The following is a 243732-nucleotide window of genomic DNA, read 5'->3' as shown; positions in this document are numbered from 1 at the left end:
CCTCTTGAACCAGTCAACCACCAGGGACGACCTCTCTCGACGAACCAAATCACAACGGAGCCGCCTGCCTCGAGCAAGAACCCACGCCCTTGTTCGTTATGTCCGGATGACAGGTGCAGGTGGAGCAATAAAGAAAAGACACCTAGAGGCAGAGGCAGGGGGCGAAGAGGGAGAGAGTCAAGAGAGACCAAGAACCTGTGTTACGATGACCACTGACAGCCTGATAGGACGCACTCGAGTCCTGGCGGGGCTGTGTAGCGCCCAGCTGAGCGAAGGAAAGTAGAAAGCCAAGACCGTTAGCGGCCTTCTAGAATGGCGCTAGAACAAAGGATCCGCATGACTGTGTTTTTGGTCTGTGATGGTGGTGGTGAGATTGGGTGTGGGCTGAGATGGTTGGTGATTCGGCAAGGGTGACGTTTCCCCCTAGTCGAGAGCATCAACAGACATATCTTGGACTGGATGGGGTTTGAATTCCATCAACGAAGGACCTAACCGTTGTCGCCGGAACGTCGTGTCGGTGTGTCGCGTCGTTGTCATTGCCATGGGGCCAGCTTCTGGTCCGTGGTCGACATCACCGTCTCGCGTCTTCCGGAACCGAAGCCCCGGGACGATTCAAAGGGTGTCTCTCAACTGGTCCTCTATCCGAGTCTTTGTCCTCCTTCCGACGACGCCAAAGACTTCCCCGCCAGAAAGATTTCTTTGTTGAGTCCGCGTGGTGAATCTGAGCCCTAAGTGACTCGAGTCGGGGGATCAAGAGATCAAGAGATCAAGAGAGGGGACGATCTGCTATCCCAAAACTTGATGGACTGGTTTGGATAGTTGTTATCGCGTTCTTGCCTCAACTTTTTTCGAGGCTGAAACTGCCAACGATTGCTTGCATTCCCCTCCAGATGTCAGGCATGTGGCAACCTTGGTGAGGCACTCGTCTCGAAGACGATGGTTTAAACCAGCCGTGCCAGCCAGTCAGCCACATCGTACATGCCACATGCTCTACCGCATACGGCCGTTGAAGGAGGAGTTTCCCCTCAGTCCATTTCGCGGGCGTTCAAAACTGACGATGCCACCTGCGTCAGCGGAGAGCCCGACTGCCGTCGGTGCTTCAGCCGTCATTCGCCCATTCGACTGGTGAGCTGCCATGGGATTCCAACGGATGGAGAGTGTGTGGAGGAGGGAGAGGAGGAGAAGGCTGCCCGCTCGCTGGGTTGCCTGACACAACATGAGATGGGCTTGCCCCTAAAGTCACAATTGGTTCACCCAAGACAAGTGGTTAGGGGAGTGATCTTCCTCACCGTCGGCGAACCCCGTCCAATCCCACGGCGACGTCCACGGTGCGCTGAGATGAGGTGAAGGAAGTGGAAAAAAACCAAGACGGCCAAACGCAACTCGTCCTCGAGGGTAGGATTGCAGGGTCTCATTGAATGTTACGCAGCATTACCACGAACAGTCAGAACAGATCACCGATCTGAACTTGTCCATTCCCTCCGCTACTCTCACGTTACCTTTCGTGCTTCCCTCTCAACAAAAACATTAACGAAGAGCAGATCACCATCTAAGCTTGCCCATTCCATTCGCTGCGCTCATACCCATTGCCCTGCCTCCCAGCACAACACTAACGAAAAGCAGATCACCAAAAGCAGTTGTCAAAAATTGCCTTTCTAGCAAGACACATTTCAAAAAGTGACGAGTGCCTCACATTCCCCAAACCAAAGCAGAGTGCCTCCACCTACCTACAAAAGTAATGCTCACTACCTTGCTGAACTCTAACCCTTTCGCCATCGCCTCACCATCACATACGGCCCGACACGGAGACGAACTCAGCCAAACTTCTTCACATCAAGTCCAACACAACGCCGCGTGTCCCTTCCCCCCCCTTCTGTCCATCATCTATCCCCAAAGACCCCCAACTGAACCGTGTTTCTCTACATCTCTCAAGGGTTCCGCTGCCGTAACTATGTATTGCCTTAACTCTGTTCCTCCTCAACCCAGCGAAATCCCAGCAGCAAGGAACCGCCAAGAAAACCCATTCTCCCCCTTCTCCCCATCTCCACCAAAGAAGCATTTCCCTCCGTAAGAATGACCGCAAAAGGGGGATACGGAGACTCCGCTTAACCACCGAGTCCCCATCAAACCGCACTGACATCTCGACATCTGTCTCCAAGTTACCAAGCCCCGATCATAGTTCCACTAACCCCGTACCCGGTCCCCAGGAGCCCACGGTCAATCTCCCGTCCGGCCGTCAACCCGAAATCGTAGCTCCACCACCAACTCAACAACAAGACCATCAGATAAAACAACCCATATCCCGGATCTACATAGCTTGACACTTTCCCTTCCTCACTTACCCTTTCTCATCGCATACCCAGTCTGCCTCACGACGCTCAATCGAGGCAGGGACCCGTTTAGGATCCCCCTGCCCTTCCCACAAAGGATGAAAACCAAAGAAAAAGCTTAAATCTGCCCAGCGGGAAACCGGGACAAAGGGAGGAGAAGAGACAAGCGCCAGCTTTCCCATAAGCCGTCCCAGCCCCAGTCCCAAGACCCCCAATCCCTTCCTATCCCGTCTCATGATCAACATGCCTTTCCTTCCTTTCAGCCCAAGGAAAACGGGTGTAGCCGACCGGAGCTATGCGGTGCATCACAAGAACCGTCCCACACCCTTTTCGCCCCCAAATTCATGCAGAATCCCAATGGCAAATGCCATGTGTCTATCTAGTCTGTCTATCTATGCCTCATCCGTGATATCCTTTCGTCGTTCGTTCAGCCATTGGCGATCCTAGACTAGGCCCTAAACTCAAGGGACCTAGACAGCTAGACTCAAGAAACCTAGATAAACTCAAGAGGCCTAAACCCCAAGCCAAGCTGTGGCAAACATACCCCAGCTGACCCCAGAAAGATCAACGGTGTCGCTGGACCGTTAGCCTGATGAAACAAGCTCAAGATATGAAAGGGGAACAAGCAAAGCCTCATAAAGCCTCATCAATCGCGGGCAAAACCGCGAAGCCGCAAATCATCCGGTTCCAAAACCGTCCGTCCCTGTGCAATCTTTCCTCCAACATCCGAAGGAAAGCACGGGGATCCGCCGGGAGAGCGTGCTGACAGTTGCAACAAAGATGGCTCCATCTCTATCTAAAAGTCCGACGGAAAAGCGGCAGCAAACCCCCCTCGCAAATCGTACATCGTCCTCTCATGCCCTTGTAGATCCTCAAAATGGGGGCCAATGGGTGCCACGTGTAGTTAATCAGTGATCTTGCCGTCGCAGAGTTGTATGCGCAGCTGTCAGGGAGGGCCTGTTCGTCACGTCAACGCACATGACTCGGCGCCTTACTCGAACAATGTCTGCCCCTCGTCAATTCCTAACGTCACGACCGAGTCAATACGTCTCTTCAGAGGGCTCTGGACGCGCGGCACAGGAAGCGCAGGGAGCACGACAATGTACGAGCGCGGGTTGGCTTTGGCTGCCGGGGCAGAAATTGCTTCGCAAGCCGTCCCAACTCGTTTTTCATCCCATCAACGGGCATGGAGCAATGAGGCACAGAAGGGAAGCAGGAGTAAGTAGAAGTGATGATAATGGTAGAAATTAAGAAGTCGATTCCAGCCGTTTCGCCGGTGGGTATAACGCATCCGGTACTAAGCCTTGTTGCTTTCACCTGAGAGTGCTTTACGGAAATCCAGGCCGTTCCATCTTGGCCGCGTCCCATGTTCCCGAGTCTGTCCTTGCTTTCCTGATCCCATCTCTCTGGAAGAGTATAACCGCCTTCACGATAGCCGTACTCGTTCGTACCGAGACACTTTCGGACGACTCCGGTCTAGCAACCAGCTGTCATGTACAATCCTGCTCTTCCGTCGTCCGTCCAGTCGTATGTCATCCAAGGCTGTAGTTACTGCGAATATGCCCAGTATGGCGTTCAACCGATGTTGGGTATATGATCTTGATAGAAAACGCCGACAAAAGAAATTGGATTGAAATAAGAGTCAAGGAAAAATATCTCTTGCGCGAGATGGGGCTGGAGTTATAATGTGCTTCTAATTTTGTTGATACATAGGCCTGCAACTGGTTGCTAGCCGCTCACTCGTGTCGTCGGTACTGTCGGGTCGTCGCAAATAGCCTCGGGTATAGCTTCTTAATAAGCTTGTCCGGGAGGGAAGAATCCGTCTGGATGACCGTTGATGGATGGACTTGTCAGATTTGCTGAATGTTGTCCGTAGGGCGAAGAGAAATCCGGCATCAAACCATCCTGCATTTCCACGTCTGTCGAGTCGGGTGCGCCTCCGCCCATACTTCTTAGGCTCTGCATATCGTCTGCTATGATTCCATTGTGGTGCATTGCGCCGCTGCTAGGTCCGAAGCCTTGGGCGTTGCTGTTCGGGTCGTACATCTGTGATTCGGGCATCGCCTGGAAGAAATGTCCCAAAGTGCTGTGACTCTGGTTGTTGTGGTGAACCTGTGGGTGGCCGTGATGGCTACTTGTGTGTGATGAATGTGATGATTGCGATAACCGGGAGTGACTGGCCATCGGGTTGGATGACGGTACCTGCTGGTGAGGGTGATGTAATTGCGGTGGCCTTACAACCCGCTGCTGTCTGGGAACGTAGACTCTACGTTGAGACGCCATATAAGCGGCAAGGGCAGGGTTTGCGCCGCGTGATATCTTGAAGGAGAAAGGGTCGGCCGGCTGCTCAGGAGGAGCGGCAATGGTCGGTTGTCGTGATTTGTGCCCAGGCATGTGCAAGGTGCACGTATCGGCAACAGGGGTGACGAAGTCTTCGCGGAACTTTCCAATGCTGCTAGGATCGGAGCCGAGCATCATGGCGTACTGCACAAGCAGCTTGACATCTCCGACATGGCGACACTCGAGTCGTTTCCTCAAAATGCCAGACGTCTGGGGGCTCCATTGCAGAGATGTCCGTGACGCCTCGTTCCACATCGATTCGTTCCAAGCTGATTGTACCTGGCCTTGTCTGAGGAGGTTCCGTATCCTTGCTGAGTATGACCAATCGCCACTGTTGGATCCTTCGTCAAAGTGCTTCACGACGTGGCTCACGTACTCCTTGAAGGTCGCACTTGCGTCCGAGTCGCCTTGCGCTTCGAACACTTGCAGGCAGTTGTCGAAGCCGCATGCAAAGACGACTTGTGGGCAAAGGTTGACCTTGGCCTCGTCCAGGGACATTCTCGACCCGCCATGCGCCTGCTTCAAATGTGTCTTGTAGGCGCCTTGCCAATCAAATACCATTTGGCAACCACGATGACGGCAGAACCATTGCGCATTGACGTTATGGAAGTCTTCAATATGGCGCTTGAGATCGTTTTTGCGGGTGCACGTTTTGGTGATATCTTCCTCCTTGCAGAATCCGCACATGAAAGCCCCCTTTTGTTTTGAGGCACTGGTGGAGATTGATGCAGCGTCGGATGCTGTGTTGGACGAGTTGGGCACGTCGATACCATTCCATGATTCTGAGTCCTGCTGTGTCTGAGCCGCCTGTTGCGCCGCTTGGGCTTGGGCCGCAGCCGCGGCGCTACTGCTTCCACTCCGTCTACCCAGGATTTTCGATGTGCCGCGAGACACATTGGAGATGATGCTGCCAGTGATTGACGAGGTGTCGGAGAATGTTCTGATGCTCTGGGTATCCCACATGCTCGACTGGTCATCCGACAGGATAGATGACTGCGCCGACGACACAATTGATGCACCATCCGACTCTGCATCCAATTAGTTCACGGCAACGAAGGAGCGGTCAGCATCGAATGTCACTCACGAGGGCCGGTGGTTTCCTGGATAAGAAGATTCAGTTTGTCTTGGCCATATCTGTTGAGAAGGTGCTTAATCATTTGCTGGTCGAGGACGAGATCTTTCTGCGACAGCTGCCCAGAGTGCTGGGAGGAGCTGTCGGCCCCGGGCCAGGCATTTGCGGACATGGCCCCGATCGATCGATCGGTCGGTCGGTCGTGCGTAAGGCGCTGAATGGGTCGTCGATATGGTGTGAAAAAGAGTGTCGGCAAACCAGAGATGGCTATATTGCGCGATTGTCGGTATGGAACGGAACGAAACGGATCGACTCGTCGTTCGTCCTTTGATGGAATGAACAGTAGAAAGAAATAAGATGGAAAAGGAGTGTATCGCAGTCAGAACTGTAGAAGAGGGCGGAAGGGTGGAGAGTGCGAGACTTCCAAAAGGCCGGGGGGCCAAGGATGTAGCGCTGGGCACAACGCGGGAACGACGAAGAAAAGTAAGGTAGTTGTGAAAGGATGATCAAAGCCTGGGAAGGGTGGGAGGGGAGGGAATTGGCGCTTCTATGTATCGGGGGCAGCGATGGAATGCCTCCGAGTGACAAGGCCAGGCTGGCTTGGGCTTGGGGGCGACCGAGTAGGGATAAAGAATAGAGTAGAGAGAGTATCCGGCAACGTAGACGGTAGAGTGAGCGAGAACAGGGTTGGTTCTATCAACAACGGTGGGAGAGTGGCTTCGGTGCTTGTCTCTCTGGACCTGCATCCAAGTTGACGTGATCCGACACGGGATCTTCGCTAGTGCGGGCGTGAAGTCAGGAACTGTTGGTATCGAGCCTTGCCAGGAGCCAAGAGTAAAGGGTAATTTGATGTTGGGCGTATCCTGATGTTTGTGCGTAGAGCGAGGACGGGAGTATTTGTCCGTGTCCTCCAACGGGGCCGTACCAAGAGGCTGGTCTCTTGGATGGCGGTAGGACGAGCAGCTCGTGGCTCTCTCTTTCTCTCTGTGTGTGTATCTGTCTCTAGTCTGTTGGACCCGAGAAATCGGATGGGATGAAGAAGGGACAGGGCCAACGTGCAAGGCAGCCGGCCGTTGGATCTATGTCGGGGCCGCGTTTATTTGGCTGCTAAAGTGCAGGATGTCGGGATCTCGGTGTTCCAGTTTCCCTGACGATTCAGATTTATGATTGTCTCCTCGCTGGCATCGCCCTGTCGTTTCGAGACGAGAGGGCTGATGAGAGAAAGAGAATAATGGAGAGTGAGTAAGGAGTGTGAAGCAAGAGAAAAGAAAAAGACCGCAGAAGGAGAGGAGAGCCAGCTAAAGTGTGGTGTGTGGTGTGTGTGGTGTGCCGTTGACTGAGGGGCTCTCACTCTCTGCTCAATCTGACTGTCTCGGCCGGTCTGGTTAGCCTGTCCTCCCCTGACAGCCTGGCTTGCCTGGGTTCAGACGGTCTTGGATTGGGATGGGCGACGGGCTGCGCCAACTTGAAAGAATCAGTGCTCATGCTCATCCCGGTGGTGGGCAGCGAGCTCGCTTTTGCGGCTTGCCTGTGTGCCTGTGTGCCTCTCGCTCTTTACAGAGCATCCGCAGTTGGTTCCCTGCTCTCTGTTCTTTCTGCCTCGCCCACACATACTACGCAGTATCCGTAGAGCTGCCCGAAGACCCCGTACCCTTCACTTTTTTGGGCTGGAGAAAAGTGGAAAAGCCCGCTGTATCTCTCAGGTGCTGATCCCCGTCATCTTTGCAGTGAACAAAGTGGTTTGGGAGCCGGGGTCAACAGAGGTCGCAGCCAGTCAGAGGGCAGCCAGAGGGAAAATGGCCAATCTGAGGGGATCCCAGACGGGCAGCCCGGCGAGTTTCGACGTCTTGGTAGCATTGGCGTGCGATAACGAGACGAGTTTAGTGGGCGACGCCACCTCTAGCCGTCCGAGGATGGGCCAGAGATAAAGGCAAAAAGGAAACAGGAATAGGATGGTTCCCCTTTTGGGCTAAGGCAGTTGGTGTTGCAGGGCCAGTCCTGCAGGCTGGCCAGTGCCGCCAATGGGCCAGTCTCGCGAGTGTGTCTGTCTGTGGTTGCGGGCAGTACATGTATGAATTTGCGCATGTGTACCAGATCCAGAGCCATAGGTAGACGCGTGTTCGTTGTCATTGATGGCTTGGCCAAAGCCAGATTATTGAGTGACTTGAGATGTGAGAGCCTGAACATCGAACATGGGAAGAGGTGGTTGTGTGAGTATCCGCCGTCCGGTCCAGCATCCGTGATGGGGGAGGATAGGCACTCGATGCAGGAGCAATGCGAGGGTCCCCTGGAAGTGGCCACCCCTCTTGGTCGGTTCGTTCCATCCGCCCAAAAATCGGATAGACTGTGGACTTGATTGTCATCATGTTGCGCCGGTTCAAGGGCCGGTTGCCGGTACGTATGTCGGCATCCAGTCCGCTGCCCTCCAGAGACTCCCAGATCAATCATTATGGGCAAGTTGAAAGTTCCTAGGTTGACAGAGGCATTTGATGTGCTCAAGGTACTTGAAAGTTACAGCTGCGTGTTGCTTCCTTGCTGGCTGTGAGAGAGAGAGAGACAGAGACGAGATAGGGTTGTCTTGGGGCCTTGAAGCCGGGATCGACGAACCAGATATGGCCGCTTCATCGAGTATCGAGCATCGAGCATCGAACTGGGATTGAGAAAAAGGAAGGGCGCGCTGACGCCGCAAATCGCAAGCCGCAAAGAGGAGCAGGCTCCGCGTACCTGAACGAGTGCCAATCAGACGAGTGGTATTCGCTCCTAGTTTGCCAAGCTTGCCAGTGCCAGCCAAGGACCCAGAGTCAATTGAAGGCCGGGACGTGCGGGTCAAGGACGTGTTGAGGGGCCAGGGTTCATCGGCGCAAGATTGAAGACCCCTGAGGGTAGCAGTTTGGCAGGGCTGGTCTGAGTGGGATGGAGCATGGATAGCCCGAACAGCCGGCCCAGCAATGAGCGAGCAAAGCCCATCTGCGCATTGGTACGGAATACGGATAGTGGGTTGTGGGTGGCTGTCTGTCTGGCTGGAGGAACGAGGGTAGGCACGTGAAGGCGAGCGCGAGAGAGAGTGAGTGCTGCGCGTTGCAGAGTACGGGGTAGGGCGGTCAATGATTTGTGTGCAAGATCAGCGCCAGCCTCGAGTTTGCGAAGCCAAAGTGCGACCAGAGAGTGCAAGGCTGTTCGACGGCAGATGGTGTGGGATGTTTGCGTGTTTGCGTACGTGTTTGCTTGTTTCTGCTGTTCTTTACGGAGCAAGGTATCGCATGATGGTTCACGGCTTTTGCTCCTTGCTGCCGGTTCGCGGTGCTGTAGCGGTCGTCCACCGTGTAACTGTAAATTGTAGTGATTGATGAAGGTTGGCTTCCTTTTCCAGTTCGTGTCGTGTTGTGCGACGGTGTCATGGAAATGAGTGAGAGTGTCCGTAGTGGACGCACTGGACGGAGTAGTGACGGTGGGAGCGAAGCTTGATGAGTGGAGGGAATTAATCATCGGGGAAGAGCGTGGGGGGAGCCTGGCAGTTGCAAAGCAAGGAAGGACCCCTTGCATCCGTACTTTCCATGTCCCTCCTCTGTGGTCCGAGTACCTCTGCTGGTTTGCAGGCGCAGATATCCAGCGATATTCGAGGGAAGGAACTTGGCACAGCACGTGGGTACATTTTCCCCATGCCAACCGTCAACCTGCAGCAGCTACCAACCCACTACAAGTAAGAGCATTGTCGGTAGGTACGGAGTACTCTTGACCTCTGCGCTCATTCTCAGCTCTCACTCCTGCCCGGTACAAAGTATTTATGTATCTGACAGGAGGAAAGCACCTTCAACTTTCAGGACCCTCACTCAAGGTAGGTAGGTAGCACTTGAGGTACTTCGACACTGCCAGAAACATGCGCCAGATACAGCATGCCGCGCACTCGACACTTTACTTGAACAGCGATGACGTGATTCCTGTCTTAACCCCGGGCTGCAGACCCCGCGGTCAAAGATATTTCAGTTCTCCTCCACTTCTGGGTTCCATGGCAATAACTTCACACTACTATGTATTTGGTGTACCATCGTCGACAGCAACTTACAATTTACTGGGATGCACCGAGAAGTCATTCGGTGCGCCCACATTGCTTTCTGTCAAACATTTGATGAGAGGTGGGCGGCCCCCATGAGTGTCTCCACGTGATGTGCAGATGTACAGTGTACATCACGATCATGTCTCCAAGTCCGCTTAGATAAGCCTGCGCTGGTATGTACGTCTCTACGTCGTCCACCCTCCGTCGTCTCAATCCGAAGAGAGCGTCCTCTCGGATCCCCGCTGCCTCACCTCCCAAAAGCACATTAGCGACAAGCGATCCAGCACCGCCTCTGCGCGTCCCCAAACTCAAATTTCGCGCCTTTTTTCATCTCTGCTCCAACGATGCCCCCCGGACAACATGCACTTGCGAAACGAATGCAGCCTTGGGTGCTATCAGACGTCCCTCCCGGTTACCGATTTCCATCAAGAAACACAAAAATTACCGCCTAGAAACTTTCTCTCACCCACAGTGCTCACCCACGAACACTTCGACACCTTTCCGTCTCCAAGGTCCAAGACTGCAACACTGCAACGGTGCAGAGACCCCTGCTCATCCCTCCTTGACCCTGTCAATCACTCTCTCTTTCGCTCTTTAGGTTCGGATCTATGCCGCTTTCCTACAAGGTTGGGAATCCAGACGTCCATCAGACAAACAGTCAGATCAGCACTTCGTTTCACGCCTGCTGCAGACAAATCACCCCTCATCCTTCATCGGCCAACTCAACTTCGAAACCCTCATCACAGCACCACCCACAGTGACCGCTGACCAGTGACCACACCCGTGGGAAACATCGGCCTGCTGCAGGGGCTTAGGTGGTGCCGCAACACCCTGCAGCCCTCGTCCATTTCTGGCTCATTTTGATAACGACTTGGAGCAAATCACCGTCTGTCGTGCATGGGCAAGCAAACACTCGAGGACTATCCGTACCGCAAGTCGTACTTGGCTGCAGGGTGTTCTTCATCTCGGCGGACTGGCCGTGAGCAGCGTCGTCTGGCTTCCAAATTCTGCAAGCCAATCAACCCAATTTGTTCAACCAGTGTTCATCTTTCGATCCTTCGAGAATGACACTAGCACAGCTTCCATCATCTCCTACATCCCACCAGGCTTACAACCCATGCGGATGCGTGGCAGGCTTGCTTTTCCGCGGTCAGCAAGCCTGGTAGGCGAATAGTACATCACATCCGCTTTCGAACAGGACCAGGCCAGCCAGCCGCCCTAGGCTTTCGTTCTCGAACAAGCGGGAAGAAACAAAAACCAATGTTCGATCCGGCAGACAAATGACGCAACCTCACACAGAGTTCCTTTTCTGCCCGCGTTAATTTGGTGTCGGCGTCGCCATCGTCTTTTCTCCCCCAAGTACTTCGTACAATCTGGGCCACGGTCGTGGTCTTACAGTGAATAATTACACATTCTTTTCCGCCTTCTCTTCCCACGGCAGTTCAACCCATTCAGGCCTAGGGTTCTCAGGCGGACTCCACCATTGGACGGCAGGGTGGGGCCTTCCCGATAGCCATCGTCCACGTCTCTCAGCCCACGACACATGTGAATGACAAAAAGCTCGGGCTCCATCCCGCTACACGCTTACTGCGCACATGCTGCGTGAGGACTCATGCGCGGTGAGTTTAGACCATGGAGACGACGACGACGACGACGACGACGACCTTATTGACAACGGCGATGGCTAACGCTGTACTACGTATATGCCAGACGAAGAAAAAGGATCCCGACTCATGAGTTGTCCTGAATCAACACGGCAAAGTAAAATTATGAGTCGAAATCAGGTCCACCTCGTCGTCTTTCCGCCCCCAGTGTGCGAGAGAGCAGCCCCCAAGGCGCACCTCGCCCAGTTGCATCGCATTTCGTGTCACCGACTCGAGAGCGGCTGAATGCGCTTGTTCTTCAGCCGCATTGGTCTCACCCGGGGCCGTCAGCATCTTGATATAGCCTGCGACCTGTTGGTGTCATCTCATGAACCTCGATTATTGGGTAAAGCGTTGGCTTTCTCTCAACGATAACTTTCAGCTCACTCCCCAAATGTGTGCCATGCTCCTTTGGTTGAAGCTCTTGGCTATGCAATAACGAGTAGCACAAACCTGAGAACCATTCACGTAGTTTCTGGCACCTTCATTGTTGCCACTCAGTATATGCAGATTGCGGTCTTTTCCCAACTTCCGACTTGTTTCGAGCATCGAATCCACCCTTCGAGGTCGAATTTCATCTTGCACAGCCCCCAACGCAATGCGACAATGAAACGCTCACGAACCAAACACCATCTTACTCGTCCTCTTTTCCCCCGGATAACCGTCTTTCGGCCAAACTCCGGCGGCAGCTCCGAGTCGCGTTGCGTTCGGCGCCGGCTTGCAAGTTGGAGCCGCTTGGGGCATCCTTTTGACGGTGCATCCGTACTTGCCAATCCCTAGCACATACTTTTGTCGGCTACTGGGCCAGACTTCTTGGCAATGTGCAACGTCCATCAAGCCTGCTGGTGTCATCAACTTTGGTGTTTGCGTCGGCAGAGGGCCGGCTGCACTAGCTGGGAGGTGATACAATTCGATCCCCAGCCCGTTGATGTTGAGATCTCGGGATCGCCCGCCGCATGACTCTGCCAAGGGACCTTCTTCGAATCGCTTCTTCAATTCGGCGCATTTCTCATCTACGCTCGACAACTGCCCGACACTTTGACGGTCTTGAACTGATTCACAGTGGGACCAAAAAACAGAACGTGTCATCACTCACTTACACTGACGGCCGTCGGACTTGATCCCGCTTCTCCCTTTCGAATCTGATTACGACAAAGTATATTCCTGGCCCTCATCTATGCGGCATACTTTGATGCTTCACCCTTGCTACAGCTCTACCGTATCACCTTTGCTGCCGGTCAGTCGGCGAAACACGGCGGGTAAACTCGTCTCCAGTGTGATTGAGAATACATCCCGTTGCCACCGCCTCTTGCGAGGCCCTGCGATCTTCAAACAGACGACTTGTCCATTTTGCCAGAACCATTGTTCCGTACTTGTGGCCATCGTCCTTCGTGGCTCTCGAAGCTCAAGTGTAGAGAATTGCCAGCATAAGCGCAGTAGAGCGTCCCGTGATGATACGATGGATACAGGACGCGTCAGGGCATAAATGCCTACCTGATGGGTGATGTTCTCCTTGATATTGTGCTGTTTTGCTCGAGTGATGAACAGAGACTTAATGCCATTGCCGACCAGTGCCTCCCGCGAAGCAATGCGACATCAGCCCGATAGGGAAAGCTGCTCTCATATCAAAAAAGGTTCTCTTCGTTGCTCCGTCCCGGGTAACGCCCCTGAAGGGGGCACTCGTATCCATCTCGCCGGGTCACTATACTCGAGGAACATTTAGGCAGGGTTGCTAAGGCATTCTACTTCTCCCTCACACGTACAATCATCACCATTAATCGTCGTGGGTTTGCTCCTACTTTGGGGTCTCGTAATCCCAGCGTTTTCTCTCAAGTTCAATGCTACAAACCATAACAAGCGTACATATTCGGGTGGATTGATTCGTACGAGTGTAGTGATTTACTACACTTGGGGGAAAGAGAGCTGTGCTCAACAGACTGAATTGGCCCCCGCTGAGCTATTCTATCTGGATAGCTTGACGAAATGTGCCAATGGTTTCTGGAGAGGAGTAGAAGATCCTTAGATACGTTTCCTTTACATCCTCACATCAACCATCCATCCAAGCGGAACAATATCTCCGCAGAAACTAACACCTGTCTCCCAAACCTCCCTCAAACCGACCACGTTCTGTCCCATCCTTCACATGTACGACGGGTGACGAATATTGCACCTGAGCAATGTCTCGCGGTGCTCTCTATCTGTACCACACATTAGCATTCGTGTCCACGGGATGCCTAGAAGCGGATATGCTACTCACCGGATGAGAGATCAGTCAACATCATCAACCTTGAGTGAGGAGACCATGCCCTCGATACAATCAAGCTCATGTTTGGCCTTGGCCTCGATCTTAGGCTTAGCCTTCTCTCCATCACCAGCCTTGCCCTTGCACTTGCCCTCGGCAGCTTGCTTTCCCTCCCGCTTCATTCTTTCCGCCTCGTAGTACGCATTCGTGGCATATTCCTTGGCCTCGTCAAGAGACGCGGCCACGTGGAGCACGCCGGTACACATGCCATCAGGAGTCATCTCAACAATCTTAATCTCCGCCGGCAGCTTGTCCTCGTGGGTACTGTTGCAAGGGGCGAAGACAACCGCCTCGTCGACCATCTGTGGCCTGCTGATGAGGTAGGCAATATGCTCCCCCTTATCCGCGCGCGCCATGATATCTGCTTCCACAAGGCGCATCTGTGTCTCAACCTCACGAGTAGCACCGAAGCCGCCAGCCATTCTCTCCGCGGGCGTGGCACCGCAGAGGATCGCCTGGAGAACCGTGTCTTTTTCTCTCTCCTCCTCGGTGCGGCTGCCGCCGATATGGTCAAACACGTGGGGATTCTTGCGGTACCATTTCTCCGCCATGATTGAGCGGACGGTGGGTATCTTATCGCGATGCGGTCGGAAGAGCTCCTCGATGCGGGCGGTGACGGTCTCCTTGCCCTCTGCGATCCAGCTCTGGATGGCGGCGGCGGAGACGCCGTGGTCGAGGACGAGGTGGCGGTAGAGGATGAGGAGGTTGCGTCTGTCGGCCATTGTGAAGACGCAGTTGAAGCGAAAGGCTTCGATGACGTCCATGTCGGTGGGGACGGTGTTGCTTGCGACGTGGGCGCGGAGGGCCTTGGCTGGGGTCCTGTTGGCGCGGGCCTGACGCTGAGCTTTGGCAGCTGCTAACATGGCGCTGGCGACGTAGGCCTGCTTGTCAATTTTGGAGAGCGTCATGGCGGCGTGATGGATGTAGATGCAGTGGTCTTTCTCGGCGTTGTTTGGGATTTTCCAGTCAGAATATGTACTGAGGTTGGTCTGATCAGTAGGGAAAGTCAGCTGTGAGATTGTAGATCGAGAGATGCGTGATGAGTCTGGCAGCAGAGAAAGACGTCGTCCTTACGATGTTAGAAGTCGTTCCTGACTTGGGGAGCAAGTGCGGCAGAGAGGTTGTTGTTGAAGGTAGGTTGGAAGAAGAGAAGGAAGGTGTCTTTCTAGAAGCCCAGAAGAGAAGGAAGGAGAAGAAGAAGGAGAAGAGGAAGGGAAAGAGGAAGGAACCTGCCCCAGTCTGACAAGTGCCGTGCGCGGCGAAAGAAGAGCTCTCAGACGAAAAGTAAGAAGAGCGGCTTGCTGCAGGCTGAATGGATCAAGGTGGAAATTTCAAATGCCGGTAGTTGATGTGAGTCTTTGATCAAGTTGTAGCATATCGTTTCTGCGTTTGCATCTCCACAGCTCGGCCGTGACCTCTGTCAGCAGATGGAAACGTTGATCAGGCACAGCGGACATAGACATCAGAGATTAAATACTGAAGCTCTTTGTGAATTGTATCCGTTCTTTGGGGGGAGATTTCAAGACATGAAGTAAGTAGACTGACACCAAACAAAGCTGTCGATGGGATCGTCTTGACAAGTCAGTTGTAGAGACAAAAGGGGACAGAATAATGGCAAAGAAGGGCATCCTACATGGCTTCCTAAGACATTTCCTCGTATCTGCATAAAATGCTTGTATTCAATGACGAAGAAAGCGAACGAGTAATGAATATGGCCGAGCTGGTCACAGGCTTGGAAGGTAATTAACTCTGGGCGAAGACTACAATCATCATACACCCCTTTTCTTCTTCGCTATCTTGAATTTAGCTCCTCAAGTACAAGACGATGCTAATATCAACGGGACTTTTCGATACCAGCTCTGACTACTTGGAAGAGCCCTCTCCGGAGCTTTGCAGTCCCCAATCCCCAGTCCCAAGAACGATGTATGCGGAAACAGTCTAACCTCCTGTGCAAGTCCAATCTCTAATTCCATCCAGCTGTGGCAAAATTCACCACCAGGAAGCTCGCCCAGAGAGGTCACCGCGTTTCTAAACCTCAAATCCAGCATACAGAGCCTTCTCCATCATCCCGGCCGCCGCCCCAGCCTCGACCTTGGTCTCGCTCCCACAATCCCCAAACTCCTTGGCCTCCTCAAACGCCTGCTGCCAAAACTCCCACCTCCTGAACGAGAACCCCGCGCGGCCCTTGAACCGCGGCCCGCACCTCCATCTCTCGGCACTGCTGCTGCTGCTGCTCTTTCTCGCCTTCTTCCCGTTGGATTCTCCCGCCCCCTCACTCATCGTCGTCTGCTGCGGCTCCTCCGCCGGCGACGTCGCCTCAGAAGTCACGGAGAGATGATAAAGACGCTGGCACGAGTGAATAGCCCACTGCGCAGCAGCCATGAGCCGTGCGTCGGCACCGTCACGGTCACTGGCATCTGACGAGCGGCGGTCTTCGAAGGCGGTGCGAAGTTGTTGGATGGCGTAGTCGCGGCCGTCGATGAGGTTGTAGGACCAGAGGAGGGAGGCGAAGGCGTTGAGGTTGATCCAGCGGGTGAGGATTTCCATCCTGTCGGTCGATTGGTATGGTGCTTTTTTGGGAGTTGTTCCTCCATGTCAGCGTACGATCCTTGAGAGTTGCCTTCAGGTTTTGGTGATGTAGACTTACAGGTCATACAGTCTCTGATGACTTGGTTTAGACCGTGAAGACGGCTCAATCGCTCGAAACCATCCTGCAAAGCAATCAGAACCAGTATTGTGCGACAAAATCCAAGCTAAAACTCACCACCGTCACCGTAGCCGTCGTCCTTGGCGACAGAGCTAAATGGTCAAGAATTACCACCAGATCAAGCATCGCAATATTTCCAGAGGACGTCTGTTGCGCCAACCCCACAAACAGGTACCACACAGACTTTAAAACATCATCAGAGGGCCGAAGTGCTGGTATCAAGGCCGCAATCTCGACCGCGACCTTGCGGAGCCTCTGCGGGTCGTTCATCTCTGAAATGATGGCCCTGCGAATAATCTCAAACGCCGCAGCATCGTCAAAGTCTGAGGCATCTGGTGTGTGCTTCCACCGTACGACTGCCATGTTTCCTCCTGTGACATCGGCCAGAAATTCTTCAGCGTTGAGAGCATGCTCCATGGTTGGTTCGAAGCAATAAGTCTTGATGAGTTACTGTGGTGGTTCAAGTTCCGGCTCGGGGAGACGCGGAATCACGATCGTGGGGGTCTTCGGGAAGAATTCCGGGAAACAATAGTTCAATTAGACGTCTTCTTGCAGGTTCTGTGACATGTGCTGCTCCCAGTCAGGGATGTATGCCCCAAGCTTTTCTGGAGAAAATGATGAGGTCTCGAATTTCGCGGATGGAAATTGGGGAAGAGGAAGCCTTGACTTTTAAGACGCCTAGCTCTATGTTTGCATGGATGGCGACATGGAAGAGTGGTGTTGATGAGCTACATCCTCGGTCATCACCATGAAGCTGCATCCACTAATAGGTGCGCCGGTGGGTTATGCGGGGAGGCAGGCAGCTGGCACCGGCAAACCGGCTTTGTGGAGGCCCGCACGTACCAAAGAAGAACGTCCGTTTGTCGGCATCAGAAAGCCGCTAGATGAGATGGCAGCTTTTATCAGACACTAACTCAACTAGGGTTACTACCATCAGCATGAAGCCCCCATTGTTGGCATTGCATACATCAGAGAAGCAAAGGCTGGTCAAGCCGGATGCCGGGTCTTTTCAGAGTGACCTCGAGACATGGATCTGCAAAAGGCTTTCACGGTGTAGATCAAGGATAAGGGTAGACATGAAAGTCCTATGAGATGCGTCCTAGTTATGACAACGGGATGCCTTCCTGAAGAACCACAAACTTAATATTCTGCTCATACGAACCTCAAATGATGGTCAAAGAGGTTCAAAAGGTCGACTTTTACTCTGTCCTGTTGCAATATGCTACGTACCTTGAGGGTTTCATTGATACAAAATCTAGCCACAGACAGGAGAACACGCCTGGTTACGGTAAACAATAGTTAGATATCAATGCTGAACGTAGTCGCCGAAAGTCAAAGGTTTTGCTGTTGACGAAGGTGAATATGACCTTTCGTGTGGTGGTCGTAAGCGATCTGATCTAGCTGAGACTACATCCAGCCTTCATCATCGACCAGTCAAACCATAGAATAACCTTACGTAGCAATCAATTTGAAGATAACGAATGAATGAGAATTCTGAGCTGATAGAAAGGGCGGAGGCATTTCGGTGCCCTATGCCAGCTACCTACACTGAACATCAAGTCCCTGATGGCAATCCACAGCAAGGCCAGAAGAGGAAATATGGTCTTTCTCCGAAGCATAACTTTTCTCCGAAACAACACGCCCAGGAATGATCTCCTGGATAGTTCCTGCTCTAACCCATGAAGTATGTAGACTCAATAGAGAAAGAGCCGACTATTGATCAGCTCGATCGTCAACTTCTTCGTCGTCATCCTCGCCAATCAGCAGCATTGTATTCGCCATCACTTACATTGGTGACTACGCGGAAAGCTACTAACCACCAACTAATATACCCAGCATGTCCTCCCTAGGTCTTCCTGGTCCCTTTGATAGGCCCCCAGGAGACGCTGGCCTCCATCGGAGCTGGAACGCTTTTCTCGACAGGCACGGCCTCCGAAGCATCTGGCAGACAACCCGTGCCGATATTAACGACCTCTGTAAGACCGCGCTCTTAGCTCTGCAAGTCTCACGGAGCCAGCAGATTGCTCTCGAGGACTCCATCCTCGATCTCTGGGATCATATGGGCCTCACGGTGGACTGTCTCAACCCAGACGCGAACTTGTTGTGGAGAGCCGATGAACAGCTCGTCAAACCCACGGCGCTGCGGCTTCAGGAGCAGCGACAACACCTCCAGGTACAGATGGATATGTGCCAGAACGAGGCCCACTGGGACCCTGTGTGGCTTGAGTTAGACATGAGCACCATTCCACCGACTGTATTGTCTAGCGAGAGACCCTCCTCTCTGACCGCCGCCGTCTCGGAAGAGAATACGAGTCTGAATAAGCAGGAGGAGGAGGAGGAGGAGGAGGAGGAAGAGGAGGAGGAGGAGGGGGACGTGGAAGAGAGTAAGGTACTCAGGGTCGCCCGGTCGCTGGCACACACGAGGTACTTCCTCGGCCACAGAGCGGGAGACCCAATCTTCTCCTACGATGGACTGAACTTCGCCTATCGTGGTCGCGTCCCGCGCGATCCCAGGGAGGATGTCATGCGCTTGCAGATACTCCTTCCAAAGGTTCTCGCACAGCTCGTGACCCTCATGGCATTCCCCGCCGCCTCCTCCTCTTTGACTCTGGACTTTCCAGCAGAGTGCACAGAACTGCTGAAAAGGGTCGACGATCCATCCGATGAGCTCCTCTTGAGAATTTGCACCTTGTGGATGTTGAACTTTGGTGGAGGCCTCCCGGCGACATACGCGCGCTTCCTCGACTCCAGTCCAGTCGTACGGGAGTTTGCCTGGCTCGTCTGGGACATGTACAACGACGCTGACGGGCTCTGGTCCAGAGATACAACCCGGAACATCGAAAGTTTGATCAAGACCTTGAAGCCCCTCTTCATGGTCTTGTCATTCAATCGAAGTCTAGTGCCAGTGTCGCCAGGTGCAGTGCTAAATAATCTTGCGAGATCACACCAAGTGGAGGACGAGATGGAGGCTAGAGAACTCGTTTTTGAGCAGAAGGAGTACAGTGTTGCTTTGGTGTATGATGCATCAATCTGCCAGGTAAGTCGCGAAGGGTTTCCTAATCCCCAGGTCCTTGCTTCTTCCTCTTTCCCTGTCGCCGAGGATGGTTTACATGGCAAATGGAAATAGTGTAGATGATTGTGGGTGGCGGATGACTTGCACAGCTGCAAGTTGTCTAAGCAGGGTCCGCTAAAATGTCACGCCCTGCAGGGGTCTCAACTCCCCCATCCCATCCACTCCCGCCTGCAGGCACAAGCCAGCTTGCAGAGCCCGGATAAATCATGCTCCATCTTCCATTCCCCATTCCAAAATTTCCCACCGAGCTTCATCGCCAGACCTTCACCTTACTAACGACGATCCCCTCGATAGTCAATCCACTCCCTTTACGCAAAATACGTGGGAAGACACCACCCCGACGCTGGCGCTCTCTTCCTTCGAACAGCACCGCGACATCTCTCCCTCGAAAACGACTACCACGACGTGTTCGCCAACGTTCCGATCCCCGACGAGGTCGTAGCCGCGCACCACCGAATCAGACTACGGTATCTCGACGATCCAGAGCCCGAAGCCCGACACGCTCCTGCAGTTGACCACCCGGTCGTGATTGAAGACGACATCCAAGCCGAGATAGTCGTTGCAGGATCCAAGCGCAAGAAGCGTCATCAACAGCAGCGCATAGAGAAGAACGAGACTCCTCGCGCCGCAAATCCGAAACCTCCGCTCAAGAAACGACGAGGCCGCCCTCCAAAATACCGCCCGACACCTCCCACTTCCGATCCCGTCAACGATTGATATCCCAGCCTCGTCACAAGCCGTCACTTAAGACTCAATCCCCCCAAAATCACAACAATGGCCTCCTTCGCACCTCTCCGCAGCGGCCTCCGCCAAACCCTCACCACCTCCACACCCGCCGCCGTCACAATGACCACCACGACAACCCGCTCCCTCTCAACCACAACCCCCCTCGCCGCCCGCAAATCCAAGTCGGACAACGTCATCAACCCAGAATACGTCGCCCGTATAGCAAATATTCGTCAGCAGCTCTTCGCTGAGGCGCCCCCGGCGCTGCGCATGGCTCGCAACCGCCATCTCCGCCACTGGACCATCCACCGCGCCTGGCTCCTCCTCCAGCGCCAGCAGCGCGAGGCCCGCGAGAGGGAGCTCCTCCGCATCCAACAGAGCATGTACACCGCCAACGAGCAGCTCCGCACCACGGCTGGCCCCGGAACCAGGGAGGAAGGGTGGCTGTACCGTGTCGCCCAGGAGAAGAAGGGCGTCTACGGACCCAATGCCGTGCCGATTGAGTACGCGCGCTACCAGAGCGAGACGCCTGCCCGACAGGCGTGGAACCACGAGTGGAAGCGGTAGATGATGCCGTTGCAAGAAGACGAGCAGGAGTGGGAAAATAAAAGAATGAAAAAAGGGGGGTGGATAAGGTCTTAAGGGGTTTGCTCATCAGCCGTGTACCAAAATTCTAGACACGCCAAGTGTCAATTCCGCTGTAGCATACTATCTGTTGTATGAACTAGTGTACAAAATGGAAGAAAAAAAACACATGTCACTAATTAACGTATTTGGAAAGGCTCTGGATCAGGGGGGGTTGAAACTTTTAATCGGTTTTATTGCGTAAGGTGACTGCCATCTCTCATTGACAGAGAGCAGAACGTGGATGCTCCAAAGCTCCCAAATAACCAGCTTCCTAGTCTTGAACTTTTGGGTGCAATCGTTCTATGTGGGTTGCTGTCCTATTAATACAGACAATGGAAAGAAAAAAAAAGGGCTAGTCCCTTAGATTCTTCCATAAATAACGTTTCCGCTGAGTGTTTTGCGCTGTTCCTGCTGTTTGTAACGCCGCTTGAGGGGAAGAAAAGAGAGAGAGAGGATTAAAGTTGAACTCGCATGCTTTTTCGCGATAGCTGTAAAAGGTGTGTGAACCGGGCGAGCTTGTTGAGAGTTTGAGGTACCGACCAAGTGACATTCACCCAGGCCTGTTTGGGGCCCTTTTTGGGTAAGCCAGCTGCCCAACAATGTGGGAGCTGGCTGAGGTGATTCTGTGCCTCTTGGGTCGGACCCGGCGTGATGTTCACATACGGTAAGTAGCCCGCATTCTCATGGTTCTGTGATCCAGCCTGATTTCTCCAGCAAAAATTCGCTCAGGATTACCTCAGTTCGCTTGCGTCGTGCCTGCACTCATTGTCGGTCGAAAGGGCAGAATAGTGAATGATGGATGGGGCTTTGCTTCCTTCACAGAATGACGCAGCAGCCGCCTCCCTCGCCCTTCTCGAAGGTCAACAAGGCGGCGCGAGTGGCGGCCTCAAAGACGTCGTCGACGCCCTCGCCGCTCAAACTGGAGCATTCGAGGTATTTCCGGGCTCCAATCTCCTTGGCGGCAGCGTCGCCCTCTTGGTGTGTGACAAAGCGCATCGACTTCTTTCGCATTTCCTCAATCGCTACGGGGTCTTCGCGGAGATCCTTCTTCAGTCCGACGAGGATGATGGGGACGCCTTCGCAGAGTCGAGTAACCTCTTCCACCCACTGTGGCCTACTGTCAGCTGTCCAGCCCTAATATCTTGAAGTACCTCAATCATTTTCAAACCCACCTTGTGCTTGACGTTGTCGAGTGAATCGGGCGTGTCGATGGAGAAGCCGACCAGGATGACGTGCGCCTTGGAGTAGGCGAGGGGACGTAGCCGCTCGTAGTCCTCTTGTCCGGCGGTATCCCATAGCGCAAGCTGCACCGACTTTCCATCTACTCTGCAATCTGTGACGTAGTTCTCGAAGACGGTAGGAATCTAAAGGGTTAAAATCTCGTTAGGAAATCGGTCGTTGGGGCGAAGAGAGGAGTCGCCAATGGTACTCACGTAGTGCTGCAAAACACCAATTGTTAGTAAAGATCCTGAGACTCGAGATCAGATCATTGGGGAGGATTATTAAATTGAACATACGGTAGGGAAATATCCAAGTGTGAAGACGCTAAGCAAACTAGTCTTTCCGCAAGCACCGTCCCCTACAATGACGAGTTTCCTGGAGGCAGCATGTCAGCAAGCAAAGAGCAGATAAGATGGGTTACAGAAGTCAGGCTGCCCCTGCTCGGTAGAACCAGGCAGAGATGTTGAGAGCTTTGCGCGTGGCCAGCAAGAGGGCGTGGCCAGCGGCGGAGACCGACGAATATCTAGATCGATGGGAATCGAACAGGCGACGTACCTCCGAATAACGTTGGTGGGATTTGCTGCTGCCATGGCTGCGGTTGTGGTTGTGGCTGTGGTTGAGAATCGGGCGAGAGGGTCGTCGGGGGGAAGAGGATAGGCGACCCGAAGTCAATTGACGGGCGGATCGAGGTTCGGTTCGTCCGAGCCGATTTTCGACGTCGAGCACTGCGGCGTCGAAAAGATCGAGACGAGGCCCAAGAAAATATCGTGGGCGCTGCGAGTCGAGGGTGTTAAACGAAGTCGTCGATAGTGGCGATCGGTGGGTTCGTCTTTTTGAGATCCGTACGTCGCAGGGTCGTATCGGGGTGGGAGCAGGTAGCAAGCGTCGGGGGGCGGAGAAGGCGACAAATGGGATTGTGCCAGTAAACAATGTTTAGGTGTTTGAGGAGGTGGGTGCCGCGGGATCAATCCGTTCGTCTCCTTTTCTGCGCCGAGTGGAGATATGATCTCAAAAAGGGAATGCGGAGTGAGTGAGTAATGGCGGATATGTCGGGAGGAAGTGGAAAGAATGGAAAGGTGATGAGGAAGAGGAGAGAAGGAAGAAAGTTGTGGTGGTCGTGGGATGTGTGGTGGACGACGACAGTGAGCTTAAAGCTGTTGGCAATTGGATTGCAAATGTACAACGGTAAGGTACTCCGTAGTGGAGGAGAAAGATGCAGCTGGAAAGAAACGGGCCCGAGGGTCAGTGCAGGCCGATGGGAAGGAACGAAAGGCCGATGGGCGAATACCTTCTTAGATACCTTTGGTGCGGCGAAAGGGGGGGGGGGGGGTTGGTGTTCCTTGTATCTTTTTTCTCTCTCTCACTTCTCGTCTCTTCCCTTTCTTTTCCTTCGTTCCCGGGGAGCAGCCAACTGGAACGACGACGTGACTGAACGGCTGATTCGGGGGTAAACAGGAACTGGTGAGGCCGGGCGTTGCAGCTGGGCTGGGAATACGAGCTGAAGAAATTCCACGGGGGGTAATCGCGCGTTGAAGAAATGGCAAGGGAAAGGACCCAAGTATGTATGCTGCCCGTAGTACGGATACTCCGTACAGCTACAAATAGGAATACCTGTGTAGGAAAACCGAAGAACTAACTGCTAGAGCCGGAGCTAACTACTAGACAGACAGGCAGACAGACGGGCCAAAGGGGGGACTTGAGAAGGACGATGTGGCCCGGGGTACGGAGGACGGAACACACAGACGGGCGAGCGCGAAAGTGACGGGCGGTATCCCACCGTTACTCGCAGTTCGTTGCCAAGCTTGTTTTGTTTCTTGCTGCTTTCTGGATCTTGGCGAGTTGATCAATCAATTCGAGTGTCTGTTTTCTCATTCGAGAATGCTAATAACTAGTCCGAGAGAGGGCGTAATAATGGACAGATAGATGCTTTGAGTAGAGCGAGTAAGAAAATAGAAGAAAATACAACACCAGCTAAGGGACTTTTGTAAACCAGAAGAGCAACAGGTCTACTGAAGTACCTTGGCCAGGTATCCATACAGCAACAAGAATCGTCTGTACTTTTTTTCATCTTCTGAAATGTTTGCTTGCGTAGCTACGTATCGCGTACCTTGCAGCCAGAAAGAAACACAAAACCGGGACATGAAAGTCCACCACGGAAGCTACCCTGAGAATGGACGATGCTCTCTCTACCAGGGCAGTGCGGGTTCCCTCAACTCAATTCTCTTTGGACTCTGTCACTCTGGACCTGAGTTCTGGTCTCTATCTGCCCAGTGTCCAGGACCATGGCGGTTGACCCAACAAAAGTGCGGGTGCGCCAGGCGGCGCGTGTTGTGGCACAGCAAATACCTTACCTTAGCACTTTTCTGTCCACAGGGAACATTGAACAATACCACCAAGGACAGAAAAAAAAAAAAGAGACGATGACACACGGATGGTACCGTTTCTGGAGTTGAGGCCCGTCCGGCCCAGACCCTCACTCAGAGTCCTTACCCAGCCCCCAAACTACGGCAGGCCCATCAATGTCCGGTCCTAGCACCCCAGTGTCTTCGTTTTTGCTTGCCGGCGCCCTCCCCGTCCAGGATAGTCCTAGATTGCTGGATGCAAAACGCTTTGCTGTTGACGCGGCTGGGGAGGGGGAAGAAGGCAACAGGTCCAAACCTCTGGGTGATGGTTCAACCGTCATCATCAATGACTCTCTCTCTTTCTTGCTCTCTCGCACGAACCAGTCTGTGATCCCACGCCATTATGCGGAGCGATGACAGACAGGCGGAACTCTGTCTAGTCCAAGGTCGTAAGGTACTACGGATACTACCTTACCCTGAGCTCTCCGTCAACACTGAATTGGCCTCGATTGGCCTTGGCCCTGGAAGGGCCATGTCGTAACTACGGTACACGTATTCCAAGATCGTTATGCGACTTGCTCTAGGTTCCTAATTTGCTATGATAGACCAGCAAGGCGAGACCGAGACCACGAATACTCGCATTCTCTCAGAGAGATGGTCAGTATTCCGCTTGACGTATGATGTATCTACCTTTCAGAGAAATGCTAAATCAGTTTGGCAATGACGATCCAAGATACGGGCTCCGTCCCCAAAGACACCCTTTGAGCGGACGTTTTACCGCTGACGGCTGAGCTAACCTACCCGACCTCCGGGCGCCCCTCCATTTTTTCTTGCGCCGCCGTGCGCCCAGTTTTCTAAAATAAGGTACTCCCGATCTGTTTCCCCCCCAATCGTCCGCCCCTTGTCCTGGACATCCCAAGTTCCTGGACGCAAAGACTGTAGCTTGAAAGACAATGGGACACAGCACAAATCGTTGCCAAGGTTTCTTCAGACGTCGATCGCTGACTTTGAATGGTTTTTGACTTGTAGCGTTCTAGATTTCCTATTGTAGATTGATGCTGCCCATTTACGCGGCACGAGACTCCTCCTGGCTAGGAATTGAGTTGAGAATCTGTCATCAAAGTCATCGTCAGCTACTTACATCATGTCGTACGTACCTCCACGTTTGAGAAGTCAAGAAGAGACGGAGAAGGGAAGAGGACGTTAAAGCATCAAGCATTCAAACATCGGATGGCCGTAACGGCACCGATTCCGCCGGCAAGCCGTATGTCTCATCCTCTTTCATTCCCAAGTCATTAGTATTGAACCGCCACCGGGCACTTGTTTTCCGAATCATAATTCCCCGTCCCATCCCATCCCATCCCGCGCTCCCAATCCGTCATCCGCCAGCCCTGAACTTATTAAGGCACCTACCAGCCTGCAGCCCATTTGCTTGGGTAGGTAGTCCCTGGAGTGCCGGTTGGGAAGAAAACGCTTGAGGGAGATAAGCCACAAGAACCTTCTTGGCCAGTAGCAAAAGACACGCGTGCCGTGTTTCTGCTTCTTGCTTTGCTGTGCGGCGGCCATCCCACACATCCCAACCGTCCCGCTGTGCTACGTGTGTATCTCTGTGCAACTCATCGCCATAGGCTGTGTTGCCAAGCCGTGCCGTCTTATAGCACCCGACTTTCTAGACAACTCGCGGCCAATCTGCAAGTGCCCGGCACGCCACATCGAGAGCGTCGTAAAAGGACAGGGAACTTTGCTTACTCGCTTGGCAAGCCCATCCGAATGGCGTCGGTATTGAGAGTTGCTGGCGCGAGGTTATTGGTGTCAAGCTCAACCAAGCAAAAGACTTGGTATGCACTTTGGCATCTTTGAAATTTGACGTAGCTTCGCCAACGAGCTGGGTTCTTTCTTCATGGCCTGGTCCGACACAGCTGCTGCGCAGTCACTGCTTGGCGAGAATTCTTAGTTTACACCAAAGTACCGGTGAGCTTGTGTCCACCTCGGGGTCAACAGGCTCGTTTCGTCATCGGAGTCCGGGAGACTGTTGACAGAATGGGCGGAGAGATGCCCCTTCCCATCATCTCGCTCTCGTTTCGTCGCTTCTCAGCCAACATGTATCCCGTAAACACTCAAACAAACAGCATTGTGGACCCAACTTCCGCGGTGGGTACCCCGCCTGGCCCGCCTTATGGATACCATGGCATGGCTGATTGAGGCTGTGTTGGCATTCGAGCGTTCCTGGTGCTCTCTCGTTCAGAGTTGTCACCTGCAGCCAATGATACTACACAACTGGACGTTTGCGAGGAACTCTGGTCGACCTCCGAGGCTGCTAGTCGCACGGCGACGGGATACATTATACGGGTCTCCCTGTGAGGCAGAACGTTCCTGGCTAACTGTTCGCGTGAGGTCCAGGAGTATGGTGTTCCATTGCATCGCTGCCCGCAAAATTAGGATGCGCTCCCGTCCAGGATCTGCCGGTCACACCTGTCTGATGCGTGCACGTTGCCGAACCTGATCGGCGAGCGGGAATCCACAACGTCCAGCATTTGCCCCATGACTGTACACTTTGGCCGGCGTTCATCGTCCCCGATATATCTTGATGATATCATGATCGAGGCCAATGCCGAGAGAGAGAGAGTCAGAACGAGTCGGCCAGGAAGCATAGCACTCCCCGGTAACCGTAGCCTCAAAGTATGGCATAGCCGCCGGGACTGTGATCTCCATAGGCCGTCTCCGCAACTGTCGGTGGCCGCGCGGTTCCGGGGTTTAGAGGCTGAAAATGCGGGATGGTTCGGAACGGGTGGGATGTTCTCTTCCTCAACCTCCGAGCGCCGCTATCGCTCGAGGCACCTGACCTCAACTACCGCCGGCTGTCCCGGGCACAACTAAGCATATCCAATAGTTATATGGGCAGGGCGAGAGTCTGTTGACACTTGACAGTCATAGAGCCCAACCACCGCCCTTTTCTTAGTGGCAGTGTTGATTCTTGATCCGCCAAAGTTGAATTGGTTTGCGTGTCCTCCCTTCTTGGCGGGCCTGGAGTTGAACAGTCCATGGGAAAGAAGGCCAATCGCGTCGACGAATTGGGGGGTATGAGATGTTGTACGAGGGAGTTTGTGAGAGCATAGGTGGAACAGCTGCGCTGCCAGCAGCTTGTTGCCATGGAGCCTGTGACAACGAATGTTGCCAAACAGATGACTAACTTGTTTGACAGCGGGGTAGTTTGGGAACCGCAGGGAGCTGCCAAAGTTTGCTGAGGGCGAGACAGCTGGCTAGTGCTTGCTTGTATATAAGACCCAGCTGGAAAACACTTGGACGATTCGCTTTTGACAGACTTGAAAGAAGGACAATCGTCTTCTAAGATGATGTACGTTGTTGATGGCACGACCCGCGCTTTGGCGAGCTGCTTCACTCGGCGGTCAATGGCGGTGGCCAAGCTTCTCGGGTGCTCTGGATGCGTGGGACAAGAGCTAATTGAGAAAGCTACCCATACAGCTTGCTATATGGAGGCTGTAGGTCTCGAGATGACATCAGATCCTGAACCGATTCGCAGGTGACAGGCATCGCGGTGTTTGGTGTTTGGTGTTTGGACCTTGAATCGTGGGACGGACCTGGGTGCCTGGCTAGGGGCCTCGAAATCGAATAACTTTCCGGGTTCTCATTCCGGTAGGCACAGACACAGGGCCTTAGGTAAGCTCCAGGCCCAGGGTGAATATCGGGATCTGGTCATGTCAGCTGGGTTTTGGATCTCAAGATGGGAATCCACCAAAGCCTGATGCCTGGTTCAGTGGTTACTCAGCTAGACAGAGCCTCAGGCAAGAAGCTCAATCACGAGCAAAGGCCATAGAGGTTGCAGCTTTGTCAGCCACTCAGCACAGCCAGCTCTGTTGGGTCCCCACAAAACGCAAAAGCAATTGGACCCGCTGGGCAAGCAGTCACGTGGACGACGGCACAAACCTCTCACCTCTTTTGGCCTTGAAATCTGATTGATGGGACCAACCAAAGGTACCTTCCTTAGGTACCTTACCTTACTGACCCAGGTTTCCAAGTTCCTGATGTGAGCCTGGTAAAGTGCACACCCCGAGTGATAGGCAATTGGGTAGGGCCCCTGCCTCAGGTCCCTCACCACCTGTCACTTCCCCCTCCCTGTGATGTACTTCTCCTACGCAAACCTGCTGACGAGTGACTTGGGCATGACATGCAATCCCACTCTCCCTTCAATCCCTCCCTCCGCCCATAGCGGAACGAACAACGACACGCATCCGTTGGATCAGAGATCCAGAGGTACCTCACTTCCATCCTTTTACTTTCATGGCATTGGTATCGTCGCCTACCATATGGGTGTCGTTCTCTGTCTCCCATTGATGGAAAGGAAAGGAATTCGAACAGCGGATAATTCAATCCATTCAGCTCTTCATCTTTCCTTTCGCTGAAATATTGAAGTCGTTTTTGCCCAACCTAACTCATTTCGAACTGCTCTTTCCCAAGGTACCTCACCTTGCCTTACCTAAAGATCCAATCCAAGGTACCCAACCTTGGAATTTAGCGACCAACGAACCACACAGAGGCACTCATCATCGGCCCGCGCTCTGCTTGTCACACACTCATCAGCCCCAATCAAGCCCACCACCACCACCAACACCACCACCAGCCTTGCGACTGCACTGCGATTCGATTCGTGTGCCTTTCAAGTTGAACTATTATCAACCTGCAAGGTGGTGGTTTCAGGGGCAAAAAAAAGAGGAACAATATCGATAGAGGAAACAAGGCCGAAAAAATCAACAAAAATCATACCCTTTACCGTTTCGGCCTTTCGTGCTGCACCTTCACGGCGGACTGTTTGTTCCCTTGGCAAGACACAAGTGTGGCTGCCCCGGCGCCCCATCTCGAATAATATTCGCCTCCACCTGTGAGTCCTGCCTCATCACCACCACCCTCAGCCCGCCCAAAGCCCGCCCAGCGCGCTACATCCCGCCTGCCACTTTCGCGAGCCGCTACCCACAAACGCCCACCCAACTTCAATCACACACAATCTCTCCGAACACCTCGAGCGTCATTGCGAAGAGGGGCAGCTGTGGTTTTATTTCTGCTTACGCATCTTTCCACATAGCTTTACCTCACCCAGTATCGCCTCATTCTCGAACCCGACCGACCGCCGAATTCGAGCTCGACTTCACCTCTCTCTCTATCCCTCTCGTCGAACCCGAATCCAGCGCTTACTCCCCCACCGCACCCACAACCGCAAACTACCCTTCATCTATCCCTCTCTATGACATCGACGTCGCTTGCTTCGTAGCAGAGACTAGAAATGCCGGCCAACCATCGCCAGCCGGCAGCTCAGACGCCAGCGTCACCGAATACAAAGTCCACCGCGAGATACACAAACAAGGATGGCTCCAAGATCATCACCGTCCCGAAAGGCCCTCCCTCCGCCGAACCCTCGCAACCCTCTACTCCGACCTTGTCGGCAAAGGCGCCCAGCGTCCAGACCCTCGATACCAACGGTGCTGACCCCTCAGCGCCTACTGTGAATCGAAAGAAGCAGAAGCGTCGGGCAAAGGCTGCCGCCAAAGCTGCTGCCGAGCAAGCCGCTGTCCAACCACCAAACGGACGTCGCCCGAGTCCTGCTCCTGGTGCGCCCGCGCCCAAACCCCAGGTTGCCCAAGATGACGAGGATCAGGAGTCCAGCGACGACGAGCCCGAAGACCATCACTCTACCGACGACCGGCCCCATGCCAACGGCTTCTCCGCGACCAAATCCAAAAAGTCCAAAAAGAAGAAGAAGAAGAACGGAAAGAACCCGCAGCTAGCCAACAGCCAGTACGACAGTGTTCCGTTTCCTCATTCTCACTCCCACTCGCCATTGACGCCCCGTGGCCCTGGTATCTCCAAGGATAAGATCTGGAACACCAGCTCGCAGGAGGAGCGGGAGCGCATCAAGGAGTTCTGGTTGGGTCTCGGCGAAGACGAGCGCAAGTCGCTAGTCAAGGTCGAAAAGGACGCCGTCCTGAAAAAGATGAAGGAGCAGCAAAAGCATACATGCAGCTGTACTGTTTGTGGCAGGAAGCGCACCGCCATTGAGGAGGAACTCGAAGGCCTGTACGACGCTTATTATGAGGAGCTCGAGACCTTTGCGAACAACGGAGAAGGACCGCATATTCTGCCCCCTCACCGCGAATTCCCCTTGCGACCTTCACGCATTCCGTCATCCTATACAGGCCAACCACCGTCACGCGGCCGTATAGTGGAACATGTAGGCGACGATGACGACGAGGAGGAGCCAGAGGAGGAGTACAGCGACGAGGATGAGGATCTCGAGGAGGAGGAGGAAGAAGAGGAAGACGAAGAAGACGACGAGTACAGCGACGAAGATGAACCCCCCGAAGATACTCACCCTCACGATCGAGACGTTGCCGACTTCTTGACGTTTGGGAACAGCCTGCAAGTCAAGGGTATGCAGCTTCTGGACTCCCTACTCTGCAGATATGGTAACATGGACTTAGGCGGCATACTCACCGTTGCGGATGACCTCCTCAAAAACGACGGCAAGCGTTTCATCGAAATGATGGAGCAGCTCGCCGAACGCCGCATGGCCCGAGAAGAGGACGCCAAGGAGCACTTCTCTCGCGGCTACGCTCATCCCGCCAACGGCTCTTACTCGAATCATAACCATCCTCCTCCCGAAGACGACTATGACGACGAAGATGAGGAGGAGGATGAGGACTATGATGACAGTCAAGAAGAGGAATACGAGGATGAAGAAGTGAGCTCCTCTCAATACACATATGACCATAAACACTCGAGTACTGAGCATTACTGTTGTCATCATCAGGACACGATGACCGAGGAACAGCGCATGGAAGAGGGTCGTCGCATGTTCCAAATATTCGCCGCTCGAATGTTTGAGCAACGGGTCCTGACAGCCTATCGAGACATGGTCGCCAAGCAACGCCAGCAACAGCTCATCGAGGAACTCGAGGAGGAAAATAGGCAAACCGCTCAGAAGAAAGCCAAGAAGGCCAAAGAGAACCAGAAGCGCAAGGACAAGGCCGCGCTGAAGAAACAGCAACAGGCCGAGGAGAAGGCGCGGAAGGAGGCCGAGAAGGCTGCAGAGGAGGCCGCTCGACTCGAGGAGCAGCGGCGAAAGGTGGAAGAGCAGAGAATGAGAGCGGAGGAGAAACGTCGAAAGAAGGAAGAGCAGAAGCGACTGGAAGAAGAAGAACGCCTTCGCAAAGAGACCGATCGACAACGCCGACTCCAGGAACAGCAAGAGAAGCGCGCGGAGCAAGAACGCAAAGCGCGCGAATCCCGCGAGAAGACTCAGAAGCTCAAGGAAGAAGCACGATTACGCGAACAGGAAATCCGAGACCAGAAGGACAAGGAGCTCCGTGAGCGCAAAGAGAAGCAGGAACAGGCCAAACGCGACAAGGAGGCCAAGGCCAAGGCTGAGAAGGAAAGCAAGGATCGCATCAAGCAGGAGGAAAAGGCTGCCCAAAAGGCTGCCACGGTTGCTGCTGCTCCTATTCCCATCCCCACCTCCGGCCGGCGACTATCGCAACACCCAGTACCGATTCCGACACATCCATCCAACCCAGCATCCTATGCGTCCCCCAAGATACCCGTTGCAACACCGGCTCTTCCCAAAGCTCCGACACCAATCCGTCCTAAGCATGCCTCTCAGCCACTGGACACCAGCTTGCCTGAATCCCAAGCTTCGCGATCAGGCTCTACTGCCAGCCAAAACCCATCGCCACACCCTGCGACACCCGGCCGCATGAGTCCTGGGCCGATTGGTTCATGGAAGACTAGCGCGGCGACCACAAGCTCGCTACCCCATCCCAATTCCATATCACCTTCGAGTATGAAAGGACCGATGCAGCCTGGCCCCTTTGGCATGCCTATGAGCATGCCTCCACCCGGCTTCAACCCGCCGCCAGGTCTGGGAAATCGTCTGCCAGACCCAAACATCTTTGGTCCGCCTGGTATTACCGGGTTTGGCAGACCTCCTCCCCCTCTAGGCATGATGGCCGTTCCGCCCGGTCTTAACGGGCCAGCTGGACGTGGCTTCATGCCCGGCCCACCTCCTGGCTTCCCACAGCCCATGGGCGACCATATGCAAAACATGGCGCCAGGACCCGGATCACATTCGAGACAACATTCCGGCAGCTTCGACCCAGCTTCATCGCCAATTCCAACACAGCCTATCGGCAGGCCAGCGCCCATTGGACGACCAGGTAGTGTGGTTCAGGGACACCGAAATGACGCATCAGACGACTTCACAAACCAACAGCATCTTGGCAGCAGCGTCCTGGTAGATGATGCATCGGACCCGATGAACGCAGCAATCAATGCGGCAAGGCACCGTAGCCAGTTGCAACGGTCAGCGTTTCCACTGCCATTCGACAATGGGTTTTCTAGCATCAACAATAGCTTGTGGGGACCCTCACCAATGTCATACACCGTGGCCCCCGGAGTGGGAAACTCGACCTGGGGAAGCCCTACTATGATGCAGCCTATGCCTCCGATCCGTACGGCGGGAAACCCTCGTTCAGTGACGATTCGGCTCATGATGTGTCGCGCCTGCAAGGAGCTGCAAGCCCGCAACCCGGAGAGCTCAGAGTCTTTTGTTGATCTAGCAGCGGTCAAGGCAGAGGTTGACCAGCTCAATAGGACTGAGTCTGTCCCTGAAGTTGATCTGTTGGCTCTCGCCGAAACAGAAGGCAACCTGCAGAATGGTGGCGGCACCTTTGAGGTCCAGTTGGATGCAAACGGCCCAGGGCAGCACTTGATGCGATGGGTACCCGAGTTCAACGACATGGCGTATCCTGCCCACAGGCCCGTAGGTGCACCAGGCGAGATCGGAAGCCCCATCATCGGCAGCGGCGCACCTGCGTTCTTGGCTAGAGGACACTAGAGTGGTCTGTCTAGCGAGAGTCCCAGGCCCGTTGCCTCATCTGAGAGCTCTGCATCCTCGACCGATGCACTTCACCGTCGTGTCATGTTCCGCGCGATGCAGAATGGATGCATCAACAGGGCCACCAGAGGCACTTCTCGCTAGGATTAGAATAGGAAGGCCAGTAAGCCAACCCGAGCCCTGAGTTGGCCTTGGTCATGATTGTTTGAAGGGGACATCTGAGTCGGTGAAGGATGGGACTCTTCTTTTTTTCTCAAAACTCAGTAATCGAACCCCTTCTTTGGGGTTGCCCGGATAGCTAGCGCATGGAGGGCGATTCCCTTCCAAGCGAGCATCCTCCGCATGGCTTTGTGTGCCTGCGTAGCGGCTAATAGAGACTATCTGCGTTCTTTCAGTATGCCCTCGTTCGCGGTCTTGTGGTTGTTGATTAACATGACTGTGCCGTTTGTGAACGCCATGACAACATAGCCGACTGATGAAAAAGAGAGAGATGAGCCTCGACTACTAGAAATGGCTCTGTGATCCATGCAACTTGCGAGTGAGCCACTCACTTACTCAAAGTACGCCAAATCTAAGCTAATGTTGAACACAACCCAACCTTCAAGACATCCACTCCCCACATACATCACGATGCGCGCTTTGTTATTGTGTCCCACCCTACACCCACAATGGGGATTTCCCAAAATCTTTTCTCTTCTCCCCACTTGGACACAGAACCACAAATTAGCAAATCCAGAACATGAAGCCATCCTGGACCTGAGGAACCCATCCAACCCTAGTATATACGCCGGTTGCCCGGCTAGCTCAATCGGTAGAGCGTGAGACTCTTAATCTCAAGGTTGTGGGTTCGACCCGTAAGCTACTTTCCCTATTTCTCTCGTGTTCTCTAGGACATGTCACTAACAAGCACTAGCCACGTCGGGCTCAATTCCCGTCAGCGATTGACGCAACTTCTCTTTTTGATCATGTTGTCTTTGTTTTGTCTTCAATTCCATGGCTGTAATTTGTTCGAAAGAAAAACTCCTAGTCCCAAATATCGCGAAGTTCAGCAGCTTTGATTACATCTTCTTTAGGTGCCAGCCTAGAGCAAGATCTCAAAGGAAACGATCCAAGAACGTGTCTAGACGTTGGACGACTTCTCTGAAAGCCTGACTTACATGCGAGAACCTCCCATCGGCGCTCTAGCCAAGATGCTCCCATACTTTGAAAACCCACCAGCCGTTGGAATGAAATCCTCAACCCTCAACCCGGCCTTTTCCTGGAAGATGCAAATGACATCCGACCCTCCAAACCGGAAACACGAAACCTCGTCCCCCTTCCTCACCACACCCCCCTCTGCGACAAACAAGTCCACAGACGATACCATGGCCATCCCGATGGGCAAGAACGCAACCTTGCCGAGCACCGGGTTCTCAATCACCACCAACCCCCTCGTCTGAAGGAACTGATACCCCGGGTTCTCGGAAGCGTTCGCCCCGCCCATCATGCGAACCTGTCCGTCGCCGACGGTATCGGCCTCGAGGTGCGCCATGCCCTGGATGTTCTTGGCTTCCAACACCGTGCCCGACACGGGCGCGTGTTGGCGGTGGTAGTTTGTGGTATTCAGGAACGCGTGCATCCAGATCCCGCCGTCAAAGTCTGCGGCGTGAGCGCTGCCCTGGAGCAGCATGCTGATCGGCCAGCGGACGTTTTTGATCTCGACGGAGCCGTACGGGGTGATTTTGGCGACGCTTTGGTTGGCGAGGGAGTTGTCATAGGTGCAGTCTGCTGGGTAGGCTATCACGCTGTCGTCGTCGGGGGAGGCGATTGGTCGAAGGCCCGGTTTGAGGCGGCGGGTGAAGGAGGAGTTGAAGGTCCGGAAACCGCCTTTTGGGATTTCTGCTTCATGGAAGCGGTAGGGAGTGAGGTTGCGAAGGATTGGAGGGAGGAAGGGGTGATGGAGGCGGGTGTGTCGAGGAATTGGCCGACGAGTTGCGCGTAGACTACGATCCAGGAGGATAGCCAGGTAAGGCCTTGCGAGTCTGGGCGGATTGGAGTTTGGAATTTGCGGAGAGGGGGTTGGTCTAGGACGAAGTAGAACGTGCAGAGGATGTCGTAGACGTCTTTGCCTTCGAAGCTCTCGCGGGGCACCCATTTCAGGAGGTCGTTTGCGAAGGTCAGGAACGAGTGTGCGTCTTTGATGGCTAGTTTGGGCATGAAGTCTGGGTTCTTGTCGCGGGCGGAGCGAACTGCGGAGTCTAGGCCTCCTGGGCTGACTTGTTCGAGGTAGCCGACGAGCATGACGATGACTGGGTTGAAGCGGAAGTACCCATCGTTGGAGGTAGATATTTCTTGGATGGCTTTCTGGGTAATACCTGGGGCCTTGTTGTTGAGGTGAGAGATGGGAGAGATGCTGGTGACTTCGTCGGGTACGGTTGTTACGCTGAGTGACATGATGAGTGATCGACTTGCTATATGTCAGACTGTTTTCTGTTGGATGTAACTGGAATCAAAGAGTTGTTGGTAGAAAGTGGCAACATGCCAACCTTCGACCAGACTTCAAGGGGGATCTATATAACCTTTGGTTTCGCTAGAAGCCGATCGGTAGAAGCCAATCCATCTCAACAACGGTCCGTAGCAGTGAACCCGCCAGATGGTAAGCTACCCACAATGCGGATGTCTTGCGACAGAGCGGCGTTCGTGATGGCTCCCCTCGGAGAACTTATCTGAAGTCGTCAAGTCGGGTTCATGCACAGCTCCCCAATCAAGTGATCCCGCCCGGGTGCATTGCCGCATCCATATGACATAGCCGAGGGACACTGTTGAGATGGAAAAGATGGGATGTTGCCCTTCTTGACGTGAACTACGAGCTTACTGCCAAACATAGACAGTTTTACGGGCCGCCCACATGGCTGAGGTGTTGAGGCGTACGAGGCTCGTGTTGAGGCGCGGTTCATTCGTACAGGTTTCCGCCACTGTTGTGTATTTTTTGCCTACGAGGTAAGTTTGGCCGGTCTTTCCATAATCTGAGGATGAAAATAAACCTATTTTTGTGAAAGAATGCCTCGAAATGCGAAGAGTTGGCGGCATCGTTGGATTTTGAAAGACACACTTGTGGTCCAGCCCTGGAGCCATTCTGCCGACGCCATACTGATGACCATTAATCCAGGCATACCTCGCATTGTTACAAAGTTTGATTTGATCAGACAGATTTTGAGAACTGACAATTCTGTCTCGAAGAGTGAAAACTGGTCCTGTTGACTATGCCACATCATGACAATTTCCCTCTCGATAGCACCTGACGGCATAAATGTCGCGCTGATGAGACTCAAAGTCAGCCGCACTCAGTCGAAACTGGCTGACTTTTGCCGCTATCAAGAATTGTTGGATGTTGATCTCTTGTATATTAATGGCCATTCTCGGTGCTTTATTTGTAACTGGTGCAAGGAGCGTTGCTGTTCGGGGCATTTCTCGGGATTTACTGAGAAAGGTTTAGCGCGGTGATGATTGGAAACCTCACTTCCGAAAACGGAAACTGGCCGATGAGACGAAGACCTACGCTGCGCACCCAATATGTCTTTCGGATCCGTCAGCGATACAACGCCGACCTTTGCTAGGTCACCAGAAAAAGGAATAACAAAGCTTGTAATATTTAGAGCGACATTTCACAGGCTAGATTGCTAGCAAACACATCGAGCATAGTGGTAAATGCTTAAGAGCATCAGTTGATGTTCCAAGGGACGCGATGCTTGATCGAGCCATTTCACACCAAGAGTGCTTACACCTTCTTCAAGCAAGAGTTGCACAGCTAACCGTCTCAAGCGCTGCCGCTCTATCATTGTGTCTTGTAAGAACTACTCTGAATGGCACAAAGCTTCACTGGAACTCAAGACTAACGTACCTAGGTCGTCTTGTACCTCTTGACAGCCAGCACTTATAATGCGTATTTCCATAAACTTGCCGCGTTCCCAGGACCGCTATTAGGAAGATGCAGTCTGGTGAGTACGCCTAAGCTGTATCTAGTTGGATTTGCAATGCTCAAGTTTCTCGCCATAGATCTGGCGAATCTTTCACTCTCAGACTGGCCGCCTTCACTACGCCATCCAAGAGCAGCATCGCAAACATGGTAGGGCCTTTCTCTCCCCCAAGCCATGGAAAATACTTAGTAAATTGAACGTTGATAGGGCCCGTTGTCCGAATATCTCCCAATGAGCTCTCCTTTGCTTCAGTAGAGTCGTGGAAGGCAATCTACGGCCACCGCGCTGCAGGCGCAGCACCAGTGATCAAAAGCGAGTTTTACGATATCTATGGCGCAGGCTTCAAATCATTATGCATCGGCAGTGAGCGTGATCCTCATAAGCACGGCCAAATGCGCAAAATGCTCTCTGCTGCCTTTTCCACAAAGATGTTGCTGGACCAGGAAGATATTATTACCAAGACAGTCGACGCTTTCGTACATCGGCTTGGGGAAGATCGTTTCCGAACTGAGGGTCTCAACATGACCAAGTGGTATGAGATGATAGCCTTTGACTCCTTGGGCGAAATGGCGTTTGGCGAATCCTTTCATAGTGTCAAAGCTGGTAAGTAAATAGAAGTTGAGAGTTTCAAGCCCAAAGCTTTAGCTCGGAGATGGCCAAGCAGAACATCGTAATATTAATCACTTCGCATTATAGGAAAGCCACACAGCTGGTCGGAGATCATAGTCAGCCATCTATACTTCATCACACTGGTTGACAACCTTCGTCGTCTCCCTTTTGTGGCTACAGTAGCCCGCGTGCTACTCCCGTCCACTCTTGCTGTCCAAAATCAGAACTCCCAGTATAGCCGAAAAAAGGTCGAAGAGTACGTAAAATACTAACCTCACGCTTGTGTGCATGTAGCTCATGGTTGATTGTTAACCCTTGAACTACAGACGTCTATCCAAAAAGTCAAACCGCAATGACTTTCTGTCTACCGTTGTCAAGAGTTACGAAGTGGGAGCTATCAGCAAAGAAGAGATGACAGCCCATGTGTCAACTTTGACGTGCGTCCCCTCAGTTCAAGGTCATTTGGGAATGCTCGAGGTTTTGCTAACGATATACTCACAGAATCGCGGGTGGCGAGACGACTGCGACATTCCTTGCCGCGGCGACATACTATCTGCTCCGAAATCCAGCGTGTCTACTAAAGCTTCAAACAGAGATAACGGCAAAATTCTCTTCATTCGAAGAGATCAATGCCACTGCAGCTCGCCAGCTCCCATACTTGCAAGCCGTCATCAGCGAGGGCCTTAGGCTGTATGCACCGGGCTCTCAGGGGTTTCCGCGATTATCCCCAGGCATGAATGTCGGCGATATCTACGTCCCAGCGGGTGTAAGTAAACTTGAAGCACAATCAAAAGCATGGAGTCTAATGTGAGTGCCTATAGGCTGAGGTCTTCACGCACGCGTGGACTCTGACGCATAGCGAAGGGTATTTCTCTGACCCGAAAAGCTTCAAGCCTGAACGCTGGCTAGACGCGGGATCCACAGATGTCCGCGAGGCTAGCCAGCCATTCTCCATGGGCCCTCGGGGATGCTTAGGACAAAAGTGAGTTTTACAGCCCTTAACGCTTTGCGAACGCACCCTAGTTTACAAGCGATCCCATGCTAATACGACTATTAAGCTTCGCATACATGGAAATCAATCTCATCTTGGCCAAGATGCTGTGGCAGTACGACCTAGAGCTGGTTGACAAAGATTTAGATTGGGAACAGGAAAGCCAACTACATGTGATGTGGTGGAAACCCGCACTCATGGTCCGTTTTACGCACAGAACACCTTGATTGATGCCAACGAGCGCCTTCACAGCCGGTAAGAATCAGCCGCGCCAGGGCTGTAAAAGGCTATAAGAGGTGCGAGAGTGAGGAAAAGTCACGATCAATATTTCATGTTCATGCACATTTAATTTTCAAATTTGCTTCATATCACGACCGACGAACCATCTTTGCAGGAATATAGTGTCAGCCTAGCAAAGCGTGGTCGGCGCTCAAGACTTTGGTCTTGGGCTAATAATTCTCGAAGACCTTTAAGCATCATGAACACAACTAAACAGTGCGAAAATTCGAAAGCTTCTCCGCGAAGCCTGATTTATAGCTGCCGGCATGTTAGAGAAACACACGGGGCTTGAGCTTCACCATCAGACGAGGCTTCTCCCACAACGTATGCATCCTTGAATCCCGGTGCCAGTCGAGACTCTCGTCAGCGAGCTCCAAGTCGTACCTATAGACCAGCTTCGCCATAGTTGTGTGAATTTCCATCCAGCCAAGGCTGCGATGTTTGATGATTAGCACGTGCCTCAAACCACCATGTCATTATTGGGAACTCACCTTCGTCCCATGCATGATCGCGTTCCATATGAAAACGGCTGACTTGCATCGAGGTCATCCGTTGGGTTGTCCACGAGCCACCGCTCAGGTCTGAATTCCCACGGCTCGTCGAAGTTCGAAGATGACATACTTGCCGCAAAGGTACTGGTCGAAACTGTGGTCTTGGGATGAATTTTTGTGAGCTAAGAGTACTCAAGGCAAGGCAATTTAAGTACGCACCCCGCCTGGCAAGAAATGACCATCAACCGTGCAGCCACCATTGGGCACTACACGGGGAAGGGCAAAAGGAAGCGGAGGATAGACGCGCATAGCCTCCTGCGCCACGGCTCTAAGATACTTCAATGGAGTTGCCGTCGCCGCAGTAATATCCTCGTAGCTAACAAAAGCTGACCGCACCTCATCCTGTAAGCGCGCCAGAATCGCAGGGTTCTTGAGCAGGTAGTACGTCATGCAAGAAAGAGTAGTGGCTGTCGTCTCGCTGCCGGCAATGCTGGAAAAGGATTATGAGTCCGTTTCATAGAGGAATAACGTGGGCGACTTACACAAAGTCGGAAGAGTGTGCTCCAATCTGGGCGTCCGATATTGCCGCCTCATTACGGGCCTCGATCATTTTGGTGAGGAAATCTTCTCGGTCCGACTGTGAGGCCAGGCGACTACCAGAAAAGGGCCTTAGCGTTGCAACACAAAAAGACGGCGTTTGCCCATGAGATGTTTGCAGTCAAACCTTTGAACCAAATCCATGGTGTACTTTTGATGCGTGCGACTGTCTTTGAGAAGCTTGTCAATAAGGCCAGAAAACACTGTCTGGGCAATGCCGGCGAGGGCTGGAAATCTGCGAAAGCAGTCGGCGAGAGCCCCCATACGCAAGCTTTTGGTGACGATCGAAATCCAGAAGTGCTCCTTGCCCGACTCGACACCGCCGAAGTCCTTGCCAAAAGCCAGGCTTCCAATTATATCGAAGGTGGCGAGATTGAACCACATGACCATGTCGGTTCCTTGAGTCCCCACGTCTACCATTCCAATCTTCTCAATAAGGCGGTCGACACATTCAGCGACCATCGGTTCTTGTGACTTGAGAGACCTGTCGGAAAATGCGGTACCAAGATATCTACGCATCTCTGCGTGCTTCTTGGGGTCACGCTCGCTAACGATAGACAAGGCCTCGGCGGCGAAGTTGCCCCCATCATAGAATTCACTCTTGATGAAAGGCTCAACACCCTTGCGTACACCATAGATTTCCTGCCATGACGATGCGGAACTGAAGCTTAATTCGTTTGGTGCCACGCGAACGACGGGGCCTGGTACGATCAAAGAGTCAGAGCGAGCACTCCCAGGGTAGGTGTCTGCACGTAGGTCATGCAACTTACCGTACTTTTCGTGTAGCTCAAGTTGACGATACGGCTGACGACCACTCATGAAGTTCCACGAATACAAAGCCTACATAAAAATGTGTGAGCACTTGCACGCGGCGCAGCACAATAAGATGGAGTGCTAAAACTTGCATTGCTAATTGACGCCGATTTAGGGCCCGGAAACTTTCGTAAAGGATGGAACCACCATGTTGCAACTTTGTACAGAACCACGGCGACCAACGCCTACGTGAGAGCACTCTGATTAGGGAAAAGGTTTACTGGCATGGGAGCTACACAATCAGCTTACCAGGCCAGCTATTTGAGACTTCATGTTGAAATTCTCTTGAACCTCGTTGTGAAATGATCTCTAAGCTCGCAAAAGTCGACTACCCGTCCTTCCACATATTGACTGCCACGCTCAACTTCCTATTTGTAGTCCGGGCATTTCTGGTTGAGGCAGATCCCGAAGTCTCACCCCGGCCGGGATCCCCACCTCGGACTTTTACTACTTTCAGCGACGGCGAGATACTGTGCTCATCCGGTCAGCGCACGGAGGTAAGGACTAGGGTGGCTGTACTAGAACCAACTTTTGTTGCGTAAGTAGTCATCTACCTTGAACCAACAGGGATTAAACTGCATACTGAATATAATAGCACATTGTTGATCAACTCTCAATAAGACAGGACAAAAGGTGAGAGTGGCGATAAGTCCAAGTAACCGTGAATCACGTCAAACATTGTCATACTAGCGCCTGCTACTTCCTTTAATCCCTGTGTCTCCTTTGCCCAACTGTCCGCTTTGGAAGCGTACCAATTGTACCCCACTGAAGGAAACGTTCCCTAAGAGAATACTACACCGCCGTCTACGATCAAACTCTGCCCAGTGATCTGATCCGAGTCTTTTCCTGCCAGAAAACTTACCAAACCAGCGACGTCTTCAGGAGTCTGCATTCCGCCTTGATCAGTTGTCATAAGGCTTAATCGTCACGAGCCAAGACATACCTGAGGTTTTTTAGACGCAATGCGGGTCGCAACACCGTTCTCAAACGCAGCACCCTTAGGAAGTCCCATTCTAGTTGTAAGGCTAGTGTCAATGGCCTCCCACATATCGGTACGGACCATGCCCGGACAGTATGCGTTGACCGTAATGCCGTGCTGTGCCATGTCCATAGCAACAGCTTGGGTGAGCCCCCGAACAGCCCATTTACTGACGGAGTATGCTGGCGCGAATTGAGACTGCAGATTCGTCAACTTCCTTTCTGCACGGTACTAGAGTTTTGATGTGGCATACTGGTCGGTATCCTGAGATAGAACAAGCTCCGATCAACTTCCCGCCTCGACCCTGCTTGATCATCTCCTGAGCTGCATATTTATAGCACAGAAAGACTCCCCGAACATTGATCTATGTCATATCAACACGTGAAATACAGAAGTCTTGGGCTAGAAACTTACAGCCTGCACTTTATCCCATTCACTGGCACTGATTTCGAGGATCGGTTTGACGAGAATCACACCAGCGTTTGCGACCATCACCTTTGGACCCGCCCTATTTAGCTTTGACTTTGACATCGGTGTATTGATTAATACTTACATCAATCCCTCCAAGCATCTCTGATGTGTTTCGAATCAAACTCGCGACATCGTCTTCGTTGCTGATGTCTGCAGTAAGGACAGCAGTCCGCACGCCTCCACATTGTCAGCTATTGTGGGTGGAATGTGCGAGAAGCTTATATCCATGAGCTGACCTTTCAGTTCAAGCTCATACTGTAGCTCTCTCAACTTGACTTCTTGGCTAGCAAGATCATTAATGGCTATTTGGAAACCATCTTGCGCCAGGCGCAGTGCTATGGCTCGGCCGATGCCATTAGCGGATCCAGTTACTAAAGCTGTACGAATAGACATTGTGTTACGGAGCAATATTTCCAACTGTAACTCCTTTGAGATTAGATTCGATGTTCCACATGCCGTTTATATCCCCACAGTTATGCTCACGAAGTGATACTACTTTGGGACGTTTAAAAATGCAGGCTCTTTAGTGCCGACAAGACCACCGTGTGCCGAGTACCGAGTGCCGGATTTCTCTCAGTCTTGCTTTGGGTGCTCCTGGACGATATGATCACTGAGGAAAAAGATCAGTAAATAACCATGGAAACTTCTTGGATTCCTGGACCGCAGTATATCCAAAATTGTCCATTGGACCGGAAGTTCGCCACCATGCCTTTATCAAAATTTCGCGTACCGCCATCTGCTTCGACCGTCAATGTTAGGGTTATTGACTCGACATCGAAGATTAGGGTGAGCATGGAGAGTATGGTTTCACACGTCATCAAAGGTCATTCGTGGCTGTCGTGTCCTTCATACGTCTTCCTCGTCGAGCACCCAACCACTGGCCGCAAAGTCCTCTTCGATCTCGGCGTGCGCAAAGACTTCGAAAATCTCTCACCTCCTATTCAGAATTGGATGAAAGAGAGTGGTACGACGTGCAGCGTGGAGAAGGATGTGAGAGAGATCCTCGAAGAAGGCGGGGTTAAAGCAAGTGAAATCGAGAGCATCATCTGGAGCCATTGGCATTGGGATCATATCGGCGATCCGAGCAGATTTCCCACAAGCACTTCGCTGATAGTTGGCCCGGGTTTCAAGGACATTATCATGCCGGGCTACCCTACGAACCCAGGGTCCCCAGTCCTTGATTCCGATTTCGCCGGCCGCGAACTCCGTGAACTGAGCTTCGCCGAGTCAACTATCAAAGTCGGATCGTTTCCTGCCATCGACTACTTCGGTGACGGAAGCTTCTACATTCTGGACGCGCCAGGTCATACCGTTGGTCATGTTAACGCTATTGCGCGGGTGACGACCGGCCCGGACAGCTTCATCCTCATGGGCGGTGACACCTGTCACCATAGCGCCGAGATGAGGCCATCCGCATACAACCCGCTGCCCGACTCGATATCGCCACATCCGTTTCATTCGGGCAATGTGACTCCCTGCCCCGGCGCGCTGTTCAAACCCATCCTCCGAGACGAAGACACGACGAAACCGTTCTATGGCGTTCATCGTCCTGGTATGCTACTTGGCAACCCGGATGCTGCCGAGGAGACCGTAGACCGGATTATCGAAGCTGATGGAAGCGGAAATACCCTTGTTGTAATTGCTCACGATACCCATTTAAAGGACATCGTCCGGGAGTTCCCGGAATATGCAAATGATTTCTTGACCCGAGGTTGGATCGAACAGGGCAGGTGGTCGTTCTTGGAGGATTTCAAGGAGGCAGTTGATGGAGTTCATAACGAGAAGCTGTAGCATTGTTGCAAAGAACCATCTCTGGCTCTGCAGATCCGAGAAAAAGCAACCATTTTGAAATCAAAACTCAATTGGCTCCTCAACATTCTATAAAGACGGACAATTCGGAAGCGTGAAATACCTGCGGGAAAGCTACACTCCTATGTTTAGTATGTTCCTCCCGAATGATGCCTGATTGAAGTTTACAGATTCTTATGAAAAACGTCGATGGGCTTCACATAGCCACCCGGAAATTACAGTCTGTTGTCCGATTTTCTGTCCCAGATACCCTGACCCTGGCGGATGACAGTTGCCTTCAACTCTTGAAGGTGATTCTCATAGATACCACGAGGATTGGTTTGGTGCTTAATGCACAAGTGCGCCGCGGCAGCTGTTGCCAGAGCGTGGCATCCTCCATTGGCCATGAACTTGGCGTTGGATCCTCCAATGTGCGTAGTGCTGATATGTTTGCCCGCCATCATCAAATTCGAGATATTAGACGAATAAAGACACCGGAACGGGATGTCGTAAGGCTTTTTATCCCGCTCATCCCATTCCCAGGCCTGCAGACGGAAGTCGTACTTTTTGTCGCCTGGGTAATGTAAACAAAAGGCGCCTGCATTCTGAACCACAGCGTCGGGGAAGACTTTGTGATCGCGGATATCGGTCTCTGTAAGAATGTAGTCTCCCTTGTACTTCTTGAACTCTCCCTGAGCAGCAACAAATGCTACCCAATCGAATTCCAGATTCGCGTAAGTCCTGGGCTCCATCTCTTTCACGTTGTGGAAAGTCCCGTAGATGGCGCGCAAGAGATGGTCCCGAATATGTTCACCATTAGTATATGGATCGAGCCATTGGCCGTACTCCCAGAAGTGGGTAAGAGGTCCCTTCATCTTCATATCCATGGTAGGATCGGGTACAAAATTCGGGGGCACAACAAGAGGTCCCGGGCCATTCTCAAGACCGGGCTTACTGAGCTGACCCCGAAGATCAGAGTAGTCTTTGGCGACCTCAGTAGCCCATGGAACAGACGGAAAGGGGGCAAGTTTGTCGCCCATCCGAGTTCGAAAAAAGACTGTGTGTCCGTGATGCATCTCATCAGCTACTGCAGGCGCAAGGCTTTCGCCATACATCGCCTCGGACTCCTGACCAAAAAGGGTCTCTGCGCCAGTGCAGATACCAAGGATGGCTTTGCCAGAGCAGTCAATGAAGACTGGAGCTGAAAGGCAAATCTCCTTTCCAGTGCGGGCATGTCGGGCCTTCACCGATGTTATCTGCGAACCAGTGAGGGCTGCATCGTAAACAGTGTATTCCATGAACGCTGTGGCGTTGGGTTCTGCATCAAGCAGCTGCTTCGCGACTAGGTCGCCGTCGAGGTCGCGTTGAGAGAGCTCTTGGACGATGGAGTTGGTCATACCGCGTGGAGTGAGCCCGATCTCTACGCTGGCATTGCCGCCGAGGTAGGGACGGTCTTGAATAAGGGCAACACGATCCCCCATTCGCGCAGCTGCTAATGCGGCTGTACAGCCAGGTATGCCTCCTCCAACGACAACAACATCGAATGACCCTGCATTGTGAGGCTGATCGGGTATACCACGTAGTCGTCTCCGCCAGGCACGCGATCCTTCGTCTATTCCATTGGGCGGCGATGTGTCCTCCATGCTGAGAAAGATTGCGTCGCAACGGCCGCAAAATCCCGTCAGATCGTGCAGCACCAGTCGCACGTCATCCCCTAGGAGATCTACTGTGCCAGCGTACTGCCAGTGCCAATCTTTGCCATTGGCGCCGAATACTGTGTCAAGCGTGTTTCCGTTGATAGTCAGGGTAAATTGACCAGGATGATGAGCTGGAACCCAGTCCTTGGCTCGAACCCAAACATTGTAATGGCCCTTTTTCGCTGATATGGTAGTTGTTGCATCCGCGACTGGCTTGCCGTTACCATGAGCGAGGAGATATGGCGATCCCATCTCCGAGTCGAACTGCGAGTCCAAGATCCAGCCACCAAAGTCACGGAACTCTTCCGCTTCCACCAGTACTCCTGAGGCAGGAAGTGACGCCATAATCCGTAATTGGTCAACAGACTTGAACGATCAATGATGAAGTAGAGGCCACAAAATAGGATAATTATTGCAATCCAAGAAACCAATGCTGTTACCTCGCATTTTATGAACATCCGGACAAACATGAATAATGAAGTTTGAGGTGCCCCGAGGTAAATGCTTGATCCCCCGTCCTCGGACAACGATGTAGAAAAGTTGATAGTCTCGGCTCAACGGCCAATCGGATTCACCTGAAAGCTTTAAGAGGTTCGGTCCTATGCATCCGTAGATCAGGTACTTGTTACATGGACGGTGGTGAGTGAAGGGTACACACCATTCCGACATTTCCAGTAAAGCACACGTACGATGCATGGCCACAGCACATGTAAACGGAAACGGAATCGGACTTGGGTCGATCCGTCGGGCACATTGGCTAGATACAGGCGCCGGGCCTGACGTAATTTCGGCTCCCACATCAGTTCTCACACCGCACGCCGTGTCGTTCGGCAGATAAACGGCAATCTGGAAAGCTTTAGCTCTACCGACGCTGGGAGACGCCTGAGTCTCACAATCTTCGGCTCGAACCTCATTCAATATGAATACCAGGACAGTGCGGGACCGTGCTAACGTCGTATGCGTTGAGTGCCACTCCAGGAAAGTAAGTCGATTCACAAACATGCTCCCAGCCTGTAATACAAGCATTATCTGACTACCGAACAAAAAGGTGAGGTGCGACCTGCAAGAAAGCCCTCTTCACGGATGTGCAAACTGTTGCCGTGCCGGTGTTCAGTGCATGTGAGCCGCTATTGTTCCGTCATGGCTCTTTCAGCAAGATTTCTGACATAGTTCTCCGCTTCAGTCGTCGAGATGGCGTTCGAAAGAGCCGCAAGATGACGGCTCGGCAAAGACAGCTCATGCTGCCGAGATCGCCGACTGTGCCGGCCATGCCATCGCCCCCCCAGTCTTGGCACTGATAGAACGAGAGTTGAGCCGCGGATGTTGACTCCAGCTCGGTCTTCAGAATTGAAAACGTGGGACTACCAACCGGAGGGATTCATCTCCCACGCCTCCGTCTTGTCGTACGACTCCGCCATAGAGCCGATGGCAGTTTACGATGGCCTTCCGCCACGAATTATGCAAGCCCGAGATGTCTTGGTCAAGGCCACTCAAGCGGACACCTTGCCAGCGCCATCATTGCGCAAGGCTTTGACGGACGCCTTCTTTGAATTTGCCTTTCCTTACTTTCCCGTCGTTGATGCGGATGACCTCTCGAGGGGAGAGTCGTCGATCCTTCTACAGCAAGCTGTGTGCCTCGTCGGCAGTCTTATGCGCCATGAACCCAGCAGTATGACTTTGAGTTACTCACTCTACGAGAAGATTGAAACTTTGATACATGTCGAGTTCGAAAAAGACAACGCGTTCCTCCTCAAGACACTATGTCTCTTGTCATGTTGGGCCCCAGCCTCACCATATCTTGTCACGCTTCATGGGCCGTGGCATTGGACTGGTATGGCTGTGCGGTTAGCAGTGCAAATGGGAATCCACACGCAATCATCTTACAGAGAGAAAGATAACTCCGGGTCTTTACGGCGTATATTTTGGCATCTGATAGTACGTTTTTGCTGCCTTCATCTAAGCATCACGCGCCTGCGCTTCTCGGTTCCCACCCTGCACTTAGCTCTTGGTGTTCTCGTTCCATGCACTGACATTCCAAAGAACAGTGAGACACTTATGGTCGCCTGCTGGGGCCGGCCTCGTTCGCTGAAGCTTGCAGACTGCGATGTTCAGCCACTTGCAGCTTCGGACTTCATAACACAAGGGGTATTCACAACGGTCTCTTTACAATTCACCGGACTCATGAACGTGATTGGTAAGTTGTCGGAGTTGAACACCAGAAAAGGCGTACCAGTTGAATCCGAGGTCGAAACTGTCATTGCCTCGCTTTGCGAATGGAAGAGCGGCCTGCCGGACGTGTTGCGTCTCTACTATACAGACGGTACTCGGAGGACTTATCACCGTTATACTTCAGAGTTGCATATCCATTATTCGACGGCAATCATAATGGTGCAGATGCTTAGCAAGAGCCGTCATGCTCCGTGGCGGACGTCCCACGCCTCAGTCCTAGCGGCAACCTATGTTGCCGAGTTGTACGAGGAGATCCACTACAGAGAGGATGCTTCTCACTTGCTGAGCATCAATGGCTTCATGGCTCTAGTGGCCGCAATTGTGTTGGTATTCCACCGGCCAAACACGTTAGAGAAGGAAACGATTCGCAAGAATGGCATTGAAAGCATCTGTTCAGTGCTGCGCGTTATGAGCAAGAAGTATGGCGGCGCACGATCAGTGCTCCAGAGAATTCAGGGACTGCAAATCCAAGCTGAGCGGAGAGACGCATCTCTCAATAATCTCCAGAACGATACTTCATCGTCATCTGCGACATGGGTGGCAAGGAGCGTTAACGCGCATATCCATGAGTTACTCCCATTTCCGCTCAGTCTTGATGGAAACGTGAATATCTTGGACCCAGCAGAAGCTGTCACAGATCGCTTGCCGGATGATCGAGTGGTCACTGCAACTACCACACCTATTGAGGATGTGTCGAATGATATGTTTTCGTTAATGGATATTCTAGAGATGGATTTCTATCCATTCGATAACACTACTAGCTTCGTGTAATATGATCACATCTTTTTCCACTGATCACTCACTTGAAATATCGGGGGGACTCCAAAATAGGCTCTAAGCATGAGCAGAAGGTCTTTGCCACTCTCGTGAGGGAACTTTGTAAAGAATGCCTCCAACCTGGGTTCATTTGTGAATTGTCGACAATGACCCCAAAAGCTTTGAAGATGCTCATTCTTGTGCCAGCAAGAAGGATTTCTGATGTCCCGCCTCGGTTGTAAGGATAGCGCCGAGTGCCGAAGCTTAAATGTGCCTCTACCGAAGTACATGATTGCCGACTGTAGTGGGAGGCCATTGACACTGTAATCTAGTCATCTGCAGACAGGCACAAACGCCGCGCTAGATTAACAGAACCATATGACAAATCGACAAGACTCCGTCGGAATGATATGCAGCCGTGTAGTATGATGGCGTAGGTAGGTATGCAGCGGGTGGCTATTCTGCTAGACTTATTCAAGCAAGTGTAGATTCTTCTCTTGATACAGTCGATTTGACTACAACGTCCGTTGTTTATAAAAGAGATCATCGTTCCACAACAGAATACGATAGAATTATAGTTTGAGTTCGAACACCAGTATCTCTATAAACTTGTAAACGAAAGATCTTATCTTCGCCCCTACTCCTACCACAACTTTAAATCATGTCGAACCTGATCGTAGTCATTGGCGCAGCCGGTGGTCAGGGCGGAGGCGTCGTTGACGCCTTCCTCAAAGAACCAGGCTGGAAAGTCAGAGGCACCACTCGAAACACCTCGAGTGAGAAAGCAAAGGCTCTCGCCGCAAAGGGCGTCGAAGTTGTCTCTGCGAATCTCAACGATGAAGAGAGCCTCGAGAGAGCCTTCCACGGGGCCACGGCGATCTTCGCATTCACTGACTACTACGACACGTTCTTCGAACTCGGCGATGAGAAGTCCGTGGAGTTGGAGTTTGAACAGGGAAGAAGAATTGCCCGTGCGGCGTCGAAGACAGACTCTCTTCAACGACTTGTGTTCAGCGCTGGGCCTCACACGAGCAAGATCACCAACGGGGAAGCTGTCTGCCCCCACCTCGAAGGCAAGGGGCGCATCGTCTCGTATGTTACACAAGAGATGCCGGATCTTTCAGCCAAGACCACCTTCGCCGTGTTCACTGTCTTTGCGAACAACGCACTGCTCTATGATATCTTCAAGCCGATTTACGTGGTAAGTAAAGTATTTGAGTGCCCCAATAATCAGAGACATACTGACTAGGTTAAAGCCGAGCGCCAAAAAGTATGTCACCTTGTACCCAGTGCCACCCAACACGCCGTACCCATGTGTTGGAGATCCCGTCACCAATGGAGGCATTTTTGTTCGAAGACTGGTGAAGAGCCCTCCTCCTCCAGGATCCTTTGTCCGATGCAACGTTGAAACCTTGACTATGGAGTCTTATCTCGCCGCCTGGGGACGGGCTACTGGGCTCGCGCCTGAGGAGGGCTCAACCGCCGCCGTGCAGGTTTCTCCCCAAAGCTATGTTGAACTGTGGGGCGCCATGGCTCAAGAGCAGCTTTCGCAATGGCAATTCTTTGAATGGATTCAGGATCACTATCCCCCGACGTGGGAAGGAGTCACCATCGTGGAGGGGATGGATCTATTGACTGAGGAGGACAAGAAGGAACTTCTTAGCGTTGAGGAGTCTCTGAAGCGGTACGACTGGAGTGCGTTTGAGAAGAAGCCGACGGCCAAGGCTGTCACCGGCCGGTTCTCGACTTGAGGAAGTCAGGGTAGGGTTCCCGCAAGATCCAGGAAGTTGATTTGCCTTATTCAGTACCATGAAGCCGTGGCTAGCTCTTATCTGAATAATGTCTCAAGCGCATTTGTCTGTAGTGTAAACGGGACATTGTTTTGTAAAGCAACTATAGGCTCACAACATGTTATGGAACACCTAAACTGGTATGGGCCACCGGAAGTGTGGACATCAAGGTCCATGTGCAGACACTTGGTGCGCTCAGCGTCATGCAGACCTTCACCCGGCAGATATCTGCCAGTGCCTCGTTTGTTTGTTTCTCAGTCGTGATTCTGCTCGCAAGGGTGGGACGAAAAGAGCTTGGGAAACTGCATAGTGATATTGGTGGTGCAGATTATCTAGGGGAGCGAGTCGGTGCCTTTGAGTATTTGAAAAGATTGCAAGCCCCATAGTCTGAGGCATAAATTTATCAGGGTACCATAACTGTTGCCATTGGCCTGAGAGTCTTCGAAACATTTGCTAGTCAAACTTGCTGTCATTTTTAGAGCTATTATCAAGTGGTCTATATGTAACAAACACAAGTCCACCTCAGCAGAGAGGTCGCGGCGAAGTCAAATATTGATCCAGGACGATCATCTAGTAAAGAGGTCAATGATAAGAGGTGAAAACATGGTCTTGCAACTCAGAGATTGCATCAAATTGCAAAAATGATTTCGCCCGGACTTGAACCGGAGACCTTCAGTGTGTTAGACTGACGTGATAACCAACTACACCACGAAACCTTGGAGGCTAGAAACGCCTGTAATGAGCAGAGAGCCTGAGGGGCTCTAAGTTCTCTCTGGCTAAGGCTCTCCTCCTTTTTCTTTCGCGTCTCCCTCTTTCTTCAGGTCCTCCCTTTTTCTCTCTTGTTTTCTTTTCTGACTTGTCGGCGTCGGTTTTTTGCCTCAATCCAAGGTAACATGATGTCTAAAGATTCAATTCGAGATTGCTTTGCGATTTGAAGTTGCAACACATTTTGCGCAATGTGAGAAGACCTTAATACCATTCAGGTTATCAGCAACGCGAGATCCCCGCTAGAGGGAGAAAAAACAAAAGTCTCTCGCCCCCGACATCCCCGCGCACCGCATGGCGCAAGATCCTGGAACCCAGTCAGGCGATGCGCCAGGCCAGTGATGGCGTGCAGTCACTCCACTGGTACGGCTTGGCTGTCGTTCGCTGGTTGAGAAATCATGCATTCTAGATTTCGTGGCGTCAAATTGTATCTCGTACTATGATGCTTCGGAAGAAGAGTTATCTCATACCGTTTTCCATCAATCCCACCTTTACACCTGATCTTAACTAAAGAGCATGTCCAAAAAGCTTGATGCGCAAGCTAGCGCTAGCTTTGTATCGCAACCGAGGCAGCTTTCGAGTTCTCCGCCGGTTTTCCGATTGTCGGCCCGCAATGGAACGGGGCCGTTGTCCAGTTCAAGCTGGAGACCCCGGACAACCCAGAAGGCCGAAATCAGCGCACCTTGTCCTTCTCGGTTGCTGGGCCGGGCAACCTTTCTGGTCCAGCTTGGTGTGGTATGGTTCGGAAAGGTGAGCTGCTTTATGCAGTCTAGAGGATCACGCTACCCTAGCGCTTGTCAGGCTTGTCAAAGAGAAAATGAGATAGGAATTGTTGGAGATTTTGCATGACGGTGGAATTATCGACCGAGGTGGGGTGTCAATGTCCCGAAGAGTAACACTGCGTTTGAAGCTGTATGAAGCTGCTGCATTCATTGCATGAGTCTTCAAGGCCATGTATACTCGAGGGACTATCATTGTATTTGCTCGTTGTCCAGTGCTGACCGAAGATCGAACTCAATTCAAGATTCCCAAACTCTAAGCTGAGCTCTTTTGATTTCTTTATTGGTGAGACATTCGAGGCAAAGCTCTTCCAGTATTCTTCAGTCAGGGATCGCCAAACGAGGGGCAATTGCGGGGTAGCAGCTTGAGGCAGCACACGCGCACCACTTCCAGCGCAGCAAAGTTGAGAGAGCACCCGCAAAAACACCAAAGCTCCATCGCGGGGTTATTACGGCGCATCGTCAAACCACCGGCCTCGTCCCACCCAACCTCCCCATCCAAATAGAAACTCGCCCCCAAAACGTCACAAGCCATCACCATCACACTCTTCTTTCATCTCTTCTTTTCTTCTACTCTTTCGCCAGTTCGGATCGTCTTGTTCAACATCGTCTCTTCGGCAGCAAAGATACCCAATCCGCATTCGATCTCGAGCGAAACACACGTTCGCCCGCTATGGCCGGTCCCGTTCCCACCGCGAGCGCCCTCGCCGACATCTACACAGACGATGCCCTCCCCATTCAGACCAAGCGCTGGTCGTCTCTGCTCTCACAGTTCGAGTCCGAGTACGGTCACCCGGCCTCTGTCGTCGCCCGCTCCCCCGGCCGCGTGAACATTATCGGCGAGCACATCGACTACTCCCTCTACTCCGTCCTCCCTATGGCAATCACCGCCGATGCCATCCTCGCCTTTTCCATCACCGACACTCCCGCTGACTCCGAGACCTTCACCCTCCGCGTCGCAAACGCCCAGTCCGACAAGTACCCCTCCCGCACCTTTGAAGTCCCCATCGGCGCCGATGTTCCTATCGACTCCAAGGTCCACGAGTGGTCCAACTACTTCAAGAGCGGCTTGAGTGGCGCCCTGGAGCTGCTGCGTCGGAAGCATGGCAAGGACTTCAGACCCAAGGGTATGAAGATCCTCATGGACGGTAACGTCCCCGTTGGCGGTGGTCTCAGCTCTAGTGCTGCTTTCGTTAGTGCCTCGGCATTGGCTGTCATGCTTGCCAACGGCGAGAAGACTGTTGACAAGACCGAGCTCACTGAGCTTGCCATCGTCAGTGAGCGTGCCGTTGGTGTCAACTCTGGCGGGTGAGTCGTCCCTTTTAACCCCTTCATCAACCCGTCTTCGATCTAACAACCAACCCATCCAGCATGGACCAGTCCGCCTCCGTCTTCTCCCAGCGCGGTTCTGCTCTCTTCGTGTCCTTCAGCCCCTCTCTGACCGCTCGCCCCGTCTTCTTCCCGACAACGAACCCGGAACTCTCCTTCCTCATCGCCCAGTCCTTCGTCACCTCCAACAAGCAGGTCACCGGCCCCATCCACTACAATCTCCGCGTCGTCGAGTGCAGCATGGCAGGCGCCTTCCTCAACGCAGCCCTCAACCCGGCCGGCACAAAGCTCCCCACCGACGCTTCTCCGCTCGGTATCTCTCTCCACGGCTTTCACGAAGCCTACTTCGCCAACAACAAGCTCCCGCACGCCGAGGGCGCATCAGCAGAGGAGGCCGCAGAGGCACAGCTCCGCGTGCTCATCGACGTCACCAAGAAGGCCCTTACCAGCACCGAGGGCTACACCCGCGAGGAGATTGCCAAGGTCCTGGGCGTCTCCGTCCCCGAGCTTGAGCAGATCTTCATGTCCAAGCTCTCCGTCCGCGCCGACCGCTTCAAGCTCCGCCAGCGCGCCCTGCACGTCTTTGAGGAGGCTCTCCGCGTACTCCAGTTCATGAAGGTTCTGGAGCAGGAGGCGCCGAAGGATACCTCTGACACCACGGCCTACAACAAGCGCCTCGGCGACCTGCTTAACGCCACACAAGACTCATGCCGCGACTTGTACGAGTGCAGTGCCCCTGAGATTGACGAGCTTTGCCGCATTGCGCGCGAAAACGGATCCTATGGCAGCAGACTTACCGGTGCTGGCTGGGGTGGCTGCACAGTCCACATGGTGCCTGCTGACAAGGTTGCTGCTGTCAAGGAGGCGTGGGAGAGGGAATACTACTCCAAGCGCGAGCTTACTGAGGAGCAGAAGGAGGGTGCTGTTGTTGTGAGTCGGCCGGGAAGTGGAAGTGCGGCGTATCTCCTCAAGAGTGGAGGCTTATGAACGCCAAATTTGTTGAGACGAGACGGAGAACGACGGGGGTCTTTGGAGGCCAACTCAGTACATATGTCGTGACACACAAACACTTTTTAAAACCCTTAGCAACAAGCTATTTGGTCACTTTGACTTTGTCACCACATTTCATTTTCGCTGTTCTGTCTGGTTGCAAACGGCCGCTGTAGCCCCGGATGTGTGATTGACAATATTACGAACCGGTCTGATAGAGCTGTGCCGTTCCGTCTTGGCTCTCTGTGTACCTATTGAACATCAGAGGCGCTCTCGGTGACAACTTGGTCAAGCCACTGCTAGGAAAAAAAACTGCCATTGGCTATTGCTTTCCTTCTTAGACGCAGTTGAGATGCCAAGACCTTGGGAGGCTTAAGCCGTCTGGCGTCACCGTATCTGTCCTATTTGCAAGCAATCCCCGTACCCGCTAGCCACCACCACTGAAAACTGTGCTATTCCTAAGCTAATTTTGCCCTGACTGGGATGTGATTGGATATGACAACTTTTCAGGCGTCTCAGCCTGCATGTGTAGTGTAAGGCGTTGGCGCGCAGCCGTGAGCGGAAAGTGATGGTCAATACAGCTGACACCCCGGCCGTTTGGCCCAGGCTATAGGCTTCCTCGAAAGAGATGTAGCCACCAGGCAACGCTGTACGAGTAAGTCACAAAGGGGACTAGGTACCTGTACAGGAAGTACTTAAGAAAGGCGCCATGTGTCAATGAGTCAATGTTTTGCTGAACGTATGTTTCGTCTTCTAAAGACAGGCTTTGCTCGCGAGCCGACCAATCTTCTATGCCATGACTGAACAAAAGGAACCTCGCGTTCACGAAACTACACACTTGTGCGTTTACAGTTTGAATACATGGTAAATAAGGTGATAGAACTCTTTAGATCTCGCTTTGCGATGTATCAAAAACCGCACGAAGAAATGTACTTAAAAACGGATGAACTTGACTAAAGTATCACCTCTATTTGTTCCATATATCTGAAAGCACGTGTCTGAATAAGTAAGAAGAGGCGAAAGCATTTCGCAAATATGAGCAAAAGCAGCCTGTAGGTGCTTGCGTGTACTTAGGCGAAGAGTAAGGTATTATCTGTTACACGGTGAAAACAGGGTTTCTTCTCGGGAACTCGCATGGACAGCGCTCTGCTCCTCTCCGCTTCTCTACTCTCCCTGTATTATGTACATGTAAGATACTCGTCTAGGTAATGTGTCACATTGAACAAGAAGCTCGTACCTAACACATCCAACAAGACAGCTTGCTGACTAGAGGCTATTTTTGACAGAAGTCACGACAGCCTGCTGCTTTGGCTTGCGGAGCCTGCTGGTGTGCCTCATTGTATGTTACACCTGATTCGCTAATAGTCCGAGAAAATTGAGGGGTTGTCAGAAAGGGAGGGTGTGATGAACACTCGAATTCCGCATATGCACCAAAATACATCGGCGAAGCCGATCAACGCAGTCGAGCATGTCTCACTTGGAGAAGAGAATAACAGCCAGCCTATTAAATGAATAAGAACCAGGTAGTGGGATGAGGTTTTCCTGTGCTGCAAAATCTGAAAAGCCGCCTGCCTTCCCTTTTCAAGCTCGCAATTTTGCGAACAAGTCATCTCCTGAGACACACACGGAACATGGTTGGATCGAACGGCGTCAGGAGAATCGTGGTTTGCGTTGACGGAACATGGTACAATGAGGATGGAAGAGAAGGTGAGCATGTCCAAATGACTTGAGCTCTCAGCAACTGACCCTTACTCTTCTCAAGGCAATGGCTATGGAAACAACAGCAATGTCTTCCGCATCTACGCCTCGATCAAGAGAGGGAAGACGACTGATGGGCGAGGCAACAAGATCACGCAGGTACATTCATTTGTTATCCTCGGGGATTTCTCAGGTGGGCTGCTAATGACAACGGCATCGTTAGATTGTAAGGTACTTTCAAGGTATCGGTGTCGACAAGAAGCCCCTGGATACATGGAATGACGGCATCACTGGTGTGGGCTGTGGGGAGCAGATCAGAGAAGTATATGATGTGAATAATTCTATGACTATGTCGTCTTATTGACCTAGGGTCATTCTGATTGCTTATAGTTTTGCTGCAAAGAGATGAAGTCCGAAGACGACGAAGTGTGGCTGTTTGGCTTTAGCCGCGGGGCTTGTACGCACCTGTCATCCTCAGACCCTTAGGGCATAACCTGATTCGATATGCTAGATGTCGTTCGAGCCGTTGCTGCCCTTCTTCATAAGTACACATTGAAAGCAGTCGACGGACTACCCGATGGCACGGATAAGTCCAAGTGGGACAACTTGAAGCGTCTTGCGGGACTGAAGCGGGACGAACGGCGTACGATGGGCGGACAGGAATACCGATTCGCGTGAGTAGCTGGTCCCGGAACACACACTACGAAACCGGAAAAGCCATCTGATCATGTTTTGTGCAGTCTGGAACATACTCGACCGCCTCCGAAGATCAAGTTCATAGGTCTCTTTGATACAGTTAGGATGGTCATCGCTCAGGACAAGTTCTACGAAACCGTAGGAATCGATGTGAGCTTTGCCCAACATGTTCGACATGCAGTCGCTCTCAACGAGGAGAGAAAGATGTTCCCTCTGTTACCACTGATCACAAACGAGAGGGCCATGACTGGAAGAGAACAGGACTCACACTTACAAGCCTGGTTTGTTGGTGCGCACGCAGACATGGGCGGTGGAGCCGAGCACGATGGTCTGTCTCTCTACCCTCTTCAGTGGATTCTCATTGAGAGCCAAGGAAAGGGATTGATCCTGGAGCACAACCCCGAGGGTCGCCTCAAAGGTCTGATCGAAAACCCTCTGAAGCTAGCGTTTCCAGACCCGCCGCCGCTTCTATCGGTTGAGGGCGTTGAGGCATACGTTCCCGACGTAGATCCCGTTAAGGACGAGCCTTGGACGTTCAAGTACTCGAATGGGATCGAAATCTCTATGCATGACCTTCGTGAATCCCATCGTCATGGCAATCTACAGAGAATTCCAATGCGAAAACTTCGAAAGCCAAATAGCTCAGAACGGAGTTGGCAGCAGGTTGCAGGGAAAAAGCTTTTGCCCCCCCACTGGGTCAATATCAATTCAGGTCTCCTCTCTGGCTTGAGGCTGGGGAAACGAGACATCTTTGAAGCCGATGACTTCGGAACGCTTCGGGGATACAGTAGTTTTTGTGAGTACTTGGTTCTCAAATCTTCTTCCACAGCTGTCTATGAATGGCTCTGAAGATCTTTCAATGTAGCGCGCAACGGGACGGTCGTGCATCCATCGGTATACTTTCTTTTGGACACCTATCCGACTCTTGGAATTCAGCAAGCTCTGAAGGGTTTGCGGGATCATCTGGACGACTACAGAGAAAAAGCTAGCTTGTCGCACTTCCGGAATAATGCGCAAGTGACACTGGACCCATGGATCAGAGAAGTTCTCCCAGATTTCACAAGCTGTCGGATCTTAATTTGCGGCAATGCGGGCGTCGGCAAGTCAACGCTACTGAATCGTGTCTTTGGAATAGAAATGGTGAGCAGCGATATACCTCTTTCGACCATGTCTTTAATGATTCATTTCGTCATCCCTAGACCAATGTCAATCATGCTGAGAGAGGCAAGCACGACATTAAAGTGGGCTTTGAGTCGGATCAGCATCCTGGCATCATCATTCACGACTCTGAAGGCTTTCAGACAGGCGACACTAAGGAGGTTGATGAACTGAAGAAGTTCCTCAAGGCTAGGACTAATAATGTCAAGGTCGAAGACAACCTTCATGCCATATGGTAAGGCGTATTCCCCTAGGAATTGGGAATCTTCTACGGGTCTAAGTCTTAGCATTCTTTCTACAGGCTTTGCATCGACACAGACACCGATCGTCCAGTACAAGCAGCCTTAGCAAAAGTCTTGGAATTGGCTACGAAGTACATGCCCTTGACTCCGATCGTAATCGTGGGAACCAAGAAGGATAAGCATCTCTTGCTATGTCAGAATCGAGCAGGGGAGGCATCGCAAACCGAAGAAGCCATCATTCTAAGCAGGAAGAAGCTATTCGAAAAGAGATTCGAGATTGAGCCAGATACCTCCACGTTCTGGCCTCCAATGGATGTGAAGTTCTGCTTCGTCTCCCGTGGTATGTTTAGTAAAAACCACACCCCGAACGCATAAGCTCTTGGATCTGTTTGCTTCTGATAGTCTAACTCCTGTAGATGATCAAGTATCCATCAAGAACCTGATACACGTGACAATGAGATCTCTCGAACATACTGCTATATCTGAGGCAATGTGTGCTGCTCAGGTCTCGGACATTGAGGCAAAAGTAGCTTTGGCCGTCAGAAAGACGCTACGCATACTCAAGTCGGTCGTCGTAGCAGCGTCAGCGGGATTTGGGACAGGGGTCGTATCGGCAGTCACAACGCCAACTATTTCCCGCGTTCTCTGCCGCGAGATTGCGCAGGGTTGTTTCGGCCTACCGAAAAGGATTATCGAAGACATGGATGAGATACTGGCAAAAGTAGTGTGGAGAAACCTAGCGCCTTTTATGGCTCAGGCCGTTGGGCAGTCCATCTTCGTCTGCGGTGGCGCCGTTTGCCTGACTTTGTTTACACTTGTTGGCGGCATACCCCTGGCAGCTGGGGCGCTGCTGTTCGAAGCGCCGGCAGCCGCGCGGATGCTTCTTAAATGCGCATGCGATTTGATACTTGTCCTCGAAAGCGCGTATAGAAGTGGTGGAAAGACGATGAGTAGCAAAAGAGTCGAGCAGGCAGCCACGACTTATGCGAAAAGCAATTTCACGGTCATCAGAAACGGTGTCTCGGTCACCAAGTCTCGAAGGGGCGCAGTTCATCAAGCTGTCAACGATATAGTCCCCATGTTTTCAGCTCTGGCTATCAAAGCGTTTCTAAGTGAGTCGACGGAGAAGCTCGAGCGTGGTCTTCAAGATATTCTCGTGCGACACAGGCTGGACGAAGTCTTGAGTAAAGTTTCTGATTCAGACAGCGACGAAGCCCGAGGGAATATTATAGGTATTCCTGAGGACGAGGATGACATGAGGGAGTTCAAGCGCGGCCTTTAGTTGACGGAGAAACATTTGTAGCTGGATTTCTGGTATATTTGACAAGGACGGGACCTTCTTCGGGATCGTGTGGACTCACTACCGCTTTCTTAATTTGTAAATGCCCAGTTCAGGTTCAGGATTAATAATGGGTACACATTTACGTCTAATCATAAGTACCAGGGCGGATCTAACCCACTCTTCAGGCAACCAGAATGTTAGGTCTGTTACACGCCTGAGCTAAACATTCCCCCCAAACCCAAGAAACTCACTTGTAAGTAGGCCATTGGGCCTCTAGATTAGTGTCACCGTTTTGCGCCCAGAGCCTGATCGTGCGTGGGCATTGTGCAATCTTGCCGGAACATACGGCTGGGAGTATGGTCAAGACTGCCGTTACGCAGAGCCCATCAACAGGGGACTTTGTATTCTTGCTGAAGGTGCTATCTAAGATAAAGCGGACCCTTGGTCGATGTTCCTCAGCTGAAGCTAGCACTGAAGTTTTGAGACGTGTTGTCGATCTATCCCTCATCAATGAAGGAGCCCACACTATCAGCCAGACTCGTCATTCGATGATGATGGTCATCGATCCAACTTATTTTGAGTTTGACAAACATTCAAGATATCTAATAGGCGTTATTGAACTGCCGTAGATAGATGTTTATCGTCATCTTCGCGGACCTTCTGTACTAGCTCAACGAATCGGCAGATCGGCACCGAAGCTTAGCCAAAGCTTGAACCGTACCCCAGACACCACCCATGTCCCAGAACCCCCTCCTTCCTGTTCGGGCAGGAGAGTCCCCTTCACTCCCACGTCTTATCAATCACACGAGCGACGGAATTATTGAGGATTCGGATATTCGGCTAACACCGGATGGGTGCTTGTAGTGGAACAACCAACATACCCATCTGGCGGAACAGTGATCGCGAACTCTTGTGGCCGAATGCGCCTCGAAGACAGATATAAAAGCACGGTGTCTAATCGGCAAATTGTAGACCGTCACTTCGGTTCTACAACCATTGCATGGAACTGGAGACACGCACGACTTCACCATCCTATCACCCACCCCTTACGCTCATTATGAAGTCCATGGCCGCTATCGCATCAGCGGCGAGCCTGATTTGCTCTGCTGCGGCCGCATCCCGTGCACCCCTTCCGTTCGACATCACCGAAGTCGACCTGTCGTCCCTGCAGAAACGCAACGTCGACAGCGAGCCCTTGGAAGTGTCCCCTCACGTTCTCGAACTAAACAGAGTTGTTGGTGCCTCCCCGGCTCAGACATGGATTCAGTCCATTCGGAATGGGCCTGGCTCGAACGGCATGTACAAGACAGGCCATGTCACAAACTTGACCGACTTGAACGGCTACGAGTATATCGCCAGCATCCTCTTCGGTGATGAGACTCTTCAAGTGATCGTCGACTCCGGATCAAGTGACACATGGGCTGTCCAGAAGGACTTTATCTGCCAAGACTCTAACGGCAACAGGTTGAACGACGTGAGTAACGAATACCATAAACAGGGGAGAAGTTTGCTTTAGGCGGAGCTGACCCGCAAACGTCACGAGCAGACCTCATTGTGCAACTTCGGGCCCACGTACAACGGTACGTTCCAGCATGGCTCCATTCCTGGTGTTCACTTCAACATCACCTACGGTGACGGTGAATTTGCCACAGGCCTCATGGGCTATCAGGACATCACCCTTGCCGGTCTCGAGGTGCCGCACCAAGAAGTTGCCTTGGTCAACAAGACTTACTGGAACGGCGACAACGTCGCTAGTGGCTTGCTCGGCCTCGCCTATGACTTACTCACCAGCGAGTACGACGATGCGACCGGCAAATCCGTCTACTATGACTCCATCTTCACGACTATGTCCAAGAAGGGCATCGTCAAGCCCGACCTCTTTAGCATGGCCATGGACAGCAAGTCTCAGGTCGGTCAATTGGCTTTCGGCGGATTGCCTCCTGTCGAGACCAAGGGCAAGTTTATCAGCACGCCTATCCGAATGGTGAGTGATTCAAAGCTTGGAAAGTGCCAGTGCGGAAACGTACGCTTCATGATGGGAAGCTAACATAAGGTCAGGTCGCCCTCTTATCTCACAGGCCCGAGGCGAAAACCGAGTACTCTTTCTACACCATCCTTCCTGACGGATATGTCATCAAGAACGTGACCATGGCCCCTACTACTAACCAGACCCTGGCTGCAAGCAAGTGGAATACCGCAGTCTCTAAGCCTGCCGGGTTTTACAACAGTACAACTCCCACGATTGTCGACAGTGGCACGACTTTGATGTATGTGCCTTCTGGTAAGTAGAATTGAAACCCTTCAACAGTGCTCAGCCAGTAGCATGGATCGCCAAGCTTACCTATTTGCCCAGATATCTCCGATGCATTCGCAGCTGGAATTCCCAACTCCTTCTACGACATCTTTTCTGGCGCATATTATGCTCCCTGTGATGCTACAGTACCAGACTTTGGCATTGTGATCAACGGGCACACTTTCTACGCCGACAAAGCCGATTTGATCCAGCGTAGCGACCCGCTTGACAATGGTGACGGCACCTTTGTCTGTCTGCTTGGTGTCACCGACGGCGGCGAGGGCCCTTACATTTTGGGTGACACCATGATGAACAGCCTCGTGACTGTGTTCGACGTTGGAGCAGGTATGATGCGGTTTGCTAGTCGTAAATGAGCTGGCTTAAGCAGGTCGAGTTATACGACCTGACGAGCCGCGACTACTACGATTCGCGAGTAAATTCATTGTAGTTTTTATGTAGCAAATGCGTGTAGTATAGTTGTAATGAACAAGTACTGCCGTGAACGCTCGTCTAAGCGCGACAATGTACGCCACTTTAGCTCTCCGAAGGAGCGGCGCTATGCAGTGCGTGTTGACTTGTATGTACTAGTAGGTGTTGCGGTCCTTGTTTCCGTGGTCGTTATACTTATGGAAGCATGGCACCTCGATGCTGATTGTTGACGAAAGCAAGTTCAACATTGTGCCGCTTCAGAAATGTACTAGCTTAGGGTGAAGTAACTTGCAATATTCAGCGGAGTCTTCCATTCCATAGCGAATGAAATTTTAGCCTCCAAGGTCAGGATTTGGTATAAAAAGAATTGTGGCGGCAATTAGAGTTGATTGTTGTGAAAGCCCGCAAACATTGCGAGAGTTTTATTTACAAGAACCGAATGCATAGGCTCTAAGTCTAAGCACACCCGGGGAACCCGCTTCCAGTTCCCGCACCCTGTCTGTCGCAGCAGTTCTGGTAGGTCTATGGCCTCGTTAGTAAAGACGTAACGCCACTTGGGAAAGCCATTGTTGTTGAAGACTGAAAATTGACGTACTGCGGTATCAGGACCATTGTAGTTGCAGCAAAGGAACCACTGCCCCCAGACAAGCTCGTGGGGGAATTTGCCGCTGTAGGCCACGCATGCAGGGGATTGGCGCTCAACGACTGACGGGGCAGCGCTCGTGCCCGCGATGAGGGGAAGCACAACGGCGACGATTGAGAACTTCATGTTTAAGATTTGGAACTTGAGAAGACTTGAAGGAGTGATTGAGGTTGGGTTGAGTGAGTTGATGGAATGGTTGATGATGAGAAAGGCTTTCTAGAAGACTGGGAATATGGTCGTGTTATAAAAGAATCGGTACATAGCCTGAGTTGTCTTGGCCCAGGGGTTGGATCACTCCGGATGAACACTGTAAAGGTGAGAAGTTGGGCGGTAGTCCACTTGCCCGCACACCCCTCGAATCATTTCACGCGGTCACATTGGTTCGATTCAGTCGTTCTTTTAGGTTTGCCAACTTTCCTATTGTTGTCTATCAAAGGAGGAAATCCCACATAACTTTCTGGTTGCTTCTCACTTTAATTGCGTTGTCAGAAGCCAAGATAGTATCGATGTGGCTAAGCGAAGGGTTGATCCTTGCACAGCCTGACAGGTCACGAATGACAAACGATCAGCGTCTAGGTGACACTCTTGGCCTCGGCCATCCCACCCGCGCGTAGAGTAACGTGAGGTCGAAAATCTTATGACTCCTACTTAGTCTGGATCTCTTCATCTGATTGAAAGTTGTAGTAGATCACAGAGCCTCTGGTTCGAGGTTTGTAATCATACGGCGGAAAGATGTAGCCCTGCCACTACTACGTGCTGGAAGTCGCATCAGTGAGGGCCAGCTTTATGAGACACTCAGTCCAGTGTGATTGCATCATTCATGGAAATGATTGCAACTTCACACGCAGTGGTCTTGAATATCTTAAGTCAACGACCGCGAATATGGTAGTCGGAGCAATAATTCGCCCGTGTTAGCATCTGGGCGGAGCAGAACACCTTGAGTGCTTGATTTGGAAGGCGGAACGTCCCTCAGCGCCATGTGATAGAATTCGTGGGGAGCCAAGGACCGACAATGACAAGCGATGGGGCCCTGGGCGGGTATATCACCCCGATTTGGGTAGAATGTGAAACGAGCCATCACCGAAAAACAAGGATGACTTGCGATCCAGGCAATTTTGTAGATACAAGTGCATGTGCGTGCAATCAAGCTTTGCTATTAGGTATTGAGTAAGCTTTGCACTGACTTTGGAGGGTTCTCGGCCCCTTTTCGAACAGAAAGGAAGGTCTGGTCAGCAGGAATATTCAGTCTTCTGCGCGCCAATGCATTGTTAAGCTTGCTCCGCGCCCCTCGATACTAATATACTCCGTAGTGCGTACTTACAACACAATTAACACAAGTAATCCAGAAAAGAAAAGAAAGATAGTGGGACACATGTGCCCAGATAGCCTGTTCGCAGGGCCTCTTGTCTCCTCATGTTCAGCTCTATTGCCAATAGCCTCACTCAAATGCACTAGAGAGGACCTGCGACATCAAGAACTCAGTCGCCACGCACGGGGTTGAAGTTGATCTGTCTCTTCCCGCCGTTGGAACAGCATGAAGACAAGTAGGCAATAGCTGAGGAGTCGGCATTGGTGCAGCACTAGATGAGATGTCAGCTATCATTGTTCTGTTAAACCAAACTAAGTAGCGGAGGACGAACAAATGTTCCGGGGCCATCATGGTAAGTTGTACCATGGGGAGGTTGGCAGCAGCTCTGCGTGAGTGCGTCGTGACGAGCTCCAGGTGCGAAGATGTCCTGGCAGGCGCCGGCGTAGAAGCTTCCTTTACAGGTCGCGATAGATGCGAACGAGCCGGCAGCGCATGCGCTGTGGGTGACAAGGTAAGCGTGTATTCATATTGGCAGGGGTTAATTAATAGAGGCTTAGCTAAGTTACTTACGCGATGATGACGAAGATGTATTGTGAGAGCATTTTGAAGATGAGTCGATGGCAACGGTCAATCGGATGAGCGCTTGGCGAATTGTTTAATGGACGGAGTGTACTTTCGCATGAGTATTAAATACTACATCAGTCGGAGCTGCAACCTTGCGGCTCTTATATACTCTAGCTTCGCCTCACTTACCTCAGAGATAATTCGAGAAGAACGAGATTGTGACCCAATATGCAATCTACATCCCACCGGGTTGAGAAAATAAAAAGCTTAAAGAGATTACAGCATCCAACATTCACCGCCTCCACGAGACCCGAGTAGGTCGGAGAAATCGGGTCGATACCACTTCATGGTCCGTGGATCTCAAAATCCGAGCAATTGTGCTGATTGAAATTGCAGAAAAGTGTTTCGAGGCCATAGATTAAGAGGTCAGTGGGACCTTGAAGAAAAGCTAGAATGGGTCTTTGCCTTTTAGCGTTGATGCACAATTCTCAACTCTCATGAGAGGCTGGCATGACTTCTGCCATGCTGATATCATCATTTTTCTTCTAAGCCCTTGTACTGATCAAAATTATCGTTTTATCATCTAGGAACCATTCATCTTCCGTGGTCGGGCAGTTACTTCTAAAGTGGATTCAAACCCGATCATTACCGGCGCCTGCAGGCTGCTGTATGGCCGTCTCTGCTAGTATCGTCTTTGATCAGCACTATTGGAGTAAGACTAAAGGATATTTCAAACAAGAGGGAGTCTACTCACCTCCAGCGTACATAAAGTTAAATTTTGTGGCGTTCCGCAGAGTCGGGAGTGACGACAAGACTAAGGCAGCCAATAGTAGTCCGTTAAGATCTCATGGCACATGTACGAATCAGCAGAAAGAAAGTGGTAATTTTCGGTGAGAAATCATCTTCTTATTCGAAGTGATTCGTCGGTTTCATAGAAAAGCAACATCACATTTCTGATACAACAATGTCTTCAACTACGAGTCTTGTTCGCTACTCCACGACGTGGTCTTCTTAAGTCTTCCCAACTTCACCTAAGTAGGTAGTGTAGTACCAGATCAGGAGACAATTTCAACTCCAGCGCCAACTACATCGGACTTTTTAGATTGGTATCTTACTTGGAGAAGTATGCTTTGCAATGTATGCATGCCGATGTTCCGTGGTCTCATATTCAACGGAATCGCGTTCGACTTGGGATACAAGATCCATCATAAAGATAGCATCTCGCTCTCCAGGTCAGCCGCGAGCGGGTGTCGTATTTGCGGCGAATTGCTTCTTCGAACACTGGACATGCATGACTCACTCGATATCTTCACGGGCCCATGGATGTATCGGACTGCCTTCAATCGAGCAGGCTCTGAGTCCTTTGCTCGGCTCACTTTCACTATTTTATATCAGACAGGCGGTATATTCTCGCGCCACTTCCGTGTTTATCCAAAATCATCCGTAAACGTCAATTCCAGCGTCGCTGTTAGGAACGGCATCATACCTGAACTGGAAGCCTTGAAGGCGGTGCGGTATTGGATGAGTACGTGCTTGACAGGACATGCAGAATGTCGCGTCAAAGGCCAACCAAAGTCGTATCCCACCCGTTTGCTGGAGATAGATAAATCAGGTTTGCGGCTCATCGATCCCGAGACGACACCGATTTCTGGGCCGTATGCTGCACTCAGCTATTGTTGGGGCTCGAATCCTTCATTCCTCCGTCTCACCGCTTGGAACCAAAATAGGCTGCGGGCAGGGATCGCCGACGATGAGCTTCCGATAGCTTTTTGTGAAGCTCTCAAAGCCGTACGATGCCTCAATATCTTGTACATCTGGATCGATTCGCTGTGTATCATTCAGAGTGGGCCCGGAAGTACTGAAGACTGGGCCCATGAGTCCTCACGGATGGCGGACGTATACTCAAACAGCATACTCTGCCTTGCGCTGTACCGAGCTGCAAATCCACATGAGAGTACATTCCGAGGGGGTGTGCCACCTTTTATGCCACCCATTGAAGTTGATACAAGATGTATTTTCGATAGAGATGAGTCCATTCATCATTCATGTGTCGTCTTCTCTTCTAGCTATTATGAAGACGCGCTCTATCGCCAACCACTGGGTTCCCGAGGGTGGGCGTTGCAAGAAAGATTGTTGTCGCCGCGTGTTCTCGGGTTCGGTTGCGGAGAGTTGTTTTGGAGCTGTGCCGAATGCCAACACGCATGCGAGTCGTTCCCGGATGGTTTGCGTCTCGAAGATAACTTCTTTCAAGGTCTGCAACTGACGTCGGTCCCGTCAACGATAGAGGCAAAAGACAATTGGACCCTCACCACTGTCTGGTTCCGAGTTGTGGAGGAATATACCAACCGTGACCTCACGTTCCCAGAATCAGACAAGCTTGTGGCGTTGTCTGCAGTGGCCTTACGTTTGGGCCAGGCAATGGACGATGTATGCATCTGGGGCCACTTCAACAAGAGCTTGATTAGAAGCTTATATTGGAGTGTTGGCAGGATACACGTGAACCTCAAAAGGGGCAGGGCAACCAGAAGATCTCAAGTAGCCTCTGATGGGAGATGGACCAACGGGGTCAAGTTTCCTTCCTGGAGTTGGGCCTCTATGGACGGACCGATATCTTTCGAGCATGAAGTCTTTGGGACAATGGTAACCTCCCCCCTCGCTTCATTCGAAAGGTACGTGATACAAAGCCCAGGCACAGGTCATCAGCAAATTTCCACCATCCTGCTCCAACTTCAGGTCTATGAAATGAAAGGACAGTTGCAGCTGCATCGTGATGAGAGCGGTGGTACGGTCTATACCTTCGCCCCAACAGCATATTCCAGAATCATTGACTGCGCCAGAAAATTCACGGCTTTCCTGGATGACTATCAAAACCCCACTGAGGGTGCTCACGTGACCTTTTGCCCCTTGATGGCTGATAGTGGGAGAGATCCGGCCACCCTTAAGTCTTGCGACTTTGTTTTGGGTATATTTGTTGAGAAGACAGGTCATTTACTGGATGGCCGATTCATATTTCATAGAGTAGGCTGCGGTTACATCGAGCTGAAAGACTGGGAGCAATGGCAAAATATCTATTATAGTGTTGAATTCCGAGAAACTAGCAAGGTACTCTTGAGTTGAAACTTAGTGGCTTTGCAAGCCTTTATAGGTATATATATATATCTCTCTCTCTCTCTCTCTTTTCTCTTTTTTTCTCTTTTTTAAAAGGGGGGGGGGGGGGGGGGGAAGATAAGTGTTCTTTTTGTTCATCGACTGTTCTTGTGAAGCGCGACTAAGGAGGCAGGTACCTCAGAGGCTCAGATGTGATAGCTGAGAAATTCATGTTTTTTGCCGGGGCCTGGTCTAGAAGTACTGGTAGCTGCGTGTTACATGAATACCGTTCTGGTAATAAATTTCTCAATTTGAAACAGGATTCTTCTTTCGTTTCTTCTTACTAACCTCGATACCATCATGTTGGATATGGGCATGTCTTTCTTGTCTACTCCACACACCTCATCTCAACCCATCCTCCACCTTCATCCTCATTCTCACTTTGTTTTCACCTCACTGACTCTCATATCAACCTCACTCCAGCACCATTCCTCTTCCTTGAGAAATTTCAGCGTCATCGAAACGGAGTCTCCAGCAGCGCCCTACTCGCCCTCAACCCACCCGCCGATCATCATGGACAGACTCGAAGTCGGATCCCTCTACATCATGATCTCGATCCCATTCTCCATCTACTTCGGCAAGAAGAAACACATCTACGCGACCAGTCTTCCGGACGACCCGAACTTCCCCTTCAGCACTTACGAGCTCATGGTCTCCCAGGGCCTCTCCACTGAAGAATTTCACTGGGACCTCTACTGGCACACCTCCGACTCAACCATTGATGAGCTCATTCTCACAAATGGCAATCAATACGCCAGCAGAAGCGCTGATATCGACAATGAAAGCGGTATTCTCTATCGCCTTCGCCCCTTCACAACCTGTCCGACAGCCTACTCCCGCGACCGGCTCACGATCACCCGCGTCCTGACAGTGCCGCCCGCATTCATCCCACATCTAACGCGCTACCTCGACTGGATGACCGCCGAGTCGGCTCGCGTCGCCGAGCGAAGCTACGTCTGGGCTACGATGGCTTACTATCGCACCCGCCGCCACCTCCTCAAGATTAAAGGCGTGCGCGATCATACCTTCAACCAATTCGACATCTCGCGCTTTACGGCGGAGCTGCTCTCGTTCGCCTACGCCGAGGTTCCTGGCGCGTTGTTGTTTGGTGGCATGGGGATGCCGAGACCGATTGTTGCGTCTTAGTTGGGCGTAGCAATGGGGTTCCTTGAGGAGGAAGATGCTGTTGCTATCAGGCACGAAAGGGATGAGCTTTTGAGGAGGCAGAGGGAGGAGTTTGGGGTTGTCACTGCTTGCTGGTACCAGTGAGTTGGTTGTGAAAGCACGGACGATTGCCTAGGGTGCTTGCTCACTTCGGTGTGGTGCAGAGCACGATCTAGTATGTCCTCCTCTCCTCAATAGATCACATTTTTGGAGCTACGGGTAGCTAACGTCGAACCCTTGCTTCAGACTCAAAAAAAAACACCAAATGAAAGAAGGAAAGCAAGCCTTGTTATGGCGGTCAGCAGTTGCAAGCACGCCGAAGAAGATACGGTCATCTTTGATTTAGGGCCCAGCTGGAGACTAGACTCTACGTTAGGAGATAGCGACTGGCAGCTGCCACCTTCTTACAATGAGTCTTCGATGACATTGAGATTCTAGTTGTACATAGCTCTTGACACTTCTCAAGAGGTCAGGCTACCAATGAGATGAAGTGCAAGACAGCGTATAGTCCCCTCCTCCGACCCAGGTCCAGTTTCAGGTAATCAGTAGCCAAGCTTGAAGTCGAGCAAGGCCGAACGGCTCCTCATTGTTTGACGCTGGAGAAAAATCCATCAATAATCTGAGAGTCGCAAAGACAAGCTCTATCGGTACCCAAAAGGCTCGACGTCTGGAGTGCAGAGTTCTCGGGTCCGGTGCGGAATCGGCGGCTCCTCAGGTGCCCGAAATGAGGTGATGCGGGCCGGACCGTACGACTGTGGGCATGCATTCACCCGTACGTGAACCTTGCCAAAAATGACTTGCAGAAGCATGAGGAAAAACAAGTCTACTTAAAATTCCATACACAGAGCCTCTTTGCAGACAATAAGAGATCGGTGGTCTGTCATGCGGCATGTGGAAGCCGCCTAACTGCGCAAGAATGAGCAAGTTTCCCGAACCCCTCACCACCTCACCAGTCAGTCTCCCCACGCCTAAAAGTCAAGTCGCCCCAGCACCGAAGTCGCCGTCCTCGGGATGTAAAAGACGAACCACCTCCCCGCCCCCAATATCGAGCAAGTTTGAGGCATTCAGTTCCCTTGTCATTGTCGTCGTCACCAGCGAAACGAGCTTCCTTTATCGAATAAGAGAGCCTGGGCCGTCGCTGCGATGCCGCTTCTAGACATCATGGCGTTCGTATCTGCGTCTGCGTATTCGGTTCTCCTCTCCGAAGAGCCGATACCTTCTTATTCACAATACCTTGGTCATTAAGAATTTGTTAATCATGAGCCAGAGACTGAGAGGATCGATCCATCGTCCAGACCTGATTGTGGTCTTGTTGTGTATCGAAGCTGTCGTCGTCTTCGCCGCTCTCGTGCTATTCGGCGTGGCGTACCCAGATCGCTTCCGCTCGCGACTCTGGAGGAACGGCGGTGAGCAAGGATGGTGTTCGAATCCCAGAATGCGGATATACTTCTATGCCAACCATGAAGAGCCACCCGAGATACCCTTGATATGGAGCCAGAGGTGAGGTTCCGCGTGCTTCCATCACTCTGCTGAAGCTTCAACGCTAACCCATCGCTTCATCCAGGTTGACGACTTCCGACATGGCCACCGCGGTCCTCGGAGCGACGATTTTCTTCGCCCGCCTAACGATGGCGGTCCTGCAATACGAAGCCCGATGGACGAACCTCGCATACGACGCCTTCCTCGGCGTCCTATGGGCCTGCAGTGCCGCCGCGCAGAACGAACCCGATCTAAGCGATCCTCATCACTTCAGCGAGAGGCCGTGGTATCTCACCCGAAGCTGTGACGAAGCGTGGCCAGAGAATCGGGGCTGGTGTATGATTGCGAAGTGGGAATATGCCTGGTCTATTCTTGCTGCGTTCTTTTACGTCGCGAGGGTCGTTGGAACGTTGAGCTGGTCGTTATACGAGAAAGGAAGAAGAGATGGATTTAGCACTGGGTGCAAGGCGCTATCCTTATCAGAATGCGATCCGTGGACTGAGGAGTGCGAGATCGCGTTGTACATGGATGATGCGTAGCAGTATGACTGGGTGTGATATGGATCTGGCGTCGTACATATTAACGACAGGTCAGCACAGACGGGATCGAGGTGACACAACTATACGACAAGGGATTGCACCGCACGAAGAAGGCAAAGACTATCGATATCAACTTTGCATTGTGAATCTCTGCCTAACGACTATCGACAACAGGGCTGAAGTGAGGGGGTGAGGGAGAAAGTTCCATTGCATCTGTTTGCATGCAACCATTCGAAAACCATGTGGTCAATCCGTCCAAACAACCCGTAGATCCACCCGTGAAGCATGGCGATCAGTTAAAGCTTCGAACATGCTTATTTGTTCTGTGGCAAGAGTGTCAGTAACATCATCTTGGTGGCTGATGGTGCGATCAGTGTCTAGGAGGGGAACTTACGGGGCAGCCGGCACAGGTGCAGTCCTTGCCGCAGTGGCAGGAGCCGGTGGAAGCGCATCCGCAGCCAGACATGTTGATAGTTGGTGGAGTCGTTTGAAGTGACTTGAAGGTGGTTCTGTTTGCCTCGATTGTGGACCGAAGTCGTTGATTGTTTGATTGTGCAGTGAAGTGGTGATGGAGGTGGGAGAAGTCAAAAGCTGTGGGTGGCAAGTGATTTGGTGGTTTAAGTAATGGCGATGATTATCTAATGGCGACCTGGAGCATCATTGATGGAAAGGAAACAACCGGGCGAGATGAGAGGCAAGAGCGAGAGCACCTCCCGTCTGGCTCCTTCCTCACGGCTTGGGCCAGTCAAACAGACCACATGTTCTTCCCCCGAGCATGGAAGTCGCTAGTCAGCAGCCCCAAGTTCCAGCCAGCGATGCTAGCTTTGACGCCGGTGGTAGAGGGAAGCTCCTCCGTCACCCCGCCTCCTGCCTTTCTGTATCTCTTACCTGGTGCCTGCCCAACCACGATTGGGAAAGAACGAAGAACCCGTCGGCTGAGTGGTTCGGAGGAAAGTGGCGAATGACGTGCAGCCGGTAAAGGTACTGAAGCAGGAGCTAAGATCGGTCTTGTCACAAGGCAAGGCCCAACCTGCCACTCAATCAATGGCAGTTCTCAGTGCCTCCTTCCCGGATCGAGACTACGCAAAGAAACCCCACTTTCCCACCGAGACAAGTGACGAACGGGCCCGGGCCCTCAGACCGGCGTGGGCCCGTCTGCTGGCTACCAGTTTGGGGACAAACCCGCCATATGGCCAATCATACGGCTTTTATGCTGGCTTAGTTCACGAAGATACCGGAGTACATTCTGCGGGGGAGAGGAACAACGGCTTGACGGCCATCTTTGAGACTATGATTCTCCTCGATCGCGGGCCGAAGATCAGGGTCTTCCCTTGGAATCGATAACCTTATGTTTTACGAAGTAACCGTTGATTGGCAAGGTCACCTTGCTCATTCAATTTTGCGTTTCACCAGTGGGCGAGAAATGTCTAACTGAAGACATCAGACTGCAGAATCTGCGAGAAAAAGACCTGGTCCCTCGGGAAAATGATGTCGCCGCGGCCACACTTCTGAACATTGGCTAGCTACTAGCCGTTGCATGTTGGCAAGCTATCTATAGCCGCTCATGTTTTCTAGCTGTTCTACTTGGACCGATGTGCAGCGAGTCGAGAGAGTGGGCATCGCAAGGGACCGTTCACGGCGCCGTGCATCATGCATGTGCGTCATCAGACGTGTTGGCGCACGAGTCTGGCGCGTGCCTTTTTCTCAACTTCTCCAACCGCTGACATGCAGCAACGTTACCGCTGGCTCGTCGCCGACGGAATCCGCTTTGACACTTCTTCCACTGGTTCCACGTATGACTCGATAACGCATCCCGGTGGGTATATATCCGGGACTAGCAGATCTCAGCTCATCAGAATCCGACATCTTGGTGCTGGTTCGGTGCCGGGTCCGAGATCGTCGTACCCCAGCTGAGCGTTTCATTTCCTGTACCCGATCCAGGAGATGGCTGGCAAGTGCCGAGGTTTCCCGCCGGCTTTCAGGTCTGGCATGCCCATTGTTACGAGGATCCATGACCAGGCATCGGAATCGGTAAACAGCCGCATCGCGAACATCCCGGTGCCGCCTCCGCTAGTCTATCTGAGGCACACGACCATGGCATGCAAAATGAGAGTTTGCAGCTTGCGTGCCGTTAATTTCCCTGGGACTCAGTTGCTCCCTGTAGGAATTTCACACACAGTTAGGCAGTTGGGAGATGAAGATTTACCTTGTGAATAAAGTAGTTCCCGGGCGGATGAGTCTCGCTAGGGGAAATGCAACTCTCTTGACTATGATGACGACCAAACGGAACGAAGAGGAGCTATTGAAAAAGTATGCGTCCCTAGGCCTCAATGAGAAATCATCAACTGGAGACATCGGGAAATATCTCTCCTGTCCATAACATTTTTCAATGTTGTTTAAATACTATATATGATTCCTACGCCAATACCTTAAAGAAGAAGTGCCCTGCCATGTTTGTTATGACTTCGATGAACCTATTGGCCCAAACCTATCATTCTCGCTGTACTTGACACTAAAGTCCCTCGTGCAGACAATCCCTCTTCCATGCTCTTTCTGTAGTATAATCTCCTCGCTGTTCGTATCGGAAGGCAAAGTACCAGCATACATAGCTTCAGCGGAACATCGGCCTTCCATAGCGATCGGCGAGCGCACCACGTCAGCTCTAGTACCTATGCCAGAAACATATCTTTCAGTTACACTGAACTCGTCCTTGGTATGCATCTCGAACTCGTCATGTAAACTGCGATCCAGCGGGATCCTGCTGGTTCTCCTGTTACCGCTCGCGTAGGGGGTGTTGCGAGAGGCACCGCCGCCAAGGGGCGTCTGACCACTTCGGCCGTAGCGTTCGTTGCTAGGGTAGTAGTCGACTGAGCTGTTGATCTTCAAGAGGCGACCGAATAGAGGCTTGAGGTAGGAGGCGCAAGCTGCGATGATACCGATGTTGAGTTGAAGACTAGTTCGCATCAAGACTAATTAGGATGCGCACTTTCACTAACGTCTACACATTGCATTGTGAAATTAGTTTACTGCATGAAAATTGACTCACTTTTGCCAGAAATGAACCCAATAGTCGAATATGGCATCTGGACTGCCACCTGTGGTCAACATGAATACACCCTTGAGAATGCCCATGATGACTGCACTGGATTGAGAATCATGTCAGCGCATTCGCGAATCGAGAAGGATATCAGGACATGATTAAGACTTACAAATAACCAAGATTAAGGATGCCTATCACATAAAGTCTGACGCGGAATCTCATCTTCAAATGCCAGATGATGGGAATCGGTAGCACTCCCAAGCAAATGTCGGTAAATATGTTACAGGCTGACCAAAAGGTTTGTCAGAAATCGTGACGGCCCGGCACGCAGGCTGACTTACAGATATTCCAGTACGTCAGTTTAATAAACAGATTGAAGTCGTGACACCTTGGATCGAAGGGGTTCATCCACTGAAACTCCCACCAGCCCGAATATGGCGTGCAGTAAACAAACAACCAAGCAATTGCTTGAATCGAGTATGCAATGACAAAACCTACAGACTTTAGCCATCGACGTCTTGGATCTGAGGCGACAACTTCGTATTCATACATACCAATTACGGCGTAAAGCGACCATCGGTACCATTGAAGGTCCCTCTTTAGTCGAAGTAGACTTATTGCCATCGATATTCTTAACAGTCCCATCGCGACGCCATCTGATAAAACCGTCTTCCAGAAAGATATCTGCTCGAATTCGATTCTGTCGTTTGTCGGGATTGTCGAACCATGACGACCGAGACCATAAGGTATTTGAAGGACCAGGCAGACCCAAGAGACAAGGGCGAGTATCTAAATCGTGCTGAAGTCAATAACCTCTTTTGACCTTCAACAACGGACAAACTGATATAAGAGTACGGACTTACGGCGGCAGCCACTATGAGGGCATCTTCGGCTCCAAAGGCTCTGAGGATTACTACGCGAGCATAAACACGCAGCGAGACGAATGCCAGAGCAATGAAGTGGAAAGCGCCAACGACGCCGACGATCCGCCCTGCATTGTTAGCATTGACGTATTCTGGAGGAATGCCATCCATCGTTAATTCATGATTGTGAATATGGAGAGGGTAGAAAGAGAGCAGTAGCGACGATGAGGGCAACGTAGACTTATGGATAAGGCCACCCTCGTTTCTCGCGGTTCAGTATCACTGAGAATCCTACGGAGAGTATCAACACTTTGATGCTTATTCTTACGGCTACAAGTGTTAGGGAACCCACGCACTCTTGGCCTCGGCTTGGCCCCACGACTTTCCGGTCCTGGCTTCATGCATACTTCTTCGACGCTTCTGGGTTTAGGCTCAAGGGGGCAAGAAGAAATTTGCACCTTGCAGCGTCTCACAACTTGTCACAACTCGAGCTTCACTAGGAGTTAGCCGTTATTTGATAATTTCTCAGCTTGTGGTAACATTGAAGACGTACCGCACATGCCACAGTAGCTCAAAATGACAGACGTCGTATTTCTTGCGAGACTATTGCTCGATTCGTAGATGCCTTCCTCCGAGGGATTCACTACCCTGTTGGTGACTCCTTTTCAACGTGCAATCTTGAAGATTCTGCATTGGTGTGGCACAGGGGAGAAGAGGGGTTGAACATACCGGGATTTCCGGGCAGCGCGTTGCCACATGGGCTACATATGCCAAGAACAAGGATGAAACGGTGAGAGTATAGGGCATCGAGTGACAGATACACTGTCAACTCCTCGAACACAATAGTCGTAACACGAGAACTCTTGTGGCACAGCACAGCTGTTTAGTTCTTCAAGTGGAACAGACGATCCGGCCCAGCCCGATCTTATCACGGACCGCACGCACGGCCTAAACGGACCCATATGACAGGGAGATGTGGGATATCAGGTCGTTTCTCAACGTGAATCACGCTTCCCGCAGCAGCAATGAACGAACCACAGTTCAATATTCAGCTTTCAAGCCAATCTCCCTGTTACTGTTTCCGGACAAAGTCGTGGCGATTTGGAAGCGTGCCGGCAACGCCACAACCGGCCTTCGTTCTTCATCTGTCAACATTGACAAGGAATTTCGCAAAACCGCGCAGAATTCGAATGCATGGGCTTGCTCGGATGATCGAGGCCATCGGCCCGGGTGGGACTTATGGATACTGCTGGCGCCGCGCCCCTGCATTTCAACCCCGGCCACTATCCACCCAGCCTTTTGGTTGATGGTCCAACTTATTCGGACGGCCGGGCTCGGAGCCGCGGTCTCTAAAGCGGAGCATTGTGTCCTAAAATCCTGGTTCGAAAGCCCCTCAAGGTGTAGTATTATCACACCATCTTCGAAAGATGCCTGTATTCTCTCGCTGTTGAACTTGTTGGTTCGACGAAATCGACGTGACATCCAACAAAGTTTCACGATTTAGCTCACCTGTCTAGGATCCATCAGTCACAATGCAATTTCCGGCATGCAGCGGCCGTTGGTCCAATGCGGGGTGAAGACTCCATGTCGGCGAGAACGGCTGGCGGCCAAGACGATCGATTCCACCAACCGAGATATGTATACTTATTTGGGAAAGTCAAGTACGTAGGCTATGCAGACGTAGTCTTCAACCTTCGGGAATTGATGTTGTGCTACTTTGCGGGCATTCGACAACTCGATTTAAAATCTCCCGTGATTCTGCAGACTCGCCGTAGACGTGCGTTTCGTTACCAATCGCTTTACCACACCAGAAGTACTGCCGCATTCCAAAAGATCACGTGTTGGTTAGAACTCTCTGAACTATCCACGCTTTCTAAGTCGACATGCGTTCTAGTACGATGCGTGCAGGTGCAAGTCTCGTTGCTACGTTTGTGGCGCAGGGCGTGGCTGGGTTGAGCTGTTGCAACCATACCATCTCTCGGGATGTTATTGTCGTTGGTGGTGGTGCTGCTGGCTCTCACGCTGCTGTTTGGTTGAGAGACCATGGACAGAGTGTCGTCGTTGTAGAAAAAGCTAGTCAACTTGTAAGTTACGCCCTCTCTTCCGTCACCCTCCCTTCTTTAGATGCCTCTCCTTGAAGCAACTACGTATCGTAACTAACATTATCTTCAAGGGTGGCCATACGGCATTCTACTATGACTCGGCTTCGAATAAGTCCATCAACGTCGGTGTCCAGGCATGGATGGAGTACAAGGACACCTTTGACTTCCCGAAGCGCATGAATGTCTCAACCAGTGGGTCGATGCAGTTCACCACACTTGATTACAAGTACGTCGACTTCAAGACGGGCTCGCCGGTGACAGGCTGGAATGCGCCTTCTTCAGACGCCATGTATCCCGCGCTTCAGAGGTACCTCGACGTTCTTGAGAAATACGAGGACATCATTCTCCCAGGCTTCGAGAACTTCCCAGATGCGGACGCCATTCCGGAGGACCTGGTCATGCCCTTCCGCCAGTTCGTCGAAAAGTACGACATCGCCGCCGCCGTACCCCAGATCTGGGACTCCACGGCACAGGGCCTTGGTGATACCATGGACGTGCCGACCTTGTTCGTGATGCAGGCTTCCGGCGTCCCCATGGTGCGAGCTCTGCTGGGAACCGCCGCCGCCGCGGTCCCTGCCTCGGGACGCCTCTACGAATTGTACGAGAGCGTGGCCAAGTTCCTCGGCGATGATGTTATCTACTCCAGCACTGTCGTCTCTACAGCTCAACGCACTGACGAGGGTGTCTCCGTAAAGGTTGCCGGCGCTGATGGCACCTTGACTTGCATCGACGCAAAGCGCCTGCTCATCGCTTTCGAGCCGACCCCCGAAAGTCTCGCCCCTTTCCGTCCAGACGAGACCGAGACAGAAGTGTTTGACAAGATCGAGTTCACCACCGTCTACGCTGGCATCCTACGTCACCCGTCGTTGCAAATCAGCACCGCCTACTCCAACAGGTCGCCCGCTCCCGGCTCGACCAACTACACCGTCTTCCCTACCCCCTCTCAGGTGGGTCGCATTGACTACATTGGCGGTACCAAAGACTTGTTTCAGTTCACGGCTGTCGGCACGGATGAGGATACCTCAGAGAGCATGAAGGCCGTCATTGCTGAGTCCATTGGCAACTTAATTGAGGCCGGAACAGTCCCTGCTTCAAACGGCACAGTCAGCTTTGTTGCCTTTGCGAACCATGGGAAGATGCATCCTCGCGTTACCGGCGGGGAGCTTCGTACAGGATTCATTCAGAAGCAGACAGCTCTTCAAGGCCGCCGCTCCACCTGGTACACGGGAGCAGCCTTCTCTGCAGGCTTCTCGACTGTGGTGTGGGAGTACAACAATGTCATCTTGCCCAAGTTGATTGAGGGGCTGTGAATGACTCGTTTGAGGATTTAATGTGTATATTTGATATTCAACAACGGTCTTCAGAGGAAGATGGCCAAGATAGAATGCATAAAGTCTAGACTATAGAAGCACCAGGACTTGACTCCGACTGACTTAACTCATACTGGAAACTCAACGAGTTGTCGTGTGTGCTGCTGAGACCATCATGTACTTATGGGCACCCGCCCAGAGGCTTGGTGGGGTCCCACTGGCAGCCCTGGCGCGCTTCCAGACCAGCTGCTGCTTCGGTGCGTGCTTCTCGAGCGAGGGGAGCCGCGATGGCCATCGACGCTATTGCGCACCAAAACGTTAGTTTGCAGCGAACTTCCGCGGTTGAAATCGTCAACTAACTTACCGAAAATCGCAAAGACTTGGATGAACTTCATAGTTGAGATGATACCGTGATTGGCCCTTTGTTGGTCTGGGGTTCTTTTGTGTTTCCGAGTGATGATGAGAAGGATCAAGTTAGCAAGCAAGAGTCGGCCGCCATCTTTATATACACCTTGAGAACAGTTCTCGTTGTCTTTCAACTCCTTTTCCCTCAACTCTGCGCTCTACGATGTTCCCGCGCGGATGCATCTTTCGGCGCTGTACCTGGATAAGCCCCGCTCTAGAGAAAGGAAATATCTGGTTCGCTCAAAAACTTCATTCTGTTTGAATCGGCGTCCAGTCGGGTTCAAACGAGCGACGATCGCCCCATCTGATAAGCCGTAAATTTAGACTTTGACGTAATCTAATCCATCAGTTTGATTGATTAGATGCTACATTTAAGAGCCAGGATGGAAGTAAGGATGCACGTGGGTCAGCATAGTCATGACCATGCTCCTCAGAGCAGGGGCTTCAGGGGTAATTATCTCGTTCCATCCATGGTTATGAGGAGACGAGAAACTATCGTGACGAAGAGGTAGGCTCGATTATTTTATTTCCAGGTTCACCCCTCGTTTGAGGCTTTGGTCTCCCGCCCCCGCCGTTTGTGTTTCTGCCGGGCATTACACCGGCTTTTTTGGATAGTACCAAGTGTGCTCGGCGAAGAAATTACACCAATAGCGATTCCTCTCACTTTTGAATTACATACACCGGCACGGCGCAATCGGCATCGTGCACCGGACGCCCACCGGGCATACCCCCACCGGACTTGGCATTCTTTATCCGGATGCGACAAGCGATGATGCCGCCCGGGAAAATAAACGTCGATGGGCGCCCATTGAGCTACCTACTAGTTTTCTATGTGCAAGATTCTTTCCGTGAATGTAGTTGAGATGCTGTTTTGCTAGTGGTCTGAGATATTATGGTGATACCCGCGAAGCCAGTGCGTTATAGGAAGAGGTCTGCCATATAAACCCCCCTTTGACCGCTCGAACATTCCTTCTTTCACTCGTTCTTCATCAAAGGATTTTCGAAGGCCATCTTTCAAGTACATTCATCGCGCCGAAGTTACAGACACCATGGCTCGAAATGCTTTGATCGTCCTATTGGGCCTGACACTACCAGCCCTGGGCGCAGTCCTGAGCGCTCCAGAACCGGTATCCCATTCTGTCATCCAGAAGCGTGATCTCTCTGGGTCATCCTATGTCTGGCTCAACGACAACACCGGTACTCCGCAACATATGGCTTCTGGTGTCTTACTCGGAATTCCAAGCAACCCCGACCAGATCCCTGACCATTGGCTATCTGACATCAAGTTCTGGAACATGAGATCTGGTGGTTCGCAGTTGGCTGAGCCCCGCCGTGGATGGACTCGAGGACTAAACGAGTTCATGGCAAGTACCAAATTAACCTATGAAACCCCCTTACCTGTGCTGACAATGACCCAAGGGTCGCTACGAGTACCTCAAGTCTGCATACCAGGTCACACGCCGCCACGGGGGAAATTTCCAAATCATGATCCATGATATGTGGGGGACCGATTCGTATCCGAATTTCGCCGAGACGCCGATGCCGGGTGACGGAGGAAGCTACGCAGACTTTGACAACTTCCTTGATACGTTTTTTGCGCTGCTGAAACAAGATGGCATGATCGACAACATTTGGTGGGATCTTTGGAACGAAATTGACAATGTCGACTTCCTCGACCGAGGAATAGACAGATGGCTGGAGTACTGGGGTCATGCATACCACAAGATCATGTAAGTTGATCACCCAACCCCGGGCCGAGAGCTCTTCCAGCTCACCATTCTACAGGAGGGATTTCCCCAATGCCAAGGTCATTGGGCCGTCCTACGGTCATCTGCCCAACTTTTCGCAAGGCGTCGAACACTATTTTTCACGCTGGGCTGAGTTCATAAAGTCCAACAACTCCATCCCCGACCAGATCAGTCTTCATTTCCTTTACGGGAACGGGGACTTAACTACCTCGCTCAATAGTTACCGTCAGTATCTGAATGCTGCTGGCGTCGACTTTCAGGGTATCTGGAACGTCCAGGAGTACGGCCACCCGGATCAGCAAGTTCCGTCCGGTCTCATATGGAACATTGGCCAGCTGGAGCGACACAACGTGCCAGGTCTCCGGGCCAATTGGCTAGGCGGTCAGGAACTCAACGACTATCTGGCATATCTTCTCGGGAAGGACAAGACCGGTGCCAATTATGACATGTATGACACTAGTTATCGGCCTGCTCGGGAGTATCCGGTGTACGTCTACTATGCCCAGAGCATGACGGGGTATCGTGTACGCACCGAGATGTCCGAGGACACGCTTGTGGATACGTACGCTACCGTCGATCCCAACCAGCGAGTCGTGCGTATCTTGGCTGGATGTCGTCCGAACACTGGCGTCTGGTTTGTCAAGATTGGCGGACTGAGCGCCCTTGGTCTTCCTGAGTCCGGATCACTTCCTATCAAAGCGATCCGGTTCAACACAGCCCCGGGTCGGTTTGATCGTGTCGCCGAACCTGACGATCTCGGCTACACCAACTACAACTATGGAGATGGCATGGTTACCGTTGCCGTCTATCAGAACGACCCAGACGTCGGCTTTGCTTTCGAGTTCTCGTACTGAGGGCCCTATGGCACGGAAAGGCACAACACAATCGTTCATGATGGTTCAAGATACTTAACAAGTTACATATTTCACATTCTCTGCAGATTCACTTGTTTTCCTGCTGTAGGAAGAGCCATAGCTCTCTACTTTCTAAATCATAATCTATCAAACTCCTTTCTCCCTGTCATAAGTCATATCTTATTTCTATGGGCTGTTCTCCATTCGAAAGCTTTCCTTGTAACTTGGTGACCGCTCGGCATCCATGTCGTTGATGTTGCTAGTGCTGCTCGAGCGCTTCTCGTCTTCAACACCAGCAGAGTAGTGACCCGGTGCACTGGATCCGTTGGGAATGTGGAACCTCTTATCGAAACGACTGATTGCGTAGGTAAAGACAACGATCAACTCGATAACATAGTTGAAGACGTAATAGCACGCCTTGTGGTGGTACCATGCTGGGTTCGACGCGAGCCGGGGCGTAGTGTAGCTCACGCCGATGCGGAAGCCGGCACCCATTGCTAGCAGGGTGGAGGTGAAGAGAACCAGGATGATCTTTGTCCTGAGCGAACCCTTGCCAAAGGGCTCTGGGACGGATTTGCTGGGGATGAGTACGGTCGCGATGACAATCGGAATCGGCAAGAAGGCCAATGTAGCAAGAGATGTTCCGGAAAACAACTGGATGATGCGCGCAGTGTTCAAGGTCGATGGGTTGCGGGTGTAAAAAGAAATGATGGTGATCGTAATGGTCATGATAAGACAAATGATGACGTAGGCATAAAGAGCCTTGAAGGCGATCGAAGGGATGCGACCCCACCCGAAGGTGGGATGTATCGACCTGACCAAACGCTGCGCGAAAATGAGGTTGACAATGAAGAGGATGATGACACCGGCGGCCGCGAAGATATTGGCGGCGATTGTCAAACTAGCATTGTCGTGGCGGGTAGACCAGACAATGCGTAGGACCAGCGCCATATTGCGAGCCATGCAGAAACCGGCGAGAAGTACCGAAGGCAGGAATTTGTGCCCGCGAGCTTTATTCCGCCGAAAGATGGTGATATTGAGGACGAATCCGCTGAGGAAGAAAACGATCAAGACGGCGCAGATTGGCACGTCGACATTCACGGTCGGCGTCAAGCCCAGAAGAGCTGTGACTGGTGCATAAGGAGGTCCTTTCGGCGTCTATGCGGTGTCAGCGGTGACAACATGACGGTGAGACAGGGTAACTTACCTGCTGGCCACTCGTGGCCGGTGTTGAAGTTGACATGGCTTGGCAGAATTGGATGGCAAAGGAATTGAGTTTGGTTCTTGGCAGGGGTCGTGAAGTTGAATTAGAGTTCGTTCGATGTTGCGAATGCGTGAAAAGATTTCGATTGTTGGGGGTTGTAAGTGATAAGACCTCCAGTCAGGCCAGAGCTTCAATGGGTTGAATGCTTTCAAGTCGACGTGTATGATTTCAGGCCCAGGAGTGAAGACACAGTCGTAAGAATTGCACCCCCATCATCTTGATATCTGCTCTCCCAGCTTCTATATGAACCGACTGCTTTGATATCTCCCACCATCCTGCAACCGGCCATCGGAGGTTGGTAGAAGGGCCGTGCCGACATTGACGTGGTTGCTGGCATGCGTCTAATGAGCTTGTCGGCATCTGTGCCTCCGTAGCGCCGCTTAGTCCATACAATCCTTGGGGAAAATGTGGATTTTACTACTAAATAAGCGCCACGTCTGTTCAGCCCGGGCCTCGTTGCCATCCGTTGTCCGATGTCATGTGCATATACATTCCATACTATGTCTGGACGTCAAGGGTCTAAGACCAATTACAGCTAGACAATCGGTCTCCGACTTGTCCAGGCCATCAACATTTGACAGCTAAAAGCCCTTTCCATACGTTCATCACAAACACCAGACTCTAGGGTGCTGTCACACACCCCAGCCACTTGCTTACTTCGGGGAGTGTAGACGCCGTCTTTCTCGGACAGCCACCACAAACCCCGTCGCGATCTTCGTTGCTGGAGCTTGACTCTTAGCACAACGAAATGTTATTGGAAAACCTGACAAACAAAGATCTCACTTGGTAATGAATATCAATTGCCAAGGAGAAGAAGGCAACCAAGGGCCTGGAGAGTTTAAGACATGTTCGTCTTTGGATCCGTATGCTCTATCTAAGGCTTTAAGCTAGATGCGCTCTAGATAAGCTTGGCCATGCATCGTGAACTCTAAATGACATCCCTCATTTAGTGGCAGCAAGTAACCACGCACTGGAAGTCGGCCTACAAGGTGAAGAGTGAGTTAGCTTGAGTTGCTATGCCAATTTGGCCTCTGTTCGTGATGGGGTTTGCTTACTCCTGAAGGTCCACGGGTGATGTCGCCGGGGGCGCTCTTGTAGGTGGGGTCAATAGCCTGGCAGACTTTGATCTTGGCGGCAGCATCAATGTTGAGGCAGAAGTTGCAGTTGGGGTCGCTGTAGGTGCAGAAGCCCTCGGACTTTGATGACTTATTAGCAAGCCGATCCAGCGGGTCACGCCTCGTAGCCAGTGTTGCGTGGCTTGGAAGCTAGTGTTCGGTGCTTACCTTGCAGCTGAAGCCCTGGGGAACAGCAGCAACAGCCGTGAGAAGGGAAGCGAAAACAGCGGTGAAAGTAGTAGCACGCATTTTGAATGTTGTGGTTGCGACGGCAAATGAATGTTTGTAGAGGAGAGCGGGGGTTGCTGAACGAGAGACTTGGTGTGGATGGGCTTTTGATAATGAGAGGACAGTTGAAGTACGCGGAAACAACAAAGAGTTTATAACATCATGAGACGCCTATTGTCTGGTGATCACAGTAGTATATCGTCGGAACCTATCCACAGATGACAGGTAAAGTGTCCTTCATGATTCGGCTGTCGGCATAAATGAGTTGAGCTCTGAACTCTAATAAACTAGAGTCCATATTCAGTATTGGTTACGAACAGCTAGAATTGTTCTACTGCTGAATGAAGACCTGGAGTTGTAGATCGTCATGGGTAAGTTGACTCGTACATACTTCGGCTTCCATTGTTTAGGTTACCATGTTTAAGTTCTGCGATCCTGATAGAGTAGTGGGGGAAGAACGAGTCGTGCTGTTCACAGCGACACAGGCAGTGGCCCCCAACCCATTCGCTGCCCCGCAGATCTCATTTCTGTCGAGCATCAAAACTACATAGATAAGAAGTGCTAGTCAGAATGAAGTTGCTTCTGGGCATCCTAGCTACCAGGTTAGATTCTTCGAGATCGTCCATACTTCCCCACGCGCATTCTGCGGGCAACGAGTTGCGGAAATACCTCAGCCAGTCCTTACAGAAATGTGAGTTATCAAGGACCGTCGGTGGATCATCCTCGCTCAGGTGAATAAGAAGGTACAGCGGCCCAGGATTTACCATCAATGGAAGATATTGCCCTGGCGCTGAACTGAATTCGACGAGGATAACGGCGACCATCAATCCCGTGCTGTTAGGTTACAGCAGCGACATGTGTCGAGTGAAGCCAATATGAGCAGTCTTAGGCCAAGGACCATAAAGTGTATAGATTGATGATACGGTTCGGACGGAACATAAGCATTTGGAGCAATGCGTAACAGAGGTTTGAAGTAGGTAGCTATCCCGATACCGAAACCTCAGTCCATTTTCTGTGAATGAATAATCATGTTTACGCGATACCGAAAGTATTCAGGGAGTAACTCAGTACATGTGTTGCAATATCCATGTCTAATAGCTGAACTGAATCGGCATCATGGCTGACCACATGTCTCCAGATCTGGTAGAGCACACTAATAAGCATAATGATGAGACTCCCGGGATCACTGGAAAGATCTCTTGCAGAGCCTCTGAGCCTGTGATCCAGTGTCATTGTGACCCTATGAAGTCAATTAGCAGCACTCTACGAGGGATTCCCTTGAAGTCTCGGGGATCCCCGACTCAGAATCAGGGTAGAGGAAGCCTTAAGTGGGTATTACTGAACTATCAAAGGCTCGCTCCAGAGAGCGAACCTCTCTTACTAGAAACTCGCTACAATGTGCTCTAAGTAGCTGAAAATCTTCTCTGCAATGTCTGAACTCCTTAGGTATTTCCAGTTTGATGAATGGTAGAAGAGCCGTCCTGTTGCGCTCGCTTCTTTGCATAATGACGTAGCAGTCAGGAGGTCATTGAGTCATGAAATTCGATCAGACGAACTTGAAGTTTGGGACAGCAAGGGTGCAACGCGAGGACCTGACACGGCCCCCTCATGTTTGGGCCCCTTATCGGACTCTAAAGGTAGCAGCGGTGAGTATCAAAATTTCAAGAAGGCCTTCGGGTATACAAACGAGCCAATGGATACAGTGTACTCGATGCAGCTCAAGACTAAATGCAGGTACCCGAGTGCAAAGGTGGTTCCAGGGCTGCGGCGCCATGTAAAACATTTTCCCAACGTCCTTCTCATCATCACAAGAAATGACATCGTGAAGAGAGCAAAAAGGGAAAGTAAGGGAATAAGGAAATGTTATGGCTTCGTAATTTCATTCCTTGTGACGTAACGGAATAATCCCTCCTCGAAAATTCAGCGCAAGTTTGAGCGTTCAGGCGCAAACCATACATGAATCGACTGCATACCACACGGGGTTCATCCTCGCGGGCGAGTTGAACCGTCGTATTTACCACCGACGTATGTGCTGGAAGCATCCCAAAACATACACACAAACCCCCCCCCCCCCTATAGTCTCCTTCATCGAAGTAAGGGTTAGAATCACATGAATTTATCGCATCCCGCGGGCCAGATATAGGGCTAACTTTGTAAAGTAGGACTCTTCTGGTCCTGTATTATCTAACTGTTGTGGGAAGAACTACATACACACTACTGTAACAAATGGGGGGATATCTCTTCTAAAACAGGCCAGCCATCGCGACGAGAGCAAATCCAAACAGACCAGTGCCAACAGTTGCGCCGGTCAACAGCTTTCCAGCGGCAGCGCTGGCGCCGGTGGAGGCAGTAGCGCTGGCGGACGAGCCAGACTGGGTGGCCGAGGGAGCAACCGTCGGACGGATCGTGGTTCCTGTCGTGGTGGAGTTTCTCAGCGGGGCGCCCGAGGACACGGGGAAACCAGAGGAAGGCGTCGCTGTCGCGTCGGAGCTCCCGGAGGCGGATTCGGAGGTTGTGTTACCTGAAGTGGTGTCGTTCTGACCGGCGTTGGTGCTGTCGTCGGTTGCGGCGCCGATCTTGATGCTCGAGTAGTCACCAGTCATGTCGCTGTAGGTGTAAGAGCCACCGGGGTTCGCATTGGTGATGGAGACCTTTTGGACGGTCATGGTGAAAGGCGCCTTGGTGTAGTCGGTCTCGCCACCGGCCCAGGTGATGGTACCGGCGTTGTTGTCCGGGTCGCCGCCGGCCCAGATGCCGAGTCTCAGGCGAGCCGGGGTCTGGGGGAAATTCTTGCCGCCAAGGGCATCGGCGTAGTTGAGGGTGCGGACGAGGTTGCTGTTGATGTACCAGGTGACGGCCTCCTTGGTCCAGTCGATGGTGTAGTTGTGGTACTCGGTCTGAGTCGCGGCGATGGTGTGGAACGCGCCACGGTCGTAGCTAGTGGTGTTGCCCTTGCCGAAGTAGTTGGTCTGAACCTCGGCATCCTTGCCGCCGAGCCACTCCCAGTCGACCTCGTCCAAGTCATCGGACTCGATAACTACACTGCTGACGATACCGGTTCCGGGGGCAGCCTTCATGAGGACCTCGGCGCGGCCGAAGAAAAAGTACCACGATGTCTCGATAGTGGGGGCATCACCCTTCTTGTTCAGGGTGAACTCGGCGCCATCAGTGCCGTAGGTGATGTTGCCGGCGGTGACGGTCCAGGCATCGTTGTCGGCGCCCTTGGTGAAGTCAACCTCATAGGTGCTCTTTGTCAGACCTTTGTTGGCGGGGCAAGTTTCTAAGTTATCTCGTGTTAGCGAAAACACTTAATCCACCAAAGCATAGAGTACCATGAGGTGGAAAACATGTCGAAATATCCTCAGATGAGCGCGGATCCAAAGTTTAACTTACTCTTAGTAGGGTCGCAATCGGTAAAAGTTTGAGCGAAAGTTGTAGAAGCGAGAAGCGCAACGAGCGACGCTTGACGAACGAAAGACAATGCCATTGTGAGTAATTTTACGGCGAAGGAAGAACCCTCTAAAATTCAATTCAACGATAGTATATTGGAAGGGAAAGAAGTTTTAAAAGAGAAGAGATAGAACGAGAGAAATGGCTGAGGCTTTCAGTGAAGAACCATGGAAACCAAACCCGCCCCCTTATTTCGATGGCGGGTCATCGTCTCCATTAAAGAAGGGCAGAATCGACAGGATACATGGATACCTGGTGTTTGAGCTTTACTAGGAGAACCCATCACGCGAGTTCCAGCTGGACAAGCTGGAGCCAACCACCTCACTTCCACCCCATCTCAAGGAGGCTGACGTACGTTTGAGCATTTGGCAACGGCAAACACCTGCCACTCGGCCTCCCGGCAGTGGAGTTGCCATGGTGGGGTTCATTAGTGGGTGAAATCTATTGAGGGGGACGCGTGTGCATGGGTGGCTGTACCATTTCTTCTTCCCTGACACCTGCAGCTGGTCGCTCGGGGCAGCGCCCACCATCCGATGTGCCGTGCCGGGAGGCCGTTCATGCTATTAAAAGCCGTGCGGCTTGTCAAGTTGGGCTGAAGCACCAATGGGACGTCCCGGCCAGGGTTTCTCTTCTCTGTTCGATGTGGGCTAAAATGGTGAGACGGGATGACCAACGGTAGAGTCTCAAACCTAAGTGGCTCGTGTCGAAACTTTCCCACACAGTATCTTTCCCATCTGTGCGTTTTAAGGGGGCTGAGACTGGAGAGGAGGGTGTTTTGCTGAATAACCCATACACTTTGGCACTTTTCCCGATCATCTTGTTGGCGACAACACCACGGGAGGCCCCTCGATCCAAACAGAATCCTTGATGTCCCGCGGAGAATAACAGCCACGGTGGCAACCCGTGCCAACCTAAACATTCAAACCCAGAACTGTGATTGCTGCGGCCTTCTCAGGCTGTGCTCTTCAGACGAAACATGCTTTAAGCTCACTGGATCCCATTTACATCGCAGTCACAGGCCAGAGACCAAGTCTTTGCGTACCTGCATCCGGATCTGCGCGCCAGTAGTGCAACCAAGTCCGCCGTCGCCTGCGAAGTCGCGTTGCCGCGTTCCCTCGAGGCAGGGCTGCGGACGGACAGGGGAGTATGCGGCCCTTGGCACTATCGCGGCGCTAAGTCGGCCAAGCAAATGACATCTGCAGGGTCATTTCGGAGCCCGATCGCCCACAGTCCGTGAACGGTGAGCGTCGTATCCCGCCGGGAAGCCGCCGGGGATTTTGTGAGCTCGGCAGATCTACGTTCGGGGGAGGCAGAAGCACTGCCCTGGATGACGTTGAAAATCAAGGGGTTGGCGCAGCATATATCATGATCGCATTCGGTGCGCGCGGATGGCTTTTTGATATTCTCCTGCCTTCGCCGAAGGCACGGCGAACCTGCGGTGGCCGACGGGATGGCCATCTGAACAACATCGGGCCTTCAAACGCTGCTGCGAGATACTGCCACTGATGCAGTCACTGTTTTGGCACTGCGAGCTGGATCTCCGGGGATTACGCCATGCAGATCTGAACAGGTCTTGGATTCGTCATCATCGACATAACCCGCATCCACAGGCAAACTACATGTAAGAGTGAGCGTGTGTGCGATGCTCGAGGCACCAGAGCAAATACGACATATCAGCCGTGCGGTCGCGACCGTCCAATTCTCCTGCGACAATCAGGGCCGCGCAAGGACGATTAAATGAGTTGATAACATTGATAAGATTGTGATAGAATCTATCGCCAATTAGAAGCGATACAACTCGCAAGGAAGGGCAAAACTAAGGTATGCGACACAGCTTACTCGAGGCCAGGGAAATCTTCGCACAGGATCCCAAAGCATTCGGCGAGCTTCTGGTCACGAAGTGGTTTCCCAACCCTGATCCTTCCTCAGGTATGGTTTTCCAAGGCCAATTCAAGCTCACAAGATTTGTTCCCTTTCACCCGCCGCGCATGCAGACTTCTGGAGTTGATACAGCCTTACTGCAGGCTCGGCAAGGCGAGCGATGGATTTGAACAGCCTATTGGCGTCGATGATGTCAAGCACACCCTGTCTGAAAGATTTAGTCTGGCGTGGGAACATGATCTCGGTAGGAACTCGTCGATAAATCGGAAGTCACCATGTATGACTGTTAACCCATCTTTTACTTCGGAGACTTCGTCAATGCTCTTTCTCTTTCCAAGAGTGGAGCTCGACGCCGCCATTCTCCTCAAAGCATCTGGAATCAGGGTTACCGTACAATGCCTGTACCAGTTCCTGTTCGACCTCGAGTTTGGGGATCTGCTTGAATACCCGTGCCAGTTCGATGATGTCGAGTCTGGACTAGTTGATGCAAGAGCGCAATTAGTCTCTATATTTTGCATTGTTCCTGTACGCCTCGACCATCAATTGAGCCTGATCAAGCCCAAGTAAGGCGTGAATTGGGCAGCCGCTGCTTGATCTCGTACAAGGCCTGGGACAAGAAAGGGAGGAAGGGGGGGGGGGGGCAGGCAATTGGCAGTATATAATACTGCTATCTAAAACACTCCTGATGATATGCCCGTCGCCGAAGAAAGGAGGTAAGGAGACCGATTGCGTTCGAATACTATGTGGGATGAAGAAACCAGAGCAAGGAGTGTGGAGAGATGAGAGGAAGAGGGAAGCCACGAAATATACCAAATATTAAACATATGCCTGAATTTTGGGATCGAGTCAATGGCATGGGCTGATGAGATCTACACAATGATCATCGGAGTTGAAGGGGGACAGCCCCTCCATGTTGGTCTTTCTTATACGACACAAAGATCTTCGACTCTAAGTGAACACGGACAAATAGGAGCAATTTATAACCGAGCACAGATGGGAACAGCTCTGAGTTTCGTGGACGTTTCTTTGACCATAGGCTCACTATACACTGATAACATCCGCCTATTGACTGAGATATACGGAACGTTACAGGCAAATGTACTAGATGAAACCAAGGCTGGACTAGGTATGGATTTCATATTCCAACTGACCTTATGGCAGTTACTCAAGAACGCCTCAGGGAATTATGGGAAGACAATACCGATACTCGAGTCCGAAGATCATGATCGAATACGGAAAGCGCCATTCGGCAAGCCTCTCTTCCCTTACCGATAGCCATGAAAAGCCCAATGATCTAGTGGTTTCCGCGTGTCCAGGAGCAGTCAACAGGAGCTTTATACGGTACTCTGCGTAAATCCCCTGGGTCTTATGGCTTAGATGGTCAACACGACCGTTGTACGCACCATTGAACCGGATGCGAACATTCGCTTGACAAGTCTGAGCTTGGGTAAGAGGCGCGGGGGAAGACGTAGACCGATGACTATGTATTTCAGGATCATAAGAGCACGTGGATGAGGAAAAGTTTGATGAAATTGTCTGGAAGGAAACGTAGGAGTTGGTATTGCGCGTCAATGATCACGGTTTTGTGCTGTTGGCCGAATTTTGAATGAGTCCGTATGAGGAGAAAATGTTATTTCCCCAAGTATTAGTCACGGCGATACACCTACCCAAGCAACTACAGAATCTCTTAGACGCTCGATTTTGTTAGCATGAATCCGAAACAATGACGGCCTGCTTGTGACTCCCTATAAAAGAGATTCATGGTGGGAAGGTTTGGTTTCGCCTTCAACGAGTTGTAGATCGCATAACTGATACCTTCCGTCCAGTTGTGCCGTCACGGAGATGCTGACTCAGCTGCACAGCCACAGAACCGACACAGAAGCTAGAGGGACATAGCTTGTCAAGCCACATGACCTCGAGCACCTTAACTCCCGAGGGCTCCACCCTGCGCCTCGGCTCACCATGGATTTCCACTGGCGGTTGATCGGACGTTTGGGGCGGTTGATGTCACACCCGTTTAAGCTTGACCAGTTACTGACGGACAATCAGGCTGTTCACAACCACCTCACGATAGTTCACATTTCAGCATCGCTTCCCTACACCTTCGCGATACCAAACCATAGATTTTCATTGCAATCCTTACCATGCGATAGAAGCACACACCTTCCCACTTCTGCGAACCTTGTTGCGCCGTGGGCTCAAGAGCTCCCGCACACGATATACCCTCACTCTCCTCCGCACCTCCCACCCCCGAACCTCAACAAACCGACCACCTCTACCTTGAGCACCTTCGCGCCAGTTACCCAGCATGACCGACACGATACCTTCGCTTCAGACCGGGCTTCAAGATGGCGAGCGCCGCTGCTTCATCTGCCTCATGGACGAGAACGAGTCCGGCGCCTCCGAGTCCGCCTGGGTCGACCCGTGCCCCTGCACCCTCGAAGGCCACCAAGACTGCATGATCCAGTGGGTCACGGAGCTGGAGCGCGAGGGCAAGGAGATCCTCTGCCCGGTTTGCAAGGCCAAGATAAACATTGACGAGCCCTACGACCCGGCGCTCGCGCTCAGCAACCAGATCTACAAGTCCTTCAGCAGGGTGTCGCCGGGCCTGATCCTCGGCGGGATCGGCGCGGGCACATGGGTCAGCTTGGCCATGTACGGCAACATTGCGGTGCGGGTGTTTGCGGGCCCCGAGGCGACGTACCGCTTCTTCTTCAACGACAGGAACCCCAGAGGCGTGCCTATGGTCAACTGGATCCACGTCGCGATCCTGCCGACCATCGCGCCCGCCCTGGTTCTGGGCTCATCGGTCCCTATTCTGGGCAATGTCTTCTTCATGCCCGTCGCCGCGCTGGTAAGCATACCTTTCTTTATACTCATTCCTCGCGGGCCTGACTGACATGATCTAGTACGGCGTATTCCACATGGCCAAGGACGACCACTTCTTCTCCTGGCCCCCGTCCCCTCAACTCGCGGCAGCCTGCTTCCCGTACATTAGAGCTGTATACAATAACCTGTGGCACGAGTTCGTCTGCCCGTACGAGAAGAGGTGGGAGCGCATAATTGCCGGACTGCCCGAGCCCGCACCTCAGGCGAACAACATACAGAACGGCAACCGCCGCCGCCGCGGTAGGAACAACGAGGGCGGCAACGAAGCTGCTAGAAACGTCGGGTTGGTGGGAGGGTTGATCGATGCGGCTATCGATATGCTGGACATCCCCGACGTGGAGATGGAGGTTGAGCTGGAAGAAGTGGAGATGGGACAGGACCATGATATGGTCAACCTCGAGATTCTCGTCGAGGAGATCGAGGAGGCACATGCAGCGGAGCAAGATAATGACGCCGGGGATATTGCTGCCGCCCTCCCTGCCCAGTTGCCTCAGCCAGGTAACGAACCACAGCAAGCACCGATCGTGGCACCGCAACAACCAGCAGCCCAGCCGGCGCCAGCAGCTCCACGCCAGCGTGGCATTCAGGCCAGCCTCAAGGACGTCACAAACGCAATCGTGAGCACACTCCTGCTACCAGTCTTCTCCGCCGCTATGGGCGAGGTTATCCGTTTGGCGCTACCAAAGCACTGGACATCTCCTGCGGGTACCTTTGGTCGGTTCAAGATCCGAACAGGTCTTCTCCAGGAGCAATGGGGCCGGAACCTTGTCGGAGGCTGCATGTACGTGGTAATCCGCGACGTGTTTCGGCTCTACACCAAGTACCGCCTCGCGAAGAACAAGCCCCTCCGCAAGATTCGCAACGTGGATAGGCGGAGGAACCAGACCTCTTCCATTTCTCCCGCCGCTTAGGGAATGTTGAGATGAGAAATCAAACATATTTAACAGCGACAGTACACACCTGCATATCAAACGGCGTTGGCGGATAGGATAGGATGATTGCATATCTCTTTTGCTTTAGTACTTTCCTGTATGATTAGATGTCGTTCAGCATGGCGAGACGTATCTCATCTCTACGGCCTCTGTTTGACAGTAATGAATCAGTCTGATTAAGGTATTGATCTGTTATCGTGCGGTCAATAGTGATGAACATAGATATTATGTGCATTTAACTGTATACCTGCATGATCGCATGAAATTGAAGCCAAGAGGAAATGCGTCTGTCCCATTCAGCGGGGTAACCGGTACGTTCCTCCAGGCTCTTCCCCTCCAAGGCTCCAACGCCGCCGCCGCTTGACGCCCACCCGCCCAGTCCCCCCCACCTTCACCGCGGCTGCGCTGGAACCTTCCAGCCAAACAGCTGTACCGACCGGGCGAAAAGAGAACGTGGGGAGTGACGCGGGCAAGCCAAGCAGCCGCAAAGCCCAACCCGCCAGCCATCGTAACAAAGGAGGACGATCCCCCAAAAAACCAACAACACAACATCCAAGCTCCCCACCATCTTACAACACCTCTTGATACCCCCATCCTCGTGTCGGCCTCCCTCTATTCGATTATATACACATCCACAAGTTCATACATCGTCAAAATGGTTAGCAACCCGTCCCGATCCCCCTTGCCCAGGGACAGACAGCCAAGAGAAGAAATACGATCATGAGCTAACATTTTACCCCTCCTCCAGGCGACAGTAACCTCCAAACAGCGCCTCGCCGTCGCAATCTGCGAATTCCTATCCACCTCGGTCAATGACGGCACCCTCCCCGCCGACGACAAGGATTCCATCGACGTCGCAATCCAGTGCATCGCAGACTCCTTCAAGGTCGACCCCACCGACAAGAAAATCCTCGCAGAGGCCGTCGGCGCCCAGAACCTCTACCAAGTCTACTCCGTCTACGAGAAGCTCAAGAACGCCTCCACCCCCGCCGCGGCAGCGGGCGCCTCCGCCGGCGCAGCAGCAGCAGGCGCGGCCGACGCCGCCGCCTCGGCCTCCAAGACGGTGACCGAAGAAGATAAGAAGGAGGCCGACGCCCTCAAGTCAAAGGGCAACGCCGCAATGGCCTCAAAGGACTACCCCTCCGCCATCGCCCTCTACACCCAGGCCCTGGCCCTGAACCCCGGCAACGCCGTCTTCCTCTCTAACCGCGCGGCCGCCCACTCCGCCGCAAAGGACCACGAATCCGCCAAGGCAGACGCCGAGGCCGCCGTCGCCGTCGACCCGGCCTACACGAAAGCCTGGTCCCGCCTCGGTCTCGCCCGCTTCGCCCTCGGCGACGCAAAGGGCGCAATGGAAGCCTACGGAAAGGGCATCGAGTTCGAGGGTTCCGGCGGCAGCGAGGCCATGAAGAAGGGCTTCGAGACGGCCAAGCGACGTGTCGAGGAGATGTCGGTCGAGGAGCGCGACCTGCCCCGCCAGTCACCCGGTGTCGGTGGCGGCATGGGCGGTGGCGCGGGCGGTATGCCCGACCTGAGCAGTCTGGCGAGCATGCTCGGCGGAGGCGGAGGAGCTGGCGGTGGTGCCGGAGGCATGCCCGATTTCAGCCAGATCATGAACAACCCCATGTTCGCGAGCATGGCCCAGAACCTGATGAGCAACCCCGACATGATGAACAACCTCATGAGCAACCCTCGCCTGCGCGAGATGGCCGACCGCTTCGGTGGCGGTGGCGGTATGCCTGACCTGAACTCTCTCATGTCCGATCCCAACATTGCCGACATGTAAGTGGTCTACCTGTGACAATAGCATAGAAGTCAGTCCTAACTCTTTTTAGGGCACGCAACATGATGGGTGGTGGAGGTGCACCGGGCGGTGCTCCCGGAGGAGGCGCTGGTGCTGGTGCTGGTGCTGGCCGTGGAGGCTCGGCCTAAAGCGTCGTTTCAAGAACTCATACTTGAAAGAACGTTGCCGTTGGAGAAACCAGGAAACACAGTCGATAACTACTCCGACTTACTACTAGAATTACCCTCACAATAACGTGCACAAAACTCCTGTGCATGAATAGAACACCATTTAACGGACCCATGAGACGAGTCTCCTTGACCAAGGTTGAAGGACGTTTTTGACCATCGGCGGCAAAGTATTGTTTAGGTAACTGAGCATGTTGGCCAAGCTATCGACCCTTCTTATCCATACATCCAGTCTAATCTAAGCTTAAGTATCCCCCAGTCTGTTCTAAAGCTTTTGCCCACCAATTCTAATGAAGCTTGTCCTTCGCCAATTTTGGGTCCCTTTTGATGCGTAACACAATACTCTCATGATATGAAATGTAGCCCCCTCTGTGTCTTTTTAGACAAGCCAGCTTGCGCTGACGCCATTCTCTAAACAATACCGTAGAAAGCGGCACCCAACAAGCTGTTTGTTGGGCCAAGAATAGTACATTGGACCAGTGCCAACTCGAACAAAAGAAAACTGATAATGTGCGGCGCATCACTCATTGAGAAGCTGTTGAAAGCTAATGATGAGCGCCCTGATCGGGGGGTTTCCCATGGCCATGGCGACCACGCCCACGGCCTCCGCCTCGGTTGTATCGCTTTCTCTGACCACGATTGTTGTTGGGCTGCTGAGAATCTCGAGCGAGCGAGGATGCAGCTGAGTTAGACTGCGTGACCTCCTTGAGAGGAGATGATGACGTCGTTGATTTGGTTGTAACCGGACCGTGAGATCCCTCAGGCACATTCTCCTTGTGGCGACAGACAGGAGTGCTAGTCAAGCCGGGTGTCGGCAGCTTGTCGTTGATCAAGTCTTTGGATACGATGATGGTCATTGGGGAAGCACGAGTCTCCTGGCCCGGTGTGACGGTCTTCAACTTCAAGACCGGTGCAGATACATGGCGTACCTCCTGCAGCCGATTAGTTTCTCGCTCGGCTATGGATTGCTGTGAGGATCTTACAGCAATGACTCCATCAGCATCATCGCCACTTTGGTCCATCGCATCAGTATCGCCACAAGCTTGTCCATTGGAATCGCTCATGGCGTTGTAGCGACGGGCAGTAGGGTGAGGGGTTCTGAATAGGGGAGGCTCAAGCTTGATGACAGTGTCCACCGAGTCGTTGTCAGAGTCTTGTACTCTACTGTCGTGTCGAGCACCTAACGCCATATCGCGGTCAGAAACTTTTTTCTCGGAGCTATCATACACTATGAAGGGAAGCTTACCAGAAAGAAAGCTTACTTGAGCGCGGCTGCCGGCAGAAATGGTCGTGGTGTCAACGGTGGATCGTGGGGAGGAATCGTCATCCGAAGAAGTCGCGCTCGCCCAATTCAAAACCCGCTTGGGAGTCTGTCGAATGGGCGAGACATGTGGCTTCGCGGAATTTGTGATGGGCTGGCGAGTGGGGGATGGAAAAGAAATTTTGGTGATGGGGGTCGACTTGGGCGTGAATTCGGGTGCAACGGGGTTCAATCGAGATCCCTACACAATTAGTGGTTAGAATCTGCCAAAGACGAATCTTCAGCTGACTCTACCTCTTTCTTGTGATTACCGGGAGTCTGAACAGCCTCGTTTCCCTTGCTCGCCTGAGTCGGTGTCGTGTGGGTGTCCTCAGACGCAGAAGCATCTATCTCCGATGTGCCATCGAGCGTGGACTCGTCGGTGTCACTTGCAGACGACTTCTTGTTGATGGCGGAATCGTCATCCTTGGGCTTCAGGAAGGTTTGCTTAGACCATAGGTCTGCGTACCTTCCCTGAGCGGTAACGAGGTCGGCATGATTGCCCTGCTCGACAACCTCACCATCCTCGATGACAACAATGCGATCGGCGTTCATAATGGTTGAAAGTCGATGACTGTGTCTGGTTAGCACATGGACCCGGTAGCTCAGTGGCACTGTGGCAAGGATGTGAACAATAGAGGCATAAGAAAACGGAATACATACGCGACAATGAATGTGGTTCGTCCCTTGCAGAGCTGCATGAATGACTGCTGGATCTTCTGCTCTGTGTCGGTGTCCACTGAACTTGTCGCTTCGTCCAGAAGCACAATCTCGGGCTGCTTGAGGATTGCCCGGGCAATAGCAACACGCTGCAGCTCGCCGCCGGAAAGTTTGCTGGTTTTGGTCAGCTACTAGTCTGTTCGCAGACACTGGGATTACTCACATTCCCCTCTCCCCAACTCGCGTGTTGTATGCATCGGTGAAAGTCATGATCTTATCATGAATGCAAGCAGCCTTGCAAGCTTCAAAGACCTCATCGTCAGAAGCGGTGATTCTCGCATACCGAATGTTGCTAATGATCGTGTCGTCGAAGAGCACAGGATTCTGGGGCACCAAGCCAATGCGGTCACGGAGGCTGTGCAAGTCAACGTCACGCACATCCTGCCCATCAATCAAGATGGATCCCTCGCTGGCGTCGTAGAAACGGTTGAGTAGCTTCAACATGGTGGACTTGCCGGCACCAGTAGCACCAACAAAGGCCACCGTCTGGCCTCCGGGAACAGAAAGAGAGATGCGGTTGATGATCTTCTTCTTGGAATCATAGGTGAAGCTCACATCGTTGAAATCGACGTTGCCACCAATAAGCTTCAAGGGACGGGCCCCCTTCTTGTTCACGATTGTTGGCTCCTTCTTCATGATGTCCAACAGTCGCTCGGCATCAATCAAATCGCTTCCAATCTTCTTCCCGAGGCTGGCCATGAACCGCAGTGGAGACGTGAGTTGAGCCCAGTACATCAGGAGCATTGTCAAGTCACCAGGGGTGGCCTTGCTATTTTTGATCCTGTACACAGCCAGAATCGCGCCGGCCAACAGACCACAGAGAAGAACCAAAGACTGGAATGCTTGCGCAGTAAACCACCCGAGACGTACACGCTTAGTCCAGTTGATGCGGGTGTGAATTGCGTTAGAGTAGCGCACATCTTCATATGTCGTCTGATTGAAGGATGCGACCGTATGCCAACCCGTGATTCCAGTCTGGCGTACGTAGTGCTCGGCGTACTGGGCGTTCACGTGGGCCCGTCTGCGTTCCTTCATCACAGCAATCATCTTCGTAGCGATGAACAAGAAAAGTGTGCTGGTCGCCAGGGTGATGAGACCTTCATAAGGCCCCAAGATAACCGAGAGGTAAACAATGGCAACAACCAGGTCGATCAGCATGGGAAGAGCTTGAAAACAGATAGACTCCAGGAGATCGGAAACACTTGACCCGCCATACATGGCCAGGCTGATGTCAGATGTGCTCTTCGAATCGTGGAAGTCGGCTGAGAGGTTCAAAATGTGTCGGTAAGCTGCTGTGCTCAGAGCCCCATCGGCGTATACCTCAAGAGGCAGGTAGAGCCATTCTCGCAGAAACTCAATACCAGCGTCAGAAGCAGCGATTCTGAGCAGACCGTAGATCGCAACTCCGTACCAAGCGCTGCTGAAGTTCTTGTCCTTGAGCTCATCGACGATGATACCGAATTGACGCGGGATCAAGAGGTTGAGAGCGTTGCCGGCGAGCAGACAGAGTCCAACAAGGACAAGGCGTAACTGCAGGGATTTCTGTCCGACAGGCCAGATATAGGGGAACAAAATCTAGACTGGTGTCAGGCAAGTTCCGTATATCAGGGGTGGTTGAAGGGACGAGAAGAATCCAAAACTTACGCCGAAACCCTTAATGTACGTTAGCCAGTTACCCTCTTCCTGAAGGCGCTTCTCCATCTCCTCCTGTGCCTTTCGCTGGCGTTCTGCCCAGTACGACTCTGGTGGATCACTTGTCGTTCCGTACGTAGAAGTAGAGCTCTGGCTCCCGTTTCCTGAGCTGCTCAATCGCGACTTTGGGTCATCTTGGCCGAGAAGAGACTGCCGTTCTTCGTCTGTCGATTCTTCCTGGCTAGCTCGGATACGCTGAACAACGTAGATGGAGACAATGGTAAGAAGTAGATAGTAGCGAAGACCAGCAAAGACAAGGTGAGCGATGCGGCAGTGCTCGAAAGTGCTGGAGCGTCTGATAATGAGATCTGGCACTCCAATCATGGGCTCGAAAACCAAGGAAATGAGCCACGAGCCCCAGTACGGTGTCCACACAGGGTGTTCTGTGTCGGAAAGGAAGGCCAATTGAGTACCAAAGACAAGAATGCAGGACAGCAAGCCAATAACCTCATGCTCCTGACCAATCCATTCTTGAAGGATGATGGACTGAATGGCAATGACGGCAATCTGGGCGACGTAGGTAAGGACAAAGGCAACGATAAGGTTGAGGATCCATGACCGAGGGATGAACTCTTTGCCTGGGTTATTGGCTGCCCGCAAAGTCTGAAGAGTGCACACAGCAACAGCAGAAGCAATTGCAAAATAGGTGAAGGCCAATGCCGGATAGAGGTAGTGGAGGCTATCGAGAAGCTCTTCGAGGGACGCCATTGCGGCAGATGGTGTTGAGGACGTGTGGAGCAGCCGTAGATCCGCAGGACGACCGAATACCGACTAGAGAGAGCTTGAGGGGGTGGACGGATTAGGTAGTTGATGGATTCACCAAAAATCGAGAGGCGGCTAGCTGGTGTTCCCGACAAATGAAAGTTGAAGAGATTGCGAGATGCTGGGGGGAGAGACAAGTGACGGGTGTATGATGAGAGGGATACCAGGGGAGCTTTGGCCAGGGATGGATGGATGGAGGAGCTGTGGGTGATCTGATGTCCAGACCTCTGGGGAGCGTGCCTCAACAGGGATGGTGCAAGACGGGGAAGACGGCAAGGGCTGCCTGCCAGACGGAGTCCTGTTTCGTTTCCTTCCCAAAGTTTTAGTTTTCTATCCAGCGAAGAGCTTGCTGCTTGCAGGAGGAAGTGAGCTCAGGAAACAGGGGTGACGATGGAAGAGGAGTGCGTCGTCGTGCGTAGGGTGGACCCGTGCGGGCAGGAGTGCGTTTCGATGGTTGCTTCCAGGTGAAGTCTAAAGTTAAGTTGGCGATGGAGAGGTAGGATGGATGATGCAAGCCGGCAGGAGACCGAATGATGCAAGTCGAAGCAAGATCTAGATTGCCTTTTTTTCGTCTCTAGAAAGACAGTTCAAAAGGTAACGGTGGAAAGGAGAAAGCTTGAAGAAGTGAGGTAGGTGCCGAATGTCGATATTAAAGAGTCACCACCGCGTTCCGGGGACGTGTTTGCTGCAGGTGCTTGGGAAGGAGCAGGTACCCGATCCCAGCCAGGTTCGGTGGGAAAGGGGAAAGACCGTAGGACTATCCGTAAAGTACAGGACGGCAGGATAAAGAGAAAGGGGGTGGACCAAGGTAAGGTAAGGTCCCTTGCCTTATGGGAACCTAGGATCAAGAAAGTGCAAGTGCAATACCTATGATTGAGCCTTCTTCTTGTTCTTTGCAGTTCCAGGCGTGCAGGTGTGCCAGGTTCCTTCTGTTGGTGTGAGAGAATGTAGATGCGTGCCGGGTGCGTCGAGTTGATGCAAGGCAGCTGAGCACTGTCGTCTAAGCGGAGGGAACGTGAATCAACTGCTCCAGCTGGGGCGAGAACGTCTCAGAAAGAGGGAGGAACTGGCTGGCAACTGCAGGGTTCAGGTACCAGATCGTCTCTTTCCCTTTTTCGGTTCACCGTTTTGGTGAGGAAGGGCTCCGGGAAGTTTGAAGGTAAGAAGGCAAGGTAGGTACTTTCGCAGAAGAGGGAAACAGCCTTGGGCTCAGCAGTCTGGTGCACACCTTCCTCTACACCTTCGGTCTGTTGGTAAAAGGAAGGTAACGTGTAGTCGAGGTACCTTGCAGAAAGGGCAGGAACTGGGAAGCGTATCTGTGGAAACTTGAAGGGGCAGGCACAGAGTCGTTGTACGTCAGCCAGTCGGCTCCTTCCTCTCCCTGAAACCTGTACAGGCAAGGCAGGTAGGTACCTCGAAAATTCTCTCCCGAGATGTAATGGCCCAGCCAAGTCGCGCAGGCGTGGGGGGAATTGGCGGGGGAAATGGGCAAATGCGTGATGCAAATCTCCAAGCAACACACTCAGGTCTCTCCCGTAGTTTATTTGCTGCTCGCCGTGCGTTGGTGCTCAGTAAGCTAAGGTAACAGTCGGAGCTGGGTGCTGAGGTGCTGTTCCTGTTGCTGACACTGCCAGTGCCGCTGTTGCTTGCTGAGAGCTTGCAAGATGCTTGTGTGGCGGCCGGAGCCGAAAATCGAGCAGAGTCTTTCGTGTAACACCAAACTGGACACGACACTCCCAAACCCGGGATGACAGGGACAGGGACGACGCGTCTCCAATTCTGCAGGAACTTCTCCTTGAGTCTCGCTCCCTCGTCTCAATTCGCCTCTTTCTTGTCGTCTATTTTGCGTTGCCTCAAACTTAAGGCAATTTATGCTGGAACTCCGGACGGTCTTGTCCACAGGCTTCTCTGGTCGTCTCACTCTGTGCCGTTTGACAAGCCGCCCCCAAGAACAACGAAGAACGGTCTTGGGCAGCTATGCAATCGAGCTCGAGTACGCTGCGATATAGGATTGTGACCCTTCTGTATTCAGTCGAATGCCGAAGGTGGTAGAGCTTTCGCTGGCTGAAGACGAAGCACAGAAGTGACGGAAACAATAAGAGAACGAAGGTCTCGAGGGCAGAAGTTCGTGTTACCCAAGCGCGGTGCTACGCTTCTCAGACCCCGGTCACCGTGTGTCCGTGGCAGGCGAGATACCCGGCAATCAATTACACGCTGTCGATATCGCTGTAGCCTCCCGGTTGATGTTTGTTTCACTGGCTGATGATGGGTTTGTCGCTGATGTCGTTTGGCTTGATGCTGTCCAATGTCTAATGAATGAAAGAGAACAGGTAACGAATGAACACAGACGCTTTGCCTCGCGTGCGACCAGCTCGATAGTAGATATTTAGATCAACTGTTGAGGTTTCTGCCTTGACTCAGATGCCCATCAAGGTTCCAGATGTTGCAAACACCTGGAATGAGACGCAAGAAAGGGGTGGATACACCAAGCTCCAGATGCCTAGGCCAACGAACCGGCTGGTTTGCTTGTCCAACCTACGCACCCTGTCACGACCTGTCTGTCTGTTTCTCAACGCCGGCCAGGTGATGCCCCAAGCAACAATGAGACCGGTGTAGTGCGCTGGAAACGGCTTCACTCGTGCAAGCCAGCGTCGAATGATGGCGCGAGCGTATTCGCGGATCCGTGGGGATTTCGAAGGAAATGGGCCCCAACTCAGCATCATTTCTTGCGGACGGGAGTTGCGGATCTTTAAACCATGTCGACTGCTCCGCCTGCCTCGGCCCATGATGCCTGGAGAGGCTCCCACCAATATCATGCACATTTGTTGCACAAGCCGCATTCCTAATTCATCATCTTCACTCACCGGACGGGTTGCCTGGATTCATAAGCAAGAGGCGACGGCGAGCCCTGAAGGCTCCAGTCCTGACAAGAGCGCTTCGTATCTGACAGTCAATGGCGCTCGCCGAATCGCTGGCCATCGTATTCACAGCCATGGGGCGCAAGGAACTCCGGCAAAGTCGCCATCCAGTTATGTCTGCTTTTCCACCGGCTACGCAGCGGACTTCGCTCTGGCCGACGGCATTCCCAGTCAAACGGATGGATGTGGCATCCGTCACCATGCCCATTGGCTTTCACACGAGAGTCACGAGAATACAAGTTGCTTCTCCTTCCATGCAATGCGATATCTCATCTGACTCACAAGGCTACGGCTCGGCCGACGCTGCTTGAGTGAGTGTGGTTGTTCCGAACTTGGTGACGAGATGGATGCGTCGTTCTGCGTTCAGCAAACCGTAATAGAGACCTTGCATGTTCTTGTGCACCATCACACCGGAGGACCCCAAACGACGATTGGTGTGGGAATCCCGAATCCTGGATTACCAAGATCCCCAGGTTCTCCCAGACGTGCGTGCAGCCTGCATATGCAGCATGCACACGGCCAAGGTACTATGTACAGATAGTTAAGTCCCCGGCACAAAGCCTTGCTCTCGTGAGCATCTCCTGCTATTGGGAATCCTGTCTCGGTGACATGGCAGCACTCCCCAGGGGCACATTATCCAGATGCATCAGCAAATTTGGTCACGTCTCGCAGGTGCCTCATTTCTGCCTGCCTACGGATGCTTTCTTGCAGGTGGCACCATCACCAAGTCATCCGCTGATTTCTATCCAAGCAATGCAAGCCAAACTTTTACCGACCTTTGATGTAGAGGCTATCCGGAGGCCTGAAAGAGCCGTAGCGCCTCAGCTCGGTGTTGACAACAACCTATCACGATTCTAGTCGGTAATCAATATCGAAAGCCACAGCACAGGGGGCAGAGCGGCTCGGATCCCCGGTGCTCGCTGAGCGCACGACCCACTGCCCCCTGTTGATATGCAAGGCACTGCCTGTCACTCCCCATCGACGGAATACCTACCTCAAGCCTCAAGGTCCTCAACTGATCAGGAATGCACCTCAGATCACCAACCAGCCAGTGTTACCGTTGGCAACTTTGTTTGACTGGTTCGAGACCGCTAGCACCGCTTGTCAGGCTAAGGTGAACTATGTAAAATGAGTCTATGAATGGTAAATTACTGCGCACTTCCCACCATCAGCCAATCGTCTCCATGATGCTTACACACGGTACGTACCGCGCTGTTGGAGCTCACCATTCCGTAGTGCTTCGGAGCTTGAGCCTGGCGTCCGGATAGCTTCCGCCATCCCGCTGACAGCACGTCCCGGCCCCCAAATATCAACCTTCACCAGAACAACCGTCCGCGTTGCAAAAACGTTGTGGCTGGCACTGGCAACCAACTTGTCGGGCGGTTTCTCGACGCCATGCTTTTTGTAGTCGTTGGACGGTAGACCTGGCCTGGCCACCCATCTCTCGACCGTCCATCCCGGGTATTGGATCTGAGCTGTCTCACCGCTTGTGATCTCTTGGTGGTATGAAAAGCAATATCTCGCATTACCCCTGGCAGGATTGCATGGGCATCCTGCTGCACCTTTGCTTACTAGCGCCCCATCTCCAGCGACATGTTGGGGTTTGATGAGCCCAATCTGGATTCTCCTAAACTGGGCATTCAATTTTCTGTGTCAATGTAGCTAGCCACCGAGACCTAGTTGCCGAGGCAGAAATTCAACGTTGTTTGACATTTGCAGGCCAACACCACATTTCCAGATAGACACATTCGCAACCCATACTTGACCGGGAGATGGATATTGCTCTCTTAAGTTCATTTCGCCGACAATCGCAAACTTCCTTCCAACTCATCAATCCCAATGAGTACCGACCGTCGAACGTTCAGCGACTGCCATAGCTTCCTAGACGCCTATTCTAGGCTCGGTTATTATTCAACTCCTGGCCGACAATGCTGGTCCCCAGTGGGGCACACAAACATTGACGAAAAAGCAGGCCGAGAGCCGATGGGCAAAAAAGAATTTGATGTCAATCGCTGACGGGAATTGAGCCCGACGTGGCTGGAATGTGTTAGCTGCGAAGCTCATGCCTCGATGAGAGCTTGCAAGCACTTACGGGTCGAACCCACAACCTTGAGATTAAGAGTCTCACGCTCTACCGATTGAGCTAGCCGGGCGAACGGCTTCATGGTTGATGGACGAGGCGAAGACCGGGACTCGTCTTGTTGCGATGTGGTGGATTTGTCGTCCCCGACCCATCTTCGCGACGGCGATGGTCGATGGGGGACCACTGATCAGTGATGGCGTCCTTCCGTCGGAAACGATGTGCGGGAACCTGTGCGCAGGATCCATCCACAGTTAACTCACTTCCTTTTCCTAGGGCTGAGGGTGTGGGCTAGGTGAGCTAGGTAAGCCAGATGTTTGAGACACCACATGCCAGCGTCGCACAGAGTGATGTGTGGCTGGATGTTTGATGACTGGCGTGGGAGAAATTCTACGAGGATCGTGTGATTTGAGTTTAGAAACCCGATAGCTCCTTGGGGATCTTGTGGTCGCTGCGGGAACGTGGCATCGGGGGCTGCCCTTTGCTTGGTCTAGCTTTGCAGCGTTTTGCTTTTGCAAGCCGTTTTCCAAGGGGGTTGGAAGAATTGTGTCTTGGTGTTCTTGATGGCGCGGCAAGAGAAGCCAAGCGGAAGGCCGAGGCCGGGCTGGGCTTTGCCAGGTGGGACTACAGACCGATTCAAAAGCATCACCATCTGGGCGGTACCGCAAAGCGAGGCTCGCCGAGATATAAGGACTACAGTCCCTTAGAGATAGGGGCGTCTAGTGGCATCACGTTTCTCCGGATCTTACTCCGCTGATTGCAAGAAGGGACGAAGAGTACAGAATCACGACTAGGCAGAACAACATGGCACCACGCGCTACGGAGAAGTAAGTGTGCCCAGGTAACGTCTTCTCGATGAAAGCCTTTAAAGCCATCTATGTATTGTGAAGAGTCCTGGTTTTTCTTCCCTTGAAAACGAAAACGGAAACAAACGTGGGGTATGTTAGGTCCTAGTACCCTTTCCCTTGCCCTCCCTGCCCAAACGCGGTATGCTGTCCGAGTCGTAAGAGACGTGAGGTGTCGAGGGTCATGTAAAACCGAGAGCCCATTGCATAACTTTTCCTCCTCGGGCTTTCCGTGTCGAAGTGATGAAGTCGAAAGAGGGGGGAAAACAGACGCGAGATGTCGACGGGTGTATGTGAAGTCGTACTAGCGGTGCCGTGTTTAGGGGTATAATGAGGGCATGATCGTTCCTATCAGTCGTTTACCAGACGTCCGTTATGATGTGACCGATTCCCATTCCCAAAGTTCCACTCAAGCCTTCTTCCTGTAACGAAATCCCATGAACCATCTGAAAAAGCTGAGTACGTGGAGAAAGTCCTAAATGCAAATGAAAAGAAGACGGACGTGAAAGGTCGAATGGTGAGTGACGTCCTGATAGCGGTGCCGTATGTAGAGGTATGGCGATGGTGTGATCTTTCCCATCAGTCGTTTGCCAGACGTCTGTTGTGATATGACCAGTTCTCGAACTCCAAAGTTCCAGTTAAGCCTTCCGAACCGAGTATCCCATGAATCAAAAAAAAAAGCCGAAAAGTCCTGAATGCAAACGAAGAGAAGATGGACGTGAAAGGTTGACGGGTGTAGGGAGACCGGATACGTGCTGCCGTAGGTAACGGAGCATGGTCTCGCTCCATCAGTCGTCATAGTGCCGTCCGTTGTGATGTGATCGATCCCAATAAATCAACCAGCCTCCGGAAAACCACTGTCGTAACCATCCGAAGAGTCCCATCGCAGACCACAGGAAGACCGAAATTGGCAAAACCTTGTCCTCGAAAGCAGACCACAGTCATAATCATCAATGGCTTCGCGTCGTGGTATCAGTCTGATGAGGTATGTACCAAACCACCGAGAAACCAGCAATCCCCCCTCTGGGAAAGAAAGCTGTGGTTCGCGACTCGTGACTGGATCTACCGGGGTGGCTCATAGACGCCAATGTCGGCAGGGAAGCCTGCGAACACGCTGTACGTGTTGTGATGAGCCAAGGCGATCCGAAGATGCTCTCGGTAGGTGATCGGTCCGAAAACGGGACGAGAACCGGGTGAGGGCGAGCGGCGCGGGTAAGGGATGAGGGGTCCTGCTCCGGAGTTGCGGGCGCGGTCGATCTCCTCTTCGGTGAGGGGGACAGGGGAGGGCAGACGGGTGCCGTAGGGCAGCTGGCGGAGGCGGCCGGCGGGGTCCTGGTTATATATGTGTTGGTATACCCTTTGCCAAAGAGAGGCTGGCGAGAAGGGGGGGTGCAAATACTCACGATCCAAGAGGGATCGGTGCCGATTCCTCGGCGCGACCGAGTCGCCTGGGCGCTCATCTCTGCCGCGGAGAATCCTCCGGGGTGGGAGACAGTCCAGCGGCGAGGGCCTTCCTAGGGCTCTCGGCCAGCCAGGCTGTCTCCCCAAGGCTCGTCGTCGGAGCCCTGGCCCCCACCTGAGGCGCGACGGGCCGCTTCTGCGCGCTTGAAAGCTGCGCTGCGGTCCGTCGCGGCCCCAGGTATGTCGATGGGGGCCGTCTTGGTGGTGGTGGTGGTGGGATTCTTGGAGGAGGAGGCCATCTTTATAGTTATAGTTGTCTAGAGTAGAGTAAAATAAGTGGTTAGTATTTCCCTTCTTCGGTTCGTTCGCTCGTATTCGTGGACGAATGTGATATAAGTGTGAAGAACTTACTGGTAGTAGAAGAAGTGATGGTGGAGGTGAGGAAAGAAAGAAAAGAGAGAGAAAAAGAAGAAGAAGAAGAGAAAGAGAAATGAAGGATCTCACCAAGGGAGGTAGAAAGGATATTCCAGACGTGGGGCCCTTGCGATAGCCTCATTAGGGCCTTGAACAAGAGCAGATCGCCTTTGCCCTACTGCGGCTTGACATAGGGCAGAGTGAAGATGCGGCTGAGGTGGGTGTGTGGTCTTGGGTGGCATCACATCGCCGTGGCGATGTGAAGACTGTCATACTGTCAGAGGCGGGAGCAAGGCACTCGGGCTAACGAATAGTAGAAGAGCTTTGAACTGTGTTGAAAGACAAGACGGGAAAAGACGACTTTGGAAAGGTGAGAGAGGCGGTGTTGGGGATAGCTTCAATTGCAGAGTTTCTGCCTCTGGCCCTAATCATGCTAGTGGTATCTTCAAAATACAGAGTCATATCCATACCAGACTTCAGAGTATGTTCTTGGTCTGCTCCTCCTTCAAGCGCTTATGCTCCTGGAACTTCCGCTCATGCTCAGCCACAGCAGCCTTCCCAACCTCCTCGTGATGCTTGAGGATGAACTTCTCGGGCTGGTCCTTAATCATCTGGCCCATGCCATCCCTGAGTTCCTCGTTCTCCTCTGGCTTGACACCATATGATAGGTCACCGTCAATGATGATCTTCTTAAACGCCTTGTTCAGCAAGCCGCGGTACTGGCCGTCCTTAGCATCAGTCCCGGGGACCAATCTTTGGCAGACTTCCTTGATCTTTGCCCGAACCCTGTCCTCCCCGAGGCTTATGATGAGCTGCATGCATTGGCGTGACATCATGGGCTGAAAGTTGCCCCAAATCGCAAAAGCTTGTTGGTGAACGTCCCAATAGTATAGATCGGGTCGTCCTGCGTACCGTCCCTCTGCTCGGCAGCGTGGGAGGAACTCGTCAAAATATTGGCGGAAGGCGGGCCGTTTTATCAAGCGCTGTTTGTTCTTACTCTTGAGCTTCTTCGTCGCGGGCTCTCCCGCGGTGCCAGTGTCTGTCTTGTTGTTATCCTTGCCGTCTGACTCCTTGGCCTCCATGATCATTTCCGGGTTCGTTGGGTCGGGGTTGTTGTGCCGGCCGTAATTGGTCTCGATGCAAAAGAACCGACAAGATGCAATGTACTCGTACATCTCGTCTCGAGTCGCGAAGGGCTCCGAGAACCTTTCCACATTGAGGCCCAAAAATACGAGTACCTCGGCAGGGTCCCTCGAGACATGCACCTTGGGCCACTTCTTGCTGTATCTCTCGTATCTTTCAATATCGTTGTTTCGTAGTGACATGGAGTAGTCGTCTACAGTCAACCCGCGTGGTTGAAGAATGGTCTGCATGATGATCCAAAGATCGCCGTGGGCGTGCTTGAATAGAATCCATTGTAGTTGCTGAAGTGAACTGCAGATGGTTATGTCGACTTGGATAAACCGCTTCGGTTCATCTGCATCCATCTCCTTATCTGTCACCGGCCATGGGATGGCATAGTTGTCGCCTCCGGAATTGTAGATGGAGCGCTTGGCACCGAGGGCGGCAAAGATGGCCTTGCGTGCCTCGTCTTTAGACATGATTGAATGGCCCGGTGTTCTTTCCTGTCCCTCGCCACAGTCGTTGGCCATCTCGAACCACGCTTCGTCATCTTCCCGTTCTTCTTGTCGTCTAGGAGTTGGCTTTGGTGCTCCCTTCTCACCGCAATTCCCAACGAAAGGTGCTCTCTCCCAGGCGACTAGGATGTCGATGTCTCCATAGTCTTGCTTCTCGGGTCCTTCGATAGGGCTAGCCACACAGAGGTACAGCTCCCGCAATGCATCGAAACATCCGGTCTTGGCTCGTTTGTACACTGTGGCGGGCATTCGTGGGGTGTCTAGAGGATCATCCCCAGATGCGAAGGCAGAGCCTCCCATTGCGATAATGGCGGGCCAGATGGCCAGAGAAAGTTTGATCTAGTCTGCACTACTTAGCCTCCATTCATGGCGAAAGGTGCGATACTCACACCTTGGCTAGCGTCGCTGTTTGTAGGTGAACTTTGGGCAATGAGCGCGAGAAGTAGTATCAGAAAACAACCACAACAGGATGGCTAAGGTGTTGGAACCCTTGAACGATACTCCATAAGAAGCTCGAACAGAGTTGCGTTGATATAACTTGGGGATGCCAATGCTTTAGACAGCGAGCAACTTGGGCGACTGGAAATGACGGTGCTTGGACTTGGATGACTCAATCGGAGGCGGCTGACTCAACAGCTAGTCCACAGAGCTACCTGGCTTCCAAAGGGTCAACGCGGAAGCAGTCCCAAGAAGGAGAGGTAGTCTGCTACTGGGCGGTCGCGGCTTCATAAGTTGAGTGACATGCAGAGATAGCCCCGCTTCGTGATTGTTCTTCCATTTCATCGAGGCAAGCACTGGGAAGGATGTGGAGGGGTCGTGCTCCCCTCACTGTGTGAAGTGACGATGGTCGAGATGTACACACTGTGAAATCGGCTCCCTTCGGGTACGTACCCCGAGCAACGTTTTGATTCCTGCCTGCTCTCGTAGAACAAGTCAAAGAAAAGAAAGAAGCATAGGGAAAGACCCTTAGGATCGCAATGAAGAACTAGCGCTGTCTGCCGAGTTCCATAACTGCTTCGGAGGGTGGTTTCTTGTATCTCATTCAAATTTTTGGCGGGCGGACAGTGCACTTTCGGACCCTCAACAAGCAAAGCAGTCGTCTTTTAGTCTACTCAACTGACAATGATCTGACCTAGGTAATGAATCGGCAGAGCTACACATATTGGGTCATTTGATTCCTGGCAGAATCCCGATGCAGTCTGCCAGTGTTACGTCTCCTAAGTTGAATATTGAGCGATTTTCTACATCTCCAGCTCGTAAGACCCTGAGTGTTTTACAGGAAGCAGCAACCCAGGCAGCAGGGAGCAAGCGGCTTATTGAAGCTATGCTCTTTCTCTCAGAAGTGTTGCAGTGTTTTCTTTTGTCTCAAGGATCGTCAGTGATTCAATAGTTTCCAGTCCGTTGCATTCTTCTTTTCATTCAGGACTACACAAAGGCGGTTCCTGAGAGTGTCCGGAGCCTACCGGAGATCACTTCGGCGACAAGTGGGGCCAACCCGGAAGGCTACGGCACCCTATCCGACCACTTTCCATGGGTAATTATGACTTCACACCTCCCACGCCTTGTGCCTTGAATAGGGAAAAGATCAAAAAAATTCACTTATCCACGCCCTCGACGCTCTTTTTGGACCTCTTTCCCTTTGTAGGGCTTCTGACCTTGCCTACGTCGCTTGTTGTCTTTCAACACAGCATTGTAAGGCAGGTACTCACTCTTGTTTCGTCAACATCCACCTTCTTCTCTTTTCATCTCCCACAAACAACACCCTAGGGTAGAGGGAAATCCCACGAAACAACCCGTTTCAACACAATATTCCCTCTGCTTCCTCTTCTCAGCATCATCTACTGTGGAGTCGGATCTCTACTGCCGATCCGCGCCGTGGTTGCCATCTCTCTACATACCCGAATTAGCTAGTTCACACCAAACTACAGTTCAGACGCTCGAACTATCGCTCGCAATGGAGAAGGTCATCGACTACCGCATTACCTCGCGCGCGATGGTCGAGGATCACAACAAGAAAGCTGTTGCGGCTGGCGACAGCAAAAAGATCCTTGACATGTAAGTTGACCCAATCCTATGCCTGCGCGCTTTCTGACATACCTGTGATAGCTCCGAAGATGAGTTCGTCCACGTCTACTGTGGAGACATCATCTTCGTTGTCTTCCGCGAGGTCATCACCGCTGGATCCTTGTACTTCGATGCTTGTCTCCTCGGCTTCTTCAAGGAGTCCTACAACCAGGAGATCTTCTTCGATGACATTGATTCCAAGGCTCTCAAACTCTACCTTCAACTCACTCACGGCTGGTACTTTGAGATAAAGTCTTTCGGTAGCAAGGTCGTTCCCTTCTCTCTATTCGATGATCTCGTCAACGCCAATGACCCTGAGGCCTTCAAGCGAGCTCACCTGGAGATCCCCAAAATCAAGCTCAAGACCATGGCTCAGGTCTGCATTCTCTGCGATCGTTTCCTTCACCGCTCGCTTCTCTGCATTGCCAGACACATGTTTATGACCTTGCTGGCCCGTACCAAGCAGAACTGGAACACCCTCAAGTACGAGGATTCCGACTGGAACATGAAGTACCACGTCGACTTCATGCTCGACTACATGGCTGCCTTCGACCTCTTCTCTACCGGTCACGATGATGAGCACCTCATCAGAGATGCTATCTCGGAGAGCTTCTACTGGTTCACCAGACACACCCCATCCCTCGTCCAGCATTTCTGGAACATAATGAGCCCCAAGTTCATTGCAGAGTGGAATGTCTCTCGCCACATTGTCTGGGATCCGGAGTCGGAGATCATCATCGGTCGCGAGTGGGTCAGATTTGACCACGCCAAGAAGCTTTTCATCACCGATCAGCTCGTCTTCGAGAACTCAACCAAGCAACAGAAGGACATCAGAAACGGCCGCGTCGACAACATGTGCTCGATTGCTGACCGCATCAAGCTGTTCCCTTTCGTTGAGGAGCATGAAGACAACCGCACCCGCCTCGCCCGTCTCCGCGCTATCGTCGAGCAGGTTCAGCACAAGAACACCACTCAGTACCGCACCTTCATCCCCGGCGCCAAGATTCACCCGGTCACTGGTCAGAACGACCTCGGACAGCGTGCTACTTCTAAGAAGCAGGGCAAGAACAAGGCCAATCATGCTGGAAGTGGCTTGGGCGGAGGAGGCCGTGATCGCGATAACATGGTTAAGATTCAACGCAATCATAAGGCTGGCAACCGTCAGCCGAAGCGTGTCCAGGCCCAGCGCGGTGACGATGTCGCTGATGCTACCAGCGAGAATACTCACAGCCATGCCGGTGGTGTTGGTCGAGCTCAGGGCGGCGGACGTGGTCAGACTAATGGCCGCGGTCGTGGTGGCGGTCGTGGTAGCGGTCGAGGCAACGGCGGTGCTCAGGGTCACGCTCAGAACCACATCCAGGACCGTGATCAGGTTTACCTTGAAGGTCAGGGCCAGGGCCGTGGCCGTGGCCGTGGCAAGAACCGCGGTCATGTTCATGCTCATGATCATGCCCAAGATACTGCTCAGAACCCTGCTCAGCGTCACGCTCAAGGTCGTGGCGGCGGGCGTACCAAGACTCATGGCCGTAAAGAACGTCGCGCCCACAAGACTCAGGATAATTCTTGAAGGGTGATCTAGTCTAAGTACGTCGTGGGCGAAGATCTCGCCATCTTCGGTTCTCATCCCAGCCTTTTCATGCTAGAAGCTCCAAACATGAGTACTAACATGAGGTGCGATGAGCAATTTTGTGGTTTCAAGGTTTTGTTTTACCAGGTTCGGGACAATCAAAAGTTTTGTGTTTTCTTTGGAATGAGCTGGAGGCTCTCACTTTCATCACGATTTGGTATGAGGAACGACTTTCATTCATTCAGGCTGATCCAGGAGGATCCGGAGGTTGAACGGTTCGACGTCATGGCCTGGGTATTGTACGATAGGAAAAGAACAGCAAATAGCATAACATCATGTTACAACCGTTGATGTCCATTCGCAATATGTGACTGATGACGGTGGCATGACTTGTCATGGGCCAAGACATTGAGGAACGGGCTTTTTGGCATTCACTGACAAGAAACTTGCTCTGGCTTCTGCACATCAATTCCCCGCCCGCCAATATCGTCTCATCTTCCGAAGAATGCCTCTGATATCACCGGTTAGGGCTGGATCAATTGGCAGGCGGATGTCTTAAACGCGCCATCAATAGGGGTTTTAAAGGGGGCTCAATCGACATGCCCAGACTTCCTCGGCACTACCGGCGCGCGCTTGGCGGCTGTGTTTGTCTTATTGACAACCGTAACGAAAGCGAAGATCCCAGATCCATGACATTTCGTTGCTGCACACTCTCCACAATTCGGGTGAACCGCTAGCCTAGGATTTGACAACGAGAATAGAGTTTACCACGTAAATGAACCCACGATGGACTGCTCCGGAACCCTTGATTGCTTCGAGGGGCACGCAAGAAAGGAGCGTGAATCTTGGCAACCGAAGTTTAATAAACATGACAAGCGGACACGGACAGTGACGACAATCCAGCGTTAAATAAGCGACGTGCCCAGCCATTTGGTATTCATACACCATCCCGCGATCCCGCTGCTGATCCAACCTTTGTCACTTGTTTCCTCACACCAGCCATCCATCTCACCCGTTCACCCGCCAGCAGCCATGCACATCCCCGTCGCTTTCCGCGCCCTGGCCTCCGCGGCCCTCTTCACGCCCTGGGACAAGAGCCAATGGATCGCCTCCGACGACACGGTCCGCAACGGCGCGAGTCATTCCACCCTCGACATCATCGCAGCCGGCGCGGCCGGCAACCCGTTCGCGCAGTCAATTGCAAACTTCCACGGCAACCTCGACTACGCGACGCTCGGCGGCGCGGGCTTCGCGTCCCAGCGCACCGTCGACGACTGGCCGAGCCTCGACATCTCGGCGTACGACACCATTACCCTCGAGATCCCGTTCACGGACGGCAAGAAGTACACGTTCAATCTGAAGGATACGGTGCCGCCGCCCGTGAATGGCGTGGAGCAGTCTGGCGTCAGCTGGGAGTTTGACTTCCAGATCCCGGCGGTGAATCACACGGACGGCGCGGTCGAGAAGGTGGTGATGCCGTTTAGCGCGTTTGTGCCTACTTTCCGCGGACGGGTTCAGAATGATACTGCGCCGCTGAATTTGACGAGCATTAAGAGGGTCAACTTCATGATTCGAAGGTTAGTGAGGTTTGTTTATTGAGAACGTGTGGGTTGGGGCTAACGTTGTCATAGCTTCTTTGCTGAGCAGGATGGGGATTTTGAGCTGCACATCAAGTCTGCGATTGCTTCCAAGGAGGGAAGTGAGTAGATCAAAATTCATCACCAGCGATTAATACCATCACAAGCGAAACTTCGCAAACATTCTTAAGGCATCTCTGAGAAGTGATGAGTCTTAGAGTCTAGACTCAAAGGCCCGGCCACCGGTTCTCGAAAGTCCCATTTGATCGGTTACACCGCCTGAAAACTCTCACAAAATCTTTGGCCCCGCTCTCTCGTCGTCTGATATCTCGTTATAAGCTGTGAGCGAACGGAGTCGCACTCCACAACTCGTGGCTTTCCGATACGCGAAGAATTAGGCAGCCTCTTCTCTCACATTCTTCGCAACAGCCCCATTCTGCTTAGTATCGCGACCTTGAAAAGCGTCAGCATCACTTTCCAAACTGGACTAAAAATTGAGGCATTGGAGGCGGCCGCCCGACCGCCCGATGCTCCATTTTCCACAATGTGACCCAGTCTTACGGCCCGCAGGAGAGCACCGACCAAGTCTTTCATGAATCCGCGAAGTAACACGCTTAAGACCCAATTACTGGAGGTCACATCGTCTAGCTTTTAGATAGGGACTTTGGTTCATGATAATTAGTATCATTCATGGGTCGTTCCTCTAAGTTCCATATATCCAGGCCCGCTTTTCCTGCATATGACAGTTCGCCGACCGCATGGTGATCTTTTTCGGTTAGTATTCCCGGAAGCTCAGTGGACTCAAGCTTCTGCCCTGCTACGTTTCTTTCTGCGACCTTCCTATTCTTCTCTACGACACTTAACATCTAACATTATTCACCCAGACTAAGCTCAGAAGGAACAGAATAGACACTGTCATTCGGACGTTCATGGGGCTAGAAGGCTATACTGAAGATATATCCTGAAGTGGATTGTTGCCTCGACATCCTCGTATGGTAACAACTCCATCATTGTCTGGGAGAACTTGTGACGACGTGATCTCGAATCTTCCACGCATTCGAAGAAGCAAATTGTGCACCCAAGCCTGTGCGCACCTATCCGCTGATGGTGAGGCTCACATAACGCCGTTGTTGTCTGGAAGGCCTGGTCATCCTCGACCGAATGGTCGAGACTTGTTGCGATAGGCCATCGCGAAGAATAGTCGTGCAGTTCACCTACAAGGCTGAGCCGACATGACCGAGACCCCTGTGTTTAGTGAGCTTACATGTAACCTTACTTCAAGCTTTGTGGAGAATATATATCGGTTGAGGCTTTTGAAAAGGACTTTGGTAAAGCATGCAGCTCTGCCGAGACCCGTCTTGAGACTTGTCCCAAAAGAAAGGCTTCACCGAAAAGAAATCCGTCTGCTGTCACAATTGGCTATAAAAGATCAAAGCAATTCCCAATGTCTAGATTTCTACCCTCAGCACTGGCACTCATCCTCTCGAGACTCAAGCTCAGAGCCCGCTCAATTCTTCAAGATGGTCAACGTCGTCGCCCTCTCTACCCTGGCTGTCTTGGCCGCGGCTCCCTTCATTGGAGCCGTCCCCACCGCGACCCAGTCTGATGCCGCGGAAGTCTTCTCCTTCGCCAAGTGGGTCGATGGCATTATTGCCAACCCCGAAGGAGACAACTTGACTCCCAGCCAAGCTGTCGAGGCCTGGAGAGAATCTGTCAACGCCACCGAGTCTGACGGCACCACTTCGACCAACAGCCTTCTCCAGAAGCGCGTCACTTGCAACACTGTTGCCGGCACTGAAGCCTCCGTATGTCCCTTTCTCTCTTGCAGCACCCTGGCTTGATAGGATCGAGACCGCTGACATAGATCCGAACCAGGTCCCTGACGCGGTATCTTGCATCAACGACCTTGCCCGTAAGGGCAGCCAGGCATGCGTTGTTTCGTCTGTCTCTGTCTTCTGTCTCCTTGGCAATGCTCAAATCACCGGTGTCAAGGGAGGCACTAACGCGGCCTCTACTTCTTCAGCTTGGTGAGAACTGGCCCCTGATCTCTTAGTTGTGTGACATCAGATACATAATGCTGATACCTCTGCCCCAGTAACGACGTTGCCCGTGCCGGCGGTCTTATTATGGACAGCTGCACTCGTGCGGACAACACTGTCCAGGGCCAAGAGTATGCGTGGGGCAACGGCAATCTGCTGGTGCACATCCGAAGGCCCGGTTTGTAGATGGCTTTGGCATGCGCTCTCGAGATAGAGAGAGAAGATCACGCGAGAGAGTTATGGAACCGTGGAGGGTTCTGCGAGAGCAGTGTCTATCCGCCTCCAGTTCAATGGTATACACATCATAGTCTAAGTCGCACGTCCGTCTACAGTGTGAGATTCGATGGACGGCCCGTAATGAAGGTACTTGAAATAAAAAAGCATCTAGATAAAAGCACTACGAATAACTACCTACACAACCAGGGAAAGATCAAATGAAACGATAATTAGGCCTAGCTGTGACTCTCCGAACTAGTGAATGTCTGGGAGGTTGATCCAGGTTTTGAGACCATGTATGACGGCCAGAAATCTTCGGTGGTCGCACCTTCCATACACACAAACTCGTCCCCGTAACCCCCATCCCAGTTCTGAAAGTCCACGCCTGGCCAATCGAAAGTGTCCCCAGCTGGTAGATCCGAGACGATGGGGGGTTGATGACCTCCAGTAGAGATGGGAGGCCCATTCTGCATCAACACGCCAGGTGCTGGACAAGTCTGGACATGTTAGTACTTACAGAATAACCTTTGGCAAAACTCACCTTCTTGGTAACATTTGGCGTGGGAGCTCGCTCAACTTTAGGTGCAATCAGTCGTTCGCGGCAAATCTTCATTGTTGTGTAAGTATGAGGATCACAGCGTGAACCCGATGCAAGAACTTACTGAAGAGGACTTCAAACCAGTTGATGTACTATTGTATATCACAGGTGCGCCCTGGGGTGAAGATTGTAGTGTGACAATTACACCCGGCGACTCGCCATCATCGAAAACGTCGTCGACTTGACTGTGAATCACCGAAACAGCAGCCTTGCCCTTCATGGGTGTTGACATCTGCATCATATTGTTGTTTCCCACCATCTTGTAACGCTCATAGTCAGCATACTTGGAGCCTTGGAGAAGAACTTTCGTCCCTCTATGTAGGATCTCCTGAATGGTCTGTAATGACAGACCAGAACCTTGTGGTATAAAAGCGAAGATGTCTTCGGCAGTCTTCAGGACGAAAGTCTCACATCCCTCAGCGGCTATGTCGTGGTGTTCTATCACAGGATCAAAAGCTATAATAACCGTCGTCAGCAGCTGTCTACGTAATAATGCTAGTGCCACACACTTTGCGAAGGTATCTCTTCATCATCGGGAAAAAGCAGATTCCACAATTGCCCCCAAGTTTGAATTTTGCAGCCGGCAGCACGACTTTTAAGAGACTCATCTTTGAGACTGTCCACGCCATCTTCGGGATCTCTTGGTTCGGAATTAGGATTTAACTGTCGGTTGCGAAGACAAACTTCAGGCGGGTGGTCTCCAGCCGTTCGCGGTTGCCCACAGTAAGTACACCACTGGTTCCCGTGCTCAGCGCTAATATGTCTCCTATGTGATTGTGCCGAGTCAGGCCTTGTCCAAAGATAGCAACGTGGAAGAAAACATCCAATGTTCGGAATCAGCTGTGGGAGTATTGCAAGAACATTGGAACTTACTTTAATTCTGCCATTTGCTTGTAGGGCTTATTGGCACAAGCATCGAAATCCCGGGCGTTGAATCTCCAGGGGTTGCGTTTTCTAAAGGGACAGCTGAAACCCCCTGGACGCCCGACCTTTCGTCTCTTGCTGCGTCCTCTTCTTGTTGGGCCCTGGTCTTGACCAGCATTCTCGTCCATCTCGTCGTGCTCGTCGTCTCCGCCTCGCTCTTCAGCCGGTCGCTTCTTTGTTCCTGACTCTGATTGTTGAGCTCGATTTGATGTCTCATCAAATGCCGAGTTGCCGTCGCTAGCATCTCCCTCTTCGACGTCATAGCAGGAAAAGCCGTCATCATCCCAGTCAATTGTCGAGAACGTTTCCTCTTGCTGCAGAATTTCGACGCACTGATCTTTAAACTTGGAGAACGCCTCGATGACACGAAGAGGGTGACTGAGTCGGTTAAGACACACCCCAAGAGAACGGGATAAAGCAATGTTGGCAGCACTCTCTAAATCAAAATCAGAGCGACAGATATCAGAACCAGAGTCGGACTCTCGAGCACTAATCGGTGACTCAGCCGCGCTGTAGATACCAGTCGGAGTACTAGCTCCGCCAGAGGGGAGCTGGGATTCTGGTAGGCGGGAATCTCGAGAAAGAATCGGCAAATCTGCGAACTTGCCTGAGGGCAATGCGTTCACATGCTCCCCGATACCAACAAGGCCAAGCTCCATGGCTTGGCCCGGCGCAGAGGTCAGCCTTGTTGGGCTTTGAGGTCGAGATGTGGTTGGAGTCGTCGCCGATGGAGAATGCATGTGGAAGTCGAAGTGAGGAGCCGAAAAGGTAGCAGAATGGGCCTTGGAATATGAAGTCGAAATAGTCCCAACTGAATGGTTGTCGTCGACGTGAGTCTTTTGTCGGCGAAGTGCTAGCTTTGAAGGAACTTCGACTGATTTACCGCGATATATAGTATGTTCTTGTGGGCTCTTGGTTGAGGTGACACCCTCAATTGCTGCCTCGTTTTCGTCGTTCATTATTGCGAACCAATATGCAAACAGAAGGTAGAACAGTGAGAAGGGCCGTGGATTCACTCTTCAGTGAGGTAAGGAAGGAAGCTGCCGTACCCGTATCAAGTTGTCAAGGAAATCAGATGGGGGAAAGGAATGGGGAGCCCGAACCGATCGAAAGATCAGCTACCGCGACGACACGTGCCATCAAGATAATGGCTATGACAAGGGTGAGGTAGCAAGGGCTGAGATTGGGCCATTTTTCATTTTCAAAAGATTGAAATTCAGTTACAATTTGCTGCAACCCAACGGGGAAACCAGGACTTGCAGCCAAATGTGAGACAGGGCGTAGCACAGCGGTAGCGCCGATGGTCTTATTGGCTAGCATAATCTCAGTACAGTCGACTTGGTATGAACACATCTGATTGGGTTGGAGTCAACCAATGAACCCGGTTGCCTGAATCTCCCAGCCTGGCAAGGCGTTTTCGGTGAATAGCTGGGCACGGTGGTTGCCTGCAAGGTACTTGGTGAGAAACCCGGCTGAAAATTCAGACGAATCTCAATATTCGTTCAATCCACAGGAATGCTTCTTGGGTCACCACCCTGGAGTACTTGGAGCCGCATGGAGTTTGCTCGCTGATGAGGCTGATACGTACTCAGTTACACTGTTATCACGGACCAGGGGTGCCTGTAGATTTGCTGCAAGGACGCATGAGAGCCCGATTGGTTGGTCAGTTGTGTTCAGTCAGTTTGAATCTCACGAAATCGAAATCCAGTCGAAGACTATGTATGAAATTTTTCGATTGACTGTCAGTTGAAATTCATTAAATTGAGAGATAACATCTCAGGCGTTTGATTCTGAAAACCATGCTGCTGATCAGGAAAAGCTTGTTGCGATGTTTCCAAGTATTTATATTGCGTCTAAAGTCATGGCTATTTCTCTCCAGATGCAATTTGACTTTCCCCATAGTTATCGGGAGCTACTCAATCACCGACCACAGATCCTCAAGTTACGACCAGAGGGGGTATTGCGACTTGCTTCAACAGCTACAATCATGCCTTGCTCTTCAGTCTACGAGAGCCAGTATGTTTGCGCCCCGTTGTGTGAATGATTTTGTTCTATGATTCTTCCGACTAATCTGAGATTTACAGTAAAACCCCTAGTAAGACACACAGTCACCTTGTGGCAAGGCATCTCAACGACAGGAATAATGTTCAAGACCGCCTCATCTTAAGAAGCAATGGAGAGATTACTGGCGTTGTACTGTCCCGTCAGACGTTCAAAGTTATTACCCAGGTCGATGTGCAGGTACGCAGCGGTGGGGAGCTAGTCGACAATGATTCGTTTATAAGAGGCCTATGAGTTTTTCCAATTCAGACAAATTAAGAAATCATCCACATTTTGCAAAGCTATGACGAGGAAACCCCGATCATGCGTTTTCTTCATTCAAGAGACGACATTGAGAAAGTGAGGCATAGATTTCACGAAAATTGTTGAGATGAGCCACCACACCCGTTACTTGAAGTCAATTGTATTTACAGTTGGGATGTCTTTCGGCAAATGCCTTCGATTCCATACCTCGCGATGACCTAACTCATGTACGTGATCGATGTGATGGCAAATTCACGAAATTCAGCTATGCCTGTAAACTTTTGTAGTAGCCTACGTCAGCAACAACAACGACAACAACAACAACAACAACAACAACAACAACAACAACAACAACAACAACAACAACAACAACAACAACGCATAAACCTGATGGAATACAAGCTGTCTCTAAAGGCTATGCTACGAAGTCCAAAATCATCATGTAGAACATTGTGCCTCCTCCATTCCTTCCATTCCTTCTTACATAAACCATGCTTTACTATAGTAGCCGTTCGCTCCCATACATTATCGTTTCCGGATTCCATACTTCGTTTACCTTTTCATTGTCGTCATGATCCCCAGCATATTACTTTCACCAGCGCATTCATTCTTGGAGCGACGTTGCAGCGGTGTCAACTGGAATTAGGACTGAGTCTGCTGCTCAGGCATACCTTTTGCTATTCGCCAGTGCATCCATACTATTGCAGCTATGTTCAGTCGGTGTCTTTCGAAGCTTGTCTCCCTTTCTTGATCTTTATGAGCGTCTCTTTAGATCTTTCAGCCTCCTTTAAAGTGATGATGCATTCTGGCGAGGGAGACATTATCAATACTACACGTAGCGTTAGATGGAGATGTCGCACGATAAATCAATCGGACCTTGAATATACAGTCTTTGCTTCACGTAGACTTTGATAAGAAGAATGACAATAATCTGAGTTAAATCAACTTCTGCGAAACCTGTTGATGCAAAGATGTGATATCTCTCACAATCTCGTACTCTTAGTGGGCTTGAGGATTTGGCTTTGAGTTGCCGGGTGCCTGAAAGCTCTTCAAGAAATAACAAAAGTCTGTCTCGCTCATCTGACTCAACTAAGGCATCACTCAGCAACTCCAAAAGTGGCCATTTTTGGCTTGGTCCTAGATTGTGTGAAAAGCACTTGGACAGTTCAGTTGACGTGCCGCCACTTGAGATCTCTACACCTATCTTCGTGAATAAGGAATCCGGATGTCGCCCTTGAACACTTCCAACAAGAAATCTTGAAAAGATGCTGGCTGGAAGTCGGGGTAGAGATCAGCGGCTAGAAGATAGCCTAGGCGACTGACTCCGTCTGGACTGTTGTCTCCATCTATAAATGATGAATAATAGTACTCCAAACAGAACTTTCCAATTGCCGCAAGGGCATTTTGAGGGCTCCCTTGTAGCTGTGCATCAAAATCTGCGATCATCGACTGCAATCCCTGCGCGGAAATCTTGGCGAGAATGAGGTAGTTAGTGGGAGTGTATCAAAGCGCAAGAGATTGCCTCGTGGAGCCGCCTTACATCTTTCTTCATGACTTTCTCCTTGGAAAGCTCTTCGGCTATGGCGAACATCTCGTTGAAAGACATCGTCGCTGAGGAGGCCATGACCTTTTGGTTGATGGTTCTTGGGTCCACAATGATGCGAGGAATGAGTTTTCCAATATCCGCACAATCCACAACGTGTGTCGGCATGTTTCCGTCACCGGGAACTAGATTTCGTAGAAACTCAGGCAACACAACGGTATAGTCAGTTCGCCCAGAAGCTAATTGAGGGATAAACCCGTGGTACCACCAGCCGACGTCGATGATTGTGAACGGTAGGTCGATGGCTCTCAGTTCAGCGTAAACCAACTCCTTCTGCAATTGGACGTCAGAAACCGACATAACAAATATCGTAAAGCCCACCAATCCGTGAGATTCTGACATACCGTCTTCTGGACGGAAGACTTGGCGGTTGGCGAGACAGCCATCGCGAATGCGCTGGGAACAAAGCGTTGGACGCCCGCTAGTTTGGCTGCTCTAGCCAGTGTTATTTGAGACGCTATGCCGGCAGGGTGGACCGAGGCTACTACAATTTCGAATCCTCTCAAGGTGTTGGCGATCTCGATCTCTGGCTTGTCAAGGTCGACGACAATGGCGTTGACTCCTCTTTTTCTCAGCTCCTCGTACGCTGGCTTTGAGATTGACGAGGGCCGGGCCAAGGCGGCGACTTCCTTTACAGACTTATCAGTCACAAGTTCTGTGGGAATATGCGCTTGAGAAACCAATGGAAACCGAGACTTGTGAACTCACAAAGGACGGAGATGTTGACTTGAGCAAGCCATTGACAATAATACCCCCAGACTCCCCAACAGCTCCGAACACTGCTACTTTGTGAGTCTTGAGAAACATCGGAGCGTTGGTGAACGTCTGAGAACAATGTCAAGATATCTTAAAAGTTGATCTCAGGCTAGGGTTTTTCCTTAAGTACTCTGGCTCTCCTTCAGCATTGTACGTCTTTAGTTGTGGTGTCGGGTATTAGGGGATCGGAACAACGGCCCCACTCCCATGGCGCGGGCCCCCGGGTACCGGAACAACTCTCTGGTTGCGGAGTTTGACTCCAATATCCGCTTGAACTCCGTCATCGCCAGAAATCACTCATGATGTGTTTACGAGTTGAACCACGGAACAAAAAGACAACTTTCTATTCCTTAGCACTGCGTCGGCACATTCTGGTCAATCATATCCGTCGGAACAAGCAAGACGACCCTACCCCATCATGACTCAGAGGTCTAGATGGGCTTGCACGCCGTGCCGAAAGCGGAAGGTAGGAGAGTAATCCCTTAGCAAGGGAACTTCTTCTTGATAGCTAATCCAACCTCATCTGTTAGATCAAGTGCGATGCAGCTGTGCCACGATGTTCACAATGCTTGTCTAAGACTTTTGAATGCGATTATGCATACACAAGACAACGAGCACCCACAAGCCGGAAGTATGCTAGGGCGAGACTGATGGAGAATCAACTATGGACGCTGACATTTGCCCCCACGTAGATCTCGCCATGATCTCATACGGTCATTAGAGCGAGTCGAGAACAAATTGGAAACCTTTCTCTCGATAGCTCCCTTGGCTACGACACCGTCATACCGTCATACAAATAGTCCTTCAAGGTTTCTGTGGCCTTGTACAACTTTTGGCCTTGAAGCTTCTTGTCCAGATGTTCTTTATCAACTCGTCCGACGAGGCACGGGCGCGATGCTCGATCAATCGCAGTCGATCATTGACTTTACGTATCAAGGTAATTTCTCAACTGTGTATTTCATGGCTCTTTCGTCAGCAAGCTCACAATAAGCGAAGGTTTTTGTCAGATCTTCTCATTGCTGAACACGAAATGCGTCGATCTTATTTTGGGTGACCACAGCCTCAGCACTGCATCCATAGAGTCATTGAAGCAAGTTGGCGAGCCGCGCTTCACGATCTCGCTGTCACAGACAGCTGTTCCGCGTAATCTAAGACAGGCTTGCCTTGAAAGCAAGTGTCTATCAGAGTCTCGCCCGAAGTCTCTCTTTCGGATTTACATGAAGCTAATATAAGAGATCGCAGGTTTCGTTTCAGAGTCAACTAACGCATGTGGCATGTTCCAGTCGAGCGAAATTATTGCAATCTTTCGCGAATATGATCACAGACGAACCTCATCTTCGCCAAAGGTTTGTGCCGCTGTCAACATTGTGTGCGCTTACGCTATTCAATCTAATAGCATAGAAGAGGTTGACTCTTCAGAACGCTGTCTACACACGGCGCTGAATATGTTGCCATCACTTATGTTAGAGCCGCCAGATTCGGTTACAATTGGCGCCTTACTTCTTATGGTATGCCATCACAGATCCAGATTCTTGTTCATCTCCTAGCTGATTACTAACAATCAAAGGCCTTATTTCTTTCGTCTACGTCAAGGTTGTCAACATCAGCCATGGTACTAGGCGTTGCCTCTCAAATGATGTTTCTCGCCGGGTTCCACAAAATATCCACCACCTTGGCCGAAAGAGCAACCCACAATCATCGTCTGCTCTCGCATGCTTATATACTTGACCAGAACCTCTCCTTATGGCTCGGGAAGCCACCGCTGTTGTCTTCAGACATCGTGCGAGATGTTCCAAAGCAAGAACAATATGATGGCTATGGAAGTATTTATCTCCAAGACGGCACATCGTTTAATTGCCTCAAAGAACAGCTTCTTTTGGCTAAGATTCAAAGTAAAGCATACGAGAAGTTGCGCTCACCTGCCTCCTCGTCAATGTCACAAGAGTCACACGCTGAAATCAGCCATCAGCTTCTAAATGAGTTGAATTTGTGGAGACATACTCTGCCGGCACTCACCAGGCCACTTTTGATACCGAAAGACCTCGACAAGAAGCATGTGCCATGGCTGTCTACCATCTTCTGCACTTTTCACCAGGTTGAAAATTGCATTCGCTCATCAATCTTCTCACATGTTGCGTTCTTTGACAACGTAGCCTTTCGTAATCAGACACCGCTCGTTGTCTCAAGTTGCGCTTCCGCGACTAGAGAGTTGGTAGCAGTCTTGAATGCTCTTGACAGGAGTGATCTACAGAGATCGTAAGTGACCATTGATCAATGTTCTGACGCCGGTAAATGGTATTCTGACTGTCTGCTCAGGCACTTGCTACCTTTGGTCGCATGGAACCTAGATTCCCTGTTTCTCCATGTCGCTTACAACAGGCATACATCAGCAGCTCAACATGACAGTCAGTCAATCAGGGCTGTGATGAACTCATTTGAGGGAAGCTTTCCAGGATACCGCCACCACAAGGCTTATGTCACAACCAAGCTTCTATGCGACGTAGCTTCACGAGCAAGTACATAGCAAATGTCGAATGAGAAAAGGCAAAATGAATGATAATGCGGGCTAATTCAAGACAATAAGGCACAAAAGGCTGGAAAGCCACAAATCACGATTCCCATTATTCATGTCATTGACCACTGGTTGGAAGGATCACCGGACTGTGTCGTCGCGGGTGATCGGGAATAGTTGCCACGAGTCAAATGCCCCATTCTTTGCTGGAGACATCTTGCAGGAGGTATTGTCAGCCTAATGTGGCGGCAAGCTGAGCGCAGTCCACAATGGAACTCGGAAGTAAGAACCCAAGCTTCAGTGGAGCACAAACTTCGTGAGGGAATTAATCAGGAAATGGCTGCTGCCCCGATATTCCGATCAAATCGTTCCAACTTCGGCTACAGTGTTGGCTTCTCGGCTTTGCACCCTCTACACATGGTGACATGGACAACTCACCATTGATAAATCATCTGCAGAACCAAACATGGCAGTACTATGTCACAATAGTTCTGAATACCTCAAGCGTGGCGGAGACGTTGATACGATGCTAGTTTCCAAGAATATCCTTGATCGATGATCCAATGTCTGTCATCCAATGGCGGCTTCTGGAATGGGGAGATGGCAGTTTTCTGAAAAGGCAAGAAGAGGCTATTGTTGGCGTCGGAATCCGGAACCGACAATGGATTACTTGCAGTCGGTAATTAAGTTGGCTGAAGCGAGTGGCTTAGCGGCGGGAGCGAAGCATTTGCCAGCAATCCCGATGCAGGGGCTGGAGGCTCAATTAAGCAGTAACAAGACCTTTTTGGTGCCTGCGCATCAGTCTTGCGATCTCGGGTACATGGCAAAGGTGATGATGGCCAGGCAGGCTTCTAGGGACCCGCGTTGATCAAAGCCCAGGCTCCAAATTGTGACTGACAATGTTCCAGATCCCGACCAAGATTCCATACGTTTGAGAATGACGGATTCTACTATGGAGATCCGATTCCTCACTCAGTCGCTCTTCTCGTACAGCGAGGCACAGCAAGCTCGGCATGCGAGGGAATCGATGAGAATTTTCCCTCGTAAACTGGGATGCCCCTGACTCGACAGCAACTAAAAGAGGAACCCTAGTGGACGCACTCTCCACCACATACCTTGTCAGATCATCTGATAACTGTCCAGCAACCGCAACGACTTGAGAGCCCGCCCGAGGAAATGATGGGGGCCCCGATGACGCCGAGCCAGTGAGCGGACTCGACTTCCGCGGCAACCTGAGAACCGGATACGACAGACGTCACTTTGCGGTCGGTCAGCAGTGGCGGTGCCGGCTCGCCGGCATAAGGAGCGATTCCCGCTTCGCCGGACATCGACGCTAGGGGCAAGTATTCCGTCTAGTCCTTCACTCCATCACGGACAATAGATCCTTTGGACGAATCATATCTTGTTGATGAGAGGTTGCTCTGGATCCGCATACATGTGTATTGGTGATGATCTCTTAACAGCGTGGGTCCGCATATGGGATCAGCGATGGGTCAGACATTGCAGGTACGCGATAAAATAAATCTTTTCAAATCCATCTGCTCGCCGTGCATATCTGTTAAGTTCTTGTTCTTCGCGCCGTTCTTTTCAATCGTTATTGTATTGGCTCAGACGTCCATTGCGCATCCAAAGTGCGTTCCCTTCTTTACAGCACCCGCCTGTCGCTGATCTCGTAGAAACCAATATGGCCGCCAACGCTTCGACAACGCCTCATGTGTCTGAGGAGAACCATGTTGCCGGCGAAAACGACATCGAAAAAAGCACTGCCCAGAACTCGGTTGATATCCATGCCGAGCCTATGAAGCTCGACTATGAGGAGGGTCCCGAGCACAAGCAAGATGGTGTCAAGAAGGTGGAGGCCATCACGTCAGTGTGGTCTTGGAAGATGCTCTGGGTTGTCTTTGCCCTGTAAGTCTTTGCGTTATTATCATTCCCCCTGCGAAAGCTCTCCACCACCGCCATGGAATTCTTTCGATCGACGCCTAATTGATTCTACATAGCTTGTACCTCGTTTCCTTCACCGACGGCCTCTTACAATCTGTCCAGAGCAACTTGACGCCTTACGTGACCTCCTCATTCGGTCAGCATGGATTGCTTGCGACTACCAGCATTGTCTCCACGATTCTCGGCGGTGTCTCCAAGCTCACGATCGCCAAGATTATCGATATCCGCGGCCGTGCGGAAGGCTTCGCCGGCATGGTCTTCCTCGTCACCATCGGCATGATCATGAAGGCTACGTGCCAGAACGTTGAGACGTACGCTGCCGCGCAGACAATTTTCTGGGTTGGCCATCTTGGGCTCATCTACATCATCACTATCGTTCTCTCCGACATGACTTCCCTGAGAAATCGTATGACTATCATCGCTTTGAACGGCACGCCGACGATCGCCACGACTTTTGCCGGTCCTGAGATTGCGCAGCTGTTTTATGATGAGGTCAACTTTCGCTGGGCATTCGGCGCCTTTGCCATCATCTTGATCGGTTTCAGTGTTCCTGTCGCTGTTATCTTCTTCTTGAGCGAGATCAAAGCCAAGAAGACTGGTTTGATCCCCCTTAAGCAGAAGACCCGGTCTACCTGGGAATCTACCAAGCATTACTTCATCGAATTTGACGGTACGTAGCAACTACTTGCAAAGATACAAATCACCCCTTGGAGCTTGAATTGCTAATGATTCTAGTTGTTGGCTTGATCTTGGTGATGGCCGGATGGTCCATGCTTCTGTTACCATTTTCTCTTGTCTCCAATGCCACCCATCAGTGGAAGAGCCCTACGATCATCTGCTTGATTGTTTTTGGTGTCATTGGATTGGCTCTTTTCGCTCTATGGGAGAGAAACTTCGCCAAAGTCTCCCTGTTCCCGTACCACTTCTTGAAGAATAGAACCATTCTGGGCGCCTGCTTGGTATACGGTATCATGTTCGCCTCCATCTAGTAAGTTGACACTGATATAACGGCGTCTCCATGCCAATCCTGTATTAACAGCCATCTTTAGCTGCTGGGATTCATATTACCAATCTTATTTGCAAGTCGCGCACAATCAAGATATTACGAGCTCTGGCTACATCCTCAATGCCTTCAGCTTGACCTCTGCAATCATTTCTCCCTTCATCGGAGTGTGAGTCCACTTGTACATCAGTCAAAGACCTTTTACTAACCCTAATCCAAGTGCGATTCGATACACCGGCCGCTTCAAGTACATCGCTCTTTCCGGAGTACCTATCTGCGTCCTCGGCACTGCGCTACTCATTCACTTCCGTACCCCGTCAACCACCGTTGGTTACCTTGTCATGTGCCAGATCTTCAACGGCGTTGCCAGCGGAATCTTCAGCATCTGCTCCCAAATCGCCATTATGTCGTCTGTCACTCACCAGCAGATCGCCATTGCTCTCGCGTTGCACGGGCTCTTCGGTTCCATCGGTGCTGCCATCGGCTTAGCTATCGCTGGTGGTATCTGGAACAATGTTCTTAAGAAGAACATCTATGCCCAGCTCCCCGAAGGCAGCAAGGACCTTACTGCAAGCATTTACGCCAGTATCGAAACGCAGCTCTCGTACCCCATGGGCAGCCCTATTCGCACGGCGATTATTGCGGCATATGCAGACGTTCAGCGGAAGATGGTCATTGCTGGTTGCGCCTTCATTCCCCTAGTGCTTTTGTCCTTGCTTATCTGGCGTAACATCAACGTTAAGACTGTGGAGGAGGAGAAGGGAAAACAGACGAAGGGAACTGTTTTCTAATCTGTACTGGCACTCTTCCTATACCTTAACGCCTGCGTTCTGCTGTATATGTTCCAAGATCACCCATTAAAACGGAAATTTTGGAGAGGGTAGGACTTACCTATTACTGCTTAGACTGTAATATGTTATTTCAAAATCTTCTTGACAAACGTTCACATTATTGACCCTCTCGCCTTATCTAAATCATATAATTTTCATGAAATGATCACATTTCTCAGATACACTCCAGATTTTGCCTATGTTTAGACAGGGGGGTTTCCCGTAATGAAGTTTGATTAGGCATTATAGACTAAGAACACTTCCTCACTTCGGACAAAGTCGCCCGTTCTGAGTTGGGTAATACTCAAGCTGATCCGTAATGTACCAATCCTCAGAACCTACAGCCGTTGTCGCATAAAGTAATCCCCAAGGATCGTACTTCTGCTTGAGCTGATACAAGTAGTCGTAGTTGCTGCCGTAGAAGGCCTGTTGCCAGTTCGGCTCGTTGATGTCTGCCTCGTTGAGATACGCTCCGGCGCCGGGACTGGCTTCACGCCATGGCTGCAGCATGTCCACCAAATTCTTGTTCGCAGCAGCGATCTCTGCAGGAGTGGCCTCCTGACTCCATACGGTTCCCAGCATCGCGTGCATCAAAGTCTCGCGGAAGGCCGGGTTCACGGCATTAGTTTGGTTGACGGAAGGATTGACTGCAGTCTTGAAGTTGTACCCAAGCATCATGCCAGCAACCTCAACACTTTGACGCAAAGCTTTCGTCTGCGCAGCTAGCTTGCTTTCATTCTCCCAGTTGGAGCGCGGGAAGAGACGGGAAGCAGTGTGGAAGTTCCACGCACCAACGACTTCGGATTCTGCAGGCCAAGTGTTTATGACAGTGTTGAGAACGCCGTCGAACTCGGTGTACTTGGAATCGGCGACGGGAATATGCAGAGCAGAGAGACTGGAGAATAGCGGTGCAGAGACGGCGGTCAATTTGGCTGTATCCATACCATTTCCCCATTGAGGCGCCATGGAGAAGCTGCAAGTTGTTGTTGCAGCGCACATAATGGACCAGTAGCTGTACATGCCAGCATCGGCATAGACAGGGAATTGGGCAAACACAGCGTCGACTCCAGACCAGAAGGTCTCCGTGGAGACATTGTTGCTAGTTGCGAAGCTGTAAGTAAGCGTAGTCACGGAAGTCTTAGGGTAGGCTCGGATGACGAGCGACGTAACGATGCCCCATGTGCTCCCACCTCCTCCACGGAGGGCAAAGAACAGATCCGGATAATTCTTTTCGTCTACAGAAACAAATCGTCCATTCGGTAGGACAACCTCCATTGAGAGAACTTGATCGGCGGCAACACCATACTTGGACATCAATGGGGAATGCCCACCCCCGGCGGTATATCCGCCACCGATACCGACAGTCTATCTGAAGCATCAGAAGAGTTAAACGAAACCTAAATGATAGCGGGGAACCTACGCGGGCAATACCACCAACAATATGGAGACCAAGCTCATCGGCTGCCTCGTAGAGCTTCAGGGCCTGGATACCAGACCCAATCTTGAATGCTGGACCAATGTATCCAGATATTCGGTGATGGTAATCAGTTCCAAGGTACTGGATACTTTGCAAAGCATGAGTCCATATTGAAAGCGCGCCGCCACCAGAGGACTTCGCATTGAAGTCATGTCCCTTGTTCTTAACGATCAAACGGACGTTGAGATTGCGAGCGAAGTTGACCGCAAGCTGGATCTGGGCTACGTTCGTGACCTTGACAATATACGAAGGGTTCCCCCCCTGAGTACAGTTGGCGCCGGTTCGAGCGATGCTCGGAGGGACACAGCTGACTCCCTCAAAGATGGGGTAGTCTAAGCCAGTTGGCTCAGACATTCTTCGATGTTGTTAGCGAGCCGCCCATGATTCCCTGCATAGACTAAGCTTACTGATATTGAGGGGTTGTCCACGCTGCCGTAATCTCATTGCACTTGGCTGCATCGTATTGAGGCCAGTCCGTGTAGCATGGCGCAGCAGCAGGAACCCCGTCAAGCAGCGCACCTCCCATGAGAAGGTCAAGCAAGAACCAATTTAAGTCAGACGGCCACGCACGATCACCGGGGAATACCTTGCATGAACGCGCAGTTCGCTTCTCAACGGCAGCTTTGCCATCGCCAAAGTCAAACGCAGCAGTGCCAGTAAGATTGTACGTTGTTAAGTTTGCGATTACGTCTGCCGTAAGTTGAGAAGATTCAAAGTCGAAATACTCGATCCCTGATGGGGCCGCATCAGATGCCACAGCCTGAACTGCGGGAGCAATGGTCTCGGCTGTGATAGCTACTTGAGAACATGGTCAGCTGAATCCCAGATTGTAGGGTGCTGGCAGATTTATGTGTATGAGTGTAAAAAGGCTAGATGAAAGACACGAATTGTTTGCATACCGGAGTTATCGCTGGCGTCACCTTCTTGGGCTGTTTGGCTCAAAGCCAAGTCAGCAAACGATATTGCTATGACCAAGGCCGACGGGCGCAACATGATGCCCAGTTGAAGGTTGACAAAACCCAAAAGGAGCGAAGAGACACCAACAAGCACAGCTACCAGGGATCAATCCTATTGAGCGCATTCTACGGACTCCCTTTTATACGTGCGACCTCCTGGTGGGATTCAACTCGCCGGGCTTGACCCGAGTCGGTAGTCTTTGCTATCGACTGGGTTATGGACGCACAATCCACCAAACCCAATATTTGGATGGGGTCTTCGAGACATGTATGGCAATGTCATGTGCGCCTTGGAGTTCGATCGGAATCCGCCACTAGCATTGTTTGGACGGCCGATCATGAACTATCTGATCAAGTTAGCTTCTCGTCGGGAAAGTGTCCAGAAGAGGGCTGCTCGGCTGTGAGATACCACCCGAGAGCCCATAAGCACAATCGTTCCACCGTCTAGAACTTTAGACAGCTCCATAAGTGACCCAGGGTCCTGGCTGATGGTGGAGCACGAATGTATCCACAAGCAGCGCATCAGTCAACTCAGGCAAGGGGATCATGGATGCCATGGGTGATGCAAGAAATAATACACATGTTCTGATCACCGGCTTGTGCTTCTCGATTATGACATGCCCAATCGACACGGCTTTCCGTGTGGCTCTTGTTTCCGAACCATCGTGTCCTTGACATCTAGAATTTGAGCAACTGCGAATTTCGAAAGCTCCATCGTCAAAATACCAATTATGCGACCACGCAAACTTTGTTGAGATGTGCCATCAATACATCGGACCATCATGCGTGTACCACGGGCTGAAAAATGCCGCTGAAGGAAGCAACCACCGAAATTGTTATCTAGACTACGCCTCCGGGCTGCATATTGGCCTGTTTTCCAACAAGAACTTTTGTACAAACAACACCGGCAGCAAGGAATCCAAGCCAACGGCTTTCTATCCCGGCTTTTTAACTAGGTTCAGTGGCTCTAACACATGTTGGACATCCAACGGCGACGGGCGGCAACATTGAAGTAGGCGGGGACGCGCACCACTTTCTTCGGTTGTTGGCGCTAAGGCGTGGTGTTCTCCATACAATTGCAAGGGGCACCGGGGCAGTAGTAGATGTCCAACAACCAACAAGGAAGGGGTCTGATGGATGGAAGAAACCCCTGAAGTTTCTCACAAAATGAAGTTGCAAGAAGAAACGAGGCAAGGGAGGCTGCCCAGACGACATTAAGTTATCTGCAAAACGAAGATATTCATCGAATACAGGGATGACTACTCACTCATCAACTCTTAAAGCTGACCAATTGTATACTATACCAATGCAGAGCCAAATTCGAAGTCTTTGGCGGGGAATTCATCATTGCAATACATAGTAATGAAGTTTTCTGCGTTGCTCCATCATGAGATACCGTTAATGATAGACCAGGGGTTTTCCGAGTCTTAGGGATATTGTCGGCGAATCCTGCCAACTTGATGTCTACTGTCTAAACGTCTCGAGAGATTGCCATCCGTTGACCCATGCTTGATTTTGAGTCCTTCTAAGGAGATGGGGCTCTAAGACCTTCATTTCGAAGGGGCCAGCATCAAATTGTTATGCCCTAGAGAACTCACTCTCGTCCTGCAAGAAGAGTGCAGGAAGGGTAGGTGTGGCCGTGAATGTTCCTCATCATCGAGGCACAGTCATGAACCCAGCAGATCGGGTGTGCCTGCGTCGATGCGGACCTCGGAAATATGGCTTTAGTCTTTTGCCACATGCCGAACAGCTCGCAACTGGCGCAGACGAGAGGATCAGGTCACCGGTCCGCCTAGATGCAGTCTCCGCAAGTGCCCCGGAGATGTTCTGCTTAACATCCCGGTCTCCGAAGTCTCGAACGCCCTTTCTTCATCTCTCTTCTTCAGTTGTGCAAGTGGAATGGACCAAGGATACTGAAGCAGGGCATTATAGCCACAGGGATAGCATGTGCCGCAATCGTACTGATAAAGGAGGAGCCAAAGACCTTTTGCAAGATGGAATGTTGGTCGGATGAAGTTTTTGGCATGTTTTCCTGTCCGGCAATTCCATAAATCATTGACTGTGCACCTTGCTGCGTTGAATACCATGAACCTCATCTACCCCAGCTGATATTCAACCACATGGTTCGGAGGATCATCACCTTCTTATTTTACGGCTTTTTTATCTCAGTTGGAGTAGTTCCAAACCCAAGATGACGGAAGCTCCCACTAGTTGGCTACAGAACCTTGGCATTGCCATTGAGGTCGCTTGTCCAACTCTGGCACTCATTGCGATAAGTTTGCGACTTTACATCAGAATTGATACGAAGACCCTCGGCTGGGGTATGTTCTGCTCGTAAACACTTTATCTTTCCCATGAAACTGATCGTCACGCCCTAAGATGACGCCTGCATATGTGTCGCGATGGCTCTCTCAATTGCCCTAGCTATCGGATCTATTATATGTAAGTCTAGACTCATCAAGAATCAGAGTTACCGAAATACAAGCTAGTATCCGCTCATCTATACAGGTATGAAAGAGCTCTACATAGGCATTCACTATTGGGACGTTCCCTTGCCCATGAACCCGACGACAGGAATGATCTGGATCTACATTGTCGGCGCTGTCTACAATCCGATTCTCGCACTGGTCAAACAGTCTGTCCTCATCTTCCTGATTCGTTTCTCCGGTGTCAAAGACGTAGTGAGATACGTTGTCTGGGCAACAGCTACATTTAATCTCGCGCTCATGATCGCCACCTTTGTTGCTGTCATTTTTCAATGCACGCCCATTGAGAAGAACTGGAAACCGACCTTGGCAGGGAGTTGCATTGAGCAATTCTCGTTCGGAATATCGACTGCATGCTTGACTATTCTGACAGATCTTGTCTCTGTTGGTCTCCCATTTTACATCTTCCTGGGCTTGAAGATGCAGAAGAAAAGGAAGATTGGGCTGATGATTGTTTTCATGCTCGGAATCATGTCTGCAACCTTGTACCATTCCACATTCCCGTACACTACGTTTTGCTAACTGTGTATTACTGGCAGTGTTACAGCCGTGAGCGCCATTCGTCTCTACTTCCTTGCCAAAAACTTCACCGACAAGAGTCTCGATGCGAACTTTTCCCTTGGTTTCTGTGTTTCCTCCATTGAGTGTAACTTGGCCATCATGACAGCATCTGCACCAGCTCTTTGGCCTCTTATTCGACGATGGATGCCTCAGCTGAAGTCTTCCAAGGACCAAGGTTATTATGAGCACCAGTATCACACTGGTCAACAAGGATGGATTAGGACAGGTGATGGCCGCGAAGGCGCGTCTTCAAATGCCAACGGGGACATCGGTCTGAGAGGTATCAACATCAGGTACACCAAGACTGAAGCCCATTTTAGCGGCTCTTTTGCTCGAGACTCGGACGAGGAGTTGATGAAAGGTACTGGTATCATGCGAACAACCAACTTCGAGGTCACACACGATGACGATGACCCACGGAGTGTGGCACAATAACCACTGGAATATATCATTCTATTCACATCTCGCGAGATGCAGCAACTCATTCACGAGGAAATTGATGGGTTGTAGGGAGGTAGGAGTCTCATGGCTTATTTTTATGACGACTCTTAGTGTCTTGATGTATGGTTTCCTACATGTTCAATTTTTATCATTTACTTGTCGTGACTCAAACTGAAACAATTCCTTGTTAGGAAAGAAGGTGGATTTTCGATGCAAAAGTTTTCCAAAAGTAGTGTGTTTCTATAAATCCAGCTACCTGTTATGTACCTGGCTAGTCATCATGCGGTTCATTCTGTAAGGGCATCACTGGAGGCTGACCGGACCCATGGCAATGAACTCTGAGGCTCCATGTGTGAACAGAAAACGGTTACTGATACAATGCTTCCTCCCATCTGTTCTGAAGTCAAGTATCGAGCGAGGCCTCATGATAATCCTGTTCGGGGGTTTTTGCTATGCTTGAAGTTCCCCTTACTTAAGCGGCTCCAGAGAGTCTCAACGTGCCTTACCTCAAGTAAGAATTTCCATCCCCGATCGCGTGGGCCAAGTGGGGCATATGGTGGCAGGGATTATGTCCGGAAATTATCCTGGGTTCATCCCAAGTAAGTTGGACGTAATCCAGAAACTCTGTTTGATGGCGTCGTCAGAACGTGTGTCAAGTAATTCAACGGCTTGGAGTTGTCCGCGTAGTCAAATGTGTGCAGTCAGATAACTTCACTGACGATATTTTATTTCAGATCTGTGCCAATTTGGCTCAAGTTACCGTCCCGTCCCGTCCGCCACACCGGGACGATGTGGGGATCCTCCGATCGAGATCTGGGCGCGCTGGTATCACATGACCGTGACACGGTACGATACACCCATATGCTAACCCCCAGGCTCTCCCAGGCTCTTGGTATTTGCACGGGGACATGGTCAAAGAGGAACAATTCCTGCCTTCCATCGCGGCCAGGCCCTTGTATCTTACATGCAATGCGCGCGGCACGGGATTGCCGACTGAATCGCCTCATTCTTAGCAATGGTGTTAAGACCCCGCCTGGTTTACCCCCTTAGGCAGGAGATGAATTGCCGTGTGGCGGCCCCATTTTCCCCGGCTCTTACAACCCAATTAGTAAATAAACTCTGACGGCTGGATACAGGAACCATGGAATCACGACGTTGTAATTTGTTCTGTAGGGGGTGTAAGCTGGCCTCGCGCTAATGCCCAATCAGAAGGGGCTTTTTCCTCTTTAATCAGCGGGCAAAGGCTATCCCGTCGGCAGCTACTGGTTCAGATAAATATTCTCGTTGAAGGCTCCTGATTCTCTTTGAAGATTTCCTGAGTGCCTCTGTCGTCCCAAAACACATTCGTTAACTACAATGGCCAGACATCGTGTCTCGTTCTTTGGGCTCATAGTCGCCGCCAGCGTCTCAGCCTTTCTGACGGAGGAAGAATTTCCCTGGCAACCTCCCGGACCAGGAGACTTGCGCTCGCCATGCCCCGGTATCAACACTCTCGCTAATCACGGATTGCTGCCGCGCGACGGTCGCAACATTGACCTGGAGGTTCTTGGGGAAGCCACGGCACTGGGCTACAACATGGAGCACAACACCATGCTGGCAGTCGGCATCCCCGCATTGACGACATCGACAACGGGAAATAGCTCAACATTTCACCTCAGCGATGTCGATCAGCACATACCGCAAGTCATTGAGCACGATGGAAGCATAACCCGCGACGACAAGTACTTTGGCGACAGCAACAGCTTTAGCCATGCCGCATGGGGCCGCGCATTGGCTTCTTGGGGTGATATTGAGATCATCGACGTACGTTTTCCAGCCCTTGTTGTAGTTGCTATCTTTCGCACAGCTAAGAAAACCCACTTGTAGTTCGCTGCTGCTGCCAGAGAAATCAAAGCCCGCTTCGAATGGGGCGAAGCAAACAACCCAGAGTTCAACGCCACCTTTGCGAGAACAGGCTCACTTCTTCAGTATGCCTTGCTTCTGTCGGCATTTGGGGATTACGGCAACGCCAACATGACTTTGGTTCGGTATTGGGTCGAGCATGAGAGGCTTCCACTGAGACTGGGTTGGCAACCACCTGTCAACAACATCAACTCCACCATGAACAGACTCATTGCTGCGAATATTTCTGCCTTGTGGGTTTAGAGTCTCGTGCATACAGAGAGCTCAGCACGGCGTTAAGAGAGATAGTAGATGCAAGGTCTGTTCTGTTGATCGCGCAGCCACCTTCGTGTAAATAAGAAATGTCGGCTACATCTAACAATGCATCCTCTGTTCATATGAAAACGTCACATACTCAATGCATTCTTCGCCCAAAGATTGGCAAATTCAATCCAAACTAACTTAGTTTTGAGAGGGAAGCTACCAACTAGAGTAAATAGCACCTTCGTAGGCTTTGAGTTCAAGGCTCCCATCTTCAATCCTCTTGGCGTTGTTGCCAAGCAGTTGGTTCCAGCCATCAAAATCCTTTAGTCGTAAGTTTTGCTCCTTGTCTGAAAAGTTCAAGAGAACCAGTGCCTTCCTGCCTTCACAGCTTTCCATGGTGAAAGCAAATAGTTCCTCGCTTTCCTCATAGTCCTTCACTTCGGAGAACGTGCCGTATACAAAAATGTCCTTCTCTTGCTGTCGAAGGCTCAAGACTCGCCTCCAAAACGCCAGCACGCTGTCCTTATCCTTCTCTTGTCGCTCAACATTCCACTCGCCATAGTCATCGTTGACGCGCATCCACGGTTTTGAGCCCTTGGTGAAGCCTCCGTGTGCTTCGGCACTCCACTGCATGGGCAGTCGCCCATTGTCTCTCGCCTTGATTCTCATCTCCGCCAAAACATCCGACATATCCGCGTCTTTGCCCCTCTTCTGGAGCACGCTATTGTAGTAGTTCTTGCCCTCGACATCGGCATAGTCGTCAATCGTCCAAGACTCTGGGAGGTTTGCCATTCCGATTTCTTGCCCCTGAAGCAGAAACAATGTGCCGCTCAGAGTGCCAAGATAGATTGCCAACATCTTGGCGGCCTCTTTCCTGTACTGAGGCAAGTCCGACGCGTATCGTGAGAGCGAGCGGCCAGAGTCGTGGTTGTCAAAGTAGATCGCGTTCCAGCCGTCACACTTCAACATTGCCTTCTGCCAGAGGTTGGTAATGGTCTTGAGTTTCGAGAGGCGGTAGTCGCCGTGCTCATACTTGTGGTTCTTGCCAAAATCCATGTCCACGATGTCTCCAGTGAAGACCATGTTGAGTTCATGTCTATCCTTGGCAACATACTCGGCGACGCTGTTTTCATCCTTGGTGAAGCCTAACTCACCAACCGTCATGCATCTGTACTTGTCGAAGACCTTCTCGCGCATCTCCCGGATGTACTCGTGCATCCGAGGACCACTGGCGTAGTACAGATCACCGGGCTGGAACTCCGAGTCGGGCCTCGTTACAGGTGCGTCAGGCAGGTCGGGGTGTTTTGACATGAGATTCATCGAGTCGATTCTGAAGCCATCGGCACCGCGATCCAGCCAGAACTCCATATCAGAATACGTCGCGCGACGCATATCCTCGTTGGTCCAGTTGAGGTCTGGTTGTGAAGGCAGGAAGAGCGAAAGGTAGTACTGCCCCGTTTGCTCATCCCATGTCCAGGCACTGCCACCAAATATGGAAGCCCAATTATTGGGTGGGTGGCGGTTGCCACTCGAGTCGATCTTGGGGTCTCGCCAGAAATACCAGTCCCTCTTGGAAGATGACTTTGACGAGCGAGACTCTCTAAACCACTCGTGTTCATCGCTGGTGTGATTGACGACGAGATCTAGGAGGACCTTGATGCCCCTTTCATGGCACCCTTTGATCAAGCTCTCTGCATCTGCAACAGTACCATACGGCTTGTGAATGTCGCGGTAATCGGATATGTCGTAACCCATGTCATGTTGAGGGCTCTTGAAGATGGGAGACAGCCAAATAGCGGTGGCTCCAACGGACTTGATATAGTCCAGCTTCGAGATAATTCCGGAAAGATCACCGAGTCCGTCATTGTTGGAATCGAGAAAACTGGCCGGGTAAATCTGGTAGACGACAGCTTCTTTCCACCATTGTCTGTCTGGGGGACCTGAAGTCGCCATAGTGGCTATGGTGAAAAAGAAAAGACCGTTGCAAGAGCTTGTGTTTTGACGATAAGGCGTGAGTAGATTTAAGAGTAAGGACAGTCGTAGGTTTGCAACAAATGGGCGTTTCAAAAGGTCAAGCTTGTTCACTTCTTATGTTCAGTCTCCAGACTCCCAGCTTTTGAAGTTGGCTCATGGAAACTTAACCCCCGCAGCTACCTACCCCAGATCATCGAGGCTCAGTGATGATTGGGGGTTGGTGCTAGAAACCTTCGCACTAATGGCAGCCTCATCCATATAACTTGCGTGGCGTGGTGAAGACGGCTGAATTTCCATGGTTGAATTATGATTCGTCCGCACCGGCGTGGGGAAGCTGCTAGTGCTTGGCAGCAGTCATTCCTTACAGCAGTGTAGATAGATGCTGGAGTCAGCCCAAGATCGTTCCGTGGGGCTGCAAGCTTTAGGCACTAACACAGATCGGTCCAAGTTGCCACATTTCTGCGGTGGACTAGGTTATATTACTGGTCAGATGTGGGCGCGTTGTTGGAGGAGTTCTTTCGGTCTCGAATCCAAGACACAGAGTTGACCGAACTGCCTGCCTCTTTGTGGATACCACGGAGAGACGCGGAGAAAAAGACAATTACGGGGAAGGCAAATTTTGCCGGGCTCTGAGAAAACCGTAGTCTGCACGTGGGACTATGGGGCTGAACGACGCTCAAATTCTCGGGATATTGAAAACGGACGAGTGGCTGGTGGCTAAAGCGCTCCGCTGGGTCACAGTGCCGAAAAGAAGCCTCACGCCGCACTTTGACAGCAAGAACACTTCATGTTATTTCTAAGGTTGCTTTCCTTGAGTACACTTCTTCACATTAGCCTACCTTATTCATTCAACTTTGTAAATCCTACATCTTGTCAAGATTTTCTGGCTTTGTTATCCATCTAATCACACAACCACCAGGCGAAGGTTTCCGCGCAGTTTCTAAGAGGATCCGTAGTTCAAGTCGCATTTCTGTGATTTATAAGCTGCACATACTAAACACTTGAGTAAGAAACCAAAACCAACATCCGATGCTGTAAACTCCGCGCCAGAGCTGCAGTGCGAAAAGCTCAAGACACCAACGTGGAGCTACTAGTTGAAACTGAATTCAGAGTGAATGGTATTGTCGACTGATTTCATCAAGTCTTATGACCAGATGAGTAGGCCCCGCCATGCCTGGCCCAAGTCTTCGGCAGGCAAAAGATGCCTCGGCCGAAGTCCGAAATCAGTTTTGTTGCATTAACTTCGGAAATAATACTAGTCAGAAGTCCTCAAACATGTAGCTACACAGACACTGGAGGGTAGATTGAGCAGTCTCGTGATACGCACATGCTGCAATCCGTAAAATCGAGCCATGCTTCCCTATAGATTGACAAGGGCCATGTTAGCTCGTCATCGAGTTGATCGTACTTTGTTGACGTTCCGGTCTACGCGAGTATGTGTTCGACCAATCTTTTTGTTCAAGGGTCTCAAGGCCATCTCTGACCCGCGATTCTGGTCCTTGTTCTTCATGTCTAGGTGGTTAGACAACTCTGGCCCACAGGCTCATCACTCATCGGTATCCAAACTTCCGTAAGTGAAGCTATAGTCACGATTCTAGCGAATTTGCCAAGACTTACAAATCTGATTGTTCAGTCTCTCGATATTTCCTTCCATAGACCATTAATGGCGTGAAGATGGGATCATCGCAGTTTCTTGCGTGGAAATGTTCATCCCCAGAAGGTGGGTGCAAGTACCTTTCACGACTTATTGCCGTAGCTCGTGGCTGAAGTGTTGTGTTAGTGAGTTGCCAGTTCTCCACCAGAAAGTTGAACAACCAATCGAAATTCAACCATTCCAACCGGTGCCAACAAAGATCAATGATCCACCAAATCAGTATTTCGAGCGAGACATGCGAATATGAGCAGACACACAGACCGGTCCAGTCAGATGGCGAATCCAAGGACTTGTTCTCCCTGCTAGTGCGTCAAATTCCCCCATGGCGAGTTCCCCGTGGGGACTGCTGCCACGGCCCACAGGTGTCGTCCGATGCAGATGTATAGAGTATTCGGAACCGAGCACATGGCTCGCTGAAACCTCCTATTCCAATTCGTATAAAGTCTTCAGAGCCCGCCTACCTGGTTCCGAATAACATTTCTCTCCAGCTCATCTAAAATCATTTGGTTTAATATAATTCTCCTGGCTCGATCCTCTCATCTTGTTTCCTTCCACAATGGACGCCAAAACAGCAGAGGCGACTACCGTCGTCGACCACGACCATATCGAAAAGCTCGCCATTGCGGACGAAGCCGTTACAAAGGCAACTGAGAACCAAGACCTGACCCCCAAGCAGCAGTACCAGCGTCTTTGGGCAAACCTCAAGCAAGACAAGCGTTATGTCTTCTGGGCACTCTACATCATGTCCCTCGTCTTCGGATGGGGTTACGACTCTGGACTTTCAGGAGCTGCCATTGCCTTTCCCGAGTTTCGCAAGGCTTACGGAGACTACTACCAAGTGGGAGACCAATATGTCATCCCCGCCCTCTGGCAATCTCTTTGGAACGCTGCCAGCACCATCGGTCAGGTCTTCGGTGCCTTCCTCACCGGTCAATTCGCCGATACCGTTGGCCGCAGAGCCGTTCTCTGGACAGCCGTCATTCTCTCCCTTTCTTCCTCATTTGCCCTGGTCTTCGCTCCGAGCCTGCCCGTACTCTTCGTCTCCAAGCTGTTGCTCGGTTTCTCAGTCGGCTTGTCAACCGTTACGCCTCCGCTCTACGTTACCGAAAATGCTCCTCCCGCACTTCGAAGCTCCCTCAGCTCGCTGACCAACGTCATCATTGTTCTCGGTTTCTTCCTGTCTTCCATCACAGCATGGGGATCCTCCAAGATTGAAGGCCAATGGAGCTACCGCCTGGCGTTCGCCATGACTTTCCTTGTCCCGACCCTCTTCATGATTGTCCTGCCGTGGCTCCCCGAGTCCCCCGTGTGGTACGTCAAGAAGGGCAGAGACGAAGATGCACGAAAGGCCATCTTCAAGCTCTATGGAAAGAATGTCGATGTTGAGGAGAGACTCAACTTCATCAAGTCCGAGCTCGAGCTTGCTGCTGGAGAAGCCAACATGGCTAAACAGACCAGCTGGAGAGCCATCTTTTCCAAGGAGCACCGTTTCCGTACGCTTGTTGCGGTTCTTGGATTGCAGTCGCAGAACTTCTCCGGTGGATACTTTGCAAGTGAGTAATTGTTATACATTCAAATTGAGGAGCAGATTGCTAACCAAACGGTTCTAGACACCTACCAGACCTACTACTTCGAGCTTATCGGCCAGGCTGATCCCTTCGGACTCACTGCGATCTCCTCCACCCTCCAATTCCTCTCGAACTGCGTAGCAGTCACAGTCTCCGACGTACTGCCGCGCAGAAAGTCTTTGGTCGGCGGCGGCGCATTGCTGTGCTGCTGGTCTATCATCATCGGTGGCACATCTCTCGCTGGAACTGCGAACTACTCGGCAAACATGGCTCTTCTCGCTTTCATGATCACATGGTCGATGTTGTACACCGCTACAGTGGGCTGCTTCGGCTGGGCCGTCGCTCAAGAGACTGCCTCCCAAGCCACAAGGCCCAAGACCATCGCCTTCAGCTTGGTGTGTCAGCAGCTTACAGCCCTTCTCTTGTCCTCGGTGTTCCCATTCTTCATCAACCCTGACCAGCTGAACTGGGGTGGAAAGATCATGTTTCTGTTTGTCGGCGCCGAGGTGTTCGTCCTTGGACTTCTCTTCTTCTTCCAGCCCGAGACGAAGAACAGAACCTACCAGGATATCGATCACATGTATTCCCAGGGGATTCCGGCAAGGAAGTTCAGCGAATACGTTGTGGTGGACGGAGTGGCCGTCAAGAAGGCCACCTCTTGAGACTAGTGCAGAGTACACTTTGTCATCGGCACAGGAAGGTTCTAGAGTCTGTTGTTTATCTAGGTTTCCAAACCATATCTTCATATAAAGCGATCCGTTTTCAAGTTTTGAAAATTCAGCCTAAATTTTGACAAAGGATGGGGAAGAGATACCACGCTAGTAATGCAAGTTCCTTACTTGGGTTAGTTCAGAAATTGCCCCCAGAACGACGTTGCGGAGAGTGCGGAGTCTTACCATAAACCTGGAGAACTTCTGCCCGCAACGCGAAGTAACCCCCTACCACAACCTTCATCCATCCTGCATGACGCTTTTCTTATCTTTGCCTCTTCACGGTCTATCTCCTATTAATACGTATCATGTCCCAAGAAGCCAACACACGGTACTCTAAGAGGCTACCCAAGGTTCGACAGGCTTGTGATCCATGTCACTCGCGCAAAATCCGCTGCGATGGGCGCTGGCCCTGCGCAAACTGCCAGGAGACAATATTGGAGTGCACCTATGTGGCGGTTCCGAAGAAGACAGGGCCGAAAGGTCCCCGCCATGCACGGAAATTTATCCAACGGCAACAGATCAATCCACAACAGTCTACGTCCTTTGCCGTGAACCCAGATGCAAGAGAAACCGGATACGAGTCCCAGACGAGCAGATCACCACATGCAGTCACGCCACCATCACCGACTCAGAATGTGACTCCGCGGGACCCCGGCTTTCAGGCCTCGCCCCTAGTATCGACTGATATCATACAGTGGTGTCTCGACGCCTTCTTCAGACACAAATACCCACTTACACCCATCTTACATCGACAACAAGTCGAAGAATGCATACGCGATCTCTCAATCTCACCCGAGAAATACGGGCTTATGACAGCTTGCTCAGCCGTCATATCCCTCTCGCCCGAGATCCTACAGCCACCAGACCCGCCCTCAAATACGTCGACCGAAGTGCCTGCGCCTATTCTTCCAACAACCGAGTTTCTCATCTCAGAGACTCTTCGAGCTAGACGTCAATGCGATCTCGCCGAGCATCAGTCCTTACTTCATGCGCAAACCTCCTTCTTCCTATTCTCGGCCTTCTTCTGCATGGACAACGATAATGCTGCATGGTACTATCTCCGAGAGTCAATCACCATTTTACAGACGCTACGCCTACATGAAGAAGCCACGTACAGCGACATTAATGATCCGGTCCTGGCGACGTATGCTCGACACATGTTTTGGGTTCTGTTCATCACGGAAAGAGCATATGCGCTGCAGAGACACAGGCCGCTGACACTGCAGAGCACCTTGGGCCTACCCATTGTTGACCCTCTAAGCTCAGATGCCGCAATCTTACCTGGGTTCCTTGATCTCATCTCTCTTTTCCGGCACTTCGATACCGACTTTATAGCAACCTGGAATTCGTCCACGCCATCCACAACATCGTCTTCGGAAGCAACAGACCCAGAACATCTCTCGAAACTACAAACCGTCCTGAAGTACGCGATCCCAAGTGTCTCAAACTATTCCGAGATGCAGCAGGCCGACCTCTTGATCTCACGGCAATGGCTCAAGGTCATTGTGTGGAAGCTATGCGTATCCAAGACGCTGTTATCTATCACGGATAGTGAGGATAGCATGTCGCTGAGCTACCCTACCGCCGTGGCCCGCGACGTCGTACTGATTTCGCGGCTGCTGCCAACTAAAGCATTTGAAGCCAACGGTGTCGGCATACTAGAGAAGGTTTTCGATGTAGGATGCTCACTGGCAGATCTGATATCGCTCGGCCCAGCCACGAATCAGTGGTCCGCTATGCATGTCGGTCCGATTGACATCTTGATGGAGATTGTGAGAATAGTTGGGACAACTCTTGGCGGAAGTTATAAGCATTTGGATATATTGTATAGCAAGGCAAATGACTGCCTTTTTATGAATGTTGATAGGATGATAGCTCCAGGTGAAGTCCATCGGGAAACTAATGATATTGAGGAAGTACTCGAATAGACTACGCGATAATCGAGATTCCAGTCATTATCATAACGAATCCTTTACTTAACTTGGCTCGGAGCCGATCGACGGTGTCTTTAAACCTATGTGGATCTTACGTGTTATCATTACCCTCAAGTGCAAGCTTCTCTGACACTCTCAACACCGCCCAATACGTCAATAGTCCTACTAATGATAACTACCTAGGTACCTACCCAGGTATTTCCATCGCTTTTTATCGGATTAGCCCTGTCACGTGCTTCGACATATATCCATTCTCCCTTAACGGACAATTTATTATTAGAATGCTACAGCCGTTCCATGATCAAGTTTCTGGGTTACTGCTATGGACAGGCAGAAGAGAGTACTTTACGGGTTTATTAAGACTACAGGATTGCCCAAACATCTTTTAAGTGCGGGGCACTACTTACTTTTTGCCCGGATCACTCAAAGGGATAGACGATGGCAAGGTGTGCCCGCATGAGGGTGCCGTAGCCTTCGAGGGACTAGGTAGGAATTTAGAACATGGGAGCTAGCACGCCTGATCGCTGACGCTGGAAGAGGACCTCGCTGCCCATCACGTGCCCTGCAAAGACAATGGTTGACATGATCTAGCCATACCCGAGTGCGCCTGGGAGGCACTGGCTGACGCCGAACAGTGAATTCTGCCTCAGGATATAGTGGAACTCCAGCATTCTACTGGCCGTCATTTGTTTGCTAAAAGTGCATCCCGTTCCTATTCCATTCTAGGGTGACGTAGGCTCCGGCGACCAATCTTCGGCCGTTCCTGCAAAGCGATCGTACACTGCCTCAATCATTCATACTCTACTTTCAGGAATTGTCGAGACTCGAAACTAGACTATGATAAAAAGACGATGCCCAATTTCATATGCGTATCCTTTTTCGCTCTTGCATCTAAGTTCATGACCGCACGTTGCAGGCTTACAGGTCTATTTCCACCTCAATAATCAGAATTCTAGGTATCTACCTACCTAGATAGCCAAGACCATCGCCCTGATCATGGGCATTTCAACGGAGGCTGTTATCGCTATCGTCGCTCTGTTCATCGCCCTTCCCCCAATCGTATTCAAGGTGTTGCAATGGATGCGCCAAACACAGCAGCGCACTGAGCTTCCAGGTACTATTTTCTTGGCTCTCCTCTGACCTGCACCAAACCCTGTACGAAGACGGATAGTTATTAACATCTGACTTGTCGTATAATAACGCCAGTGGTTTCCCCCCTCGCTCAAACCCAAACACGGTGGCTTCCCAACTGCGATGTCCACAACGAGCTTTTCGCATTTACACCCCTCGAATTCGACCGGAGCACAGACACATCAGAATTGTTCTCCCGAACGCGTATGATATTGGAGCACACGAGAGTCATAGTGAACCGTCGTGGCCTATAAGCCTGCATGTTGGCAATTTGCAAGGGTGTCCCCTTGTAGATCATCAACAACGCAGGAAGAGGGGCTACATGTCGCCGCGAAATTTAGGCCCGGTTGGTCTGGGTGCGGTGCATCCAGAGACTACCTACGGATTACCTTAGCGAAGTGGGACCAGCCTCTCGGCACCTCACCCCACCTCGACGGGACAGTCGAGTACCGGTCGCCGGTCGGGACATTCGGACAGAAACCAAAACTTGCATCGCACATTATGATCACAGAAACATCATTTCGGCTAGCATTTCAGGCGTCTGGATGTCATTAGACAATAGCTTTGTGGAAATAGAGTTTTCTTTTCCACGTCGCTTTCTCCCCTTAAACGGAGTAACCTGCGCTTATCTCGTATCGCCTTCACCATCCACTCTATGAATGTTTGATCCAGCCGGCATGCCCTGTAGATCACTGGCGTTGCTCACAGTGAAACTTGAACGCTAATTTGTGTTTGATCGAAGCATCACGTTACTTGAGACATTCTTCGCTCTCGAAATGCATCAAACCCGGAGACCGCCCAATGCATCTTCAAACACCTCGAAATTCCCCTCATTCTTGCGATCGTAGACCGCAAACCACACCTCCCTCCACCATCCACCCCCAAATTCAGCTTCGCCCAGCACCTCTAGCCAACATCTGACAATCTCTTCAGGAGGGTTCCTAAATGCTCCGCACCCCAACGCTCCCAGCACAAGCAGACTGTGCCCCCGACTCGCCGCCATCCTCAAACAAAGCCTCATCTTACTCATCGTGAGCGTGCGATCTGTCTCCTTGGCAAACTCATACACTTCTTCGTCCCCTGCAGGCGTAGAGATTTTCCGCTTCACCACTTCCGGTCTCCGAATCGCCGCAATGCTGAGCACACTTACAACGGGTAAATCGCCATACGCGACTCGCGGAACAAGAAGCTTGTGACCACTCGCCATGTCGCCCCGAATAACAACCACATCAGGCGTGTAAAGTCCCCCGCGGCGCTTGAAGGGATAATACCGTTTATGCAAGCTGAGATACAGCGACGAGCGATAACACATGGCCTCCTCCTGCGCGATCGCACCTTTCAACCATCCGCCGCCGGCGTGGATATCTGAAGCCATATTCAGCACGGCCACACGGCCGCCATCAGGTCGGCGCGCAGCGAGTTCGATTGCCGCATTGAGCGAGTCCTCGTTGACGATCTTGATCTTTGCGCGCGGGGTGTGTCCCGGGCAAGCTGAGGTTTTCAGAGGCGGGAGGTAATCCAGGTGCAGATCTTCTGATTTTGAGGCGTTGATGTTGGGCAGGTGGGGGAGGATCTGAGGAAGCGCTGAGCGTGTTTCTGCTGCGACGGCGGCGAGTGATGGACTTGAGCGGTCTGATGGTTTTTGGGCGGGTTTTGACGAGGATGAGGGGTTTGGTGCTGATGATGATGACTGCGTGGGGGACTGTCGATTTGGCGAGCGAGGTTTCTTCTGAACTCCGCCGCCGTTCCTAGAGAAGGCGAAGTCGAAGAGGTTTCTCTGCGGCATCGTGATGTTTGATGTTGAGACGCTGCTTGACGGTTGAAGTTGACAAAAGCTTTAGGTTGAGATGAAGGATTGATATGGCGTCTTGGGATGGATGCCTAGCCCTGAACGAGGCGCAATGCGCCTAGAAGCGAGATCCTTGCTGCGGGGTTAATGGTTCGGACGGTTGGTGCTGTGTGTGCCTGAAGATCTCTTGCGCCGCCGAAATTTTTGCAAGGATGCGCGTTCTGAGTGATGAATTACCAAGAGAGGCCATGTATTCGCGGAATCGCTGACGTGAAAAGGTGGAGAAGAATCCGAGATGTTGGATTGGAAAGAAATAAGGTCGATGTTCAGTAGCTGCCGTCGATATTAGAAGTGAACCGGCTGACCGGGCTGACTCACTAGTGGTGCCAATTTCTCTCCAACCGTTCGGACGCACGTGTTGGTCAAAAGCCGTTGCAACGGAAGGCGCATTGAGAGCGAATAGATAAGGCAAGACACAAGTGGTAAGAGCAACAGAGAAGGAGCTGGCGACAGGTGATTCGTGTAATTGCGCTTGTGGCTCTTCACGCGGACACTCCGTGGTTTCTATGTTCCTATGTGTATCGAGGCTGAGTGTTGGGCATGGGTATCATTTCAGATTTTGTCTAGATGATTTATACATGGTGTTACAAAACTTTACATCCTTCAATGTGCCTCTCATATCTTTAATAGGCATCTTTAGGCTTTTGTCTTTATGGCTCCCTCAGGAATCGTATCCTCAGCCTCGAATTTGCGCGGGATAAGACCTTCAGCCATATCAATCGCGCTCTGCATGTCATTCTTGTTGAACAAGAACAAGCCCTGGATCGCAGCTGTACTCGTGAACCGGTTCGCTGTCTCCCCGGTGCCGTTACCAAAGAGACCCAGATCTTCCAGTCTCTGCAAGAATCGTTCCCGACCAGCACCGTCTGTGTCCACGTCGCCGTAGAAGCGGTCCCACATCAGACCTGCCTGGTACTTAGTCGCCTCGCCGATACGCATCATCATGTCTACTCGACCCGGTCGAATCAGCGCCGGATCAAGACGCTCAATATGGTTCGTGGTCAAGAACGCGATGCGCTCCTCGCCGGCAGCCAAGCCGTCAAGAGCATTGAGCAGGCCAGAGAAGGTGACACTAGCGCCGCTGTAGCCATCGGCATCGCGCTGCCGGCGATTGACGAACGCTGAATCCGCGTCCTCTAGCAAGAGAATACTCCTGCGGGGCAGTTTCGTCAAGAGATATGCCAGCTTGTCGTCCGTCATACCCATCTCGCTGAGGTTGACCATGGCCACGCTAAAGTCCAGCTCACCAGCAAGAGACTGGATAAAGGAACTCTTGCCGCTGCCAGGGGGTCCGAACAGCAGGTATCCACGGCGGTAGGGGATACCGCGGTCAACATACCACTGCTGTCGTCCCAGGAAATCTTTGACGTCGTCCACGATGCCTTCCTTCACACCCTCATCCAGTATAACCGAGCCGAGAGGTCGCTTCTTCCGAGGATCACCGAGCGGCGCCCATTCCATGCCTCTTGCAGAGTATACGACCGTCTTGCCCTCGTTCGCTTTCGCCGCCAGCGCGTGCGCCTCACCAAATATGTCCTCGAAGACGTGACGGTGCGCCCACAGCGTCGTCAATTGTACGATTTCGTGAGGCTCGCCCGTGTTCATGTTGGCCGTGTTGTGCTTCTCGCGGTTGATTGCGATGAACGCATTCTTGTGCTTGACGATATGTCGCCCGTACCCAGGCTGCAGGAAAAAATGCGCATTTGTCGGGCTATTTGCACCTCGCTGGGTGGTAGTGGTCGTCGAGACGGAGAGGTTGTGGATGCGGGTGATGCGCGAGGCAATGAAACCGGCTTGCTCGCGCGGCTGCGACAGCCACGCGAGAATCCAAGGGTACGCTGGATCCTGCTTGCTGATTTCGACATTGACGAGGAGGCGGCGTCGAGCAGCTCCGGCTGCGACGACGACGCCTTTGCGACCGAAGGCTGCGACTGCGCCTAAGCTCGCGAGGCCGATGCCGCCGGCGAAGAGGGGGTTGTTGAAGAGGGCATCGAGGTTGAAGATCGAGGCTGGGCCGGACGACGCTGCTGTCGGTGCCGCGACGGGAGCTGCCACCGTTATAGCAGCCGCCGGCGATGCAATCGGTGCTGTCGAAGCTGTGATATCGGTCGGGGACATGATCAACGACGGTTGTGATGGCTCCAGGCTCGCATCGCACGATGTTGGTGCGGGCTTTGGGAATGTGGAAATGTTTGACGATTTTTTGAGACGGACCGGAAGCTTGAACAGGGATGATGGAGCTTGCCTCAAGTCACGGAAGGCTCTGGGCAAAATCCCCGGTCAAGCGTTCAGGGGCCTACCCCTGTCGCTACGTTCCCTGAGAACCCTTGCGGCCCCGTACTCCGTACTGTGTAAGTACTGGGCAGCTCTTTCCACAACTACTCGGTGACATTCTCACCAATGTTCCTTGACATTAACGTCTCTATGGATCTGCACCTTCCTGTCCCCTCTAGAAGCACTATATTCGAATCAGAGATGTTCTCAGAAGCTTTTTGATGCACGATGCCTAAAAGCTGCATTCCTTCAACCTCCGGCAGTGCAGCTCTATTCAGGGCGGAAAAGACCATTAAATAACCAGTGTCGGGACCATCAACGGCCAATTGTTCTTCGATGATGCCAGTATCTTAGACGGACTCCAATCTGGTATTCGGTTAGTTAGCCCTGATTATTTCGCGGCTGCTGCATCTACGGGAATCTAGCTGCCGCATCTTAGTGTGAGACGAAACAGACTAATTTCGCCAGAATCCGACCAAAATCACCCCTAGCAGAATCCCGAGAAACAAGGGCCACCATCAGGTGGTGTCGATGAGGCTACGAGAAGCTGGATAGAAGCCCAAGAGAAAGATAACTCGGAATGGGATCGTGGCAAGATTACGCATAACTACATGGGGTCGGCGCCTAAGTTCAAGACCAAAAAAGTCATCATGTTGTCCCTGGTTGTTTTCACTGCGTACGTCATCCAGCCCTTTCGAATTGTAGGAGGGGGAGGCCAATTGACTGAAACCCCAACAGAAGCTTGGAAATCTCTATCTTCATTCCCGCTCGTGTCCAGTTCTTCGAGGAGTTTGGCTTGACCCTGATGCAGGCAATCGTGCCTTGACCAATGTGCGTCTTCACTCTCGGCTTGAGTCCTGTCGTTGGCGGTCCATCATTGGAGGAAGTTGGCCGGCACCGCGTCTCATGAGTCTCTCTCTGGATGAGCCCTTAACTCTCCGCGGGAGGTTCTGCCCCAGCTTCGCCGGAATAAGCGCCCCCCGGTTTCTCGTAGGGCTCTGAATCTCTTGCAGCTTGACTATCTAAATGCTCTGTCTTCGACCACGTACATCATAATGCCGTTTCCTGGTCCAGGGCTGGTGGACATCTGCATCGCTCTCTCACGCAGCCACAACCGCGAACAAACAATATCCCAGTGATAGGAGCTGCCGTCGTGAGGCGGAAGAGCTGGTGCTGCAATACGCATTTAGCACTACGTACGGCTCTGGAATTGAGCAGCATGGCATAGCCTTTATCTCGATAGCAGTGAGATGCGTCCTAGGAGCCTTGACCGTTGTATTTTATAGAATCCCATGCCCGTTGGAAAACCGCCAGAGTACAGATTTCTGGCCATGTTCGGGTATATCGGGTTCTCACTGGGGCTTTTGATTGGGCAAGGTTATTCGGGACGAGAGCATTTCCGACACAGTCACGAAAATACCGAGATATGGCTGTCAATGTAAAGAAGCATAACTTGATGGTTCAGATATTCATAACTGAGCACATGCTGACGTTGCAGAGGAAAAAGTGACAGCTCGGGCTGGCCCGAAGATGGTGATCGGCGGCGTGGAGCAGTCTTCCAGCCGGGGAAATGTCCGATCGTGCCGATGTAACTGGGTACACCTGAAAACGGGAGTTTGGGGGGCTGGCTGTGGAACCCCCACGAACCCAAACTTGTCACTTTTTGGGCGTTGGCCCTTTGAGAACATCATTTCGTAAGGTACCGGGATGAATCGAGCAGGGTTCAATATGACGAACCAAGCGCGACGGCGTAAAACAAAAACAGGGGCATTTGTGGAGGGGTTATCTCTGTTGGTCGACATCGGGATGAGGGGGAGGGGAACGCAGACGAAGTGCGTACGTCGCCTTTATCTATCAGATCAATTTTTTTCTTCCAATTCTGAGGATAGTCTGGGAAGGGGTCTCGCGCGTTTCGTCCAGACATGGAGATGAGACGCGCAAGTCTCTCTTGAAATATCCGCTTCATGGTGTGACCCTTTGCCATTTTGGTGTTATCCCTTCGGCTGGGGCTGTGCCGAATTTGGTTTGCTGGGCGTCCAGGGCCACCCACGGCAACTCCAGTCTCCAAGAGCACCAAGAAATCCCAAGACAAAACCGCGCAGCACGGCAAAACGGCACTCATTTTGTTTTGCTAGTGAATCCATCGCGGTGTGTTCTTGGTATCTTCTTGGCTCAGCCAGGCACCCAGCCATGGCCAGCCAATAGACTATTACGCAACGCTGTCTGCCGGTGGCGCGGCTTATTCAGGCCAGATGAGGGGGACTGGATGGGGTGCAACACCTTGGCGCGCATGAGTTTGCTTTGCGCTTGGCCTTTTTGCTTTTCGAGTGTTGTCTTTTTTTTTTCTTAGCCGTCTCAGTCGTCTGGTCTCATTCTTTAACCGGCCTTGTCCTGCAGCCACCAAGCCCAATGATGTTTCTGGCGTGGCGACCTTGTTTCTCACTCCTTCAACGACATCTCTAGAGTTTTTGTCGCATCTCAACTTTACAATGTCGCATCTACACCCATCGCGATAGTTTCATCCTATCCACCCTGTCGACGAGCTCAAGCGATATCTTCCCACTTCTTCAATGATCACGACGACGACCCACCTCATCACCACATCAGCCTCATTCTGCTGACGACGGTTGCTTCTCACTTAACCACAACGCAAAGGTATAGCTTACGTCACTCGAACGCTCCCTTGGCAGCCATTCCTCCCTCTCGATCAAGATCCCGTGTGTCCTGCGACATCACGCCTAGCTCCCATCGCCGGATCTTCAACTCTCTTGCGCTCTGCTTCCTTCCCGCGGCTCTGCATATGTGACTCTGACCTGCATCACCAACAACCGCCACCCAATCGCCGGTGCGTGACGGCCACCACCTCATGACAACCTCACCACACCACCACCACCACCCCCTCACCACGAACCACACCCAAAACCGCCCAATCACATCCGTCGCCAAACAAAAACAACCATGTTCCTCCCCTCACCACGCATAAGGCGCCTCTTCATCCTCCTCTTCCTCGCCTTCCTCGTCGGCAACGCCCTCTTATTCCTCGTCCTCCCCTACGACAATCCTCTCGTCCTCGCCTTCCGCTTCAACACCGCCAGCCTCAAAAATTGGTGGCGCGGCCCGGGAACCGAAAAGGACGCCTGGCTGTACGAGCCCGCCAAATTCCCCATCGAGTACCGCACCGACGTCGGCCTGCTCATTAAGACGGGCTACGGAACTCGTCACCGGCTCGCGGCGCAGCTTGAGGCATTTGACCTCACGGCGCGGGATAAGGATGCGTTTGTGGTAGTGGGCGACTGGACGCCGCGGGAGAATGGGACGATTGCCGGGGTGAAGGTGCACGATGCCATTGGCGGCGTCATGGCGATGCCGGAGATGAGGGCGCATCATGATGCGCCCAAGTTTAAGGAGTATCTGGCCCTCAGGGATGCCGTGCAAAAAGGGGATGATGCTAAAGCTACTGAAATTGGCCAGAGTTTCGGGTGGGATCTGGATGCGCTCAAGGTAAATACTCTCCCTCCTTGTTTTCCCCATGTGTTCGCGCACGCAAGGCAACGAGAGCGTCGTACTGACAGTAGCACAAGTTCATCTGGGGCCTCGAATACATCTACGACAACCTCCCGCCAAAGAAATGGTACGTCATCGTCGACGACGACACCTACCTCGTTAAATCCTCCCTCCGCCTCCTTCTCGCGCATTGGGACTCGGACGAGCCGCAGTACATTGGCAACGCAGTCGGCGACTTCAAGGGCCGCTTTGCGCACGGCGGATCAGCCGTCGTGATATCGCACGAGGCAGCGAAACAGCTCCTCTCTCGGCGGGACGTTGTCGCCGCGGCGCAGGAGCACTCGCTCGAGGAGACGTGGGGTGATAAGCTTATCGCAACGGCGTTCCAGAAGATCGGGGTGTACCTCGATGAGCGGTACAGCCACTTCTTCAATGGCGAAAGGCCGAATATCAGCAAGATGATGGCGGACCGATTCTGCTCGCCGCTCGTGTCGTTTCACGGGGTGGCGGACCCAGCCGAGATGAAGAAAGTTGGACGGGCGTTTGCGGACGAGAGGAGTCCAGTATTCTGGGGACAGCTATGGGAGATTTATGGCGCGCCGTCAGTGGAGGAGTTTAGGAGGGTGCCGGTGCGGACTGGGCGTGATTATGTTGGGAGGATTGATGAGCGAGCGAAGATGGTGCACGCGGTTACCAGCCCAGAGGCGTGTTTGAAGGAGTGTGAGGGTATGGGGAGCAAGTGCTTGGCGTGGGCTTGGGTCGAGCACACCTCGGAGTGCAAGCTCAGCCCGTGGATGATTCTTGGGGAGGAAGTAGAGGGGCACTATTCGGGGATCAACACGGACGAAGTTGAGAAGCTACAGGTAAGTTGTTAAGAAGGTGAAAGGGTGGCGATAGACGGCAACGGTAGACATGAGAGCGTGATGATACCCAGGGAACACATAGGCGTAGCGGCGGTTAGAATTGGATTACATTTGGTCGGTATTTGGGGGACGGCGCAGGTAACTTAGGCTTTTACTTCGAAAATGAGAATCAATCCGTTTCTTTCTCAATAAGACGTTCCCATTTGCTTATTGCAGAAGTACTTTGAGAGACTGACGACTCCGGCAGCAATCTCCACATGACTATATCTGATGCTACGGCGCATCCGTATCCCCGGTGGGGGAAGCACCTTCACCGGCAGCTCGGTTTCGGGCGGGGTGCAACTCGGGCCCGATCGAGGACCGAGCTCCATAGGGCAGGTCCGGACCAGCCCCATCTAACATGTGGCTTAGCCATGAGATTCAGACGAGCACGTGTGTGGCTTGACCACCGGGGCCCCACGAAACGAATCGGGCTGGCTGTCATCGTGCAGGGACAGTACCTTAGGTACCTATGGTGTGCTGCAGCAGCAGCGGCCTTTCGGACGGGGAAAGTCACTGTGTGCCAGCCGGGTGTGGAAGGTCCCAGGTCACTTGAGGTTTAGTGCGAGAGGCGTCAATGACGATGACGTCTCCGTCTCATTATGTGCGCGCACACGACACTGGACACACAGTCACTGACGCGAGCTACGCCACGCTCCATCCCATCATTTTCGCCTCTTGCAATTAGTACGGCGCATTGCTGCAAGTTGGTCTAGAATCCACGGATGCCAACTGGTTTGGTAGTGGTGGTCGACAAGACAGTTGACGTCAACTCTATCAACCAGCCTCCCACACCACCCACCAGCCCGTCATCGCATCGCATTGCCCCTCGGACATGGAATTAAACAGCAGCAAAGCTCCTTTGGGTCTGTCCGTTGGTTTCTAACGGTCAAGATTTAATTTCCACGGCTCCTTCCAATCCGCTTGGCAAACACCCTCACTGTTCAAAGCGAAACAAAGAAATCGAACAAGAAGCACCTCACGAAACGGACCACTCTCAGCTCTCATAGCTGTGTCTCCATCGCCTAGTCAACCAACCGAGCGGGTCGACTTCATTTCCCAACTCTTTTCTCGAGGTTCCCTGTCGTTCATCGGTAGTGGAAACATTCCTCCCGTTTGGCCCTACCGTGGACCAACCCAGACACAAGAACTGCAAATCGCAGCTCCCAAATCCCTGTTCAGCTGTTAGGGAGCCCCGCCAAAAGCTGTTCTGAGCAGCAGGTCCCGTAACCAGCACAGCGAGTGCGGTCACTAAGCGGCGCCCAACCCCTGCGGCACTACGACATCCCACTTTCCCATAAAGACAGGTCCAAGACAGCTCACCACACACGGGTCCTTTTTCAAGAGACCCCGCCTGCAGGCCGTAACTTTTGGGAGAAACTTAGACACAACATACATCCACGCACACACACACGCACCCTCCAACTCCCTATTCTTTCTTCTTCTGTATTCTCGAAGCCATTCACAACTCTGACGACAGCTGCCTCAAGTCTGCCACAACATCTCACACCCAACAACCGCGACCCCTCGAATCCACAATGGCGGCCCAGACCCCAACATCAGCTCAAGCCCAGGCCAACCAGGGCAGCTGGGGAGCTTTCCTCAAGGTATGCCCTTCCTCTGCTTCCTCTTCGCTACTAAGTCTTCCAACCTTCCCTCCCACCCCTCACACGAAAAACGTAGCAACTGACAATGGCTTTTCGCCGCCCTCTCACAGTCCATCGCCTCCTTCAACGGTGACCTCTCCTCCCTGACGGCCCCGCCCTTCATCCTCTCCAGCACCTCCCTGACCGAATTCTCCTCCTACTGGTGCGAGCACCCCTCCATCTTCGCCGCCCCCGCAAAGGAGGCAGACCCGGCCAAGCGCGCCCTGCTCGTCACAAAGTGGTTCATCAGCACTCTCAAGCAGCAGTACGCCTCCCGCAGCGAGCAGTACGGCAACGAGAAGAAGCCCCTCAACCCTTTCCTCGGCGAGCTCTTCCTCGGAAAGTGGGAGGATGACGCTGGCACGACGGAGCTCATCAGTGAGCAGGTTAGGTAAGAGAGCCCTTCTTCCCTCAAGAAATACAACAGACTCTAGAGCTCCAAATCCCCAAGTTGGGCACAAGACACTGACCTTCGTTCGCAACCAGCCACCACCCGCCTGCGACAGCCTACTCCATCACCAACCTCCCCACAGGCGTCCACCTCGAGGGCTACAACGCACAAAAAGCAACCTTCAGCCGCACAATCAACATCAAGCAAATCGGCCACGCCGTCCTGACCATCCCGACCCCAGATGGCAAAAAGGAGACCTATCTCATCACCCTCCCCGCCCTCCACATCGAAGGCCTCATCTTTGGCGCTCCCTTCATCGAGCTCGAGGGCACCTCCTTCATCACCTCCTCCACGGGATACACCTCCAAGATCGACTACTCGGGCAAGGGCTGGCTCTCGGGCAAAAAGAACAGCGTCATTGCCTCCGTCTACCCGACAGGCAAGGAAAAGGATGTGGTCTACAACATCACGGGCGTCTGGACCAAATCTTTTGAAATCCACGAGGGCGCCGCAAAGCACAACTCCTCCAAGACCCTGATCGACACCTACGACGCATCGCAGCACCCAACCTCCAAGCTCATCGTCGCCCCCCTCGAGAAGCAGCACCCGCTCGAGTCCCGCCGCGCCTGGAAGGGCGTCGCCGACGGCATCGCAAAGGGCGATATGGACCTCGTCAGCCGCGAAAAGTCCGCTATTGAAAAAGCGCAGCGCGACCTCCGCGCAAAGGAGAAGACGGAGGGACGCTCCTGGGACCGCAGATACTTTACTGATCGCCAGGGCGCTGGCGATGCCGTGCTCGAATCCCTCGGTGGCGCAGTTGGTCTTCCTGCTACGGGCGACGCGGACAAGACTGGTGGTCTGTGGCGGTACGATGCCGAGAAGGCGGATAAGGTGCGCAGCCAGGCGGCGCTGAGCGAGGCGGACCAGGCCAAGATTGCGGGGGAGATTTTGGGACAGCAAAAGTCATCATGAGTTACGACGTACGACGAGAGAGAGGAATTCGATAATGAGGAAGGGCTTGAGGAATTAGTGTTTACCGGCATGGAGTCTCTAGCGTGAGGAGCTTCGCCTCCGGTGAGGGGACGGGAAGACAGTCTCTCGATGGAAACGTTTGCTAGAGTTGGCGAACTGGCGCATGGGAATGTTCTTCATGTGGCCGTGAGCTCGAATTCGCGGCATATATGAGCACCGAGTAGAGTACAAGTAATCGTATAAAGTCAGATTAACCTTGCTGCGCACGCAACATGCCGATTCAGTACCGTTAGCGTGGTAGTCCGTATTATGTTTCCTTTCCTCGTAGCTACATTGGGCTTTCGAACTGACGTCAGTTCCATACCACCCTGTGTACCCTGGTGGTCATCTCCAGCAACGTGATGATCGATGTCAAGGTCCCCAGAATAATTGGTATGCGTGCATGGTATCGTCGAGAGAGCATTCTGCATGGTAGACAGAGAATTCTGGCCATGATTTGCGACGCTGTATTGGGCTTTATCCAACCTTGTCTCTGGCAAAGTCGATTGTCTTTGCTCCTCGTACTATTTATTTATGTACTTCGTCTCTTTCACTCCAGGTTTCTACCTTTCCCCCTGATAAGAACAAAAAAAAAAAAAAAAAAAGCCAATTCTGCAAAAAAAAATGCTTGTAACAACCACCTCAAATGCTGATCGGGATTCCTCGCGGCTTTGCCCACCATGTAGATGCATAAACAATAAGACTATTACGCCAGCCGATGCATTTTTCTTCTTTCTTCCCCAAGCAATCGTTGTGTGAGTTTGTGCGCGCATAAGAGCATGTGCGTGATATGTTCAAAACATTGAAATCTCAAGAATGTATGCAGGCCAAGGTCACCGCAGCATTGTAAGTTTCATCGAGGCGGTGGCCGTGTAGGCCCGGAACGGCTCGAACTCTGGAGGCAACGTTCTAAGCTGCGAGGGAACGTTGCCAGCCTCGCTCTACGGGCTGTCATCCCTCTCGAGCTCGTAGAATAGCAAGTAGACCTCACGTCGAAGATCGAGGACCTCGGCCGTCTTGGCTTCGCGGACCTTCTCGTCGCTGATGCGCCACCAGCGATCAGCGGGCTGCTTCTTGCGGGACTTGTGGACAGGAGGCCGAGGCACTACGGCCATTGGTGTGGAGTGAGGCGGACTGCTTCCCAGTGTGCTGTTTCCATTGACCTTTTGTGAAATCTTTGAAACGGTGCTCTTCGCCGAGGCAGTAAGTGACCGTACGGATCGGATGCTAGCCGAATCGGGCTCTCTCTGCCTATCGCGTGGAGCAGATGTCGGACTAATTCTCTTCCTTACTCGGTCCTTCGGCGAAGCGTCGGATGATGATAGTGATCGGGTAGAAGATGCCGTCTCGGAGCTCGGCGTCAGAAGGTCGGGTGTCGATACGGCGGGACTGACTCCCCGAGCAATGGCGTCGAGTTGCGGTGTCGATGGCTGTGGGGTGGCGGCGGGACTCGCCGTTTTGCTGTAGATGCCTGATGGCTGGAAGGTATTCTGATTGGAATACGGAGCATACGTATTCTGTCGTCTGAACGATTCGTAGTGTCCACTATGATGGCTTCCCTTGTGGGTAACGAGACCCAACAATTTGTAGTTGCGACGATCGCGCAAGCCACCAAGAGGCAATCGCTCTGGAAAGGCAACTTTGGCCGAGTTCTTGGTCGACGTTTGGTCATAGATGGACCGCGAAAGATGGACGGCAAGGATGCGAGGGAAGGACGTGAGGCGCGTCGACCGTGCGATTTTACGCTTGGGCGCATTGGCAATGTTCGGGAGGAGCACATCCTCAGGGACATGTTCCGGATCAAAGTCAATTGCATGGCGCAACTTGCGCACTGCCTCCTCGAGTGCGGTCCTCTCAGTCTCGTTCTGTGCATTTGCTAGATCGCTCTTGAGGGATTCTTCGGCATGAATCAGTCGGCATCTCTCGCACTTGAAGTCTTCAATCATTTCCGTCTTGAAGATTTCGTCAAAGCATGAGCTGAGAGTGGTGGAGCTGACTTGGGGCACATTCAACGTCAGCATGTAGAAGGACTCCTCTCTTGGCTTCGTCTTGTGGCCGCAGGTCTGACATTCGGATTGGGATTCGTATTTCCCTTCCATGGGAAAGCCTTCGTCTTCGTCCAGAGGCGCATGTATGCCATTGGTCTGTATCTTGGGTACTGTTGGTGTAGGCAATGCTGAGGAGGACTCATCGCCATTGCCGTTGGCCAGGTTGAGCCTTTCCAGCTTTTCCTGCACTGCGTCGCCATTGACAGAAGCACCTACCGAGGTAGCTCGTGAGGCTTCCAATCTTGCGTGGGTACGTGCTCTCTCGCCGGCGTGGTACTCTTCCTTAAGTCTCTCGGCCACTATTTGGAGAAATTCCTGGGCATCTTGCTGCTGGCGACTAATGCGCTGCCTAAATGCCGTCTCAAGTACTCTCACGAATTCAATCGCAGAGATTGATTTCTTGTAGATGGGCCTTTCGTTGAGTGAATCAAGCATATCCTTCAGTCCTTGTGTTACCAGACCGCGTTGCATGCCCTCGATCTTCCATTCCGGGTAGCTCTTGCCGGGCGGCTGAACCAATTGGGAGTATACGCCTTCATCGTCAATATTTCGGCGGTGAGTCTCGCGAATCAGGTACATGCGCAGCTCGCCGAGACCCGCGAGGGCCTGCAGGGTCGAGTTAATGAAGCAATCATTTGCAGCATTGCGCAAGCCGACCACGCCTTTCCTACGTGACGATGAGGTGCTGGACTCGTCGATTGTAAATGTAGGCGCAAAGACGTAGACAAGGGCAATGGCAGCCAAAGATGCGCCGGCGGCGTAGGAAATCGTGGTCACGTTTTTGTCGGGCATATTGGAAAATGGAAAAATCGGGAGGCTCGGGACAGTCGAGGTAACGTGGAGGAGATCGGATTTATGCGCGGACGAGCGCGATTCTCGGGGATGTGCGGCTCCTGGAGGAAGAATAATGGTCAGCACAAGTGTCTCCGAAGAATTGTGAAAAAGTCCCAAGGTAGTGGTCGTGGTGCGTTACACCCGTCTTCCCGAGGGCGCAGGACGGAAGCCAAATTTACCTATGCTTTCTGTAGGTAGAGGAATCGCAAGTTCATAATGCTGTGAAGACCGGGCCAGTAGGGATACAGGGATCCAACATTGTCTCTCCAAAACACTGAAGACGGCTTGTAAAGAGTTTGGTTGACGATGTCAAGCCGCAGAGGGCAAGGCTGTGGGAGAAGCTCGGCGTAAGGCGAAAGGGAAGAGGAGGAGAAGTGACGAGGAGAGAGACGAGGCGAGAACTGGAGAAGCAGGCTAGAAACTGGAGACGTGGACTGGGAAAGAGGGTCTACGATGGAACACACCAGGTTGCTGGAATGGATGGACGGGGGGGTGGCAGAGTGAAAAAAACGGGGTAAAATGGAGAAATCAAGTAGGTGGACGGGGGTTCACCACCGACCGAGGGGATCGGGGGTCGGGGGACGTAGGCAAAGGACGCAGTATGGTCAGTGGCGCATGTCGTTTTCCAGGAGCGAAGCGAGAGCGGCGGCGACAGCAGCCAGTATTGCCAGCAGCATGAGAATGCGACGAGGATGGTAGCAGATGGGCTGCAGAACGTCTGTCTGCTTTGTTGGTCTGCGTGTGCGCTGTTGGTTCAAGAGAGCCGAAGAGCAGGCATTACTCCTGTTGTTTGCTCTGTCAGTCAAAGGAGGGCCCCTCCAGCCGCGGTTTGAGAGTCGGTGTGCAGTCGGCGAGGGGTTATACGGCTAAGGTACCAAGGTAAGACAAAGTAGACGGGATGGGGAAGACGGGAAAACGGAAGAAGTTCAAGTGCAGGATACCTTAAGTATGCATACACAACTTGCCCGACTGCTAGGTACACACAGAAAAGGGGACGAAGGAGGTAAAATGCAGGAATCCAATGGCTCTCGGCAAAATCCCATCTGGCAAGGGAACGGAAAGAATGGAAGGTGTTTGGCTGCGCCTGCCGCCGCCTCATTATGCGCGCCGCTGCGGCCGTCATTGCATCCCGTCAATTGATTCCAGCGAGGTAGGCAGTACCTTAGGTACCTGTACTCTCCCCATCTAAGAGGGCACTCACCGTTACCGCGCGTTGCCCCCGACGCTTTCCTTTTCCTAAGGTACGTTCCCCATATTGCTTCCTTCTTTGCAAACCCAGCCTTCCCATTCGGGTCTTCCCAAAGACGGGCCGCGCTTTCTTTCCTGCAACTTTTTCTTTGATTGGACAGTTGCTGAAGAAAGCGCGCCATGATCTCGGAAAGAACTCCTCTAGAGCGAACCTGCCTCCAATGACATCTTTCGGCCTAGGAACTTATTTTTTAATTGGCAAGTGCCACTGCTTTTTTTTTTTTTTTTTTTTTTTTTTTTTCTACTTTTGGCCCCGGCACCACCCGCTCGGCTCACTCGGCCGCCGTTGTTCCGACACGGACTGTGGTGAGGGGCCCCGCCATGTCACTTCCATCACTCCCCCTGAGTACGCACGTCAACCCCGAGCTTCCATTTCGAGTGATGTATTGCCTTGGAGGCATGGGGACAGGTCTGACCTAGATTCCCCTCCCATTCCTCCTGTCAGTCATCGGCCGATGTGACTGGCCCGCCGCATAGTCAGCAATCATAACGCCTGTTCTTCGATTACCTTGCTTAGTCCGTCAATGTTGAATATTGGTACTCAACTTTCCCAACCAACAGATGGGTACAGCAGCGTTGGTACGTTATCGGTGTGCCCCGCGTCTTGCCGCCTCCACTACGCCGACCTGCATGTTCCACAACATCTTCTGGAAGCCCGCCGCCATGGCTCTAGTCATCAAGCCCTGCCCGCCCTGATCTCGCCGCACCTTACCTTGTTCCGCTGGCCCAACCGCAGACTGAGAGACTCGCGTCTCTATCGTATACGTTCCTGCAAGGCAACCACATTCAAGATGTGATCAGCACTCCTCAAAGCTACTTGATTGGAGACCGAGGCCACCATCTTTCCCAGTAGCTTAGTCGCTGCGACGTGGGGGGTTGGAGAAGCAAAACTCTCCAATGCAACGTCACTCGACTTTCCAGTTTCCTCACCAAAAGGACCGCTCTTCCGCGCCCGCTGACCACCATCGCTCCGATCCTTCTCTTATTCGTCCGCCGTCTGTACTCCGGATACCAAACCATACTGCACATCGAGAGAAGAAATTCCCGATCTGTCCGAACCATCAGACGGTTCCCCAGCACCCTGACACTATGACGCAGAGGTATTCATACAGCAGTGGGAGCACTCGATCCCAGCACCCGACATTGCTTGTCAGAAGCTGCGGACAGAAACCCGACTCTAGTCAGAGACCTGCCGCTACCCCTCAGTCCTCTCCAATGTCTGAGATTACCGGCAGCACCTGTCTTGGGACCCCGCATCAAATGCCCTCGTGGACAGCTTACACCGCCGACTCCTTTCCTCGGGAATTAGGGGCATTCGACGGTAGGTATTGCTAAAGCGCTACAAGCAAAAGCGGGAGACAGCATCCAACGGCTCGTCTACTCCGCAAGAATCGAAGGCGAAGGCGAAGGATCATCAGCCACCGGCCGTTGAGCACCAACACGTACAAGAGCTGACGCGAAGAGCCGAACGCACCCATGGACATCGAACGCACGCCTATTTGTCGGTGGCGTCCAGCATTCGCTTTGCGTAATCCCGCGGCGCAGCAAGTCTCCAATGTGCCGCCCGAAAGCGAGCATATACTATTCTTCAGGTTATCTAACGCGGTATCTATTCTATCACAGCTACAGAAGAGCAACGCCATGTTGAGAAAAAGACAACCTTATTGTACACTCCAAGACAACCCGCCTAGACCAATGACCTAATTTCTAGGGAAATTCATGTTGCTAACCCCAGACTCCGACCCCGGTTCCCCAGGCTCTGCCCCCTCCCAATACATGCGGGACAGTGCAGCTTGGATCTAGCTTGCAGCAAGCTGTCGGGCCGCATCTCAAGGTAAAATGGCATTGAGATCAGAAGTGGTGGCTACTCAGGGTATCGCCGAGATACTCGTCCCATAATTGGGGAAAAGCGAAAAGATAATCATGAACATTTCGCACTCGCGATCACCGCATCGAGCTGCTACTGCACCGCATTTACTGGCGGACTGTCCACTGGGTGACTCTTCCAGTCCCAAATTGACCCGTTCAGGGCTGCCATCTTGACCCAGTCGCAGCACAAATCAGTCGCATTCTCATCCCCATAGAAAGACGTTGGGATGTCGTATTTCTCGATGGCTAGCATTCCCTCGGGGTCGTACTCGTCCCATCTTGTCGTCTCTATTTCCGGCAGGTCGCTTTCCACATCGGCAAGCACAATCTTGATCTTCCGGGGCGTCAAGTGGTCATAGCTGTTCAGCATATGGTAGTAGTCGTCTTTGACATTGATCCGTGGCGGAACTAGTGGTCGCGCGAGAACGACTTGTTCGAGCTGGGCTGTGTTTGCTATGTCATACCAGAGCCAGTGGCTCGACATGGGTGCATTGAATAACACAACGCGCCTCAGGTTGGGCCACAAGCTCCAGCAGTTGACGGTGAAGGTCTGTTGCATAAAAGTCAGAGCCGGATAGTCTCGTAAACAGATGAGCTCCTCGAGCTTGGATAGCCGCTGGAACCCGTCCGTCAGAGTCGGCCTGACATCGAGGTGGTCATCGTATCCAGACAAGGTCCCGAACGGCATGTCGACGATAAGGCGCTTGAGGGTGTCGCAAACCTCGCAAAAGAGCTCGCGCACCCACATGGCCGTCGGTTTATCATCTAGCGACTTTCCAAAGGGACTGAGGTAGAGGGAAGTGATGCATTTAAGTGATAGGGTCGGCGGGAGACTTCTAGGCGACGGTGAGAAGAGACTCAGCAGAAGCAAGCTCAGGCGGCTTGTCGAGTCGATGTGCATGCATCGCTTGCGGAGCAGCCGGGTACTGAAGTCATATGTTGAGCGGGAGACGCGACTGAATGATATCAGGGCTTTCGTTGCACTATGGGACGCAGGCAAGATTGACGATTCATTCGGTGGGAGAAGACTCTCGATGATGTTCAAGACGAGTTCCAGCGGCAACCGCTGGCGCTGAACCTGAGAAGAAGACATTTGCGTAAAGCAAGGGAAAAAGGCACGTAGGTTTTGCAGATCTGGCTGAGGTCCGGTAACGCAACAAGCGGCCGGGAGACTCTTATCTGATGAGCTTAATTGACGGAAACACACTGGCGACAAAGACGGATGTTGAGAGGAATGAGGGGAGACGCAAGCAGACACGCACGGGTCCAGGCACCAGGTCAAGCTCGGTGAGGAGTGGCTGACCCCGGGTAGCCCCCGCTTTTCCCCGTAGCGCCCAATCCGGGGTCACATCAGTCCGCTTCACCGAAGGTCGGGCTTCGAAATTCACGTTACTCTCTTGGAATCTTCCCATTAGCAATGATCATGTGCAATTTCTATTTTTGAACCAATTCTACTTCGCCTGTTGACTGCCTCGATAGGTGAATTATCCAGCATTTTGGCTTGATCAGACTCCCACTATGTAAACCCCATCGTTTGTATCATCATTCAATCAACTCGGATGCTATTCCATCAACGCTCGTCATGACGAGCCATTTTCGACCGCAATTTCCGCTGACTTGGGCTGCCACAGAGAGTTTCTTCTCGGCGCCGCATTCGACCTGTCATCAGTCTGCTCGTCAGGAAAGCTTCTAGGAACCGCATCGCCCGCTGGCCCAGCCTGCCATAATGTCGCGCTTCCCCTCCGCAGGCCAGTGTCGGCAAGCTTCTGGGCGGTGAACTCAGGGCTCGACGCCTGCGACGTTTCCGAGGGCTGAGGCTCTTCTTCCGCGACGCCGTCCGCCATGGGCGAATCAACCAGCGCGGGCGGCACGCTCGCCTCTCTCGTGACATCTTCCTGTGTGCCCGCAACCCCCTCTGGCGCGAGACTGACGACCATTCTCCCGCCGCGAATCTCGCCCTTTCTCATTCGGTCGAGGCCACGGTTGATGCCCTCGAATCCTTCTTCTACACCGAGGACCTCGGGCGGGCTGACGAGGCCGCTCTCGAGCAAGCGCTCCAGCCACGTCACGAGGGCTTCTCCCACAGCAGGGACCTCGTGGAAGACCTTGATGGGGACGGTGTGGTATGCGACTGCCTCTGGTGCCTGCTCCTTGGGTAGACCAGTCAGACCGATGAGGTGCTTGACAGTCGGCGCCGAGTTGCGAGGCGTATCCGGCGGGCTAGGCGGCGCGTTGGCATCCTGCGACGGTGTCAACGCGCGGAGCAACCAGCCGGCGGACTCCCGACCGCTGGTATCCAGCGCGAAGCGCAGGTCTTTTCCGACGTTGGCGCGGATGATGTCGATGGCGCGCGCAGGGTCGTGGCTGTCGACGAGTAAATCGGGGCGGAGGACAGTATGGTTCGACAGTCGGAGGCCGTGACGCAGCTTATCTACCACAGTAACGACCTTCAACCCCGCAAGCCGCGCGAGCTGCACAGCCAAGTTCGCAGAGGTCGACGACCCGCCCCAGATGACGACCCAGTCGCCCGCCGTGGCCCTTTCATGGTTGCCGATGCCTGAAAGACACTCTGCCCTGATATCCTGCGGCAGACTTTCCGGCGGAACGGAGCGCAGGATCGTCAGCAGATCCGGCCCGTCGAGGACGTGGGAAAAGTCTACGCCCATGCAGACGGCCAGGGAGAGCGCGGCGGCGACGAAGGCGACGCCGAGGGTCGCGCCGGCGCGCGGGGAGACGTTGGGCGGAATGCGGGCGGCGTTGAAGTCTGAGGTGACGACGTATTCCTGGTAGGCTGCCTTGCGAAGGTCGCGGTAGTCTGTGGAGATGACGAGGACCTGGTCACCTTCACGGAGGCGGCTTTGACTTTGCTTTTGGGAGGTTGTTGCTGCTGTTGTCGATGATGGTTGCGGGCGGCGGACGACGCGGCCTACGAGTTCGCGGCCTGAGATGTAGGGGAGGGTTGGGATTGCGAAGTTGAAGTCGCTAGTGTTTGGAGCAGTTTGTCAGTTTTGGTTACTCCTCTCTTTCTTTGCGGAAAGGCCTGCTTGAGACGCTGGATGAGAAGAGTATCGGAGAGGGGGTTAAGACATACGGTGCTTTCCAGTCGATTGGGTTGAGACCGATGTGCTCCGTCTTCACCAGCACCTCTTGCTCATTTTGGATCTCGGGAACCTGGTAGCCTTCCGCCGTCTCGTACGGCTGCTTCGCCGCGTGGAGGATGAGCACGGTCTGCGTCGCTGGGATTTCTGCCATGGTGATCTGATGTTCTTTCAGGGTCTCGCCGTTATCATTGGCCAAAGTCTAACGATCGTTCAGGGTGAGTTGTTCCCTTCTGGTAGGTATGGGATGGGAAAGTGGCTGTCTGCGGGCGTCGTGTGTGTCTCGTAGTTTTGCTGCACACTGTCTCGTCTTGGGCAACAGTTCCTATCTCAAAAGATGACGCAGAATATGAAAGTCGTAAAAGTCAGAAACTTGGAATGCAAGACCCTTGGATAGAGAGAAAAGGGGGAAGAAGGGACTTGGAGAGGGATACTCCAAATCTCACAATAGAATTGTTAAACTTTTTTTTCTTTGCATTTCCTCTCTCGTCATTTTCTCTAGCAAAAGATAAGAGCCATTTTGATTTTACACCCCCTCCCGGTGTTCGGAGTCGCTTCTTGTTGTCGATCGGAATTGTCGTTCCTTTGGGTGCGCTGGGGGGGTATTACGTGCTCTCGTAGTCCCGCATTGCGTGATTCTTCCCCAAGATGGCTGCATCGCCATTGACCATTCAATCAACACCCCCGCGAAACCCCCTCCAAATCAAAGAGCAACCCGACAAGGACCAAGGTTTCCCGATAGTGGTATGGGTTTACTCGGGGCTACGGCGCTCAAACTCTCATTGATGGACGGTTAATTAACATCGTTTTTAGCAGCAGGCGTGGATATTTCTTGTTGGGTTATCAAAGTATTGGCAACAGTTTCTCAAAACTTCCTGCGTGCGGAAGACATTCCACCTGGCGGCAGGACCTTCCACACTTGCATCATGCTTGAGGTTAGTACCGATGACACTACCGAGTCGTCTACATCCGTCCATACGTCGAAGCGCAGTTGCGGGTACCGCCCGGTCCGATATGGCGATGAAGCCGACGCTGGACCAACGACAGACCGGCCCCTCCTACATGCGCTCTCCACTACTGCCCCGCCCCCGGTCACGACATGTCGCAGGATTGTTGGCAATCCGACGTATTGATAGATAGTGCCTTTGAGCACGGCTGTCCGATATAGGCTGCTGAGTAATGCGAATGCTCGTGACTTGGGGATGCTGCGGGTTTGGTGAGATGGCGTGCTGGAGCAGAAATGCTGCGTTGACGTGACTGGGAGTTGAATGGTTATTTGAGAGTGCAAGAGCCCTCTACTGAAGTCAAGTTTGCTGTATCGTGGTTGATCAAGTTTCTAATGGATCTTGTTAAGGGGTGCTTGTTAGTTGATGTCGTGCAAGCTTCACTCCTGCTTCCTTCTCTCTAGTCTATGAGTCTAAGAGTTGACTTGGGACATTCAGTAGAGTACGATTACGTGCCAATTTCACCGGCAGAGCAAACCGAAATTGTAAGAGATCCATGTTGTAATATCCGGGTAATTCTTGCATGGCTATCTCAAAGTTGCAAAGTGCTGTTTCTGAGGCGTCTTAGGTTTTTATCAGTTGAACTTTTTTGAAATGGATCATGCAATATTTAATTACCATAGTACTTGGTGGAACGCAGATTAGGGATAAGCTTAGATCGACTACTTGTCCTACCTGAAAAGATAATAGAAGTACTTTTTCTATGTTGTGTGACCAAGTTCCTCAGATTTAGTAACCTGTGTTTATCCCAAATAAAGTATAGACGATTTGAGAATTCCAGGTAGGCAAGTTGAAAAAGACCGATCGATGTCGAATTCACGATTTTCGGCCCCGAAAACTCAAATATCCCATTTCGTTTCTCAGTTTTTGAATTTGATGAAGTTTTCGCGGCAAAATCATGGTGATGATAAGAAATCGCTGTGTTCCACCAATTCCGCCAAGATACTTCGGACTATTCAAAACACAACTGGCGAGGAAGATTTCAAGCGCTAAGATTATGACTTTTTCTACTTTTAAAAAGCCTTCCGATTAAGGGAGACATTCAATCAATTACTTCAGACACCCTGCGAGAGTTTCGTGGTTGCCCAATGAAGCTATTCCAGGAAAATCCTCGCTTATGTAACCACTCGATGCGACCCTGAAAGCACGGATGGTCCCTGGACCCTTGAAGATATTTTGTTTCTTAAGTTTCCAACTTTGCCAACTTTCCTGACATAATGCCTAAGGCTCAGTGAGAACTTGTCATAACTTCCATCTTTCAAGTATGACGTAAAAATTGATGTACGGGCAACTTTCAGCCTCATGACATTTGTGATCGCATCATATTCTCCGAATCTCCATGGACGACTTACGGGCTGCGGATGACACCAACGGCGGACTCTCCAGCGTCATAGAAGTCCAAATCGACCCCGATGGAGACCTCACCTTGCGGGCGGGGCAGCAGACAGACAAGCCCGAAAGGCTATTCCACGTCTGCGCCAGCGCCTTGCGACGTTCATCGCAGGTCTGGAAGAAGATGCTCTTTGGTCCATTCAAAGAATCTAAACCGGCGTTTGGGCCATGGGTGGTGAACCTCCCTGAAGACGACCCCGAGGCTTTGGAAATAATCCTCAATATCATCCACGCGAACTTCCCATTGGTCCCGAATACACCTGACCTGTTTGAGCTTTATGAGATTTTTCAGATGGCGAACAAGTACGACATGATTCCGGCTCTGAAACCTTGGGCTGTTTCTTGGTTGCATGTGGCGGAGAACTGCCAAAAGGGTACGAATCGCTTTGAAGGCCGAGAGAGGGCAGCATTGTCATATGTGGCGTGGGAGTTGGGGCAGGTTGAGCTGCATAGGCAGATGGTCAAGGAATTGATTATGTATTCCTCGCTCAGCGAAGACGAACGCATGGTCAGCCAGAAGGTGTTGTTGGATGACGTTGGTCCTATCGGCCCACCCGGTCTACTTGGTAACATCCATGCCTGCTTTACCCCTTGGATCTGCTGCCGTGCTTGAGGGGACTGCTAACAGGAGTCTGTAGAGATTCTCCACAGACAGCGAGAAGACATCATCAACACCCTACCACTCCAGATTAACTCCGTTATCAGAGAACTCATGTTCAACGACGGGTGCTGTGTTGATAAGAGGGCCACCTGTGAGGACAGGAAGCATTGCAACTTCATTATCCTAGGCAGCTTGATGAGAGGCATGGGCGACACAAGTGGTGGTGTTGGTTTGGAAGTGAAGTGTGCTCGGATGGAACCTGTGGCGAGCTTTATGGATCGCATTCGGGGCATTGCTAACGAGATATGCTTCCATGATGGGCATAGTACCCGATGCAACCCAGGCCCGAAGATTCAATTCATGTTGAAGAAGATTACCAAGGGGCGTATTGTTAAGCTAACGAAGAGCAGTATTCAAAAGATGGAACAGAGGCGTGAAGAATTCGGATTGGGGCCAGAAAGGGCAAGAACGCCAGAAGAAATTTCATAATTTTTTGAATGCACTGGGCCGATGTATAAGATGCAAGCAATCATTGTAATATTATGATCAATCCTATTAATGCATATGACTAACTAAAGAAACGCTCAGGACATTGTCATGCATTTAGCTCATGATGCCCTTGTGGCCGTCACCATCAGCATCCTTGAAGGGGTTCAACTTGTCAACAAGCGAGATCTTCTTTCCAGTCGCGTCATGCGTAGCATGGTCAGTGGTTGAGGATTTGCCGGCACCGCTGTGGCTGGTGCTAGTGCCAGTTGAGCCGAAGCGGGGCTAAGAATATGGTCAAATTACTGTGAGTAGATAATATGATTTGACGCTAGACTCACCTCAGATTTGTTCAGGCCTGAGCTGCCGTGAGTTGCAGTGGTAGGGCTGCCAGAAGTGGTGTAGTTGCTACCAGAAGTCTGGGTACCGGTAGGATGAGTCCCGTGCATAATACCTTGGGCGGTGCTGATGGACTTGTCACCTACAGTTTGGTTGTGGGCGATATTATCGCGGCCAGTAGTCTGGTTGTGGGACAGGTTGCCAGTTCCGGCTGTGTTGTTGGCACGAGTGTTAGCAGCCTGAGCAGCAGCAAGACTGTCGGTGCCGTGCGTACCAGTGGTGCCGTGCGTACCAGTGGTGCTGTGGGAGCCGAGGGGGTTGTGAGTGCCGGTGGTGTTGTTGTGGCCGTGATGGGTGGCAGCACCGGCGGCGGCAGCGCCGGCAGCAGCGGTAGCAGCCCCGGATCCGGAGTGAGTGTTGTGCTGGTTGACACGTTGGCTCTCGAGACCGGTGTGGCCGAGGCCGCGGTCGTTCACGCCGTGGGTGGCAGTCTCGTTGTTGTGGTGCTTGTGGGCAGCCAATGCAGCTCCTCCTGCGGCAGCGGTGCCAGCAGCAGTGGTGCCCTTGCCGGGGCCAGAGTGGTGATGGCTGTCAAGGCCACGCTCTTGCTCGTTCTTGTGCTCGTGGTGCTTGTGAGCGGCAACTGCAGCACCGCCAGCGGCGGCAGTGCCGACGGCTGCCTTACCGGCCCCATGGCTGTGGTCATGGCTATGACCAATTCCTGACTGGTGAGTGTTGCCGAGATCCTTGTGATACTTGTCAGGGCAACCCTCAAACTCGTCGTAGCGGTGGTGACGAGGGCCGTCCGTGAGACTTCCCTTCTCCCTGGTAAACTCTTCGAGAGTCTTTACAGGGAGAGTGGTAGCCTCGTGGTGGATAGGCTTGGCGTGGTGTGTCTCGTGAATGGGAATAGTGGTGTGGACAATATGAGGCTGGATAGTATCCTTCTGAATAACAGGCTGAATGTGCTCATGGATATGGTGGTGCACTCTCTCACCAGTGACCGCGGGGGCAGTGGTCGAAGTGTGAGTGGTCTCGTGTGTAGTAGAAGTGTCCTTGAACTTTGCGTGTTCCCGGTCGAGAGTGTCCTTGGTTTCTCTCTCGTTTCCGTGGTCGAAAGTCTTGTGTGCAACCGGAACAATGTTGTGGTGGTGCTTCTCGGGGCTGGGAATTGAGACAATCAGTTGGAAGGCTTCACAAAATGTAGATAGAATTGCTTACAGAGTCTCCTGGTGCTTAACAGGCTGAATGGTAGTATGGTGGTGATCTTGGTGAACCTCCTTGTCGACAGCTGTGGTAACTTCCTCGTGGCGATGGGGACGGATTTGCTCCTCGGTCACAGCTCTGTTGACATCTTCATCGACACTGGTCTTGTGGTGACCGTCCTTGGAGATGAAGCTAGAAACGGCTTGCTTGGCTCTGTCCATGATTGCGGTTGTTATTTATGTTAGATTATTGGTTGAGTTGTTGTGATTGGATTGTATCGCAAGAGGGTTTTAGGGACGATGAAGTTGCAGTATATATAGGCAACAAGTTGACCAATATTCACTAACCTTCAGGCATCGAAGAAGCATCTGAAAATCGCACAGTCCCTCACCAAAGGAACAAAAACGTCATAGGACATTGAACTTCAGCTGTCCTAGTACTAACGCCGCGTAGAGATTCGCTGAACTCGAATTCATTCTCCATCGGCGACTGGAATTCCCGTCCAAAGCGGCCAAAGCTAGGGAATCCGATGCAACACGTCATTCAGAGATCATGATGAGCCTGGACTCATCGAAACCAAACGCCTCAAGGTTTGTGCCGAAGAGCTAAACGTTGATTCGGACCATCTGGGGAAGCTGAAATTCGGAGCTACTATTCTGCCACTGACGAGGGTGAGGAACGACTGAGCTGGACAATCTTGGCATGGCGCCTAGCGGTGGATAACATCCAATGTTATCGGAGGAATGAGTCCTGTGAGTTAAGCCTCATTAGTGCGATCCGTTGGGCCCCGTTCGACGGAAGAAGGCTTGATCTCAGTCCTCAGGAATCCCGGCGTGGTGGCGCAGACAGGTGTGTCTTGACTAGTCTTGCGCTAGGCTTGGGTAGCTCCAGATGTACGGCGTCATTATGGATGCGGCTATGGCCCGCGTCGTCGGAAATGGATAGTACTGTGGGAATTCCTCACAACGATCGCGGGGTACAGCGAATAATCGAGAGTCAACAAAGCTTAGAGCAGTTGACCTGTCAATATTTTGGCCATTTGCGCGTGTCAAGGTTCCCAAATTGGCTTTTGCGGTAAGGGAATTCTCCGAGAATTGCAATGATGAGCATTCGCATTGCATACCTATTAGGCAAGGAGTGAGAAGCGGAGCAGGATCCGTCGGAAGTCAAGTTGAAGGCAAGCAAACTTTGGTCATCAGCATTTCCCTCGGCAGCATCGGGGGTAGATCAGCGATGCGTTTGCCTCCCGTGTCTCTTTGCAGACCACTGGCGTCTACTACTACAACGCATTGGGTTGAATAGTCTACACAAGCTCTGGAAACTATGATCCGTACCAATCATGTCTCCCAAGAATGAATAGCTACATTGCTGTAGAAGCTGTTGTGAGAAGTACCTATGTTGCGTCTCTGTGACCGCAACTGTCCACCCATGTGAATGAAAGCCTTAGTGTCTCAGAACGAGTCCTTTCTGGGAGGCTCTGAAATTGAATCCCCAAATGACGAAATCATTGCATCTCCCTACTTTTGAGCCGGCAAGTTCGAGAGTTGCTAGCCGGTGTCTACGTATATGTAGCGCACAAACTCGTGCTGCAACTGTGGCTGGTCCGGTGGCTGAAGGCGAGGTTGGATCGACAGCCGCTCTAAGATAATACCCACTCCAGGTTAAGCAGCTACAGTACTTGTCCAGTCGAAAGAAAGGTTTCATTTTTGTTTTCCGAGGCGGCTGAAGTAACATCCACGTTCATTGAAAATTCTCATGAGGACATGTGTATTTGTGTGTTCATTGTCATGCTGCGTTGACCTGTTCTTGATAGCTTGTGCTCACAGTTCCGAGGTGACGCCAAAATCTAGAAGATCTCGATACCTTGTATGCTGCAAGAAGGCCGCAGCTACTCTTATTCACACGCTTTTACCTGGAAGCAGCCTTCATTATTCAAACGTACGAGATCTCGATCACAATTTAGCCCGGAAGTCCGAATAAGGCTTGGTGTAACGACGACGGACTCATCTCTCCGACGAGGGGGTGGGGGTTCTGAGTTGGTCCACGACAGGGAGGAACGCCAAACTCGAGGCTAGTGCAGAGCAAATTGGAGATCTAGAAACGAGGTTCTAACAAGTGTAATCGTCTTTGGGCACCAAGGATGAGAGGGCACGATGTGCATCACGCGCAAGCACCTAGATGCGTTAAGCCGTTTTGATGTCAACTTATGGGATGCAGCTAACACGGAGCATCCGAGCGGCCTAGTGGTGGCTGGATTGCACGTGGCCCTAGCATGGCGAGATTCTATTATTCCATTGGGCTCGTGGAATCTTATTCGATGGCTAGACTAGCTAGTCGAGTGCTCTCTCGTAAATCCTCTGCTCAAAACTGCCGACTGAAGCTGTCAAGGACTAGATTCTGGCCATATCAATCGGGGGACACCGGACAGTAAATTGCCCTTTTGCCATAGGTCGTCCATTGTTTGAGCGCTGTGCTCATTATGAATACCTATACCATGTCCTTTTACGACCATCCTAAAGATGTCCATCGTGATCCTCGAAAAGTTTCCCTTGATGACAAGACGGGACTACTAAACTAGGGAATAGACGTCAAGGCCCCCAAGGTGTATGAGCTTGGGGAGTGTTTTAAGGGTGACGCTTTAATGGGACCAGAATTAGGAACAGGAACGGTCGACAGATTAAGACAAACGACCACGAACGGAACAAATCAATCACACAGTGTGACTGTGTTCGTTGTCCTTGGATTTGAAAGACATCTGATATCCCACAGCATTCCAAAACAGCTCATGCCCCCCGCCTAAAGCTCAAGCGTAACGCCTTTCCTTTTCCTGCCACCTCAAGGGCATGGCTTCTCCAACCGTTCCAAATGCGACATACCCAGTTTCCTCCGAAGGTCTGACATCGCCGATGCAAACTCGCACTCCTTTGATCCTTTTGACCTGACTGGTACCATCCTCCAGTGAGCTCTGTTGGGCTATGTTCACGTGCGGGCTATCTCTCAAGAAGTACGTGGCTCGATCCAGTACGTCAGGTCCTCGTCTGAGACAACTGAAGATGCTAGCTGCAACACCCGAAGCCAGCATAACTGTCGATGCGATGAATAGAATTGAAATCCAGAGTCCGCTGACACGCACTACTAACTCATCCGGTGTTCTCATACCCGTGGTATTTTGAACAATCGTGTTTTCGATTTCCCGGTTGAGGGTATGTACCTGGAAGTTGAAGTCGCCGGTGATGTTGCGTGACGCCACGGAGGCAAGCCAGAAGGTGTTGAGCAGCTGGGAGAATCGCTGTGAAAATACTGCATCTCCTACCTCGTAAATATCAGTTCCATTGTAAGAGCCGATGCCCGGTGCGGAAAAAGGGGCGGCCGGGTGGGTGAAGTAGGTTTCCAAAGGTGAAGGGTATGGTTTGTACCATGCGCCATTCTCCGCCTCCCATGTTGTCAAGGTGACTCGCATGAACGTTGTCATGAATAAGTCAAAAACTCCTGCCGGTGCCATTTTCTGGGATCCTTCCGCAATGGCACCATCCAATACTGTCGTAACTGTCATATTGTCTGGCTTCTCAATCCGTCTAACACGACGGGCGCCACAGAGATCTCCAGTACAAGCCACGTCGACTTTGGCATGCGTCGTTGTAAGTGTACATGTAGCATTAGTCGTTATGCTGTCTTGGGGATAGTAGGAAGTGAATATCAACTTTCTAGGTTCCTTGCTAAAGAGGCCGTGGAATCCGTCGGATTTAATGAGTAAAGTCCTGCCGGTAGTGTAGGCTGCTTCTCGCCCAAGTGTTTTGTTCTTGTATGCGAACCAGCCTACAAGGGACATTGATGCTCCACGCTGGACTGAACAGTCTGCATTCATATAGGCCGTCTCAAAGGTGAAAGAGTAGTTATGTCCCTGGGAGAAGCCACCTTGAGTCGCAATGGGAATTCCCATAATCGCTGACCAAGTCGTATCGGCACCGTCGAGGCTGACATCGTACCAGCCGTAGGCATCGGCTGCCGCTGTTGGCGGATAATATTCGAGCATGGGGATCTTGACGTTGCCGAAGGCATCTCGAGGTCTTGTTTTGATGTCCTCGGGGAAAGACAAGGCCGAGATAAAGGCTCCTTGAATGGAGGGCATTGTGCTGAAACCGGCCGAACTCTGGGCTCCTGAGTGTGGAAACACGGACATGAACTCAAGGTTCTCAAACGGGTACGGTTCTGATGCTTGAGACGGTACCACATCGATGATACGTAGAGCTGCTTGTCCTCCGAGAGGAGACATAGCCCAGAGTGCTATGAGGAGTGGTGACAGGATGTTCACACGTCGTAGAGAAAGCGGCGTTGTAACCGCACTGGAGACTGTGCGGCAGCTGAGGAGGTACTCTAGACTGAGAATCGAGACGCCACGTTCCATCTTCCAACCGGCCGCAGACTTGAGCAGATTGGCGGCAACAGCGGCAAAAACGATGGGGAAGACAGTCGGGCTGTACGTCGCGGCCATACGTAAGGTTGGAACCATTCCCGCGTCGATCGGCCAGTTGTTGTGTTTGAGAGCCATCATGCCGTAAATGATGAAGCATAGGGACGGGATTATTAGAAGAACATCGAGAAGAAACTGCTGGATTGCGCCAGCGGAGTCTCTCTTCCTAATGCTATGTGTCTCTGTGGGAGCGGATGCGGCCTTCTTGTCGCGGCTGCCCTCGCTGATAAGGCTCTCCGCCGGGTCGTTATTCGGGTCATCCGATACGGGAGATGCGGCATTCGTGGCGCCACTGTCGAAATCGGCTCCTTCGGTGAAGTTGGAGTCGTGTAAGATATCAGGCATGATGCGCGGCTTTGTTCGGATGGTACACCTATTCGCGTTCCAAGTTCAGTGTGTCCCAACTTGACGGAGGAGATGCCTTTCGAATAAAACTCGGTGAAAAGGAGAACAACGTTGGGCAACAGCTGACTCGGGAAGAAAGGACTGTTTGGTGGGCGGATCATTCCTCGGCTGTCCGACGCGATGCTGTGCCGCAATGTTGGAAGCATCGCTAAGACAGGCTGTAACGCACCCCGGCTGCCTGCATGCCCATGAGGAAAGGCTACATGGCTACCTCGTCTCGTATGTTGGTCTCACAGTCTTGGCAGCTGAGAACGGTCGTTGGCGAACATGACAGACAAGATCAACGTGTTATATGTTATCTTGCTGCTGACATGTTCGTTAGGATACTCTGTAGGAGTATGGGTGCATCTGACCAAATATTTGCATCTCGAGTATCGCGTTAAATTTGTGAATTTACGTTTTCTATCTGATAGTTGTGGTCATACTCGGGCATCATGTGAGATAGTCTCTACGAGTCACCCGTCCCTTTTCGATACTGAGGGACGAGCTTACCCCCCAGGTGCAAAAGTTAGAGCAAGTAGTGTGTACGACTGTTCGTATTGGCTTGCTTCGTATAAAGTGAACGACGCAATGAAGTTTCCGCTGATGTTGATTCGGCAATTACCTGTACCCGTCTTGGAATATCTCGACGGCGCGGGGCTCTTCTACGTCGAAAATCAACCCTCAGAGTCGGCTCATCCTCCAAGTCAACTCATGTCGCACCGGACTTCTAAGAACATGCGAATAGCTTCAGCGATGTTCAGGAAGCACTTGGTTTTTTGCCAACTTTATCTAAGTGATTATTGTTGCTTCGAAAAAGGGAGCTTCCGAACTGGAAGGCAATTCGATTACCACTCTGCAGACCTTTGTCACATGATCGATGCACTTGACCTGACTGAAACTGAGACTAAAGAGCTGTTAACGTAGCAACTTCTCTTAGACGAAGCCACATCCTTTGTTCCCCACAGAATAGCGACGTTTACGGCAGATCTGATGTTCTGTGCACACAAGTCCGAAGTTCCAAACGGGAATGGACAAAGCTGAAGAAAAAAGGATCTGAGCAGTTGTGCAACAAACGGCGGAGCCTGTTCAACGTCTAGAATTCTTTGAATACTAGTACATTGTCACTTGACAGAGGGCCACTGGACTAATTGCGGCGAATACATATATCCAGGGTATTCTTCCCTGAATCACAAGTCGCCAATTCACCCCAGCTCGAAACGTTTCCCTCGACACCTCGAGATTTTCTTTTCTTTCTACGACTTCAGCCAACTTCCTAGCCACTCTTTTCTCGGCACATTATCTTTTCTCTCACAATCCTTCTCCTCGAACAAGAAAGTCCACGATGCTTTCCAACATGAACCAATTTTTTCTTCTCGCTCCGATGCTGGCATCGACGACGTTTGGACACGTTGTCCTCGAGAATCCCAAGCCCTTCAAGTTTGTTGCTGACGGTCCTACTAACCCGATTTCTAGCACAGGTGATGACTTCCCATGCAAGATCCCCTCTGGTGCTAGTTACATCATCGACGGAGCACCTACAGTCATTGCCATTGGCGAGACCTTCGAGGCCACCTTCAAGGGCCAGGCTGTCCACGGAGGCGGCAGCTGCCAGTTCGCCCTCAGTGCCGACGCCAACCCGACAAAGAATTCCAAGTGGATGGTCATCCACTCTATCGAGGGCGGCTGCCCGGCCCGCAACCAAAAGGGTAACCTCGAAGGTCCCAACGAAGATAAGTACCCCTTCAAGATCCCCTCCAGCATCGCACCCGGCGACTACGTCTTTGCCTGGATCTGGCTCGCCAGAGTTGGCGGCCAGCCGGAGTACTACATGAATTGTGCCCCCATCACCGTCACTGGTGGCGCTGGTGGTGCTACGAAGAAGAAGCGTGGACCCATTGCTGATCGTCGCATGTCCCTGGCGAAGCGTGAAGAGTTTCCTGAGCTCTTCATGGCTAACATTGGAGAAGTCGCTGGCGGCTGCACCACCGGAGAGGCTCTCAACGCCCAGGTTCCCATCGCTTTTCCCAACCGCGGCCTCTACTTCGATCGACCCGAGGGCGACAATCTCTACAAGCAGCCCTGTGACGGTAACCCTAATGCCGGAGCCCCTGTTGAGGCTCCGGTTGGCGGCGATGTGCCTGCCGGTAGCATTGCTACGTCTGTTCCGACCTCCAGCATTGTCGACGGCTCATCTCTTTCACCACCGGTCGCAACTGGCTCCTCCGCCATTGCCTCTTCCATCATTTCGACACAAGAGCCGGCTCCTACACCTGCCGAAACTACCGCTCTCGTCGAGCCTACTGTCCCTATCACACCAACTTCTCCGGCCGAATCTTCTATCCGACCAGCTCCTACAGCTTCTATGATTTCTCCCATCGAGACCCCAGTCCCTACCGACATCGTTCCGACTCCGTTTATCTCTTTCATCACGGTCACAGTTACCGCCACCGACTGTGGAGCATTGGCCACTCCCGGTGCGCCCGTATTTGAGCCCACCGCCGTCCCTACATCCTCGCCTGATTCACCCACACCTGATCCCGACTCCGACGACGACTCTGATTTTGAACCCGAATCTTGCACTGAAGGCTACTTGACCTGCTTGGAGGATGAAACACACTTCGCTACTTGCACTGGCGGCGAGTTGACTGCGCCGCAGCCGATTGCCCCTGGCTTCAAGTGTGCCGCTGGAGAGGGTGAAGGTCTAGACATCTCGCCTATTGGTGGAGAGTATTAGAAGGTAGTCTTAAATAGTGCATGGAATGGATCGTGGCGTCAAGTGCCATGTTTTTAGCTCATTTTATCGCAAGCGAAGTTGATTTCACGTGTGCTCTGCTAGCACTTGTGAACTTCCCTCTCCTAACGTGTTGACCAGCTGTGGAACATAAGGTGCATACAATCCGTCTTCATGTAGGTTGTACTTGACTGCTGGAATGAGATCATCAATAAGGTGTGTTGCCCTCTACTCAGGTCAATGTGGATGCCTTCTTATCATTAAAGGCCAGACTGTCGCCGATACTTGTGATCGGCCCCACTTTCCACAGACCCGGCGGCCGCTCGGGCAAGGGGGGCCAGTCCGATGTTCTGGTCCGGAAACGAGGCTTGGTCGATGGCAATCCGACTGTCAACTGAAGTCCCATTTGAAAGCGCAAAAGAGGTGCTCTAAGCGCGGCATTTATGTCTAAAAGCGCGTGTCGTTTATTCAGTCATCTGACGGGCGTCTGTCTAGCGTCCTCATCACAGTCCTCAACCGGGTAGGCCAGTCCCGAAAGGAGTCAGCTGGGGGAGGGTAAAGAGATGCTCACTGGAATAGATCTGTGTGGTTCAGTCTTTCGCATCTTTAGTGTCGACCCAAAGATTTGATGCGGACAACTCGCATGCAACCCAGTTCCTTATGCTTACTCGATTCCTTGATTCGTGGTGACAGGGTTAGGCGCGCGTCTTTGATCCTTCTGGCCAACATTTTAGCCCTAGGCCCCTAGCTCATCTGACGCCCGCGTCTAAGTCGCACTGACTTCGGCTACCATACTGCCGCACCTTCGCAGAGCTATTGGGGGCTAGACGTCGTACAAGTGAATCAATACCGTCCTTGACATCGAGCCTATCAATTTCGCTCACACGGCTGGCTCGGTAATCAATGTTGGGTCCTCTCTTCTGAGCTGCCTAATAATGCGGAGCCTTCCTCATGCACGACGTCAGGAGACAACAGCACTAAAAAAGGTCTTGCTGGGGTCCGCAAGGAGCTCGGGGAATAAAAGCTCGCCTGTCCAGTTGCCGCCTCCCGTCGCCAAGAGAGCGTTCCTGTCGATCAGACCCTATTGTGCCCTGCGATTAAATTTCGGCAGTGGCAGGCAACAATGAGGAACCCCAATACAAACATCCCAAAGTTCCTTGTTTTGACTGCCTTGAGAACACAGCCAAAGGGTTCCTTGAATAGCCCCCACGATGGTGGAGCAAAGCTGACATGTTTCACGTCTTTGAAATTAGCTTATGGGGCCTCTTGGTGCTTACGGGTTGCATTGATGGCCTCTCTCAAAGGCAGTGCCCTCCCTTACCAACGGTCTCAATAAAGTAGCCGTGGCTTGATTTTAGACTTTGACATGGGTTTTCTAGGCGGTTAAAATCTAAGTTGGGGATCCTTCGCTAGGCACAGAACCAAAGATCCTACCAAAGATCCTATTCTGTACCAAAGAAGCTCGATCCTTCAACGTGCGATCGACGTCGGCCCCCAGAATTCATCTCGACAGAAATCTATTTGCTAGGCATCGCGATTATGGCTAACAGCCTTACCTGGTTCGAGACTCCAGCAGCCATCGTGACCTCACCACCAAAGTCCCTTTCACGTCAACGTTCTTCAATTTATATTAAGATGTTGCTACTCCTCATCCTCAACTGCCACAAACCAAAACAGCCTCAAGCTTCTAGCAAATCATCACACTCTTTCTCAGGACAATAGTCCTTGCTTTCCCTCTTTCATCATCCTGATACGCCACGGTTCAAACACCAATCATGAAGACTTCTGCCGCTCTTTTGGCCTTTGTAGCCGCTTCCAATGCCTCGCCTCTTGGTGTCTCTGTCAAGCGGGATGCCTTTGATAGCAAGGATGCCATGTGCAAAGGATGGGATCTTACAACTCCCGAGGGCGCGGACAAGCTCTGGGAAGATACCTACGCCGGAGCATCTCTTGACCTCTTCATCAAGTCTCAGTGGGGTAAAGTGTTCAACGGTCTTTCTTGTCATGAACTTCAATTCTAATGAAAGTCTTACGGGCAGAACACGAGAACTCTTGGGTTAAGAACCTCGAAGACTTAGTCTCAGGTGGCACATCGGGTAAGTCCGGTGCTGCCGGCTGCTCGGCTCTTGGAAACGAGTGCAAGCCGTTGAACGACATGACCTGCGATGCCCAATACGACGCATACGGAAAGACCCCTATCGGCAAGAACTCCTACTGGATCTTTCAAGCAGTCAAGGGCATGCATGCCAAGTTCAATGAGTTGAATCGTCAGCTCACCAAGGAGACTCTCATCAGCGGACTGCAGATTGGTCAGATGGTGACCGACTTCCAAGGAAACCAGGACGACCCTGGCGACGTCCTTGGCTGGCTTTCCGCCGCCGCTTCCATGGGTGGTGCTATCGGTGGTCTGGTTCCTGGAGCTGTAAGTTTGCCAATCTCTGAGGAGCCTGTGACGTTTTCAGGACTCTCGCTAACGCATTACTGCGACAGGGAACTGCCATCGCTGGTGGCTTTGGCATGCTCAGCGGTATCTTCTCTGGACTGGCTGCCTCTAATAGCGCCGACGATATTGATCAAGGCTCAATTTCGGCCGCCCTGGCTGACGCTTTCAAGCAAGCCACTGGTGCCCTTGAGAATACCCTCCGCATCGCCACCGGCGGCGGCACCAGCCAGGCGGAGTACGACTCGCTCCCGGCCCCCAAGTGGGATACCTACCAGAGCAAGATCACAAAGTTCTACAATGGCGGCTGGTTCCTCGTCGACGACGACGAGCAGGCCGTCACTGTCGCCCTCCAGTCCATCAGCAACAACATCAAGCCCAAGGTCGCCAACGACGTCATGAGCGCCGCCAAGCTCTACCTCGTCGCTGACAAGCGCGATGAGGTCAAGTCTCGCGAGACCTGCGGATATGCCACAGGACGGCAGTGGATGGCGCTGCGGGATGGCGAGGAGTACTGCTTCTACATCATGCGCAATAACCCCAACCCGGGCCCTGACAACGACTGGGCCGAGGTTGAGTCCGATATCTACGACAAGATGGCTTCGTACGGACTCGGCAACCGTGAACCGTACTACCGCGCCATCATTGACTGCGCGCTCAACGGTGGAGATGACAAGGATAAGGTTGACTTGAGCAACTTGGCTTGGGGCAAAGTCCCTACGTGCTACTTCAACCTGCCAGCGATGTTCATCGACAAGGATACCAAGACTGGCTGCGGTAGCCCCTTTGATAACGCGGATTGCAACTACATCGCTGCCACCCCGATCTCTTAAATGGTCGTGGCGACAGGCCTTGTCAGTCTCCTTCCCAGATACCAGGTTTTCTCTTATCGTGTACTAGCCTTCAAACTCTGTATATACCTGTAACTTATTAGCTTAGTTCAGAATTGCCTAATAACAAAGTCCAAGCCTCAAGTGGACCCTCTATACGTCCTGAAGTCCCCCTCATCTTCCTCATTCTTTCGATATCTCCACATCGGACTCATGAGATCAATTCGACTTACCTATAGAATCCACAGCATTGCTTCACATCATAAAGGAGAGCCTGACTACTTCAGCACCTCTGAAGCTTTGTGATAGTAGCAGTCTACGCTGAGGAACCTATGGTTGACCATGTAGACGAGGTTGAAGCTTTTGTACAATACACACTGGAAGAAAAAGAACTCACTAGTCAGCATACCTGTTAGGGTCCAAGTCAAGTGAATTTGCCTTTGGCACAAATATTGGCTCTCCCGGAAGGAACTTGAGGTATACTCATGCTCATTCTATAGCGACTCTGAGTCTTCATTCCTTTAAGGACCAGATCGCCTTTCAGGAAATATATCTATTAGCTCAGAAGGTCACAAGCCAACAGGTAATTCATAGTTCATAGATGTGCAACCCCAATTACAAACCCCGCAAATCATATGAGCTGTGACCAAAGCCTAGTTCTCAATTCTTTTCGAGGATGTTTCCTCCTCAGTCGAATTCTTGGCTGAAAGTTCCCTGAATCAGTAAAGCTTAGTCATGTGCCCAGACTTCGTCATTCTCCGCACGATGAGATCCAACAAGAAGTGCGGAAGAAGCTTTGGCCTCAATCCAGAACAAGGCCAAGCCCAGACGGACCATCCCGCCTGACCTCCGGAGCCCGGGTCCTTCCCCGCGAAACAGCTCTGATCAACGTGGAGGAGAGACCAAATTGACTCTGTCAACCTTGCTTTTGGTTGCTTTTGGTTGTTTCCATGTACGAGATGCCAAGCATCGCTAACCTATCAGCTCAGTCTGTTCGTTGCTGAGCGTGTATCATTACGTAAAACTGGCACTTCCGTGCGTTTCCCTTCCCCTCAGCTGCCTCTCCATTGTCTGCGCTTCAACAGAGTTTAACGGAACCACAAAACTCTACCATGTAACGCGACATGACATCCCAAGATGCCCCGTGACCTCCGTGCTGAGGTTGGCCCGGTGGGCGGTGCTGCACTGGGCTTGGACGACATCACCGCGCGTCTCGCCTAGGTACTAATATTGTTCACTAACATTCTCTACTCTTCTCAACGGGATTCATCTCTCTTCCTCACAATCGAACAAAACTGTGAAGCATGGAGTTCAAGAACTTGGCTCTTCGATCAGCTACTGCGGTAGACGCATATGACAGCGATATGGACAGCGAATGGGTTCAAACACCGCCAGAAGACGCATTCACAGACGAAGACGAGATTCAAATAGACTCGACGGGAGATCTACTGCTGCACGTCGGCTCCGATTCTTCTACCGGCACCACCAAATCATTTCGCGTATGTTCAAACACATTACGACGAGCCTCACCATTCTGGAAGCGCACACTCATTGAGACATCGTCAAAAGCTCAGCCGGGCGACGAGGAGTGGTGCGGATGGACTCCATCGTTGTATGCTTGCCAGCACGACAAGTCGGACGGATTGATGATCCTGCTTAACATCATCCATGCAAAATTCTCACTCGTACCGAAGGATCCTAGCCCCACGGAAATTTACCACACTCTTTGTCTGGCAAGCTTGTATGAGATGGAACATGTCTTTCAACCGTGGATTGCGCAGTGGTACGGTATGATGAAGACCTCTGAGAGCACCAGAGACGGCCGGGATCTGGCGATGCTGTCGTGCATTGCTTGGGCATTGGGCGATGAGAAACTGTTTGCGAGGATCATCATCAAAATCAGTCTGAACTGCATCATAGATGATCAAGGTCACATGGCCACTCCGGATGGGATACGCCTAGAAGACTATTTCTATGACTCTCTCGGCTCGCCGACCATACCTGGTAAACTTAGCCCTCACGTTCCGCGTTCGCTCAAGCCCCATGCTAAGAATATCTCAGAAACCATCCGTACCTTACGCAGTCAACTCGCCGCAGAGCTACCTTCACACCTCAATGGGGTAATCGACAGATTGATAGACGGGAAATGGCTTTGCGCTGGCATTTCCGGAATTCCCGTAACTCGGAACAAGAAATGCGACTATGTCGTGCTCGGAAGTTTATTGGCTGGTCTCATCTATGTTCGAGGAACGAGAGCGACGGAAGTAACAATCAGAGCTGACGAGAGCATCATGGACTTACTCAAGTCTCTCAAGAGGGTGTTGTCATACGTGACTTGCTATGAGAAGCACCCGGAATGCAACCCTGCTGAGCAAATTTCGGAAGCCATGAAGAAAACAATCAACGAAATGGAAATACCTTTGAGTTCAGATTGCGTCCAACGGATGAAAGAACAACGTCAAAAGACTGGGTGGCAAAATTGAACGCTCATAGTTGACAGCAGCATTGGAAAGTCGCATGGAGATCTGGCGTTTGTAGAAGCTACGGTTTTGATTTACTCGCGAGGATGGGAGCATATGCAAGCGGAGAGCACACACTCTCCAATAGCATCAAAAGTTTAGTATCTATTGTAAGATGAATATCTCAGGGGAAGGACCTTACCAAGTATCTCGAAGGAGCTATTCGAAATTGACTCTATCTTATCAACTAGTCTGCAGCTTCCAGACCATACTTGCACCTGTGCATGACAACTAGTGGAGATCATTCGAGAGTGAGTCGATATTTTAGTGATTCATGACAGCGGCCTGACCGCGCCGGCATCAACGGTCACTTCAATTGTGGTTATTTCCATATGCCGCTGCAATCGTCACGGACTACAAGGACGGTGTCTAGTACTCTCCGCGAAAACCACGATTCGGGGATTGGGTGTCCCCGGAACCAGCCTAGTACATCTACATAAGCTGCTAAAACCCGTGCCGCTGGCGTACCGCTTCCGTACCTTGTGGTGAAAGACTCCCCATTCCCATCGCACAATCAAGTACAAAAGGACCAAGAGACAAAATCAACATCATTGAGTGTAGCAGCCTTCAATGCCCAAGAACTGCACTCCAATCACACAACGCTCCAATCGAGCAATATGGCAAGCAAAGTTTTCAAAGCTTCAATATCAACCAAGACAGCCCCAATCGCCATCATTGGTGCTGGACCATGCGGCCTCACACTAGCCCGACTACTCGAGCGTCAAAAGGTCGACTACGTAATCTACGAACGAGATAAGAGCGCTGCATCAGCCAACGCCGGTGGCTCGTTGGATATCCACGAGGCGACTGGTCAAGCGGCGCTTCGGAAGGCGGGTCTGTGGGATGCGTTTCGCAAAGAAGCCAGATGGGAAGACGACAGATTCACGGTATACGACAAATTTGGAAAGCAACATCTCGACATCAAAAGCAATGGCGGAGTTGATGAAGCGGGACGGCCAGAGATAGATCGCAAAGCGTTGCGACAAATCCTTCTGGACTCCGTACCGCAAGAGAAGATCCGATGGGGAAGCACCTTAAAAGCTGTTGAAATGCATAAGGCTGGCTCGCCGGCCCTCGAGTTCACCTCCGGTGCCACTGCGGAAGGGTTCAAGCTTGTGGTTGGCACTGACGGTGCTTGGAGCAAGGTTCGCTCGATGGTATGGCACAATGATCTCACTCTCAATTGATGCTCGGTAACTGACGATGATCTAGATTACACAAGCGAAGCCTGAGTACTCCGGCAGAACATACGTGGAAGCCCAAATCACGGAAGAAAACCCGCTGTTCAAGTCAGTCTTGGACAAGTTTGGGCATGGAACTGCATCTTTACTGGCGGGAGCAAGCCAAATGATCGTACAGCGGCAGGGAAACGGATGGTACAGGGTGTACTTCGGGATACAAGCTCCCGAGCACTACGTTGGTAGAGAGCTCGACTCAGCAAGCGTTGATGCTTTGCGAAAGTCACTGCTATCCGACTTCTACAGCGACTGGGCGGAGGAACCGAAAGACTACGTCCGACGAGCCGACCACTTTCGCAGTTGGCCGTTGTATCACCTCCCTGTCGAAAGTCAGAAATGGGCGACGGTTCCAGGTCTGACCCTGGCTGGGGATGCAGCTCACTTGGCACTCCCCAACGGTGAAGGTGTCAACTGTGCTATGTGGGATGCGATGGAACTGGCTAAAAGCATTGAGACCTATGGCCTCGACAAGCTGGATGATGCGGTTCGCGAATATGAGAAGGACCTCTTGGTGCGGGGCAAAGCTCACATCGAAGACGGCATACAGCTTGGGAATCTGATGTCGCATGAGACTGGACCGGCCGCTTTGGTGAAGGCTTTCCAAGAGAACGACTTCTAGATTGCACAGCGGGATACCAGGGAAAGAAGTGAGTTGTGAGGCACAGATTTGCACGAACGCATCAAGTCCGACTTCCCGATGTCTCATTCGCCTATTTTGTAGACCCTTTTTGTTCTGTTCTGGCGATAATATCAGATGCCAACGTTTACTGTCCGTGACCTTCCAACATTAGACTTGGAGTTGCCTTGAGGACATAGAAACGTTAATAATAAAAAATCTTACTTGTATCCATGAAAATAAGGCGCCTGTTGTCTGGCCCCTCTCTTCCAGCAGTGTCTCACGCTCGACTACGCCATTGATTCTGCCCGGGCTTACTCTCCCCGAAATTGTTAGTCGGCCCATTCTAAAGTCCGGATTACGCCGTGGTGCGGAGCACCAAAAAGCCACGCTTGAGATCCCGTCGTCAGCTTGACCCGTGCCTGGGGCAGAGCCCACCTTGCCCACCTCCGCCCGACATCATCGGTCCCCGGTCGTCACAACTGTCCGAAACCTACTCAGCTCCCCTCTTCACGGCATCGGCCTTGGCACGACACCGTCCGACATTGCAACCATGTCGGCTCCCGGGATAGCAAGCAGCAAATCGGACACCGCTCCTCGAGCAAAGCCCCAGCGCGTCCTCGCCTGTGTCCTCTGCCAGCAGCGCAAGATCAAGTGCGACCGCAAGTTCCCCTGTTCGCATTGCACAAAACATCAGCTGCAGTGCGTGCCTGCGACACAGAACCGGCCACGGAGACGGCGATTCCCGGAGAGGGAGCTTCTCGATCGCTTGAGAAAGTATGAGGGCTTACTACGACAGAATAAGGTTGATTTTGAGCCACTCCACGGTGACCTAGGGGCCAGGTATGGGAAGTCTGTCGATGACAGTGGCGGGTCGGACGATGAGCACCGATCCGAAGGTGTGGGAATGCCTTCACCATCAGTCACTGTGAAATCTGAAACATCATATGAGCCTAAGTGAGTCACCACTCTGCGAAACCGATCGAGGGTTTCCCGCACGCGCTTTTACTGTCTATTTGGCTTAGTCGGACGTAAGATACCAGTGTCGCTAACTTTGTGCAGGAACTTTTGGCATTTGGTGAGCCCAGAGGTACAGTATCTGTACTCAACTCACCCTCAATCTCCGTGACTGACATCGCATAGCTCGACGACTCGCATGCTGGCTTGCGAGAGACTATTAGACAAACGTGGGATCAAGCCTGCGATAGCGATGACCATATTCTCTTCGGATCCCCAGACCGATCATCCGTCGACCTCTCAACGCTCCATCCTGAGCCCGTCCACATCTTTCGATTATGGCAGATTTACCTCGACAATGTGAATGCGCTGCTTCGAGTGACTCACGCCCCCAGTTTTCAAGCGCGCATCATTGAAGCCGTGAGCAGCGTCGAAAACATGAGTCCCGCATTGGAGGCTCTCATGTTCAGCATATACTCTATGGCCATCTTGAGTCTTTCCGAGGATGCATGTTACGAAACTTTCAAGCAGCCGAGAGCCCTGCTCTTGACCAAATACCAATTTGGTTGCCAGCAAGCTCTCTCAAACAGTCAGTTCTTGAGAACAAATGACATTGACTGCCTGACTGCGTTATTTCTTTATCTAGTACGTACCTTAACTGGCTAAGGGCCTACAGTATGAGATCGAGAGGATCACATTGCCTAACTTTTGATAGCATGCGAGCCGCCCTAGTGCTCACATCCGATCAATATCATCTCTCCTCGGCGTTGCGATCCGCATCGGCCAGCGTATCGGTCTCCAGCACGAATCCGCCAACACCAGGTGCACCGTCCTAGAAGCCGAGATGCGTCGGAGGCTCTGGTGGTCCTTGGTGCTGTTCGACGCCCGCATGAGCGGTCTGACCGAGCACAAGGCGACCAACTTGACCCCGACATGGGACTGCGCCGTGCCGCTGAACGTTAGTGACTCTGACCTACGAGCAGAAATGAAAGAACCACCGAGGGCGGAGATGAAAGTCAGTGAGGCACTTTTCTCGGTGGTGACGGCTGAGCTCGCCGATTTCACCCGGCACACTGCGTTCTACCTCGACATGACGAATCCGATTCTCAAGCCCATCGCTAAGGAACTTCCAGGTGGCGGCAAGGTGGATTGGTTGGAGAAGTCGGTAGAAGACAAGTACTTCCGGTACTGTGATCTCGAGAACCCGACTCATTTCATGGCCTTGTGGATGTCACGCGCATCCCTCTCGAAATTTCGCCTCATGGAGACATCTCACAGCTTCTACGAGGGTCCGGTTGAGGAGAAGCACAGAATCACGTTATCAAGTGCCTTAAGGTGGCTTCAGTGCGATGCGAAGCTGGCGGCCTCGCCGCTGATCCAGAGATTCAGGTGGTTTCTCCAGATATACTACCCTTTCCCTGCCTACATCCGCATCACACAGTTTCTCAAACTGAACCCTCTGGATCCGAAAGGCGAGTATATCTGGAACGCCATGAGTGATCACTTTGAGGCTCGGTTCGAACAACTTGAGCCGGGGTATAATCCTGTCTTTGTCCCTTTCACCGAGGTCATTGTACGCACCTGGGAAGTGGTCGCAGCGGCACTCAGGAACTCAGGGCAGCCGGTGGTCCCGCCCAGAATTGTGGCCAAAGTACAGGAAAAGCTGTCGGAAGTGACACCGGCTCTGAGTCCACAGTCTTCCGATACCGGGCCCAAGGCTGAAGCGATGAATATGAACCCCTATGACTTTAGTGCACCTTTTCCGATGGATATCGTTAGCCAGAGTCTCACTTACGATCAGGGTACCTTTTCGCCAACAGACAATGGTCTATACACAAATATTATCGTGCCGGACATGCGAGGTATCAACATCGATCAGTTCAACTGGGACTCATTGGACTTGGGGCAAAATGGGCAAGCGACATGACGATGAGGGATTGAATCTACATGTACCAAGACAAAGCCGTGGACGTTGGGTTCGACGAAGAGCACGGTTACTGTACCACCATGGTTGACAGCGTTTACAGATGGCTTCACCGCTCAATTTCCCATAGATGAATGCGCAAGCAAGCGTGCATAAATAATTCAACTCAACTTAAAACACTCATTGCGAGTATGCACCAGGATACGGCGTGTCACTTGTTCATAGGCGATGAAGGCGAGAACAACAGCTCCGTCATGAATCCATGGTTGGTATTCTTGAACGTAATTACGTGTATGTACAAAGCGCGACAATATATACGTGTCGAAATGTGAACCTGAACACAGTTCAGATTGGGTATTGGGTCCGCACAGCGTTGTTCAGCATGGCTGTAACAAGCATTTACTGGACAGTGAGGGTGTAGGCGGAGGTCTTGAAGACGGCGTTGGTGCCGGAGAAGGGCTCGGTGCCGGCCTGGAGGCTGGTGATGACGTTGGTCTTGGCAACGCCCTGCTTGGAGGTGAGGTAGGTGAAGAAGAGGTTCAAGTCGCCGTCGAAGCTCTTGATCTGGCTGGGGGCGACGAAAGAGTAGACAGTGGTGTCACCGTTGGGGCCTGAGAAGTCACGTTAGAAGGTTGTCATTGAGTTTGTGGTGTAATGCTTTACTCACCAGAGTAGAGGGACCACTTGGTGCCGGCAATGGTGGGAGTGTCGATAGTCTTGCCAGTGCTTGAGATGGGGCCAGCACCGCCGAGGGCGCCAAGCCAGATCATAATTTCGTACTTGTTGTTGGCACCAACGGAGGGGGCGAGCCAGAGGTCGTAGGCGACATCGGCAACGATGTTGGAGCCGGTGTAGCTATTGGTAGAGTTAGCAAATGTCCAGACTGACTCGTCTTTCAACCGGTATTGACTAACCTCCAGGTCCACTTGGAGGGGATGGACTTGACAGCGGAGAGCTGCTTGTTGACCTTCTCGAGGGCAACGTTGGAGTAGGACTTGACCTGTCCCTGACCACCAGCCCAGGTCCAGGAGGTCGACCAAGCGACGGAGCCGGACTTGAGGGACTCGAAGGTGGTGCACTGGCTGCCGGAGGTAGCCTGGGCCGCACCCCAGTTGTTGTGGTAGATGGTGAAGCCGCCGGTGGCGACGGAGCCGAAGGCGTCGCACATCTTGGTGGCACGCTTGTCGATGCTGACGGGCGTGGGGGAGGCCACGGCCGTGACGGCCAGCATGGCCGAGACGAGGTAGGAGGTGAACTGCATGGTGGGAATTTGGACTAGCTTCAGCTTTGAAAGAATGACTGGAATGAACGAATGGATACTGCAAAGGTAATGGACAAGAAGAGAATGTAAGTTGTTAGGATGAACAGTAGGGCTGCCAAGAATAGGTTCCCAGGCGGGCGGGTTGCCCTTTGATATACCTACTACATGATACTACGTCAACCGCCGGAGAGACTTTTTTTCTTTCCAGAAAACAAACAAGTCCCTCCAATTACGGCGTAGAATGCCGAATGGAACATTAGTGTGCGGCCCAGAACACAGCACATCGGGTGAGGTTCTTCGCCCGCGGCCGTGGCTACACGACCGGGATGCCGGAGCTAAGCATCGGACGGAAAGCTTGTTGCGGCCAAGTGGGTGTCCACCGGAGGGGGATGGTTACGGTGGACAATCAGGGGCGGTTTCAACTTGATCACTTTGTCTACCGAAGCAACCAAGCGCGTAAACGCTGTGGCCACGAGGTGCTCCAAAAAGTGACTCCACCAATGGGCCATGTGGGTAGGTTTAATCTGCTCGTCACCTTTTGCCTTCAGGTAAATAGATTGTATGGTTCAGGGAGGTGTGGCCTGGAGAGGCTAAAAGGAGAACTTGTGAAAGCCCCCTTATCCCTGGCTCACTATCCGTATCCCCAAAGCAGAAGGCCAGCAAGCGTTGGAAATGAAGTTTTGACTCGTGTTCGCCGGTTTAGGTTCACCATTGATCATGGCCCCAATGAGCATATTGGAAAGCCGAAATCCATTGATTCCCACTCCCGGGGGCATTTGGAAATATTGACAACGCAGTGGCCTCCGTGGCTCCCTCGGGCCATTCCGAGGCTCGGCCTCGTCAATAGTTGATTGCTGCCGTCATTTACGGTTCTTTTCACCACATGGGCGCTGTTCCTCAATCGTATCCGTGCTTCCTAAGCATAAAATACAGCCGTTATAGCCGTCTTTCATGACCAACAACTCCACCATAGTATATATGTGAAGCCGCCCCCGTGTGCTGGATAGACATTGCCACCTGCAGTATCACTTTATGTAAAATGCGGCGCATGCATTGCTTTTGTCTCGCGGTATTCGAGGCCCTATTTTGATGATTGACAAGAAAGGTTGCGTCAGAGTGACACATTTGACAGATTGTTTCTGATGGGGTGCACAAACGCCTCGAAAGGCTTGTTCCCGTACTCTCCCTGCGGACTGGAAAAGTCCAGCTCAGTAGAGGAGTATCGTACCACAATGGTTCTCTCGCAAATCGCTATCAATCACAGCTAACTTTTCATATGCAAATGAACATGCACGGTCATGTGTCATGAACACCCGAATGCTCCAAAAAGCGCAGCTCCAAGAGGCATTCGACCCAAGATCAGGCCGAGCCCGACTCAACGGTGCTCTCCCCAGATTCCCAGGATTCAGATCGCTCGCCAAGGGTGGCACGCAGCGGGCAGCAACCCCCCGGTTCAGGGCAGCCATAAACGGCAAAGGGGCCCAGCTGCCGACATGAGCGCATCCACAGAACAAGACAAGGGCAACACTGGCCACCTTCGAGATACCCATCACCACTATCGGGCCATGCTGGGCATTCGTGTTTTCGTATCCGAGAATGCCGCTTGTCGATGTGACACACCAAATCCGCAGAAGCTCCCGGCTTGTAGCAAGGCAGAGTTAACTGGTGGGAATTCCGTGAGCCGCCTCGGCACCAAAAGAACTAGAGTCTTTAACTGGAGAAATAAAGGGGTTTAGCGAAGGGCTGGCGGGTGGGTGGCGCTAAAGTGCCGTCCCGTCCGCTGCGCCGAGATTCTTGTCAATGTTCCCCCGAGATGCGAATAATAGAAACGGCAAGTATTAAGCGGTTCAACTCAATGTCAACTCCCCTCTCGGCATACAACGCACTAGCATCTTTGCATATCTCTCAGATCGATCATGTGTGTGAGGAATGACGCGGTGGCCGCGGACAGGAACACGAATTTCGGACAATTGAAGACTTCGTTGCTGTTCCAGCCATTGGGACTAGCATGTCACATCAAAGTGCCGACAACCCCATACTCATTTCGCTTAAACTCCTCCACACTGGCAGCACCACGATGCAGTCCACTTGGCCAAGCGCAAACGCTCCAGAGCTCAACAACACCGGCTGTGTGTTCTAGTGGTCATGATTTCTCGTTCACAACAAAGTGAGCTTGATCCGAGAAGGTCGCAGGTTCGAACCCTGCCGCGGTCATAGCAATTCTTTTTGAGTGTCCAACACTCCCCTATCGGTAGATAGATGAAGAAAATATTCTATCTATGAGCTTGGAAAGAGGAATTCACGTCTCTTGATTGTAGGGCATAATTCGTTCTTGAATGCCTTAGTCCCCACACAAAAGACAGAAGCAGTCTATCTGGCCACGAATTGACTGAACTAATTGAAGTTCAGTAAATTTATTTGACTTGTCCGCTGTTGACACTTATAGAACTATTGAAGTGTCCACTAAGAAGGAATTACACTGTTCCAACATCAATGTTTTTGGAATAACAATACGCAGAGTTCAGGCAATGACACCGCGTCCTTCCTTCCATCGCCAAAGACTCTCTTGAGCAATGCCTGATCAGTCACGTCGAAAGATTTGTGCCGCCGCCTAGACAGGTTTTGTAGTCTGATTGTCTTGCATCACACTTGAGTTCAAACGTTTATCTCGAGGGGCCAACAGGATCCTAGCATGTTCTCTTAGAGGCCAACCCAACAGATCATTGACATCAACCTGTGCTGAAACAAACACAATGTAGATCACAGTTCTTAAAAGACTTCTTCAAGTCAATTGTGAGACCGGCATTTCGAGACCATCATGCAGCCCTCGTTTAACTTGCGAACAATTGAGGTGTGTAGACGTGATGTTTAATGATCAATATTGGTTTCAATCAACTCTCAGGCATCTAAACTGAGGGCGCCATTGTCGGATCAGGATCATCGCAAAGTGCCGAATGAATCGGCCCGTGCGTATTTCCGCTGGAAATCGTGTTAAAAAGACGCTAGCTTTGACCAGCCGGCGCACTCTAAAGAGGGTGTTCAGGGCTTACTGCGGCCCAGCCTTCTAATTACCCACCTTAAGCCTTCAGTATTTCTGATAGATCACGCAGCATTGTGGAACATCCTTACGCTATACTAATAACCGTCGTGCCCCATTCCGTATGGTGCGGATGATTACAACTGCTTCGGCGCGGCAGCTGCTGGCACACCCCATGGGTTGGTTCACAACCTGGAAGTACAGTTTACGCGGGTATTGAAACTAATTGTAGAAAACAGCTTAGTTCGAGCCTAAACCATTGATGCCGACGTAGTGACTATCACGATGAAGAGGTAAATAGGCATCGGCGAAGGGATGTAGCTCGATGATACGTGTCCAACGATCAAGACGGAGTGGTGATTAGGTGCAGGAGCAGCTCTTCGTGCCGGCTCTGTATCTCAATAACATGTTCACGATGCATGCCAGTGGTCACATATATCGCAAATTACGATGTTTGGGAAAGCAGTGGCTTGATTGAGATCGGACTTTAGGTATATGGTGAACAACTGGTTTTCAAGAAAAGCCGCCTTTGTCTTGAGGAACAACATACTCTGACAGCTCATCTCGCCGTACGATGGTCCTTAAGAGAGATTCCACATCTGATTGAGGTAATGAATGGAATCGGTTCTCAATTATACGTGTATCTTAGTCTGCAAGCTTCGAACTTGCGCCTTCCTCCTTGTATACATCATACTTGTAAGACGAGCCAGGGTGATCAGCCCTCAATCCCTTCTGCCCCTGCCCGTAGACCTTCTCTCTGGCCGTAAAAGCAACGTCATCGGCAGGTGCCTCTGGATAGATTCCACGCCGTCGAAGCTCTGGGATAAGAAGATCGACGACATCCTCGAACGTGCCTGGCGTCGTGACATATCCCAAGTTGAAACCATCCAAGTCACCTTCACGAATCCAATACTCCAAGTCATCCGCTACCTTTTGAGGGCTTCCAACAGACACCGGTCCGAGCCCGCCAATCGCCGCTCGTTCGGCAATGACACGAGGTGTCCACTTGGGGACATGCTCACTGGTCGTCGTGAAGGCATCGAGAATACTGCGCACCTTGTGCGCCTCTAGAGAGTCCGCGGCAGTAACCTCCTGGTCGACAGGGATCTTGGACAGATCGATGCCCGTCCAGCCGCTGACGAGGACCAATCCTCCGATGACAGAAGCATACTTCTTCAGCTCCTCGTGCTTAGCCTGGGCCTCTTCGTCGGTCCGTCCCACAATCGGAGTGAAAGTTGCGAAGAACTTGACAGACTGAGGGTCTCTGCCTAGGGCTGCAGCCTGTTCTCTGATCTCTTTGACCTTTGGGCGTAGAAGCTTTGGGGAATGCGAGGAGACGAAGATACCCTCGGCATGTGTTGCTGCGAATTCTGATCCAGCCGCTGATGTGCCTGCTTGGAAAAGGAAGGGGGTTCTTTGGGGTGAAGGATCGACGATGTGGCGTGTATCGAGATCGAAGAACTTTCCGTGGTGGTGAATCGTCCGGATCTTATCGGGGTCGGCATAGCTGTCGTTCTCGGGATCAGGGGTAATCGCGTCATCTGCCCATGAGCCTTCCCAAAGCCTTTTGAATCATTAGTATCTACATGTATATGCATGCTGTTTGAGAACGGTGTTTCGAAGTATTCTTCGACAAAGGCTTACTTGTAAAGAACCCGCAGATACTCGTCTGCCTGAGCATACCGCTCGTCATGGGGAATTGGGCTGTCTAAGCCAATCGCCTTGAATGCTGCTTTCTTCCAAGAAGTGACAATGTTCCATCCAATGCGGCCCCTTGTAAAATGGTCGAGTGTGGAAAACCGCTTGGCGAGAAGGAAGGGCGGCTCAAATGATGTGGATGCGGTGATGGCGAATGTGAGGTTCTTCGTGACAGCGGCCATGGCACTGATCGGCTATGTTCCCGTTGTAAGCGGCCGTTTAACTCTTGTGCTTAAAGCGTGCTCTTACAATAGTAGGATCTGTCATTGGCCATTGAGCCGCTCGGCGAATGCAGTTGTCAAGGCTTCCTTCGTAGGTATCGTAACCTCCATAGGTGTCGGCAAGGAAGAGGGCGTTGATGCCGCCTCGTTCTAATAGCTTCGCGAGGTCGATCCAGTAGTTAAGGTCGCGTTTAGTTGCTGACTTGTCGGCGGGGTTCTGAAATAGCGAGACTCAGCAAATCGTCCACACGATAAGATCTTATAGAGGATACTGACCTTCCATTGTCCAGGAGACAAGTGCCCGACAGTAGACATGTCAAATGCATTGAGCAAAATCTGCTTCTTCCCCTCTGGTCTGACGCCATTTTCGCCATTGGTTGTGTGGAGCGGTACCGAAGTCATTTCGAATTTTTGGTGAAGAGTATGCTCAAGCTCGGGCTTTCACTTGCAGCTCCAAAACAGCCCGCGGGCTTGCCTCTGTTTATCAACCCATATTCATCACGAATCTCTTCAACTTGGCGCAGGATCGTGATGCAAGGAAGTTGTCCATTCCCCATGTCGTCATCGCCGTTGTCGCCCGTCGCGTGGGACTGGCGCGGGATGTTATCTGCACGTTGACCCCAATTCAACGCCGCCGGTGCAGGGCAGAAACGCTGGCGTGATCGCGGGTGCGGATGGTGCCATCACCCGTCTCTTGAGTCCGAAGACTTCATTACGTTTCGGAGACCAACGCCGGCCGTCTGGACCCTTTGGACTCAGGTGGCGTCGGGTCGGCAAAAAACGACTTATGATAACTGGTTGTTGAGCCGACGATTGCCTCACTCATGGTATTGCCGGTAGTTCAGGAGGCGCATCTCCGCAGCGGGTCGCAACTAATCCCGATGCTACGATGTTGAACAAGGCCGTGATAACCACGCCATACTTGCTAATGAAAATTTCAGATTTCCGTTCTTGAACGTCAGAAAGTGTTCTACTAGGGGCTTTCATGGTCGGGCTCCGCTATACACGACTAGGACCACATGGGTGTTTGAGGAAATATGCTAAGCATGTCAGATTCAACATGTCTCGATCTTAAGGTGAACGTTGAGGATGGTATACAGTCTGTCCTCGATATCTCAATCGCTCATCTCAATCGCCCATCTCAATCGCCCATCTCAATCGCCCATCTCAATCGTGGAAAGTCATTACCTACTTGGGTCATATTGCGTTGCTTCAATGGAGCAATGTGCGAGGCGGGGCTTTTCTGAGAAGGCCATGATTCGCGATACTAACTTAGATGATAATCTAATAGATATGAGGGAGTCTTTGATTATTACTATGTACCTCATGAGCTTGAAGTTTGAAGAGTCTCAATAAACCACTACTACACTAACGATGTGTCTAGTTTTTTCAGCGGAACGATCGACTTTGTGTGGGCACCTATGATCATCCGGCCGAATTGCAAAATCTCCCATCAGTCGCTTCTGTCATCTCTTCCACTCACTGCAACTGGTGGTTGCTTGCCGTGTTCAATGGTTGAGATGTCTTCATGATCACTTTCAGGAAAACCGCTAGAATTCTCGAGTTGAGGACTATTAGGTAGGGAGTCAGCGCGAATGATCCTGACTGCTTGTGAAGGATTGGATTTACTTACTCTCTGCGCTTGACGTACATACGCAAGATGTGAGTTGCGACGATGAGAAGAATGGCACAGGCCAGGGTAAACGCAAAGCCCTTGGGGTACCGAGGTGCCTCGACTGTGGGAAAGACCAAGAGCGGGGTCCATGCCGTAGACGACTGAGAGATAGCGTTGATGAGGACGAGTGTGAAGGATCTTTCTGCTGGTGAAGACCGCAATTGTGTATTCACCCACCCATGAAACACACTCGACAGTGCAACTGAAGAGTAGATGGTGGAGAATGCGAACCATTTGGCAGGCTCCGGGACGTTCCAAATGGTCAAGATGAGAAGCCCCAGTGCGTTCCAAGCACTTGACATCGTGATTGCCCAGGCCGGTCCCATGACGAGATCCGATGCGAAACAGACGAATAAAGTGTAGAAGATGCCGAGAGCAGGCGCAATCGTGCCGAGTTCGTTCACCTTGGCTGCCGAATAACGACCGAGACTCTTGATCCAGAGCAAGAAGCTACCCGACGAGGTGTGAATACCTGCATTCCAGAAGAGAACGTCCACAACAATGATTCCCCAGAATTGCCACGAGAAAAAGACTTTCTTCAAGTTGCTGAACTTGAATTTTCCGTGAGATGAGTGACCTGCGCGCTTCAGTCTCTCCACGCTCAATTCGATGTTTTCTCTCTTGAGAACGAGTCGGTTGGGCTGTTCAGGGGTGCCTGGGATGACGAAGTAGCCCAAGATGCCGATGGGAATGGTGATGAGAGAGCAGATGATGTACATCCATCTCCAGCCAGCGAGTCCATGCACTCCGTCGAGTCGTGCAGAGGCGCCAGCTTGGATCAGACCCGCAGTGAGTGTGCCAAGTGAAAGACCGACATAGAAGATGCCGCCACGTCTCGCGATCTCATCTCCACGATACCAGGAGCCTTCAAGAGTTTCATTAGTAAGCTTTCAAATGGAAGAAAACGAAGAGACTCACCAAAAAGATAGTGCATAACCGGGAAGAAGGCAGCCTCAAACCAGCCGACTAGGAAGCGGTATGCAGCCAACTCAGCAAATCCAGTAACGCGGAACTGGAGGAGTGTAAAGACGCCCCAGGCAATGTCCAAAAAGGGAATGAGCCAATGGATTGGGATGTATGTCAGGACAAACATCATCGGCAGCTGCCCAGTGACAGCTCCGATGATGTAAAACGTCTGCAGTTGGACGAGTTCATTGCCCTTGAATCCGAGGTCTTCCTTCAGGCCGGCAACGTAGGCATTGTTCAGGTTCGATTGATCAATGTACTTGACCCAGTAGCTCAGAACCGCGTACGGAACAATGAGAAGGTCAAGTCTGTTGATCAATCTGCGTTCCTCCGGTGTATCGGTGTCGGAATACCATTGGATGTGCCACCACTTGCGACGAGCTTGGACGACCATGGTGATAATCTCGTCGTCGCCTTGTTGTGCGAATGCTGGGAGAACAAAGATCTGGATATGTCGAGACGCAGTAATCCCATATGACAGCTGCAGGAAGTGGACTTCAAGGATTTCTCTTGCTTTTAGTACCTATCATATCATTATCCCAGCTATCTACTGCCATCACAATTTTTCCAATCCCATGTCTAACCACCCACGCACCGCGCCGTCTTTTCCAGCCATAAAACAAGGGGCCAGTCATGTCTCTTGCGCAAGCACAAACCAAAGAAGCGAAACTTGGCGATGGCGTTTTACCAACGCGAGAATTCGGAGACTACTGCGTAATAGCACCGCATACCACCCGACCAGAGAGCGGAAAGAATGCGACAAGAGGTTGGCGGGTTGCAGAAATGCTTAGGATAAACATTGCACCATCTCAGGGCTTATTGATGTGACAGTGAGACAGATGTGAAAGAGACGAAGAGGAAAGGCGAGGCGTCCTCCCTGATTTCGATAGACCACTCGAACCCCTGTCGACTATGCCCCCATCACCGGCCGGCATCAACCATGCTCCACCCCATCAACTTGCAGAATTGGAGACGAGTCTTCGCAACCTTCAAGACTGGAGCCAAGGGCGGATCCGACAAGTTGGACTCCATCGCGGGATAAAGGGACCTATGAAGGGCATTTCGTTGGAGGCTCCGATCTGAGGAGGGAATGAGAAGGGGGGGGGGGCGTGCTCGTTGTGATTCCCCAAGAAAGTGGGGAGATGGCGTGCTCCCCATACTCCGCGCACCTCATCTCCAGCAACATCCGCCGTGCGGATACTCGCCCGCAACATTGGATAGCGGGGTTATGAAGCTCCAGCATCTATGGTGGGGTGGAGAGCTGTTTCTTTTGTGAAGCTTTCGCTTTGATGCTGCGAGATAACAATGGCTCTTCTCTGATAGGACGGCGAGGTGGTCCCTGAGTTGGACCATACTCAAGACCACGGAGCGTCTTCCCTCCAAGTGCGTGTAACGCGTTCGAGCACGAGTCTGACGTGATTCCGATGTCCGGATCGACGAGGGGCAGAGTCGCCGGCTAACAAAATGTGGCTTTCCCATCTTATCTGCTGTGAGATGTGAGCGGAGTCTATCATAGAGTCCTGTAGCTTACACCTTCAGCTTGAATCATCGCCAGAGTACGGAGTAATCAGAGCTGTAGACATGGGTGACCACATTGACACAACGCCCTCACAAGTCGCGGAACAGAAGGAGGCCCCGATTGAGGCACCTTTGAAGAACGGGCTCGACAAACAGACTCTCATTGACCGCACCGTCGACTCACTCCTCACGCCACCAAAGTCCATCTATGATGATTACCCGATCAAACTCATCGAAAGATACATAGACGAGCCGCGGGAGCTAAGGGTTGCGGTCATTGGAGCAGGTCTATCAGGTGTTCTTGCTGGCATCCTCTTACCAGCAAAGGTGCCCGGCATCAAGCTCTCGATTTACGAGAAGAACGCCGATGTGGTACGTTTTTAATCAATCTTGGAGACGTTATAGAAGAGCCTCCGACTGATAGCAGTATTTCTAGGGCGGCACATGGTTCGAAAACATCTACCCAGGCGTCCGCTGCGATGTACCAGCCCACGTGTACCAGTCAACCTTCGATCCCAACACACAATGGACGGAGGAATTTGCCCAGGGCGCCGAGATCCGCGACTACTGGCAGGGCCTGGCGCGGAAGTACGACGTTTACAAGCACCTCCATCTCTCACAACAGGTTGAGGGCTTGAACTGGGTAGAGTCGCGCTCAACCTGGCAAATCACCATACGCGACCTAGCGACAGATGCAATTCGCACAGAGGAGGCAGAATTCGTCCTCACGGCCATAGGCCGCTTCAATGCCTGGAAGCTGCCAGACTACCCCGGTATCGAGGACTTCAAGGGAGTACTCAGACACGCCTCAAACTGGGACCCTAGCTTCGACCCGAGAGAAAAGAAGGTCGCGGTGATTGGCAACGGCGCCAGCGGTATTCAGCTCACATCAAATCTGCACAAGGTTGTCTCGCGGCTGGATCACTACGCGCGGAACAAGACGTGGGTCACAGCTTCATTTGCGGGCGACGAGACCTCCATCGAGCCCATCGTTATCCCGGAGGAACTCAGAGAGACCTTCCGCAAGGACCCAGAAGCGTACCTCCAATACCGCAAGGAGCTAGAGAGCAAATACTTCCGTCACTTCACCGGGTGGCTTAAGGGCTCCAGCGAGAATGACGAGGCGCGAGAAAAGTTCCGCAAGTTCATGAACGACAGGCTCACCAAGAAACCCGAGCTCATCGACGCCCTCATCCCAGACTTCTCGCCACACTGCCGGCGTCTAACACCCGGGCCGGGCTACTTCGAGGCCATTTCTTCCGACAAGACGGAGTACATCCAGACGCGTATCAAGCGGATCACGGAGACGGGCATCGAGACGGAAGACGGCAAGCACCGCGAAGTCGACGCAATCTTCTGCGCTACAGGCGCGAATGTCGACATGGCGCCTCCATTCCCCATCACGGCCAAGGGCCAGGACCTCCGCGAGGTCTGGCGCCCCGATGGACCGTATACATACTTCGGCTCCGCAACGCCCGGGTTCCCGAACCTGCTCTTCATCCACGGCCCCAACGGGTCGGGACGCTCCGGCACGGTCCCGCACAACGTCGAGAATCAGATTACGTATTTCGCACGCATCCTCCGTAAGGCGAGCCGCGAGGGGATCAAGACGATTCAGCCTACCAAGAGGGCGGCGGACAACTTTACACAGTACTCTGATGCGTTCTTCGCGACGACGGTGTTGTCAGAGAACTGCAGCTCTTGGTATAACAGCGGTAAGGCCGGTTCAAGGATCCACGGCTTATGGCCTGGGTCTGCCACGCTGGCGACGATCGTACAACGGGAGCCGCGGTGGGAGGACTTTGAGTATGAGTATGTTGGGGACTCGGAGAACCCTTTCTTGTGGTACTTTGGACTTGGATGCACGAAGAGGGAGCTGGACCCGGAATCCGACGTGACTCCTTACCTTAAGGCTGGAGGTGTGGATGTCAAAGATGTCCATGAGAGTTGGCATAGTGTTCCTTAGATTTGCGTAGGAGCTCATAGATACATGCGCTACGATGAATGCAACAAAATCAATCTCATCATGATCACTTGAAAGAGATATATTTCGAGTGCATAGTCTGCGCCATGGGGATGTCATGGGTAGACTCGTCGCTGCTTGCTTGCTTGATAGAGCTTAGGTAGTCTCTGGCAGAAGAATCTGTGGTACTTGGACATCGTACAGTGCTTTGTCCCAAACCACCGAAAAGGTCTCGAACCATTCGATTGAAATCAAATACCAAGCCATCAATGTCAATGGCGCCATGCCGTACTACGAACCCGAGAAACAGGATAAGCCAAACGGCCCATCTGAAGCCACCAGGTCTTCAACCCACGTGGACGCGCGATTTGACATGCCAAACGTTCCCAAAGACTCGGAATCAAAATGTCGTGCTTTTGCTCCTAGCGTGGGGAATTCGACACGGTACCGTGGTGGTGGTGTTGACTATCGACTCTATTGCTTTGATTGACAAGAGCGTCGAGGGTGGTACTCCGGAACCCGTGCGCCGGCAGCGGAATGGCGTGCTGTACCCGGTTGATTTCGCAACCCAAATTCGCCGGAGATTTCCACAAAGTCGTCTTAGCGAGTACTCACTTCAAACGCTAAGCTATTGGAGAATTGGAGTAAGCCTGGCAGATGCTGCCGGGGTTCTCTTGGTATTAGGCAAAGGATGGGAGGAAAGGAAAAAAAAGTTTGTCTGGACCCTGCAGTCTGGGCCCGGCATGTGTCAATGGCAACCATGTTACTTTGGGAGAATTGAGGAATTGGGCTCTGACAGCAGAGGCGAGCAGTGAAGTTGGCCTGACTATGACATCCAGCTGGACAATCCCTGCATGTTCTTGTCTCTTCTGATCTGGTCCATAAGACGAAGGATTCCCGTTTCTGTTGCGATTCCCCCTGCGATAGAGGACTCGGCATTTCAGGTCTTGGCTTTCGAAGATATCAAGACATAGTCTTTCTCTTCTTTCATTCATCAGTCCAGCCTTGTGTTACCTTCGATCTTAATCGGAAGACCTTCACAATGGCAGAAGTCGCCGACCCAGCAAAGGGCGATGTCATCCCTCCCAAGTCGGAGCGTCATCCAGGTTCGTCAACGGTGCAAATATAATGCTTGCAGTACCACTAGAAGACTGACATCAGAATTCAACAGTGAAATGGTACCACTCGACGTTCTACAACATGACCATCCTCGGCCTCTGCAACCTCGCGGCCCCAGGTATCTGGGGCGCCATGAACTCCCTCGGCGCAGGCGGCGCCGCCTCGCCAAAGGTCGTCAACGCCGCCAACGCCCTCACATTCTGCCTCATGGTGGTGTCCTGCTACTTCTCCTCCGTCATCGTCCACTACATAGGCATCAAGGGCGCCCTCATCTTTGGAACGTAGGTTCAGCCCGCCTTCCCAACGCCACGAATGTGGAAGAGCGTGTCGGGAAAAGCACAAGCTGACACTACCAAATCCAACAGCATCGGCTACGCCCCCTTCGCAGCAGGCCTCTACACAAACAACCGCTACGGCGTCGAATGGCTCATGCTTCTTGGCGCCGCCCTCTGCGGCATCTCCGCCGGCGTCTTCTGGATGGCCGAGGCCGCCATCGCCATCGCCTACCCGGAGCCCTGGAACCGCGGCAAGGCGCTGGGCTACTGGCTCACATACCGCCTCTGCGGCCAGATCCTCGGCGGCGCCATCAACCTCGGCCTCAACGCGGACAACGACCAGGCCGGCAAGGTCTCGTACACCGTCTTCATTATCTTTATTGCCATCCAGGCTGCGGGCCCGTTTGTCGGCTTCTTCTTGAATAAGCCGGAGCAGGTGGAGAGGCAGGATGGCAAAAAGGTTAGCTTGGCGATTTTGGAGAATCCGTGGTATGAGATCAAGGCTACGACGAGGAACTTGTTGAAGCCGAAGTTCCTTTTGATTGTTCTTTGGATTGGCCAGGCTGTGTTTGCGGAGGCTGTGTTCTTCACGTATCTTGCCTGTAAGTCTTTCCAAAAGCTCTCCTCTGGGAGACTTGAAACTAACGTTGTACCGCAGCATGGTTCTCTGTTCGATCTCGAGCTCTCGGATCCTTCCTTTCCGGCATCGTGGCCGTGATTTCCGGTAATCTTCTCGGAGTAAGTAGCTCTCGCAAGCTCGTAGCTAGAAATAAGAGACGGTCACTGACGATGCTGGCAGCACTGGCTTGATCGCGCAAAGGTGTCACTCAAGCTCCGCACGAGGTCGACCTTCTGGACTCTCGTCGTCACTCAGGGCGCGTGGTGGCTCTGGGCGACCGTCCTCGCGACGCGGTTCCGCCAGACCCGCCCTGTCCACGACTGGGCCAGCCCTGGCTTCGGAGCCGCCTTTGCGGTCTACATCTTCCTCACGATCGGATTCCAGATCAACTATCTCTTCCTGTACGTCAAACCCTTCGCGGAAACAATCTCGCGTCGTGCTTGCCGAGACTTTTGGAACTAACATAGACAAACAGGTACTTCATCGTCACAAACCTGGCCGAAGGCGAAGAGGAAGTCATCCGCTACGCCGCCCTGCTCCGCGGAGTCGAGTCGGCGTGGCAGGCCGTCAGCTACGGCCTCACATCAATCACCCTCTTTGGCGAGGTCGGCGCAATCTACCTCAACTTTGCGCTGTGGGCCGTGGCCATCGGGCCCGCGTGGCTGGTCCTGAGACACTTTGGCTCCGGGCTGTCGGCGCACGTGGAGGAGGTGCGCGAGGTGAGCGGCGTGGTGTCTAGCGAGGATGGCGAATCAGACGTGAAGCAATAGACAGTACCTTAAACGGTGGGATAGAGTGCGAGTCGGCGTTGGTGATACCCGAATTGCTGGGACGCGTTGCCAGCTGGGGTGGATAACTCCTCTCAGCTTGATGCCGATCGTCGAGACTGGGGTTGCGATATTGCTATTGAGATTAATGATTCCCTGTTTCTCCGCGCCAGACAATCTCTGTATGAACCTTAATTAAATGCTCTTTCCGAACATCTGTGTCATGTGTCGATGTACTGCCAATGAGGTGATCACGAAGCCGAAATCATCGTGAGACCGATACTCAGGTCAATTGGCGAATGAAAGCTCTACAGAGACAATCAATCCCGCGCTTCGAACTGCCCCTCATAGAGTGATCTGCAGTACTGTATCACTGCTGCCAAAATTTGCGGATATCAACCATCCGCCAATCTGTCGCGCGGTAATCTGCAACTCTCTGGTTGGGCCATGTCATCGGAGCTAACATGACGTGATAACCTCATCTCGGAAACCTTGAATCCCACGACCTGCGGTTGCCGGCGGGAGCCGCTGTATCTCCTCTTCAGCCAAGGGCATCTTGGCCCCGCGAATTACAGCTTAACCGCCTTTTGCAGCCTAAAGAACTAAATGCCTTTACACGGAGCTTTTCAGGAGCCATCATTCGGAGGCCCAGGCGAGCTATCGAACAGGAGCTTCCCTGGAAACAATCAGGAAGGCGGAGTGCAGGGGTCGTCGGCATTGGCGTGGGGTCCGCCCATGGCCCGTTTGTGCGTCGTCGTGCGTCTTGCGCCACCGAGCCGTCCGGTGGCATCATCGCCCCGGCTCCACGGTGCCGGACCCACGCCGAGTATCGGGAGGGGCAATTTGGGGTAAACTTCGACATGTTCTGTGTAAGACCATCGCCGGGGGGTGTGTCTCCAAAGGGGACGTCACGTCGTTCGACGCGAACCCCTCCATGTTACCCCGCGGTGGCCGAGGTTTCGCTAAATGATTGTAGTAATAGTCTGGAAAAAGTTTTGTTGTATTTTGTTGTCGCAAAAGCCAGAAACTTCTTCCCTTTTGAAACCTTTCTCATGAGCACGATCGATTCTAGCGAACTTAGAGACTCCAAAGTACTCCAGAAGTAAGAAAGACGAAGGAAACATGGCCGACACGACGGGAAGCGCAAAGCCGAAGAAGAGCCTCGTGCTCAATGCCTTCGTTGAGATGTGTATGGCATCCAGGTTTCGCCGCAGACTCTCGCATTGAAGCTGACAGTTCCCGTGTAGGCAGTGGACACCAGTCCCCCGGACTCTGGAGGCATCCCGAAGACGAGTCGTGGCGCTTCAACGAAATCAGCCATTGGGTTGAGTTGGCTAAGCTGCTCGAGGAGGCCAAGTTCCACGGCATCTTCATCGCCGATGTTCTTGGTGAGTTTGACTTGTCGTTCAGGATATCGAAATCGGAATATCAGCTAATAACAAAGCAGGCGGCTACGATGTCTACTCGCAGTCCCTCGACCCCGCAAAGGTTTCCGGTGCCCAATGGCCCGTCAACGAGCCATTGGCCCCCGTGGCTGCCATGGCTGCGGTAACGAAGAACATTGGCTTCGGCGTGACGGTTTCGACGACATATGAGCAGCCGTACCACCTCGCAAGGCGTTTGTCGACTCTTGATCACCTCACGGGCGGTCGGTAAGTAGCCCAAGGACCGGTCACGAAGGTCCCTTGCTAATAGTATCATAGTCTTGGTTGGAATGTCAGTCTCCAGGCAGAACCTTTTGAGGAAGTGCAGACTGACCAGCATAGATCGTGACGAGCTACCTGGATTCCGCAGCAAAGAACATGGGTCTCACCCAGCAGCCCCAGGTAAGATAACGCGAAGCCATCCCACGATCCAGGCACTGCTAACAGGGGCAGCACGACGACCGATACGCGCAAGCCGAGGAGTACATCAAGGTCATGTACAAGCTCTTCGAGTCCTCATGGAGAGACGACGCCGTCAAGCTCGACCGCAAGTCAGGCATCTACACTCAGCCCGACCTCGTCCGCAAGATCGACCACAACGGGCGCTTCTTCACCGTCCCCGGCCCGCACATCGTCCAACCTAGTCCGCAACGCACCCCTCTCCTCCTGCAAGCCGGAACCTCCAAGGCCGGCAAACAATTCGCGGCGCAGCACGCCGAAGCCATCTTCGTTTCGGCGCACGCGCCCGCCGTGTGCGCAAAGAACATTGCCGAGATCCGGGAGCTCGCGCGGACGCAGTACGGCCGCGACGGTAAGGATATCAAGGTGCTCGCGCTCGTGACGCCTATCCTGGGCGCTACGGAGGAGGAGGCGCAGGCGAAGCTGGCTGATTACCGCAAGTACGCCTCGCACGAGGGCGCGCTGGCGCTGTTCGGTGGCTGGACGGGCATCGATTTGAGCAAGTATGGTGACGAGGAGGAGCTGCGGCAGGTGGAGAGCAATGCTGTCAAGTCGACTGTTGAGGGGTACGCGCGGTTCTCGCCGGGTACGTCAAAGTGGACGAAGCATACTATTGCCGAGCACGTCAGCATTGGTGGCAACGGGCCCATTTTTGTCGGTACGGCTTCGCAGGTTGCTGATGGGCTTGAGACGTGGATTGAGGAGGCTGATGTTGATGGATTCAACTTTGTAAGTGCCCATGCCGTTTTGTTGGTGGAAGATGATGATTCTGACTATCGATGCTAGGCGTACGCCCTCTTCCCACAGTCCTTCAAGGACATTATCGATCTTCTCCTGCCGGAGCTGCGTCGTCGCGGTCTCTTCTGGGACGACTACGCGGTTTCCGGTGGAACGTACAGAGAGAACTTTTACCGCAAGCAGGGCCAGTCGGGACCGCTGGACGAGCACGTCGCGGCGTCATACAGGTGGAAGGCGGGAGTTTCGGCTGAAGAGGCCAAGATTCCGGAATAAATGGACAGGATACGTCGTGATGTGGATGCATGTACCTCGGCTTTGCCGAAACTCGTCGAGGATGGGCAAGAAAAGTAAAAAGAGATGAAACGAAGCTATTCCCAACTTTCGAGACCTTGCAAATGACGGGTCTCCTTCCTCTTTGAGTCTTGAAGATGCGAGAGCGTGAGAAGGGCAAGTCCCGGTGCCAGACACACCTTACGTAAGGTAGGTACGTAGCACGAAATGGAGCCAGATCGACCGGGAAGACGTGGATCTGCCTCAACGAATGAGACGACGCAGCGCAGTCTTAAGGCCGAGATTCGTCCGGCCGAGCTGTGCCGAAGGTTGAGCTCGCATCTACGGAAGTTTAAGAAAATACTCCAGTTTATTTTTGTCGCTGGCATCTCGGGAACCGCCTCGACGGTGGGGGCTTTGGTCCATCTAGGTACTCGAAGCTTAGGGACATGAAGTTCAAAACATCTATGAAAGACCACTAGAAAATGCAAACATTGCGCGCATCAACACACAATAAAAAAATAGTGGAAAATCTCCTGACTGAACCTCAGCCCAGATTTGCTTGGAAAACAGCGGAATCCACGAGACTTGATTGGTCAATGGCTGTTGACTCTCGGCTCAAACCGAAAGGATGCGCGGTGAGGTACCTGAAATTAAGCCCTACAGGCTGCCAACAGCAGACTACTCAGGCACATTGCGAGCCTTACAAAGTACCTGGCGACAGGCGAAAGAGACAAGAAGGTTTCTCGCTCTAGCGGCGGGCATGCGGCTGCGTCCTTGAGGATGTTACCGACTGTTACCGAGCCGCAAACCCTCAATGAACCAATCATACTCTCCAACTTGATGACATAATACTTCAAGGGGCACTCTCTACCTCTAAGAAAGCTTGGAGCTATCTTGGAGCTCCCTGGTCTCCAAGGGTTGGTGCTGCGTCATTCCCCACCGAGGGGCTCAAGGAGTGACCTGATCTTTTTTCCCATACCTTGACTCTTGACTCTTGGTCTTCTCTCCTGAGTCCAGAACTGAATGGAGACGCGCTCTTTCCATCGGAACCAAACAAAACTGACAGTATAAAGTCTCGCCGGCGCCCACTTTCTGCCCCAGAGCCACCCCGTTCTCCGTACCTTCCTCTCCTTGTTGTCGTCGTAGGCCAGGCTTCGAATCTCCGTCCTCTCCTCTCTCCCCTCCTTTCCACGGGCATTGACCCTCTGTGAACCTCTGCACTCCTCACTTTCATTTGCGTGATCACCTCTCGCGATCATGGCGTCTCCTATTGCTTCCGCCGCTCTGCGGGCTCGCGTCAAACGTCCCTCGATGCTCAAGAAGCTCACCAAGCCCCAGGATCTCCTGCAGCACTTTCCCAATGGCGCCTACATCGGCTGGTCCGGCTTCACTGGCGTCGGGTACCCCAAGAAGATGCCCACCTACTTGGCGGACCACGTCGAGCAGAACTCGTAAGAACTTCTAGAGGTGCTAGTAGATTTGGTTCCAATAAGCTAATTTGTATCGTTCCCGTCGAATAGTCTTCAGGGCCAGCTCAAGTACAGCCTGTTTGTCGGTGCCTCCTCCGGCGCCGAGACCGAGAACCGCTGGGCCAGCTTGGATATGATCAATCGCCGAGCCCCCCATCAGGTCGGCAAGGCCATCTCCAAGGGCATCAACGAGGGCAGGATTCACTTCTTCGACAAGCACCTGTCGCAGTTCCCCGTCGACCTCGTATACGGCTTCTATACCAAGGACCGCCCAAACAAGAACCTTGACGTTGTCGTAGTCGAGGCCACAGAGATCAAGGAGGATGGCAGCATCGTTCCTGGTGCGTCTGTCGGAGCGACCCCTGAGCTCGTGCAGATGGCCGACAAGATCATCATCGAGGTCAACACCGCGCTGCCCAACTTTGACGGTCTCCACGACATCACCATGACCGACGTGCCCCCGCGCCGCAAGCCCTACCTCATCACCAGCGTCGAGGATCGCATCGGAACGAACTCTATCCCCATTGATCCCGAGAAGGTCGTTGGCATCATAGAGTCCGACTACATGGATCAGACCGGCCCCAACGCCCCCGAAGACGACGGCTCCAGAGCCATCGCCAGACATCTGATCGAATACTTCGAGCACGAGGTTAAGCACGACCGTCTTCCCAAGAGCCTGCTCCCGCTGCAGTCCGGTATCGGCAACATTGCCAACGCCGTCGTTGGAGGCCTCAAGGACAGCAACTTTGAAAACCTCAAGGTATGGACCGAGGTCATCCAGGATACCTTCCTCGACCTTTTCGACTCGGGCAAGCTCGAATTTGCGACAGCCACCTCGGTGCGCTTTTCCCCCGACGGCTTCAAGCGCTTCTACGACAACTGGGAGAGCTACCACAACAAGCTCCTCCTCCGCAACCAGCAGGTCTCCAACTCCCCCGAGATCATTCGCCGCCTCGGCGTCATTGGCATGAACACCCCTGTCGAGGTTGACATTTACGCCCACGCCAACAGCACGTGCGTCATGGGCTCCCGCATGCTCAACGGTATGGGCGGTAGCGGCGATTTCCTCCGCAACGCAAAGTACAGCATCATGCACACTCCCTCGACGCGCCCTTCCAAAACAGACCCCCACGGAGTCAGCTGTATCGTCCCAATGTGCACGCACATTGACCAGACCGAGGCGGACATTGACGTCATTGTCACTGAGCAAGGCCTCGCTGACGTTCGTGGGCTGAGTCCCCGCGAGCGTGCGCGCGTCATCATTAAGAAGTGCGCCCACCCGGTCTACCAGCCCATCCTCCTCGACTACTTCGAGAAGGCCGAGTTTGAGTGCTTGCGCAAGGGCATGGGCCACGAGCCTCATCTGCTCTTCAACTCCTTTGATCTCCACAAGGCACTGGTTGAGGAGGGTAGTATGCAGAAGGTCAAGAGCTTCAAATGAACAGGCCAGCATTGCCCGACGCCACCGTCAAGGAACAAGACCTAAAAACGTTTAGAGCTACCTGAAAAAGGCATTGTTGGATTTGCTTGCATTGGTGTATTGGTGCATTCGCAGGGCAGGCCTGCGATTTCGGAGCATTGATAGAATACTTAGTCCCTTCTTCTTTTTTGTTGATAGAGAAATGATACCTCGCTGGATAATGGAGCATTTACATTATTTGCCAAGCATTGGCAGTGGATACCGCATGCTGTCAAAGGTGAAGATCAATCTCGACCTACATAAGATACACAGCGCCGGCGCGCCGGAGATATCACTCCTCGGCCGCCCGACCCCCGACCCGGAACCCCGATAGTCTCGGCCCGTACAAACTTCCAACTCGAAGCTGAAATCTTCAACCCCCGGCCCCTTCATCTCCGACTACGCTCAACAACCTCCTCCAACGCATCAACCGCCTCCCCAGGCCCATCCCCATGCCCGCCAAAATCCACGCTCACCCTCTCGGCCGCACTCCGGAACTTTTCATCGTCGATGACCCGCTCCACCGCGCGCCTCAACACATTTTCACTTGGCGCGTCGGTCGCGAGATCGATCCCGGCGCCGCTCCACGCCACCCGCGAGCTCACGTCGGCCTTATCCTCGCTTCGACCGGCGCAGACTAACGGTACGCCGAAGCGCAGCGCCGCGAGAACGCCGTTATAGCCTGCGTTGGTGACCATTACGCCCACGTGCGGGAGGAGTCGGGCGTGGGGGATGAAGGTGGCTACGCGGGCGTTTGACGGGAGGGAGAGGGAGGATGCTGGGAGGTGAGTCTCTGCGTTTGGGATTGTGGCGATGACGAGGAGGTCTGGGCGGTGGGCGAGGGCGGCGAGGGTTGGTGTGATGAGGTTTGCGGCGTTTGTTGCGTAGGTGCCTTGTGTTACGTGGATTACCTTTTCCCGCGGGTGAGCGAGCATCTCATCCCACCATTTAGGCAGAGGCTCGAGCTCGTCTTCGTTGAAGAGCGGGAGGAGCGGTCCGACGAATTTCACGGCTGGGTGGAGGTTCTTGCGCGGGAATTCGAAGGCTGGCGTCGTGGGCATGATGTGTAGAATATCCGACCTCGTAGAATCGTAGAACCCCGACGCCGGCAAGGGCGGAAGACCGAGCTCTTCGCGGTGGGCGTTGAGCGCGGCCGTGAGTTTCGGGTAGAGAAGCCAGCTCGCGGCCGCGTGCGCGAGGGCGTTGAGCCACCGGCCGAAGAGGGTCGCCGGGGGCGCCCAGCCGGTACCCCACGGCGGGACCTCCGGGTCGAGAGTGACGAGCGGGTTAATACCCAGCGTCGCGTACGGTAAGCCCGTGAGGTCACGGAGGCAGTGTGCGCCGTAGGCGCAGAGGTCTACAAGTAGGATATCCGCCTTGAACGCCGACGTTCCGTCGGAGCCGTCGAGGACGGCGCGGTAGGCTTCGACTTGGTCTGGTACCCTGTCGAGAAACAGCTTCCGGAGGGTGGAGGCTACGGCGGCAAGGCCAGAGGTCTCCGGGTCCGGTGCGAGGGCGGTCTCGTCGTGCGCGGCGAGCGGGGGCGGGGAGGGGATGAAGAGTGCGCCGGTTTGTGGGATCATGTGGGCGTGGGAGGCGGATGTGAGCCAGGCTACGGTGTGGCCTCTGCGGGCGAGGGCGAGGGCGATGGGTTGCATCGGGTGGATGTGGCCTGCGAAGGGCATCGTTGCGATGAGGACCTTCATCTTAGTTTGAGTTGCCGGAGGGTATTCGGAGAGAGTTTGTGCTCGGCGCGGGTACAATCGTTGGTTGAAGGCGTCCTAGATGGAAAGAGTGACGATTCTGTAACTGATTAGCATATCTTGTATCACTATCCACTAGGTGCTCTGAGGTGAGATGCGATGATGTGAGAGTGATGCCCCTCCCTTGCCGCACTATGTAATCTCACCCGGGCGCGGATGCCCCGGTCGGTTAGTGTAGGATCGCATGTCAATTAAGGTTAAATGAGACGTTGTGATAGACGTCTCTTACCCTCTCAGTATAGCGATTCAAACGAAACATCTTCTCCAAAAGAGTTTAATTGAGATAACATATCTGTCTAACTGTGGTTGAGTCTCGTAGTCTTGGAAGTTCGAAAAATCCTGATATCCATGACTCTGTCACCGAAGTGACCAAAGTTCACTGCTCCGACCGAAGTTATGCGGGGCTTTGGGCGAGACTTCCCGCGGATCTTGAGGTGAAGAAACACCGTGTTGACTCCCGCTGCTTGAATATCCTGCCAAAGCCAGTAAGACATCGAATATTCGAGGCTGGGAGAAAGTGATAAGTTCAACATTTACAGAGTCCTGATCTGCCAATAGGCTTCATCAGCAGCTGTACCTGTGTTCCAAATTTTCTCCAAAGGCTATACAAGCCTTCTCATTGCTCTCAAGTCCGGGGGCACGAAGGACGATCGGCGCCCATGTTACACGTCGTAAATAATGTTACCGCCCTAGGTATTCAACAAATTCTTTTCGCTATACAGTTCATGTCAAAGGAACTCAGAAACATATCCGTACAGCCGTCATGATCGCTGCAGAAAATGGACCCACTCCAATTTCAACCAATTGTGTAGATCGAGAATGTCACCAGTCCTCATACCAACATGGTCTCGCATCTTCTCCAAGCGTTACTCAACCGCTAGCATATGCATTCTTGCCAAAAAGCCGTGCCCCGGTTCCTAGGCACTATGGTCATTATCAAATGTACCTTCTGCTTCCCCCAAATCGAATCATGCTTGTAGAATCGTGCAGTTAGCTGCTGACAAGGCAAAGCGTCCGCTATGACCGATCGGCGTTAGCTGCCTAGATTGACGTGGTCACAGAAACTGGGAAGGATTCGACATTTCAGAACAGATCTTTCTATCTGTCGACAACATCGCCAGTCCGAGCACTACAGAATCGTGGCCTTTCGTGAACTGGAACGGCATATAACGCGGTACTTCCTCGTGCCGTGATCTCACAATTCTCGAATCTTGTCCGAACCATGTTTGCAGACTGGATGCAAAGCCAATGATTAATCAACTTTATCGACCAGCGATCGAAATAATGCAACCATTTTCCCGCGGTTTACTCTTCTTCTCCCTCCTCGTACTCGCTGCTGCCAAATGCCCAACATACATCGACACCGTAGTTCCGTCAGGGCAAACCCGTCGCTATGGCAATCGCGAGCCCGGCGACCCCATCCTGGCAACCATGCACGACGTCCACAAAACCCTCTCAGACTGCGACTCCATCAAAAGTCTCAAACTCCGCGTCACCAGCCTAGGGTGCTCTGAACATCCTGACCGCTGGAACTTCCCACTCGACCTAGCGTCTGGGTCCACATACCCCTCAGAGCTGGAGGCACTAGACCTAGAGGGCTATCATTTTGGCGATCGGATATGGGACGAGATCCAGGAGCCGCCGTTTCGAACAGGTTCCAAGTTTTGGGATAGGATGGAGTGGATTGGCTCCGGGAGAGCCTGGAAGTGGTTGAGGTATCTCCCGTTATCCGCGGAGCAAAAGATCAAGACGAATCTGGACTTGTGGCTGGATGCCATGGATTTCGGGAGCATCAAGAATCTTACCCTGAGGCCCAGGATCGACGAGTATCCTGACGTTGCGAAGCTGGTCCCACACTTGAAATCACTTCAGTCGTTGAAGGTCTATGGCGCCTGGGCAAAAGACCTCATCTTGGGGGTACCTGAGAACTCGTTGACACATCTGTCGTGGATATTCAGTCACGAGACCGGCGCTTCCGCGTTGCCCATCATACGACACCATGCGCAGTCTCTAACAAGCCTCGAATGGCGCGAGGCGGAAAGCGGGACTCGGCAGCGGCGGGTGATGACGGCGGAAGAAATCGTAGAACTCGGCCGCATGGCGCCGAACTTGGAGAGCATTACCCTCGACATCAACCGCAATGGGACATGGCCGATGGAGCACTTTGACGCGCTGGTGACCAACTTCCCAAAACTGACCAACATTACAATCTTCTTGGAGTTTGCGAGCGAGTGCCGGCGACAGCTGGGTGCCTCCACGGAGGGGATCTATGGCTACGAGCAATGGAAGATGGGTGAGGCGTCGGATTGCAGCAGCGGAGTAGAGTCCATGGCCCAGCCGCCGCTCGAGCTTAAACCGGCCATGCAACTGTGGGGACACTTGCGGGAGAAGAAGGTTGGCGATTTGCTGAAGAAAGTCGTTTTCTATGCGGGTGACTGGGAGAGGACGTGGGATGGGCCGATGGCTGAGAACGAATGGCTCGAGGGTAGGAGATCGTTCTTCTGGTGTGAGGCTTCGGACAACCCGCCGAAAAGATATAATGGAGGGTGTGTGGGGCTGATAGCGGATGTTCCTACGAGGCGTAGTTCCTCTGGGTATGATGAAGACGGATGGGATGCTCCGGGTTGGCAAAGCGATTTGGCTCGGCGAGCCATGCGGATGGAGCTTTGAAGTGGAGGACTCTTGAAGATAAAGCGGAACAATCAAGATGGTGTTTCGTGTGATCCAGATGTTGCCTCTCCCTCCGCGCGAGCGTCCCTGTCCATGAGCTCTCTGACCCAACTTCCGATGCCGACGGAGACGCAGACGGTACTCCATCTAGGCCCGTCACCGAAGCACACAAAGTTCTGAGACAGCCAGCCCACAAGCCCCTGCATCATCTCCCCATCAGAGGACGTCCCCTTTCCCTCCGCAACATCCTGCATCCTCACAGCCTGATCAGTCGTAATCTGGCTGAGAATATTCCCCGCAACCTCCTGCGGCGTCTTCCAGTACCTGCTCGGCCTCCCCTTCTTCTCGCACTCATCGCCTGCGAGCTGGTAGACCTGCGTGCAGGTACGCTCGGCGAACTGGTCCGAGAGCTTGCGGAACATGTACCCCTTGTTCTTGTAGTCCATCCTCGCCTGGGCGAGCGATAGGAGATACTTACGGTCGGTGAGATGCTTGGAGTGGCTGAACACGCGGTCCAGGGCTTTGATTGCGGGAGGCGAGGGGCGGGCGTCCCAGAGGTCGACGGTATAGTTCATGGTGGACCAGAAGATGCAGCCGGCGAGGGTGTGCATGCCCGGGCCGAGGTAGGGGACGATGTCGAGCGGTGGTTCGAGGATGCGGATGAGGCGGTCTGTGTCTACCCAGAGGCCGTAGTCTAGACGGGGGCTTGATCTGCCGCTGGCACGGGGGCGCCGTTCTGATGTCGATGATGGGTCTTTTAGCCCTATTGAGGACTGGGTTGTTGCTGGTGGCGGCGGTGGTGGTGTCCGGGACAGATTATCGGGTGGTGATTGTGATGGTCCTAATTCTTCAACATCGTGATCGTCGATGTCATTCATGGCATCATCTTCAGTGATATTGGCGAGTTCTCGTGCGCGACGGAGTGCGGCTCTCAGATCATTTGATGCGGGCTGTCCTTTGAGAGCACTACTGATCTCGGCTATGACATCCTTAAGATTTCTATTCTCCTCTTCGAGCTTCTGAACCTTGGAAGCATGTCGCTTGCGGTACTCGCGCTGAGCAATGACACCGCGCTCACGACGCCGGACCTGGGTCGAGTTAGCGAATCATGTCCATAGCCTGGGCGGATAGCTCATGGGTTACATTACCTCCGCGTCGGCTGGACTCATTCCTTTTTTTTTTTTTTTCGGTACGGTCTCGTTATGGGTGTCAGTCGTTAAAGCAAGTGACCGGGCTCAAGCATGGGCCGAGTCAACGTTATCTCGGATGAGAAATGTTATGGGTGGTTTTGTCTTTGTTGGCGTCGAGAAAGGATTAATCAGCGAGAACTGGGACAGGGCGCATCGTGTCAGCATATGGCGCGGGGCCCACTCCGGCCGCCGCCGGTCCATAACGTTATCTATCCGACTCGGCCCAGCGTCCGGCCCAGCGCCAATGATGTGAATCCTGGCAACTTTGGTCCGAGTCCGAACCTCCAACGTTGACGGTTCTAAGTATCGTCTAGAAGTAACAACCCTTCTTTCCTGAGCTCAATAGCAGAGATTTCAAATACTGGCTGACATGACAAGGCAATGATGCCTTAGCCTCGTTGCCCGTAGTATCAGCCAATCTAGGCGGCACTAAAAGAGCTTAGCCAAGCAATATGCTTACTCCCAAACAGGAGACATGATGTGTTGAATATCGACATCAAAATCACCGCTCTTTGATTTCTGAATACATAAATGAAGGAACCGAAGGACCGGCTAGATATTGGTTTCTCTCCCCCACCTCTAGGCTACACTCTCATTTCACGACTTTAGGAATCAGAAACTCAAGAGACCATTCCAAGACCCGAAAAAGTCACCACAATGTCTTTCCCTGCTCCCACCAAAATTTACCGTACGCAGCCATATGCCGCAATTTCCCCGTCTCGCCCAGAACTCTCAACCAAAGGGAAAAGCGCCTTTATCTCGGGCGGTGGCGCAGGTATCGGCGCCTCCATCGCCAAATCTCTCGCAAAGTCGGGCATCGCAAGCCTCGGCCTACTAGGACGCACAGTCAAGTCCCTCGAGGAGACAAAGACGGCCGTCGAAGCCCTGAACTCGGAGGCAAAGGTGTTTCTCTACACTGTCGACGTCACAGACGCCAAGGCAACCACCAACGCAGTCGCCTCCTTTGCCAGCTCTGTCAATGGAGGCAAGATCGACATCCTCGTTGCCAACGCAGCTTACATGTCCGACCTCAAGACCATCGCCGACTCCGAACCCGATGACTGGTGGCGTGCTTTCGAAATCTCTGTCCGCGGCAACTTCAACCTCCTCCGCGCATTTCAGCCCGTCGCGAAAACCAATGCTGCGGTGATCCACATCTCCACGGCCGCCATCCATCTCCCCTACATGTTTGGCTTCTCCTCCTACCGCGCCTCCAAGAGCGGTGCGACGAAATTGTTTGAGTACTTCCGCGATGAAAACCCGGGTTTCTTCGTGCTTCAGGTGCATCCAGGTCTCATTGGCGGTACGGCCATGTCGGAGAAGTTTGCGCCGACCGTGGAGGAGTTTGGGCTCACGTACGACGATATTGCCCTGCCCGGGGATTTTGTCGTGTGGGCTCTCAGCGAGGAAGCCAAGTTCTTGAATGGGCGGTTTGTTCACGCGAACTGGGATGTCGAGGAGCTGGTGGCGCTGAAGGAAAGTCTTGAGAAGGATCAGAGTCGGTTTACGGTTGGGTTGCAAGGCTGGTACTAGACCATGTGGAGGCTGCGTATGGTTATTATGAGGTCTGCGTGAAAGCATCTGTGGAAACGATCTACCGTACCCAGTTGTCTTACGCCTACCTGTCCATGGTAGAAAACTGCGGGTATTTCTCAGGGCTCGCTGAAAGGACCTTGGCCCGCATTTGGCACTCAAGCATAGAGCACCAATATATACCTTAGAGAAGAAAGAGAAAACAGCAAATCTTACCTCCTCCCCGTCTTCCATTCCTCATTACTATTGACATTTGTCACAAAAAGCGGGCCCACTCTATATGGGCAGCATTAACCACATCCATATCTCGTAACAACATTCGCACTGTATGACACCCCCCTTAGATGTTCTCTCAGGGCCTCCTGGATTTCTTCTCTTGGGCTGGATATTGCCGGGTCTAACTGTGCCCTCAACGTGTTTGGCTAATTCATGTCTCATGGAAGGGAAGCACAGGTAAGCAAAGCAAGAGTTGATTGCGATGTCGGGGTACTAGACGATAACCGTAGAAGTCAAACTCATGGTTCCCAGATCTCAAGGCACAAACTCCTATTGAGCCTTGTAGATGCGTGTGTATTGCACTCTGAACACAAATCCATACAGACAGAATTGAACATCGCATTTATTGAACCTGAACGGATTGGGACGTGAAAGGGGCTGAAGACAACAACCATTCAGACGAGGTCGTTTTTGATTCACCTTGGTCAACTGACATACACTTAAAGCACGTGACTGTCGAACAGATGCCGAACGGCTGATCTGAGTAGTTTTTCAATACTTGGCCTGTCAAGCTGCAAGCGTCGATATCCAAAGGTTCAACAAATACTGCGCTATACTCTCTCCCTTGTTATCAGCAGAAGTGGAATGCCGATGGAAATGAGACTCAGAAGAGTGATACAGTGCACACAAGATACGGAGAAGACTTTTCGTTTCCAGGACATAGTCCAATTACCTCAACAGTTCGGCGACCTGTCTTCTCAAGGTTCACTTCCGCAACAGCATAAATTTCTCCCAGTATTGACACGAACAACGGTAAGTTCATTGTCATTCCGCTATTTACAAAATGTTCCGCCATGGTGAACGACCAATAAACGGGCAATTGCGGCCGTTACTTTGGCTGGATACTAAATTACTGCTCTCGGTCACAACGCCGAGACAAGTGAGTGGGGTATCCGATGTTAGCTAGAAGCCACCTCCCGAATAGTCGAACTCCCGATGAGAAGACGGGGAGGAAGGCACTAGGACAATCGGATAGCCCTTTAAAGAGACCGGGACCGTCCGCAATTCCCGCATGATGCTTTGCGCTGATTTGAAATTACGAGAATGGTTCGCGCTCGTTCTGTTACCAACGTCTGGTCCTCCATGAAGTCCCACTCTTCTTACGCATCCAATACATTTTGTATGATAGTTCATTGAATACCAATTTATTCTTTTGAGAACAGAACTTGACAACTTTAATCCTCGGATAAAACCTCAATGGGGTCACATAAGATCCAGGCCCACGTCCAGGGAGCTGGCTGCGGGTCCAGAGCCGTTGGGATGACGGTGGTGGAGCCAAAACATCGTTCAGCCTCCCGGATGCGGCCCGTCAACGGGATTCAAAGGCAAAAGATTCCCCAACCGGCGAGTCCCCGCAGTGATCAGCTGGTCCACTATCACAATATGCGGTATGAGGCGCCCGTGTATTTGGCTCTCCGAATACTGAAGACCCCTTGGCGGAGACGAAAGCGTACCTCTCCATTGTCCGAGGTGACGAGAATCTGGACCTCCTGCTTCTGCACCCAACACTTCAGAATACTCCGTGACTGTCATTGGGAAGATACTTGGCATCTTGTAAATCTATAAGAACCCTTTTCTCTTGTCCTAAGTTGACAGAACAACCCCCAACATCATCACAGTACGCTCAGCCGACTAAGCAGCTCCATTTCCATTCCTCAGCGCCTTTAATCCTTCGACAGGAAAAAACATCCTTTTCCCCCAATATGAAGGCATCAACTGTTATCCTCGGGTTCTTCTCCTCCCTCGTCATTGCCGCTCCAACTACACCCGCGGGCTCCAATCTTGTTGAAAGACTCTCCATTCTTGCCCCGGTCTGTCAAGGAACTCCAGTATGCTGCTCGGCTGATGTCATCAGCGGCGTGGTGTCTTCAAACTGCGTAGCACGTAAGATATCCAAATCGATCCTTGGTTTACAGGAGCCCAGCGTGAGTCTTTTCAAGCTGACCAATGAGCACAGCTGTCACGCCTCCAATCACCACACTCGGATTTCAAGCTGCCTGCCTGCTCGATGGGAATCGCATTGCCCGATGCTGCTCTCTCAGCGTTGTAAGTGTCCTAATAGTAGCCCTGACTCTGTGCTGTGGCTAACCTCCAAACACTAGATCGGTTTGGCAGTCCTCTGCAAGGCGCCTGGCACCTAAGGAGCTCTCTGAATATCTTGCCACGTCTTTGACATTTCCGAGAACATCGTGCTCCGACAAATGATTCCATTGTTACTTAGAATCTTTAATAATTAATACTTGTCATTTCCATCCAGGGTTTCCGAGCCTTGTTGCATCGTATCCCATGCGCGCAACATCATATGTGGTATCATGATGCTTCACAATTATTGGCTGTCTGCGATGTTAAGAGATCCAGTCCTAATTAGATCCTTGAATATTGGTTTGCATTGGAATTCGGGGCTCTGTGACGCTAGAGATACCGTATCCAGAAGTGTCTCCAGTGTACATACTTTCCAGTATCATTCTATGGGTGGACCATGACCAGTTAGTACATATATGGACCTTTGGTTGGCGAATAGAAGTCACCGTGTACTGGTTTCTATCGGTGCTTGTTCAGTACAGTTTTTTAGTTTTTTTTTTTAGTTTTTTTAGTTTTTTTTTTTTCGATTGCACATGTAACATCATCTTTGCCGAGACGAGAGCAGGTTACAGCCAAATTCTCAGAGGTACACATAATTCATCTAGAATGCTCGGGCTGGGTTGAAAGTTCCTGGAGGCTCACCGCCTCATGCTAGCTCGACTAATGATCAGAAATGGGACCTGTAGTTACTGGGTTGCTCTTCACTCCTGACCACGAGATGTTTGACCCAAATGAGCGAGGCGCCGATCTAGAGGGAGACTCGGTGATACTCGGACACGGAGCCGGAAGATCCAGAGCGGGGCCGGGCAGTTATAGTCGGACGTCCCGGTGTTTAATCCCATTCTGGTCAATTTACTACTCGCCGAAGAGATGCAGCCCAAAGCTGGACGTTGGAATAGACTATTTTCTCATATAATGCCGATCTGAAAGCGTTTCTTTGTTTCTCAATCTCAACGTCTAGTTCATCGCTGCTGAGTCGTCGTCCGCCCTTATCCTGGCGGATGGCGAGCTGTGGGGTTCCGGAACCCGCTTGAGATGTCGCCATCGCACCCATGTAAGCACGACGCGATGTCGGACACAATATCGACCCCATCCATGGTCAAAGGCTCCATCCAATCCACGTTTTTTCTTCGCATGTGCGCCGACGAACCGCGCCCGCGCCGGCGGCCTGCATCAGGGATAGGTCGTCCGACGATGAGCGCTGCCCAGGATTGCCTCATTACGATTTACAATAACGCCACGCGAACCAAGCTTATTCCAGCCCATTGGCAGCCGGCCCCAACCAATCTGGATTGGACTCGGTATCTGACGAGCTGCAGAGCCCAGAAACCGGGGTGGGGGGTTCCAAGGAGCAGACTCAAAGAAAAAAATCAGACTGGTGCTACATCACGGAGGTTGCCCGCTTGGGGAGTTCTCTATGTAGAGGGAGGAATGAATATCCCGCAGGACAACAAGGGTAGAGCGATGCAGAGACCGAAGAAATCGGCAATTTCTTAAAAGCTCGACATCGAACGGACCCCATTTCCTCCCGCACTTGCATGACCTTTATCCATTGCGTCGGGATCGGAAAAGCAACATCAGCTGCAATGTCGTCAATCGATCAAGCAAAGCAACCACATGAGGTCGATGAGGAGGTCCAGGATGTTCAACCTACGAAGCCCGTGTCGCGATTTACTCGCTGGTACCGCTCGCCTTTGTTCAACGTCATCCTTGTAGGCTTGATCTCCTTCACTCAACCTGGTATTTGGAACGCCCTCAACAGTATGCGATATCCCTAGACCTGAGAGAAATCACAGACTAATCAAAACCTCAAGGTACCGGCGCTGGTGGCCAGCAAGAGCCTTATCTCGTCAATGGCTCCAACTCACTCACCTTTGGCATCATGGTCTTCGGCTGCAGTTTCTTCGCCATCATGGCCAATAAAATCGGTTTGAAGACGGTTCTGATCATCGGTACCCTTGGATACGCACCCTACTCGGCATCCATGTACGTCAACAACCGTTACGGTGTAGAGTGGTTCGTGCTGTTTGGTGGCGCTACCTGTGGCATCGCAGCATCTGCGTTATGGGCAGCTGAAGGTGCCATTGCCTTGGGATACGCCGACATCAAAGATAGAGGCAAGTTCACTGGTATCTGGCTTGGCCTGCGTGAGCTCGGACAGCTTCTCGGCGCTGCCATCCAGCTCTCGCTGAACGTCAAGGAGAATCAGCGCGGGAAGGTCGGCTACTCGACCTACCTGGTCTTGATCGCCCTTCAATGCCTCGGTCTTCCCTTGGCGTTGCTCGTGTCTCCCCCTCAGAAAGTCATTCACAGCGATGGCAGGAAGGTTGCCGACCCTACCAAGAACAAGGCTGTCCTGGGAGAGTTCCGCAAGTGGCTGAAGCTGCTCAAGAAGAAGCAGTTCTACCTTTTGATTCCCATCCTCGTCGGTTTCAACTGGAACAGCACGTACCAGGGCATCTACTTGACCAAGTACTTCTCGGTCAGAGCGAGAACCCTTGGCGCCTTGACATCTGGTATTGCTGCATCTGCTGCTAACATTTTCTGGGGCTGGTTCTACGACCTGAAGTGCTTTAGTCGACCCCAGCTCGCCAAGATTACCTGGTCCTGCTTCTCAGTCATCATGCTGGGCTTGTTCGCATGGCAAGTGGCCAACGAGAAGCTCTATGAGGACACTGTTCCCAAAGTCACCCTCGATTGGAGCACCCCTGGATTCGGACGTGGATTTGCAGTCAATGTACTCTTCCGGTAAGTGCACTGATGTTCCGTACCTTATTGATCTTTTCAAGTCAGTACTAACGACTCACAGCTTCATGAACGAGTCGCACTACATGTTTGTGTACTGGATCATGGGTACCTTCTTTGACGATATCGAGACTCTAACACTCGGCGTTGGTCTTGTCCGATCGTTCGAGTCCATTGGCTCCTGCTTAGCCTTCGGTATTGGTGCCGTCAAGGTTTCGCCAATGGTAAATCTCATCGTTGCCTTTGTCATGTTTGTGGTCTGCGTCCCTGCGACATCGTGGGCCGTTCTGCTTGTGCCAGAGCGACCTGTCGACAACACGAAACTAGAGGCGGAAGACTCTGCTGTCGAAGACAACAAAGTAGTCGCGACCCCGGTGGATGTGACTACGACAGCGGCCGCTGTCGATGGTCCTCGGAATGTTTAAGATACTACGATGGCATATGTTCATGACTTTTAGCATCAGGCACAGCCGACTAGTTGCTTGAAGTAGATAGTCCAGCCATGCCAGACAATAGGCAATGAGAATTGAGTGAGACCGTCTTTAATGTTTATGACTATGTGCTGTTGTACATGATGCTTGCGATCCTTGCCTCGTTACTTGTTCTTGCTGATCGAACTATTTACATCGTGAGACTGAATATGGACATGAGAATTGATGGAAGTGTGCATGTCAGATTTTTGGCTCCCATGCAGCCCTCAAACTCGTCTGAGCTCGACATCGTACTTAGATAGAAGCCTTGTCAAGATTCTCGGTGAAGTTCTCGTCCTTGAAAGGCACATTGGCACTGCCAAAGTCGGTGTTGTTGAGAGCTGTCTGCATGTTCGTCGACATAGCGTCCCAGTCAAGGACAGGGTATGTCTTGCCGGTGGTATCAGTGAACTGAAGCTCATGGTTCAGTAACAGCTGTGTGAAGTATTCCACCTTCACACCATCACCCTCCCGTTGCGGATTAGTCGACTTCTTGTAGTCGCCGTGACCGGAAGCAGCTCCACCCAGGATCGTCGGGTCCGCAACAGAGGGGTTGTTGAGCCAAACCACCACGCTCTCCCAGTCGTGTCTGTGTGAGCCGGTGGAGACGCCATCGTTTGGCATGTCTTTGGGGAAGTACCAAGCATACATGATGGCGTACTTGTCGTTGTGCCAGGTGCCTCTGGCGTAGGTCTGGCCCTTGCTGGTGTCTCTGCAGCCTCCAGTAGAGCTGCCGCTGGGTTTCAGGCCACCGCTGATTCAATCGTCAACCTTTTATCATTGTGAAAAAATCCTTGGACACGCACCTTGTGTCTCCGGCATCATCAACAGCAGTGTATGGCTGGCACCCATGAGCGATGTGGAGGAGCGGGTTGAATCGTGCGATGGCTTTGCCGACAGCGTTATCCTGAACTTTCTGGGCGAGAGGACTAAGAGCGTCGTGGCCAACTTCTCCGCGAGAGTCTAAAACAGTGGCAACGGGAGCGGCAAAGGCACTGCTCAGGAGGCTGAGAAAAGGAAGGAAGGCGGCAGAACGCATGTTGCAACGAATAACTACGGCTTGTTGTTAGTCGAAATCTTCTCGGCCCTCAATGAACGGTGATTATACCAGTAAAGAATGAATTAGCTGAAGTGAATGCTGGCAATGAAGACCTGCTTCCCTGGTTGCCGTCTATGATCTATGGTGAAATGAAGCTGATGGAAGCAAGTTGGCACAAACAGCAACAAGGACAAGGAAAAGGGCGGCTTTTCAAACCGACTCGATCCTAGAAAGTGTCAAACTCGGGCTAGGCCAGATCCAATTTCCAGTGGATTGAAGAATCGCATGAGTTAATCCTGACTGCAGGTCCGCAGCACGCGCGCGGCGTTCGGAAACCTGATCGGGTCCGAAGTCTACAACATACAGGGGTCATGACAAATGAGACGAACCACTGGTGCTATCATAAGATCAGTAAATGCTACCATTTGACATCAGTCAAATGAGGTTGGGGTGATCTGGCCTCGGAAGCCGCCAAACCGGAACCGAGGCTGATTACCAGCGTCTTCCGCAGGGCATATTGCTTGCCACACCAAGCCCTATAGCTAAACCTTGATGTGGTTCTTGAAGCTGTCCAATGTCCAGAATTAGCGACGCCTAGGCTGGCGGGCTGAGAACCTTCATTTAGCTGCGGCTTTCTGTGTGGGCCCGTTGGTGTCGACCGAGTCAGTCCAAGGTTACACTCTTCCCCGTGTCCATGATTGATAACCCAGCCTTCACCACCGTTTTGGTCCAATTTGGTCCACAACTTTCAACCTGTTACTGGACGACTGCCAAGTACCCCGTGGCCTGCTTGATTGGGGAGCACAAGGAGATCCGAGTTGTCCGTGCCAAGAAGGCTCCATCCGCCCGACCATCGTGGTACTCGCGTGGTTCTCCAGAAGGTTAAAGGCGTCTATCTTTGTTGCTAGTCATGATATCAAAGCATTGACGCACCGCCTTGTTTTCCAATCCGCAAAGCCATGGGCCCACTTCTTCGCCTGACTGCTCGGGATGGGATGGCGACTTTCAGCATGCAATATTTCAGGGCTTTGACAAGTCACTCAAAAGGTTTGGGTTGATCTCCTACAACAAACTGCAACTAGCACAAATTGCGTATTGAGAAGGAGTCCATTCTCCTACGCGATTCTAATTCAATCCAAAACTTCTTTCAAAATCCTTTGCTTCCTTGCCAATCGGTTGAATCAAGGTATAGCTCCCGGACTTATTGAACTCTTGCACCCCGTTGAGTAGGTAAAGCGGAGTCATCTGCCCATCATCGCTGAAATACAACTTTGGTCTCTCCCGGCGATAGTAGTCTAACTTGACACCGTCGGTGAACTCAACGGTTGTGTTGTACGTCAAGGTATTATTGTTGTAGATCCAAGGGCCCTCCCAATTGCGAGCATAAGCATGTGCTCCGACTCGCGGCCCTTTTCTGCCTTCCGCGATATCGACCATGTGGTGGACCAGAATGTGCCAGTGTCCTCGTTTATCTCTCCAAAGGAATGGATCTTCACTGCGCTCCGTGTTTCGCGGTTCAACAACAAGCTCGTGGGGTGCAGAGAAGTTGTCTGCGTGGTAAATATTGTTCTTCTCCACAGCGAGTAGGATCTCGTGCGAAGGGTCCTCATCCGTCCACAGCGGCCACGGTGCAGGGTTCGTGACGTTGATAACCTGCGGAATTGGTGTCGTCCATTCCCTAAGATTCGGCGACGAGGAAACCGAGATCGTATTGTTCCACTTCTGGGATTTGCAAACGTCACCAACCTCGACGTCTTTGCCGATAAAATAGATCAAGAACTTTTCATCCGCTGGGCTCCAAATAGTTGTAGGATTGTGGTGGAAAGTGCTGAATAATGTTTGGGCGTAATTATACGGGCCTCTCGGCCCTGTGCGAGACTCGGCTCTAATTATGGTGCTGAAAGGCCGCCAACAAGAGAGACCACAGCCGTGTGACATTTGCGACGTAATGAGATGGAAGAGACCCTTGTCTTCGCGATCTTGGATGATGTGACCTCCCCAGGAAGAGTTTCCGGCGCCCTCCTTGTAGAAGTCTGATCCTGTCGCGTTCGTGTGATTGTACCCGGTCCAAGGCTCGACTGGCTGCAAATCCAGTTCGCTACAGTCGGAAGAACGCCATCCTTTGTCACAGACACAGGAGGAGTTTTGATCGCAAAGGCCGTTGAGACTGCAGTCGTCATCCGTTCGACATCCAATAACTCCAGCCAAGAGGCTGGAGAAATAGCCAAACACAACAAGGCTCAAGAAAGCTCTCATACCTCAGTAATTTTGACCTCTTTGTTGATTCACTGCTATTTTTATGTTTTCCACGAAATCGACGCTGGGAAAAGTGCAAGACAAATCCCTCTTGTATGCGCGACATATCTAACTGCAGCCGCTTAGCAAATTTCCAAGATCGACGGGATGAATTCTCGGCTCGTCGTAGATCTATCCGAATTGCGCAGGTCTCCATCTAGGAGACCGGCGGAAGAATTGAGATCCTCGAATCTGCGTCGGCTTCTCCGCATTTCCCCGCGAACAACACCAGCCCCCATCATACCGCAGCAACCATTCTGTACATGTACTGATCAAGGCAACTCAACATAATCCGGCTTTCAGATCACTCTAGAACCTGCGACTCCAACACCAGTGGGAGAATTATATGACATCTTGCTGGCTTCAACAACATACAGGCCGCGGTCATGCTGTGGTGCCACTCCTGTATTGAAAGAAATGAGGATAGCTTACCACCCCTAAGGCAAGTTGAGAGCTTGAGGTACGCAGCGGAGCCCCACATACAATTGCCCTACCATGCTGATTCACTTGCGTATCAACACATCGCTCATATTGAGCCTTTGTATGATATAAGGGGATGGGGGTTTCGAACTGATGAAAGACGATGAGTAATTATGGCAGTAAAGCAAGTAAGACACCGGTCATCTTGAACAGAAGTTATGCCCATCCACGCCGATGTGGCTCGAATCCTCCCTGCTACCTAGCAAATATCCAGGGTCGCTTGGCCTCTGCAATTTGCAGTCGTGGTGACCTTGGGACTCTCCTGGCCCTTTTCAACACCCTTATACTCCTGGCAGACCTTGGCGACACCGGTACCGCAGGACCCAGATATTGTTGCAACATCTCCAAAGTTTGAGTTGATGCCGGCAAGTAATTTGACATTATTGGCCTTCAAGTTGGTTACTACCAAATTCCTCGGACCGCCGTTGCTCACACAGTTGGCACATGAACGGTAAAGACGATTCACATCGATGACCGTAAAATCTTTGACTGTGGCTGTTCCTCGGCCTAAGTGCGAGATCGTGTTACCGTAACCTCCGCGGACACCACCTCCCTCGACGAGGATATCGCCATTGCCATTGATCACTATGGCATCTGTATCATCGCGTAGAGGTCAGCCTTCGTTCTCTCGAAACTCACTTTGCCATGGTCCAGTCCACGGAGACAATATCTCACCTTCACAGACCTGTCGGAACCAGACATTCTTCAGCGTGCAAGCACCTTTACAATGAACTCCTTCAACCTGGCCGGCACCGATAATGACGTTGCTGATAGTGGCGCCATTTTCAAGTATGAAGACGGGGTGCCCGCCTGGAGTCTCAACATCGGTATTGCATGAGCGTCCGCGATCGTACTCCTTATTGCCAAAATCCTTAGACCCAGATATCACATTCGGCGCCGGTAGTGAGATGATGGAACCGTTTCGGCTGGGAATATTGAGCGTTTGACAGGCAACGAGACCAGCAAGGAGCGCCGCTGGCAGTGTTTTGGAGATGAACATAGTGAATCAAAGTTCGAAGGGATGTCCGGTCGAGCAATGAAGAAAGGCTCGCCTATCTAGCATGTAGAGCCACCTGGATAATATAGAATATAGATGTAGATTTCAAGTGGAGTCTATCCCTGTTTGGTCTAGTTGCTACAGTCATCCACAGCAAAGTGGTTGAAATTAAAGAACTTAGGCCTAGCAAGTTCTTGCAGAACATATAGAATCTATAGTTCTGCCATTTTGGACTTCGTGGAACCCGCGGGCATGTGTATGAGGCTGCGAGGGAGCAGGAGTTGATTCGTGGCTAAACCACAGCATTCACGCTCTGTGGACATTTCTCCAGCGATGTAGTCTCTTATCCGTGGTTCTCGCCCTTCCTTGGTGGATTATCTAACGATATTATTCCGCTCTTGAAATAGCGCATGTCTGATTAGAGTAGCGCCAAGCCATGCTCACCTCCTGCAATCTTAGCCGTCAATCATATGCTGTCCACCTTGCGAAGCCAAGAGGTCCATGCTATCCAGCTGGCCATGTTGCTACTGGGGCCACGGAAGCATTTTGAGAATACAGCATCATCTCGATTCTACTTGTGGTTTGTCATCCATCATTCACCTTCCACTCTTCAATCAACTTCCGCCTCTGATGGTTCGTAGCCCACCCCAACTCCGTCTCGATACCAGAAAGTAGCTCCAGTACCAATTCCTGTTCCGGTCGCGTATAAAAGGCTTGCCCTGCCACGAAAAGCGGCTGGACAGAGTGAACACGCACCGCATCAGTAGGATCCGCGAGGCTAATCCCACAAATCTCCTTGCAATGACGCAGCACCCCTTTCTGAATGAGTCGATACGATCGCAGACGCGCCGACACGGTCGACCGTATGGCCGTGGATTCTTGGGGCCGGTTCACCAGCAAAAGAATCTGAGCCATATGGTAACTTTGCATCGTCGACGCGCACATCGGAATGTCGTACCAGACCCTTTCCATGTCCATATCCGTCTCATCATCATCCAAATCCCCGTGGCGACTAGAGAATCTTGTCCGGGCGCTGGGCACAAAGGTCGGCGGTAGACTCTCATACCACTCCTGCAATTCGACTTCAAGCTTCGTCCATCTTCCCAGGAGGAGTTCCTGCGTCAGACCGAGCGACATGCGCTGGCCGGCGGGCTTAGAATAGTCTTCCGGGCGGATACCATCCCCGTTGGTGATGTAATTCACAATCTTCCCCAGAAGCCACAAAAGCTCGTTGCTTTTTGAGTCTTCATCCACGTTGGTCGAGGAGCGGATATCGGCCGTCGAAAAGGGGCTGAAGGGGAGTAAGAGGTTGCGTTCGTCTGTAGCAAGGCCAAAGTTTTGCCAAAGACGGATGTGGTCCAAGTTGAGACGCGTCTGGGTTTCGCTTATGACTTTCGAAGCGCAGATGTTAGCCTTTTGGCCACGACAGTGTATGTGTTGAGAAGCTTACAAGCACAGAGGAAATCCTGCCTTGCCAGACTCCAGAATATTGGCCCCTTGGTCGGAGACTGCGGTATCGAGACCGGGGAAGATCCTCCCAGAGCTCTATCTGAGGCAGAGTACAGTGACAGAGCCGTGAGATGCGCCTTCCACGCATTTCCTGGGGCGTTCATCAACTCGTACATGCAGAGTATGGCAACTGCGGCAAAAGTATCCGCATGTTGGTCGCTCGTCTCGCTATGTAGCGCATCGTCCCTTGCTCCGGCGAGAGTGATTGCGTGCTTCAAATGTCTGATTGCTTGATGATAGTGTCGGACGGCGTGGTATTGCCAGTCCGGGGGTGTCGTAGCCGAGGGAGCCACCGAAGCTCTCGCGCTGCGGGTCTGTCGGATCTCGTTGTCATTTGACTGTGTGCGCGATAGGTGCTTTGCTGCGAGAGCGCAGATTGCCGATTTGAGAAGCGGCCGAGTCGTTGCTCTTATTGGTATTTTGCATGAGAAATGCGCAGATGTATCAAATAGGTCCATCCTACCGCCCACATTTTAGTAGCTGTACAGCCCGAAGGTAGAGGGATATGAAGAGAACAGGGCTTACCACTGCCCAGGTCCTTGTCTGAAATGTCTCAGAAGCTTTAGAGCTATTATGTTCATCTCTGAATCATCGTCGTCGCCGTTGTCGTCCAAATCTTCGTCGTCATCTGCTTGAATTGTGGGTGATGGGAGGGCCACTGGGTTTAATACATCATCGTTCCCACCAGATGCAGTAACAGGTCTGCTCTGCACAACATCGCTATCCATTCGGAGGTCCTCAGAGGATTGTTGAGCGAACTCAGAAACTCCTTCCGACCGCGATGTGTAAGCCGGAGTTCTCCCACTCTCCGCATCCCGAGGTTCGGGTGTTGACAGCGTGTGACCCCATTCACCAGATGGTCCTCCTTCAGTATTGTGACTGTCGTGCTGCAGAAGAAAATCATCGTCGGAGATGTCGTCGTCTGCCTCGAATGGGTTCGTAATATTCACAAAGACAACTGAAGCGGTTGGTTAGTGATAACATCAAGGCTAGATTCCAGACACACATCGACCCACGTTCATGCGGAATATCGAGCCAGGTTTGATCTTCTTCGAACAGATTCTCGACAACAACACGACCTGCAGAAGCCTTGTCTTGTCCTCGACAAAGAAGAGAGTGATCAAAATGACGAAATTTTGTATCTTGCGAAAAGATGCATTCGCGATCAGACTTGGTACATTGCCCGCAAGCGGGTCGTGCCTCGTTGCATTTTAGTTTTCGCTGCCGGCATGTCAAGCTGTTTGTTGAAGTTGTAAAGATAATGCACGTTTCTGATTGAAGGTAGCAACCCACCACCCATGATGCGAGCGCATGATACCTACGCTATGGTCCGGAGAGGGCCAAAAAGGCCTCGACCACGGTCTCGACCGAAAGAGAGGGGGGCTCTGCTGGACGCGGTTGGTTTAAGGAATAACCCTTGTTAGTCGTAAGGTTGGGTAGCAAATGTGACGTTTAAGGGCGAAGAGATAACATGTCATAAGGGAAGAGATCCCAGGACTCAATGTGGTGGGTGACAAGAGAGGAAATCTTTCCGGCGGATGGTTCCGGTGGAACATGAAAAGGTGGGGGGGATACCTTTTTTTATCTCGAGGGTGTACTATCGTTGACAGGCAGAGAGTCAAACGAACGTTCTATGCTATTATTTTCCGTCAGCTCTAGTGATTAGCGTCATCAAGAGCTGATTAGGTCCCTCGTCGACCAAGTCAGCGCAACCAACGAGACGAGACGCTTAAAAATTCAACCGTATAGTAAAATTTCGTTGGGAAGGAGAGTGTATCCGTCTACAGGTCAGAGTCAGGCTTTCGGCAAAGTTACCTTACTCAGACACCGGCCAGAAGGGTCTGACGCTTATTGCCGATGGCGCAGGATGGACCGACTGTTCCCACCTCAACTGGCAACTTTGCCGACAGTACCCTCAGTGAGCTTGCTTGCCAATTGGCCTCAGACGAGAGGCAGCTAAACTCATCGATGTTAACAACTTGCGAATTTAGAACCCTCCATGGGCGGATTTTGAGTTATGGCAACTAATCCGAGCCGTATCGTTGTCAGAAAAACTACACTGCATAGCCCACGCGTGAGACAACAGACTCTTGGCGAGCATGACCCTGTGAAGGCCCAGTAACCATTCCCGCCTGCAGGCTATCTATCGGAGTTTTCATCAAGATGGCAAACCCGGTGGGCTTCATACCCGAAAGGAGAATAGCACGATATCAAGATGGGCACAACATGCAGCCACCAAGCCAGTATAAGAACCTTTTGAGTGGTCTGAGGAAGGAAAGCTACGGTTCGCTCGCTGGTCTATGCTACAGAGCATTTATCTCGCCCATTACCGTCTCTAGATCGTGAGCCTCGATCACAATGAGACAGTTCAGAATGCCGCCGCTCTATGCCAGGGCGTCTATAGCTACGGGAGCCTGTCTGATGCTGTGGGGGTGAGTCTTGTCTGCAGATCTCCTTCGTTTCAACCAGGCTTATCAGCTAACTTTCACCTCTCAGGCTCGACACTGGCAGCATAGGCCCCATAACAGCAATGGAGACTTTCAAGACCTCATTCGGTCACTTCTCCGCCATCCTCCACGGCGCAATCGTCTCAACCCTTCTCATAACCGGCACGATCAGCGCCCTCCTAGCAGGCATGCTAGCAGACCAACTCGGCCGAGTCGCCATGATATCTACCGGCGCCGCCGTCTTCGGCCTCGGGGCCGCCATCGAATGCGGTGCCGTCCACCTCGCAATGTTCATCGCCGGCCGCGCCGTAAAGGGTCTCGGTACGGGACTCTTCGTCAGCACCGTCGCCGTGCAGATCTGCGAAATCACGCCCGCCAAGACGCGAGGTTTCTGGGTTGCGTTCTCACAGTTCATGCTTACGGTGGGATTATCCCTGGGGTATTTCATCTGCTACGGAACGCGTCGTGTGGCGGATTCGTCGGCGTCTTGGCGAGTGCCGCTTGCTGTTGAGGCGATTCTGGGATTTGGACTCGCCGCGACGACCCTTTTTGTGCCGCAGTCGCCTCGATGGTTGATGGCCAAGGGTCAAGTCGATAAGGCTCGGCTTGTCTTTACACAGCTAGGCATCAGCGAGGAGGAGCAGCGGGAGATGCTGGCGTCCAAGGGCGTTCAGGAGGCAGCAGCAGCCGCAGTACATCCTCCCAACATGAGCATGGCGGACACCATCAGAGCGACGATCCATGACTTCCGGAAAGCTTTGTCCAGACCCTTCCGCTCTCGCACTGCTTTTGGATGCTTCTTGATGGCTGCCCAGCAGACCAGCTTCATCGACGGAATTCTGTATTACGCCCCCTTACTATTCCGTCAATCAGGTCTCTCAGAGGAAACAACATTCCTCTGTTCGGGAATCCTGGCTTTGGTGATCATGGTAATCACTATCCTGGCCACCATCTTCACAGATAGCTGGGGCCGTCGGACCTGTACCATAGTAGGAGGGACTGGCATCGCCATCCTCATGTTCCTGATGGGTTCCTTGTACGCCGCCAACCAGGTCCGTGTCGATGGGGGTGCCGGACGGTGGGTGGTGATTGCATCCATCTACCTCTTCGCCGTCGTTTTCAATGGCACTTGGGCTATTTGCATCAAGGCCTTCCTGGTTGAGAGTCTCCCGCGCGAGACGAGGTCTAGCGGTGCGGCGCTGGGACAGGCTGCCAACTGGTTGGCCAATTTCGTTGTTGCTCTGACGGCGCCGCCCTTTCTCGCTGCCTCATCTTCGGGGCCGTACTTCTTTTACGGCGGATGTACGCTGGTAAGCGTTGTCGTCTGCGCAGTTTGGATGACGGAGACGAAGAGCCAGAGTCTAGAGGCTATTGAGGCGGCGTATCTTGAGCGTAAATCGGGCAAGGTTGATGAGAAGATGACATGGACGACGACGACGGAGGGTTTGAGCGGTTCAGAAGAGACTTAGATTCAGGTTAATGCGATAGCAGAGTCAAGCAAATTTGGTTCTTACGAAGAACAACTCAGGTTTGGGTTGACGTAGAGCTGGTACTGTGAAGGTACATCTGCGATCAGAAGGAAATCACTGTGATGTATTAGCCAGAATGAATCACGTTAGAATGAAAAACCTCTGTACTCACGCGACAGCTTGGCGGCAGTAGCGATAACAGAATCAAGACCTCTGGTGCAGTAGTCGCTGTGAAGATCTTGGATAATGTTGGAGAATTGGTGGATTTCCGGGTGTGTATCAAGGGGGAAGGTCTTGAAGGTATCGAGGTTATGTTCGCAAATCTCTTGATCTACCCAAATGGTTTGTCAGTGGCTTTATTACATCAAGGCGACAACACTACATACCCGAGAATAGGGCCTTGAACCCGCCAATGATTACAACATCATTTATCGGTCGCTTCCGCAGAGAGAGTAATGCGGCTGTCATTGGAAGTGCCCATTCGTCTTCCGCTCCGAAACATCCCTGCGCAATGGAGCTGGCAAAGCGGAAGTCGGCCTTCGTCGCCGGCGTGGGTGAAGCGAAGCATTGGACGCAAAGCCTGCAGACCTTTTTTGCCAGTTCGAGATTCTTGTTCGGCAGCCCGAGCTCGGGAAAGAGCCTGAAAAGGCCATGATCGATGGTACTTTGGAGAGAGGCTGAAGAGCATACGCCTTCAATCGATAGCTTCCCTTGACACAAGTATTCCCCAAAAGTTGTACTGAGTTTCTTGGCGCAAAAATCGCAGCTTAGATAGATTATACGTGCGTGCTGCGTCTTTCCCAGTGAATTCGTCAAGGAGTGCAACGTCGGGAATAAAAGAACCTCCAGGCAAAAGTCTTGTGTCCAAGATATAGATCCAGATATCGGACGGGTCGTCGGGACGCCCGTTTTTGGGCATGATGCTGCGATACAGTGCGTATTGAAGGGCGAAAAGTAATGAGCTCGTCCAAGACATGAGGTTGTCACCATCCCGAGCCCAACCGCGAAGGTGACAGTTGAGCATCTCGGCTGCTTCGTCCGGAGGCATCGAGAATATGTCGCAGTCGGATCCAGCGTGACCACAGAGAGCAGCTCTTGACACGACAGATTTTAGTGATGTTTCACCTGAGGTGCTTGGTGCATGGACTCTGAAAAGGTATCGCGGGATCTTCTTCAGAGCTGAAGTAGCATCCCCATATGAAGGGCCGGGTGTAAAACGCACACAGCCGCGGGTCATGTGCTGAGTGGGAGCAGAGTCAATCTTGGTGGCCATTTTGAACACACTTTGGCCTATATCAGACGTTGAGGGGTTATTTGTGGTGTCGTCGGTGTAATAAGGTAGGCTTTAGACGATGTTGTTTTGGGTGAGAGATTTGCTATTCACAACACCAGTTGAGTAATTACCGAACATGGATGATAAAGCACGAATGAAGATGAACTTGTAAGAACAATCGTCAGAATTATATGTGATTTGAAGACAAAGTGTAGAGTGATAGGCATCCGGTCGGCAGTGACAAGTCTTGTTTATGATTCCATGTGATGTGACGTCAAAGTCCTCTGTTGCCCGATTCTCCAGATTGACGGCCTCCTGCATCGTTTTTTATGCATGTAGGCAGACGATGACGGATACCGCAGGCGCGATAGGCAGCCATGCCGGTTACTGCGGAATGAGTAAGCTGTTGCAGCTGATAATCGCAAGATGAACGCCTCTTCGTCGTTGGTTTGGAATATCTGCCTCCTTATAAAGACATGTCTTTTAACCTCCACAGGATGTTAATGGGAGGCTCTTGACATCTTCAGAAAGATGTCTGGGCGGCAGGATGGAAGATGCTCGCTTCGTGTGGGGACTGATAAGATAAGGTTAAGCTATCGATGGAAGCCGGGAGAGCGCCCGCCTCGGTGGTACCTTCGGAGATCCCTTTTCTCCGCATTCCGTTAGGCTTCCGTCTGTTCCCCAGCAAATCAGAGCGTACCGCCTCGGCACTGTGGGGACGGAATGCTGGCAGCGAACCTCTTCAGCACCGAATCGGGCCACGGTGCCCCCTGGCAGTGGCAGCCCATTGGGAGTGGGACGTGCGGCCTCAGTGAGGTCAGTGCCTGGCTTGCCTGGCCCACACCAGAGCTTCAACACCTTCCACTGCTATCTGTCCAGGGGAATCGCAACCACCACGAACAACTTGCCTTTCATCACGATTCATTCTCCACCTTCCTCAACGACCGCCAGCTCAACTCGCGTCTTCTGTACGACCGCCGACGACCATCCTGCATATCAGCGACATTGAACGATACCCAGCGATCCTATTTCCAGCCTTCGTTCCGTCCCTAGTCCGTCGATCCCCCGGCACCTCCGTGCTCCCGAAGTCCACGACCCTCAACCACCTACTCACCTTTACCCTGCAATCCTGGCTTCCCCGGCCGGGTTAGCTGGCCGAGGACGTCCAGCGCCAGTCGAATGAATGCAACCCCTAAATCCATTCCTCGCTGCCTTCTTCCGAAGCTCCCTACCCTCACAGTGTACCCCGGTACATCACCACATCCTCCTGGTCCCGACCACCGATGTCCTCCTCACATGTCGCGAAGTCGAGAGCGGCTCGACCTTCCACGAGCTCATCACTTCGGAGGAGTTCCTAGCTAGTCATGTGCTTCGCATTCCCGCCGCAAATACAACCTCTGCTGCGGGTGGGAAGGACGCGGCGCAAAACCTGCGCGAGCTGAGGGGCAAGGCGAAGCAGTATCAGACCATCAATGGTCGCACAGTCGTCATCAAAGATACACACGTCTACAGTAACAAAGGTGCGCCTGGGTATGCAATACGAAACCGCCTGTGACTGACAATTGTATCCCAGGCTTCAAGTCGCTTGCGCAAGCTCAATTACTGAACGATTCGACATGGTATCCCGACCTCCTTGAACCCCGCCAATGGCTGATTTACTACATCTCGCGGCCACTGGTGGGCGTATGGGAAGAGAACAAGATCGAGCCTGCCATATTGGTGGAGGGAATGGCGAGGAGGAAAGCCCTCGAACAGAGCCAGGCGGCGGCTGCTGAGAATGGCGAAGGCGCCATGCTTCCCCGGAAGAAGGACATCAAGAGCTTCCACGACCTCCTCAACCATTTTCCTATCATCGCACGACAGATGCAACCTGGATTAGAAAAGCTGTTTCGAGAGTTCACGACTGTGTTCGAGCGACCGCTCCCGCCGCCCCCTTCGGCGTTACGCATACCCGACCCCGAGCCCGACGGACCCATCACTACGGCCATGAGGAAGGCGCGGTCCAACAGCATGTCCGCAGCAAGGCGCCCCAATGGGTTGACTAACGGTCTCCCCGTGACGGAGAACTTCTACGCCGAGGACGACGAAGATGTGATGAGGGCTTCACTGGAGACTGCTGTCACAGCCGCCATCGACTTGTTCCAGGGGGTTGACAAGCAGCAACTCTCGATGCTCGGCGCTACGACCGACCTGACGGGACCTCTGGTCGAAAGACTCATCGAAAGATACGTCACCGAGAATACACACCACCTCCTGTTTCCACGACTTAGTGCATCAAAACGACCTTATGATCTCGAGTTGGAGGCCAAGATTCGGCAGATGGAGTTCATTGATCTATCACAGCTTGGCATCTCCATAGAAGGTGGGTCGCGAGGGAAGCATGAGTTGACGATACAGCTTGGTCTGGCCGTGGAGGAGTTCAAGAAGACAGCGAACGCCATGAGCCCACAAGAGATGCTCGATCTGCTCCTGTCGACCATGAAGCTGGTCACTCATTTGACAGAGTCTTCACGAGCGCAAGCAGCCTCTTCGACCGAGAAGCCTACTTTGACAGTTAATGCCGACACGCTAGTCTCGCTGTTGCTCTTCGTGGTCATCCGAGCACAAGTTCGGCACTTGCACGCTCGGCTCATCTACATCCGTCACTTCATCTTCATTGATGACGTAGACAATGGTGAGATGGGATATGCACTGAGCACCTTCGAAGCTGTCCTCGCATACCTCGCACTAGACTCGTCAGGATTGCGAAGAGCCAGCCGACGAAACAAAGCGTTATGGAATGCTACCTGCAATGGAAGCCTTGACGACTTGAAGAAGATCATGGAACCAGACGAGAACGCCATTCTCGACGAAGACCTTTATGATTCGCCAGAATCAAGTAGACGCCCCTCTCACAGCTGGAGCTTCACCAACGGGTCTGCCTCGAGGAGATCGTCAACAGCAGTCACGATCTCGGATCGCTTCTCATCAGGCTCTGGCCTGAGCCACGTTTTCCCATTCCAGGCCGAGGATGATGGCAGTGAGATTGACTTCCCTTTACCGCCGCCGCCTCGCAAGGTCAAGAGGGTTGCCATGGATACACGAAGCATGTCCAGCGGCTCGGAGATCTCGTACCACTCGAGGGCGACCAGCAATGGTACCATTGGAAGCGTACTTGAGGGCGACATCACTATCGATCGTCTTTCGCAGACACACAATGCATTCGGGGAATCAATTTTGATGATGGCTGTGCAAAACGAAAGGCCCGATGTTCTGCGGTACTTGCTGACGCTGAGCGAGTACTATCCTCTTTCTGTCATTCTAGACGACATCAACAACGAAGATACAACGCTTTTTAGCGCTGCTGTCCAGCTGGGGCATACGGAGCTGATTAATATTATTCTCGACTTCATTTCGAGACTGGCGGCAAGAGAGCGCTTAATTGAGTATTTTGCTCAGCAAGACATTTGGGGGCGCAGTTGTGCGCATTACCTGTTCCACGCACCGTTTCTAATTTCTCGGATCGGGAGATTAGTCCCCTGGCGGCAAAAAGACAAGAATGGGCAGACGCCGCTTTTTGCACTCTGCAGGTCGTATGACCATATCCACTACCGCGAAATGGTGGATGCCGGCCTTGATGCGGCCACGGAAGCGCAGCGTGACGGGCTTCCGCTGCACATTGACGATCATGTGGACGCCAAGGGGAACACTCTGCTTCACATTGTCAACGACCCACAGCTGGCACTCAGAGTGCTCCAGCAATGCGATGTCGATGTCAACGCCACGAACGAGAAGAAATTTACGCCGTTAATGGTTGCTAGCAAATATGGCAGGCTGGATATGGTCAGAACGCTATTTGTGGACGCACGCGTCGATGTTGCAGCCCGAGAAATCCGAAGCCTGACTGCCGTTGAATTGGCCAAAGATGACGACATCAGGAATAAGATTGATGACCTGGCACTCTTCAGCATGCCCCCTGGCGCGGATGCCCGTATTACCGGTGTCGTGAGGGCCTTTTTCGTTGAAGATGCGACCATTCGGCTGGTCTTGAAATCGGCAGCCCCAGCCGACCACATGAGCTACACCGTCACCACAAGCCGCAGGAATTTGTCTGATTTCGAGCACCTCGGCAACTTGCTGGCGCTGGAGAACCCGGCGTCCTGGATCCCGGCGGTGGCGGGTGTGCGGTCGCCCTTCCAGATACCTTCGAAGCCGTCTAGAGCAGTGCTACGAGATATCCAGACTAGGGCCGACTGGTTCCTCAAGATCATGCTCAATCACCCCACATTCGCAACACACGAGATGCTCTGGGAATTCTTCCTGGTGCCTGATATCCAACTAGGCATGATGGAGCAGAGGAGTAACCTGAAAGCTGAGACGCGAGCCGAGAAAGTGCGGGAAGAGTACGAGCCCGTCAAGGATGTGCGAGAGGTCGAACAATTCGTCGATCATGCAAGGGAGATGGTGCGGAGTGTCAACTACTCGACTAAGAGCGTGGCAAGAAGGGTCAATTCCATCGCCATTGTTGCTTCAGGTAAGTTTTGTTTCTGGTAATCAAATAGTTTTGGTCTGGACTAACGAGAGCAGATCTTCATGACGCATCACTCCTGCTGCACCGCGCTGTTTCGACATTGCCGTTCCTTCCACCAGCATACATCACGGCGATGGATTCTTATGTCCGTACCCTCGTACCAATGCAATCGAATCCTTACGGGATCTTCCACTCGACGTTCCTGGCATCGCAATCGACGATCCAAGCCCTGCTATCGGCTCTGTCGCGGCCGCCAGCGCAAATTACGCAGATATCGGCTGCGCGCAAGGCCGTGGAGCGAAACTACAACTCGCTCACGAGATCGACACGGTGGCCTCTTGGGTTGCTGGATGACACGCGACAACGCCTCAACGAGGAGAGGGAAGAGAAAGCCCGCCAGTCACAGGAGCAGGTGGATGACCTCGGTCGAGAACTTCGATACTCGCAACAAGTAGTTGCCGGGGAATTAGCCGGGTGGCAAGACCTGCACGAGAAGATGGGGCGACGAGCGATCAAGGAATTCGCCAAAGGCATGGTGATCCAGGAGCGACTCCGGCTGGACGGGATGATGAGGACACTCCGGAGGCTGCGGGAAGGGAAAGCGGATCTCGAGGCGGCATTGGCAAACGTTTCAGGGCGGTCGAGTATGAGTCAATCGACGCACGAGGGGACGAGGAGAGATGCAGGTGAGGGAGCCAGCAGTGGGAGCACGAGAACGGGCGACGTGGTGGCGAATGGTGCGGGATACTAGAGGCTAGAGGCCTAGGTAGCCCTGGTTTCGTTTTGGATGGGGCGACGACGTCGACGGCCGTCTGCCTTGGGATGGCTTGGTGTGGACGTCGCTTTTCTTTGCCCTTCAACACCAAGGACCGACGCGTTGTATGCGCAAGTTGGACGCGTCTGGGGACCAGCGGTGGCTGTGAGTGGATAGGTGGTTGTGGCGTGGGGCGGATGATCCGTCCAAGTCAAGTCCGTTGCAGCGGATGACTGCAGCTGACGGAGAAGGGTTGGTGGGTGGTGTCAAGTCTGGGATGCCGCAGACCACATCACCTGCATGGAAACACACACACAACTTGGTCGTTGAAACGTTGAAACATTTTCTCTTGTGGTCACCGTCCTGCTCTCTCACACTTCCTACTTCTTCTCAAACCCTTTACCTTTCTTGATTGTCCTTTTGTGTAGCAAGGTAGAAGGACAGAGAGAGACACTTGTCTTCTTCCTTTTTTTCGTTTCATTTGACGGATACCCTTTTGGCGTCCTCGGCGTGGGCGTAATGATAGACGGGGGGATTTGACTTTGAATGACTTTTTTTTTTTGGTTTTTTCCAGGGTCCCCTCTTCCACTTGAGAGCTGGGGCAAGGGACAACAGATAGACAATGGATACATGAGGATACCTACCTTCTTAAGGTACACCGCAAGGTTCAAACTGGATGAAATGATTCAGAGGTTTATGCTTGGGTAGTGGTGTTGGTAATGAAGTGACGTCGATTTGGTGACGCCCATTCGCAGGGAGACAATGTAGAGTGTGAGGTGGTCATGTTAGACCCCAGCCTCCCCAATTTTCCCGGGCATGCTCCGTGGAGCGTTGGGGGAGGAAGATGCCCGCTCTGAAGTACACCGACCCGAACTGCCGGGGTATGTCGAAAAGAAAAATTCAAAGTCCTCGCCAACATGTCCTTGCTGAAGCAGCAGGAAGATCATGGTTGATGCGTTTTTCCTCATGGGAAAATGATCCACCGTCGATGGACAACGAGATGTGAGTCACCCTTCCCTGTACCGGTTCCAATGGCCAAGAGCAACCATCATGCACGGCAAGGCCAGGGGAGAGACAGGTATTCGAACTAGCAGAGCTGCCGAACCGGGGCGAGGCAAGCTAGTACGCAGCACCTTACGGGAGTAGAGAAGCACAAGGGAAGAGTCCGAAAGAAGAACGACGAGGGGAGGACCATTGAATCGAGAAACAAAAGAGCGGTCGTGAAACATCCCGGGAGGACGGCTGGGCCAATGAAGCGGTCGGGAGACGGTTTGAGGGATCTTTGGGGACCCGATTGGATGCCGGACTGGACCGGGGTTTGGACACGGGCAGTGGAGTCGTGGACACCATCCCGAAGCGATGAACGGGCGACGGATGGATCTTCTGAAGTTCTGGCAGGTTGAACGGACCGTGGGCGTCGTGGACGGATCTACGGCGCGTCGAGATTGGGTGGTGCGCGCGCGTGGTTGGGAGCCAATGGGATTACGAGGCAGGGGGGGAAGGACAAGAGGAGGGAGAAAACGGGCGATGGATGACAAAGGGTGGCACGGACCAGTGCAGGGACACCGCGTCTAAGAAAGGAAGGAGCACGGACTCTGCCTTACCTTCCCTTGGAAGGGGATGGAGCACGGGCCACGGGAGCGAAGCGGGAAGGAGGGAAGAGGTCAAGCGAAGGGCAGACTTTGGATGCTGACTGGATCTTGAGTGTGGCGCTTGGGGAAGAGGGGATGATGGAGATGAGGGGGGAATTCGAGAGTAGAGGTAGTATCAAGCGCTGGAGTGCGGCTGTGCAATTGTTGCGCAATGCCGTGTCTCCTGTTTTCTCATCTGGTGAGGAGTAGAGTCGTACTACATCGACCGAGGGGGACGATAGCCGAGGGATGCTGTGCTTGAAGCGTTATGCGAATCATGGAGCAGAGATGGGCCGGCGATTATCATGCCTGTCGCATCCTCGTCACTTTCTACAATTCGACGATGAAGAAGGTTCGCGAAGTAGACTGAGGTCGGACCGCCTCGTTAGGTTCACCGTTCAAGACGTACTACAGTGTATCAACGTTACAGATGGCGGTTGTGCTGCGAGGCTTAGACTGCCCGCTCACAATCTCACCGAGACATGCGCGGCTACGGCATCATGCGGCCGGTAGCAGCAGGCTCCGATGGCCAGTTTCCAACCTGAGGACCAAACCCTCATTATCATTGTCAGCAGGCCCGACCTCGGGGCCGTCGAGGCTGAGGGTCGGTCAGTCATTCTCGTACCTTTGTGTGTGTAAGGTGAGGAGGTAAGGGGCTTCGTGTAAGAGAGTGAGACTGGTCATCAAGCAAGGCGGCTGCCTCTTCCTGGAGCCCAATATCGAGGCCCACCGGTTCCCGGATGATGCTGAGAGCGCTCAGCGAGATTGAGGATATGAGATTTGGCTGTAAGCGCCGTCCGGAATCGGGAGTGGAGTGTGGTGGTCGTCATTGCTAGCCGTAGCCGCCCGGGCGGTTAATGGGGAAGCGGAGGCTTTCTGAGCGAGCGGCTGTTTCGGGAAGAGTAACGTGGGGTTCGGCTGTTTCTTTTCTCGTACGGTGCCAATTTCCGCGCGCACCTTGACGCCGGATGGTAACACTGGGAGAGGGCCTCTCAGGCGAGAGAGGGCTTCTGTTGTCTTAGTGGGAGAGACAGCATGATGCGACAGCCGCCGGTAATCTCAGTTGCCGCTCGGCTCATCTGATTGCGAGAGGGTACCTCAGGGACCCAAAGCCTCAAGGTGCTCAGGTGAGCGAGGCTTAGGTGGTGGAAATGAGGCGGTTGATGAAGTGTATCCGTATACGAGAAAAGCTTGACTGAATAGGACTGTCGAAGCGGTGCAGACTGCGAGATGTGCTGGCATGGCTTTTGCGAGGAGTGTGGGCGACGAGTTGGGAATGCCCTCGCGGACGAGTCGCGATGAAGTCAATCAAGACGCGAAACCAGAGCGAGACCGAAAAGACGCATGGCATGGCATCGCATCGCATGTCACGACGACGCATGACATCGCGTCGAATGATCGTCGTACACCACACGACCGCGTCTACCTAGTGTAGGTACGCATAGAAGGGTGAAAGAAAGTGGTGTTGATGTTTGTGTTGCGTTCGTCCCACTCCCGCCCGTTCTGCTGTGGGGGACGCTAGGAAGCAAAGCTAACAGAGTGGAGAAAAGATGAGCTAATGCACGGCCGAACCTGCCATGTGTCTAAAAATGAGTCATAGACGCTTTGCAGGGGGTGAGGAAGGTACGAAGGTGGAAACCCAGGGATTCAAGGAAAGAGCAGTTGATGCAAGACAGCTGTCGTGGACGGTGAGTGGTCAACAGCATCTTCTCAGTCTTGCTGTACGTACCGTTTCTGATAACCGAATATACACT

General features: G+C 52.2%; 86 protein-coding genes across 86 annotated transcripts, besides 2 other annotated features; 46 read left to right on the top strand and 40 right to left on the bottom strand.

The window, feature by feature from the left end:
- Window positions 1-4121: 4121 nt before the first annotated feature.
- CCOS01_11994 (uncharacterized protein) lies at window positions 4122-5914 on the bottom strand (the record flags this gene model as incomplete). The annotated part of the gene is made up of 2 exons (XM_060460144.1): window positions 4122-5698; window positions 5755-5914. 2 exons carry the CDS (start codon window positions 5912-5914, stop codon window positions 4122-4124), a joined length of 1737 nt encoding a protein of 578 aa, XP_060309087.1.
- A 2654-nt stretch (window positions 5915-8568) lies between these two features.
- CCOS01_11993 (uncharacterized protein) lies at window positions 8569-9228 on the bottom strand (the record flags this gene model as incomplete). Its single annotated transcript, XM_060460143.1, has 1 exon — window positions 8569-9228. One exon carries the CDS (start codon window positions 9226-9228, stop codon window positions 8569-8571), a length of 660 nt encoding a protein of 219 aa, XP_060309086.1.
- A 4479-nt stretch (window positions 9229-13707) lies between these two features.
- Window positions 13708-14649, bottom strand: CCOS01_11992 (uncharacterized protein; the record flags this gene model as incomplete). The annotated part of the gene is made up of 1 exon (XM_060460142.1): window positions 13708-14649. The coding sequence occupies one exon, from the start codon at window positions 14647-14649 to the stop codon at window positions 13708-13710; it is 942 nt and encodes a 313-aa protein (XP_060309085.1).
- A 1120-nt stretch (window positions 14650-15769) lies between these two features.
- Window positions 15770-16865, bottom strand: CCOS01_11991 (uncharacterized protein; the record flags this gene model as incomplete). The annotated part of the gene is made up of 3 exons (XM_060460141.1): window positions 15770-16311; window positions 16389-16452; window positions 16506-16865. The coding sequence occupies 3 exons, from the start codon at window positions 16863-16865 to the stop codon at window positions 15770-15772; spliced, it is 966 nt and encodes a 321-aa protein (XP_060309084.1).
- A 1420-nt stretch (window positions 16866-18285) lies between these two features.
- On the top strand, window positions 18286-20238 carry CCOS01_11990 (uncharacterized protein; the record flags this gene model as incomplete). Its single annotated transcript, XM_060460140.1, has 2 exons — window positions 18286-19485; window positions 19816-20238. The coding sequence occupies 2 exons, from the start codon at window positions 18286-18288 to the stop codon at window positions 20236-20238; spliced, it is 1623 nt and encodes a 540-aa protein (XP_060309083.1).
- Window positions 20239-20295: 57 nt separating this feature from the next.
- Window positions 20296-20814, top strand: CCOS01_11989 (uncharacterized protein; the record flags this gene model as incomplete). The annotated part of the gene is made up of 1 exon (XM_060460139.1): window positions 20296-20814. The coding sequence occupies one exon, from the start codon at window positions 20296-20298 to the stop codon at window positions 20812-20814; it is 519 nt and encodes a 172-aa protein (XP_060309082.1).
- An 876-nt stretch (window positions 20815-21690) lies between these two features.
- CCOS01_11988 (GTP-binding protein rho2) lies at window positions 21691-22685 on the bottom strand (the record flags this gene model as incomplete). The annotated part of the gene is made up of 5 exons (XM_060460138.1): window positions 21691-21981; window positions 22047-22238; window positions 22308-22313; window positions 22392-22470; window positions 22651-22685. 5 exons carry the CDS (start codon window positions 22683-22685, stop codon window positions 21691-21693), a joined length of 603 nt encoding a protein of 200 aa, XP_060309081.1.
- Window positions 22686-29733: 7048 nt separating this feature from the next.
- CCOS01_11987 (stress response protein NST1) lies at window positions 29734-33339 on the top strand (the record flags this gene model as incomplete). The annotated part of the gene is made up of 1 exon (XM_060460137.1): window positions 29734-33339. The coding sequence occupies one exon, from the start codon at window positions 29734-29736 to the stop codon at window positions 33337-33339; it is 3606 nt and encodes a 1201-aa protein (XP_060309080.1).
- A 1153-nt stretch (window positions 33340-34492) lies between these two features.
- On the bottom strand, window positions 34493-35772 carry CCOS01_11986 (uncharacterized protein; the record flags this gene model as incomplete). The annotated part of the gene is made up of 2 exons (XM_060460136.1): window positions 34493-35069; window positions 35123-35772. 2 exons carry the CDS (start codon window positions 35770-35772, stop codon window positions 34493-34495), a joined length of 1227 nt encoding a protein of 408 aa, XP_060309079.1.
- A 1119-nt stretch (window positions 35773-36891) lies between these two features.
- On the top strand, window positions 36892-39122 carry CCOS01_11985 (BCL4p; the record flags this gene model as incomplete). The annotated part of the gene is made up of 9 exons (XM_060460135.1): window positions 36892-36963; window positions 37224-37316; window positions 37375-37444; window positions 37503-37898; window positions 37992-38160; window positions 38231-38341; window positions 38406-38670; window positions 38726-38886; window positions 38963-39122. 9 exons carry the CDS (start codon window positions 36892-36894, stop codon window positions 39120-39122), a joined length of 1497 nt encoding a protein of 498 aa, XP_060309078.1.
- Window positions 39123-39443: 321 nt separating this feature from the next.
- On the bottom strand, window positions 39444-42918 carry CCOS01_11984 (benzoate 4-monooxygenase cytochrome P450; the record flags this gene model as incomplete). The annotated part of the gene is made up of 12 exons (XM_060460134.1): window positions 39444-39606; window positions 39666-39826; window positions 39885-40155; window positions 40208-40318; window positions 40390-40963; window positions 41033-41102; window positions 41938-41961; window positions 42019-42252; window positions 42308-42418; window positions 42469-42549; window positions 42608-42702; window positions 42762-42918. The coding sequence occupies 12 exons, from the start codon at window positions 42916-42918 to the stop codon at window positions 39444-39446; spliced, it is 2052 nt and encodes a 683-aa protein (XP_060309077.1).
- Window positions 42919-43230: 312 nt separating this feature from the next.
- On the top strand, window positions 43231-44316 carry CCOS01_11983 (metallo-beta-lactamase superfamily protein; the record flags this gene model as incomplete). Its single annotated transcript, XM_060460133.1, has 1 exon — window positions 43231-44316. One exon carries the CDS (start codon window positions 43231-43233, stop codon window positions 44314-44316), a length of 1086 nt encoding a protein of 361 aa, XP_060309076.1.
- A 233-nt stretch (window positions 44317-44549) lies between these two features.
- Window positions 44550-46355, bottom strand: CCOS01_11982 (uncharacterized protein; the record flags this gene model as incomplete). Its single annotated transcript, XM_060460132.1, has 1 exon — window positions 44550-46355. One exon carries the CDS (start codon window positions 46353-46355, stop codon window positions 44550-44552), a length of 1806 nt encoding a protein of 601 aa, XP_060309075.1.
- Window positions 46356-47330: 975 nt separating this feature from the next.
- Window positions 47331-48793, top strand: CCOS01_11981 (uncharacterized protein; the record flags this gene model as incomplete). Its single annotated transcript, XM_060460131.1, has 3 exons — window positions 47331-47854; window positions 48056-48644; window positions 48746-48793. 3 exons carry the CDS (start codon window positions 47331-47333, stop codon window positions 48791-48793), a joined length of 1161 nt encoding a protein of 386 aa, XP_060309074.1.
- Window positions 48794-49656: 863 nt separating this feature from the next.
- On the top strand, window positions 49657-50746 carry CCOS01_11980 (uncharacterized protein; the record flags this gene model as incomplete). The annotated part of the gene is made up of 2 exons (XM_060460130.1): window positions 49657-50196; window positions 50252-50746. The coding sequence occupies 2 exons, from the start codon at window positions 49657-49659 to the stop codon at window positions 50744-50746; spliced, it is 1035 nt and encodes a 344-aa protein (XP_060309073.1).
- Window positions 50747-52646: 1900 nt separating this feature from the next.
- Window positions 52647-54645, top strand: CCOS01_11979 (galactokinase; the record flags this gene model as incomplete). The annotated part of the gene is made up of 3 exons (XM_060460129.1): window positions 52647-52807; window positions 52915-53637; window positions 53700-54645. Coding segments are annotated over 3 exons (1830 nt in total), but the record flags the coding sequence as incomplete, so codon positions are not given.
- Window positions 54646-56279: 1634 nt separating this feature from the next.
- On the top strand, window positions 56280-59724 carry CCOS01_11978 (uncharacterized protein; the record flags this gene model as incomplete). Its single annotated transcript, XM_060460128.1, has 10 exons — window positions 56280-56355; window positions 56411-56505; window positions 56570-56668; window positions 56737-56803; window positions 56858-57020; window positions 57087-57838; window positions 57908-58182; window positions 58242-58435; window positions 58502-58782; window positions 58859-59724. The coding sequence occupies 10 exons, from the start codon at window positions 56280-56282 to the stop codon at window positions 59722-59724; spliced, it is 2868 nt and encodes a 955-aa protein (XP_060309071.1).
- A 1057-nt stretch (window positions 59725-60781) lies between these two features.
- CCOS01_11977 (eukaryotic aspartyl protease) lies at window positions 60782-62391 on the top strand (the record flags this gene model as incomplete). The annotated part of the gene is made up of 4 exons (XM_060460127.1): window positions 60782-61198; window positions 61271-61708; window positions 61783-62005; window positions 62078-62391. 4 exons carry the CDS (start codon window positions 60782-60784, stop codon window positions 62389-62391), a joined length of 1392 nt encoding a protein of 463 aa, XP_060309070.1.
- A 511-nt stretch (window positions 62392-62902) lies between these two features.
- On the bottom strand, window positions 62903-63215 carry CCOS01_11976 (uncharacterized protein; the record flags this gene model as incomplete). Its single annotated transcript, XM_060460126.1, has 2 exons — window positions 62903-62968; window positions 63042-63215. 2 exons carry the CDS (start codon window positions 63213-63215, stop codon window positions 62903-62905), a joined length of 240 nt encoding a protein of 79 aa, XP_060309069.1.
- A 1352-nt stretch (window positions 63216-64567) lies between these two features.
- Window positions 64568-65000, bottom strand: CCOS01_11975 (uncharacterized protein; the record flags this gene model as incomplete). Its single annotated transcript, XM_060460125.1, has 3 exons — window positions 64568-64669; window positions 64730-64895; window positions 64969-65000. The coding sequence occupies 3 exons, from the start codon at window positions 64998-65000 to the stop codon at window positions 64568-64570; spliced, it is 300 nt and encodes a 99-aa protein (XP_060309068.1).
- A 1483-nt stretch (window positions 65001-66483) lies between these two features.
- CCOS01_11974 (uncharacterized protein) lies at window positions 66484-68079 on the top strand (the record flags this gene model as incomplete). The annotated part of the gene is made up of 2 exons (XM_060460124.1): window positions 66484-67439; window positions 67473-68079. 2 exons carry the CDS (start codon window positions 66484-66486, stop codon window positions 68077-68079), a joined length of 1563 nt encoding a protein of 520 aa, XP_060309067.1.
- A 543-nt stretch (window positions 68080-68622) lies between these two features.
- On the top strand, window positions 68623-69255 carry CCOS01_11973 (uncharacterized protein; the record flags this gene model as incomplete). Its single annotated transcript, XM_060460123.1, has 1 exon — window positions 68623-69255. The coding sequence occupies one exon, from the start codon at window positions 68623-68625 to the stop codon at window positions 69253-69255; it is 633 nt and encodes a 210-aa protein (XP_060309066.1).
- A 1276-nt stretch (window positions 69256-70531) lies between these two features.
- CCOS01_11972 (uncharacterized protein) lies at window positions 70532-71291 on the top strand (the record flags this gene model as incomplete). Its single annotated transcript, XM_060460122.1, has 2 exons — window positions 70532-70773; window positions 70838-71291. The coding sequence occupies 2 exons, from the start codon at window positions 70532-70534 to the stop codon at window positions 71289-71291; spliced, it is 696 nt and encodes a 231-aa protein (XP_060309065.1).
- Window positions 71292-71605: 314 nt separating this feature from the next.
- Window positions 71606-71614: a sequence feature (Short protein (CCOS01_11971, KAK1517714.1) was converted to a misc_feature.).
- A 71-nt stretch (window positions 71615-71685) lies between these two features.
- Window positions 71686-71757: a sequence feature (Short protein (CCOS01_11971, KAK1517714.1) was converted to a misc_feature.).
- Window positions 71758-73748: 1991 nt separating this feature from the next.
- On the bottom strand, window positions 73749-75365 carry CCOS01_11970 (uncharacterized protein; the record flags this gene model as incomplete). The annotated part of the gene is made up of 6 exons (XM_060460121.1): window positions 73749-74244; window positions 74338-74433; window positions 74501-74618; window positions 74673-74825; window positions 74886-75120; window positions 75195-75365. The coding sequence occupies 6 exons, from the start codon at window positions 75363-75365 to the stop codon at window positions 73749-73751; spliced, it is 1269 nt and encodes a 422-aa protein (XP_060309064.1).
- Window positions 75366-77077: 1712 nt separating this feature from the next.
- CCOS01_11969 (FAD dependent oxidoreductase) lies at window positions 77078-78606 on the top strand (the record flags this gene model as incomplete). Its single annotated transcript, XM_060460120.1, has 2 exons — window positions 77078-77278; window positions 77368-78606. 2 exons carry the CDS (start codon window positions 77078-77080, stop codon window positions 78604-78606), a joined length of 1440 nt encoding a protein of 479 aa, XP_060309063.1.
- Window positions 78607-80060: 1454 nt separating this feature from the next.
- Window positions 80061-81613, top strand: CCOS01_11968 (uncharacterized protein; the record flags this gene model as incomplete). The annotated part of the gene is made up of 3 exons (XM_060460119.1): window positions 80061-80234; window positions 80431-80741; window positions 80797-81613. 3 exons carry the CDS (start codon window positions 80061-80063, stop codon window positions 81611-81613), a joined length of 1302 nt encoding a protein of 433 aa, XP_060309062.1.
- A 186-nt stretch (window positions 81614-81799) lies between these two features.
- On the bottom strand, window positions 81800-82856 carry CCOS01_11967 (uncharacterized protein; the record flags this gene model as incomplete). Its single annotated transcript, XM_060460118.1, has 2 exons — window positions 81800-82771; window positions 82821-82856. The coding sequence occupies 2 exons, from the start codon at window positions 82854-82856 to the stop codon at window positions 81800-81802; spliced, it is 1008 nt and encodes a 335-aa protein (XP_060309061.1).
- A 967-nt stretch (window positions 82857-83823) lies between these two features.
- CCOS01_11966 (uncharacterized protein) lies at window positions 83824-84241 on the bottom strand (the record flags this gene model as incomplete). The annotated part of the gene is made up of 3 exons (XM_060460117.1): window positions 83824-83859; window positions 83933-84073; window positions 84161-84241. 3 exons carry the CDS (start codon window positions 84239-84241, stop codon window positions 83824-83826), a joined length of 258 nt encoding a protein of 85 aa, XP_060309060.1.
- A 2222-nt stretch (window positions 84242-86463) lies between these two features.
- CCOS01_11965 (glycosyl hydrolase family 16) lies at window positions 86464-87707 on the bottom strand (the record flags this gene model as incomplete). The annotated part of the gene is made up of 2 exons (XM_060460116.1): window positions 86464-87500; window positions 87614-87707. The coding sequence occupies 2 exons, from the start codon at window positions 87705-87707 to the stop codon at window positions 86464-86466; spliced, it is 1131 nt and encodes a 376-aa protein (XP_060309059.1).
- A 4152-nt stretch (window positions 87708-91859) lies between these two features.
- On the top strand, window positions 91860-93351 carry CCOS01_11964 (uncharacterized protein; the record flags this gene model as incomplete). Its single annotated transcript, XM_060460115.1, has 2 exons — window positions 91860-92405; window positions 92461-93351. 2 exons carry the CDS (start codon window positions 91860-91862, stop codon window positions 93349-93351), a joined length of 1437 nt encoding a protein of 478 aa, XP_060309058.1.
- Window positions 93352-94027: 676 nt separating this feature from the next.
- On the top strand, window positions 94028-95304 carry CCOS01_11963 (tetratricopeptide; the record flags this gene model as incomplete). The annotated part of the gene is made up of 3 exons (XM_060460114.1): window positions 94028-94030; window positions 94121-95154; window positions 95208-95304. The coding sequence occupies 3 exons, from the start codon at window positions 94028-94030 to the stop codon at window positions 95302-95304; spliced, it is 1134 nt and encodes a 377-aa protein (XP_060309057.1).
- A 584-nt stretch (window positions 95305-95888) lies between these two features.
- CCOS01_11962 (ABC transporter) lies at window positions 95889-99763 on the bottom strand (the record flags this gene model as incomplete). Its single annotated transcript, XM_060460113.1, has 6 exons — window positions 95889-96523; window positions 96590-96845; window positions 96899-97217; window positions 97307-97477; window positions 97527-98938; window positions 99008-99763. 6 exons carry the CDS (start codon window positions 99761-99763, stop codon window positions 95889-95891), a joined length of 3549 nt encoding a protein of 1182 aa, XP_060309056.1.
- A 3007-nt stretch (window positions 99764-102770) lies between these two features.
- On the top strand, window positions 102771-103046 carry CCOS01_11961 (uncharacterized protein; the record flags this gene model as incomplete). Its single annotated transcript, XM_060460112.1, has 1 exon — window positions 102771-103046. The coding sequence occupies one exon, from the start codon at window positions 102771-102773 to the stop codon at window positions 103044-103046; it is 276 nt and encodes a 91-aa protein (XP_060309055.1).
- An 880-nt stretch (window positions 103047-103926) lies between these two features.
- Window positions 103927-104330, bottom strand: CCOS01_11960 (uncharacterized protein; the record flags this gene model as incomplete). Its single annotated transcript, XM_060460111.1, has 2 exons — window positions 103927-104221; window positions 104308-104330. The coding sequence occupies 2 exons, from the start codon at window positions 104328-104330 to the stop codon at window positions 103927-103929; spliced, it is 318 nt and encodes a 105-aa protein (XP_060309054.1).
- Window positions 104331-106239: 1909 nt separating this feature from the next.
- Window positions 106240-106449, bottom strand: CCOS01_11959 (uncharacterized protein; the record flags this gene model as incomplete). Its single annotated transcript, XM_060460110.1, has 1 exon — window positions 106240-106449. One exon carries the CDS (start codon window positions 106447-106449, stop codon window positions 106240-106242), a length of 210 nt encoding a protein of 69 aa, XP_060309053.1.
- A 273-nt stretch (window positions 106450-106722) lies between these two features.
- Window positions 106723-107360, bottom strand: CCOS01_11958 (uncharacterized protein; the record flags this gene model as incomplete). The annotated part of the gene is made up of 3 exons (XM_060460109.1): window positions 106723-106992; window positions 107064-107170; window positions 107237-107360. The coding sequence occupies 3 exons, from the start codon at window positions 107358-107360 to the stop codon at window positions 106723-106725; spliced, it is 501 nt and encodes a 166-aa protein (XP_060309052.1).
- Window positions 107361-107951: 591 nt separating this feature from the next.
- On the bottom strand, window positions 107952-109412 carry CCOS01_11957 (uncharacterized protein; the record flags this gene model as incomplete). The annotated part of the gene is made up of 1 exon (XM_060460108.1): window positions 107952-109412. One exon carries the CDS (start codon window positions 109410-109412, stop codon window positions 107952-107954), a length of 1461 nt encoding a protein of 486 aa, XP_060309051.1.
- An 892-nt stretch (window positions 109413-110304) lies between these two features.
- CCOS01_11956 (uncharacterized protein) lies at window positions 110305-112743 on the top strand (the record flags this gene model as incomplete). Its single annotated transcript, XM_060460107.1, has 3 exons — window positions 110305-110368; window positions 111041-111167; window positions 111219-112743. 3 exons carry the CDS (start codon window positions 110305-110307, stop codon window positions 112741-112743), a joined length of 1716 nt encoding a protein of 571 aa, XP_060309050.1.
- Window positions 112744-113775: 1032 nt separating this feature from the next.
- Window positions 113776-114450, top strand: CCOS01_11955 (complex I intermediate-associated protein 30; the record flags this gene model as incomplete). The annotated part of the gene is made up of 2 exons (XM_060460106.1): window positions 113776-114320; window positions 114375-114450. The coding sequence occupies 2 exons, from the start codon at window positions 113776-113778 to the stop codon at window positions 114448-114450; spliced, it is 621 nt and encodes a 206-aa protein (XP_060309049.1).
- A 1390-nt stretch (window positions 114451-115840) lies between these two features.
- CCOS01_11954 (uncharacterized protein) lies at window positions 115841-116545 on the top strand (the record flags this gene model as incomplete). The annotated part of the gene is made up of 3 exons (XM_060460105.1): window positions 115841-116125; window positions 116196-116347; window positions 116416-116545. The coding sequence occupies 3 exons, from the start codon at window positions 115841-115843 to the stop codon at window positions 116543-116545; spliced, it is 567 nt and encodes a 188-aa protein (XP_060309048.1).
- Window positions 116546-116811: 266 nt separating this feature from the next.
- Window positions 116812-119056, bottom strand: CCOS01_11953 (uncharacterized protein; the record flags this gene model as incomplete). Its single annotated transcript, XM_060460104.1, has 5 exons — window positions 116812-117072; window positions 117117-117182; window positions 117238-117629; window positions 117683-117963; window positions 118047-119056. 5 exons carry the CDS (start codon window positions 119054-119056, stop codon window positions 116812-116814), a joined length of 2010 nt encoding a protein of 669 aa, XP_060309047.1.
- A 2545-nt stretch (window positions 119057-121601) lies between these two features.
- Window positions 121602-122811, bottom strand: CCOS01_11952 (isoflavone reductase; the record flags this gene model as incomplete). The annotated part of the gene is made up of 4 exons (XM_060460103.1): window positions 121602-121871; window positions 121942-122277; window positions 122349-122633; window positions 122713-122811. 4 exons carry the CDS (start codon window positions 122809-122811, stop codon window positions 121602-121604), a joined length of 990 nt encoding a protein of 329 aa, XP_060309046.1.
- A 1223-nt stretch (window positions 122812-124034) lies between these two features.
- On the top strand, window positions 124035-125020 carry CCOS01_11951 (fungal specific transcription factor domain-containing protein; the record flags this gene model as incomplete). The annotated part of the gene is made up of 3 exons (XM_060460102.1): window positions 124035-124127; window positions 124212-124268; window positions 124328-125020. 3 exons carry the CDS (start codon window positions 124035-124037, stop codon window positions 125018-125020), a joined length of 843 nt encoding a protein of 280 aa, XP_060309045.1.
- A 1936-nt stretch (window positions 125021-126956) lies between these two features.
- Window positions 126957-129010, top strand: CCOS01_11950 (major facilitator superfamily transporter; the record flags this gene model as incomplete). The annotated part of the gene is made up of 5 exons (XM_060460101.1): window positions 126957-127180; window positions 127273-127886; window positions 127952-128204; window positions 128266-128388; window positions 128440-129010. 5 exons carry the CDS (start codon window positions 126957-126959, stop codon window positions 129008-129010), a joined length of 1785 nt encoding a protein of 594 aa, XP_060309044.1.
- A 303-nt stretch (window positions 129011-129313) lies between these two features.
- Window positions 129314-131519, bottom strand: CCOS01_11949 (uncharacterized protein; the record flags this gene model as incomplete). The annotated part of the gene is made up of 4 exons (XM_060460100.1): window positions 129314-130414; window positions 130470-130881; window positions 130934-131321; window positions 131426-131519. 4 exons carry the CDS (start codon window positions 131517-131519, stop codon window positions 129314-129316), a joined length of 1995 nt encoding a protein of 664 aa, XP_060309043.1.
- A 2154-nt stretch (window positions 131520-133673) lies between these two features.
- Window positions 133674-134964, top strand: CCOS01_11948 (uncharacterized protein; the record flags this gene model as incomplete). The annotated part of the gene is made up of 4 exons (XM_060460099.1): window positions 133674-133803; window positions 133862-133924; window positions 133991-134453; window positions 134508-134964. 4 exons carry the CDS (start codon window positions 133674-133676, stop codon window positions 134962-134964), a joined length of 1113 nt encoding a protein of 370 aa, XP_060309042.1.
- Window positions 134965-136326: 1362 nt separating this feature from the next.
- CCOS01_11947 (uncharacterized protein) lies at window positions 136327-137115 on the top strand (the record flags this gene model as incomplete). Its single annotated transcript, XM_060460098.1, has 2 exons — window positions 136327-136773; window positions 136837-137115. The coding sequence occupies 2 exons, from the start codon at window positions 136327-136329 to the stop codon at window positions 137113-137115; spliced, it is 726 nt and encodes a 241-aa protein (XP_060309041.1).
- A 216-nt stretch (window positions 137116-137331) lies between these two features.
- Window positions 137332-139068, bottom strand: CCOS01_11946 (uncharacterized protein; the record flags this gene model as incomplete). The annotated part of the gene is made up of 1 exon (XM_060460097.1): window positions 137332-139068. The coding sequence occupies one exon, from the start codon at window positions 139066-139068 to the stop codon at window positions 137332-137334; it is 1737 nt and encodes a 578-aa protein (XP_060309040.1).
- A 2231-nt stretch (window positions 139069-141299) lies between these two features.
- On the top strand, window positions 141300-142973 carry CCOS01_11945 (uncharacterized protein; the record flags this gene model as incomplete). Its single annotated transcript, XM_060460096.1, has 2 exons — window positions 141300-142296; window positions 142354-142973. The coding sequence occupies 2 exons, from the start codon at window positions 141300-141302 to the stop codon at window positions 142971-142973; spliced, it is 1617 nt and encodes a 538-aa protein (XP_060309039.1).
- Window positions 142974-143329: 356 nt separating this feature from the next.
- Window positions 143330-145127, top strand: CCOS01_11944 (uncharacterized protein; the record flags this gene model as incomplete). Its single annotated transcript, XM_060460095.1, has 2 exons — window positions 143330-144796; window positions 145119-145127. 2 exons carry the CDS (start codon window positions 143330-143332, stop codon window positions 145125-145127), a joined length of 1476 nt encoding a protein of 491 aa, XP_060309038.1.
- Window positions 145128-146870: 1743 nt separating this feature from the next.
- CCOS01_11943 (uncharacterized protein) lies at window positions 146871-147875 on the bottom strand (the record flags this gene model as incomplete). Its single annotated transcript, XM_060460094.1, has 1 exon — window positions 146871-147875. The coding sequence occupies one exon, from the start codon at window positions 147873-147875 to the stop codon at window positions 146871-146873; it is 1005 nt and encodes a 334-aa protein (XP_060309037.1).
- A 699-nt stretch (window positions 147876-148574) lies between these two features.
- Window positions 148575-150056, bottom strand: CCOS01_11942 (uncharacterized protein; the record flags this gene model as incomplete). The annotated part of the gene is made up of 1 exon (XM_060460093.1): window positions 148575-150056. The coding sequence occupies one exon, from the start codon at window positions 150054-150056 to the stop codon at window positions 148575-148577; it is 1482 nt and encodes a 493-aa protein (XP_060309036.1).
- Window positions 150057-150605: 549 nt separating this feature from the next.
- On the top strand, window positions 150606-151038 carry CCOS01_11941 (uncharacterized protein; the record flags this gene model as incomplete). The annotated part of the gene is made up of 3 exons (XM_060460092.1): window positions 150606-150650; window positions 150707-150874; window positions 150949-151038. Coding segments are annotated over 3 exons (303 nt in total), but the record flags the coding sequence as incomplete, so codon positions are not given.
- A 2132-nt stretch (window positions 151039-153170) lies between these two features.
- CCOS01_11940 (glycosyltransferase family 31) lies at window positions 153171-154591 on the top strand (the record flags this gene model as incomplete). Its single annotated transcript, XM_060460091.1, has 2 exons — window positions 153171-153713; window positions 153788-154591. 2 exons carry the CDS (start codon window positions 153171-153173, stop codon window positions 154589-154591), a joined length of 1347 nt encoding a protein of 448 aa, XP_060309034.1.
- Window positions 154592-156003: 1412 nt separating this feature from the next.
- CCOS01_11939 (oxysterol-binding protein) lies at window positions 156004-157627 on the top strand (the record flags this gene model as incomplete). The annotated part of the gene is made up of 3 exons (XM_060460090.1): window positions 156004-156225; window positions 156336-156655; window positions 156751-157627. Coding segments are annotated over 3 exons (1419 nt in total), but the record flags the coding sequence as incomplete, so codon positions are not given.
- A 980-nt stretch (window positions 157628-158607) lies between these two features.
- Window positions 158608-160506, bottom strand: CCOS01_11938 (ubiquitin carboxyl-terminal hydrolase; the record flags this gene model as incomplete). The annotated part of the gene is made up of 1 exon (XM_060460089.1): window positions 158608-160506. One exon carries the CDS (start codon window positions 160504-160506, stop codon window positions 158608-158610), a length of 1899 nt encoding a protein of 632 aa, XP_060309032.1.
- A 3250-nt stretch (window positions 160507-163756) lies between these two features.
- CCOS01_11937 (uncharacterized protein) lies at window positions 163757-164758 on the bottom strand (the record flags this gene model as incomplete). Its single annotated transcript, XM_060460088.1, has 1 exon — window positions 163757-164758. One exon carries the CDS (start codon window positions 164756-164758, stop codon window positions 163757-163759), a length of 1002 nt encoding a protein of 333 aa, XP_060309031.1.
- A 487-nt stretch (window positions 164759-165245) lies between these two features.
- On the bottom strand, window positions 165246-166917 carry CCOS01_11936 (alcohol dehydrogenase GroES-like domain-containing protein; the record flags this gene model as incomplete). Its single annotated transcript, XM_060460087.1, has 2 exons — window positions 165246-166647; window positions 166757-166917. 2 exons carry the CDS (start codon window positions 166915-166917, stop codon window positions 165246-165248), a joined length of 1563 nt encoding a protein of 520 aa, XP_060309030.1.
- A 2189-nt stretch (window positions 166918-169106) lies between these two features.
- On the top strand, window positions 169107-170249 carry CCOS01_11935 (uncharacterized protein; the record flags this gene model as incomplete). The annotated part of the gene is made up of 2 exons (XM_060460086.1): window positions 169107-169725; window positions 169798-170249. 2 exons carry the CDS (start codon window positions 169107-169109, stop codon window positions 170247-170249), a joined length of 1071 nt encoding a protein of 356 aa, XP_060309029.1.
- A 114-nt stretch (window positions 170250-170363) lies between these two features.
- CCOS01_11934 (allergen) lies at window positions 170364-172012 on the bottom strand (the record flags this gene model as incomplete). Its single annotated transcript, XM_060460085.1, has 3 exons — window positions 170364-170531; window positions 170588-171749; window positions 171807-172012. 3 exons carry the CDS (start codon window positions 172010-172012, stop codon window positions 170364-170366), a joined length of 1536 nt encoding a protein of 511 aa, XP_060309028.1.
- Window positions 172013-174594: 2582 nt separating this feature from the next.
- CCOS01_11933 (uncharacterized protein) lies at window positions 174595-176607 on the bottom strand (the record flags this gene model as incomplete). Its single annotated transcript, XM_060460084.1, has 1 exon — window positions 174595-176607. The coding sequence occupies one exon, from the start codon at window positions 176605-176607 to the stop codon at window positions 174595-174597; it is 2013 nt and encodes a 670-aa protein (XP_060309027.1).
- Window positions 176608-177991: 1384 nt separating this feature from the next.
- On the top strand, window positions 177992-179383 carry CCOS01_11932 (endoglucanase; the record flags this gene model as incomplete). Its single annotated transcript, XM_060460083.1, has 1 exon — window positions 177992-179383. One exon carries the CDS (start codon window positions 177992-177994, stop codon window positions 179381-179383), a length of 1392 nt encoding a protein of 463 aa, XP_060309026.1.
- Window positions 179384-181155: 1772 nt separating this feature from the next.
- CCOS01_11931 (uncharacterized protein) lies at window positions 181156-182653 on the top strand (the record flags this gene model as incomplete). The annotated part of the gene is made up of 3 exons (XM_060460082.1): window positions 181156-181357; window positions 181420-181802; window positions 181871-182653. 3 exons carry the CDS (start codon window positions 181156-181158, stop codon window positions 182651-182653), a joined length of 1368 nt encoding a protein of 455 aa, XP_060309025.1.
- Window positions 182654-183954: 1301 nt separating this feature from the next.
- CCOS01_11930 (uncharacterized protein) lies at window positions 183955-185133 on the top strand (the record flags this gene model as incomplete). The annotated part of the gene is made up of 1 exon (XM_060460081.1): window positions 183955-185133. One exon carries the CDS (start codon window positions 183955-183957, stop codon window positions 185131-185133), a length of 1179 nt encoding a protein of 392 aa, XP_060309024.1.
- A 653-nt stretch (window positions 185134-185786) lies between these two features.
- Window positions 185787-187026, top strand: CCOS01_11929 (uncharacterized protein; the record flags this gene model as incomplete). The annotated part of the gene is made up of 2 exons (XM_060460080.1): window positions 185787-186326; window positions 186382-187026. 2 exons carry the CDS (start codon window positions 185787-185789, stop codon window positions 187024-187026), a joined length of 1185 nt encoding a protein of 394 aa, XP_060309023.1.
- A 550-nt stretch (window positions 187027-187576) lies between these two features.
- On the top strand, window positions 187577-189907 carry CCOS01_11928 (uncharacterized protein; the record flags this gene model as incomplete). The annotated part of the gene is made up of 4 exons (XM_060460079.1): window positions 187577-187980; window positions 188086-188101; window positions 188167-188625; window positions 188696-189907. 4 exons carry the CDS (start codon window positions 187577-187579, stop codon window positions 189905-189907), a joined length of 2091 nt encoding a protein of 696 aa, XP_060309022.1.
- Window positions 189908-190303: 396 nt separating this feature from the next.
- Window positions 190304-191165, bottom strand: CCOS01_11927 (xyloglucan-specific endo-beta-1,4-glucanase A; the record flags this gene model as incomplete). The annotated part of the gene is made up of 3 exons (XM_060460078.1): window positions 190304-190515; window positions 190572-190759; window positions 190819-191165. 3 exons carry the CDS (start codon window positions 191163-191165, stop codon window positions 190304-190306), a joined length of 747 nt encoding a protein of 248 aa, XP_060309021.1.
- A 3682-nt stretch (window positions 191166-194847) lies between these two features.
- CCOS01_11926 (HK97 family phage prohead protease) lies at window positions 194848-196523 on the bottom strand (the record flags this gene model as incomplete). The annotated part of the gene is made up of 4 exons (XM_060460077.1): window positions 194848-195766; window positions 195847-196094; window positions 196150-196338; window positions 196398-196523. 4 exons carry the CDS (start codon window positions 196521-196523, stop codon window positions 194848-194850), a joined length of 1482 nt encoding a protein of 493 aa, XP_060309020.1.
- A 420-nt stretch (window positions 196524-196943) lies between these two features.
- Window positions 196944-199976, bottom strand: CCOS01_11925 (major facilitator superfamily transporter; the record flags this gene model as incomplete). Its single annotated transcript, XM_060460076.1, has 5 exons — window positions 196944-197120; window positions 197605-197692; window positions 197755-198661; window positions 198715-199207; window positions 199932-199976. The coding sequence occupies 5 exons, from the start codon at window positions 199974-199976 to the stop codon at window positions 196944-196946; spliced, it is 1710 nt and encodes a 569-aa protein (XP_060309019.1).
- Window positions 199977-200343: 367 nt separating this feature from the next.
- Window positions 200344-202246, top strand: CCOS01_11924 (4-hydroxyacetophenone monooxygenase; the record flags this gene model as incomplete). Its single annotated transcript, XM_060460075.1, has 2 exons — window positions 200344-200652; window positions 200717-202246. 2 exons carry the CDS (start codon window positions 200344-200346, stop codon window positions 202244-202246), a joined length of 1839 nt encoding a protein of 612 aa, XP_060309018.1.
- A 1039-nt stretch (window positions 202247-203285) lies between these two features.
- On the top strand, window positions 203286-205026 carry CCOS01_11923 (major facilitator superfamily transporter; the record flags this gene model as incomplete). The annotated part of the gene is made up of 6 exons (XM_060460074.1): window positions 203286-203349; window positions 203415-203643; window positions 203728-204239; window positions 204296-204375; window positions 204437-204657; window positions 204732-205026. The coding sequence occupies 6 exons, from the start codon at window positions 203286-203288 to the stop codon at window positions 205024-205026; spliced, it is 1401 nt and encodes a 466-aa protein (XP_060309017.1).
- A 1119-nt stretch (window positions 205027-206145) lies between these two features.
- Window positions 206146-207917, top strand: CCOS01_11922 (dibenzothiophene desulfurization enzyme A; the record flags this gene model as incomplete). The annotated part of the gene is made up of 7 exons (XM_060460073.1): window positions 206146-206212; window positions 206271-206411; window positions 206471-206675; window positions 206727-206739; window positions 206790-206849; window positions 206901-207635; window positions 207693-207917. 7 exons carry the CDS (start codon window positions 206146-206148, stop codon window positions 207915-207917), a joined length of 1446 nt encoding a protein of 481 aa, XP_060309016.1.
- A 1257-nt stretch (window positions 207918-209174) lies between these two features.
- Window positions 209175-210827, top strand: CCOS01_11921 (acetyl-CoA hydrolase; the record flags this gene model as incomplete). Its single annotated transcript, XM_060460072.1, has 2 exons — window positions 209175-209368; window positions 209438-210827. The coding sequence occupies 2 exons, from the start codon at window positions 209175-209177 to the stop codon at window positions 210825-210827; spliced, it is 1584 nt and encodes a 527-aa protein (XP_060309015.1).
- A 407-nt stretch (window positions 210828-211234) lies between these two features.
- CCOS01_11920 (PdmS protein) lies at window positions 211235-212551 on the bottom strand (the record flags this gene model as incomplete). Its single annotated transcript, XM_060460071.1, has 1 exon — window positions 211235-212551. The coding sequence occupies one exon, from the start codon at window positions 212549-212551 to the stop codon at window positions 211235-211237; it is 1317 nt and encodes a 438-aa protein (XP_060309014.1).
- Window positions 212552-213892: 1341 nt separating this feature from the next.
- Window positions 213893-215278, top strand: CCOS01_11919 (uncharacterized protein; the record flags this gene model as incomplete). Its single annotated transcript, XM_060460070.1, has 1 exon — window positions 213893-215278. One exon carries the CDS (start codon window positions 213893-213895, stop codon window positions 215276-215278), a length of 1386 nt encoding a protein of 461 aa, XP_060309013.1.
- Window positions 215279-215310: 32 nt separating this feature from the next.
- Window positions 215311-216447, bottom strand: CCOS01_11918 (uncharacterized protein; the record flags this gene model as incomplete). Its single annotated transcript, XM_060460069.1, has 2 exons — window positions 215311-216366; window positions 216427-216447. 2 exons carry the CDS (start codon window positions 216445-216447, stop codon window positions 215311-215313), a joined length of 1077 nt encoding a protein of 358 aa, XP_060309012.1.
- Window positions 216448-217125: 678 nt separating this feature from the next.
- On the top strand, window positions 217126-218001 carry CCOS01_11917 (uncharacterized protein; the record flags this gene model as incomplete). Its single annotated transcript, XM_060460068.1, has 1 exon — window positions 217126-218001. One exon carries the CDS (start codon window positions 217126-217128, stop codon window positions 217999-218001), a length of 876 nt encoding a protein of 291 aa, XP_060309011.1.
- A 1979-nt stretch (window positions 218002-219980) lies between these two features.
- On the top strand, window positions 219981-220418 carry CCOS01_11916 (uncharacterized protein; the record flags this gene model as incomplete). Its single annotated transcript, XM_060460067.1, has 3 exons — window positions 219981-220161; window positions 220235-220323; window positions 220380-220418. The coding sequence occupies 3 exons, from the start codon at window positions 219981-219983 to the stop codon at window positions 220416-220418; spliced, it is 309 nt and encodes a 102-aa protein (XP_060309010.1).
- A 1479-nt stretch (window positions 220419-221897) lies between these two features.
- CCOS01_11915 (uncharacterized protein) lies at window positions 221898-223529 on the top strand (the record flags this gene model as incomplete). Its single annotated transcript, XM_060460066.1, has 3 exons — window positions 221898-222120; window positions 222174-223107; window positions 223169-223529. 3 exons carry the CDS (start codon window positions 221898-221900, stop codon window positions 223527-223529), a joined length of 1518 nt encoding a protein of 505 aa, XP_060309009.1.
- Window positions 223530-223829: 300 nt separating this feature from the next.
- CCOS01_11914 (necrosis inducing protein) lies at window positions 223830-224613 on the bottom strand (the record flags this gene model as incomplete). The annotated part of the gene is made up of 2 exons (XM_060460065.1): window positions 223830-224328; window positions 224381-224613. The coding sequence occupies 2 exons, from the start codon at window positions 224611-224613 to the stop codon at window positions 223830-223832; spliced, it is 732 nt and encodes a 243-aa protein (XP_060309008.1).
- A 1125-nt stretch (window positions 224614-225738) lies between these two features.
- On the bottom strand, window positions 225739-226869 carry CCOS01_11913 (uncharacterized protein; the record flags this gene model as incomplete). The annotated part of the gene is made up of 1 exon (XM_060460064.1): window positions 225739-226869. The coding sequence occupies one exon, from the start codon at window positions 226867-226869 to the stop codon at window positions 225739-225741; it is 1131 nt and encodes a 376-aa protein (XP_060309007.1).
- A 718-nt stretch (window positions 226870-227587) lies between these two features.
- CCOS01_11912 (pectate lyase A) lies at window positions 227588-228388 on the bottom strand (the record flags this gene model as incomplete). The annotated part of the gene is made up of 2 exons (XM_060460063.1): window positions 227588-227982; window positions 228064-228388. 2 exons carry the CDS (start codon window positions 228386-228388, stop codon window positions 227588-227590), a joined length of 720 nt encoding a protein of 239 aa, XP_060309006.1.
- Window positions 228389-228970: 582 nt separating this feature from the next.
- On the bottom strand, window positions 228971-230850 carry CCOS01_11911 (uncharacterized protein; the record flags this gene model as incomplete). The annotated part of the gene is made up of 3 exons (XM_060460062.1): window positions 228971-229776; window positions 229836-230353; window positions 230420-230850. Coding segments are annotated over 3 exons (1755 nt in total), but the record flags the coding sequence as incomplete, so codon positions are not given.
- Window positions 230851-232267: 1417 nt separating this feature from the next.
- CCOS01_11910 (sugar transport protein) lies at window positions 232268-233810 on the top strand (the record flags this gene model as incomplete). Its single annotated transcript, XM_060460061.1, has 2 exons — window positions 232268-232326; window positions 232391-233810. The coding sequence occupies 2 exons, from the start codon at window positions 232268-232270 to the stop codon at window positions 233808-233810; spliced, it is 1479 nt and encodes a 492-aa protein (XP_060309004.1).
- A 41-nt stretch (window positions 233811-233851) lies between these two features.
- Window positions 233852-235083, bottom strand: CCOS01_11909 (uncharacterized protein; the record flags this gene model as incomplete). The annotated part of the gene is made up of 4 exons (XM_060460060.1): window positions 233852-233907; window positions 233983-234141; window positions 234197-234450; window positions 234593-235083. The coding sequence occupies 4 exons, from the start codon at window positions 235081-235083 to the stop codon at window positions 233852-233854; spliced, it is 960 nt and encodes a 319-aa protein (XP_060309003.1).
- A 723-nt stretch (window positions 235084-235806) lies between these two features.
- CCOS01_11908 (uncharacterized protein) lies at window positions 235807-240344 on the top strand (the record flags this gene model as incomplete). Its single annotated transcript, XM_060460059.1, has 5 exons — window positions 235807-236051; window positions 236308-236603; window positions 236657-238508; window positions 238653-239596; window positions 239650-240344. 5 exons carry the CDS (start codon window positions 235807-235809, stop codon window positions 240342-240344), a joined length of 4032 nt encoding a protein of 1343 aa, XP_060309002.1.
- Between the last annotated feature and the right edge of the window lie 3388 nt (window positions 240345-243732).

This window comes from Colletotrichum costaricense (assembly GCF_030867565.1).
Source record: "Colletotrichum costaricense strain IMI 309622 chromosome Unknown Scaffold_14.1, whole genome shotgun sequence".
Classification (NCBI taxonomy): Eukaryota; Fungi; Ascomycota; class Sordariomycetes; order Glomerellales; family Glomerellaceae; genus Colletotrichum; species Colletotrichum costaricense.
The sequence above is the reverse complement of the archived record's forward strand: the minus strand, read 5'-3'. Positions and strand labels throughout refer to the sequence as shown.